The sequence below is a fragment of the Vulpes lagopus genome, chromosome X (assembly GCF_018345385.1).
Source record: "Vulpes lagopus strain Blue_001 chromosome X, ASM1834538v1, whole genome shotgun sequence".
Taxonomy (NCBI): Eukaryota; Metazoa; Chordata; class Mammalia; order Carnivora; family Canidae; genus Vulpes; species Vulpes lagopus.
In genome coordinates, this window is record NC_054848.1 from 83969227 (window position 1) to 84213019 (window position 243793).

The following is a 243793-nucleotide window of genomic DNA, read 5'->3' on the forward strand; positions in this document are numbered from 1 at the left end:
TATTATTTCTTGAAATGCAACCATATGCCAGCAGTCTGATAACTGACTTCTATTAGCATTTCTTCATTCAACTTCATAGTAGACCTATCATCATCATCTTCATCATTATTTTCCCCCTTTTATAGATGGGGAGGCAGAGTAAGGAAGGTTAAGGAGCTTGGTTGAAGTCATCTACCCAGGGATGGATGGGAGATAAAATTTGAGCCATGAGTTTCTGATTCAACAGCTTGAGTACTCTCAAAAATGTGAAACTTCGAGACTCAGGGCCTTGTTTCGTAGCCCAGTACGTCTTCGGCTTTTTTTTTTTTTTTAAGATTTTATTTATTGGGGATCCCTGGGTGGCGCAGCGGTTTAGCGCCTGCCTTTGGCCCAGGGCGCGATCCTGGAAACCCGGGATCGAATCCCACGTCGGGCTCCTGGTGCATGGAGCCTGCTTCTCCCTCTGTGTCTCTGCCCTCTCTCTCTCTCTCTCTCTCTCTCTCTCTCTCTCTGTGACTATCATAAATAAATAAAAATTAAAAAAAAAAGATTTTATTTATTCATGAAAGACACACAGAGAGAGTCAGAGACACAGGCATAGGGAGTAAAAGCAGGCTCCATGTAAGGAGCCCGATGCGGGACTCTATCCTAAGACCCCCGGATCACGCCCTGAGCCAAAGGCAGATGCTCAACTGCTGAACCACCCAGGCGTCTTCGGCTTTAATGTGCAGATGAATTACCAGCTTTTGTTAAAATCAGATTGCTGATTCGTAGGTCTGGGATAAGGCCTGAGCTTCTGCATTTTTAACAGGCTCCCAGATGCTGAGGTAACAGGTCCACAGACCCCATACTTTAGGTGGCAAGGGGCTTGAAGCATTTCTATAGGAATCCCCTGGTCTACCTTTGCCCCTGGGGCAGGGCCACCTGGGCTGTGCCCTGTACAATTCCTGGAAGACACCCTTTGGATTATACGCTCTGTGTAGCGTGCCTCCCAGGGTTGTGTTCCGTGGGGCCCCCCTTCCGGACCCCCCCATCCTGGAATGAGAACTTGATGAATAACGAGTAGATCTACATACTCTTCTTCCACTTGGGCCAAGTTTGAAGAAAGGAGAGTGGCCTTTCTCCCACAAATCAAAAATTGATCGAGCCATTGAGAAAAGAAATGCAAAGCCAGCCTGCTCACAATGAGGGTCGCCCATTTGGTGTTCGAGGCAAGATAGGGAGGAGGGAGGAAATGTAGCTAGCTGGCTGGCTGGCGTGGCCAGCTCCATTCTTATGCTAACAAAGCCCCGATTCTAGGCTGCAGCTGCTGCCTGGGGAAGAGGCTTGAGCCATTCAGAGCAGCTTGCTTTACAAGTGCCAGACCCCCACAACAGGTGCAGCCCCACTTGTTATTTTGGACAGCCCACACCATCCAGACAGGGAGCTGATTATCACTCAAATCAGGGATTACTGCTCATTTACCAGCTTCTCCTGAACAAAGGGGCTGGCCTCGAGACAGCTGTCTCTCTAGCCGGACTGAGGCCATGACTGCCCTGGAGGCCATGCAGGCCTCCAGGAAGATGAGATTGAAGTGGAAATGGGACAGAGGAAAAATAAGATCCAGGTAGCAGTTCTTTGGGGACAGGTCAAATTGTCTGAGTCAGAGAGCTGGGAGCTTAAGGCCACAATCCCCAGGTGGGAGATCGAAACCTATTGAGATATCCCCTGAACTCTCCTCCTCTGGTTGGGGTCGGTTGCCTTGAACCCCCTGTCTGAGGCCTGCTGCAGGGGCCATGGGCCCAGGAAGGCCAGCCGGTTATCGGTTGTCCCCTTCCTGCTCTGCTCAGCCTCAGAACCAACCTTTGGGGACAAGGGAATCAGCTTTCATTCACAGAAAGGCAGGAGACCTTATAGCACCGTGGTTATACCTAGCTTGTTATACCTAGCGCCAGAGTGAGGTAGCCTGAGCTCTGGCCACCACTTGCTTTTTCTCCAAGCAAGAGGTACTCTTTGAAGCCTTTCCCCTGCTGGAATTCAGGAAATCCTCAACATAACCCTATGAGATCAGTACTGTTATTCCCATTTTATAGATGTGGGACCTGAGGAGCAAAAGGGTTGAGGCACTTGCCCAAGGTCACGCAGCTAGTAAGTGCTAAGAATTGAACCCAGGGGGCTGCTCCGGAGGCCACCTCTTAAGTACTAAGCTTTATTTTCCTGCACAAACTCTGGTAAGTGGAAGGGTGAGCACAGCGCCCGGCACATGTAAATTGTTGGTAAGCGAGCGTGGTTACAGATGGTTCATTAACCTGATGTAGCCTCAGCTGTTTCAGTGAATGGCTAAATATATGTAACCTAAAAAAGGAATATATTTTTCTAATGTGGTGAGTGGGTTTCCGCAGCTGAAGTCTCCATAATAGAAAGAATGGGGGTCTTTGTTGGCCTCAGGCTCCAGGTCCATTCACTGGCAGACAAAGGAAGTACGACAATTCATTTCACCACTTGGCTCAGCAGACCAGTTTTCATTCCTGGAGGAGCTTTTCCACTCTATTCCTCTTCATTAGTCTACACATTCCTAGGTCCACTGCTTCCCCCTCAACCCTCTATTGCTGTAAATTTGGTTCACATCATATTCATGTCGTATGTCAAAGAAAGAGAAGAGGAGGAGGAGGAGAGAGAGAGAGAGAAGGATGAAAGGAAAGGGAGAGACAGAGAGAAAGAGAAGAAAGAGAAAGAGAAAGAGAAAGAGAAAGAGAGAGGGAAAGAGAAAGAAATCAAAGAGCAACTCCCTATTTAAAAATTAGAAGAAGGGGCCCCTGGGCGGCTCAGTCAGTTAGGCATCTGCCTTTGGCTTAGGTCATAATCCTGGAGTCCCAGGATTGAGCCCCACGTTGGGGTCCCCACTCAGTGGGGCATTTGCTTCTTCCTTTGCCTCTCCCCCATCTCATACTCATACTCTTTCTTTATTTCTCTCTCTCTCTCTCTCCTCTCTCAAATAAATAAATAAAATATTTTTTTAAAAATGAGAAGGGAAAAAAATAGGGCCACTGGGACCATTCAAATCTAATCTTAATTAGCTCTTTTATAAGGTTTATTGACAAGGGAACATGGCCATAATATAAGATTAAGTGAGAAAAGCAGTGTGACAAAAATCTATCAAGTGTGACACCATTTTGGAGTGTGTGTGCCAGTATGCAAATTGAGAAAAAAGACTGGAAGGAAACACACCAGAATGGTAAATGGTAGTTATCTGTAGGTGGTGAAGCTGGAAAAGATTTCCTTTAATATTTTTTTGTAATTTAGAATTTTCAAGTATGAATGACTTTTGCAAATAAGTTCTAAGAAACAGAACAAAGTAGGCACAGGATATGTCTGTATGATCTGTGTCAGAGGAGGGTACTGCTCTCAAGAATGCCCCATCCTAGATAGCAGTGATTGTGTCCTGTGTGTGCCGCACACTCCCTGTGTACAGAGAGATGCTAGTCTATTCATCAGTGTGTCAGAGAGCTTTGAGGCACATGCTCAGTTCTCAGTCGGCCCTGGGAGTGTCTGATCTTCGTGCTCAGACAAGTAGGTAGAAGGTGGAGAGCCCTGACCTGTGATGTACCCACTTAGGACACCTTGTGTCCCTGACAGTTGTTCAAGAAACCAGTGATACAGTTGGCATCCTACAGGCTTGCCATGTGGGGCAAAACCTGGAATAGGGCTAGGGGGACAGAAGCAAACAGATCAGGGACTAATGAGGAAGGGGCGGGGGGATGGTCAGAGGTGAAAACAGAAGGAAGAAGACCTGGTGTTCTTGCTTACTAAGCTCAAGAGTTCTCATGCAGGCTTGTGCTATTTGGGGGGCATGGCTATGTTGGAAATGGGCAAAACAAGTTCAGGCAGGTATAGGGTAGGGGACAGACTCACATGCGTTTAAGGACCAGGGTGGTAGCATAAATGACCACAGGACCTGGATGAGGACTGTGATGGCTGGAGAGAGCAATTGCTAGGTAAAAGAGCAGCAAGCAGCCTGGGAATGTGGGCCTCGGGTTTCCATGTCTTAGGACGTTGCAAGAGAAGATAAAAATCCAGATATTTACAGAAAATCTCTCAACAACTTTTTTTTAAATGCTATGACACCACAGGCCAAAATGCTTATGTAAGCCACGACTTTTTAGATTTGTTTATTTTTAGATCATTACAGATGCAGAGGAATTTGTAAAGATATTACAGAGGGGTCCCATGTATAGCTCACCCAAGTTTCCACAATGGTTACATCTTACTGAACCATTGTACAATGTCAGATGAGGAAGCGGACATTGCTGTAATGTGTGGGTGCAGTTCTGTGTCAGTTTATCTCATGTGTGGGTTTATGTATCCAACACCACAGTCAGATACAGAAATATTCATTACTGTAAAGATCTCATTCCTGCTATCCCAGGATAGTCACACTGATGTCTCTCTCCACCATCCCTAACCCCTGGAAACTACTAATTTAGTCTCCATTTCTATAATTTTGTCATTACAAGTATGTTATATAAATGGAATCATATAATATGTAACCTTTTGATACTGGCTTTTTTACTCAGCATAATGCCCTAGAGAGCCATCCAAGTTGCTGCATATGTTAATAATACTTTCCATTTATTTATTTATTTATTTATTTATTTATTCATTCATTCATTCATTCATTCATTCATTCATTCATTTTTAAGTAGGCTCCATGCTCAGGGTGGAACCCAATGTGGGGGCTTGAACATCCCTGAGAGCAAGACCTGAGCTGAGGTCGAAGCAGATACTTAACCAACTGAGCTGCTCAGATGCCCCAATAATACTTTCCTTTTTAATGCTGAGTGGTATTTCATGGTATGGATAGACAAGTTTGTTCAGCCATTCACCTATTGAGGGGCAGTTTTGTTGTTTCCAGTTTGGGGGTATTACAAATGAAGTTGCTATGAACAGTTGTGTACAGGTTTTTGTGTGGATGAAAGTTTTCATTTCTAAGATAAATGTTCAGGAGTGTGATTGCTGGGTCATAACATAAGTGCATATTGAGCTTTATGAGAAATTGCCAGTTTTCCAGAGTGGTTGCACCATTTTACATTCTCATGAGCAATGTATTAGTAATCCAATTACCCTGCATCCTTGCCAACGTCTGGTGTTGTCACTGATTTTTTACTTTAGCCAATCTCACAGGTGTTTAGTGCTATATTGTAGTTTTAATTTACATTTTCCTAACATCTAGTGATGGTTTAGGTCAAAGTTCTTTATTTTTGCCTATGGATGTCAGATAGCTCCATTATCATGTGTTGAAAAGGCTTTCTTCCATTGAACTACTTTTGCACCTTTGTCAAAAATCAGCTTAGCATATTTGTGGGAGTCCATTTCTGGGTTATCTGTTCTGTTCCATTAATCTCTGTGTTTGCTCTCTGCCAGTATGATGCTGTCTTGATTACTGTAGTTATATAGTAAGGTTTAATATTGGGTAAAGCAATTACTCTAACTTTATTCATCTTTTTCAAAAACTTTTAACTATTCTGTCATTAGTCTTTCCAAATATATTGTAGAATAGAATTGCCTAAATTTACAAAAGCCTTTCTGGGATTCTGATAGGAATCCATTAGACAGTTTTGGGAGAATTAGCATTTTTACTTACATTGAGTTTCCCAATCTATAAGCACAATATGTCTATACAATGATTTAGATCTTTGATTTTTTTTTAAGTTTTCAGGATACAAGTCCGGTACAAGTTTTGTTAGATTTAAACCTGAATACTTCATTTTAAAAATATTTATTTATTTATTTATTTATTTATTTGCTTACTTACTTATTTATTTTTAGAGACAGAGAGTGTGCGGGCATATGCGAGCACATGCCAATGGGGGAGGGGCAGAGAGAGAAGGAGAGAGAGAATCTCAAGCAGAATCGCCACCAAGCTGGGAGCCTAACTCAGGGCTCAATCCCACAACCCTGATATCATGACCTGAGCCAAAACCAAGAGTAGGACACTCAACTGACTAAGCTACCCAGGTGCCCTTAAGTACTTCATTTTTTTTCGCAGTGATTATAAATGCTATTGTATTTTTAATACAGTTTTCACATATTCATTGCTAGTATATAAAAATACAATCATTTTTTGCGTAGTGATACTGTATCCAGTGACCTTTCTAAAGTCCATTACTATATCAAAGAGAATTTTTACAGATTCTTTGATATTTACTATGTAAGTGATCATGTAATCAGAAATATAGTTTTCTTTCTTTGCTCATTCATAAGCCTTTTATTTCCTTTCTTGCCTTTTTGCACTGGGTAGTAATTTGTTGATGCATAGCAGCAATGAGAACAGAAATCCTTGCCTTGTTCACAATCTTAAGGGAAAAGCATTTAGTCTTTCATCATTAAGTATGATGTTAGCTATAGCTTTACATTTTTTCAGCTTTATTGACATAAAATTCCCATACCATACAATTCACCCACTTCGACTGTACAATTCAATGACTTTTAGTATATATTCACAGAATTTTGCGTTCATGACTACAACTTTAAAGATTTTTATTTATTTGTGAGAGAGAAGGAATACGAGTAGGAGGAGAGGCAGAAAGAGAGAGAGAGGAACAAACAGACTCCCTGCTGAGTAAGGAGCTTGACACAGGGTTCAATCTCAGGACCCTGAGATCATGACCTGAGTTGAAGTCAGACACTTAGGCAACTAAGCTACCCAGGTGGCCCATAATCAATTTTGGAACATTTTAATTCCCTGCAAAAGAAAACATATACCCCCTAGCTGTCACTGCCCAACCTCCTATCTCTCTCAGCCCTAGACAGCCCCCCTCCTATATCTCTCTACATTCTGTCAGTAGATTTGCCTGTTCTAGACATTTCATATAAATGGAGTCATACAACATATGGTCTTTGACACTGGTTTCTTTCACTTAGCATTATGTTTTCAAGGTTCATCCATGTTGTTGCCTGTATCCCCAATTCTATTTCTTTTTATTGCTAAATCATATATCATTATGCACGTGCCCTATTTTGTTTATCCATTCATCAGTTGATGGACATTTGGGTTGTTTCCACTTCTTCATTGTCATAGTCATAGTTGTCTTTTTATTATTGGGTAAGAGTTCTTTATATATTCTAGATACAAGTCTCTTATCAGTTATATAAGTATATGAATTGAAAATGTTTTCTTCCATTCTATGGATTGCCTTTTTACTTTCTTGATGGTGTCCTCTGCAGTACTAAAGGTTTTAATTTTAATGATGTGCAGTTTATCTATTTTTTCTTTTGTTGGTTGTGTTTTTGGTGTTGTATCTAAGAAACCATTGCCTGATCCAAGGTCTCTAAGATTCACATGTATGTTATCTCTTAAGTTTTACAGCTTTAGTTTTACATTTATGTCTTTGATCCATTTGAGTTAATATTTTATATGGTGTGAAGGAGGAGTTTGACTCCATTCTTCTGCATGTAGGTACATAGTTGTATGAGCACCATTTTTTGAAAGGAGTAATCTTCCCCCATTGAAATTTCTTGACACACTTGTAAAAAATCAGTTGACCATAAATGTAGGGGTTTATATCTGGTCTCAATTCTATCCCATTTGTCTATATGTATATATTTGTGGCAGTGCTACACTTATCTTGATTACTGTAGCTTGTAGTAAGTTTTGATATTGGGAACCATGTGTCCTCCAATTTTTTTTTTTTTGTTAATTTTCAAGGTTGTTTTGGCTCTTTGGAGGACCTTTGCATTTCCTTATGAATTTTAGGATTACCATGTCAATTTTTATAAAAGAGGCAACTGGGATTTTGATAAGGATTGTGTTGAATCTATAGATCAATTTTTGGATTATTATCAAGTTCACCATATCAAGGCTTTCAGTCCATTAACATGGAATGCCTTTTCATTTATTCAGGGTCAGGTCCCATTTATTTCTTCCATTTACTTATGTATTTAATTTCTTTCAACAATGTTTTGTATTTTTCGGACCATAAGTTTTGTATTTCTTTTGTTAAATTGAATCCTAAATACTTTATTCTTTTCTTTTTGCTGCTATTATAAATGGAATTGATTTCTTGATTTTTTTTGGTTTGCTTATTGCTACTGTGTGTAAATAAAATTATTCTGTATATTGATCTTGTGTTTTGCAACCTTGCAGAGCTAGTTCATTAGTTCTAATTTGTTTTTTTGTGGATTCCTTAGAATTTTCTAGATGCAGATAATGTCATCTGTGATCAGATATAGCTTTACTTCTTCTTTTCCAATTGGGATGCCTTTAAAAAAATTTTCTTGCCTAATTGCCTTGACTAGAACCTGCAGTATAATGTTAACTAGAATTGGCAATGGTGGACAGGTTTATCTTACTCCAGATCTTAGGGGAAAAGCCTTTACTCTTTCTCTATTAAGTATGATGTTAGCTGTGGGTTATTATGGGTTATAGATGTTCTTTACTAGGTTGAGCAGGTTCCTTTCTATTTATAGTCTGTTGAGTGTTTTGATGAGAGGGTGTTAAATTTTGTCAAATTCTTTTTTCCTGTATCTATTTAAATGAATACGTGGCTTTGTACCTTACTCTACTGAAGTAGTATATTACATTATTTGACTTTTCTAATTCTGACTCCTGGAATAAATCCTAGTTGGTCATGGTGTATAATCCTTTTTAGATATTGCTTGGTTTGATTCGGTAGTTGTGGGAGTCTTGTTTCTTGATTTTTTTTGTTTTTGTAGATGTTCTTTGTCAACTTGAAGAAGTTCTCCCCTAATCCTAGTTTTCTGAGAGTTTTGTTTTTAATCATGAAAGGATGTTGGATACTGTCAAATGCTTTCCTGCCTCAACTGGCATAACCATATTGTTTTTCTCATGTAGCCTTTGCCAAGTTGATTTTCAGTGTATCCTGTTGTATTTTCATTTTCATTCTGTTCTGTAGATCAGAAGTCCTGGTACACTTAATAGGGTTTTCTGAATAAGGTGTCCCCTGGGCCAGGCTCTTATCTGGAGGTTGTGCAGATGGCTTTAATTCCAAGTTCATTCAGCTTTTTGGCAGAAATCACTTTCTTGGGGTATATGTCTAAGTCCCCATTTCCTTGCTGGTTGTCGGCCTGGGGTCACTCTCTGCTCCTAGAGGTCACCTGCTACACTCTGTTATGTGGCCCATCCATATTCAGAGTCAGCAGGCAGGTCAGATCCTCATGCTTCAAATAACTCTAACTTCCTCTCTGTCCACTAGCTAGAGAAAACTGCTATTAAAGCATTCATATGGGGGAATCCCTGGATGGCTCAGCGGTTTAGTGCCTGCTTTTGGCCCAGAATGTGGTCCTGGAGTCCCGGCATCGAGTGCCACATTGGGCTCCCTGCATGGAGACTGCTTCTCTCTCTGCCTGTGTCTCTGCCTTTCTCTCTCTGTGTCTCTCACGAATAAATAAGTAAAATCTTAATAAATAAATAAAGTATTCATATTATTAGATTCGGCCCACCTGTGAGTGCCTGGATGGCTCAGTTGGTTAGGCATCTGACTCTTGGTTTCAGTTCAGGTCATGATCTCATGGGTCCCGAGATCATGGGACTAAGCCCTGCAGCAGGCTTCATGTGCAGCTGGGAGTCTGCTTAAAGATTCTTTCCCTCTACCCTTCCCCCTCTTCTTTGCATGTGTCTGCTCTCTCTCTTGCTCAAATAAATAAATAAATAAATAAATAAATAAATAAATAAATCTTGAAAAAAAGATTAAGGCCACCCGGATCATCTCCCTTTTGCTATATAATATAATCATTGGAGTGATTTCTCATCATATTGTTGATTATATATATAACTCTCCACACTCAGAGGGGAGGGAATTTTACAAAAAGCCAGGATGATTGGGTGTGTGGGGGGTCATATTTGGAATTTTGCCTACCATAGTCATTAAGTTTAAAAAGTGAACCAATTTAAAGAAAAATGTTGGGTAAATTATATGGGCAAAATTTTGAGGAGTGCTTGGAAACAGTCTGGGACTCAGGGGAGTAGTTTATTTTTAGGTTCCTTCCATATTCTATGACTCTGTAGTTAAGAAGTCATGGAGTAGTCTGCTCTTCTTTCTGCTATGAGATAAAGCCAGAAGCCAGTGTATTTTTTAAAAATGTTAAGGTCGTGAAAGACAAGACTGAGGGATTGCTTCCAATGAAAAGAGACTAGAGGGCCTTTGGGTGGCTCAGTGGTTGAGCTCAAAAAAAAAAAAAAAGTCTAACTTTGGCTCAGGTTGTGATCCCAGGGTCCTGGAATTGAGTCCTGCATAGGGCTCCCCACAGGGAGCCTGCTTCCCTCTCTGCCTATGTCTCTGCCTCTCTCTCATGAATAAATAAAATCTTTAAAAGAGAAAGAGAGAGACTAAAGAGACATGATAACTAAACTCAAGGATTGACCTATGTTTAAGTCCTATACCAGATACATTTGTTATTGTCATTCTAAAATATGTTATTGGGATATTCGTGAAATTTGACAGAAGTCTTTTGATTATTTAGTAGTGTTATGTCAAAATTAACTTCCCAGTTTTTTTTAAGATTTTATTTATTTATTCATGAGAGACAGAGAGAGAAAGGCAGAGACACAGGCAGAGGGAGAAGCAGGCTCCATGCAGGGAGCCTGACGTGGGACTCGATCCCGGGTCTCTAGGATCAGGCCCTGGGCTGAAGGCGGCGCTAAACCGCTGAGCCACCCCGGGCTGCCCAGCTTCCCGGTTTTGATAGCTGTACGATGGCTTATGTAAGAGGACGCCCTTGTTTTTTAGGAAATATACACGGAATTATTTAGGGATAAAGGGGCATGATGTTTACAGCTTACCCTCAAATGGTTCGGGAAAAAAAATAGCATGTGTATATATAACTAGGAACAGAAAGCAAAGGATGAAGCAAATGTAAAATGTTAATATTTGGGAAATGTGAATGAAGGGCAGATGGACATTCTTTGTACTCTACTTTTATGTTTTATATTAACAGCTTCACATGAGAATCACAACCGTCGCTGACACCTTGATTTCAGCCCAGTGAGTCCCTGATTCAGGCATATTGTGCCTGGACTTCTGACCCATGGGAACTTGTGGGATAAGAAGTTTGTGTGTGTGTGTGTATTTTAGTGAGCCAAAAGGTATGTAAAAAACATTTGAAATAGAAGAAGAGAAAAATCACCACAATTTGGTACTTTTTTGGATAGATGTGGTCAGAGAGAAGAGTTGGGGATGGTTCTAAAGTTAGGTGCTTGAAAATTGGGATAATATGGACAGAGAGAGGCAAATCTAGAGGGAGAGCTCGTTGGGAGGGAAAAAAAGTTTTAGAGAAGTTTGAGTGAATAGGGTCCATCAGCAGAGAGAAGTTGGCTGAAGATTAAAGTTGAAGAGAGAGGTCAGGGCTGAAGCCAGAGTGTTGGGAGTCATCACAATGGTTTTGGAGATTCTTGCACCTACTACAAAGGGAAGAAAGAGGGTGGAAATGTAGAGGGATGTTTCTAGGTTCACCACCACACACCCGGGTAGTGATGCACGCTTGCTCTGAAGTTGGACTGGCCCGGGTTTAAAATTGTGGTTTTGCACATTTCTAACTGTGTGACCATAAACAGTTCCCTTAATGTCTCTGCACCTCAGTTTCCTCAGCTCTAAAACAATGATGCTAATCACACCTGCCTTGCTTCGAGGACTGAATGAGATCAGCCATATAAAGCGCTTAGCCCATCGCTTAGCACATGGCTAAAGCTGAAGAAAAGAAATTAGAGCCATGGTTGTTGCTATTGATTGCTATTTCCTTTCATGTGCTCATCTGGATTAGGGCCCATGCAGTTAGGATTACCATGTTTTGCTGGCCAGAATGAGGCCAGGCTAACATGGCATGTTCTTTCACTGAGGGAGGGCAAGCCCACCACCAATCCCCGGAAAGGGAGGACTTTTTTTTTCCAATTGTGCCAATATGGGCAGTTTTAGAGGAAGGCACCAGAAGTGAGAGAGCTGGCACTAATGGTGCAAGGGCAGACCCCACACACCTGCCTGGATCACTAGTAGTGGCTCCTTCATCAGAGGCCTCCCCTAGGCCAGCCCAGGAAAGGGATATTTAGGGGAGAGGGATAGCACAATCTAGTGGGGAGGATGGGCACAGTGCTCGGGGAGACAGTTGATGTTTGTGAAGTGTGTGGTGCCTAGGCTGCCTGGCGTATGTCCAGGGAAGAAGTGGGTTCTATGGGAAAGTGCCGGGCCAGGAAATAAGGAGATTGGACTTCCCCTGATGGCATTAATTCTCTGTATGGAGGATATGGCCCTGGGCGCTACACTTTTAGCTTAATTCTGTCACCTCTTCCTCGCTGCCACTGTGGCACTAATCAATCTGTTGTCTTCTGTGGCTAGATGTTAATGCAATCAATGAGATCATAACCACCTTAAGATTTCCTGATTAATTCCCTTCCCCACGCCCTAGTCAGCATGACTCTAATTTCTCAGTACTTGGCTCATTTTCTCCACTCACTTGGATCTGCTCCATGCTCCAAGGACCTTTATCCCCCCATACTGGGGAGAGGGTTTGGTGAAATGGCAGGTGTCTGGGCAGCCTGGGGGTGGGGGCAGATGGAGAATTCCTGACCTTGAACAAAGGTGAACTCCCTAAAGAGGAAAGTTTTGGGGTTTCGATAAAAATCAATCTCAGAAAGGGACCTTTGGAAGTGGAGTGTGTGTATGTGTGTGCATCTGTGTCTGTGTGTGCACACGAGAGAAAGATTGAGATTGTATGAGAGGCATCAGAATCCTGTAAATAAATGAGGAATCTTGAAAAACTGGTAGGAAAAATTTGCAATCATTATTTCATCCCAGGTCAAAGAGACAGAGAAAGTAACCCGCTGAGGCAAAGATACGTATCAGGGATTACCGATTTTCCAGAGGGCTTTGAGATCCTCAGTGGGAAGGAGCTTAAAGACACCGGAACTGATAGATCTGCCACTTAGGTGGACAGCTGGAGTTGATGCAAACTTCCCGAAGAAGGACTTGTGATTTTTCTCCTACAGTGTTCTTCTTTCTGTCAGTTCCACCTAGTAAATGGCACTACCTTTCACCTGGTTGCTTCAGTCAAGCCTCTAGTCATTATCCTCAGTTCCCCTCATTCCCTCACAGGTAAACTCTTAGCCACCAGCAAATCCTATGGACCTACCTTCAGAATATATCCTGATTTTGCCAATTTCTCACCACCTCCTCAGCTCTGTTACTTGGTGTGAGCCATCATATCTCTCCTGGACCAATGTAACTGCCTCCTAACCAATCTCCTTGTATCAACTTTTGCTGCCAGGGTTGCCACACATGGATGTTCAGGTTGTACACTATGGAAGGGCACTATAGCTATGGATGTGCCATTTTTATCACAGACACATACCAACTTACATAAGAGAGTGTGCAGATGCGTAGACGCATTCTGCTCTTCTTGGCTCCAAGTCTGAGAGCAGAGGAAGAGAGCCTGTTTCCACATAAACCTGTACCAGTGCACAGGGTCATGCACAGACTCTGGAGAACATGCATGTGCACTCATACACACATGCATATACACACAGTGACACACATAAGTGGGTGCTGTCTCGCCCAAGCCCTGGGTGTTCCCTGGTTCACTTCTCTTACTGACCACCCAATGCTCTCACAGTCTATAATACCATCCCTCCCAGCCACAGGTATCACTTCTGGTTGGGGAGCAGTGGTGGAACAATGGGGTGCAAAGTCCTCTTGATGGTACATGTATTCCCGTGGCAAGAAATGCATAAAGGAAAAAAAAGTGGGCACACACACACCCAAGGCTACTGCCTGCCAGGACTCTGGCAAACTCCCCAGGGCAGGACGTAAAGCTGTTTAGGCTGTACACTAAAAGACTCACCTATTTTTGCTTATTTTGTTTTTAACTTGAGGAAGGGGCATCTTTTTGTAATGCTCACAAAGACATCGTATCAGATAGTGGCAGCCCTGCCCCCCACAATCTCAACTGCACCTAACAGTCATTAAGAACCTTATCAAACATTCAAGTGTATCCATTCTTTGCTGGAAACCTTTATTTCCCAATGTTCTTTTTTTAAAGATTTTATTTATTTATTCATGAGATACACACAGAGAGAGATAGAGGCAGAGACACATGCAGAAGGAGAAGCAGGCTCCATGCAGGGAGCCTGACGTGGGACTCGATCCCGGGTCTCCAGGATCACGTCCTGAGTAGAAGGAAGCGCTAAACCGCTGAGCCACCTGGGCTGCCCTATTTCCCAATGTTCTTAGGAGGAAGACAGAACTCCTTACCTAGCCCACAAATCTCGAACGATCTTGCCCCTGCCTTCTTCTGCAGCCTCAGGTCTCTCATGCCCCGCTCCCAATCCCAGCCACACTGACTTTCTGTCCCTGGAACACACAGGCCCCTTCCTGTCTCTTTCACTTTTTTTTTTTTTTTTTTTCTATACGGAGCCTGCATCCCCTGCTGGAGCATTAGCTTTATTAAATGGGGACTTTGACTCATTCACTCATGTATTTTCTTTTTTTAAAAAATTTTTTATTTATTTATGATAGTCACACACACACACACACACAGAGAGAGGCAGAGACACAGGCAGAGGGAGAAGCAGGCTACATGCACCGGAAGCCCGACGTGGGATTCGATCCCGGGTCTCCAGGATCGTGCCCTGGGCCAAAGGCAGGCGCTAAACCGCTGCGCCACCCAGGGATCCCTACTCATGTATTTTCATCACTTATGCAGCGCCTACTATATATCAGGTGGTCAGTAAATATTTGCTGACTGAATAAATAGATGAACAGGACAATGGGCACATTGGACCCACCTGAAGGGCTCTAAGATGAACCTCTCAGCTCAGCCCCATCCCTATAGTGTGCATACACATCCTCAGGTGAATTGAGATGGCCAGAAAATGCAGACTGTTACACATCAGAAAGCTGCAAGACTGGTTTGGCAAGGAGGAATGGTAGTGAGCCTAGCCAGCAGTTATTTCGGTATTAACATGCGGTGGTCACTGTTCTCAGCACTTCACCCGATTCATCTCCTTAGTCACCTTATGAGGTATAACCTTGTATTATTCCTGTCCCACGATGAGCAAACGGAGACCCAGGAGATTCAGTAACTTGAATTTAAACTCCAGCAGTTTGACCAGAGTCTATCTGCTGTCCCGTGGAAGAGTGAAAATACTCATTTCCTCCAGTTTCTTTCTTGGTAGTGCCTGGCGAGCAATTCCCTTGCACACTCTGGTGGTCTTGAACCCAGCCCTGCGAAGCAGGTAGGAGAGGGAGTGCCTGCCTAGTTGGCAAGCAGCAGCAAGCACGGATCTAGTTAGCGGCCCCACGGGGGCAGGAGGCACTTCGGTGATTGACAATGTAAATTAAAAAGCTGAGCTATTTTGTACTTTCTTGATATTGAAATCTATAAAACCCATCAAATCCTCAGCCAGCCTCACCGAACTAAAAGGGAGTTGCAGTCACAAAGCAAATTTAACACCTCTTCCAGTTTTTCTCTGACACTTCCGGAGCACTTCCACTGAGGTGAGAATGGCATTAACTTGAAGCTCTGCGGGGGGGAAACCTCAGCTGGTACAGGGTTGGATTGTGCGACCCGCCTCCACGCCCGGAAAAGAAATTGACAAGGCGGGACGGGGAGGGGCAACTGACAAGATGGGCTTTGCAGCCTGACCACGGGAACAATAAATGAAAACTAAAGCAGGAGAGACAAAAGGCAGAGTAATCCTCGTCGTTAAGATGTTGGCTGGCTCAGGGGCATAATACAATTTTTTCCCTTTGACCCACATTTTAGACCCCGTTTAACAAAAGATAACTGTTTAAAACACAATTTGAAGTTAGTTTGCCCCTTGGAGCTCAGAGCCTGAGGCACAGGTTTGTGGGCTATACTTGGGGCTTTCCCTACATTATTATATCAGAATCCTAGGACCAAAGAAAATACCTAACAGAGCATTTTGTTCAACCCACTTACTTGCTAGACAGAAAGACTGAGGCCTCCAGAAGGGTGTTTTGCTTTTATTTTTACCAAGCATCCATCACTACTCTGTGTGTGTGTGTGTGTGTGTGTGTGTGTGTGTGTGTGTTAGATTTGCCTCGGGAGCTGTTAAGGGGAGAGACAGAATGACCTGCATTGTCAAGGGAAAAGGGTGAAGAAAAATGTTAGAATCAATATAGTGCTTGATAAATAGCTAGTCATTTGTCATATAAATATATACACATTACAAACAACAAGCCTCTCTGTGGCAGAAACAGAGGGGTTGTTCTCAACAGAGGGAGGGCTTCAGCTGAGGAGGCTAAATGAGGGTCATTCATCCCTCCAGCTCCTTCTGCCATGGTCAAGATTGGTCCAATCCACCACCTAGGTTTTCTGTGGGCGCTCAATATTTTACTCAGCAGAGACTTTCAAACGCTGCTTCACTAGTAGCTGGTGGCATTTAACCTCTGTGGGAGGGATAGGGCCTTTTTCTTTCATCATGGAATCCGTTATTTTTCTTTGAAGCACAGTACAGAGCTTTTTACAAATTGCATGGCAAAAATAGAAATGCAGCCAGTCCTCAGCATAGTGGTGTGGAGGAGGTTCGGGGCAACCTGCCCCTCAGGCAGTACGTATACAGAATGTGCTCCTTTCAGAACTGGATGTTAATCCTGTAGGGTGGGAGGCAGAAAGCAAGCCATCCCTTCCTCTCCTGCCTTAAAGGAAGGTAGACTTGAAACAGTGAAGCTGGGAGCTCAGGAAAAAGCTAGCCTAAGTATAGCCAGTAGACCCTGGCTGCGGGAATCAGAGTGATACAAGCTTGGCTGTGAATTTGTGAGGCCTAGGAATCTGTCACTTGCCCGCTTTGGTCTCTGTTTTTTTTAATCCACCTCTCCTGCCTCACAGGATAGCCAGAAGGTATAAGTGTGGAGAAAACAGACACACATTTATTTGGAAACAGTTAAAACCACATATGAATGCAAAGTATTATTGTTGTTTTAAGTGTGCTCTTTGCCTCTGGTGGTTGGACATCTTGGTGTATAACCTGGAATTTGAATTGGTAAAGAACATTCCAAGAGAGGTCTAAAGTCCCTGGAATTAATGAGGAGAGAGGGTGGAAAGAGTCAGGAAAGATAGGAACAGATCTCCCATGAGTCACAGCCCTACCACTTCCTTCAACTGTCTGCGTGTATGTCTTTCAGCAGCTTACCGGACCTCTCTGAGCCTCTTTTCTCATATATAAAGTGGGTTGTTGTGAAGATATGAGTGAAATAATCAGTGGAAAGTTAGATGCCAGCAGCACTAGCATGGGGCAGACTTTTGATAATAATTATTATTGTTAGTGATGCTACTTCTGTGCGCCAAGGAGAACTGGGATTCCTTAATGCCAGTGCATGGCTAGTCCTTGGTAAAATATATATGTTTCTGGACCTCATCCCCAAGACATTTTGCTTCCATAGGTTTGGAATGGAGTGTAACACTATGCATGTAACAGGGACTCCAAGGGATTCTGATGTGGGGCCAGATTTGGGAACCAATGGTCTAGAGCAGTAGTTTTTCAATCTGCCAATTATTACCTACTGCTTGGGAAATCAATTTAACGAGTGGTGACCTGCATTAAAAAACAGAAAAGGAATGGAATAGGAAAAAGCAGTGTGCACTGCTTCAGAAATGTTTGCCGTATGCTTATATATATAATTCAGTAATGTATTCTGTATGCATGGGAGATGTATTTCTTACTGTAAGTCATGGTGAAAAGTATTTGAAATACCACACAGAACGCAATCTTCCATTTGGAGACACTGGTGTCCAGAGAAATAACCTGGCAAGTCCCAGCTCAGACAAGAAGAAATGACCAGTGAGATAATGGAGTAGGATCCATTTCTCTTCTCTCTCCATCTATCCTCTGCTACGCTAGGGTAGACAGAATTGGTTTGTTCTCTAATTAGAATGAGTTTTAATACCTTGTAATGGGCCTGACCTGAGATGAAGGGCAAGTGAGGGTATTGCTACAGGTATCAGGCTAACTGCATTGACCCCATTAGCAGAAAACGTATCTGGGTTTATTGGGGTGCTCAGTTGCTCTTGATTAGTGAGCACTTTGTACACACACTTAGCTTTCTGCCTTCTCCCAGACTTTCTTTCTGGAGATTTTCTTTATTTACTTATTAAAGAGAGGGTGGAGGGACAGAGGGAGAGAGAGGGAGAGAATCTCAAGCAGACTCCCTGATGAGTGGGGAGCCCCCATGTGGGACTTGATCTCGAGACCCTGAGATCATGATCTGAACTGAAATCAAGAGTCAGACGCTCAACCGACCTAGCCACCCAGGCACCCCTCCTTCTCCCAGACTTTGATATTCATTTTAGCATTTGAAACCCTATTTTGCCTTTGTGAAATTGCATAATAAATTTGTTTCACTGCATGCCAACCCACATCAGTGTCTTTTGACTCCTCACGTGGTGTGTTGAGGATAGTAGCACTCCTAAACCTTTCTGGGCCTCATCCTCAAGAAATTCTGATTCCATAGGTTTGGAATGGAGCATAAGAATATGTATGTCTTCCTTTGGAATTTTGATGTGGGGCCAGATTTGGGAACCAATGGTCTAGAGCAGTGTTTTTCAAGCTGCCAATTATTACTTACTGCTCCGGAAATAAATTTAGAAGTGGTGACCTGTATCAAAAAACAGAAAAGGAATGGCCGTGCTCCCTCCAAAAGGAGCAGTCACTCCAGGGCTCCAGCACACTTTCATCCTATAGGGATGAGGTCACCTCCCCAGCAAGGCCTTCTCAGACCACCCTCTATAAACTGTAGGCCGTGCAGGATCTGCCTACCCCTACCACTTCAGAACCCTCCATCTTCTTTATATTTTCCCCATGGTGCTTATCACAACCTAACACACCATGTTGTAAATAATAAACACAATGAGAAAAATAATCCCAAACGTCCAGATCTTTTTTTTGGGGGGGGGGGAGAACTGGAAATAAAATTTTATGTGAAGTCTTCCACATGTTAAAGATTTTTATTTATTCATGAGAGACACCAAGAGAGAGGCAGGGATATAGGCAGAGAGAGAAGCAAGCTCCCTGTGGGGAGCCCGATGTGGAACTCGATCCTAGGACTCCAGGATCATGCCCTGAACCAAAGGCACACGCTTGACCACTGAGCCACCCAGGCGTCTTGAGTTGTCCAAATTTTAAATGTGGCTAGATCTTCTGATTTTTCTGGAGAGCCCGGAAATCCAAACATTTATGTAAATGTGTTGGTCACCAGATCAAAAAGAAAAAAAAAAAAAAACCAACACTATATAGGCCAAAGGAAATATGTCTGTGACGCAGATTCGGCCCTCGGATCACCAGTTTGGGACCTCTGTCATAGATCTGTGGACTGTTGGGCCACTTGAAGTCTTGAAAATTGCTGTTTTCTATTAAGGAAGTGCAGCCTCAGGTTAGGTACTTGCCCCATGGTCACACGCTAGCTTATAGCGGAGCTGGACTTGAACCCAGCTCTCTTGCTTCCCAGCGCTCTCTCATAGCTCCCCTGCTGTCTGTGAGGCTGCCTCACTTCTGCTGAGGGAAGAGCTCAGCTGCCCCGTGTAGAAGCCAGCCTTCGATTCAGTCCCAGAGCCCTCCTCACAAAGAACATAACAGAGTCATCACCACCCATCTGATAAGCCCCAAGTACTTCTCACCACAGAGTGTATGAATTTCCCTGCTTTCCCCATCTCAACCATGGATATTGCCTCTTGGTGTGTTCTTTATTACTTTTGCTCCAGTGATAGAATCAAGACAGGGTCTTTATTAGCATTACTCCCAGCCAGCAGTGCTCTCGGGTAGAATCTGTGTGGTCTAGTGCAAAGAATCTGGGGCTCAGAGTCCAGAGGGCGGGACTCAGCATGCCCCGAGACAACTTATTTAACCTCCCTGGTCCTCAATTTCCTTCACTGTAAAACTGAGAGAAATACAATTTGCCTTTCTTATCTCCCAGGGCTACTGTGAGGTAAAACCGAGATAATACATATGAGTGCCCTTTGAAGAGAACATGTTACAACGGTGAGGGCATAGCATTTTTACAAAATCACGAATTGTAATCATTATTACAAGAATCATTATTAAGCACCTACTATGTGCAAGCGAATACCATGTACCATTTGCTCAGGGCAACTCAAGGAGATTAAGGCCTAGCTACCTTTCATAAGTTATAGGGTAAGTCAGACAAAGGGCGACATATGTGAGTGGAAAGAGCCAGTGCTGCAAAGTTGGAAATGACCTGGCCTGAGTGAAATGTACAGACTATACAGTGAGAGAGAATATGGTGGAAAGGGCTGATTGTGGGATGATCTGCATGGAGTAGAGGGTTCAAGTAGTACCCGATAGATGATCGCTGCTCCAGCTTCTCCATGAGGCCAGAAGACAGAGTCAAAACATGCCTTTCATGAAACCAAAGAAGAGTCCAAGTGGGATGGTGGGTGTGGGTGATGACACGACAGGAGAGCCTAGTACTGTAAAATGGCCCTGACAACAGTTCCCACTTCATAGGGCTATTCTGAGCATGCAAGATGGTGATGTATTTTTTTTATTTAGTTAAGATTGTATGTATTTATTTATTTGAGAGAGAGAGAAAGAGAGAGAGAGAGAGAGTGAGTGAAGAGGTGACAGAGGGAGAAAAAGAAAAAGAAGCAGACTCCCTGCTGAGCAGGGAGCCCAATTCAGGACTCTATCCCAGGACCATGGGATCATGACCTGAGCTCAAGACAGATGCTCAACCGACTGAGCCACCCAGGTGCCCCAGGTGGCAATAGGTTTTAAACATTTAGCACCGTGCCTGATACGTGGTGAGTCCTAAAGATGGGTTAGCTGCCATCATCATCATCATCATCATCATCATCATCATCATCTGTTTTTATCTTACAGTGAAGTCAGGGCACGTGGGAGCCTGCCTGATGTTAGTTGCATTGCTTTGGCCAAGTCAGATCACCTCCCTATTTCTCAGTTTCCTGGTCTCCCAAATGGGAATACTACCAGTGCAGCCGACAAGGATTCAATGAATGAATTCAAGTCAAGTGTCTGGCACAGGGTATGTCCACAGTAGATGTCAGCCACTCCAGCTCCTATGGCCAGGTAATCGTCATGTAATATGGCTGCACAGCAAGAACTCGAGGAACATAAAATCATGAAGACACCCCAAAGCTTACTACTGAGACACCAGTCCTTGTGCCTATTTTGAGATCCAATTCTTTTTTTTGAAGGGTTTTTTTGTTTGTTTAGTACATCTGAAAAGAATGCACATACAAAGAATTGAGACATGAGAAAGCATTGGTTCAACACTAATGAATCTACAAGGATTAGGATTTGGGGAAGGGGAGAAGATTACCTAAATATTTTTAAAAATTGGAAACCGCGACCAAAATAAGTGGATAAAATCCCTATTAACACTTGTGAAGAGTCTTCATGAGACTCCATGATTTTTTTTTATTAAACAAGAGAGCCTTAACTAGCTACTCTAGGGTTCCTCATATGCAAAACAGAAATAAGGGGATTCCCCTGACTGGTCCCCATGCTGTTAAATGTTCTCCCCACCCACACCCACACCCCCAGCTTCTTCATGAAGCAGGTCTCCATCCTCCCAGTTTAAAAGAGGATGTGCATCATTTCATAGGCATCTGTCTCCTAGTGCCACCTCTCACATTTCTTTGATTTACCCGGTCTTCAGTTGTGTTCTAAGAACACCGTGTCATACACTATTAAGCTGGACACCTATGCTAAGCATATAAGACAATGACTGACTGGGAAAAATGTTTTTTAATTACATAATCTATTTGATGTATTTCAAAACGTGCAATACTTTTCTTCGTTTATCAGTGAAAGAAGTTAGAAATTAACTTCAAAAAAATTCAGCAAATGGCAAACAAAGATCCTTGAAAGTCACAGTCACATATATAGTGCATACTTGAAAAGAGGAGGGGCAAGATAGGTTCCACCCACTTTCATGAGTTTCATCAAATACTGGACCTACTCAAGGGTGGAGAGAAAAGGCAACTTTAAAAAAGGAGTATGTTATTAAGTGAGGCATTTACTATACTCCTTCCTAAGAGCACCAGGTGGGGAACAAGTTTTCTAAACTAGATCTAGGAAGTGGAATGTGGAATCAATCTGTCCTCCTCCCCTTAAGGGCTGTCCAATGGTTAATGAATTTAAAAAACATGACTAAATAAAAACAAACCCCCCACACACTCCCTGCACCACCACCCCACCACCCGAACAAAAAAAGGAAAAAAAAAACCTAAATCTCCCAGATCATTCTCCAGAGTGGATGGAGGCCGGGAGCAGTTTCAACTGTTACAGAGTCATCACAAGCATGCCTTGCTTTTAAACAAAAAAATTTTTTTTTCGAAACGACAGAACAAAAACTAGTACTAATCACTTTTCTGACAATACACAATTACTCAAATTAACTAGTACTGAGAGGAGAAAGGGGACCATACCTATGGGCCTTGTCTCACACGAGTGCATGTGGGTAGGTGCAGGGCATTTGTCATTATTGCAAAAATGAATTTTAATCTTTAATCTTTAGTTTGATTTAACATTGCTTTTAGTACAATGCTGACACCAGTTGTGCAGAAAGGGCTCTGGAGAGATGTTCATAGCAGTGCACACCTGAGGCTCTTCTTCGGTTCTGGAGGCTCCAGAACCAATATTGCTTCGCGAAATACATTCTTTAGGCTTTTCTGTGTGAGTGCAGAACACTCCACATACTTGACTGCCTTCAGGTCACGGGCCAGCTTTTCAGCAGTCTCTGGAGTGATAGGCTTCTGTTTGTTCTTGGCAAGTTTCTCAATAGTATAGGGGTCATCTCGGAGATCAATTTGGGTCCCAACAAGCAAGAAAGGAGTCTCTTTGGACAGTGATGAGTTATCTCAGGCACCTCCTTTTCCTTCACATTTTCAAATGAGGATGGAGAGACCACTGAAAAACAGACTAGAAATACATCTGTTCGTGGTTAACTCAGCAGTCGTAATCTGTCATAATCCTCTTGCCCTGCAGTATCAAAAAGTCCAAGGGTATATGGCTCTCCACCAATCATAACTGTGACTGCATACTTGTCAAAAACAGTTGGTACATAGTACATACTCAGATGGAAATTTGTTTGTTGTGTAGGATATCAGGAGACATGTTTTACCAATGGCACCCCTGCCCACAACAATGCACTTAATTTTCTGCATTGCTGAAACAGTTTTGTATCTACTTTAAATATTTCAAATTCAATGATGACCTCAGCTTCTCCTCCAGGGCGTTGGCAGCACTGCCGAGATCCAATTCTTAAATTGGAAATTTCTCCTCTGTCAAGGAAATCAAGACTGAAGAGAATGGCAGGAATTTGGGATTTAGAGATCATTGTGTGAAACAGTTACTGAGCACCTCCTGTGGGCTGGCTGGTGCTCCAGGGGTGGGAGTTCAAGAGCAACAATGGGACAGGCAGATCCCCGCAATTAAGCAATGTATAGACCCATGGAGGGACATAGAATAAAAATATAACATGTTATGTTGCACGATGTGATGTGATTTAGGATCATGCTTGGCATTTAAGAAAGAACTTGGAAGCCCTGTGGCAGGAGTACAGCGAACAAGGAGAAGGGTAATAGGATGTCAAAGAGGTCATAGGGGCGGCTGGTTCAGGGCTTTGTAGGCATTTACAGGGAGAGATGGAAAAGGCATGGGGGAGGATCTTGTTCAGGGAGGGACGTGATCTGACTTCCATTGACCATTTGGCCCTCCCATAAGCAGTGGATTTTTCATCCACAGCTTTGCATGGTAAGGACCAAGGGGCAACAGCCCTGGTAGTTCCTGCAGAGCTGTCCTTAACCATTCTATAGACTGCAGAGAGAAGGCTCTTTGGTCCAGAGGACACGGAGTGGAAGTGATGACACAGAGAATAGGAGGAAGCAATGGAACCTTTTAGAGAGGAAAGGGACCCAGTTAATGTGATTCTGCTACTGGGCTTCTGTTCACCCAGCCTTGACCTACACGTACCACCCTACCATCCCGCTCAGCCTCTCAAGGTCAGAAAGCCTTCTGACAGGTTTACTAAAAGTCAGCCTTCTTGCCACCACTGGGTGGCAGTAGTCTTAGATCTGTCTCAGGAGCAACCCAGAAAAAGTGCCCACTTTCCATAGGAAAGCGCTATTTGAGATGCGAAGGCAGGTGGGGATACTATGCATCCCCAGACTTTTCTCTCTTTCCGGCCCCATATCTCTGGTCCTTTCAAGAGCCACTCCTGTTCCTGGGATGGTTTCAAATCCGTTCATCACTCTCGTGACCCTCCTCTGGAGGTGCTCCGCTTTGTCAGTGACCTTCTTAAAATGTAGTCCCTAGAATTGAATAGGAGGCTTCAGGAGGGAACAGCAGAGATCACAGTGGCACATTTCTATTCTGGGATCTAGAAACACTGCTTTGATTAATACACCCTAAACTTGTGCTCCGTTTTTAACAGCTAAATGATTAAGCGACAGTAAACTAACTGTTGGCTCAAATTATACTGTGGGTCAACTCAAACCCCTAGATCTTTTTTGAATCGTTTGTTTTTATGTAAGCTCCTGCCAAGCAATGGTTCCCTTACTCTGGCGTCACAAAAAAGGACTTTCAAAATTTTAATTGAGGAGTTTTACTTTATCTTACACATTTTACCTTTTTTTTTTTTTTTATTTTAGTTTGGTATTCCAGCCCATCTGAGCTTATTTTGAATCTCAGCTTTGTTCTTCAACATATTTGATATCCCTGCCAGCTTTGGGTCATCTTCAGACGTGGTAAGTGTATTTTCTGTGTCATCTAAGTTATTAATGGAAGTGGAAAAACCCCGTGGCCTTTAGAGACTTTTCTGTTGGTAGTTATCCGTGCGTTGGGTAAAATTCTTTCATCAGTTGTCAATCCATTTGACTTGTGTTATAATCTGGTTAATCTGTTGCTGTCTTGTCTTAGCCCATTCATGAGAAAGTTACAGGAGAAAATTTCAGATGCACTCCTGAATCCAAGATATGTTGTGGTTACAAAAGGCAGTGTGGATAAAGGATGATCTAAGGTAGCACCTTTTGGTTTGTAAAATGGAGACTATTAGGGTTTTCCCCCCAACTCTGAAAGTAGTATTGGCTTGTTGTGTTAACAACATACCAAAGTGTATGAATTAGAAAGTGTGAGTCCTTCTGTAATTCTTTGTGCCAACACCCTGCTGGATAATGGTGGTAATGATTTTGGGTGTGCATAAACAGATCTGTGATTTACATGGTATCATATGATAGAGAATGTTGTGTAACTTGCTTTTTTTCACTTACAATCTTTTGGAAACGTCTTTCTTTGTCAGAACATAGAGTCTGACTTCATCCTTTACAATGACAACCTAGTGTTCTTTCCTGGGGATGTTTCCTAATTTATATCATCAATCCTGTATCGAGGGGAATTCACATCATTGGCAAATTTTTGCTGTTGCAAGTAGTGTTGCTTGGCGAACTTTCTTTGCTGGCTTGAGATGTTGTGTTGGGTGCTGGTTTCTGAATCCTCTGGATTCCCTGTCCTTTTTGGATCTAGTTGTCAATGTTCTAAATTCCAAGGGCTACTTTCTACTAAGAGAGAACTAGGGGGGAACTGCCAACTCCCTACTCACCAGGGTTTGTGTTTGAAAATCTATACTTTGTTTTCCCTTGGAGTGAAGTTAAAACTGTTGGAGCTTTTGGGGGCCTTTGGAAGACCGAAGCACCCCAAGATCAAACCCTGAGTGACAGACAGGCTTGATGGGAGTCTCTGCCCTGGTTGGAGTAGGTGAGGTGGTTAAGAGCCAAAACAGGAAGGAGAACTGCCTTGCCATCGAGCTATTATACCCCATCACACACAAGCTCTGGCAAGTAAGGCCACTTACTGAGCCTCAATAGGCCCCTCCTTTCTCATCTTCACACCTTTCCTCCTCCATGGTGTGTGTGTGGGGGGCGTTCCATCCCTGCACAGGTGCACCTCCCAGAGAAAGGTAGGAGCTGCCTCCTCTGAACTTTTAGAACACTTTAAGGGCATGGGCTTGAGAGTCAACGCTTCATTTAAGTATCACCGCTGTACCTGCCCAGCTCTGTGATCTTGGGTATGTCACTTATCCTTGCTGGGCCTAGTTATCCTCATCTATAGAATGAAGATGTACCTATATAAGAGATTTCAGAGCACCAAACCCAATGCCTGGCCACTAGGAAGCACTTCAAGTTAGCTGCCATCATCATCATCATCACCATTATGGGTGATCATATTACCTACTCCATAGAGTTGTGAAGATGAAGTGAGAACATAAGTAAAACATCCAACATGGTTTTCAGCATAAATTGAGTACTAAATAACTGGTAGCAGTTATTGATTATATTTATACCTCCCCTTGGATACTTACCTCATTATGTCTTATGTTTCTTCTATTTGTGTTCAGGTCTTGATCCCTTCCTACAATTTGTTAAATTCCCTTGAAAGCAGAGTTCTCTCTCTCTCTCTCTCTCTCTCTCTCTCTCTCTCTCTCTTTTCCAGTCTCTCTTCCTCTCTGCGCAGGAAGCATAAAAGACCCAATGCTGGTGATTAGTGTGGCCTTTGAAAATTTAGATGAGTCAATGTTGCCATTACTTTTTCTAAGCCTCTTGATCATGGTATTGTTTTCTAGTTTGAAAGCATCTCTCCCATTAACTGATCAACAGGACCTTGTCCCTAGGGCAGGCCATAGCATACACATTCCAACCACTGAGCCACTGATCACAGAATTAGCAATGTATGGTATCTTAGCTTTGGAAAGTTTTACAGAAAACAGTGGCCCTGGGTGTGTTTTCATCTGGGTAGACTGGATTTGTGTACCACTCTAAGACTTCTGCTGTCTACATGGAAATGGATATTAGGCAAGAACCTAGTTCAGGCCACCACCAAGTCCCCCTTAAACTACCACAAAATAGTCTTCTAAGTTGTTTCACCCATGTAGTCCAGACAGCACTGCACAGTAGAAAGAAGTAAAATGAGATCACATCATTCACCTCCTCAAGACCCTTCAGTGGCTCCTATCTCATGTAGCATCAAGTCCAGTCTCCTCATGGTCTCCAAGGCCCTGCATAATCTGGCTCCTGCATATCAAAGTCATCTTGATGCATTCTTCCTCTTGCCCACTCTGTACCACCCACACTGGTCTTCTGTTGTGAGAACATGACAAGCTCATTCCTGCCTTGGTACCTTTGTTTTTGTTCTGTCCACCACCAGGAATTGGATCCCACCTATGCCTCAACTTTCCCAGAGCTTCCTTTTGTCCTTCAGGTTACCACTTAGATGATACCATCTCAAACCAAGATCATTTATTTAAGCCTTCTTCCCTGCTCACCCTATCTCAAGTAGCTTCCTGATGGTTCATGTACCTCCCTGTTAACCTCAAACTCACTGGTTCTCAGCCCTCACTTCACCTTAAGAATCACCCAGAGAACATTTTTAAAAAATGGTCCCTTCTAGACCACGGAAATCGCAACCTCTGGGAATAAGGCCCGGGTTATCTCTATCTTTAAATGTTCCCCTGGTAATTTTAATGTGTAGGCAAGGTTCACAGCCTCCATTCTAAGCTATGAGCTTGTTTATTTTCTTCTTAGTCCTTATCACCAGGTGTAATTCTTTTCATTCATTCATTTATTATTTATTGAGTGCCTATTTTGTCTGGCTGTACTAGAAACACAGGGATTAAAATCATGAACACACACAAAAAAACACAAATTCTAACCCTTTATGAAACTTCCATTCTAGTGGGAGAAGGCAAACAATAAAGAAGATCAGCAAATACGCATAGTCATATAGCTTTATATGTATATATATAGTATTATGGACTGAATGTTTATAACTTCCCCCACCCCAAATTCATATGATGTAACCCTTACCTCCAATGTGATATTTGAAGACAGGGCCTTTGAGAGGTGATTAGGGTTAGTTGAGCTCATGAGGGTAGTGCCTTTATAGGACAAGAGACCAGAGAGCTTGCTCTCTCCCCAATTCCACCTCCCTCACACACACACACACACACACACACACACACACACACACACACACACACAGGTTGTGTGAGCCCACAGCAAGATGGCAGTCATGTAGAAGGCAAGAGGAGAGACTTTAGAATGAAACTGACCTTGCTGGCACCTTGACCTTGGACTTCCCAACCTCCAGAACTGTGAGAAATACATTTCTACTGTTTAAACCACCCACTCTATGGTATTTGGTTATGGCAGCCCGAGCAGACTAAGACATACAGTATGTTAGATTATGGGAAGTGGTCAGGAGGAAATCTACAGCATAAAATGGAGGTATTGGGAGGTTTGGGTGGGGGGGGAGGGAGAAAAGTTTTCTATAGAATGGCCTGGAAAGGTGAATCTCGAGTGAAGATTTGAAAGAAGTGAAAGATCTAGATCTGCAGTTATCTGAATATAGAGCATCCAAGGCACAGAATAGTAAATGCAAAGGCCCTGAGGCTGGATTATACCTGGTGTGTTTGAGGAGCAGCAAGGGGGCCAGTATGGCTAGAGAGCTGAGAACAAGGGACAGATTGGTAGGAGATAAATTTAGAAACTTAATAGAGGGGAGCAGATAATATAGAGCCTTAGAAGTTATTTTAAGAGCTTTGTCTTTTACTCTGAGTAAGAAGGGTTATCACTGAGGAATTTCTAGCAGAGAGTAGTATAAGCTGACTGAGATTTTAATAGGTTCACTCTTCCTTCCATAGAGAACTGAATGGGGAAAAGGGTAACAGCAGCAAAACCTGCAAGGACGTCACTGCAATAATCTAGGTGAGACACAAGTGATGATGGTGGCTTGAAGAAGGATGGTAGGAATGGCACTGCTGTGAGAACCTATGAGAAATGGTCAAAATCTGGTTGCATTTTGGGAGTTAAGATATACAGGATTTGCTGCCAGACTGCATGTTGGGCATGAGACAGTGCACAGTCAAGAGGGACAACTTGCTTTGGGGCCTGAGCATCTAGAAGAATGGAGTTGCCATTACACTGAGATGGGTAGGGCAGCAGCGGAAGAATAGGTTTTAGGAGGAAACATCAAGAGCTTAATTTTGAACTTGCTAAGTTTGAAGTGCCCACTAGACCTTCACTTGGAGATGTCAAGTAGCAAGATAGATCCTGGACTTTATAGGAGAGGTCTGGCCTGGAGACAGAACTTTGCAAGCCATGAGATTGGATGAAATATCGTAGACAGTAAGCTCAAGTAGAAAAGAGAAGAAGCCCAGGGACTGACACCTAAAGCACTTCAGAGATTAGAGGTTGGGTTGTGGAGCAACAAGCAAAGGGGATTGAGCAGAAGCAGTCAGAGCAGAAGGAAGAAACCAACAGAATGTGGTTTCCTGAAAGCCGAGAGAATAAAGTTATTTAAGGAAGAGTGAGGGCTCACTTATTGTCAGCCACTGCCAAGAGTTCGAGTAAGATGAGGACAGAGAGATAACCAGTGACTTTCGGATTTTGTAACAGGTAGGTCACTGGTGATCTTGATCAGAACTGTGATGGCAGTGAGTTCAAGAGAGAGAAGGAGAGAATTTGGAAGCAATGAGCATAAACAGTCGCCCCAAAGTTTTAGTATTAAGAGGAGGACAGAAATGGGGTATAAGCAGTATCTCAAGGGGATTAGCCTTGAGAGAGAGTTTTATTAATTTGGGGGATGGGAGAAATAATATTCTAAAGAAAATGACCGAGACCCCCAAATTAGAATGTCAGTTGGGTGAGCGCAGGGCCTTGGTCTTGGGCCATAAGCTCCCACAGTGCCCAGCGCAGAGTAGGCACTCAGCAAATATTGCTGAATAAGTTAATGATCAAATGACTGCAGACATGCATGAGAGTAAATATCAAAGAGCTGAGTAGCAGGAGAAAGTGGCAGGTGAATGGAGCAGCACCCTAGTTTCCGTTCTAGTCATTCCTGTCCTGCTCCTGGCATACCAAGCTTGCCCTGGGGCCAGACAGCCAAAGCAGGGGTTGGTGTGGCACGACTCTCTTTGCCAAGAGGGCATACAATGTCTCTCTAGTCATCTGTTCCAGGGAGAGGACAGGCTCTGGGACTGTAAGAAGCAGGTGTGGTCAGACAAGACCACAGAGCTCAGGAGGGTGCCAGAGGCGAAACCACTTTGCGTCGTCACCGTTCTCCAGGCATGGCCTGTCTGTCTGCGGGACTGGGCGCATGTGAGATGCGTGCCACACCAGCAACCCTGCCTGCCCTTGCTGGCTGGAGGGTAATTAATAACATCCTGTAGCTCAGGCCAAGGAACAGCAAAACTGGAGTCCACAAAGGAGAGGCCCATGCCCATGCAGTGCCTGGTAGCCTTGGCACCTGGCTTTTCCCAGTTGCTGCATTGCACAACTTCCACAGGGTAAGGTGATGGCTTGGCGCAGTGGGCCCTCCCCATGGGGCCTGTGACTCGGCTGTCACCAGGAAGATGGCACGGCCCAGCACTGAGCTAGCACACAGAAGGCACTTGACAACTTTTGGATGAATGAACCCCTGGGGACTCTGGAAATTGACACAAAAAAATGAGGAAAAAAAATGCTTCTTTTTCCATGCCTTCCCTGCCGCCACACTTTACACCCAGACACAGCGCCGTGTGGGGCCAAAGCCAGTGGCAAGTGCGGGTCCTGGACATGGCAGAAGACACAGGGCAACCCTCCTGGCTAATTTGCAGCAACCCCAGACAGACCTTTTCCATCTTCTCACCTGGCACCCAGAGACTCCACCATAGTGTTAGGTCTTAAGAGTCCAGAAAGTTAACTTCAACCAGCATTGACCTAATAATACCTGATCTGGATCACATCCTGTGTGTTTTCTCAAAGTTGTGACTGTAGTACTAAATATTGCAACAATTACTACTACTACTACTACTACTACTACTACTACTAATAATAATAATAATAGTACTATTGCTACTCTTAATTGCAGCTAACAGATACTGAGCGCCTACTATGGGCCAGACACTGAGCTAAGCACTTTACATACCTTGTCGGTTGTACTCCTCATTGCATCTCGGTCAGGTGAATACTACTATTGTCTCCAGTGAACAGAAGAGATTCAAGCTACGTAGGGGAAGGGTGGAGACTCAAGCCTGGTTCAGTCTGACTATGGAATCACATTCTCCGTAGTCCTCTATTATAGCATCAGGGTGCTCTCTTTAAAAATGTAAGACAGGTGATATCATTCTTTTGGCTTAAAAGCCTCCAGTGGCTTCCCATCCATACAGAGAATTCAATCCAACTTTCGTCCTAGGCCATCAGGGCCGGGTGGCATCCAGCCTTTGCCTGCCTCTTCGGCCTTGTTTCATTCTTCTCTCCTCTTGCCCTAAAAAACCTGTGGAGAAGGCTCTGGAGCCATAGCAGTGCTCTATCTTCACATTTGGTAGGCTGACTTGGGTGCTTACCCCTGCTTACAGTGATCCTTCCCTTGGAAGATGCCTCCCAACGTCCAAACAACCATCTCCAAAGCCCTGTATCAAAGGGTGGAAGCTGCCTAATGATTGGCAGTACACCTGTTGTTCCAGGGATACTTGTTGGGATAGTTTTAGTACTGCCTCTCTCATGTGTACTATAAGATCATAGAAGGTTGACAGTGCCCCAGACCCTGTCCAACACCAAGAAGGTTGAGATGCTCAGAGATGAGCTGAAGCCCACATTCTCATTCCGTGACTGCTGGCATTTGGTGAGGCAGTACTGTATGTCGAGGGGAGTATGGGAACGGCTCTGGACTAGACACATATGAATTATATCTCAGTCCAGCTCTCTCCCTTGCTAGCCCAGAGACCTTGGATAAATCCTTTCAGTTCTCTAACCCTTGATTTCCTTATCAGTCAATGAAAGTAATAGTCTTTGCCCCTAAGGCGTTGCTTTGAGTATCTTAAGATGATTTATTGGATAGTGTTCTGGAAGGTACAGAAATTTGCACAATGCCTCTCGAGTGCTTACTATATTCCAGATCCTGCTCCAAGCTCTTCACATGTATTCTCTCCATATCAGTCCTCAGACAAAACCCTAGTGTGCTTTTTTCGGGCTGTCGCTTAGTCTGTTCCTGTTCCTATAACAGAATACCATAGACTGGCTGGCTTAGAAACAACAGAATTTTATATTTTCCAGTTGTAGAGGCTAGCAAGATCTGAGATCAAGGTGCTGGCAGATACAGTGTCTAATGAGAACCTCTCGTTGGTTCGTAGATGCTCAACTTCTCACTATAGCGACACATGGCGGAAGTGAGCAAATAAACTCTGTAGGGTCTCTTTTAATAAGGACACTGACCCCATTCAGGAGGGCTCCAGCCTCATGAGCTGATCACCTCCTAAAGGCTTCACATCCAAATGCCATCACGCTGGGGATTAGGTTTTGACATAGGAATTTGGGGCGGATACAAACGTTCAGTCTCTAGCAGGAGGGGAGGGTAGTACTTTTTCAAGTAAAAAAATATGGCTACCATTTTGTCCAAGCGTTAGACCATTTTCCCCACACTGGGCTACATGCTACGTGGAGTCCTTTGCCTGTTACTGTTTAGTTTTATGGTAGGGGACTCTCACCCTACCTCAGTTGTCTTACCTACTCCTCCTCAAAGCCACAAGAGGTTCCCACATACATGATATTCCACAAAACATCATCTCCCATGACCAGAAAGGAGTGTGGGTGCCTGGTGGTCTAGTCCCTGGTGGTCTGGTCTGTATCTTCACAAATACTGAGTACTTCCGATGTGGTAAGCTCCATTCCAGTCAACTGGAAATCGAACCTGCAGCCCATGGACAAAAAACCCGAGCCTCTCCAACCTCTCACCTCTGTAGTATTCTTGCCGCAATGCGCAGTCATCATCTCACCATGAGAGAACAGCAGACAAACTTTGATTGAAGGAAATTATCTCATAATTGGCCTGGACTTGTCAAATCATCAAGGTTATGAAAGACAGAAACTGTCACAGGTTAGAGGAACCTAACAAGACATGGCAACAAATAGAATGAGCTCCTGGGTTGGATCCTTGCCTAGCAGAAGGACACTGGTAAGAAAACGGGGAACATTTGAGTAAAGTTTGTGGATTGTTGATAGTGTTGTATCACCATCAATTTTCTGGCTTCGATACCTTTGCCATTATTTTCTATAAAGATTTTGTTTATTTAGTTTTAGAGAGAGAGAGAAAGAGAGAGAATGAGAGATTGAGCAGGAGGAGGGGCAGAGGGAGAGGGAGAGAGAATCGCAAGCAGACTCTATGCTGAGTGCGGAGCCTACCCCGGGTCTAGCTCTCACCACCCTGAGATCATGACCTGAGCCAAAACCAAAACCAAGAGTCAGGTGCTCAACCGACCGAGCCACTCAGGCGCCCCAATACTTTTACCATTATTATGTAAGTTGTTAACATTAGGGAAGTCGAGTAAAGGATATACAGTAACTCTCTGTGTTGGGTTTACAATTTTCCTTTAAGGTTTAAAAGTGTTTCAGGCATTTTGAACCCTGTCAGGCACAGATATGAGAAATGCCAGAAGGATAAGGGCTGGACATTGACAGTATCCGCTATGCTTCCTGAATCTCAGTGTCCTCATGTGTCAATTAGATCCACTAATTATATATTATTACTTATTCTTCTTATTAAAGAAGTTGCAGGGGAACCTGCTTTTGAAGTAAGAGAGAAATGTCAGCCCTAAACATTCCATTTTATGATAGAAGTTACAAAAGAAAAAGATCATCACCCCATCCTCCAGAAAAAAAAAAGACTGTTTAACAAAATTATTTCAAAATAAAAAGTTAAAAATATCCCTGCCTTCCTGGGGTTTACGTTTTGGGATGGTAAAAGGGAGAGAAGGAGGAAGGGAGATGGGGGCGACAATAAATAAAATAATCAGTTATTTGTATCAGGTATTAGAAGTTATCATATTGTATAAATTATATTATTTATATTGTATATTAGAAGGCAGGGGGCACTATGAAGAGAAAGGAAGAGGAAAGGCAGGTAGGGAGGAGGAGAAGGGTAGCTTTAAAATGAGATGGTCACTGAGAAGATGACATTTGAATAAAAGACTTTAAAGAAGAGAGGGAGCAAGAGGCCCAAAAAGGAGGGCACCTGTCAGAGGGAGTGGCTAGTGCAAAGGCCTTGAAGCCTGACCAGGTTAAGGAGCAGTAGGAAACCCAATGGACCTAGAGCAAGGTAAGCAAGATCAGTGTGCCTCCTCCCGTGGTCCTAAACATAACAGACAGAACCTGGCCACAGAGGAAGGATCAAGGGAGTCAAACAATAGACACTAAATCAAGGTTTCCAGCAGAGTCACAGAAGACAGAAATGCAAAGGGAAGGAAAGAGCAAGGAAGTGAAATTGCTGGAGTCTAGAATACCTGTCCAATTTCTGGTGAGGAACCATATCATTAGTAAGCACCATAATAAGGTTCTGAGTCTCCCATGCTTCTTTCCTCTCCAGCCATTGAACTCTAATTAATGCTGAGTGTGGCAGTAATACCACAGCCTGAGACATCTTTCTGTTTTCGCCTTAATGAGAAGTGTAATTTGTAGCATAGAGGGGTGGGCTGATTTTTCTTGGACTAATAAGTGGGACTGATAAAAAACCCGGAACATATTTCTGGTTTGGTTTATGTTTGTTATCGAAAGTCCCCGAGTCATTCAGTTAGCATCATTTGGATGTTTGGGGCCTGGGAACATATGCACTGAACAGAATGCAGGCAGTGATGCCGCACAGGAAGCAGCCCCCTAGTCTGATGTGTGCCTGAAAAAGACAGGCCGAGTATCAGAGGGGTTCCCTGGAGGCTCCTCAGCTGGCAGCCATGGCCCAGGATGCTTCCTCTTCCAACCATACAGGAACAGAAATGCACACAGGGAAAGCCAGACTGGCTGCATGGGAGGCTTGTAGACAGCAGTGGTCATTTGGAACATTGAAAGCCTCCCAGAGGTCCACAGAAGTGTGTTTGCTTTGTCCTTCCAGCATTACAAAGACTGGACGAGAAGACTTAGTGGGTAGTATCCTACAAAGTGTAAGACATCACATATGTGCAAGGTGTTACTACTCTTGTCGTTGTGTACCACGGGGAGGTATAAAGAGGATAGACCTACAGCCATAGTGTTCTCTGGTTCCCTACTTGTCCAGCGTTATAGGGCGATAGTTACTTTCCTTTTAAAAACAACACTTACCACGGCACCTGGGCGTCTCTGTTGGTTGAATGTCTGCCTTTGGCTCAGGTCATGATCTCAGGTTCCTGGGATAGAGCCCCATGTTGGACTTCCTACTCAGCAGGGAGTCTGCTTCTCCCTCTCCCTTTTCCCTTCCCCCTGCTTTTGTGCTATCTGTCTCTCTTAAATAAATAAATAAATAAATAAATAAATAAATAAATAAATAAATAAATTCTTTCAAAAAAATAGAAACAACGCTTAACCATTTTAAGCACTTACTATGTGCTGGGCACTATGAGTGAATGCCTTGCATGCATTATCTCTTTTAGTCCTCACAACAACCCTGTACCATGGAACAGGTACTGTTTTTCTGTTTCAAAGTTGGCTAAGGGAGGCTCAGAGATGTTAATGTACGCAAGGTTGCACAGTAAGCAGTTAGAACCACTTATGCGCAGGAGACCAACACTGGGATTCTGTGTCCTTATCTCTGTGCTAAAGTGCCTTTTAAATACAAGATGCACATGCCCCAACATGGCAGTTTTGGGCTTCCAAGAGGGAGGGCATCAACGTCCTTCTTCAGGCTCCACATATAAGGATGGCTGATGAAGGAAAACCTCAAACAAGTAGGTCACTCCAGCTTGGAGTGATGCTGGGAAGGAGTGGGCACTTGATTGTTTGAAGAGGTGCCGTGGCAATATCTGGCTTCTCAGCTTGAAAGGCTGGGCCAAAGATGAGACTGACAGAACAACTCTGAATTCCAGAAATACCCAGGATAGCAATCACCAGCTTCACCCTGTCCATGTGCCAGTGAGGAAGCCAGAGATCCTGAGTGGTGCTGAGACTTGCCCAAGGTCACACAGCTCATTATAGCTGGCAGCTTCAGTAGAACCCTGATCTTTAGGCTCCCAGTTCAGGGTTTTCCCTCCACTGTGCCCCCACCAGCCCCCCAGATTCCATGGGCAACACTCAGAGAGGAACCATCTCCTTGTAAGTGAAGCCCTTGTCTGGATAGTGGCCCTCAGTGTGGCCCTGGAAGCTGCAGCATCGACATCATTTGTGCACCTGTTAGAAGGGCCAATTCCCAGGTCTTACCCTGGACTTCCTGGGCCTGGGCCCCAGTAATGTGCCTTAACAAGCCCTTTTGGTGAGCCCCATGTATGCTCAAGTTTGAAAACCACTGGCCGAGGCAGAAAGCCAAAGTGCCAAGTGCTACAGATGTCAATACGAATTCAGAGAATTGGCTGGCACAGCACCAAGAGTAGTCTTTGTAGGGAAGGAATGAGACAAGGCCTGCAGCTCTCAAGCCACATCTGCATAGCAGAGTCACCTTCAAACACACATGACAGTGACAGATAGTTTTGCCAGCTCAGCAGTTCCGGGGACACGCCAGCTTCTCTGCTATGGACTGTGCATTGCGGTCCTTGGAAGAACCATTGTGCAGGGTCCTCTGAGTTGGGAGGGAGTTCAGAGATTACCTACCTCTCCACCCACCTCTACCGCATCCCTGGCAATGCACCTGACTGGCACTCTTTTGGCTTCAGCATTACATGGCCACGATGATGGCAAGCTCAGCTTCCTGTAAGGAAGGATGGAGGTGGATAGGAGGAGGAAACACATAAAGGTAACTACATAAAAATAAAAAGTAGTATAGGCACTAGAGGTGACGGCCATGAGAACGCTGAGCCAGAAGGAATGAATTGTAACACTGGAAAGTCAGGGGAGCCTTCATGGAGGAGGCACTATTTGAGCTGGACGAGATTTCAGCAGGCAGACCCAGCAGACCAGAAAGAAGGTTGTTGCCATATTTCCATGAACAAAAATGTGGGGGCACAAAAACACAGGACACTTTCAATGAAACCTATCTTGACAGGTCTAGTAAAGACGATATGCTCAGGAGTGAGACTCCCTACTAGCTGCCTGACCTTGGGCAAGGTACTGAACTCCTCTCTCGGCCTCTGTTTTTCCCTACTTGGGAAATGAAAGTAATGTATGTCATTGGGTTGGGGAAAGGAGTAAATGAGATAATGACAGGAAGTAGCCACCACAGTGGCTGGCACATAGCAAGCACTCCAAAACAGACATGACTACTTTGCTTTATATATAGTAGCAAATAAGATGGTTTGCCCGGACCACTGGATGTAGGACTGGGATGGTGGAGGTAATCTTTGGGACCAGGTCGTGGCAAAGGCTTTAAATGCCAAACTAAGGATTTGGGCTTTTATTCTGAAGCAGAAGATTTGTATATTTGGAGGATGATAGGGGAGTGGGAGAGTTAGGGGCCTAACTCCATCCAATAAGGATGGGGGAAGAATCAGGTTCAGAGCTGGGATATTCGAGTTAGTGTATGTCTGAACTCCTCTATTACATATCAAATTGAGTTGAAGTTGGTGGAGCTCAAAATGTGTAAATGTATATATTAAATGTATATTTTTAAAATGTAGAGATGTGTAGGAGAGCCTGGATGGTGCTGTCAGTTTACAGTACAACTCTTGGTTTCGGCTCAGGTCATAGTCTAAGGATTGTGGGATCAAGCCCCATGTCGGGTTCTGCACTCAGCTTTGAGTCAGCTTTAGACTCTTTATCTCTCTCTCTGCCCCTCCTGCTCATGTGTGCTCGCTTGCTCTCTCTCTCTCTCAAATAAATCTTTTCCCCCAAAATGTATAGATGTATAAAATATATATCTGTATATTCATTATATTTAATATACATGTTAAATAACTAAAAAGTGAAAATCAGTGGTTGGAGAGAATATTGGCCAGTTTTTTAAAATAGTTTTAATGTGAAAGACAATCCTTTTGTTAGCTTGGGTTAAACTATGTGAAACATCATATTCTATGAAAACATTTCTCAAAGCTGGCCTTTTTGTAAGAAAACTTGAGATCTGTGCAATTCACACATACTTGATAAATTTAAGCACATTCTGTCTTACTGGCAGGGACAGAAATTTGCAATAAGACACAGAGTTCTCTGATGACAGATGATCAGAAACAGCAATGGCAAGTGCGCATGGGTCTGAATTTCAGGACATTTCTAATGGTGGTCTGGGAATTCAGGTAACCTTCATTTGGACTTTGGTGATAACCAGAGTCTTCTTTGGTTCCCCCATCAGGATGAATTACACTTCAGAATGTTCTTGAGTCTTGGGCCAGAGGGAATGATCTCATTTGGCACGTTATTGAGTGCTTGCAAAGAGGAAAGACACTAACCACTCACAAATATTTTGCCATTGACTAACTGCAAAGATGCATCTGTTAAAGCAATCCATCTGAGCAGGCTAGTTGCCTCGAATATTAAAGAATTTCAATACCAGCTAAGAGCAAGTCGATTTGTCAGACATTTACAAAGCAGTTTTGAAGCCAAACGATCTCCTTCCTGCTTTCACCTTTCTTCCAGAATCTGTTCACCAACACATATGAGGGTGGACTCGGCCTCCTTGGTCAGAGCATTCTCAAAGACAGCTGACATTCTTGGGCTGCCGGGAGACAGACATTTGGGTGGGAGGCAGTGCGGGAGTGGTGTGGCCATGCTGGTTCCGTGCTAGGGAAACAATTTTGCACCAAGCCAGCTAAAGACCCTCAACTGTTGGTCAGCTCCCTCTCAGGCCTGCCGGGCTTCCCCTTTGCCTGCTCCCTGATGAAAGCAGAACAGACCCACGGAGCAGTTAAAACTGACCAGTTGGAATGACCCAGATTCTTTAAGGGAATGCAAAAGCCCGCTGGCTCATGGGATTAGCTTCAGTTTTGCAGTTACTCCGCATCTGCACATTACCTTCTTGTCCTCTGCAGCCCCAGCTTGCTCTAGCTGCTCACCTCGGCAGCCAGCTTTCCGAGCCAAGAGAATCCCAGAACAGTCTCATTATGAGAAAGCAATCGGCCAGCCCTAAAGAAACTCCATGGCCAGACCAGAGAGAAAGATAGCTCTCACCTTCATTGATTTGCTGTGTCCCTATTGTTCTTTTCCCACCATCTGCCCTCACTCCTCTGCAATCCGAGGCGATGTAGCCAACTTGTTAGATGAAGCTGTGCGAACACAGCACAGCACACATATCACTCGAGGCTTCATTTGTTCTTGAAGAAAAAGGGGCCACACTGAGCAGCTATTAGGGGACATAGCAGGATAGGAAAATGAATGTTTTGTTTCCATTAAAGAAGGTGGCATCGAGGGGGATGCCTGGGAAGCTCAGTTGGTTAAGCATCTGCCTTTGACTCAGGTTATGATCTCAGGGTCAGGACTGAGCCCCTCTTCGGGCTCCCTGCCCAGCAGAAAGTCTGCTTCTCCCACTCCTCCCTGCTTGTGCTCTCTCGCTATTTCTGTATCAGTCTCTTTCTCAAACAAATAAATAAAATCTTAAAAAAAAAGGAGGTGGCATCAGAAGGCAGCGAGGAAAGGCACAGGCAAACCTCATAGGTGGTTAGTGATGTCAGAACTCATATTAAAGGAGTAAGCCGCCTAGACAAATTACACTTAGCATTTACTATGCTGCCAAGAGTTCCTACTCCTATGATATATAGGACTCACAGAAAAAGCCTAGAGCACACATGTTCTTGGTCCCAGCTGCACATTAGAATCTCACGGAGAGCCTCAAAGTGTGTATGTGCAACTGCCCCCCTCAGAGGGTCTGTCGTAATTGGTATGGGGTTAGGGCCACAGCACTGATACTTCTTAAAAACTCTCCAGATGAGAAATAAGATTGCCATAAAGGACATCACCAATTGGCCACATTTGAATATGGGCTGTTTATTAGATATTATCATGTCAGTGTTAAAATTTCTCAACTTGATAACTGTATTATGATTATGTAAGAGATTGTCCTTATTCCTAGGAAATATACACCTAAGTATTTAGGGGTGAAGGGCATGATGCCTGCAACTTACTCAGATGAAACAGAAATTAAAAAAAAACACACACACAAGGAAACGTAGGGAGGGAGGATAAAGCAAATATGGCAAATGCTAACATTTGGTGAATCTGGGTGAGGGCTTACCCTGCTGACAAGTGTTCTTTGTACTATTCTTAGAACTCTTCTGTTAGTTTCAGATTATTTCTGAATAAAAAAATCTAAAGAAAAAAAGCCCAGCTCCATAGATGAAATAATTTACAACCAGATTTGGAAACCATTGGATTCAGAGAAATAGCGGAAATGGGGACCTACTATGGATAGGTAATAATGAAAGCTTTTCTGAGCCACTGTCCCCCTACCAACCAGTGCTTCTCCCACTTTCATGCTCATGCAAATCTCCTGAAGATCTGATTAAACTCAGAATCTGATTCAAAAAGTCTGCAGTGGGGCCTGATAGTCTGCCTGTTTCATAGACTCCCCAGGGATGCCAGTGCCACCGGTTCATGGGCCACACTTGGAGTGGCAGAGCTCTAGGACTGAATTACCCGGGCATAAATCTGTCAATCAGCAAGTGTTTTGGAACCATGTAGTTGGTGCTCAACTCTGCAGGAGAAACTTTCCAGATGAGTTAGGGTGGGCATGTGAAGCTCCATGGATTGGCAGCCCATCATCTTGACCTCTTGACCCTGGTGACTCCCTGCCAGCCACATGATCTGGTCCTGTGAGAGTTATTCTGATCCATTGAACAGAACAAGCATAAACAAAGGCTTTGCAGCAAAGGGAAGGGGGTGTGAAGCAGTCTATTCAAAAGCCAGCCCATGATGCAGGTCATGGGAGAAATTTAGCCCCTCCCAGCGGGTGGCATCTGGCGCCTAGCTAAGGCTTTTGCAGATAACAACGTAATCCTGACGAGGTGTCAAGGTACAGGCTGCTGGTTGTAGCATGCTCTGCTGTGAGAGGAGCCCAAATGTCTCTCCCCTGATGGGATCAGATGGAGAACAGCCCCTGCCTCCATCAGAATTTTCTAGACCTCACCTCCCTCCCCTCCTGGTGTTAGCTCCTTTCCCCTCTGCCTGCATGCTGTGATCATGTTTTTTCCAGGCATTGAATGAGAGGCTAGCTTGTTGTTTGTAGCTCCCTTATTTGTGTCCAAATTAAGGTCAACTGACACAGATGCACAGCAAGAGGCAATGGGGCTTTCTGCAGCCCTCAGCCCCACAGGAGACTACAGAAGACAAATGACTGGAATTGGTCAGACCTGAGTTTCATCATAATTTTGCCACTGAATAGCTGATGAACATGGGCTAGTTAACATCTCTGAGCTTCAGGTTCCTCATCTGTTAGCTGGCGCCAATATTCGTATTAAATTCAGAGGGTCGTGAGCATTAAATGAGGCAGAGAGCATATAGCAGGTGTTCAAGAGATAGAAGACAGCCATTCGTTTGATGGGCATTTCTCTAATTTCTTCTGCGTATAGTTGAAGAGTAGTTCAAATCTAGTCCCGTCCTACCTGCTAGTTGTACAGATTTTGCATGAATTACTTCGTTTGGCTTCTATTTGAGTCTCTTGAGTTCCCGTGCTTTGCAGTGAGGCTGGTTTCAATTCGTAACTTTCGGGATTGCTGTAAGGACGAAATAAAAGGGGAGCCTGGGTGGCTCAGTGATTGAGTGTCTGTCTTTAGCTCAGGTCATGATCCCGCGGTCCTGGGGTGGAGCCCCTCATCAGACTCCCCATGGGGAGCCTGCTTCTCCCTCTGCCTATGTCTCTGCCTCTCTCCGTGTCTCTCATGAATAAATAAATAAAATCTTTCTTTTTTTAAAAAGAAAAAAGGAAGAAATAAGATCAGGCATGGCAAACACATTCCGGGCACATAGAAAGCACTTGGCCAAAGTGAATTTTAACTGTTGTGGTTACTGTCAATATCAGCTCTTCTCTGAGCCCTTCCTATTATGAGTTGCCTCACTTAGCAGCCAAGCACTCTTAACAAGATCCTTGCAATCTTCTCCAGTAGATCTTCCCTGATCTGCATTATCATTACCTCAAGGGCGGAGGTCATATTGTTTCCACTGCTCTGGTGTCTCCATGGCATCTAGCAGAGAGTAGGTGTTTAGTACATGGAGCAGAGGACTCTGCCTGGGTTTGGGTTTTAGCAGGTTGGTTTCATTTAGTTACTGAGTAACTTTGTAGCAACTCCTGGAACTTCTTGAGCCTCCATTCTCTCATCTGTAAAATAGGTGTGAGAGTCATTCCTCCCTCTGGGGCTCACTGTAGGGACTAAGGCCCACATCATCTACTGGGAAACTAATAACGTTTAAGTGTTATTATTATCATTATTATCTGAGAAAATTCCTGCAGTCAAGGATCACAGGAACTGTTCTAAGAAATCTCTCTCTCTTGCACACAGGCACACGCCCACACAAACACTCACAGGCCACCACCATGAGCGGCAGCACAGAGAAGACAAGTCCCAAGGGAGACCCAAATAAGCATTCATTGCCTCTAAGAGGCTCTTTGAACCCCAGGCCAGGGCCAGTGTCTGCATTACACTATTTCTGAAGCTGTGGTGGCCTGAGCCCCTGAGTTCTTTTTTTATATTGAGGTAAAATTCATAGGACATGCGTTTAACGCACCTTTAAGCAGGCTGTATCTAGAAGAAGGCAGAACTCATTCATTTGGCTCTCCTCCTGTCACGGTTCATGCCCTACACTGTTCTTCCCTATTTTCCTAGGTGCTCTCCCTCTTTAGAGCAACCAGGTAAATGTCTCTGGCTGGCATGTACATTTAGAGAGAGTGGGGTTGTTGGCCCCCTGGGGAGATGCCAGGCCCAAAGGATGGCACTGGCAGAATTTGGGTCGGGGCTGGCAAAGCCACTTTTTGCCAAAAAGCACAGTGGCTGCTGCACATTGTCATCTTGCCTTCTGGTGGCCCCAGGGGCAGCAGACAGCATGAAAGGGATTATGACCAATTATGGCCTCTAAAGACTGTGGTTCTTTTTGTTACCACCTTTTCCATCTTTGGACTCCTTGCCCTTATGAATAAATTTGCTCTATATCAAAGCATGTATTACAGAATAACCTTGGCAGACTCCTCAGCCTCACAAAGATCTGCTGTGTATTTGTACTTGTGAGCAAGGGCCCCATCTTGAGTAGTTTCAAAGATGAGAATAGTTTATAGGTACTGAATTCTTTCTGTGTGCCAAGCACTGTGCTAAATGCTCTATGTGGAGGAACTGGAGGGTATTATGCTGAGTGAAGTAAATCAGTCGGAAAAGGATAATCATCATATGGTTTCACTCATATGTGGAATATAATAAATAGTGAAAGGGACCGTAAAGGGAGGGAGGGGAACTGAGTAGGGAAAAGTCAGAGAGAGAGAGAAACCAGGAGATACTCCTAACTCTGGGAAACAAACAAAGGATGGCAGAAGGGGAGGTGGATGGGGGGACGGGGTAACTGGGTGACAGGCATTAAGGAGGGCACTTGATGGGATGAGCACTACTCTAGTTGGCAAATTGAATTCAAATTTGGAAATATTAAAAATAAATTTGAAAATATTTTAAAAATGCTCTATGTCAGTTTCATTTAATCAAAGAAGAGTTCTTATAGTGTCTCTGGAAAGTAGGCGTTGTTATTGCCTACTCTTTATAGATTAATAAACTGAGGCACATAGCTACTCAATGGCCACATAGTGTGTCAGTAACAAAACTCATGTTCTACCTCACTAAGTAATATCGTGTCTCCATAAATCTCAGCATGGATGTTAATTAATTGAACAGAAAAAAAAAATAATGTGTAGCAACCGCATACAGTAGCTTCCTTTGTTCACTACCTGGATTTTAGTCCTTGCTTTATGACAAGTCAACTAACCCCTCTGAAACTATACTTTGGGCTACTTTCTTGTCTTATCTCCCTCAGATTCATGAGTATAAGATAATCATTCAGGAAAATTCCTGCAGAATTGAAACTGCCGTGCCAATATCAGGAGTGAATATCATGCATAATGGCTTCATGGACACAATAAGCATGGGAAGCTGCAGATTCCTCTGGCTAACTCAAATCCTGGACAAGCCATTCTCATTTCTGTTCTTCATGGGTGTGGGACCTTTCAAGTACTAGCCACCTTCCCTGAACTCCATTATTTGTCTTTCATCAAGTATAGTTGGAATAGCCCTGGGGGAGTTCTCAGCCTTTGGTACATCAAAGGATTGAAGAATCCCAATGACAGCTTTCTAAGAAGATTCCAGCCTATTCCACATTTGCAGAGTCACAGCCTTACTGTCACAGAGGCCGTGGTGCAGATTAACTTGAGACAGCATGTCTGAAAAGGCCTAGTGCAGTGCCAGCCAGTGTCTGCCTCGTAAATGGGTGCTCAAAAGATGGTGATGACTTTTTTTGGGATTTGGGTAGTTATTCTTCAGGAGGGATGGGACAGAATGAAAAAGGGTAGTGAGGGGCCAGACATTTTCTGCTGTTTTGGGCAGTTGGAACTCCTCGGCCACGGGGCTTGCCAATTTCTTGATTCCTTGAAGGAAGGCATAATTTGGAAACATGGCTGCCTCTTTTTCACACAAGACTCTTTTATACACAGGGCTTTGTCTGACTTCCCATAAAAGTTACTTATATATTCCAGAAATGTTGGAAAGGGGCAAGGAGATAAAGCCTGGTTGGAGGCCTTCTTGTTCCATTAACCTGCACTCCTTAGCTCTCTGGCATGCAAACGATTTAGCAGCAAAGCAGGCAGAGTCTCTGAGCAAGAAATGACCTTTATTATCTTGAAATGTAGACATGAAGGACATAGGACCAGAAAAGCCAGGGAAGCAGTGGAAGGGAATAGTCTTTGAAGTTTCGTGTGAAGTTTATTATACATAGTCAAAAATTATAAATGGTGCACATACTTGATGCCATCAGTGAAATAATGGACAGCCATATAAAGGAAAGTAAGCAATATGCTACTCTTTTCCCTCCCTGCAGAGTAAGCAGTAGTACAACCTGGGTCTGAATCCTCCCACAACCTTCCTGTGCACATGCAAATATGTGGAGGCATGGAATGTATCAGTTGGGGATTGTGCTGTTTGTACTCTAATGGGATCATGAGATACACATTTCTCTGCAGTTTGGGCTTTCCTCTTAAGGGTACATCACAGAGCTCACAGTACATCAGTAGTAGTAGATCTGGCTCATTTCTTCCAAGTGGCTGCATAATAGTCCATAATATGAATATACCAGGATTTATTCAGCCATTCACCTATTGATAAGCACTCAAGTGGTATAGAACTTTGTTGTCATCCCCCTGAAAAAGGGTAGCATCCCCATTAATCTGTGCATATTTACCAGTGTGGAGAGGAAAGATTCCTGGGTCAGAGGGTTTTGATTTACCCATGGCTGGATTGCTTGACTCATATTCATAAATAGCATTCTGATTCTCATTTTATTATCAAAGTGTATTGTTCATCTGTTAAGCAGATTTCATTTGCCTTCTCAATAATTAATGTATTTCCCAATAGTAAAGGGTATGAATTGAGAGAGATTTGTAAAGACTAGGCATCTAAAGATATGACCTTCTCCTCTATGGAATTCCAGACCAGGGTGGCTTTGTTTTAGAAAAATCCTGGCTGGGCCCAGACCATTTTCAAAGTATATAAGAATCATCAAAATACTTGGGCAAAGGGGTGCCTGGGTGGCCCAGTGGTTGGGCATCAGCCTTTGGCTCAGGTCATGATCCTGGGGTCCTTCTTTGGGCTCCCCACAAAGAGCCTGTTTCTCCCTCTGCCTATGTCTCTGCCTCTCTCTGTGACTCTCATGAATAGATTAATAAAATCTTAAAAAATACTTTGGCATGTATGATACTTGATGCTTTTTAAAGCAGTTTATTTAATTCCACCCTTCCAGCAACCTTGTATGGCAGGTTCCACTCTCCTCATTTGACAACAGAGATAATTAGGTCTGGAGAAGTAAATGACTTGTCTAAAGTCACAGAGATAATTGGCAACAGGGTTAAGCCTTGAATTTGGGAATCCCCATCCAGTGTTCATTCCACTTGGGGGTGAGGGGTATAACATGAGGTCTTAATTCCATTTCTCTTTGGGCCCCTGTTTGAGTCTTATTTGGCCCAACCTAATTTCTCTTTTACCTTAGGCATATGGATCCATGCTTCCTCCCATGGCTGATTAACACTGATTGAGCACTAGTAATGTGCTAGGTGCTCTAGAGACCATTGAATTAAATCTGGATGCTGCCTTCTAGCTCCCAATCTCAATTTGTTGGAGCCTAATCTAAAATAGTTATTGCTCTGCACAGACAGTACAGGCTTATGAGAACATTTCTCCTCTCTAAGCTTGTTTCTTGCCATTTTTTCCTTAGGACACCCAAGGGAATTTCTTGTTGTCAGATAGGAATATCCGGTAACTGGTCTTTGAATAGTCCTGAAAGAATAGCTTCTTATTTTGCCCAACTTGCTCTCTTAAAGATGAATGTGTCAACTTGTGCTCTCTTCCAGAATAACAAATATAGGCCAATTTTCTCTTCTGAGGAGTCAGAAGTGCAGCTCACCCAACATGGAATGGTTTGGGGCACGTTGGAATGGTCTCTCTGGCCCCACAGATTTTCCTTATTGGCTGAAATGCCCTTTACAGAGCTGTGACCCCTTGAATCCTTCCTGACCTTCACATCCTGTCAGTTATGCTATATTGACCACGCTCTGTGTATGTTCTTTGGAATTTTTTGAACATTTATCTTTTTTTTAACCATTGCTACTGCCATTGGCCTTGTCACCTTAAACCATTAGAACAAGGTCCCAGCAGATCCCCGCCCCCCTACAGAGTATTATCCCTGCTAGTCTACCTAAAATTCTTCCAGCTGAATTATATTTCTGAAACACTGTTATGGGTATGTCAGAACCTTGGTCAAAAACGATAACTGGCTTTCCAGTTCCTGGAGAAGTACTTTTTACAGTCCATTTGTTTGTTCTTTGGTTTCCAGGTAGCAGGGGGATGCTTTTTTTAAGCAAAATGTTAGGTAGGTAGGTACCTTTAACCAAATTACTTAAAACCCTAAAATGAAAAACAGATAGAAGTAGACATACTTTTAAAAATGTACATATGCTTCTGGGATGCCTGGCTGTGCAGTCTGCTAAGTGTCCATCTCTTGATTTTGGCTCAGGTCATGATCTCAGGGTCCTGGGATCGAGTCCCATGTTAGGTTCAGCAAAGAGTCTGCTTGAGGATTCTCTCTCTCTCCCTCTCCCTCTGCCTCTCCTCGCCATGCTTGCTGCTTGCACACTCTTTCTCTACAATAAATCAAGAAATAAAATCTTTTTTAAAATGTAGATATGCTTTGGTTGAAGTGAGGAGGAAGGACTCAAAGCCTCCCTTCTTTCAAAGGCCTCTGGATGCACAGCATGAAGACCACCAGCCTACTTATGAGGTTCATACCCCTTACCATGGCATTCAAGACTGCACTAACATGATCCTAACTTGCCTTTCCCATCAGACTTCCAACTGTTCCTCAAAGGAACCCTTTGCTCCAGCAGTTTGATCTTTTCTCTGACCCACCTACAACCCAGCATTCCTCACTCTTTACCTTTTGCACACATCATGCCCCCATGCCCAAAATGCCCACTGCTTTTCTCTTCCTGTCTGAATTGCATTCACCCTTTAAGCACCAGCTCTCATCCTGTTGACTTCATGAACCCTTCCCTGGCTACCTTGTTTCACAGAGACTCACTTTCTGGGGCTAAGATAACTTTATCTTCTGAACAAAAAAATGGAGACAGAAGCTGTTCAGCTGAAGAAGCCTTATGGTATGTCATTAAATGTGGGGCCAAAGTTCCCTGATTCTGTGTCCTGGCTCTGCCAGTTGTTAGTGGTATGATTCTAGTTAGCATGCCTCAAGTCCCTCATCTGTAAAACGGGAACAATAATAGTACTCATCTCAAATGGTTATTTAAGGATTAAATTGTGATAGGCTCCTAACACAGTGTTTGGCAGTTGATAAATATCAGTCAGTCATTGATAATTATTAGCTGTTAGGCTAATAATAGACATGAGGTGATGACGATCTGAGCTAAGGCAGAGGTAGTGGGTATCTTCTGAGGGTAGAATTGTTAGGAGGTCTAAAGGCAGAGGGAATTGTACACAGAGTAAGATATACTAGTACACAACCAGTGGAAGGTGAAACGGGTTGCTCCAACACCAGGTGGAGAAGGACCTCAATGAGGTGGTTCCCCCAAGGCTCCTATCAGTGAGGCTCAATTCTCACTGAGTTCAGCAATTCAGTGAATTTAGCAACCATGACTACCTTAGCAAAATTGTTTTTCCAGTTTACTAGGAGGTAAAAAGATAGCTATTAGGGATTGGGCCATAAGATGGAATATGTTGGAGGGGTGAATATAGCGCATGGAGCCCTGTCAGGAAGAAGAGCCTCTGTGGCAGCAGGTGGGGGCATTGTGCCAGGCATACCATAAACTGTCTATAAATGTTAGCTGGTATCATTAAGAGTGTTTTAGCAGCCTGGGACAGGGAGAAGTAGTGCCAGGATAACTGAATGGAAGCATGGAAAAGCCAAAAGAGAAATTTTGATAGTTCACCTACTTAAAAGTGTATGTGCACACACACATGTGTGTATTTGCACATGCATGCACATGTTGCTAGAGTACAAAGGGAGAGGTCACAAGATCCAAATTGGTTTTGTTGCCAGGGAGATAAATGTTTGGATTCTTTCAGTGAATAACCATTATTTCAGATAGAAAAGAGGATCACAGATATTTCTATTCGGTGAACTCTTTTGGGGCAAGGTCCATTACTCATCTTGTATGCACATCATCAGTTTTTGTTCAATAGTTGTTGTTTAATGTATAGTTATGGAAGGAAAGAAGGAAAGAAGGAAAGGAGAATTATGAGATGATGATTAAAACATCTGCCCCAGGGACTCCTGGAGATAGATAGGTGTTTATGACCTGTTACTTTTATTCTTAAAATTAGTGTTTCTTTTGGGACTCACAATACTGAATAGTGAAAATCCAACAAAGATAATAGTCCCTGGTTTGGGCTGGAAATGAATAGGAGTTTGGCATGGGACAGAGTAGAGGCTAGACCTGGATTTATTTTTACCTCCTGAGAATGCGATGAGGGCAGCATATGGCTCTAATCCATTCATTTTGTATACCATCTAATGAGATCCAAGTCTGCTCTTCTGGGTAAAGGCAAGGATAAGAGCTAAAAGCCAATTCAGGCATATAAAATCAATAAATATTTATTAAACACCTACTTTGAACAAAATAAGCAAATGTTGAGTACCCACTCTATGTAAACACAGCAGAAGTTATGAATGGTTCCTTACCCTAGGGAGCTTAACAATCTAGGTGAGAACTCAAAGCGAATATACCTAAAGCAATAATGAATAATGCAAGTCAGATTAAAATTCAAACCAGCAAACATTTGTTAAGCACTTGCTATGTGCCATGCATTGTAGATTTATTTTTTTATTTTTTTTTTAACTTTTATTGGTGTTTAATTTACCAACATACAGAAAAACACCCAGTGCTCATCCCGTCAAGTGTCCACCTCAGTGCCCGTCACCCATTCCCCTCCAACACCCGCCCTCCTCCCCTTCCACCACCCCTAGTTCGTTTCCCCGAGTTAGGAGTCTTTATGTTCTGTCTCCCTTCCTGATATTTCCCAACATTTCTTTTCCCTTCCTTTATATTCCCTTTCACTATTATTCATATTCCCCAAATGAATGAGAACATACACTGTTTGTCCTTCTCCGATTGACTTATTTCACTCAGCATAATACCCTCCAGTTCCATCCACGTTGAAGCAAATGGTGGGTATTTGTCGTTTCTAATTGCTGAGTAATATTCCATTGTATACATAAACCACATCTTCTTTATCCATTCATCTTTCGATGGACACCGAGGCTCCTTCCACAGTTTGGCTATTGTGGCCATTGCTGATAGAAACATCGGGGTGCAGGTGTCCCGACGTTTCATTGCATCTGAATCTTTGGGGTAAATCCCCAACAGTGCAATTGCTGGGTCGTAGGGCAGGTCTATTTTTAACTCTTTGAGGAACCTCCACACAGTTTTCCAGAGTGGCTGCACCAGTTCACATTCCCACCAACAGTGTAAGAGGGTTCCCTTTTCTCCGCATCCTCTCCAACATTTGTTGTTTCCTGCCTTGTTAATTTTCCCCATTCTCACTGGTGTGAGGTGGTATCTCATTGTGGTTTTGATTTGTACTTCCCTGATGGCAAGTGATGCAGAGCATTTTCTCATGTGCATGTTGGCCATGTCCATGTCTTCCTCTGTGAGGTTTCTCTTCATGTCTTTTGCCCATTTCATGATTGGATTGTTTGTTTCTTTGGTGTTGAGTTTAATAAGTTCTTTATAGATTTTGGAAACTAGCCCTTTATCTGATATGTCATTTACAAATATCTTCTCCCATTCTGTAGGTTGTCTTTTAGTTTTGTTGACTGTATCCTTTGCTGTGCAAAAGCTTCTTATCTTGATGAAGTCCCAATAGTTCATTTTTGCTTTTGTTTCTTTTGCCTTCGTGGATGTATCTTGCAAGAAGTTACTGTGGCCAAGTTCAAAAAGGGTGTTGCCTGTGTTCTCCTCTAGGATTTTGATGGAATCTTGTCTCACATTTAGATCTCTCATCCATTTTGAGTTTATCTTTGTGTATGGTGAAAGAGAGTGGTCCAGTTTCATTCTTCTGCATGGGGATGTCCAATTTTCCCAGCACCATTTATTGAAGAGACTGTCTTTCTTCCAATGGATAGTCTTTCCTCCTTTATCGAATATTAGATGGCCGTACATTTCAGGGTCCACTTCTGGGTTCTCTATTCTGTTCCATTGATCTATGTGTCTGTTTTTGTGCCAGTACCACACTGTCTTGATGACCACAGCTTTGTAATACAACCTGAAATCTGGCATTGTGATGCCCCCAGCTAAGGTTTTCTTTTTTAAAATTCCCCTGGCTATTCGGGGTCTTTTCTGATTCCACACAAATCTTAAAATAATTTGTTCTAACTCTCTGAAGAAAGTCCATGGTATTTTGATAGGGATTGCATTAAACGTATAAATTGCCCTGGGTAACATTGACATTTTTACAATATTAATTCGCATTGTAGATTTAATGATTAATAATAAGTGCAAATAGGTGATGTCAGCAAGATAGTGGACTAGGAAGCTCCAGGCCTCATGGAAATGTCAAATAAGCACCTGAGGACTGACTAAAATAACTTTATAGGAATTCAGAAACCAATCAGAGGTCAATAGCAACCAAACAAAGGCCCAATCAAGAAAAAAATCTACATTCAAAATCATAGGAAATTTCATGACATGAAAATGTCATGGCAGAAAATTTCATTCTCCTCACTCCTGCCTATTCCCACCTCCACCCCCCAGTGTGGTGCAGAATGGTCAGGAGGAATCAGCTCAATCCCTGGTTCCCTCCCTTGGGACAGAAAGAGCAGAGTAGAACTTTTTTGCAATGTCCTACGATGCCTGTAGGCTATGCAAGGAACTGGTTCCTGTCTCATCTAACTCAGAGTTCAGGTGAATGGCAACGTAGTCTGGATCTCAGGCTGGAAGCCATGGAGGCAATGATAGTTGCTGTGAAAACTGAGGAACTGCAGACCTGTGAGTGCCTGGGAGCAAGAGATTATGGGCAGAGGAATGCAGTGACCATCTAAGGGCCCAGGAAGAAGCAGAGATGAGATTCTTTGAGAAATTAAGGCATTTAAAAACACCTGGAGGAAATAAAAAAATAAAACCATACATACACTAAGCCCAGACAGGATGCAGGCCCAGAAGAGACCTGAGAAGAATCTGAAAGCCTTCACAATGAATTGATTTCAAGACTCAAAGGGCTGCTACTTGTGAAGGTCTTCCACCTTAGTCTGCAGAGACTGGACAAGGTAGCTGCCTTTTCAAGTGCCCAATTTTCAAAGTTCACAAGTCATACAAAAACAGGAAAAAGTGGCTTGTTAAAAGGAACAAAATACATCTCTAGAAACTGTCCCTGAAGAAACACACACATCAGGCTTACTAGACAAAAAGTTTAAACAGTTATCTTAAATGTGCCTGAAGAAATACACACATCATGCTTACTAGACAAAAAGTTTAAAACAGTGATTTAAATGCACTTATAGAGCTAAAGGAAAATACAAAAAACTAGAGGAGCTAAAGTGTTAGGAACTGAATTGTGTCCCCTCTCCCACACTCATATGTTGAAGTCCTAATCCCCAATGTGATAGTGTTTAGAGATGAGGAATTTGAGTGGCAGTTAGGTTTATGAAATCATGTGTGTATGGCTCTCATGCTGGGATTAGTGCCTTCATAAGAAAAGACACCAAAAAGCTTGCTTGTACATTCTTTCTCTGCTTCTCTGCCATCAATGTAGACAGCAAGAAGGAAAGCCATGAAGATAGTTCTCATCAGAATTCAACCTTGCTGGCACCATGATCTCAAAGTTCTAGCCTCCAGAGGTGTGAGAAAATAAATTTCTGTTGTTTAAGCCACTGATTCAATGGCATTTTATTAAGGCAATGTGTGCAGACTTAAACATCTGTAAAACAATATATGAACAGCATGAGAATATCTACAAAGACATAGAAATTACGAAAAGAACCAAACAAATTCTGAAGCTGAAAAATGAAATAAATGAATTGAAAATTCACTAGAGAATTTCAAAAGTGGATCAAACAGGCAGAGAAAGAATCAGCAAACTCGAAGACAGATTATTTGATGTTATTTGAAAAGTTTGAGGAGGCACCTGGCTAGCTCAGTCAGTAGAGCATATGACTCATGATCTCAGGGTCATGAGATGAACCCTACATTGGGTGTAGTGGGTGTAGTGATTACTTTTTTAAAAAAGGAAAAGAGGGCAGTCCAGGTGGCTCAGCGGTTTAGCACAGCCTTCGGCCCAGGGCCTGATCCTGGAGACCTGGGATCGAGTCCCATGTTGGGTTCCCTGCATGGAGCCTGCTTCTCCCTCTGCCTGTGTTTCTGCCTTTCTCTCTGTGTGTGTCTCATGAATAAATAAATAAAATCTTTTTTTAAAAAAGGAAAAGAAAAAAATGTCTGAAGAGGACAAAGAGAAAAAAGAATGAAAAAATGTCATTAAAGCCTAAGGGACTTATGGGATACCAAGAAACAGACCAGTATGTACATTATGGGCATCACAGAAGGGGAAGAGAGAATGAAAGGGACAGAGAAATTATTTGAAGAAATAATGGTAAAAATTTCACAAATTTGAGGAAGGACATAGATATACAAATCAAAGCATCTAAATAAACTCCAAAAAGGATAAACCCAAATATACCCACATGAGGGTACATTATATTCAAACAGTAAAAAGAGAATGACAAAAAGAGTCTTGAAAGTAGCAAGAGAAAAGTGTTTTGTAATATATAGGGGATTTCCATAAGATTATTAGGGCAGATTTCTCAGCAGAAACTTCAACTTCATAGGCCAGAAAATTGGAGATTGGTATATTTAAAGTGCTGAAATAAAAATAAACTGTCAACTGAGATTTCTATATCCAGCAAAACTGTCCTTCAAAAAATAAGGAGCATATTAAGATATGCTCAAGACAAACAAAAGCTGAGGGAGTTTATTATCACTAGACCTGCCCTAAAAGAACTGATAAAGGAATCCTTCAAGTTGAAATGAAAGAATGCTAGACAGCAGTTTGAAACTGTAGGAAAATAGAAAGTTCTCCAGTAAAAATAAATGCATAGGCAAATACAAAAACATTATTATTGTAATTTTGATTTGTAACTCCACTCTGTATTTTCTAAAGGATCGATTGATCTATCTATCATCTATCTATCTATCTATCTATCTATCTATCTATCTATCTATCTATCTTTAAAGAGGGGAGTGGTGGGGGGGGAGGCAGAGTGAGAATCCCAAGCAGGCTCAATGCTCAGCACAGAGCCCAATGTAGGGCTGGATCTCACGACCCTGAGATCATGACCTAAGCCAAAATCAAGAGTCAGACTCTTAACTTATCCACCTGGGCACCCTGGGCAGGAGCTGAGTTTTAAGGTAAGGTTTAGCTGTCACATCCTCTCTAAAATCTTCTCTTTTCTCCACATCTTTCAAAAGATTGTAGCAGAATTCCCACCTGCATGGTGAGGAGGAACCCTCCCCTCTCCACCCCCCAATCCTTACCATTGTTCACTGAGGAGAAATTTTGTGTAGAAGGGTGACAGGATTGATATGTGAAAATTATTGGGAATCTGCAGGGAGATGGAAGGGCAAGACTGAGAAGATCCAGAAAGCTTTTTTTTTTTAATGTTAACCCAGTTTTTTTTTTATGATAGACAGAGAGAGAGAGAGAGAGAGAGAGAGAGAGAGAGAGGCAGAGACACAGGAGGAGGGAGAAGCAGGCTCCATGCCGGGAGCCCGACGTGGGACTCGATCCCGGGACTCCAGGATCACGCCCTGGGCCAAAGGCAGGTGCTAAACCGCTAAGCCACCCAGGGATCCCCAGAAAGCTTTTTAAAAGAGGGGCTACTTATTTCGATTCAAAAGTTGTTAAATATTAGATTTCCATACTCCCCACCAGAATTTTCACATGACACTCAGTTTGAGGGCTAGATTCACTGTAGAGTTCATTTGCCTTTAAGATTCTAAGAAGATTAAACTTCCTGGCAATCTACATTGGCTAAATAAATAGATGTATGGGTGGATAAATGATGATGTGTGCATAGATTATGGATGAGTGGATGGATAGATGTTGGAAGCAGAGCTGAGGAGATGTTGCATGGATAGATGGTTGGATGGAGAGCTGAACTGAGAAAGGGTCAGCGTTTCCTTTGTTGTTGTTGTTTGGTTTTTCACTTGTCATCATTTCTTTTTGCCTCTAATGCAATCACTATCATTCTCAGCCTTTTTTGACTTTTCAGCAGTGGTCAGAACATTTTCTTATTTAGGGGTTGCTAACACAACCTTATTTTCAGCCTTGGTGTTCTCTTTTTGTCTCTCCTTCTCTCCTTATCCCCCACAAGACTACTTAACCATATAGTGATATGCGGATGGAATAATTCAGGGCATCCGTGAACTTGGATTGGGGAAAAAAGTACATTTGTACTTTCATTAATCTTTAACTGAAAGGTAGCTTTTTCTGGAATTACATTAGTTATAAGACCTTCTGCAAAACTTGTTCAGTGTGTTAACAAAGAAGCTCATATATGACTATAGTCCACATTTTTAAAAAATTATAATAATATATTTATAATATATTTCAATATTGTCAGTTTCCTTGGTAATCCTATATATTTAATTTCATACATTTAAAAACATTGTTTCTAGAGGGATCTATATGTTTCATCAAAGTGCCATGGGACTCTGTGGCACAAAAATGATTAAGAGGCCCATTACTGGATTTGCTATAATTGATCGTTTTAGACAGTAAGGAATAACACGTTTCTTTTTGGCCACCATGTTGGCATCTTTCATCCAGAAACTTGCCTAAGCTTGTAAACATTTGGATCAGTGCTCTTGAAGACCATTAAAAACCGGGTTGCATTTGTGTAACTACAGGCAAAAAAGGAACATGATGTGAGCAACTCTGGTTTTCAGCCAAGCCTGATTTTTTAGGACACCAGACCTCTGGGTACAAGATAATTCATTTACTGCTTGACTTGTAGCCAGTGCTCTTGTTATTGTAGGAACAGGCAGAAATTGAGATTTGGGTGGTGCACAGTACTGCATTTAACCATTCTTCTGCCCTGGATGCCTCTTTGAACAATGTACTTGTGTAGATCAAGTGAAGACAGTGAAAAACAAATGCAAGACTTTCCCAGTGCAGGCTAGGCAGATGCTATTCACAGATGCGTGTTAGAAAAGAAAGGAGCGTGGAGGACATGTACATTTCACGGGGTAGGGTGGGGGTGCGGAATTTTGCTCCAGTTCCCTTTCTCCTGATTATAGAAGTGGAGGGAGAAGGGGGGGGATTGGCTCAGTTGTCAAGGAAATGAAGTAGTTGGGTTCAGCTCCCTGACAGCTCAGGCCCTAATGAGGTAGGTACTTAATGAGCCAGATCCTCTTCCTTATCCTCTTCTTAAAGGGCTCTTCACAGGCTCATTGTCAGTTTCTGTCTCCTGTGCTCATGTACTTGTCTTCTTTTCCCCCATTACTAACGTGCAGGAAGGTGTACTGATGCACACACACGTCAGTGAATGACTCACACTGAGATTTTGAGACTTGCTATACATAAATACGGAAGTCCCATTGTGACTTGACTTTTTATCACCAGATTTAGGTATGTTGACCCTGAAACATCCCAATTCTACATAGTGAGAACTCGCTGGAGCTCTCTTATTCACAGCCTCCCTCTGCACACGAAGTGGCCATACACATACACAGTCTTCATGGCCATAGCCCTCTACACATGTGTGTCCCACGGAGCTGTGAAGAGCCAAATCTTTAGACCCATTACCTCCTTCTGGAAGAGTTGATACTTGTTCAAGCCTATGTGTCTGTGGGGAGTACACATTCCCAAATGTGCGATAGCCCTCCTTTCCCTCCTCCTCTCCCCATACCTATGGACACTAAAACACACATAGGCATTCATGAGACATAGGCCTAAAGGTTGGGAGTGGAGGACCCTTACCTCATAGGTACTGCAGAGGATCTGCAAAGGCCCTCATTGGCCTCCATTCACCTTCTGTTACTACTGACATGAGATAAGTAATTCACCCTGGTCTGTCTCTAATATTTTAGAGACCCCTGAGCTAGCAGAGGAAGAAGTTAGGTGGATACCTTGGTAAGACTTTTCTCAGCACGTGGGAATGCAACTCCCCTGGCTAAGCTATCTAGCTAAATAGTTAGAGGATACGCTGGGATGTCTGCTACCCACGCCTTTTGAAGAAGATTCCCCGACACCAAATTAGCCATTTGAAAATTGAGCGTAAGTGATTCCCATTTGGCTAATTGCTTTTAGGGAGTCTGTCAAAACCCCTCACTCCAGCCCACACTCAGTTAGGAATTCCAAAATAGCACTGTGTTTGGGGCAGTGGCTGGGGAGCAGCTATAGTTGCCAGGATGGAGACAGCTTGGTGTAGTAGCTTGGGCCTTGTATGAAGCCCTAAGGGGGGAATTACGGGGCTTCCCAACCTGACAGTGAAGAGAACCTGACCTGATGGTACCAACCACTTGGTTTGAAGACAAGCTAGGCACTGAGAAATCTGGGACTCTGTATGCAGTGGAGAATGAGAAGCCCTAGATCTACATGCACCACCTTGGGCCATGACTATCAAAACTTACAGGGAGAGGAGACATTGAAGCAGGCCAAAAGGCGAGTATCAGATTCACAGCTCTACTATGCATTTACAAAGCTCTCCTATATCATTTTTCTCCGCCCTCTCAAGGGTTGTCCATGGATTTGTTTGGCTGTGAATAAGTGGGAGATCAATGAAGCTGCTCTCTAGAATAATATTGTGTTCATTACCTATTACGATGTAGCAGATCACCCTAAAACTTAGTGGCTTCACATGACACACATTTATTATCTCCAAGTTTCTGTGTGTCAGGAGCCCAGGTGTAATTTAGCAGGATATCGAACAAGGCTGTAGACAAAGTGCTGGCCAGGGGTGTAATCATGTCACAGCTCAGCCAGGGAATGGTCCACTTTTTTTCTTTTAAGATTTTTCTTATTTATTTATTTATTTATTTATTTATTTATTTAGACATTTATTTAAGTAAATAATAAATAAATTCTCTATTTAAATAAATAGGCAGAGGGGATCCCTGGGTGGCTCATCAGTTTGGCGCCTGCCTTTGGTCCAGGGAACAATCCTGGAGTCCTGGGATTGAGTCCCGCATCAGGCTCCTTGCATGGAGCCTGCTTCTCCCTCCTCCTATGTCTCTGCCTCTCTCTCTCTCTCTCTCTCTGTCTATCATAAATAAATAAATCTTTAAATAAATAAATAAATAGGCAGAGGGACAAGCAGGCTCCTTGCAGAGAGCCTGACGTGGGACTCGATCCCGGGACTCCAGGATCCCCAGACTGGGATCACACACTGAGCCAAAGGCAGACGCTCAACCACTGAGCCACCAAGGCATCCCAGGGAAGGGTCGACTTTTAAGCTCACTCACATAGTTATTAGGAAGATTCAGTTCCCTGCAGGTTCAGTTCTTTGCTGAGCTGCTGGCCAGAGGCCACCCTCAGTCCTTGGCATGTGGCCTCTTCAATATGGCGGTTTATTTCATCAATGTGTCTAAGCCAAAAATGCAATGGAGACAGTGCTGGCAAGATGTATTAAGAGTCTTTGTAACCTAGGGATGCCTGAGTGGCTCAGTGGTTGAGTGTCGTCTTCAGCTCAGGGCATGATTCCAGGGTCCTGGGATCGAGTTCTGCATTGGGCTTCCTGCAAGGACCCTGCTTCTCCCCCTGCTTATGTCTTTGCCTATCTCTGTGTCTCTCATAAATAAATAAGTAAAATCTTTTTTAAAAAAACAGTCTTTTATAATCACTGAAGGGACAGCCCATCACTTTTATCATATTCTGTCCCATAGAAGCAAGTCACTGGGTCCACCCCTTGCTCCACGGCTGTGGATACCCAGGGAAGGAGCATCAGGATTCATGTCAGAAGCTGTTGAACAGACATAGTATAATGGAAAGATCATAATACTGGGAGCCTAGAATTTTGTCTTCTAATTTTGGCCATTAGCTAGCTGTGGAACTTTGAGGAATTCTCCTTTCTTTCTCATTCCTTGATAGGATGGGAACAAAAAATACCTGCTATAATGCTGAAACAAAGCAAAAAGTATAAGAATACTCTGAAGAACTTTTAGTAAATAGTATGTCTTATTTGGGGGCAGGGAGCGTTCATATTTCTGTATCCATTCATAAGAATGTAGTACAATGTTTATGTCATAGCTCCAGAGCCTTCTGGAGCTGGGTATTTTGGTTCAGTCTGAGCTGTGACATTAACTATGTGACCTTGGTCTACTTATTTAATCACTCTAAGCATCCTTTTGCCCATCTGATAATACGTGCCTCACAGAGTCATAAGCAATAAATAAAATAGTATTTATAAGTCATTTAGCAGAGAAGGAGAGAGACAGCCCATGTGAGCACACACGCAAAAGAAAGCCTTTAAGAAGGGAGAGAAGGCAAAAAGGCCAGAGGAGATTTTTTTTAAAAATGATCCTGTGAGCAATTGGAGGTCACCTTGCATAAACACAAGACCATGGCCAGATGCTTCAACAATCACATTGCTCTTTCTCTACTTCCCCCTTTCCAACAATGTATAAAATCCAATTTTTGCATAAGCTTCTTTGGCTGATCTTTCAGACAACCATTTATTACTCCATGGATGCTGTTTGTTTCTGTCCTTTGGCCATTTCCCAGGTTCAGGCAAGTAGCTTATAGTGGGGCCAAAGTGTGGGCTTACCATCACCAGTGATTTACTCCTTTCCCAGGACAACCTGTACGAGGTGTCACACTATTTTGAAATCGACCTTGAGGGGGCCTGGGTGGCTCAGTCGGTGAAGCGTCTGACTCTTGGTTTCGGCTCAGGTCATGATCTCAAGGTTGTGAGATTGAGCCCCACATTGGGCTCTGCACTGAGCATGGAGCCTGCTTTGAGATTCTCTCTCCCTCTCCTTCTGCACCTCCCCTGCTTGTGCATGCTCTCTTTCTTTAAAAAGAATAAAAAAGGGCAGCCCGGGTGGCTCAGTGGTTTAGCGCCGCCTTCAGCCCAGGGCCTGATCCTGGAGACCCGGGATCGAGTCCCACGTCAGGCTCCCTGCATGGAACCTGCTCCTTCCTCTGCCTGTGTCTCTGCCTCTCTCTCTGTCTCTCTGTGTCTCTCATGAATAAATAAATAAAACATTAAAAAAATGAAAAAGAAATTAACCTTGACAGCTATGCCAGGACTTAGACTATAGTAGAAAGAAGAGAGACCAAGATTCTAATTTCTCCTCTGCTGCTAACTAACCATCTGACCTTAGGCAAGGCTGTCTTTCCCTAAGCCTCACTCATCTTTTCATTGGCAGCGATGTCATCTGTCTTGCTAATGGCATAGTGTTGTTGAGAGGCTCAACTGAGATGTCAGGAAAGTGTCCTAACACACAGAGTGCTATGCTAATGTAGGTAATTGTGGTCAACAAGGGGTAAGGATTTCTACTTCTCTTTCCAACTTCTGCACGCTGCAGGGACTCACCCAAATCTCTGCGCCTCACTTTATTCGCCATTAAATAGCCACTCTGATGCCCAGAGGGGCTTAACAAGCAGTTGGCTGACTTTTCTCAAGCCACCTGTTGTTCTGTACTGTGGGTAGCTGATGCCACGCTGGGGACTGAGTGGTGCCTGGCATGCGAGTGGGGTGGAGGTGGTGTGGTGTGCCAGCAGGCAGAGGTTGTGGTCACAGCTGTGAGACATTATTAGCTAGACGTTTGCAGGCTTTCCTAGAGAGAGAGAGGGGGAAAAATGGAAAGAAAATGCTTTAAAAATAGAATTTTAAATGCTGTCCAACTGTAAGGCATTACGCTTTAGCCTCCCTCATTAATTATTACTCTTACTCTGTGTTGGGCACAGCAGTGCTAAGCTCTTTCCATGAAGCATGCCATCGTGTCTATACTTCAGGCCTTTGAGGGCTGTATTAAATAGTTGAGGAACTGAAGTCCTGAGGGAGACTAAGTAGCTTTCTCTAGATCAAACAGCTTGGAACTGGCAGAGCCTCAGTCAAAGTCATCTCAAGAGGTGAATGAAACCAGCTCTGATCCACAGGTCAGGAGACTGGAACAGAGTTAAGTAACACCTTGAAGTCAAATGGCCAGCCAATGGAAGAGTCGATTCCAGAACCAATGCTTCCTATCTGCACAATATAAAATATGGACCTTTGGCTCCCAGTGTATCACCAGGAGTTCAGTCATCTCTAGGCAGCCATTCCTTGAACACTTACTCATTGCAGCAGCCTCACTGAAGGAGGTGTCACTGGATATAGACCACAGTCGAATTTGGTTGAGACATCAAGAATTACACAAAGCTAACCTTGACTGCCCAAGGCTGTGCTGAGTGTGCATTGATAGGTAGGTAGGCCTATGAGCCATAGAGGCTCCCTCACATAGGCCTCGAGCAAACCATAATATGTTAAGGGTTGGCATGTGTTGTAGGCTTTTTAAAAAACAATTTTATTTATCTATTCATTAGGGACACAGAGAGAAAGGCGGAGACATAGGCAAAGGGAGAGGCAGGCTCCCTGTGGGGAGCCCGATGTGGGACTTGATCTCAGAATCCTGGGATCACGACCTGAGCCAAAGGCAGACACTCAACCACTGAGCCACCCAAGTGCCCTGTTGTAGGCTTTTGATACTTATTACCTAATTTCTTTACAGAAAGCATTTCCGGCTTTTATCAGCCATGCATGGGTGTCCATTGTACACTTTTGCCAACATTGAGTCCTCTATTTTTTTAAAAAAACTTGTTTATTTGATGGGCAAAATTCGTATCTGGCTTCATTTTTATGTATTTTATTACTAGGTGAAGTTGAAGATTTTTCATGAACTTCTTAGCCATTTATAGATCCTCCTTCAAAAACTGTATCTTTTGCCCATTTAACCATTACAAGTCTTAGTATTTCTTAACAAATGTGCAAGCTTTTTATAATGAAAGCAATCAACCAACCAACCCTCTGTGATCTTTCTGGTGGCTGTTATTTTTTTAAATCTTGTTTATTCCCTGCAAGTGTTTTGAAAATGAGAGAATTTCCACTTGGGGTTTGGGTTGGTGTAGATGACTTTTAAAATCTTCCCACGTCCACATCTCTTGTTTGTTAAAAGACTGGTCTTTCCTTGGTATTGTGGCTCTTACCACTCAAGGAAAAGCAGGTATTTCAATTCTGGGCAGAAGTAGAGTGAATATTGTCTTCCTCTTAATCATAGACAGCATAACTCTGGCAAGAAACAAAATGAAGCTTTTCAAGTAGCAGACAGAGCAAGTCAGCTATATTCCTAGTATACTTCCTGGTACACAATAGGTGCTGAGAAACATTTTGTTGTAACATTAAAGCAAGTATGAATTTCCCTCCAAGAATCATGTATTATCAGGCAGTTCGGGTGGCTCAGCGGTTTAGCGCCACCTTCAGCGTGATCCTGGAGACCTGGAATCGAGTCCCACGTTGGGCTCCCTGCATGGAGCCTCTTCTCCCTCTGCCTGTGTCTCTCTCTCTCTCTCTCTCTCTCTCATGTGTGTGTCTCTCATGAATAAATAAAATCTTTTTTTAAAAAAGAATTATGTATTATCAGTTATAGCCTCATGTATTATCATTTGAGTTAGGAGTCAAACTACCTTCTTTCTTTTTTTTTTTTTCCTCTCAAATTCTTCTTTACTATTTTAAAAAAAAAAGTCTGATTATATCAGGAACAGGCTATCTATAGGTATTCATAGGTCTTCAACCTTAATAATCTCCCTTTCAACAAGGGGTTCACAAATTGCCCCAGGTTTCTTCTGAGTATTCTGGAGAGCCTTGTAACACAGTAATTAAAAGTCCAGATTCTGATGACAGAAAGATCTGAATTCAAATCTAAGTTCTGTAATTTACTAGATGTTCGGCTGTTGGCAAATTATTGGACCTCCCTATGCCTCCACTTCCATTTCTGTAAATAAAGATGACAGTAGTACCTGTCTCACAGGGTAGAGGTGGTTCTCAAGCTTAAGTGATATAATGTATGCAGAGTGTAAGTCACAGAATAAGTAAGCACCTGTTGGATGATAGTTATGATTATATCAACAATAATAAAATATGTGTCGGGGGGACAGGAGGCAAGGATAGATGTAGCATCAAGGGCAGTAGCATAAATGACATTAACATGCAGTCCAAACACAGATTCAAGTTCAAACTCTTATCAACACACTCTTTGACTTCAGAGTAATTCCTTTCCTTCTGTAGGTTTAGTTCTCTGACAGTAAAGTACCCTGTCATCTTCTGCCTGCTGGGCCTGGAGTACTAGCCCCATCACTGTTTTATTGGGTTTTTAAATATTTTATTTATTTGAGAGAGAGAGAGAGAACACAAGTGGAGGGAGAGGCAGAGGGAGAAGCAGACTCCCCATTGAGCAGGGAGCCCGATGTGGGACTCAATCCTGAGACACCAGGATCATGACCTGAGCCAAAGGCAGAGGCTTAACCAGCTGAGCCACCCATGCGCCCCTAGCCCCATCATTGTTAGAGCAATGGCCCCAGCATCCTAATCTGCTTTGTATTCTAGCATGTAAGAAGTCCTCTCTGAAGTTAAATATGTGGCCTATGGGGCTCCAGAAAGAGTAAGTACTAGGACCAATAGGGTGCAAGTTACAAAAAGGTAAACAAGTTTCAGTCCAATAAAAGAGCTTTCCATTGTGCAGTGGTTAAGCATATGCAGTTGGAAGCCACATTGCCTGGGTTAGAATCCTGACTCTATCATATACTAGCTATGTGACTTTGAATATTTTAGCTTCTCTGGCACTCAGCTTCCTCTGCTGTAACCTGGCGATAACAATAGTACCTACATCATAGGATTGTTATAAAGATTAAATAGTTTGATACTTGTGATTTGCTTACATCAGTATCTGACATACATGAAGCACAATATAAGTGCTTGTTAAGTAGCAAAACTGATAAAATTGAGAACTCTTTAAGAATTGAAGGAAATGAGAGTGCCTGGGTGGCTCAGTCAGTTAAGTGTCCAATTCTTGGGTTTCCGCTCAGTTCATGATCTTAGAGTCGTGAAATCAAGCCCCACGTCTGGCTCCATGCTCAGTGGGGAGTCTGCTTGCAATTCTCTCTTGCTCTCCTACTGCCCCTCCCCTGGCTTGTTTGTGCTCTCTGTTGATCTGTCATAAATAAATAAATAAATAAATAAATAAATAAATAAATAAATCTTAAAAAAAAAGAATTAGAAGAAATGCTTTGATGGATAGTGACCATGTCACTCCCAGGGTGCCACTAGAAGCTGGAGGTATTAAATATATTCAAGTATCAAGAGAGGATTGGACATGGTGGACTTTACCACTAGTTTCTGATCAGAAGATCTATGACTTGTTTCCCAGGTCACTTAGCTGGTCAGTGGCAAGGAAGGCCTCAGATAAACCCAGGGTAAGCCAGAACATTCTAGTTTTCTTTCTCCTATGCCTCTCTCATTCTCATTTAAACTCGTGTTTCCTTGGATGATGTTTTTAATCAATCCACAAAATACAGCAGTGTGGAGGGCAGGCTCAACCAGCCACCCTTCCCATGTTCACAAAGCAACTGTTCCTCTGCAAGCCAGTTTTACTTCCTGCCACCTGGACAGGAAGATCCTGGACAGCTTTGATTGACAAGGGGCTTTTTCCAGCTCATTAATGTGCTGGATGTCACTTGCTGATTTACAATCTTCTCATTTGTAAGGTTCCTGTTGCTATTAAATGAGAGGAATCATGTCATAAAACTGATGTCACCAGCTTGTCAGTTTTATATTTGACCTAGCTGTATCTGCATATGCCATTTGACTCTAGCCTCTTATTTGGGCAGAAAATAGCATCCATTCATCTGCTCTCCACCACCCGCCACTCACTAAAAACCAGAAGAAGTATGCCTCCAGCAGAGGTTGCTCAGAGGATGCTGGAGTTACTCTCAGCTCATAGACCATGTAGGCCAAGGGCCATGGGAGAGCTGGAGCACAGATGATTTCTCTCTTAGAGAACCAGATTAGACTGTAGCCCACATAGATACAGCTTTCTGAATGATTGGAGGTTGAATGTCAGTCTACCCAGCCCTGAGTTGGGCTGAAACACAAACCAGGAAGGCAAGGCAATGTATAAGCACATAGGTGAATGAATTTCCCTAAAGTAGCTAGTCTGGGGGGTGCACTATGGCTGAGAAGGGGTCTTGGCTGAGGCACATCTGGAGACCCTGAGAATCCAGGGAACTATCCTGCATGTTATAGTAGGTCTGGGCCCCCGAGAGTTCTTAGCCATTCCAGGAAAAGTGAATGTAGGGAAAATTGTCTTCAAGATGCCACCAGAGGGGTGAAGGGTGGAGATTTGCCTGCACCAGACATCTCAAACTAGGTCCAGAGAGAATGCTACTCAGCCCCTGCAAATGGCAGTATGGCCTTGGAATCAGAGAGACCTGGGTTCATGTCTCTGCTTTGCCAAGTTCCATCAGATGAGTTACTTAATCTCTCCAAGCCTCTTTCCTCTTCTCTGGAATAGATGTGATAAAAGCCCCTGATTCATTGAGTTGTTGTGAGAATCACGTCAGATAGAATGTAGGTAAAGCACTTAGCACTCATCTTGGCAAAAGCTAATTGCCAAGTGAATGTTAACTATTGTAATCATCATCACCATCATTACAGATCAATTACTGGAAGCAAATAGATATAACTAAGAAAACACATACACATAACAGACACTTGAACAAATGCTCAACATCACGTGGTATCAGTGAAATACTTTCGTATACTTTTTTAAAAAATTATTTATTTATTTGAATGAGTGTGCAAGTGAGCGAGAGAGAGCATGAGCAGGCTGAGGGGATAAGGGAGAGTCACAATCAGTCTCCCCACTGAGCAGGGAACCTGATACAGGGCTCGATCCTAGGACCTTGGAATCATGATCTTATCTGAAGGCAGATGCATGCCTAACTGAGCCACCCAGGCACCCCTTTTGTACACTTTTTAATCCATGCTATATTTCACAATAAAACCATTATTAAAAAATAGGCCCTAGGGTATAATCCAGTGGTAGTGGAAAGAGGTAAAGCATTGTTAGGAGCCCAGCCTAGTAACTAACGTCTCTGTAGATTTAAAAGGTAATTATTTTGTGGAACCTGGGTGACTTAGTAGGTTAAGCATACAACTCTTGATTTCAGCTCAGGTCATGATCTCGGGGTTGTGAGATCAAGCCCTGCATCCAGCTCTGCGCTCAGCAGGGAGTCTGCTTGAGTTTTTCTCTCTCTCTCTCTCTCTCTCTCTCTCTCTCTCCTCCCTCCTGCCCCATCTCCCCCTGCCCTAATTATCTGAGAGAGCACAAACAGGGAGGAGGACCAGAGGCAGAGGGAGAAGCAGGCTTCCTGCTGAGCAGAGAGTCCAACGCGGGCTCAATCCCAGGACCTCAGGATCATGACCCAAGCCAAAGGCAGACACTTAACCGACCGAGCTGCCCAGGAGCCCCAATAAATAAAATCTTTAAGGAAAACATAATTGTTTTCCAGAGGCCCTGTGGCTGAGTCACTTCCCTGGTGGAGCCCGTACCGTGATATGGCTCCTTCCTTATAGCCCCCCACCCCACCAGCCGGTCCTACACGTACACTCAGGGATGACGCATTTGCCACTTTCTTCAAATATTTGCAAAAAGCTTCCCAAAGTAGGAAGCCTTGCGGCTGCAGAGCATTCCATAAGAAAGATGAAGCAATGGTTTCTATGGCAACGCTTTGGCACTTATTAGTGTTTGCATAGGCACTGAGGCAAGAGCAGCGGTCCAGACAGGCCCTTGCTGGAAAGGATGAGGAGAGGAGAGGCCTGAAGAGTCCAGAATCATTCTCTTTACCCTCTTGGGTGGTAGCCCTCAGGGACAGTCCTGGGGGAATGTTCTAGGGCACAGTTTGACTAGATGCCCCCAGAGAGAGTTTGAACTCTCCTCTGGCAGCCCCAGAACCCTTTGCCTCACCCAAGACCCCATATCTTTGCCTGTAGATTCAGCTTCCGCACACATCCCTCTGCTCTGCCACTCCTCTGCTGCCCCCAACCTTTGCTGCCTCCCCCTACACCTCCCCCCATGATCTATACATCAAGTCAAAATCCTGGCATTTCAGGCCTTCCACACTTTTCTCTTTCCAGAAGCTCTGGCTCTTCTCCTTGCCCTACTCTCTGTACCATCTACTTCAACAAGATTCCACCCCATCCTACTTCCACTCCTTGTCATACCGAGAGTGTTTCTACTCCCCTCCTCTCTCTCCCATATAGTTCTCCTTGCTAAGAGTTCCAGAAACTCTCATCCATGTACCCATGACTTTCCTTTTTTCCAAGGCCAGCCTCAACCTCAATTTCTTCAAGAAACTTGCTCTGACCACCCCAACTCCAACTCTTCTTTGAAGTCCGACGGCATTACTACTCAGACCCATCACCCATTTAAATGCTTAAACATCTGGCTTTTCAGGATGCCTGGGTGGCTCAGGAGTTGAGCATCTGCCTTTGGCCCAGGTAGTGATCCCTGGGTCCTGGGATCAAGTGCCACATCAGGATTCCCCTAGGGAGCCTGCATCTTCCTCTGCCTAGGTCTTTGCCTCTCTCCTTCCATGTCTCATGAATAAATAAATAAATAAATAAAATCTTCAAAAAGAGAAACAAAACAAAACAAAACAAAAACCCAGCCTATTCAAGATTTTACCACTGCTTAGTGGTCTCCATCCAGCTGGACTGTGAGCTCCTCCCTGAAAGGGAATTGGAAAAAGAATTTCTATTTTTCCCACAGCATCTACTAGAGTACCCTGCTCATCATTAAGGAATTAATTAGACAAGATATGCAAAGGGCTTAGCACAGTGCCTGGAATAGGGTAAGTGCTGAAGAGATGTGTGGTGTTATTAAAATACCCTCACATAGTTCCTGATGGCTACCCTGGTGCCTGAGTCACCACTTCCATTCAACACATCTCAAGCTGCATATGGCACCCTTGGGACATGCGTTGAGCCTCAGGCTTGGAGCTTTCATGAGCCATTAGGTTGGGAGGACTCAGTGAGTGGCCATTGGCCTTACCCTCACCTTCTGCTTCCCACGTACTGCTAGAGCTCTCAGGACCAGCTACATCATTTGCAGAGCCTAGTGAAAAATAGAAATGTGAAGCCTCTGGTTTAAAAATCAAGAATTTTAAGACAGGAACAGCAGAGCCCCACTATATAGGCACAACTATGAAGCCAACCCTGCTATGCATCCTTGGTCCCTTGTGCTGCTCCCCCAAGTCCCTGGAACAAGAAACAGGGGAAATCCACATGTCACAAATCCATATCGAATGGTTCTGGAGTAATGTACTAAAAGCCAGTTCTTCAAAAATGACTTTATTGGGGGCACCTGGGTGGCTTAGTGGTTGAGCATCTGCCTTTGGCTCAGGGTGTGATCCCGGGGTCCCAGGATCGAGTCCCACATCAGGCTCCCTTCAAGGAGTCTGCTTGCTTCTCCCTCTGCCTATGTCTCTGCCTCTCTCTGTGTGTCTCTTGTGAGTAAATAAATAAAATCTTTTTTGAAAATGACTTTATTGAACGTCAAATTACCGAATGTCTAAGTGTCCAAATGACCAATTTGTCATATTTAGGATAGCTTTTATTTTGTCCTGCCTTGCCCCCTGCCCAGGCCCTGCCCAGCCCCTGACTATACCTGTGTCCATGGTCTCAGCTTCCCACTCCCCTAGGTCTCAGGAAATTGGACTGTAATGAAAGGCTGCATCTATTTCAGGTCCCTTTTGTCTCCATATTCTGATTTCTTTTGAATCACTCATGATTTCTTTTGAGGCTCAAGTGAATAGCCACCTCACCACCCCACATCCCACTCATAGAACATTCAAGAAGTAAAAGCTCATAGTAAAGGATACTTCGGTGCTTAGTGTGAATAAGTTTTCAAATCAAGAGAATCTCTTGCCTTCATTAAACATTGAGGACTTTTCCGTAGCACTTCCATGTACCCTATCCATTGTGACTATCTACCAACTTATTTTGTGCTTTCTATTTGTCTTTCATTCTTTCTTTCTTTCTTTCTTTCTTTCTTTCTTTCTTTCTTTCTTTCTTTCTTTTTCTTTCTTTCTTCTTTCCTTTTCGCCTTCTTTGGCATTGATTTTTTTTTTATCTCTTTATCTCTCCCCTCTACTGGTTTGGAAGATAACCACTCTTTAAAAAAAAAAGATTTTATTTATTTAGAGAGAGGGGGCTAAGAGGCATAGGGAGAGAGAATCTCCAGCACACTCCAGGCTGAGTGCAGAGCCCAACATGGGGCTTGATTTCATGATCCTGAAATGATAACCTGAGCCAAGATCAAGAGTTAAATATTAACCAACTGAGCCACCCAGGCATCCCTGGAAGATAAACATTGTTTATATGTATTTAGTCATTATCTGAAAATTAGAGCATGCATCTTTAATTTGCTATAGTTTTCTGATTATACTTTTATGCTGTTCATGGATAAGATGGGTAACTTAGAACCTTCTAACTCCATTTCTTTAAACACAGAATCATTTTATAATCTGTCTCTGATATGTTCAATATCTGAAGTCCCTGTGGGTCTGTTTGTTGTTTGTTTTTTCTCTAGCAGGTTCCTGAATGCAGTACCTTATTTCTGTATGTATCTGATTATCTTCCTATGCCAGTCATTGTACTTGAAAAGTTACTTGGAGGAATAATTTGAGGCCCAGGGTAAAGTTATCTTTGGAGGGAGAATTCGTGTTTGCTTTGGCCAGGATCCTGGGGCACTGCTCATCTGCAAACATTCAATCATGAGACTTGAGGTTTCCTGACAATAATGAACTTAGGCTGCAAGTCTACATGGTTCATGGGTGGTTCACCCTTATCAAGCAAGTATAATTATTTGGAGCCCTACGTTTCTTTGGGGGAGAGTTTCTTACCAGATTTCTCATCTTCTATTGGCTCTGGCCTTCGATTTCTGTTCCCCTTGAAGGCTTGTTCCACAGGGCTTTTAACCTGAAAGTTGCAATTTGCTAGCACTGGAAAATACCCTCAGGGCAAAAGGAGATTCCTCCATTCCTATTCATATTTCTAGGTCCCCATTATCACTACAGTTGTGTCCTGTAATATTCACTACCTTGTTAATTATTTAAAGAAGATTTTCAGCAAAATCTTTGTCCAGAGATTTTTGGTGGTTTCAACACTTAATAAGAAACCAAAGTATGCAGGGATGCCTGGGTGGCTCAGTGGTTGAGTGTCAGCCTTTGGCTTAGGTCGTGATCCCAGGATCCTGGGATCGAGTCCTATATCAGGGTCCCCGCAGGGAGCCTGCCTCTCCCTCTGCCTAAGTCTCTGCTTCTCTCTCTCTCTCTCTCTCTCTCTCTCTCTCTCTCTCTTTCTCTCTCTCTCATAAATAAATAAAGTCTTAAAAAAAAAAAAAAGAAAGGAAACCTGCAATTCTGTCATCATGCTTTGAAGTAGACAGGTGGACTGGGACGCTAAAGTTTCCTTTTCATTCATTGTTAATGAGGAAACTTCTTGAATTTACTTGCCCAGAGCCACACAGCGTACTAATGACAGAGCTTACAGGAAGACCTAGGCTTCCACCACATATCCCTTGCACTCTGCTGTGTCACTGTCACATTACCAAACAATGGAGGAGTGTTATTCCCCAATGTACTACCCCCTCCTCTTGACAAATGCTGGGAGGATGGCCCTTGGTAGCTTCTGCTTTACCTCCTATGTTCCTTCAATGGCTTCCAATGGCAGCATTCCACAAGGGCGAGTTGTGCCTTCTTCATGTAGTCTTTGGCCACCCTGCTTTGGATAGGAAGCCCTAGGGAAAGGGTTGGCCACTTTTCCAAAGCCATGATGTCAAGGATCCTGGCCCTTTCCTTTCCTTTCTATCTAAATACCCTGGTCACACCCTGGATGTTGCCTTAGAAATAGGGAGATGGGTGCCACAGTGGGGCCTGGCCATTGGCAAGTGGAAGGCACATGGGTGCCTTCTTGGCTACTGTGGTGGCCTGACTACTATCTACCATCACCTCTCACTCTGTAGTATCAGTCCCTCAGGTGCACCTCTGAGGAATCTACATACCAGAGTTCTGAAGTGTATTTACACACGCGTGTTAATTTCTCCATCTGTGCTGTAATCTGTGACTAGCAGCAGTTGATCTTGGAATGTGTTTAAGCAGGTTAGTAGAACAAAAACATCAAGAAAGCCTGCCATACTGGCATTGCCCATCTAAGCTGGATGATTGAAGTTGTGCCTTTTGGAGGAGGGGCTAACAGAGGAGACTCAAATGAGATGGAAGAAACAGGTGGTGGCCCATGACATGAAAGCTCTCAGTGATCACAGCCTTTGGAAGGGAAGCCCAGCATCCAGACCACCTCAGCCCCAGACCTGCCCAGATTTTTCCTACTTTCCTCTCCTCCCTGGTGAAATTGACTTCCATTTTCAAGCTCAGGTGCTATTAGATCTTTTTCCCACAAACCCTCAGCGGATGCTACAGGTAAAATCAGGCACAGGTGTCTGGAAAGAAGCCAACAAGGGCAAGCAATGGGAAGAGTGCCCACAATATATAACACTTTCCAATATATTATGGGCAAAAACTGCCAGGTTGCCAGGATTATGTTATATTTTTATTTTCAACAGTTATATTTTCTGACATTTTGAGCACAGTATTGCTATTGATATTTGAGGAGAACTGTGGATAATTTAGCACACTGTTATGGATTTCTTTTTCATTTAAATATGAACTTTCACTAAAATTGCCATCCGCCTAAGTGTGATGTGATTGCACTGAACGCCTGATGTTTTCCCAGGATAATGAGAAGGAAGATAATTGGAAAGTTGAGAAAGGAAGATAATTGGAAACTGGGATTTATGAAACAGAAGTTGGATCTATGCTGTTAAGTGAGGGCCATGTGTCTTGCCAGCAGCCATGCATAGTCACACACCTTCAGCTCTAGAGGCTCTGTTGTAATGAGCCATGCATGTCTCTTTTCCTCTAGGAAGCTAACATCTCATGTTTCTAGATGACTGCCTCCATGGGCTGATTTCACTCCATCCCGTCTACATTTTACGTGGGCCAGAGCTGGGCTAGGCAGACAGGCTGGGGTTGGGGGTGGGTGGGTGAAGGGTGATTCTCAGGTGCACCGGTGACACTGGTCTGTGCCTCTAGCAGGCAGGTACTTTTCAAAACTGGTCACTTCCATTTGACCCCACTTCCCCAGCTTTTGTTTCTGCCACCGCCAGTCCACTAAGCTGAGCCTTCTCATCTGTGATCTAAGCTTCCCTCTGTAACTTCAGCTCCTCCTGTTAACAAGGGCCACCCTGGCTGACTTGCTCAATCGTGGGCCAGAAGAGAGCCTTGAGTGATGGTGGGCAGATAGAGCTGTACAGGAGTGGAGACAGAGGAAGGCAAGCAGGAAACTGTCATTTCCTGAGGGCTTACCGTGTGCTGGACCCCGTTATGGGTGCTTTATATGCCTTCATAGTATTCAATTGCTGTCTACAAAAGGAAGGGTCAAAATGGCTCAGTCCTAAAGGATGGGAGGCCCACTTGTTTTCCCTACAATAGATGAGGTGATGATAACTATGTAGGGAAGGGATTACTCTGTGAGGAGTAAAGAGCCTTGTAGTAAAACAAGCATGTGACTTTATTTATTTTTTAGATTCTTATTTATTTATTCATAAGAGACACACAAAGAGAGGCAGAGACATAGGCAGAGGGAGAAGCAGGCTCCCCATGGGACTCAATCCTAGGACCCCAGGATCATGATCCCAGCTGGAGGCAGACACTCAACCCCTGAGCCACCCAGATACCCAAGCATAGGTCTTTAAATGAGCCACTTCCTTCACTGGGCTTCAGTTTACCCCTCTGTGAAATGGTCACAGAGTCTTTGCTTAGCTTTACCACATATAATTTTGTGGGGACACAGTGATAGAGATTAGAGGATTTAGAAAGGTATATAGGATTATATAAAATCATGTGAGGCATACAGAGCCAGAATCCAGGTTGGGTGGGGGATTCCAAATCTCAGCCCAGCAACCTGCCATCTGGGTGACTTGGGCAAATTGCTTAGCCTCTGTGTGGCTTAGTTTCCACATCTGTAACTGAGGATATGCATAGTACCTGTTCATTTGGGTTTTGTAAGAGAAAATGAGATACTATATAAAAAACATTGAGAATAGTTCTGGCACGCACTAAGAGCGATGTAAGTACATTTATTATTACAAATAGTAGATACTATAAAGTATCCTGTTTCCTTGTCTTTCCCATATGTGCTCTCTCAGTGTTAATAACCCTTAAAGCAAGATGCCTGGGTGGCTCAGTGGTTGAGCATCTACCTTCGGCCTAGGGCATGATACCGGAGTCCCAGGATCAAGTCCCACATCGGGCTCCCTGAGGGGAGCCTACTTGTGTCTCTGCCTCTCTGTGTCTCTCATGAATAAATAAAATCTTTAAAAAAAATAACCCTTAAAGCAGCAGAACTTGGCTGATGCTGCAATACCACATATGTTGTATACAGCTCTCCACATGCTAGGGCATAACACATAACCCTGCCCTAGAACATACGTGAGCCACAGCACCTGGCTAAATAATGGGGTGGATGCTCTATACTCCCCAGTGGATGAGAGGCAGGCCGCTTACAAACTGACAGTCTCTGAGGTGAGTGTCATAAAGGATTCACTTACATAAATTCAAGGTTCCTTCGGACTTTCAGAAACATGTGTAAGGAGATGCACTATATAGTGAGGAAGATCCAGCATCATTTTGTGACTCTAAAGCATTTAGTGAGCACCTCCTTTGTACCATTTGGGAGATAAAAGGGGGACTGAGGCCTAGTCCCTGACTTCAGACAATTGATGGTTTAGTGGCAGAAATGACACACACTCATACTCAACATGTTATAAGATAGGACAAAATTAATGATGACGCAAAATAGAACATTCTCATACCCTTTATGAGCTGAAAGTATATAAATGCTAATGGTTCCTGGTTTTTTGTACAAGCTCTAAGAATTAGAGTGCCAGAGGCATCAAGGAGGGCACTGAAGTATGAGGCTTCCAACAGGCAGAACTGAAGGCAAAGCATACCAGAAAAGCCCTGGCGATGAGAGCATGCAGAGCCTGAAGGTTCCAGCAGCCAGTGTTGGCTTTCACATAGGATACAGACAGAGATTTGAGAGGTATAGCAAGGCTGATAAGTGTGGTTGGAGCTGGGCTTAAATGCAATTATAGAAAGTTCAGTTTATATAGTAGACAGTGGAGAGCCATGGGAAATTTTGGAGCAGAGCAATTACATCATCAAATTGCCCTTTTGGAAGGCACTCTGACAGCGGGGCACAGGAAATGCCCCTCTGGCTACCTTTCAAGGAGGTCTGTCTTGCATTGCTCTCATGTGTCATCAGTCTTTCTCTCTCCTTGGATATGCAATGGTAGCCTACTGCTGAAGAAGAAGAAGAAGAAGAAGAAGAAGAAGAAGAAGAAGAAGGAAGAAAGAAGAAAGAAGAAAGAAGAAAGAAGAAAGAAGAAAGAAGAAAGAAGAAGAAAGAAACCAAGAACCAAACAAATGAAACCCCCCTCTGACTCCATGCTTTCTTCCATCTTCCCCCCTATTTCTCAACTGCCCTGATAGCAAAACTTCTAGAAAAAAACTGTCTATACCCTTGTTTCTGCTTCCTCACTTACCACGCTCTTCTCAACATCTCAGCTTGGCTCTAGATAGCTTTCTCTCCTCCAGTGAGCAATGGTCACTCATGTCAGGGTTACCAGTGACCTCCATGGAGTCATAGCCAATGGTCATAATTCTGTCCTCTTTCTACAACACTCTCTTCTCTTGTTCTTTACAACTCCCTACTCTCCAGTTTCCCTCAGATCTCTTCATCCGTTCTTTGTCAGCCTCCCTTGCTGACCATTTCTTCTCTACCTCACCTCTAACTGCTGGAATGCCCCCAGAACACAGCTCTCGGTCCTGGGTATCAGTAGACTCTCATAAAATGACCTCACCCAGTTTCGTAGTTTAAAAAATTCTCTACAGGTTGATGAGACTCTTATTTATGTCTTCAGCTTTCACCTCTCTGTTCAGCTTTAGACTCCAATATCCTAGTATCTACTTAAATCTCCACGTAGAGGTCTACTAGCCTCTCAGAATCTTGTCATGTTTCCTCAGTCCTCTTGATCCATGCCCCTCCTACCCCATCACAAAATTCTTCCTACCTCATGATTCCCCATCCAAGTAAGTGATACCATTTGTCCAAGACCAAAATCTAAACCTCATTCTTCGTATTACTTTGTCACCCAACACATCATGTTTATGTGTTATCAACACATTTCATTGGCACCGCCTCCAAAGCATATTTTTAAAAAATCTATCCATTCTGGGGCACCTGGGTGGCTCAGTGCTTGAGCGTGTGCCTTCAGCTCAGGGCATGATCCCAGAGTCCTGGGATCAAGTCCCGCATAGGGCTCCCCACAGGGAGCCTGCTTCTCCCTCTGCCTATGTCTCTTCCTCTCTTTCTGTGTCTCTCATGAATAAATAAATAAAATCTTTTAAAAAAAACTATCCATTCTACCTTTATTGCTCCCATCTGGGTCCAAACCATCATCATCTCTTGCCTAGGCAATGGTAATAGTCTCCTAACTGGTTTTCCCACTTACGCTTTAGTTCTTCTGTGTTATTATATATTATTGTTATATAATAATTAATTATGGGGTCTATAATGAATTCTCCAGAGAACCTCCAGAGAGAACTTTTAAAAATGTAAGATCATGTCACTCATCTGCTTGAAACTATGCAATAGCTTCTCCTGTGCTTACAATAAAATCCAAACTCCTAACTGCTGCTTATAGGGGCCCTAGAGGACCTGGCCTCAGCATGTTTCTTAAGCCACTTGTGCCAAACCCCCTCTTGCTCACTGTGTTACATGCTTGCTACTTTTTCTGTTCTGTAAACAAGTCAATTAGAACCTCTGCACCAAGTATTCTCTCTTCTTGGGTTGTTGTTGCCCTGATTCTTTACATGCAATGGGCTGCTTTGTGTCAGTTAGGTGTCAGCATGTCACCTCCTCAGAAAGACCTGTCTGGACCCCCTAAAGTAACTTCCCTTCCGTGCCATCACTTTGCGATACATCAGGCTGTTTTATTTTCTTCAGAGTATTTATCTCTATCAGGATAACTTGTTAAGTGCTTATTAAGTGTTAAAGGTAGTTCTTAAACATCTGCTGCTCCCTAACACAACCTGAATGTAAGCTCTGTGAGAGTAGGGACCCGTTCTGGCCTGTTTGCCACTGCATCCCTTTATGTGTGGAACAGTATCTGGCATGTAGTAGATGCCCAATAAATACATATCGAATGAATGTTGAGTAAATTAATTGGCAGCACAGTGGTCACTGCAGTAATATAGACAACAGGCAATAAAACCTTTAATTAAATCGGTGGCAATAAGAAGCAAAATGGAGGGACACCTGGGAGGTTCAGAGGTTGAGCGCCTGCCTTTGGCTCAGGTCCTGATCCCGGGATCCGGGATAGAGTCCCACATCAGGCTCCTTGTGGGGAGCCTGCTTCTCCCTCTGCCTATGTCTCTGCTTCTCTCTGTGTCTCTTATGAACAAATAAATAAAATATTTTTTAAAAAAGAAGCAAAATGGAGGGGAACAAAACCAGCATTAGACCAAACCCATCCAGATTTCATCGAAGTATACTAAATACTGAAAACGCCAGAAGATTCTTCCTAGGTCACAATTTCTATTACAGAGTATCAAAACTGGAACCGCAAATCAATTAGGCGGTAAGTAATTATCCACCAATTAATCAAAAAAGAAAAATAAAGGAATAGATCAGTACAACTTGCTATCTGGAAATTATATGAGTGGAAGGAAGAGATAAATGATTCCATGATTTCTTTCCATTAAAACAAAGTAGAGAGTTTGGGAGAATTGCTGGTGGGTTGGAAGGGAGGGTGACAAGTTGGGTTTAGAAGCAGGCTGATTTTTACTCATTGCCTAATGTTTCTGGCAGAGACTCTAAATGTGGGTCTAGGATTCTGCAGAAAGGACTTGGGAAGAGATGGAAATGGAGGGTATCACCAGATGAGATGAGAGTCTAAAGTATTGGGAGTGGGGCCCTTGAGGTATACAAAGCAACTGAAGTATAAAGGAAATCCTTATTTCAAGGGATCTGTTCATCACATCTCATAGCTCTCAGGAAATACAAGTAGAAAGCGTGGATCATAGTAATCTCCAAATTCCCCAGCCTCTTCCTGCCTGGGGTCCACCTCCTCCTTTGAACAGTTCTGTGAATTCCTTCCTAGGCAGGGGGCCCCAGGCATGGACTATGAGGAGGCATTGTCATCCTCCCTGATGTCAGCTTCCCAACATATGCTCCTCACTACTCACAGGGGCAGATACTGAGATAAGCAATGGAGAAGAAGATCTTGGAATGACTGAGATCTTCTGGGGAAAAGGCCTGGCTGTAAAGTCATGGCCACCATTCTGCTCTCCCCATACTAATACACTTTCTGATCTCTTTACCCACCAGAAACTACATAGTCAATGGTAAGGGCATCAATGATCTCACCCAGACATGTAAAGTTTTTTGTAAGTCTGCCTAATAACTGTCAGTGGAAGTGCTGTTATTGTTTTGTTCTGTTTTGTTTTGTTTTGCTTTGCTTTTGCTATTATAGTTTTTATTCACTGCCAACATGTGACTTGTCAAGATGAAGGAGGTCATCTGAGTAGCAGGGCTGGAATGAGGTCCTCAAGGCTCTAGACCCAGACCCTCTCAGCTCACAAGGAGCTGTTGGCAACAATCTTAGACCATTACCTTACCCTCTCCCTTTGCCACTAAGCAAGACCTCATCCTCCATGCTGGGCTTTGTCTTGAACCCCTAGGGGAGCCAAAAACCCATCAGAGATTGATTGTTCTGCTTCCCTTGGCAGATTGGCACCAGCCAGTGTCAGGGCTTGTGCAGAGAGTATATAACAGGGTTCCTAATGAGGACATGACAATGAGGATTTTGTTTTGATCGAAGGGCCTATTTGTCCTGTGTCTGTTCTAGACCCAACAACACAAACCTATATGGCAGGAGGGGCGGGTGGTAGGATGGGAGAAGGCTATAAAATAGAGACTCACAGGCCAAGGTGGCAAGTGGCCCAAGATTCCCAGCTGCTATAGAAACGAAACCTAGAACTTCATTCTGGGCCTTGGGCCTTGGGCTTAAGCAAAGAGAGGTGGGTTTTCTTGTGAACAAGACTAGACAGACTGAATTTAGATTCTAGAAAAAATTCTGCTCTCATTGAAGAAAAAAAAAAGATGTATGCTCCATGGAAGCAGTGACTTTGTGTGACTTGTTCACCTCTATGTCCCCAGGGTCCAGGAGAGTACCTGGCACATAGTAGATGTGCAATAGTTGAATATATGAATGGATGAAAAGAGATTTGAACATGAATCCCAAATCTTAAAATTTTATTGATAAACTCGGCTTGTCCAGTGGCAAAATTTCTGTAGCTTTCAGTGGAAGAATTTAATTTGTAACATTCTAGGCTATAAGCCAATAGCCCACAGAGATTGCTTTTTTTTAAAATGTTCTTGTGCCCATTTCTTCCCTTTTGTGTTTTTCTCTAGACCTAATATTCCATATTGAACATTTTCAGATTTTTTTTCTCTTTAGCTAATAATCATTGAAAGCTTCCATTTTTCCTCCCCCGTCATGGGTTGTGGCTGCAATCTAAGGCTGTGAGAACTTGGATTTCCATTTCCATGTTGATCTCTGTTTTGTATGACATCAGTGCATGGTACTTATGGAAAATGCATGTGTCTGTGTGTGCGCATGTGTGTACATACATGGTAGCAATTTTAAGTGCTTGGGAGAAGAAGAACTAAGGAGAATGATGGAGGCTGTTGATTAACAGCTTCTAAGGCTGTCTCTTGATCCATTATAAGCACTAGACAGGAAGACACCTCATTAGGTACTAAGTCTCAATAGACCCCAAGGTGAAGCTCTCACAGTTCAAGGTAGTGATGGGCCTTCGAAAAACACGCTAATAAAGAATCCACTAACTCTGGGCAGTTCCAAGGTCATGGTACAGTAAGAGACTGGGTGGTTTGGAAAGCAAGCAGGCTGTAAACAGTATGTCCACCTGCCTAAGAGGAGGGTGTTGGAGGCAGCAGATACCATCTACCCTACTCCCCTGGCCTGGACTGAGCCAAACTCCTAGTGTTGTCTAATTCAGAAACCAGAGCCCTGTACTCTCGGCCCTCCTCCCAGCTTCTTCTCCCACCATCTCCAGAAATTGCTTAGTTTCCTTCTTGGTGAAGGGGCATGAGCTGAGGAAGCAGGCAAGTGTAAGATGTCATGAACAATCTCTAGGTCAGCAACACAGGAGAATGAATCACTTTAAGACAACAACACACTGGAACATGAACCAGAAGGTCCCTGGAAAAGGTTTCATGTAGCTGGGTAGCTTAAAAGTGTTCTTTGTTTTGTCTTACAGAGAATGTAAGGTCATGGTCAGCAACCTCTGCTTCCAGTCCCTCCACCTTGTGGGGTTACTAACAATGGCAGCTAACATTTTTCCTTGACTTTGTACCCAACGTTGCCTTAATCTCAAAAACACATTATGTCACCACTTTGTTTCATCCTCAGTGATTCCCATGAAGCAGGTACTATTAATGTTATCACCAGTTTTTAGATGATGAAGCCTGGGCTTAGAGTGGTGAAGAAGTTCTCCTGGGTCAACAACTACTGAGTCATTTGGACAGGATTGGAAGCAAGGCTCTCTAAGTTCAGAGCCAGATCTAGTAACCAATACATTATCATAGATGTGTTCCTTTCTTTGACTCTTCTACAGTACGTGATAATCTTATCAAGTCTTAAACTGATACAGTGGCAATGAAAGTGGATGGTTTTTGTGGGTTTTTAAAAACATTTATTTATTTATTTGAGAGAGAGAGAGGAGAGGGGCAGAGGGAGAGGGAGAGAGAATCCTGAGCAGACTCCCCATTGAGCACATAGTCAGATGCAGTGCTTGATCTCATGACCCTGACATCATAACCTGAGCCTAAATCAAGAGTCGGATGCTCAACTGACTAAGCCACCCAGGAACCCTGTAAGTAGATGATTCTGTAAAGGTTTTGACTTCTTTCGTGGAATAAGAGACTTCATAACATTGCCATAACCTGGTTCTATGTTAGCAAAGCTCAAAAGATAAAGGTATTGTGGTATAGTTTAATCTCACTTTGTTAAATAGTAAGCCATGTTATAGATGTTATTAAGCTATGAACAGACAGTGGAGGTTTTCACTGTGGAAACACTTGATGGATGCATAGCACAGGTATCTCATGCACACAGTTGTATAAGGTTCCCATAGGTTCTTCTGAAATATGTGACAAATTCAAGAACACACCCCCATGTAACTGAGGTAAATGGTATCTGAGGCAGTGCTTTCCCATATATTAACTTCCAGGAGGGAACTGAGATTCGATATAGAGAAGTGGAGGCTTCAGATATCCTTGATGGAATGAGCTGTGCCTAGTTGAAGAATGAGTTGCTATCAGTGGCCCAGGAGTAGATGACATAGTTGAGGTCCCAATAGTTTCTAACAGCTTGAGGTTCTCAATACTTTTTGTCAGCTAACTACCAGTGTCTGGTAGTGCAGAGGGGGTGGGTGGGTTGAAATCTTAGTGTATTCCAGATTACAAGGCTATATAAGTTTGTGATTCCAGGAACAGATATGTCAGGTTGAACTGACACAACTGTCAGGATGTCTCTGTTTCTTCATCTAGAGTAAGTGATGGAAATGTATAGGCCGTGAGTAGTCACCAGTTGGCGACCTTTCTAGAGTGTTCGTTCCCTATGTGTTCTAATTGTATGGCTATAATTTGCCCAAAGGTCCATTTCGGCCCCAGGCACTTTTGGCACACTACATACTATTAGGTGAAATCTTGCCAAAATGGAGACCCTCCGACCAAGCTACATATGGTAGGATAACTCTTGCCTTACCTAAGACTCTCATGACTGTGCCATACCACATTGAGCAGGCCCCATCCAGCCCAGAGCTCGCTCTTCTTTCCTTGACAGAGTTTTTGAGGGCCCCTGCTTACTGATCAGGATAGTCCCACCTAGCACCTTCTCAGACCAAGGATCCATACAACTACAGTGCATACCCCAAGGGAGCCCTCCTGGCACCCATCCATACTCCACGTACCATCAAGCAGCCCTTGCTCACATGAGCAGCCATACTCTAGCAGTGCATGAAGTAAGAGCTTTCTTTTTGAGGTCGCAGCTTAGCTGTGATACATATGGAGCGAAGCAAGTCAGCTCTCCACCAGAGTGGACTCTGCAATTATGGAGCCTTGAAACTGGGAATCACTGGGTCATAGTGCATGCCCCCTCCCAATTTTTTCATTGTCATAAACACTGCAAAATTGAACACTTAAATGGCTTTTCCAAATTTAAATCCCACTAAAGTGTATAAATGTACATTGGATTGATTTTCCATATTTTGTTTATCTGTTCACATATTGATGGGCATTTGGCTTTGGGGCTTTTATAAACAATGCTGCTGTGAACATTTTTTTAAAAAGATTTAATTTATTTATGAGAGAGAAGAGGAGGGGCAGAAGGAGAGGGAGAGAATCTCAAGCAGATTCCATGCTCAGAGAGGGGCCTGTGACAGGGCTCTGAGATCATGACCTGAGCTGAAACCAAGAGTTGGACACCTCACCCACCAAACCACCCAGGTGCCCTGCCATGAACATTTCTATACAATTTTTTGCATGGACATATGTTTTCATTTCTCTTGGACATATACCTTGGAGTGAAATTGTTGAGTCATATGGCAACTCTATGTTTAACATTTTGAGGAACGGTCAAACTGTTTTCAACAATGGCTAAACTATTTTACATTCGCACCAGCAGTGTATAAGGGTTCCAATATTCCAAACACTTGCCAACGCCTGTTACTCACCTTTAAAAAATTATAGCTATCCTGTTGGGCATGAGGTGGTATCTAATTATGGTTTTGATTTGAATTTCCCTAATATATTGCTGAGATTCTTTCTGTGTTATTGTTCATTTGTATATCCTCTTTGGAGAAATTTCTGCTTAAATCTTTTACCATTTTAAAATTCTTTACCATTTTAATCCTTTATTAATTTTTATTATTGTTGTAGAAGTTTCTCATATATTATAGATATGAGTTCCTCATCATATGTATGATTTATAAATATGTTTTCCTATTTTTTGCATTGTCTTTTGACTTTCTTGATAGTGTCCTTTGACACATAAAACTTTTTAATTTTTATGAGGTCTAATTTATCTGTTTTCCTTCCCATTGGTTGCTCATACTTTGGTGTCATAGCTAAGAAAATGTAGCCCAGTTCAAATATATGAAAATCAGCCCCTCTATTTCCTTCTAAGAGTTCTACACTTTTAGCTCTTGTATTTAGGTCTTTGAACCATTTTGAGTTAATTTTTGTATATGTTGTAAGATTGACATAAAAATTGCTTATTTTGCATCTGGATATCCAGTTGTTGAAAAGCCATTTGTTGAAGAGACCATTCTTTTCTCTCTAAATGGTCTTGAACTCTCAATTCTAGCCCATTGATCTGTACGTCTATGCTTATGCCAGTACCACACTGTCTTGATTACTCTACTTTTATAGTAAGTTTTGAAGCTAAGAAGTGCAAGGCTTCCAACTTAGATCTTTTTTCAAGATCGTATGGCTATTCTGGGACTCTTGCATATCCATATGAATTTTCGAGTCAGCTTATTAATTTCTACAAAAAAAAAGGCCACTGGAGTTTTGGAAGGGATTGTATTGAATCTATAAATCATTTGGGGGAGTGATACCATCTAATAATATTAAGTCTTTAAGTCCACAAACATGGGAGGTTTTTCCTTTTATTTTTAAACCTCTGTCAACAAGGTTTTATTATTTTTTTTCTTTTTTTTCGTTTTATTTTTTTCAATGTAAAACTTTTTCACTTCTTTGGTTAATGTTATTCCTATGTATTTTATTCTTTTTGATCCTATTTTAAATGGAAATTATTTCTTAATTTCATTTCAGGTTTTCTATTCCTAATGTGTAGAAATAGAATTTTTATATTGCTCTCCTATTCTGCAGATTTGCTGAATTCATTTTTTTTTCTAATAGATTTTTTTAGTGGATTCCCTAAGATTTTCTAATTATAAGATCATGTCATCTGTAAATATAGATGGATTTACTCCTTCCTTTTCAATCTAGACATCATTTATTTCTTTTTCTGGACCAATTGCCCTGGCTAGAATCCAGTACAGTGTTGAATAGGAATAGTGAGAGGTGACATTCATGTCTTTTGAGAAACTTTCAGTTATTCATTATTATGATGTTAATTGTGGGTTTTCCATAGATGCCCTTTATCAGATTAGTGAAGTTTCCTTTTATCTCCAGTTTGTTGAGTGTTTTTTTCATGAAGGAGTATTGAATTTGGTCAAATGTTTTTCCTGTATCTATTGAGATGATCACATGGGGTATTATTTATTCTACTAATGTTATGTGTTATGTTGATTGATTTTCATAAGTTGAACCAATCTTACATTTTTGGGATAAATTCCACTGGTCATGGTATATAATATTGTTCACATGAGTCTAGCTTTGCTTTGCCACTGTATTGTTGAGATTTTTAGGGTGTTGGTCTATTGTATTCTTGTGAGGTCTTTGTCAGGTTTTGGTATGAAGGTGACACTGGCCTCATAGAAAGAATTAGGTGGTATTCACTCCTTTTTTAGTTTTCTAAGAGTTTGCAAAGTATCAGTGCTACTTCTCCTTTTAACACTTTGTAGAATTCACCAGTGAAACCTTCTTGTCCTGGGGTTTGCTCTGTAGAAAGTTTTTGATAATTAATTCAATCTCTTTATATAGGTCTATTCAGATTTTTAAATTTCTTTTTAGCCAGTTTGGTCATTTGTGCAACCCTTTACTTTTTATGGCTCTTTAAAGTTTTTATTCTAGAACTGTGTTTCCTTCTTTTTTCCCCATGACCTTGATTTTTAAAGACAATGAGTTTGTTGTCTTGTCTCTCTATATATGTGTGATTGTTTTATCATGGTGTCATTTAAAATGTTCTTCATTCCTTTGTATTTTCTCCCTCCTGGAAGTTACATCTGGTGGTCAGGTTAAACATTTTTCTTGCCAATATTCAATGTTTTAAGAAATTTACATTTTGATGGTCTGATGGGTAAACATGGGATCTCATTAATTACTAGAAAGATTGGATCTATTTTCAGATGCATTGGCCATTTGGGCTTACTATTCTGTAGCCTTGTTTTTATTCTTTGCCTATTTTGCTATTGTGTTGATTATCTTTGTCTTATTGTTTTGTAGGCATTTCTTATATGTTCTAGACGATTGTATATGTATTTTTATTTAGGTCTTTAATTCACCAGAAATTTGTTTTTTGCAAATGATGTATTTTAGATAAGTATGCTATTTATTTAAAATGATAACTAATTGTCCAGATGCAGTTTTGAATAGTCAGGCTTTCTATTGAATTGAGATGCCACGTTTATCATAGTCTAAATTCCCATCTAAACATGGATCAGTTTATTGATTTTTCATTATACTGATTTATTTTTATCCAGTCTTATGCAAATATATTTTTAATTTTTCAGATTTATCACATGCTTTGATATCTATTAGAGCAAGTATCTTGTCTATTCTTTTAAAAATTATCTTGGCTAGGGGTGCTTGGCTGGCTCAGTTAGTGATGCATGTGAACCTTAATTGCAGGGTTGTGAGTTTGAGCCCTATATTGGGTATAGAGATTACTTAAAAATAAAATCTTAAAAAAGAAAATATAAAAATTATCTTCGCTGTTCTTGCATATTTACTTTATTTTTAAATTTTAGACTCAGCTTGTCAAATCTTATGAAATATTTTTTAGGATTCAGATTGTCATTGTGTTGCTTTTACAAGATTACTTTTGTGAGAATTTGTATCCTTAGCATCATGTCTTGCAGGTCCTATTTTATGTCATTCAGTGAAGTTTCAGAGTTTTCTCCATTAAAATTTGGTCATTTTTTGGGCCAGATTTATTCCTATTTGTATCAGTCTTTTTTCCCAGTACAAATGTGATTTTTTTCTATCACATTTTTAAATTGGTTATTGCTGATATACAGAAAACTATTGATTTTGGCCAATGAACCATATACCCCATCAATTTAAAAAGCGCTATGAACTCTAAATAGTTTATTTTCCACTTTGTGTTTAAACCTATTTTCTTTGTATCTCTTACTGTTTTGATGTTAGGCTATCTAATACCATATGGAATAGTGGTTGTTAATGATCATCCTTTTTTTCTTTTTCATTTTAATGAAAACGCTTCAAAATTTTCATCATTAAAGCATGCTTGCTGTAGGTTTTTAGTAGATAATTTTTGCCAAGTTTGTAAGTTCCTACTTTACTAAAATACTTGTTAAATCATTGATGTATGGTATACCAAATATAGTTCCAAGCTTGAGACCAAGTTCCATCTTCATTACAAAAGATTTGCATAGGCAGCATGGACTTCTCTGCACAGCAGAGTATTGGTTTGGGTTGAATTGAACTTGGGCAGATGGACCCTGCATATTGAAGCTAGACATCTATGGAATCTCCTAGAAATGAAAATATTCTCAGAGGGAAGGCTCTGTTCATACCATGCAACCTCAGGCTCACTAGGAAACAGGATCTTGCTTGAGACAAGCAGGGCAAAAGAGGCTGGCCTGGAGGGGTTCAGGCCAAGCAGATTACTTCTGCTGCAGACCCTGTTGCCTGTCTGCCTTAGTCATCAAGCCAATTGGGAACAGAAGAGAATGGGAACTGTGCTTTGTTACACCTCCATCAAAGTGTAGAGCCATTGGGCTATTTTTGTTCATGTTTTTGTTGGTTTGTTACTGCCTCAGTAGAGAAAGGCTACTACCTTGAAGACTGTCATCCTGTTATCATGGCAGCCACCACTTCGGGCTTACTGACTTTGCTCTTTCCATACCATACTATTTGCAGTGCCATAGGACAGTGTCAGGTCCTGCTATCTGAAGAAAAACTCATGCTTCTTACCCTAGCTTGGAAGAACTGGTAGCTGAAGTCAAATGCCTAACGGGTGCTTTCCTCCAAATAACCTCTCTCCTTCATACTTTTGGGAAATACCTGAAAAGCACAATGGAACAGAGAATTCTTTAGTCAGGTCATGGTCAAGTGGAAGGGGCTAGGTGTTCATAGATTTGGATTCTAGTATTAGCCCCTTTACTCATTACCTCTATGAGCTGGCACAAATCATTCAATTTCTCTATGCCTCAGTTTCCTATCTGCCAAAGGAGGATGAAACAGTATCTATCTCAAAAGGCATTGCAATGATTAAAGGAGATGTGTAAGATGCTTCCTGAAGAATCTAGCAATATTCAACATTCACAAAATGTTATCTGCAAGAATGAAGTGTGGAATGCAATTGTGAAAAGCCTCAGAGTGAAAGAGGAGAGATTCTATCTTATTCTACCCATCTCCAGTGACTTGCAAGCAGACACTCACTAAATTATTTGAACCTAACTGAAGAGGACCAAGGTTCCCCCAAAGAGGCTTTCAGAAGCCCCCTGCTTATAGACTAGCCATTTCTTCATGGGAAGGGTGAGCACATGAAACTGGGCATTTGTTGCAAAAGCAGTGACTTCTTAGACATGAAAAGCAGTTCTAAACCCCTCAACACTGCTTAAGATTAGCTTGGGACTGACTTGATTTCATCCCTGAATAGCATGATTTGCCCTTATTTTCCAGGGGTTTTGCTAGCAAGGCGAAGAACACAATTCCAGGACTGCTCTTGGCTATGGACCCCTCCCATACACCCTGAACTGTGCTAGTCTGTTTACTGCTCTGAACATCAGAGTGCCTTGGTTGTTTAAAGGGGAAACCAGATGGTGTATCTAATTTGGGCTCTGACATGCTCTCGCCTTGGCTAAGCCATTCCCCTACTCTGTATGAACACTTTCGTACTTCTAGAAAGAGGATGACACTGTGAGTCAGACCTCTTCCACCAGGACTTGTGAGGAAGAGAATTAGACAAGTTTAAAACCACAACAATAATAACAAGAGCAATAATAATGCTACCATTTAATGAGTATATAGTCTGTGTCAGGGAAAACACTGCTAAATACTCTGCATGGTTTGGCTCATTCTGTCCTTATAAGAATCCTATGACACAGGTACTATTGTTTATCTATGTGACATAAGAGAAAATTGAGGCCCAGAGAGGCCTCAAGAACTTGCTCAGGATCTCATAACTAGTATTTTAGAGTTTCTGTTGCTATTGCTGTTGTAAATGAGATATTATTCTATCAGATATCCTAATAAGTTATTGCCAATGTATAGGAAAGCTGCTGATTTTAGTAAGCTGGTATTTTATGTAACCATCCTGCTGGAATTCCATATTGGTTCTGATATTTAATCCGTTAACTATCTCAGATTTCTATATGGCCATATTGTTCGCAAGTAACAACAATTCTGTCTTTTGCTTTCTAATACTTATTCTCTTATTTACTTTTCTTACTTTATTGTATAGGTTAGGACATCAGAGTGTTGAATAGTAAGTGGGAATCCTCGTCTTATTTCTCATCTTAACGTTTTCTCAGTAAGTACTACCAGTAACAACTAAGGTTTACTGAGTACTTAATATTGCCTGACACTCTGGTAAGTGCTTTTATATATTTTATGTCATTTAATCCTCATACCAGCACTATGAGGAAGGTGCTATTATTCCCCCACTCTTGTGGATGAGGACAGTGAAGCTCAGGGAGATTAAACAATTTGCCCATGAACATATACATTATATATAATGGAACCAAGATCCAAACCTGAGCAGTCTGACTGCAAAGCTTCTTGTGCTCATAATCAAATCTATCCCCTGGTAGTTATTTAAAGCTTTGTTGAGGAAATTCCTTTTTTTAAAGATTAATTTATTTATTCATGAGAGACATACAGAGAGAGAGAGAGAGGCAGAGACATAGACAGAGGGAGAAGCAGACTCCTCATAGGGAACCTGATGTGGGACTCGATCCCATATTCCAGGATCACGACCTGAGCTGAAGGCAGGTGCCCAACCGCTGAGCCACCCAGGTGTCCCAAGGAAATTCTTTATATTCCTTGTGTGCTATGGGTTTTTATCATGAGTGAGTATTATAAATTTTGTCAGATATTTTTTCTCCATTTGTTGAGATGATTGTGGTTTATCTCTTTAATCCATCTTTGTAGTGAATTATATTAATAATTTGCTAATGTTGAACTATCCTTACATTCCTGACATAAGCCCTACTTGGGCAGAATGTGTCATTTTAGTAAGCTGCTAAATTCCATTTGCCTTAGGGTTTTTGTATTTGTATCCACAAATGATATTAGTCAATAATTTTTTTCCTTTCTAGTCTTATCTGTCTGATTTGTGAGAGCAACTCATCTTTTTCTATGCTATGGAACCATTTATATAAAATGGGAATTGCCTGTGATTTAAAGACTTGGAAGGACTGGGGTGCCTGGGTGGCTCAGTCAGTTAAGCATCTGCCTTGGGCTCAGGTCATGATCCCAGGGTCCTGGGATCAAGCCCCACATCAAGCTCCCTGTTCAATGGGGAGTCTGCTTCTCCCTCTGCCCCTCCCCCCATTGGTGCACACACTTTCTCTTGTCTCTCAAATAAATAAATAAAATATTTTTTAAGAAAGGCTTGAAAGGATAAAACTGCTTATCCTTTCAATCCATTCTATGTTCTTTGTCTATGATTTTCTACTTCTTGTTGGGTAAATTTTAGTAACTTGTCTTTTCCTAGAGATTTTCCCATTGAAACATCTGTTTAAATTTTCATGTAGTATTGTCTTTTGTCTTTTTAGTGTTGTCTTATTTTTAATATTGCCTTGGTACCTGTATTCATGCTGCTATTTGGTTTCCTTTTTTTCTTATCAGTACTTACTGAACGAGGGTTTGACTTTTTAAAAGTTTCTCTTTTATAAATTTATTTACTATTTTACCATTTTCTGATTTTATCTTCCACTTTTTCTGAAGTTGATAGCTTAATTAATTTATTTTTCATTTGGTTTTATTTTCTGACATTTGACTTTAAGGCCGTACATTTTTCTCTAAATATTACCTTGACTGCATCCGACAGACTTTGATTGCTCTCAACATCATTCAGCCCTAATGCATTTATAATACCAATTTCAATTCCTCTTTTATTCAAGGGTTATTTAGAAGTGTGTTTGTTTTTAATTTATAGGTATGCATTGTGTTGGGTCTATGTCTATGTTATGGGAGTGGGCTGGTTGGTTATTTTTTTATTGCTGATTTTTAATTGCTTTGGAGTCCCGCATGGCTGGATTTTGAATCTGTATTCCCAAGCAATACAAACAGTAATTGTCTGTCCCAGTGTGTGTCTCTGCCCATTTCCCAATCTGGAGGCAGTGTGATATTGGCTTTTTTATATTCAGCACCACCTAGGAGTGAACACTTGATGATGTGAGAAATGAGACTGAATGTCAGCTCCAAAAAATCAGTTGATCCACGGAGAGAGGGGCAGGAAAGCTAAAGGGCTGGAAAGTAGGGATTTGTCTTATGAGCCCTCTTTGCCAGGCAGAACACACTTGACCATGTTAACTCAACCAATTCTGGTGGTTTGTAGCTATGCTGAAAAATTCTGGCTGGTTATCGGCACATCCCACAGGTCATGCAAGATTGAGGAGGTGGGATCATCAAAGCCCCGTCCTAAGAAATAATCCATCAGTCTGTGGGGGCCAGGACTCCTTGTGAATTTTTATTCTTACTCAACATCACTGCCTTCTTACTTTTCAAATCCATGGTGTCCACAGCAAAAGGGATAATTTGTATATTCCTTGTGTTTATAACTCTTCTGTGGTTGCCTTGTCTTCCCACGCAACATTTTAAGCTCCTTGAGGGCAAGGACTACAACTTACCTGGCTCCGCAGTAGCCCCTCAAGTACTTTTACAGAGCTAAGCAGAACAAATGTGTCAGTAAATGGGCGTTGGAAGAATAAATGGGATGGATGGATTCAGAGCAGATATTCTTAGCAAAATAAAATAAACCCCCAACAATATACATCTTTTTTCCTGCTTAACAGTCCGGATGGGCATTTCATCTCTTTCTGTACCTTATCTACAAGAACACAGTCTCACTGCCTGGTGACACGGGTCTGTATATCATCTCTTGGGACAGGACAGCAGCCTCCTTCAGACTGTTTGCCTGTTCTTTCCCTCCTTGCACTGCTACTGCCCATCCCCCACCGCTGCCTGATCCATACAACCTGAGAATGGTGGCTTTTAATTTGTTTTCCAGATGAATAGGGCCGATTCCTTCCCACTAGACCCCAGCACAGTGTTATGTCTTCATTCCTACATCCATTGTTTTTGATGTCTGTGTTTCCTGATGACCCTTAATTGGGCTCATCTGCAGACCAAATGTGACTGCCTCCCCCCACCCCACTTCTGTATCATTAATGATAGTGCAACATAAAATGGGACCTGACACTGCATTCTACTAACCTCCCTGCCAGATATCCCTATGTGGTGCACTAAATTATCTATTAGATCTTTCTTTTTTTTCTGATCAATTTTCTACTCGTTGAAGCCATTACAAAATGATTTTGCATTCCATGAGCACAAGGTAACCCTGAAACAAAAGAACAGATCGTCTGAGATGCCAGGGGAATTGTACTAACCCCAAGCTTCCAGAGCTTTTGTAAAGGCCCTGTCTTTCTGCTGCTGAATTTCATCACCTCCATGGACAAAAGCAGGTTAGTCTTGAACTATGTGTGCTTCCGAGTGAGGTGACCAATACTCCGTGATTTCAAAATGGTCACGGTCAACATGGCTAGGTCAGAGTGTACTTCACTCGGAGTCATCTTGCCTTTCTGAGACTGAGCTATGTTCATTGGCTTCAGAAAAATCTTCACAATTCCTTCACAGCAGGGAATTCTTTGTAATTCAGGTTAAACTGAGGGGCAGGAGTGAGAAGGACAAGAATGTTCTACTAGAATGTTAGGGATTTTGTGTACTTGTAGTCATCACTGTGCCTCACAAATGGCTCTTGGGAATGAATCACAGAGCTTAGAGCTAGAAGGGCCCCTGCTGCTATCTAATGTTGGGGACACACGCAGCTTCCTACAGCTATTAGGGTGATATTAGGATGTCCATTTTATAGGCGAGGCAATGAGGCCCATAGAAAATACCCGTCTGTAATCCCAGGATCATCTGGAGGCATTATACTTAACCTGCCGCTGTCTGCACTTTGTCTACTTTGTGATCTTCTGCCTTGATCACTGCTTTGATCTGGCAATGCTCTCCAAAAAGTCTGGCCATGTTGTTACATGCTGGGCACCTAGTGGGGGGAATTTTCACTCCCGACTCACGTAATTGAGGGCAGATCTGACTCACTCTTGTTTGCCTGTAGAGATTTGTTGTATCGTTTAATGCAGTGATACTCTTCCTTGAGCCTCCCAAGCCACATGTGGTTCGTTCACGTGCAGCTTGCCATTTGCCCAACCCTTTGATGTCTGTACTAAAATATTCTCTCCGATGATCTTTCATAGGGTGCATGTAGTTATCAGGTGGCTCTCATAGTTAATCAGTGATTGCATATCAGACTCCAGAATCCCTGTAAGCAGCCCAACCTAGTGGGGAAGCCTGTTGCGTGTTATACCATATAACTGCATGTTACAAGTGTTTTTAGACAATTCTCATATACCCCACTGAGAAAACAAGTTCACAGAGCTCATATTGGTCTTTGGAAATCTATAGAACTGGATTCTGAGTCTCATGACTACCTAACTAGCTTTTCATAATGCATTGCTATCAGCTTTCTGTGCCTTAATTTCTTTATCTTTAATGGGATAATAATGAATAATAATAGTACCTGTCTCACAAGTTTGCTATGAGGATTGAGATCATCTACATAAAGAATTTCGCCCACACAAGGCCTGCCATGTTGTGAAGACTTAATACAGTGTTATTGTCACCACCATCATCATTGTCACAATCTCTAAATACACTTGAGGGGTGTCATAAGATTGTTCAATAAAATGATACAAATTATGTAGCAGAATTTCTTATTCCTAGTAGAGTCAAAAATAGCAACTCTTACAATTACAGTTATTAAAGTGTTGGGAACATACCATCAATCTGTCACATTGCTGGAATATGGCTTATTTGGTCACACAGGTAGTTTACCTTGAACCAATAGCACCATTCAATTTTTTTTTAATGCAGGTTCACATGTCGCAACCAGAGAGCAGAGTGAGAAAGGCCAGGGAATCCTTTAGAAATGAATCATGTTTCTGAGTTTTCATTGTAACTCTATCTAAAAATGGTCCTAAATGTAGTCTCAGAAAATAACTTCTTTTGCGAGTAGAATTGTGACAAATGATAAGACGAAAGTGACTAACAGATCCACAAAAAATTTTGACATGTGCTCTGATTACTCGTTCTCAACCTTTCTTTGATTTCAGCATCCACCCACATATCCTACCTCCTACATAAACACCCAGCCAGGCTTGTGTATTGGAAATCACAAGGGGGTAAGAGTCAGAAAGACCTTGGTTCTACTCCAGTCTTCACCACTTGCCAGTTCTGTGACCTTGGCCAGGTCTTTCAATGTCAATTTCTTGATCTATAAACTGGCATAGAATATAGATATCCTGCTCTCTTATACAAAAGCTTTGGGGGCCAGATAAGTTTCATAATTCAGTATTTTTTCATCTAAAAAAGACTGCACGGGGGGGCCACCTTGGTGGCTCAGTGGTTGAGTCTTTGGCTAAGGTCGTGATCCCGGGGTCTGGGATCGAGTCTTGAATCAGGCTCCCCACAGGGAGCCTGCTTCTCCCTCTGCCTGTGTCTCTGCCTCTCTGTGTGTCTCTCATGAATAAATAAATAAAATCTTAAAGAAATAATAAAAATAAAGACTGCATGGTGCATAATGATACCTTCAGTGGAATTTGAAGCAGAATCCATTAATCAATCTTATCAATATCTCTGCCGTGAGATATATAGATATTTGCACTGGAAGAGCCTCACAGAGTTTGTCACCGTATAAGTTTCGGTGGGCAAGGTCGCCTGGGTGGCTTAGTCAGTTGAGTGTCCCAACTCTTGATCTTGGCTCAGGTCCTGATCTCAGGGTCCTGGGATTGATCCTCACATGAGGCTCCCCGCTTAGCGGGGAGTCTGCTTATCTCCTTCTCCCTCTGCCCTTCCCCCTGCTCATATTATCTCTCTCTGTCAGTCTCTCCTTCGAATAAATAAATAGATAAGTCTTTTTAAAAAATGAGTTTCGGTAGACAACTTATAAAAACACTGGCTCTTAGGGCTTTCTGGAATTCACAACTATTGATGGACTGAAGAATCATACCTGACCCTATGAAATCACTGTAAGGGTTGTGTGACATACAGTATGTGTAACAGGGGGCCCCGTGGACCCTGAATTGAGATTCCAACAAATGCGTGTGTAAAGATGTCTGCATGTCTGTTTGCTGAAGATGACCTGTGGAAAGGAAAAGATGCAATGAGGAAATGCTGTGTTGGAAACCCAGGGCTGTGGGGGTGGAGGAACAATCTGGTAGGACACAACAGAGTGTGTTCTTTAGGCACAGGGACCAAGTTGGAAAGTCTGAGCCAGCATGGTGGGGTCTCAGGGTGAGGAGTGTTGCTGAAGCTGCTCTTATTACACGGGGGTCCCACTGAGACACAGGGTAGAAGCATTGTCACTCCAGTGTCCCCATGGCAATGTGTCGAACAGAACAGAAGGAGGGCGGGGCACATGGGTGGCTCAGTGGTTGAATGTCTGCCTTGGGATCCCTGGGTGGCGCAGCGGTTTGGCGCCTGCCTTTGGCCTGGGGCGCGATCCTGGAGACCCGGGATCGAATCCCACGTCGGGCTCCCGGTGCATGGAGCCTGCTTCTCCCTCTGCCTGTGTCTCTGCCTCTCTCTCTCTCTCTGTGACTATAATAAATAAATAAAAATTAAAAAAAAAAAAGAATCATATATATGAATGTCTGCCTTTCGCTTAGGTTGTGATCCTGGAGTACCTGGGATCGAGTCCCGCATCAGGCTCCCTACAGGGAGTCTGCTTCTCCCTCTGCCTGTGTCTCTGCCTATCTGCGTCTCTCATTAATTAATAGATAAAAGAACAGAAAGGGGGCTTTTCCACCTTTCTGGGCAGACCCATTGGTGGCTTCAGCCAAAGCTTCCTGCAGAGAGGACAGCAACTCTCCAGCCCTTTGTGGATTTGCACAGGGGCTGCCATTGGTCACCTTTCATTGAAAATAGAAGCTCCCCCAGAAAAGGAACTCTTCCCTGCCATGGTCTCCACTGGATCTCCAGGCAAGTGTCTGGCACATGATCTATGCCTAAAAGACATTTGTTCAGCTAATTTGTTGGTAGTTGACATGCATGAGGGGAGAGGGAATAGAAAAATAGTATAGAGGGGGAGGAGCAAGATGGCGGCAGAGTAGGGTCCCCAAGTCACCTGTCCTCAACAAATTACCTAGAAAACCATCCAATCATCCTGAAAATCTACAAATTCGGCCTGAGATTTAAAGAGAGACCAGCTGGAATGCTACAGTGAGAAGAGTTCGCGCTTCTATCAAGGTAGGAAGACGGGGAAAAAGGAATAAAGAAACAAAAGGCCTCCAAGGGGGAGGGGCCCCGCGAGGAGCCGGGCTGAGGCCGGGGCGAGTGTCCCCAGGACCGGAGAGCCCCGTCCCGAGGAGCAGGAGCTGCACCAACCTTCCCGGGCGGAAAGGGCCTCCCGGGGAATTGGAGCAGGATCCCCAGAAAGGCGGGGATGCCCTCAGGCTCCCTGGGACAGTAACAGAGTAACTGCGCCCCGGAGAGTGCGCCGAGCTCCCTAAGGGCTGCAGCGCTCGGCGGGACCCGGAGCAGCTCGGAGGGGCTCGGGCGGCGGCTCCGCGGAGGGGGCTGCGGGGCTCCGGGAGCAGCTCGGCGGCGGCGGCTCGGGCGGAGGAAGAAGCTCCGCGGAGGGGGCTGCGCGGCTCCGGGAACAGCTCGGAGGGGCTCGGGCGGCGGCTCCGCGGAGGGGGCTGCGCGGCTCCAGGAACAGCTCAGGCGGCGGCGGCTCGGGCAGAGGAAGAAGCTCCGCGGAGGGGGCGGCGCGGCTCCGGGAACAGCTCGGAGGGGCTCGGGCGGCGGCGCGAATCCAACAGCGCAGGCCCCGTAGCACAGGGCGCCGGGACACAGCCCAGGATCCGGCCTCCCCCGGGACAGGCAGAGGCCGGGAGGGCCCAGGACAGCAAGGACGCTCCTGCCCCGAGCTGAGCAGATCAGCGGCCCCGCCCGGGAGCCCCCAGGCCCTGCAGACGGAGAGCCCCGGAGCTACTGCGGGGGCTGACTCCAGGGTCCCAGAGCTGCCCCCGCCACTGTGGCTTCCTCCCGGGGCCTCACGGGGTGAACAACCCCCACTGAGCCCTGCACCAGGCAGGGGCAGAGCAGCTCCCCCAAGTGCTAACACCTGAGAATCAGCACAGCAGGCCCCTCCCCCAGAAGACCAGCGAGACGGACCAGTTCCAAGGGAAGACAAGGGACTTAAAGTATACAGAATCGGAAGATACTCCCCCGTGGTTTTTTGTTTTTTGTTTTTTGTTTTTGTTTTTGTTCTTGTTTTTCTTTTTGTTTTGTTTTGTGCTTTTTTTTCTCTCTCTTTCTTCTTGATTTCTGATTGCTTGCCCCACCGCCCCCTTTTTTTTCGTTTTTCTTTCTTTTTCTTTCTTTTTCTTCTCTTATTCCCCTTTTTTTTCTTCTTTCTCTTTTTTCTTTTTCTCTTTTCTTTCCTTCTCTCTCTTTTTCTCCTTTTCCCAATACAACTTGTTTTTGGCCACTCTGCACTGAGCAAAATGACTAGAAGGAAAACCTCACCTCAAAAAAAAGAATCAGAAACAGTCCTCTCTCCCACAGAGTTACAAAATATGGATTACAATTCAATGTCAGAAAGCCAATTCAGAAGCACTATTTTACAGCTACTGGTGGCTCTAGAAAAAACCATAAAGGACTCAAGAGACTTCATGACTGCAGAATTTAGATCCAATCAGGCAGAAATTAAAAATCAATTAAACGAGATGCAATCCAAGCTAGAAGTCCTAACGACGAGGGTTAACGAGGTGGAAGAACGAGTGAGTGACATAGAAGACAAGTTGATGGCAAAGAGGGAAACTGAGGAAAAAAGAGACAAGCAATTAAAAGATCATGACGATAGATTAAGGGAAATAAATGACAGCCTGAGGAAGAAAAACCTACGTTTAATTGGGGTTCCTGAGGGCGCCGAAAGGGACAGAGGGCCAGAATATGTATTTGAACAAATCCTAGCTGAAAACTTTCCTAACCTGGGAAGGTAAACAGGCATTCAGATCCAGGAAATAGAGAGATCCCCCCCTAAAATCAACAAAAACCGTTCAACACCTCGACATTTAATAGTGAAGCTTGCAAATTCCAAAGATAAGGAGAAGATCCTTAAAGCAGCAAGAGAAAAAAAGTCCCTGACTTTTATGAGGAGGAATATTAGGGTAACAGCAGACCTCTCCACAGAGACCTGGCAGGCCAGAAAGGGCTGGCAGGATATATTCAGGGTCCTAAATGAGAAGAACATGCAACCAAGAATACTTTACCCAGCAAGGCTTTCATTCAAAATGGAAGGAGAGATAAAGAGCTTCCAAGACAGGCAGGAACTGAAAGAATATGTAACCTCCAAACCAGCTCTGCAAGAAATTTTAAGGGGGACTCTTAAAATTCCCCTTTAAGAAGAAGTTCAGTGGAACAATCCACAAAAACAAGGACTGAATAGATATGATGACACTAAACTCATATCTATCAATAGTAACTCTGAACGTGAATGGGCTTAATGACCCCATCAAAAGGCGCAGGGTTTCAGACTGGATAAAAAAGCAGGACCCATCTATTTGCTGTCTACAAGAGACTCATTTTAGACAGAAGGACACCTACAACCTGAAAATAAAAGGTTGGAGAACCATTTACCATTCAAATGGTCCTCAAAAGAAAGCAGGAGTTGCCATCCTTATATCAGATAAATTAAAATTTACCCCAAAGACTGTAGTGAGAGATGAAGAGGGACACTATCTCATACTCAAAGGATCTATCCAACAAGAGGACTTAACAATCCTCAATATATATGCCCCGAATGTGGGAGCTCCCAAATATTTAAACCAATTAATAACCAAACTCAAGAAATACCTTGATAATAATACACTTATACTTGGTGACTTCAATCTAGCTCTTTCTACCCTGGATAGGTCTTCTAAGCACAACATCTCCAAAGAAACGAGAGCTTTAAATGATACACTGGACCAGATGGATTTCACAGATATCTACAGAACTTTACATCCAAACTCAACTGAATACACATTCTTCTCAAGTGCACATGGAACTTTCTCCAGAATAGACCACATACTGGGTCACAAATCGGGTCTGAACCGATACCAAAAGATCGGGATAGTCCCCTGTATATTCTCAGACCATAATGCCTTGAAATTAGAACTTAATCACAACAAGAAGTATGGAAGGACCACAAACACGTGGAGGTTAAGGACCATCCTGCTAAAAGATGAAAAGGTCAACCAGGAAATTAAGGAAGAATTAAAAAGATTCATGGAAACTAATGAGAATGAAGATACAACCGTTCAAAATCTTTGGGATGCAGCAAAAGCAGTCCTGAGGGGGAAATACATCGCAATACAAGCATCCATTCAAAAACTGGAAAGATCTCAAATTCAAAAGCTCACCTTACACATAAAGGAACTAGAGAAAAAGCAACAAATAGACCCCACCCCCAGCAGAAGAAGACAGTTAATTAAAATTCGAGCAGAACTCAATGATATCGAGACCAAAAGAACTGTGGAACAGATCAACAGAACCAGGAGTTGGTTCTTTGAAAGAATTCATAAGATAGATAAACCATTAGCCAACCTTATTAAAAAGAAGAGAGAGAAGACTCAAATTAATAAAATCATGAATGAGAAAGGAGAGATCACTACCAACACCAAGGAAATACAAACGATTTTAAAAACATATTATGAACAGCTGTACACCAATAAATTAGGAAATCTAGAAGAAATGGACGCATTCCTGGAAAGCCACAAACTACCAAAACTGGAGCAGGAAGAAATAGAAAACCTGACCAGGCCAATAAGCAGGGAGGAAATTGAAGCAGTCATCAAAAACCTCCCAAGACACAAGAGTCCAGGACCAGATGGCTTCCCAGGGGAATTCTATCAAACGTTTAAAGAAGAAATCATACCTATTCTACTAAAGCTGTTTGGAAAGTTAGAAAGAGATGGAGTACTCCCAAATTCGTTCTATGAGGCCAGCATCACCTTAATTCTGAAACCAAAGACCCCACCAAAAAGGAGAATTACAGACCAATATCCCTGATGAACATGGATGCAAAAATTCTCAACAAGATACTAGCCAATAGGATCCAAGAACACATTAAGAAAATTATTCACCATGACCAAGTAGGATTTATCCCTGGGACACAAGGCTGGTTCAACACTCGTAAAACCATCAATGTGATTCATCATATCAGCAAGAGAAAAACCAAGAACCATATGATACTCTCATTAGATGCAGAGAAAGCATTTGACAAAATACAGCATCCATTCCTGATCAAAACACTTCAGAGTGTTGGGATAGAGGGAACTTTCTTCGACATCTTAAAAGCCATTTACGAAAAGCCCACAGCAAATATCATTCTCAATGGGGAAGCACTGGGAGCCTTTCCCCTAAGATCAGGAGCAAGACAGGGATGTCCACTCTCACCACTGCTGTTCAACATAGTTCTGGAAGTCCTCGCCTCAGCAATCAGACAACAAAAAGACATTAAAGGCATTCAAATTGGCAAAGAAGAAGTCAAACTCTCCCTCTTCGCCGATGACATGATACTCTACATAGAAAACCCAAAAGCCTCCACCCCCAGATTGCTAGAACTCATACAGCAATTGGGTAGCGTGGCAGGATACAAAATCAATGCCCAGAAATCAATGGCATTTCTATACACTAACAATAAGACTGAAGAAAGAGAAATTAAGGAGTCAATCCCATTTACAATTGCACCCAAAAGCATCAGATACCTAGGAATAAACCTAACCAAAGAGGTAAAAGATCTATACCCTAAAAACTATAGAACACTTCTCAAAGAAATTGAGGAAGACACAAAGAGATGGAAAAATATTCCATGCTCATGGTTTGGCAGAATTAACATTGTAAAAATGTCAATGTTACCCAGGGCAATTTATACGTTTAATGCAATCCCTATCAAAATACCATGGACTTTCTTCAGAGAGTTAGAACAAATTATTTTAAGATTTGTGTGGAATCAGAAAAGACCCCGAATAGCCAGGGGAATTTTAAAAAAGAAAACCAGAGCTGGGGGCATCACAATGCCAGATTTCAGGTTGTACTACAAAGCTGTGGTCATCAAGACAGTGTGGTACTGGCACAAAAACAGACACATAGATCAATGGAACAGAATAGAGAACCCAGAAGTGGACCCTGAAATATACGGTCATCTAATATTCGATAAAGGAGGAAAGACTATCCATTGGAAGAAAGACAGTCTCTTCAATAAATGGTGCTGGGAAAATTGGACATCCACATGCAGAAGAATGAAACTGGACCACTCTCTTTCACCATACACAAAGATAAACTCAAAATGGATGAGAGATCTAAATGTGAGACAAGATTCCATCAAAATCCTAGAGGAGAACACAGGCAACACCCTTTTTGAACTTGGCTACAGTAACTTCTTGCAAGATACATCCACAAAGGCAAAAGAAACAAAAGCAAAAATGAACTATTGGGACTTCATCAAGATAAGAAGCTTTTGCACAGCAAAGGATACAGTCAACAAAACTAAAAGACAACCTACAGAATGGGAGAAGATATTTGCAAATGACATATCAGATAAAGGGCTAGTTTCCAAAATCTATAAAGAATTATTAAACTCAACACCAAAGAAACAAACAATCCAATCATGAAATGGGCAAAAGACATGAAGAGAAATCTCACAGAGGAAGACATGGACATGGCCAACAAGCACATAAGAAAATGCTCTGCATCACTTGCCATCAGGGAAATACAAATCAAAACCACAATGAGATACCACCTCACACCGGTGAGAATGGGGAAAATTAACAAGGCAGGAAACCACAAATGTTGGAGAGGATGCGGAGAAAAGGGAACCCTCTTACACTGTTGGTGGGAATGTGAACTGGTGCAGCCACTCTGGAAAACTGTGTGGAGTTTCCTCAAAGAGTTAAAAATAGACCTGCCCTATGACCCAGCAATTGCACTGTTGGGGATTTACCCCAAAGATTCAGATGCAATGAAACGTCGGGACACCTGCACCCCGATGTTTCTAGCAGCAATGTCCACAATAGCCAAACTGTGGAAGGAGCCTCGGTGTCCATCGAAAGATGAATGGATAAAGAAGATGTGGTTTATGTATACAATGGAATATTACTCAGCCTTTAGAAGCGACAAATACCCACCATTTGCTTCAACGTGGATGGAACTGGAGGGTATTATGCTGAGTGCAGTAAGTCAATCGGAGAAGGACAAATAGTGTACGTTCTCATTCATTTGGGGAATATGAATAATAGTGAAAGGGAATATAAAGGAAGGGAAAAGAAATGTTGGGAAATATCAGGAAGGGAGACAGAACATAAAGACTCCTAACTCGGGGAAACGAACTAGGGGTGGTGGAAGGGGAGGAGGGCGGGTGTTGGAGGGGAATGGGTGACGGGCACTGAGGTGGACACTTGACGGGATGAGCACTGGGTGTTTTTCTTTATGTTGGTAAATTTAACACCAATAAAAGTTAATTAAAAATAAAAAAAAGAGAGAAATAGTATAGAAAGACTCTTCTTGAGGAGTCTCAGAAATAACTGAAGAGATGGTTATGGAGACCGAGGCCCTCTGTTGAGCAGTTGTGGTTACAAGTCAGTGATATGCAAGTTTTAAAGTGCATGTGATTTCACTTGTCACAATCAGGTATTGCCTTGAGAAAACCTGAGACCTAACATTTTGCAAAGGTTCAGAGTATTTTCTGGAGCATTCTGGATATTAGATAGCTAGACACCAAGTGGCTATTGGAAAATTTCTAATTATAAAGAGGACCTTCAAGGTGGGTTGAGGGTGGAGGAGCAGGGGCTGTTTCTGGCAGGTTCTTTTTGGGATTTAGCTACTCCATTGGCCCTTGTGATATTAGTTTGGAGGAAGGGAGAGGCAATAGTAATTGGTTGTGGGCAAAAGGAAAAGAGAAATTATTTTTTTTGTTGTTCTCCATTGTACCAAGAGGAAACTGGCTTGACCTGAGTTATTATACTTAAGGTAAATTAAATTCATTTGCTCCCATGTGCTGGCTAACTGTAGGGAAATGCAAGTTACATATATCTGGAATATACAGCATTTCTTGGGACATATGGTAGACATTTAATAGTGACTTTTAAATGGATCATAATTCCTACTAAACCCTCTCTGCCTCTGATCCCTGACCATGAGCTTCTTGAAGGGAGAGAATACAGATAGCGTTCTGTGTTTCTTTGACACCTAGTGTGCTTCCTACACATAATAGGTGTTAATAATAATAAAAAAGTTGTCCACCAAATGAATGAGACACGTTGATAATTAGGACATGGATACACAAATCAATGCCACAGAAATAATTAAAAGAAATTATCTTCTCCGGGGCACCTGGGTGGTGCAGTTGGCTAAGCGTCCGACTCTTGATCTCAGCTGAGGTCTTGAACTTAGTGAGTTCGAGCCCTGTGTTGGGCTCCATCCTGGGGTGTGGAGACTACTTAAAAACAAAAAAACAAGAAATTATCTTCTCCCAAACTGGTTAAATCTGATATAGACACTCATAATTTGCTTAGCAAACATTTCTTTGGTAGAAAACACACAGGATAATTTTATTCTACCCTAGAGCACAAAGCTGAATTGGGTGAAACCAAATGAATGAGGTTGTCCCAGTTTTCTTGTCGTGGCTTTTGACACTGCTTTCCCATAAATCAGAATATAGCCCAGAGAGGAAAAAAAAAATAAGCCTTTCCTTCATACAATTTGGTATATTGTGGCTGCTGGCTTTAGCAGGTTCACATTTCCTAAGTTTTCCCTCACCTCATCCTCCTGGTTGATGGCTCTTTTTATGATGCTTTTTTGTGACTTGATACTTGCCTAAATTAGTTTATTCATTTGTCTGCAAGCTGACTTTTACAAAGGCTCCACTCTTGTAGGCTTGAATCATTACTCGCTCTATATCCTCTCTCACTTGTTACAAGGCTCATTTTTTGGTCTCTTTCTCTTTTCCCTGACTTATTCACATGAGCCCTTTCTGTTCTCTCTGATCTCTTAAGTGGCGCCTGGCCTTCTTCCTTTGCCACTCTAGGTACACTCTAAACATTTGAACTGAAGAATTATATTCTTGTTTGTCACCTTCCTCCTTTTATTTTCATCACAACCAACTCCTGACCTCTTTGATCAGCTGCTGCACAAAAGACTTCATCTCTGAATTTTTCATTCTGGAAGGTGCAACACTGTGCTTTGGACAATGAGCGAGGGAGGGATTCCCCACCCAGGCAGTATCCACTCTCACCCTGTGCTTTCCCCACCACGTATGTCATCTCTTTCTTTTTTTTTTTTTAACTTCACTTAGAATTTCTTTTAATTTATATTTTTCAATTGAGGAATACTTGACATACAATATTATATCTGTTTTAGACGTACAACATAGCGATTTAGTATTTATATCCATTATGAAATGGTCACTACAGTTAAGTCTAGTTATCATCTATCACCATACAAAGCTGTTACAATATTATCGACTATATTCCCCATGCTGTACATTACATGTCTATATTTTACTTATTTTATAACTAGAAAATTGCACCTCTTCATCCCTTATGCCTATTTTGTCCATCCTCCCCACCCCACCCCACCCTTGCCAAGCCACCTCCAGCAACCAGGAGTCCAGTTTGTTCTCTGGATTGGAGTCATTTTCTGTTATGTGTTGTTTCTTTGTTTTGTTCTGTAGATTCCACATATAAGTGAAATCATACGGTATTTTCCTTTCTCTGTTCACTTATTATGATACCCTCTAGGTCCATCCATGTTGTCACAAAGTGAAAGATCTCTTTCATTTTTAATGGCTGAGTAATATTCCAGTGTGTGTGTGTGTGTGTGTGTGTGTGTGTGTGTGTGTGTGTGTACCACTTCTTCTTTAGGCATTCATCTATCAATGGACATTTAGGTTGCTTTCATATCTCAGCTATTGTAAATAATGCTGTAAAGAATGAGCATAGGCGTACATATGACTTTTTGAATTGGTGTTTTCATTTTCTTTGGATAAATACCTAGAAATGGAATTGCTGGGTCATATGTTAGTTCTATTTTTAATTTTTTTTGAGGAACTTCCATATATTGTTTTCCATAGAGGCTGCACCAATTTACATTCCTACCAACAGTGCACCGGTGCTTTGCCAACACTTGTTAATTCTTGTCTTTTTGATAATAGCCATTCTGACAGGTATGAGGTGATATCTCATTTGTGGTTTTGATTTGCATTTCCCTGATGGTTAGTGAGGTTGAGCATCTTTTCATGTGCCTGATGGCCATCTATATGTCTTCTTTGGAAAGATGTCTATTTAGGTCCTCCGCCCATTTTTTTAATTAGATTGGTGTTTTCAATATTGAGTTGTGTGAATTCTTTATATACTTTGAATGTTAAGCCTTTATCAGGTGTAAGATATGCAAACATCTTCTCCCATTCAGTGGGTTGCCTTTTTGTTTTGTTAATTTCTTTCACTCCATAAAAGCTTTTTAGTTTGATGTAGTCTCATTTGTTTATTTTTGCTTGTGTTCTCTTTGCCTGGAGGAGACAGATGTAAAAAAAATATCCCTAAGACCTATGTTAAGTTTACTGCCTACGTTTTCTTTTAGGAATTTTATGGTTTCAGATCTTACAACTCTTTTCTTTATACAACATGTCTTTCACTTGGTTCATAAATACTGCGCACCTCCTGATGCCTTGCAGAGTGCTAAGCATGGCAGACACAGCAGTGAACATGGCCTTACCATCTAGCATTGATCTTATTTATTTCATTTATGAACACTCAACTCTTTTACCCATTACATGGATAAAGGCAACTTCAGAATCATGTTTTATTTTTTGATTGCAGACGTACCCATCCTGATTAATCTCATGCTAAAAATTAATTCCCATTTCTTGAGATATAGTAGTATTCAACAACCCTACAGTGTGCTGGAGAACTGACTAGCTGGTCCCCTCAAATTGTTCATGAAATATTCATAAGGGGCCATGGGATACTGCATAATGTTTGTCCAGTATTTCTTGCACATACATTTCTATTGATTCTCGGATTGTCCATCTTTGTGAGCATCCGGGGGGCAGGAACTAGATCTGTTTGGCTTGATTCATAGGAAAACTAGCTCAGAGCCGTGTCGCTCCATTGCATATAAAATAATGTGTGCAAGATGTTACCAATTTACCAGATTTAATTCATTTTATTTTTTTCTGTACTTTATAAGAGAAGTTGACTGTTAAATGAAATGAAGTGAAACTAATCACAGGCTATAAATATTTAGCCCAGTGGTGAGGTGGCTTCTATTCATGGGCTGCTTCTCTTCTCTGTCTTCTTTCTGGATTTAAATATTCTCCCCTCAGCTCTAGCTATGAATCAGATATCATGTTCTTCTCCAGGTTGGTTCATTGGGGCCTGCCTCCCTTGCTATGGTGTGGATGGATGACACTCATTCGTTTTTTAGTTGAGCAGAGTAAATGATAAGTCTTGGTATCAAGCTTGAAATGGTTCATGCCCAGCGTAGCTTATTTATTTGAAAGAAGGAGAGAGCACATTAGAGGGGGGAGATGCACAGGGAGAGGGAGAAACAGACTCCCTGCTGATGCAGGGCTCAATCCCAACACCATGGGATCATGACCTGAGCCGAAGGCAGATGCTTAGCTGACTGAACCACCCAGGTGCCCCATGTCCAGGGTAGTTTCAAACTACATTGTCCAGCAGCTGAATTTATTTTTTTAAATATTTATTTATTTATTTAGGGAGGCAAAGGGAGAGAGAGAGAGAGAGAGAGAGAGAGAGAGAGAGAGAATCCCCAAGCAAACTCCCCACTGAGCACGGAGCCTGACTCAATGCTAAATCCCAGGACCCTGAGATCATAACCCACTCCAAAATCAAGAGTTGGCCACTTAATCAACTGAGCCACCCAGGTGCCCCTGACAGCTGAGTTATTGAGCTTCTAAGTCTTTCTAAAATGTATTTATCTTTCTGATTCAGAAATGTTGAAACTATCTCTTTACTAACTCTGAGGGTTGTGGGAGGTTTTGTTTTGGATTTGTGCCTTTCTTTTTTGTGTGTTTTGGCATAGTAAATTATTTGAAAAACTACTACTCCTTTCTCTAGGGGCTTTGCATGTGACACATTGGGTAAATGGTCTGGTCCATTTCTCTACACCAGTGTAGAAATAGCTTGGGGCTCACAGTTCATCCAGAATGGGCCAGAGAGAATTTTTCTAGAGGAAAACATATTTGATTATTATTAATAGTAGTAGTAATACAAGCAGGTTTTCCAAAAGTTGCAGAAAGCATCCAACTTACCTGTAAGTGCTGACTTATTTTTAAATGTTATTTTTAAAATAAGAGACTGTGATTGTTTAAAAATGAAAAATAATGCAGTGCATTGTAGCCAAACAAAATCCCCAGACCAGAAAATGATTTTTCAATTTAGCTAGTCTGTTTTAATCCAGGTTATCCCAAAGCTAGGCTAAAATAGCCATGACGTTGCTCCCCAACTCCCTGTCACCCCCAGCCTTCTAAGTCAATGTACATAAAATGCAGAGCAGCCAGGAAAGATGCTCTGAGGCACGGACTGGTCTTGACTCGTAACATGGTCAGATTGCAATTAACCAGAGAGTTGAGCGTCACCAGTACTATAAGGTATTTTAAATTTCTGTTTAAAGAATTGATCTTAAGCTTCTTGGAGTTCATGAAAAGTCTTGCTTACATGTATGAATATGTAGTCTTTGAAATCAGGGAGCAGATTACTGTCTGATGACCTAGAGAACCCTGGTGGTGGCGTGCAGCAGAGCCAAACCTCTGTGTGGGAAGAGCTTTCCAGCAGTGTGATTTGCAGTGTTTCTCCACCAAAGTCTCTTTCTCATCCTTCCCCCAAAACCTACAGTGGCTTCTACATATCCACCTCTGCAGTTCATTCCTTGGGCTCAAGCACTGCCCATGCCAGAAGGGTCCTCCTAAAATACAGACATCAAAAAGTAGCAATAAAGAAACCATTTAGACTGTACTGAGAAGTCAATCAATCAGATTTCTTTCTTTCCAGACCCAGGAAGGAAACAGGTGACACCTTTAGTTCACCACGCCTCTGGGTGGCTGAAGGAAGTCGCTGAAAGGAAGGATGGAACACAGAAAAGGAGAGGACGTATTAAGATTAGTTCGTAATTGTGTCATGGATCAGTGTCTTAAACTGTAGAGAGAGACTCAGATGTCAGTGTGTGCATGCACGTGTGTATAGGGTTGCTTGAAAGTACAATATAATAAACAAATAAATGTATTACTTGAGGCTTCTGTTTTCAAGATGCTAGACCATTTAGATTTTACTAAAAATCTGCAGAATTTGAAGGCTGTGGGGTATAACCAGAACAGGAAACTTTCACCTTTGCCCCCCTCCTCTGGGGAAATGCAAAATACATCCTGGGGGGAGGAGCGATCAATCCTCAGCTCCTCGCGCCCTCCTCAGCAGTTAGCTTTGATAAATGTCTGAAAATTTCAACTGGAGTGTAGAGAGAATGATGCTCTTTCCACCCCTCTCCGTTAAGAACAGAATTAGGGGCGTTTCCTTCAAATTACAAAAAAAAAAAGGAAAAAAAGTCGAGATGAGTGTTCTTTCTGGTCTGACGTGGGTGGCGAAAATTTTAAAAAGGTCAATGATGATCCCAAGATTAGTGGGAATGTACACCTCCCTCCCATTTACAGAGATGCCCTGCATCTTTCAAGAGAAGGCCAGCAAATTGCCATGGAAATCTGCCCCAATAGGCAGTGCTCGAGTAGGAGTCAGAGACTTCATAAGCAGGGGTTTGTGGGGGCTGGCACCATAGTGAACACAGTTAAGCCTCACTAATCCCCTGAATGGGGGAAAGGCCAATCTTGATTAGTAAGAAGCTTGAATTTGAAAATATGTTTAAAGAAATGCCATGTTATTATTTCCAAAAACCCGCAAACTGCCTGCTGGGTTCTGTGCTCTAAGCCACTGAGACTCTTAAGGCCTTGAACAAACAGATAAGGACTGTAATTAGCATATTGGTCATTTGAATGCAAAGAGCAGTTAGAGTGGCGCTTAATATTGCGTGTTAGCACACTCCCCTAGCAGGCTGTCACTTTCTTATATTTATGGTATTAATTTGCCTAGCAACCTGACCCCTTTCCTTTTTGGCAGTAAATTTTACCCTAGCATGTCATAATCTGTTCAATTTTCCATATTAGCAGCTGGAATGAATAAGGAAGGGGTGGGGAGGTGCAAGGGGAGGTGGGGTGGGGAGATGAAATTGTGAAAATTGAAAAATCAACATGACCATTTTTTTAAACTTCTATATAACTAGACGGTAACTTTAAAACTCATCGGTGAATTCACTATTATTTACTAAGGAGGGGATGTATTCTCTAGGATGAGTAAAAAGGGGAAGAGAGGTAGGGGCATCTGGGGAGCTCAGTCGGTTGGGTGGTCAGCTCTTGGTTTTGGCTCAGATCATGATCTCAGGGTCCTGGTCCAGCTCCTTGCTCAGCGGGGAGTCTGCTTGAGGATTCTCTCTCCTCCATCTCCCCCGCCCCCCTTTTCTCTCTCACTCTCTCTCTTCAGTAAATAAATAAAATATTTTAAAAAGGGAAGAGGGACAACCTGTTTCAAATGTTCTGTCCCCATAAGTGACCTAATCAAGTGAACACCAGAGAACACTGGATGTAACAAGTTCCTGGATTATAACAAAATAAGAATTGATTATGAGGCTCAACAGGTGCTTAATTATACAGAACAAAAGCACATTGAGATCTACATCTATTAAACACATCTGTGATGGTCAGCCAATCTTTTGTGCACATATTAACTGTTCCCAAATTCACACTTGAGACCACTTAATTTGAAGTGTGAGTTGTTTGGAAAGGGGAAAAAGAGAGAGAGATGAATACAGTTGCAGCTTTACCCAAATACCCAGTGTCTCCATCATTTTGTTATGCACGTAGAAGAAAAAGGCTGTTCTTTTACAAGTTGAACAAACCATATGGCCCGTGGGGTGAGGATTGTAGGAAAAAGCCGGGGGAAGCCTCAGTCTCCCTATTCTACTTCACACAAACCTGAGGAGGAAAGATAATCTTTAGGTGATGAAATTCCTAATCTGGTAGTTCCCAAATTTTGCTACACATTACAATCTGAGGAGATTTTTTTTTAAAGACTTACGTATTTTAGTGGAGGACAGAAGGAGAGGGAGAGAGACTCTCCAGCAGATTCCTCACTGAGTGCGGAGCCCAACACAGGGCTCGATCTCCCAACTCTGTGATCGTGACCTGAGCCGAAATCAAGAGCTGAATGCTTAACTGACTGAGCCACCCAGGTGCCCCCACCCGAGAAGATTTTTTAAATCTCTGATGCCTGGATTCATGCTAGACAATGAAATTGTGATGTCTGAGGGCAGGGTGGGAGTGGGGGTGGCAAGGCACCAGCAATTCATGAAGATCACAAGGTGATTTGCAAGTGTAGCAAATGGGGAACACCACTGCCTTAAGGCTTTCCTACTTCACATGCAATTTAACTTCATCTTCTCAATTACTAAGGAGGTGCTATTCATCCCCACTTCACAGATGAGAAAACTAAAGTTCAGAGAGGTTATTAAATAAGTTGCCCAAGTTCCCAAAGCTGTTAAATAGCGATTTGAATAGGGGCAGTTTAATTTCAGAGTCTTTGTGTTGAACTTCCATGCAGTGCTATCTCTCTGGGTTTTTGTCCCTGTATCTGGCACTGTTCCAACAAATCCGGTGCATGATAATCCTACATCAATTCAGTGAAAATTTATTAGGTACCTACTATGTAAATCACAGTTGTAGACATGGCATGTGATTCTATGTAGATTCAAGGAAACTTGGCTAAGTCCGGATAATTCAAGGGACCTTCCAGATATGTTTAGGTTGGTTGTCAATCATGTCAAAGCTTAACCAGCCAAAAATAACCATAGACAAAACTGTAGTTGGACAGAGTCAAATTTATTGATTTGATGCATGGAGGAATTGCATTCCAGAGGAACCACAGGATGCCCTTCTTGAAAAAAGAGGGAGGAGGGATCATCTTTTATAACACTTGAGTTCCTGCTGAAGGATTCTGAGGAGCAGCTAAAAAAGCAGAGATAAGTTCTGGATTGATGGCAGTTCTGAGGTGGGATCCGGAGAAGGGGGTATTAACTAGGAATTGGGGGCTGTCATGAGGCAGGGGTGGCTTACAATCAGGTATCCCCAGGGATAAATGAAAAAGCAAAGTGGGTCTAGGGCATCACTGGGAAGAAAGCAATTGTCACTCAAAGGAGGTAGGGGTCCTCCTGGCATTTTACAAGGGCCACGTGACCTTGGGAGAGACAGTGCTTTCTGCTAACTTTGCAACTGGCTTTGTCAGTTTACCCTCTCAGCCTGATTAATCACAGGGCTGCTTATTCTCAGTCCAAGCTGATTTTCTCTCGTTCAGTCCCAGGGAAATTTTGACTCTTCCAGGTTTTGGCCTTTTTCAGCGTGGATGAACATGAAAGAAAAAAAAAAAGGTGCTCAGATCAACTATTAATAGTTTGCTCCTTTTCAGCTGTGTTGGTAAATTATTTAATGGGAGAGTGTATGTAAAACTTGGGGATTCTGAATAAAGCCTGGATTTCCGTTAGAGTATTGCAACAATGTCAATTTCCAGGGTTTTGACAATGTGCTGTGGCTGTATAAAAAAAGTAATACAGTATATCAAAATATTGGGGGGAACTTGAGGAAGATATCTAGGGATTCTCTGTACTATTTATGCAGCTTCTTGTGAGCCTTGAACTATTTTTTAAAAATACAGAAGATGTTCAGTGGGAAAACAGGTTTGTGTTGAATAGCTATATAAGACTTTTTAAAAGCAGTCTGACTTTACCTATGCTCTTCCCTGAATAATCCAAAATTTGTTGTACCAATGTTCTATTAGATATTGCTGGACTTAAATCCGCTGGATTTGAGTACAGCAACCAGTAGTGATATCAGTCAATACCCATGTCTACCATGTATATAGATCCCTGAGGGGTTACTAATTTGGGATCAGTTTGTGCATCCACAAGATGCCATTTGAGTAGAGTCTGGAAATAACCATTAATATCACTAGGTAGGTATTCCTCTCTCTGGCTGACCTATTCCACTTAGCATTATACCCTCTAGTTCCATCCATATTGTTGCAAATGGCAAGATTTCTTTCTTTTTGTGGCGGAGTAATATTCCATTGCATATATATATACCACATCTTCTTTATCCCATCTATCAGGGGACACTTGGGCTGCTTCCATATCTTGGCTACTGTAAATAATGCTGCAATAAACATATAGACTTGTTGAATCATTACAGTGTACATGGGAAACTAATATAACACCATATGTTAATAATACTTGAATTTTAAAAAATCAGCAGGTACGGAAAGGAGGGAGAAAGCTGTATTAGGCAAAGGGAACAGCAGAAAGAAAGGCACAGAGATACGGAAATCAAAGTATATCCGGGAGACAATAGTTTGATGGGGCTGATGATTGGGGTATATGGGAGGAGTTGGGGGAGAACAACCTAGAAAGATGGGATGGAGCTGGAATGTGGTAGTCTGGTGAGATTTCCTCTCTGAAATTAAGGACTTTGGGGATCCCTGGGTGGCGCAGCGGTTTGGCGCCTGCCTTTGGCCCAGGGCGCGATCCTGGAGACCCGGGATCGAATCCCACATCGGGCTCCCAGTGCAGGGAGCCTGCTTCTCCCTCTGCCTGTGTCTCTGCCTCTCTCTCTCTCTCTCTCTCTCTCTCTCTGTGACTATCGTAAATAAATAATAAAAAAAATTTTTAAAAAATGAAATTAAAGACTTTGGACTTCTCTTGCAGTACTTACTTTATCTGCCTTGTGTCCCACTTACTTGGATATGCATCTTTTCTCCCCAACTAGATTCCAGGTTCCTTAAGGAGATGGCCTAAGTTTGATTCATCTGTATAGCATCTGTAGCATCTAGCTGTGTGTTTTGCATTTAAGTGTTGTTAGCACTTTATTAGGCGCTAATAGAATTGTCCTAAGAATGAATAACATATCACAAAGATGTAATTAATACTCTCTCTCAATGACATCTGGAGCCCCGAGATAACGTTGTTTGAGGTGTCTACCCGCCGGGCAGTGAATGTAGCCTACAGAAAAGCACACAACCCATCCCCCTCAGGCTCTCCTTGTGTCTGTTTTTGATGACTGGGTATGGCAATGCCCTGTAACACATGTCCCCCTGTTGTTCCTGGTCCATGCCATGATGGCATCCTTTGAAAAGAGGTAATATGCCTTGCTGTAATCAATTTAGCATTCCACTCACACTTTCCTCTATTTAGCTTTGCTGGGGTTTTGCAGAGATGCCTTACCTCTCCACCACCTGCCCTTCAGTTTTCTGAATTATAGCCAGTACAGTGGCTCAGATGGGACCTGGAGGTAGTAGGTAAGGAACTCCTTGAGAAGGATATTTTCTCCAGGGTCTGGCTGACATATATTATTGAAGGGGATCTCCACCATGCCTGTTGATGATTTTTCCCCCTTTCACCTCTTGAAAGAAGTATTACATTGCTTACCACCTCAGATGGTTGGGTCTGGGGATGGGGGCACTTCTGTTCCTGACGACCTCATTATGTGGTTATCAGGAACAGATACTGCCCAGGTTGTCACGACAACCAGCAATGATTCAAAGCTTCTGTGAAAGGTCTGTATCTCTGGCAAATAATCAGCCTTTAGCATTCAGCAGATGCTGAACTGAGAAGCCAATCACAGGTGAGCTGGGAAAGCATGACATCATAGTCCAACTGGTCCAAAAAAATTAAGATTTGTCTTTTTATTTTTCTCCTTGTTTCTTTGTCCCTTAGATTTGGTCTTCCATGTCCTCCTCCTCCTCCTCCTCCTCCTCCTCCTCCTCCTCCTCCTCCTTCTTCTTCTTCTTCTTCTTCTTCTTCTTCTCTCTCTCTCTCTCTCTCTCTCTCTCTCTCTCTCTCTCTCCCTTTCTCTTCCTAGTGAAACGGTGAGAGCAACGAAACTAACTTTTCAAATTCACTTTACTCTGCAGTTTTACTTAAGTTCAGGCAGTGCAGTGATCGGAGTGTGCGGGGAAGAAATGTATAATGTAATGTGATCCGCTCAGGAGCAAAATCAAACAGCATCAGCTCAATTAAATAATGTGCTTTTTTATGTAGGACCATAGTGGAAGTGGGGCTAATTAAAACCAAGTCAGAGGAGAGAAACTTCCTAATTCTCATATTAATTCATCCAGGGCCACCTGCATTTAATTGGCTCCTGCTTTTCCTTCGCTAACTCCCTGGTGGAAGGGAGGAGGGCAGAGGCTTCGAGCTCCTGAAAGCTTGTAGGTTCTACAGGGCAGGTTCCTAACGAGTGTTAATTATAGTGAAGGAAGGTGAAGAGAGACGCGTCCTCCCCCACCCCCATCCCATTCCCAAGGTCCCACAATACAGGGAGCATATGTAAATGGAGACTCATCAAGTCTATTAAGGAGCTGTGTAGCTCTGAAATCTGTTAAATCCACTGTTGTTCCACTAGCCATTTGCATTCGTACAAGAGTCCAGGGATAGCAAGTCAAGTTTCACAGAGGAAAAAAACAAAAGCCCAGGGAAATTTGAGTCTTGCTCAGGGCTTCCTGACCACAAGCTGGACTGGAATCTGGAATCTGGGTCTCCTCATTCCCAGGCCAGAACTCTGAAGCCCAAGATGGTGATTTCCTAGCAATGGTCTTCCCTCTTCTCTCGCCTCCAGTTTTTAAGGGAACTAGGATGAGCTTTTTGGCAATTCTGAGGCTCCTCACTTTTTGCCTAGCAGGCTCCCTACCACGTTGCCTCCTACGGGAAAGCTGGAGCCCCTAATGAGTGGGAGCTGGGGGGCAGGAAGGAAGGGGCACATTCGGGTCTGCCTGCAATGTTGGCCACAAAGTGCAGTGAGCAGAGCCCAACCAAGGAGGAGTGGGCATGGTGCTCTCGGTGCTCTCAGCTAAGGAACAAATGCCTTTTTCGTGAGCTGCTCAGCTGAGTTCTTTTGTATGCACAGCAGGAGGGGGAGCTTTTTCGTTTTTGTTTTTGTTTTAAATGCAGCTGCTTTAGCAAAAGCCTCGAAGACAGCCACAAATACTCAAGAGTCCACCACTGGGAGCGATTTCTGGCTGTAGGACTTGAGGCAGGCATGGGAAGGGAGCCCTGATATCCAGGCTGCTTTGCGTGCCTGCCCAGGTATGGCTTGGCTCAGCCTGCTGCAGCAGAGGCTCTACTGCCACACCTGAATCATTCGCCTCACATTCAGATCCCTTTCTCGGTAGCAGTTTGTTCATTCTGTTTGCTTGTTTGGTTTTCTTTCTGTCTCCATCCAAAGAAAGCTATATTTTCACTTTTTTACATGTTCTGTATATTTATTATTAAAACATGTACAGGGACGCCTGGGTGGCTCAGTGGTTGAACGTCTGCTTTCCGCTCGGGTAATGATCCCGGGGTCCTGGGATCTAGTTCTGCATCAGGCTCCCCTCAGGAAGCCTGCTTCTCCTTCTGCCTATGTCTCTGCTTCTCTGTGTCTCTCATGAATAAATAAAATCTTAAAAAAATATAATAAAACATGTAGAAACAATGCAGAAGCATATAAAGAAAACAGTTAATGACCTCCACCATACACACATACCCACTTGTCTTCCTTCACACCTTTCTAATTCCCAGAGTTACTGTATTAGCAGTTTGATGTGTATAATTCCAGCTTAAACACACACACAAACACATGCGTGCAAGTGCATGCACATTTTTAACAAGAATAAAATAGTACACATGCTGTTCTGCCATTTTTTCAGTCAAGATTGTGTCAAGATATGTTTCTACTTTAATATGTAAGAATCCACTTGATTCTTTTTAGCTGGTGTATAATATTCTAAGATAACATATATACCATATCTTGCTTAACAGTTCCCTTATCTAGGGACATTTAGTTTGGCCTTTATATGACGAGTGTTTCTTTCTTACCTAAGATTCAACAACGAACACACTTGAACACAACTTGTCCTGTTTTAATGAGTGTATTCATCATCAAATTTCTTGAACTGAAATTGCTTGGTCAAGTGGCACAGGCATTTAAAATTTCCTAGTATTGCCAGCTTGCCCTTCAAAAAGTGCCACTTAAAATCTTTTTTAAGATTTTACACTCCCATCATGGTATATGAACAATGCTCCTCTTCTCTGAGATTTGACTGGAAGACTTGGAAGATAGTCGTAGTTTACTTCTGTTGCTATAAGCCCCATCCCAGAGTCTGCTGCTTCTTCTGTGACTCTAGAGGCTGGTCAGGTTGGTCAGAGCCAAAGGAGCAATACAACTTAAGTTGCCACGTGGGGTGGTAGAAAGAATACAAAACAGAGTAGGAGATCTAGTTTCTAGGACCATGTCACTGAGGCATTGGACAGGCTACTTTAAACCTGTGGGTGTCCATTTGATTATCAGCGAAATGAAGATCATAATTGTGGCAGAACAATGTTGTGGTTGTTGTGAGGATCAAGCCAGGAGGTCCAAAAGTGGTTTGTAACCCGAGAAGCAGGATACACATGCCAAGTGGTTATTCAACTAGTGTGGTGATTATGTCCTTTCTCCAATTAGTGAGGTTGGAGAAGGAAACAGGGGAAAGTGGAAGTTGAGTAGGAAACATTACACAGATGAAATCTTTAAGACATTCTTAGCTTCCCTGAAAGTTCCCATGCAATTGTCCTATATTCTTGGAGAATAAACCACATTGGTAGCAAAGACAGCTTTATGGTGTCAAGAAGAATTGGGGCACCTTACTGGCTCATTTGGTTAAGCATCTAACTCTGGGTTTTGGCTGATCTCGTGGGTCCTGAGATTGAGCCCCCAGTCGGGCTCTGTGCTGAACGGAGAGTCTGCTTGAAGATTCTCTCCCTCTGCCCCTTACTCTACTTGTGTGCACATGTGAATTCTCTCTCTCGCTAAAATCAGTTAGTCAATCAATCTTAAAAAGAAAAAGAAGAATATAGGATATTGCCCTTTGATGGGAAGACTGAAGTCTTCTATGCTGGGCCTGGCTCCTAAGCCCAGTCCTCTTTCTTTTTTTAAAGATTTTATTTATTTATTCATGATAGACACACACACACACACACACACACAGAGAGAGAGAGAGAGAGAGAGAGAGAGAGAGAGGCAGAGACATAGGCAGAGAGAGAAGCAGGCTCCATGCAGGGAGCCTGATGTGGGACTCGATCCTGGGTCTCCAGGATCAGGCCCTGGCTGAAGGCAGCGCTAAACTGCCCCCCAGTCCTCTTTCTATGACACCTCTATGCTTTAATTTGTCAGGCACCTAATAGGATTCTGGCCCATAATCACCAGTGAGAGAAGAAATACACACACGAAATGCTTAAATAACCATGTGTGGTGACTGCATAAATAGCTCTGAGTTATTGCTGAGGTATATGGGAGGATTAGAGTGAAATCAAATACCTTTTAATTACAATTTAAATCAATAGCGCAGAAGAACAAGTTAAATCATGAGCCAGAAAAAAATCCAGTTTTATGTCTTAAAAAAAATTCTTATTGTTTAAAATAGCCCAAATAAGTGCACTTTACAAATCAGAGATGTAATATTAAGTAAATGTTCATTCATTTAGATCAGTGATTTTTAAATTACTTTAACCATGATGTAAAATAAAAAATCAATTTGATGGGCTACTTTCTTTAACCCCAAAGTTAATTAAAAAGATATCTGTAAAATCATGGAAAGCAGAACCATCGTGGTTTCAACCTATTAGGGATTTGAGGAGAAGGGTGAGGGGTGTTTTTGCACTGGGAAGGCAACCACCAAACACACACAAAAAGGCTACTTAAAAATGCCTGATTTTTAAAAATTACCAATCTAGTATACCCCTTTTCCCCCCAAAGCAAATGTGTATTTAAACAAAATCCATAATACTGGGTCTCATATTTTTAAAAAGCATGGGCCTTAGACTCAGATCCAGATACAAATTCCAGCTCTGCGGCTTCTTACCATGTTCACGTAATAGTCATGTATGCATAAACATATTTTCAATTAAGGAAAATAAAGATAAAATGCAAAGTGATCCTTTAAAAAATCTGGAGTATATAGTTTATTTAGTCTTTGCCTCCCTGTTTCCTGCCTTGTCTTAGATTGGAAGGGTCATGGTTGTTCTTTTTTCAACTTCCAACATGAGCATAATTTTAAATTAATAAGTCCAAAGAAGTATCCCATTCTCTCAACTTCCCCAGATGTCTTCTCTGTGAACCTAGAGGTCTGTTGTGTGGCTTTTCCTAGAAGGACCTTGGCAAATATATTAATTAGTTCACCCTCCATCTTGAAACTTGTTTTGCTAGCATTATGAAGAAATGATGGCCAGATGTTATGGGGTGTTGAGAAACGTGGAGGAAAGTGTACTGTGGAGGGTCATAACTCATTTTGACCATTTAAGTATGTCAGGATATCTTCATAAAAATAAATTTGCAAGGGGAGAGGGAAAAGTACTTGTAAACTTTTACCCGATTGTGATAATTTTATGTTCTCTTCTGATCATTTCTATGGTATTTTACATCATTATAATTTGAATGTAATTAGTATTTTGCAATTTTTTTATCATTTTTGATGAGAGCTTATTGTCTCCTTGCTGGAATTTACCATAATTTATATAATGTAGCCAAATCCTGGTGGTGGGAGGTGGATATGGATTTTGGATTAGCAAGGGATGATTTTTGGAGTTACATTTTAAGGTTTGCACATGGGTAAAAACCTGTACTTATTGTTAAAGATGAGAGGCCACACCGAAGGTTTTAGGGAGAGCCACATTTTAATGAAATTAAATATATGTATATATCTATATAAACTACTTGACGTAGTTTTATTACTATTATTATTTTGTCTAACGCTCCATGTTTTGAAATGTGTGTTTCATGAGCAGAAAGGTAGTTTTCCTGTCTAAATTGTCATCTCTGAACGCCACTGCCATATCTGCCAGAGTCTACTTTGTATTCCAGAGACTCTTATCAGTGTAACCTGTTGGCCTGACAGGTGGTTTCCCAAATCCAAACCATTTTCCCCAGTAAAGAGTGCCCGTGTAGCTGGACGGATTTCCTCCCCTGGAAATTATTCTGAAATTCCAATCTTCCTGAGGGGAGCCGTTTAAGGAAGATGCACAAAACGCCCCGCCCCTCCCCACTGTCAGGTGCGTCTGTCCCTGTCTCTCTCTCTCTCTCTCTGTGTCTCTGTCTCTCGATGGCCCCACCTCTTTGTAGACGACCCTGACAGTGTAGAAGTTTCCATCTCCTTTTCCTTTCCCTCTCTCTGTTCCCTCCCCTTCAGGTTTTTTTTCTTTCCCCTCCCAGGCGCTTCCTGCCTGGAAACAAAAGATTGGTCCCCAGCAGCCCACTCAGGGCGATTTTAGTTTTCTGCTTACCCTCTGATTGGCCCGCGTGCGATGCAGAGCCCGGGTGACGTCATAGCAGACAGGAGCCAGGGAGCGGTTGCCGAGCCGGGCTCTGCCGCGGGCGGGCAGCTGTCGGCAGCGCACCGTCTGGGGGCTCGCGCGGGGGGCTGCAGCTTTTCCTGGCCCTGAGCAGGTGTGCGAGGCCGGGAGGAGAGGCGGGGTGAGCGGGCCGGGCCCGGGGCTGCGGCTGCGGCTGCGGCCCCCCCCCGCCAGCCCCGCCAGCCCCGCCAGCCCGAGCACTCGGAGGTAGAGGAAAGGTCTGGACAGGGTGGCTGGACCAGTGGCAGGTAAATCCCGCGACTCAGGGCGCCCAGCTCGCTCGGGGGAGGGTGTGGCGCTGCCGGGCAGATTTTTCTGCCTTCCCCGGGGGCCCCTCTCCCGCTCTCGGCGGCACTTCAGCCTTGGGTCGCCTCCGTGGCGTCCCCGGAGCCCCGAGACCCGGCGCGCAGTTCGCCCGATCGCGCTTGGCGGCCGCGGACGAGTGGGTGTGTCAGGGCCACTCTCGCAGGGCCCGGACCCCGTTTCTGGGGCAAGCCCTGGACTCGCCGGCCGAGGCCTGGGCCGCTGGAGGCCAAATCCGCCCCCAAATCAATATAAGCCGGTTAGACTTACACCATCTTTCCGCCCCCTCCCCCAGCCACAGTAGCGACGCCCCCCCCCCCAAAAAAAAAAAACCACCAAGGGGAGGAGGTGTGGCCGCAGCCTGGCCAAGTCCAGGGGAGAGGGAAGAGCCCAACTAGAACAAACAGAAAAAGTGACGATTTTCTTCTCTGGGCGCCCTTTCTTTTCTTTTTCTTTACCCTCCTCCTCTTTTTTCGTGGTGGTGGGGGGAGGGTAATGACAGGACGACTTATTTCTTTTCATGTGAAGATTGGAATGATGCAGTACTCTCCCTAAAAAGCCTGGGGCCCCTCATTAGCCTTTGTCTTTGTCTGGGGAGGCGCAGGGGTCATTAGGGGTCATCAGGTCCCCTGCCCCCCAACCCTGTCCTCAGCTCACAGTAGGCCTTGCCCTCAGTTTGTGAACTGGCTCTGGCAAGATGACTGCCACACTTTGGGGCAGATTGAACATTTTAGATTTTTACTCTTGTAGGTTTTCCTTCCCTAGGTGGTGTTTGAGGGACAGGGTGGGAGGGCGGTGCCCAGGGAGGGAGCAAGAGGCCCCTTTTGATTTTTTTGGTCCCACCTTCCAGAATCCAGTGGCAGACTCTGGACTTGAGGGTTCTAGGCTGTGGTCTGTAGAAGCAAAGGAGAAAAGGGTGAGTGGCTTGGCTTTGGGAAGCATGAAGGGGGTGGTTTCAGTGTTTTTGGGTTTTTTTTAATGGCTTTCATCAGAGAAGCCTTTAGCCATGCTAGTCTTGCTCCCCCCATGGTTTTACAGACTCAAATCCAGGCCAGCTGTATGGCTGTCTGAGGTGTTGGAACAGAAGGAGGTCCATTCCTGTTGGTGACAACACTGTGGCCCTGTTCTAGGATGACTGAGGTATAAAGGTCAGTGCAGTTTTCACTGGGCCATTTGCAAAATTATAATTGGGCAGGTCTGTGATTTGGTACTTGAGGCCCCTACCCCAGGGGCACCTCTGGGTGGAGGGGCTCAATATGGTAATGGATGATTAATAGCCTGGGGCTTGGAGGGAGAGCCATGGAAGCCTCTGTTTTCTAGATATAAATGTCATACCTCCCTTCTCCATGAATGGGACAAAATGGAAAGAGACTGGCACGTTTGCTGGGTAAAAGCCAACAGCTGAAGATCTCGAGGCCAGAAGGACCTTGAGATGTCAAGGAGTGGACCCCCCCCCCAACCTCCAGGCAGACAAGTGGGCCTCGTAGGGAGGTTCACTTGTGATACACTTGCAGGCAACGAGTCACAACACCCCAAAGGTGTGCCAACTAGCTGACCATTACCACAGGTTGCAGATTTTCTGGTTGGAGGCAGAATTGGCATACAAAGCAAACAGGCATGCTGAGGTCTTTGGGGAGAGGATAGTAGATGTGACAAGTGAGAAAAATGAAGAATAATTGGAGGGATGGGGTGGGGTGGGGAAGTGCTGCCCCTGTCAGAGACTCTGTTATTCTGAGGTCAGAGACTAAGCTACTGTGAGGTCAAAGAGGGTGGCCAAGGCAAAAAGAAGTCAGAACTAGAAATCTAGAAAGAGGTAAGATCAGATGGAGCAGGTAGGAACAAAGCCATAGAGAACAAGAAGAGAGCTGTGGTCTTACCGGGAACCCAAAGGCCCCGATTTCCCCAGGTGAGATGGTGAAATTTTGGTGGTCGAGGCACATGTCGTTCATCCCAGACTTAGGGGGATGATTTTCTTGATATGTAGGGAATCAATAGCATTCCCATCCGCATAACCCACCTTTGGGAACTAGTAGCTTTGGTCATAGGAAGGAAAAGAAACTCTGTGAGCAGTGGACTTCACAATGGCTCTTTCCTCCTGGGTAAGGAGAAGGAATGGCAGGGTTGGGGCTGGGAGTGGGCCTGATCCCAAAGGAGATTTGGGGAGCTTTGAATCTGCCCAAGACAGGTAGGTTGACTATTTTTACATGGGGAGGGCCAAGGCTGGGTCTGTGGTCCCTGTTGCAGCCATAGGAGTATCTGCCTGTGTTCCAAAAATGCCCTCCTTCCCAGGGGCCCATGGGACCCCGTGCAGGCGAAGGATGGTGAAAACCACTGCCCTAGAAGGTAAGTGCAGCTGTTGAGGCTTCTGGGGTACCCTGTTGTCCCCCAACCTCCCCACCTGCCAGAGGCTAGGCGGTTCCCCCTGCAGGGCCTGGGGTGGACTCGCCTGCCAACTCCGCACCATGTGATTTCTCCAGCAGGGGGCAGGAAAGGATGTGCAGTCAGGGCCAGAGTCCTCTGGTGTGAAGCTGGAGCCTTCGTATGAACTAACAGCCATACGTGTCAAATCTGATTTTGGGGTACTAGAGAACCAAAGAACACCTCCTCCCCTCCCCCCAGGCCTGGTAGTCTGTTTCCATTCCTCTTGCGCCCCAGGACTTTGGAAGGCATTTGCATTTACATCTCAAGTAGTGATTACTCCAATCACTAATACCCACAGCCTAACCCAGAGTTTAATTGGAAATGTTAATCGGGACAATGGATCCATGTCTGATTTGCACATTCAGTCAATTATCTGCAGGTTGGGGCAATCTGTGTTGTACCCGAGGGACGTGACAAGGAGCAAAATGGCATAACTCCAGCTGCGGCCGCAGGTGGGAAGCCAAAATGGGGGAGGTAGACCTTGAAGACCCGAAAGAGATGAACAATTTACTGGTGGGGAATGAAGATCATTTCCAAGGTGTGGCCACAGAAAAGCCTGGGCCGCTGATCATTGAGACAGAGCCGGACTGACCGTCTTGGAGCTCACACAGTGGAGAGGGAGGCAAGGGTTTTTTGCCACGCTGGGAGGGTGCTGTATTTGGAGAAAGAAGGTTTTTTGTTTTGGGGGGTTTTTTGTTTTTTGGGCTTTTTTTAGAGACTAGAGGACAGGGAGCTGAGGTAGAACAAAAACCCTGGAAGTCAGGAGGCTGGTGGTCTGGTCTGCTTCTGCCCCTCCTTGAGCCTTACTTTCCTTGGCTTTTGAATGATGCGATTGGATGAAGTGGTTTCTGAGAAGGTCATGACATTTTAGAAAGTGGGTCTGTTTGTTCTTGGTCATGAAGGCAGGCCCACCATAGGACATCCCCCCCCAAAAAAAATCCATTTACCCTTTTAAATCTCACTTTTTTTGGTATACCAATGACCATGTCAATGGGAAACAGGAGGGAGAAGGGAAGCCCAGGTGGAGAATCTGCTAGGGAACCTATAACCAGCCCCTGAGAAGCTCTGTGGGGATTTTATATAGATCTTATGGGGGGAGGGGGCGGTGGGGGTGCAGATAGGTACTAGTGGTGCCAACTCCCTGATTCAGCCTCAAAACCGAAGGGCCCAGATGAGGGTGAAGGAAGGCCTGCTTAGGATGTGTATCCTCTTCTTTCTCCCTCCTCTGTGAGCCAGGTGGACTTTCTGGAATTCTGCATCTACAAGACACTACCCCTAACTGCCTGCACAATCGCCCCCTCTAGTGGCATCTGCGGGAACACCTTTGGCAGAGCTTCCCATGTGTCCCCTGGCCCGGCTCCCTTTGCCAGCGCTAATCCCTTGGGCAGTTGTTAACTCCCTGCCCCTGCGGAGAAGGGCACCAGTTCTTCCAGATGTCCTGAAGGAGAAACTGAGGCAGCTGCAGCTCCCTGCAGGCCCTTCTCATATATGGATGGGGCCGGGGGTTGAGCAAGGGTGCCATCTCCCTAGCACTTAGTGTCCTCCTTTGGGCTTCACAAAGGTTCCAGAATTCCTTTCCCTGCAATCTTTAGTGCTGGGCCAGGCATCTGCTGTGGGAGGGCCTGCGGTAGAGAGAGTGGTTGGCCATAACTTCCTGCGCCCCCCCCCCCCAAAGTGGCAACCCTAGTCTCCAGTCAGAGATGCTGGCAGGAAGCTGGAATGCAGCAAAGCTGGGGTGCTGGTAGGCACACAATGGGTACACTGATCCCTACCCCAGCCCCAGTAGGAGGCTAAGCCACAGGTGCAGACACAAGGTGTGATAAACATACAACATGATACAGACACATAATATGGCAGAGACATGTGTTACAGAATATGGATTAGAAACATGGCACACACTTACATGTATACACAGAACCACAGCACATCCACAGTACATAACAGACCCCATATATGTGCACCTGATAACAAAAACATGACAGCACACACACACCCAACATTATACAGAGTTGACACACACAAAATAGCGATAGGTATGACATGGCGTACACACGACCGGGCACAGGCACGCAGGGCACACAGCTACTGTGGGATGCAGGAAGCAGCACAGATTCCACCCTGCACGTACTCAAACACAGGGCCACATCGCCACACTCCCAACAAAACACATCCCCAACGGGTGGGAAGAGTGTGACCACCAGGTGGAGCACTGTGTCCTGCCAGTCTCCCCCCACTGGCTAGGGCTGTGTAACTGGTGGATTGGAAGCAGGCTGCCATGCAGTTAATGGGAGGCTGAAGCGAGGTGGAGGCAGGTGGAAGGAAAGCTCAATCTTGTACAGGAACCTGGAGGTGCTTGGTTGGTCCAGGCTGGTGCATCCACTGGCCCCCTCCAATCTTGCGTTCTCACACTGTTCCCCACCTCCATGGGAGCTTTCTGCCATCCCCGGGCTCAGAAGACTTTTAGTGGCCATCGTTCTTGAGCCCCCTTCCAGTCCTGCCCCTCTCTGGAGCTTTGGTGGCTGTTACTCACCTACCCCCACCCCACCCCCTTGCAGGATGAGCTCATGCAGCCAAGGTCCTGGTTGGCACACCACTTAGTGGCTCAGTGGGTGGCAGTTGGAAAGGCTGCTTGGAGGATACGAGTGGGAGGCACTCAGGGAATGCCAGGGCCCCTGGGGGACAGATGGGTGGCCGTGTTCTGGAGTCTCGCCAAGAGCAAGTGGCATACCTGGGATATGGGTTGGTCTTCTTGTTCACCAAGGGGAAAGTGAGAATCCTGGGGCTTTTCTTGCCTCCCTGAGGCTTCAGTTTTTTACTGTCTCTGCCTTTAGATATCCTGCCATCTGTGTCTTTGGATTAGGACCTTGTGCATTCCATTATCGGCCATTAGAGTGTGTACTAGCCTGGGTCCGGCTTTGTTGGAATTGAACATATATGTGCTGCTTTTCTTTGAGAACAGACACCATGGAGGGAAGCTGGGGGCAGGTTAGGAAGGATGGAAGAGTGGGCTTCCTTCGAGAGGCTTGAGTGATTGTGGATGAAGGCAGATAGAGAGGGGTTAAAGACCTTGCCTCCACAGTTGAACATGGAAACCTCTGCAGGGAAATAAGGCAAACTATCACCCAGAAAAACACCAGTAGATATTCACCCTAAGAAGTCTGAGAAAGACCGTGGCAGACCTCCCCATAGTGGACATTGTGGGGAGGCAGAAGGAGGTCCCAGTTAGGATCAGAGACTGCAACCTTCAACAGCTATGAGATGATAGCCAATTAGGGGCTCTCCAAGTGCTTCCCACAGCCACCCAGTGAAGGGGGTTGCTGAGAAGGGGAGGAGGTAGAGGTGGCAGCTTGGAAGTGAAACAGCATTGCCAGGGTTTGGGGAAGCTCAGATGTCCTCAGAGCCAAAGTGCGTTTGCCATGATCTCTCAGTTTTCTGTCGTACGTGGGACTGTACCACCTCCTAAGAATATGCGGCTATTTCCCATCTGTCCTATTTGATCCCATCCTCCTGACACTTGTCTGGGGTGGCTAGGGCAGGTCTTCTCTGCCAACAAGCAAGCAGAGCCAGAGTGAGTGGTGAAATGACAGCAGCTCTCAACCTGAAGCCCCTAGTCCAGCACCCAAATGGGCTCTGACTTCCCAAGGCCCTTTGTATGCTTCTCCTCTCTGATGCTCTACCTTCTCAAGGGGTTTTCTGAAATCCACTGTAGGGTGTATGTGAGGTTTTGGGGGGGTGGCTAAGGGAGTAGTAGCAGGAGGGGCAAGGGGTTCCTGCACCCCCACAATGCTTGTCTTGGCAGGTTGTCCCCAAGAAAGAGCATCTGAGTCCTTGCATCTTGTGGCAGCAGGTGTGCCCAGCACCGAGTCCGTCGGAGCTGAAGGCAGCCCAGCCCCTTCTCATGGGCAGCACCCATCTGTGCTGAGGTCCTACAGTGGTGGCAGTAAGAGGTGAGTAATGGATTCCAGGGCAGGGAGTCAGACATCTCCAAATCCAGGTAAAGGCCACCTTTCCATCAGAGCTCCCAATGTTACAGACCCTGCTTAGGCCTCCCTAGCTGGGTCTTGGGATACAGCCCTTTCTTTCTGGGGGCCTGTGGCTGTATAGCTACCCTTGGTTTCTTGGTCCCTCCCTGCCATTGCTGATATGGGAATGATAGCTGTGACTTACATTGTGGAGTAAGAGAAACCGAATGGTTAGGGCCAAGTCCTTTACAAACATCAAGCACCATCTAAGAGCTTCCGTGTAACCACCAACGCGCTTCCCATCAAGCTGCCTATTCTCGTTCTTCCTGCTTTCCAGATGTCACAGTGGCATTTCAGCCACGTGCCACTGTCTGACCAGTCAGTTCCTGAAATTTCTCCTGCTCCACAACTTTCATTTCACCTTCCTATTCAAGGCATACTCCCACCCCATCTGTCCCAGCTTCCGGGCCTGGTGGGCTTAAACCTTCCAGAACCTTCCCTCTGCCTTCCCATCCAAGCAGGGACCACTTCTCCCCCAGCTTTCCAACAACACTTGAGCGCGTAGAGTATTGCGTAGCCCTTGCTTCTCTGCTGCCTGCTGTAATTCTTGCGTGGTTTCTGGAGTGTTCATCTTGGCAGGTAAACTAGACCAGAAACTAGGGATAGGGACTCAATTTTACAGGTCTCTGGTCTCTCTCACGAGTGCCCTACAGTTGCCTGGCAGATTTTCAATTTGAGATCTATTCTTCCTCTCCACTTCTTTCAGGTTCCGTGGCCCGCCTCTGATCATGTACCTCTTTCCCTGTCGGGCAGCCTTTAGGGCTTCTGCTGTCAGCTGCTCCCTCCAGCCTTCTGTTGCCATATGTCACTGTTCACCTACCTGTTTGTATCTTAATGTCCCTCTTTCTTTTGGTCTACAGTTCTATCTGTTGGTCAGTTACCTGGGCATCTCTCATAATGCCCAAGTCAAAAGTGAGCCACCAACCAAAATTAAAAAAAAAATAACAACAAGAATAACAAAGAGAAAATAAGGAGTATGCAGTGCAGTTCCCTTTCACAAAGCCTGCCCCAGGCCCCAGGACAAAGGAAAAGTGTAGCTCAGTGGCAGGTGTTTCTAGGGTGCCTCCTCATGAAGGGGAAGCTCCAGAGTTTCGGCCATGATATTGAGGGTATGAAATTACAACCCTGCTGATACTAATGTATTCAGCTTTCTAGAGATGCTGTGGTAGGGGATCCTCTATAGACCTGGAGCGACAGAAGGTAACTAGAACTCGCTCAAGTCAGAAGCGAGCCCCGGGATCTCTTCCGGGTGTTCTGTGACAACTCCAATAATAACCCGTATCTATTGTCTACTGTTGCCAGCACTGGGCTAGGCATTTTACTTGCAGGAGACCGTTTGATCCCACAGTAGTTCCTGTTTTTGTTTCTGATTATAAGTGAGACTAGCTCAAGGTAGGTACTAGAATCATTGTCTTTGCCCACAAAGAGACAGAAGTTGGGAGGGGCTGAGTAATGTGCCTGTAACTGGATACATGCGGTGGCTTTGAGGGGAAAGACGCTTCCTGGAGAGTTTCTCAGCATCCTAGATGACATCAGTACTCCTCCCTGGTTGCACACATGCACATATACTTTCTCAAGCATGCTTCTGTACTCTTGGACATTCATACAATCCTTAGGCCTCCTTGGCTCACACTTTTCCCACCGGACACGTTTGTGGTGACCATCACGCCCACCCCTTCACCCTCACACACATATTTACAAACATACTGCATGCCGGCATACACTCATACTGCCACACACTGCCACATACATTTCTATATTCACATTTCATACTGACACATGCTTGCACTCACCCTACACTGCAGCCTCACATTCTCACCCACTCACACCTTTATACTTTCTTATGTTCTCACACACTCTTGGTCACACCTTCTCACATCCACAGAAATGTGATAGAATCACATTTAACCTGCAAATTCCTGCACGATCGCAAGTAGTTTATACGCAGACCCATGCTGACTTGCCCCTGCCTATTTCTCATATAGCCATACACACCCTCAGTGTTATATGCTGTAACACATTTGCGCTGTCATGGATGGTTTCCTCCTTGCAGTAAAACACACAGATCATCACTCATTGAAGGGACACATGCATGCGCATACATGCTCCCACCATGAACACAGTCTCACCCATTTCCACTTTTTATTTTTTTAAGATTTTATTTATTTATTCATGAGAGACAGAGAGAGAGAGAGAGAGAGAGGGACAGAGAGAGAAGCAGGCTCCCTTCAGGAAACCTGATGTGGGACTCGATCTGTGTCTCCAGGATCAGGCCCTGGACTGAAGGTGGTACTAAACCACTGAGCTACCCGGGCTGCCCCTCATTTCCACTTTTTAGACCCTCTTACAATCTTAACCTCAATATTACATGCTCAGCACTGATGTAACCCCCTGCCTCTGTCACACTCACACATAGTCACCCTTATACATGGAAACACACTCATCATGACACCCATTCCCGCTTATTTGCTCACCTTCATGCTGAGATCTGATCGCACTCCTCCAGCTCACAGGCATGCATCCTGATATACAGTCTCACACTCTCCTTTTCATAAACTTAGACACTTTCACTAACACCCAGCACCCTATGTTCGCACTCAGAGTCATACTGATGCAGTCATCCCGACACACCCTGACATGTCCATATGCCCATTCAGTCCTCATGCTAATTCACATCACACAGTCACACTTAGGGCATGCCCATGCCCATATACTGATGTTTGTACATTTGCACAGTTTTCCATATTCTCACATTTGCAGACACATGCTCAAAATCCTACACTCCCACACATTCCCAGGGGTGCACGGTCACAATCATGCACATTCACATGTATATCTTCACACTGTCCAACTATCATTTCTACAGTACACGTGTTCACACTGGTGCTAGCATGCTTACATTCCTGCCCGTTCTCACTCTTGTACTCTCACACTGACATACCCTCACACAGCTACATGCATTTGCACCAGTACACATGTGGTGATCTGCAGGGTCCCTGAGTGGCAGTTATGTTGGCACACACCACCCTGACCAACACAATTGAACACTGTCACCCTCAATTCCCATAAATGCATTCATGCATTTAGACATAACCTGCTACTGATGCCGTTGATGGCCATGTAGACTTACACTCAGACTCTCATCCACCCTGCAGTACCCCCCCACTTAGGTTGATATACTTGTTCACACTGGCCCATGTGCCCACACAGTCACCAAGGCATAAATACATTGACTCTAGCTCAACATACTCGCCTGAATGGCCATGAACTCTTAGTTGGACTCACACACGGACGCATTGACACTGACCTATGCTCCCTTGCTGAGATGATCCCACTAACCCACATCTGTGATTCACATGTGTTTATAGTGGCCCCAAACATGCGCACACACTCACACATCCCCAAACTCTTGCATGTGGCCCCACGCTAATACTGCCATATCCACTCACTTTTTCACTGACACACACACACACCATCTCATGCCCACTGCAGGTGGTAGCTCATAATCACAAAAAAGTTGTCACTTTTTTCCCCTACTTGTCACTAATGCTCTTCTCATACCTGCTAGAAGGTTAACAGCAACCTGTGGCCAAAGGAAGACTGTTGGTCTCAGCCAGGGCACCAGTGGGACTAGATCTTTCCAGAGCAAAAAGGAGTGGAATTTATGTCTAGGATTAAAAAGAAAAAGCTCAAACCCACAGATCAAATTTTTTTTAAATTTTTTCCCCACAGATCAAATATTATATCCTTTTGCCATAATTCTCTTTTACGGAAGTCATCTCTAGTAGAATCTTAGCCAGCCTATCCAAAAGAGGTTGGGGCTTAGATGGTTTATTTTCTGGAAGATGATGATATAACCTGTCCTCATCTTTCCCTCCCAAGGGGAGGGGAAGGTAAGAAATGTGTGTGTTTCTTTAGGCACTCCCAGTGGTCTGCTGGGCAGAAGTATGTGTCTCTTATTTTCTGTTTCTGATCTGGAATTCCACATTGCTTCCCATAGCCACCTCTAGTCTAGCCAGGTCTATTTTTTCCTTGTTTACACTGGAATGTGTTACTCCATGGTATTCAAGAAAGAGAAAGGAAAGGTTCATGAGTTATCTGGATGATAAAGTAAGTTTCTCTTGTGAGCATGCATGCGCATATATAGACCCCACTGGAATTTCAACAGCTGTTACTAGCAAGTTAACAGAGGAAATTTCTCAGTAGGCGCAGATGAAGGCAAGCTGAAAAAACTTCCTTGCACTCCAGACAGACTGCAGACTTCCCTGCAAGAGGGTAAAAAGAAGCACAAATCCCAGGAGCGAACTAGTAGGTCAAGAACCTGGTGTCAGGGTCAGGCGCCACCCCAATTCCCTATGAGAGAATTAGAAACATGAGAGCACCTTGCAGAAGCCTCCTTAGTCCATAGATTCCCCTGCTGGAGTCTCTCTGGAGTAAAGATGGGTGCAAAATATGTCCACACTGCCATTTGATATGGATTCTGGCACCATAGGGAAAAGCCTGAAATACCACGTACTACCCTCTACACCTGTGATTAGATTGAGGCCTTCTTTGAAAGCAGAGACCATCTCGTGTAACTTATTTTGGATTCCCAGTGTCTACCATGATGCCAGGCCCAGAGCATCTACTTATGAAACTCCAGGAAGAAAACTGAAAGAGGTAGGTGGACCGCAATGTGTCAGGACAGATCCAGTGCCTGTCTTCCTCAATCCCAGAATTCCAATGGCCTTACCAGCTTAGGTTGAGGATCTACTGTGGGCCCTATCAAGTGCTATACCCAGAAGGAGATTCAGATGGAGGTATGAAACATATCCTGCCCTTGAGGTACTTTTATTCGAGTGGGGAAAAGGAGGTCACCATGCAACAGTAGCACAAGGCAACAGTCTTGAAGCTTGGGATTGGGGGAATCTTTATAATCCTCTTTAGGTTCCCGAGAACTTGAGGGTCCATGAGTAGTTGGGAACAGCAGCCAGGATGTGGGGGGAGTCATTTCCCAAGGCAAACCTCCTCGTAGACCTCTTGCACAGCCCAGAGATGTGCCATCTTTCCAGGAGCCCTTTGTCTCTGTACCTAAGGAAGAGGAATGAAAGTGAGCTATAGACCTTAATGGAAATTTTGTACTGAGTTAAAATTTAGCCACCACCTCCTCCAAGAGATGGCTTTAGAGAAATAGCCTGGCAAGTTTACATTTGGTCGTTTCTGTGGATATGCTGAGAGTCACCAAAAGCAAATTATATAATTTTAGAGGACTGGGTGAATTTTAGGAAGGAAAAAAAAATGCACCTGCCTGAATTCACTTGAAATCCTTGTGAAGTGCTAAGTGCATAGACCCACCCCCGTGCATTTATATGGTATTTTCTGCTTTTCAAAACAGTTAATAACCCATTCATCCATTATGATAGAAGAATTAGGAACACCAGCTCTGGAGTCCGTAGATGAGCATTTGAATGGCAGTTTGGCCACTTCCTTGCTGTGGAATCTTGTTTGAGTCAATTACTCATCCCTCTTTTTTTTCTTTTTTTTAAAATTTTTATTTATTTATGATAGTCACAGAGAGAGAGAGAGAGAGAGAGAGAGAGGCAGAGACACAGGCAGAGGGAGAAGCAGGCTCCATGCACTGGGAGCCCGACATGGGATTCGATCCAGGGTCTCCAGGATCAGGCCCTGGGCCAAAGGCAGGCGCTAAACCGCTGTGCCACCCACCGCTGCGCCACCCAGGGATCCCACCGCTGTGCCACCCAGGGATCCCACTCATCCCTCTTAAGGATCAGTTTCCTCAGGCAGCCCGGGTGGTGCAGCGGTTTAGCGCCGCCTTCAGCCCAGGGCGTGATCCTGGAGACCTGAGATCGAGTCCCACGTCGGGCTCCCTGTGTGGAGCTTGCTTCTCCCTCTGCCTGTGTCTCTGCCTCTCTCACTCTCTCGCTCTCTCGCTCTCTCTCATTCTCTTTCCCTTGAATAAATAAAATAAAATCTTAAAAAAAGGATCAGTTTCCTCATCTCTGAAATGGGAGGACACTAATAGCTTCCTACTTCACCGAGTTGTTATGTGGGTGGAATGAGATTATCTAAGCGGGTAGCACACAGTCCAGTCCACAGTAAATGCTCAAGAGATGATAGATCTTATCATTACTTATGAGGTAGGTGCCTTCAAAGGAACAGAACCCTGAGACAGCAGAGAAAGGAGATGGTCCTTTGCAACCAAGGAGCTATGTTTCACAGGACTTGTTGCCTGCTTTCCTTACATTTCTGCTTAACCATAAGCTAGGAGGTAGTGCTCATCCCCACTTAAGAAGATGAAGGAAAAAAACAGAATTATCCTATGGAGAGTTGCCTCCATTCCCAAGTCCTTCTGGGACATGCTTACCTGGGCATTGCCACAATGTTTCTGGTTCGTGTCCATGTCCCCTCTTGTCCTACAACTTTTCCCTTGAAATGATGAAGTCCTCCATGATGTCACCTTCCATTTGCTGGTATAAAAATTTCAAAGAAGGGAACAGGAGAGGCTCCTGATCCTGGTGGAGTCAGAAGTCTGGTGTCTAACTACAGACACTCCTCTGGCCTTGATTCCAACACTGAAATGTCTGCTTTGTGGATAGATGTTCTGCCTATTTCCATGCTTTGGTCCCAAGCACCACAGTGGAGACACAGTTCACTGTGAATCCCTCAGAATGTTCATGTCCATGCAAAGGCTGTGAGTAACTGAGAACACGTCATGTCCAATGAAACTATGGTGTGGTTGGGGAAGCATACATCAGAGTATGGGCTTTGGAGCCTCACAGACATGGAGTTGTGGTCATATCTTCCACTCTACAACCTTAGCAGGTAGCCTGATGTCTCTGGATGTCCATTTCGTCTGTAAACCAGAAATAATAATAGCTAATGTGGTTACGCATGTGGCACACACTTGTGCAGGCGTAGCTTTCAGCAGAGCGGCTGGGACATAAGATCTCAATGGATGCTGACAATTTTGTTTATGGCTCGTGAAATATAGGGTAGTAATTGTAAGCATCTCCTCTAGGTATAATATTTTATATATTTTTTTTCTTGGCTAGGTAGTCACATTTTGTACATGAGGAAATAGGTTCAGAGGGGTTAAGGGACGGATGTATCCAAGATCATGAAGCTGATTTGCAGCAGAAATAGGCTGAGATGGGACCTGTCCACCCTGAACATTTGCATCTTTGCTTGGCAAAGCCTTTGGAGACTACGTCGAACAAATAAGAGCTGTTTGAACTGAGCATAATCCTTCTTGTGGAAAAAGAAAGTTGAACGCTAGCTACGGTTTATCTGCTAGCCCAACCATATTGTATTTTTTCTTTGTCTCCTGTGCAACGTCTGACACATTGCAAGAGTGCAACAAACGTGATCTCATAAGAGTATGCTTTGCAATAAGGCTGAATAATATATGGCCATGGTGGTGCTGTTCACCACCATAAGGAAAATCTTTCTCCAGGCATGCTGTGTGGTTTTGTTCATGCTGCTCAAGTAACACCAGATGTCCACAGTGTGGGATTTCTTAAAACATTCTGAAATATGTCCACAGACCTCTGGTGCCACTTGGCCATTTTTCTTGATGTGAAAATGACATGACATCAACCTTAGTAAACTCTAGGGAAAAGATGGGAGGACATAAAGTGGAGTATTTTTGTCCTCTGTGTAGCCTTTTTTTTTTTTTTTTTTTTTTTTTTTGGTCTCATAGCCATACTCAGAAGTGAAGTATTCTTCTCTTGGCTTCCATGAAATCTTCTAGTGAGTTCCTCCACTTCTTTAACCACATTCCTCAGGGATCTCTGGTTCCTTTCCCTTTTCTAGCCCCTAAATGGTGGTGTTCCCCAACAGTCTTTTCTTCTCTATTATTCTGTACTCTTCTAGATCTTCAAATTCATATCTACAGCACACATGCCCAGCTCTCTTGAACCATTTCATGATGCCAAATCAATATGTTAGAACAGCTGCTACATTTGTATGTATTGTCTTTAATCTTGGTGTCTCTATTGAGAGGGCTAGATAGCTAGGAAGACATTTTTTCCACCACCTGTGAATTGAGGTGTCCTCTTGCTTTTTATGGCTTGTTATGTGGTTTCTGCCTCTCAAATTTTATATTTGTTTTGTTTTCCACCAGATATTCCTAATTTTGCTGTGATAGACCTGTCACTTTGTGTGTTCTCTTTTCTTTGTATATTGACTTTTACAAAAGTTACCCATTGAGGTTCATTTGCCAATACTTATTGGTCTTTGTAGAATTTTTAGATTTGTTAGTAGAGTTCATATAAAAGTTGAAAGACATTTTTCTAAAATCATAAATGCTGTCATATTGGCCAAAAACATTAGAACAGTTTGTTTTTATTCTTACAGGAATACGGCTATTATTGGTGCTTTAATGGCTGCTAGTACGAGGGGCTTCCAACATAATCATATTTGTTATCAGCATACCATCTTATTCATTAGTTTTTCCTCCCACCATTCTAAGCTAGTCATTTACTCTTATTTGCAAAGACCTCTAGGGTGCCTGGGTGGCTCCATTGGTTAAACATCTACTTTCATTTCATTTCATGATCTCTGGGTCCTGGTATTGAGCCCCGCACCAGGATCCCTGCTCAGTGGGGAGTCTACTTCTCCCTCTCCCTCTGACACTCTCCCTGCTTGTGCTCTCATTCTCTCTCTCAAATAAATAAAATCTTCTAAGAAAAAAAGACCCCTCCAAGACAAATAAAACCCAAACAAAAAAGAAACTGAGACACAGTTTTATTTGGAATCCCAAACAGAAACTAAAGGTTAAACCAGGGATCTAATACACAGCATAGCGACTATAGTTAATCATACCAAATTGTGTACTTGAAATTTGCTGAGAGAGTAGATCTTGCATGTTCTCACGGCACCAAAAAAAGGTAAATATGTAAGGTGATGGATGTATCAATTAATTTGAACTGTGGTAACCACTTCACAGTGTAGACATATGTCAAACTATCACATGGTACACTTTAAACATATACAATTTTTATTTGTCAATTATACCTCCAGCAAATCTGGAAACCTCCCCCCAAAGACTTATATAAAAAAGAATTTGGCCTCCCACATTCTTCTGGGCCTTTGGGGATAGAAATGTATTTCCATTCAAGGTCCTGAGACCAGTTAGTTAATCATAGCAGGCCTAACATCCCTGTCATCTTTGGCCAATGCCCGAAACAGAGGCCCCTCTTGAAATGTCCCTCCTCCTGTCTTTCTAGTCCCGTGCTCATGTGCTTGCTTTCTTCCCTGGCTCACTTTCTCAGTGTGTTCTCTCCCAAATTATTCCCATGTCGCTACCTAGAACGTCCCACCCCGTGGCGGAAAATTGCCCCAAGTCTTCAGCCTTAGACATCTGCAACCTTGTCACCCAAGGAAGAATTCTGAAATTCACAGCTAGTCATGCCATCTCACTGCTTGAAGCATCTTTGTCTAGACAGGAGGAATCTAAACTCCAAAAAAAAGGTTAGAAAACCTTTCTTCATTTTGTCTCTGCTGATCTTTTTTTCTATCCTTCCAATTTACTGTGGTTGGGCCAACTTATCTATAGTTCCTGTAGTCCACTACATTGTTTCTAATCTCCTCTGAGCCCTAACCCATAATGTTTCTTATGCCATAATGTTTCATGTGTACTTCCTTTGTGAAGCCTCCTCCATGCTTTTGAGTGTCCCCTTCTCTAACCTTTACTGAGCTGCCGTGGTTAGCACCCATTACATTTTAAGTTTCTTCAAGGGCAGGGACTGTACCTTTCTCATGGCTTGCCCTAGGAGCTAACAAACTCCTACTCATCCCTCAATATCCTGCTCAAGTGCTATACCCTCTGACTTCTCTGGGCAGTATTAGTTACCCTTCCTCCACTGTAGCTCCAAAGCATCCTCTGCCTACTTGGGCACATACTAGGCATACACTCTTTAAAGGCTGAATGAATGAATTTATTTATGAATATTCAGTGATTTCCTCAAGATCACAAAATGATCCAGCAGTAGAACTGGAATGAGCTACTCTTCATTTGTTGGAGAGCATTCTTTTGGGTTTATGAAAGACCTAGCTAAAAATCAACCCCTGAAATTAAAACTGCATGACAGAGTGCAACTTAGTTCTTATACGAACTATGAAAGGAAGGCTTTTCTTTTTCCAAGTATCCTCTTCTTCATGGATTCCCCAGAAGAGGTCTATTCTGCTCATACATGGTTATAGGTCTAGAAAATGCTTTTTATCAGACCATACCTGTCTCTTCTGTACTTTGTTAGAAGCCAGTGACTTGGCTTTTTTTAAAGATTTTATTTATTTGTTCATGAGAGACTCCCAGAGAGAGGCAGAGACATAGGCAGAGGGAGAAGCAGACTCCCTGTGGGGAGCCCAATGTGGGACTTGATCCCAGGATCCTGAGATCACGCCCTGAGCCGAAGGCAGATGCTCAACCACTGAGTCACCCAGGTACCCCATTGTGACTTGGTTTTTTAAGAGTCTCATCCAGGTTCCTTTTTTCCAGAGGTCTGAGACCTGTTCTCTTTCTTACATAGCTTTTTTTTTTTACACAACATCACTTAGCTCATCAGAAAGAGAAGCCTAATGCAAAGAGGGCTACTCTAGCATGCTTGGGGTATATTTGGCTACTCTAGCATGCTTGGGGTATATTTGTTTGTTGGAATATACTATTGAATAAAGGCCCACACCAACCACATGCTTTTCACTTTTCACATTCTGGCAAACTCCTCCTTACCCTTCAATACCCTGCTCAAGTGCTGTATCCTCTGACTCCTCTGAGGACATACTCTCCTCCCTGCTCTGACCCTCCAAAACTTCCTAGAGTCCCATGGCATTGTACTTTACTGTGAATGTCAGTCATCCTCACTGGACCGTGAGCTCTTTAAAGACAGGGACTGCTCTTAATTTCTCTTTATATGCCCTCTGTACCTAACATAGCACCTGGTGCCTATGGATGTTGGTGGCATGGAGATAAAAGGCGATGCAATGATGTTCTCTGGATATCCTATATCCTATAGTCCCCTGACATAATTATTGGAGGTCTAATTATTGGCCCTGATTTCTCATGTGGTAAGATGGTAGTCAAAGAGTCTTGCTTTCTTGTGAACTGTTGTAGTCCCTCCCTTTTTTTTTAAGCACTCTTCATTTTGCCATACACACAACCTGACTTGGTTTGTAGTTCTATTTTTACTTGCATATTTAATATATGTCTTATATATATAATGTGCAGCCAGAGATGAAACCCACTGCTCAACCCTAGAATCTCACTCTCAATACCTACCATGGCACCTGGCACATAAGCTTAAATCTGTATTTGTTGTTTCAGTACATGAATGCAAGCACAGATGGGTTACTTAAGAGGTGCATTCTTAGAGTTACTATGGGACCCCTCAAAGGGTAGTCAGTTTCTGTTTTGGTCTCAGGATTCTTTGAAATAAGAGTCAAGCAGAAATCAACAAGAAGAGCACGTGGAATTATTTTCTTCTAGAAAAATCAATGTTAGGGACTCCTGGGTGGCTCAGTGGTTGAGCGGCTGCCTTCGGTTCAGGTTGTGATCTCGGAGTCCTGGGATCGAGTTCCACATCAGGCTCCCAGCACAGAGCCTGCTTCTCCCTCTGCCTATGTCTCTGCCTCTCTCTCTGTCTCTCAAGAATAAATAAATAAAATCTTAAAAAATGAAAAATGAAAAGCAGTGTTAGGCTGATGGAAGATCTTTTCTTGTCCTCTCTTTATACAGCTGTATAACCTGTAGACCCTCATTCTTAAGAGGCACAGAAGAGGATAGGGTATGCCTAGGCAAACCACAAAAGGCTGAAACCAGCTGGTGGTTGGCTTATGGGACCACGGATGCAGGCAATATATTAGGCTCAGTCTTAAAGCAGAAGGAACACTGTGAGATACACATTGTCTGATGCAGAGTTATAATACAGAGTTCCATAATTTATTATGAATACCCGCTTTCTTCCCCTTTATCCTACCCAAGTTTTTGTCCTGGATGTGTGCTAGGCCACAGTCTGGGCCCCATAGGAGGAATATAGGAACTACCACCTGATTCCCCCCTCAGGCCTGCTGACTTCAGCTCCCTGCACCAAAGCCTGCTTCTGCTTTATCTGCAGTTTTCCTCCCAAGATACCATATCTTCCCTTGATGTGAACAAACATCAGCCCTATGATATCAACCCAAGAGCTTCCCCGTGTCACAGAAAGTCTTAGGCACAGGGGTAGTTTTTTTTCCATGTTTGTGAGCTCTGGGGAAACGAAGCCTCCACACGTGCTGGAGGGCAGATATGCTCCAGCATGAGCCACTGGCGAGCCATGGCAGCTGCCACCAGGTGGTAGAGTCATGGATAGCACGGAAAACGAACTGTTTGGTAGATCTAACAACTTGCAAATGAAGAATTTGTGTTCAGTTGGAAAAACCAGAATGCTCAGTTGTGAGGTCATCCATCAGATCAAGTTTTTGGATCCTAGAGGAATTTCTCTGGGCAGGTTGGTTATGATCTTTTTGTAGACTCATGGCCAGTTTGGTGAAGACCAAAATGTTGTCTTTGGTTGAAGGAGAAGAGGTGGGGGGTTCTAACACTCAAGGCTCTGGCCAACTGGATGTTAGTCTCCTCTGATCTGTGAAGGAGGATAGATGGAAAGGAGATCTTGTCGCATCCCATTCTTCTAACGGTGAGGGAAGCCTTTTCTTTTAAATAGATAGCATTTCCTCTTCTTTAACGATAGCTCCCAAATAAGATGGTGAGATACACGCTCAGCTCTCATAAAATGTGGGCACAGAAACTTAGGTCAAGGGCAAAAGCTTGCAAAAGACAGGCTGTGGGGTGCTTGGGTGGCTCAGTGGTTGGACGTCTGCCTTTGGTTCAGGGCATGATCCCAGTATGCTGGGATCAAGTCCCGCATCTGGCTCCCCTCAGGGAGTCTGCTTCTCCCTCTGCCTGTGTCTCTGCTTCTCTATGTCTCTCATGAATAAATAAAATCTTAAAAAAAAAGGCTGGCTGCATTTTATGTCAGCTCAACTGCTTTGACCTCCAGTTCTGACAGGATTCCATTCATACATTTGTTCAGTCATTTTGGTGAAATACGAGCTTTGCAAAATGGATCTAAATTCCTGCTTTAGAAATGGTATGAGGGTCTCAGTCAACCTCCTGTACTCCCCCTCTTCAAACTTGCAGTGGTTACTTTCTTGCAGAAAACCGATTTGGAGACAGAAAAACTGATAACAGAGCAAGGACCTAGGATGAAGAGCTGTGGCACATGGGTTGGAAAACAACATCCAGGCATCTGTTTGGTATATGGAAAGCCTTAGCAAATTCAGGGATTGAATTTTTAGGCCTGAATTTGAGGAAATTTGTGGCTTTTCTGCTGGAGTGGATCAGGGAAGGGTGTAATTATCACCCAGGCATAGTAACAGAGAGCAGCTAAAGCCCCAGAGACTCAAGACGTTGGCTTACCATATCTTGTTCACTGGGGCTATCCGTCTGCATCTAATTTTCCCCGTCTGAATGCTTCCAAGTAAACTACATTCTGTTTTGAGAATTAGGAAATGTTATATTACTAGGCTTTGCTTTCCTTTTCCTTATTTGAGGCATCTTTTAGGGTATTCACCTTGGGTGGTTGTTCTGTTTTTGTTTTTTTTTTTTTAATGCTTAAGAAATTGTCTGCCTCTGTTCTTTATGCATCTTATTTTATCTTCTTAGAAGCATCAGTGTTGGAAATGTAAAAGCTGAAACCTGTAATAATGCATTAGTTTGCAAATATAAATGCACATCAGATGATCATTAGCATTTTCTTGGCATTAGCTCATGGCAGCATACATAGTGAATATTAAAGTGTGGCACTGCATACATTTAGAAGCTTAAGAAGTCATTTAAATAAGGACTATTGGTTCCATATAATGTACGCAGTATATGAGGTCTGGATGCTGGGGTCTACCTATTGAGTTCCTTATTTGCAGCCCATCTTTGAAATTTGCAACCATAATAGGCTGGCTTATTGGATTTAATTAATGTCAAGTTCCTGTTGAAAACAACGGAAGTCACTCATTAAAGATGTTAACAAAGAACAGGACTAGAGCAGAACTGACCTCGTTTGCTTGTGTGTATGAGAGCGAACACGAATGTATTCTGTGTGACTGTGCTTGTATGTATGTCAGCAGCAAGCTATCTTTTGCAGGATCTAAGATTGCAACTAGGCAGCTGTAAAAAGAGCGGGTGCCTGCCTTGTTTGTCCGGCTGCTTCTGCAAATCTGCCTAACAAGTAGCTCAGTTCCTCCTGATCAAATGATCTTAGAAATGGCTTCCCTCCATTGCACACTGTAATGGTATCTCCCAGGCGAGGCTCCCTGAAACAGCACACCCCTGTCTCTGATAGCAGAGTTCCCTTGGTGAGTGCCCCAGAACAGAAAACCTCCAAAACAAGGCCATTTAAGAATGGGTACTGCTGGCCAACACAACCTGTTGGAGTTCTGTCAGTAAATCACCTAGCCTTGGGTCTTCGGATGAAAAAAGCAGGCGAAATCAGTAAGTACTGGCCTCCAGCAGGTTGGAATGAGAAAGCTGGAACTGTCATATGAATATTTGGGGAGGATAAAAGTTTATATATGAGTATGCATGTGGGGCTGGTTTACTTGGGTGTCCCGGAAGGGGAATTGAGGAGAGTTTGAGATTTTCATCTCCACTCTTTCACTTTGTGACCCTGGGTATATCAACCCTTGTGCTCCATAAATTCCTCCTGGTGAAGATGGGGATGGTACTCCCTTGTTCACATGATGGTGTTCAGCTCAACTAAGCGTGGAAACTTGTTGGACATTACACATTTGCGGAGAAAAAAAAAATGAGGTGTGGATCCTCAGTTGGTAGCTGACATCTACACTGAAGCCAATGGCTTGGTAGTTAGACTACTGCCAGTTTTTCCAAACATGGCTTCTTGACTCAGACCTGCTTTGAGTAGGCATACGGACTTTTGCAACATTATGAAAAACTTACTCAGAGCCACAATAAATGCACAGAATGTATACAGTTCTGTTTATTATTTCACATGTGTATTTAATGCCAGCTGGGAACAAGGCCCCATAGTAGGCAATTATACAATTATACATTTATACAATTATACAATTATAACTGAGGGGTCCTTATCCTCAAGGAGCTTATGATTGAATGGGGGAAATGACATATATCAAAACTATGTGCAATTCCAGACAAGGTGACGAATATGCTAAATTGGGCCCACTGGCTGCATTTAGTTAGTGGTTGGGCCATCCCTTGTCCACCTAGCTTGGGTATGCAAGGAGGGTGGGTTTGGAGCTGCTGGGAGACTCAGATGTGGCTCATTCTCCCTGTCAAATGAGGTGTATGTTCTTTCCCTCCTATTTGTCATCATAGCATATTATGGGAATTAATTTCAGAGAAGTCACTAGAAACCTTCAAATGTGGATTGCTGTAGAAATGCAAAGCAACGTCTCAGAGTCTAATACCCTGTTTCCTTTGTGAAAGACTCAGTGATTTTTCTCGTTCTTTGGCAATTACAAACAGTCCCCTACATCTTCTTATGCCGTCAGTCATAAGCTGGTTGGTCCAGTTGCCAGTAATGTGTCTAGGATGAGTGGGTTTCATTCGTATCAGCGTAAGCTAGTTAGCAAAGCATACCTGGAAGCTCAGCTAGCCATCTTAAAAATGTGTACTTGTGTTTACAAGGGAGCCAAGGAAAAGAGCCAGCAGGTAACTCTTGGATCCTTTTTCCCCCACCACCAAAGTATAATTCCGTGTGTACACCATTCATCTGGTAGGTAAAAGCAGCAACCTCATCTGCAAATACAGAGAACAGCCCAGCATCGATACCATTGTCTCAAGAGACATTGGCTGACTTTAAACCTATATGTACGTAATACCTCCATGTCTGGAAGCTGTCATCAAAAACTCAATATTTATTGATCTGTAGAGCTAGTTCTTGTTAATCAAGATTTCCCAAATTCTAGAAAATTGAAATACTCTCCTGTCTCATTACATGTTTTAACATAGAGTTCTGTGACTTGCTTACTATATTTTTGGGATTCTAAAATCATCTCCTCTCCTAAGTGTTCTTGTCAGCTTGGTTGTCATCTGATCAGCTCGAGGTATCTTGCAACCTTATTCTTCATGTACTATTTCAGAAACATTAGGAAGTTCCCCCCTGAAAATTTCCCCTAGGCTACATCTCATTTCTATGTTAGTTCCTGTAGTTTGGTATGAAGAGGGTATTAAGAAATATTGGTGTGCTCACTGATCTGTAGTAATAGCCTTGTGTGCCTGGTGGTTTGAAAGATCTACCTCTGGGTTTTTTAAGATCACAGCTATGCATTTTCTGGCCTGGGCTTTTATTTTTGAAGGGAGACCAGAATTAGTTTGTTTCTCATTGGGGAAATATGCAAATAAACAGTTATTTAGATTTTGAAAGCTGACAGAATGATACAGCATGTGGGCTGTCTCTGATGGCACCCAATCTGATGAAAACATGTATTTCAGTTGCTTGTGACTTAATAGAAGGCCTTGAAAATTGAAGGGCCAGTGTTTCTGAATTCTCACCCTTCACACACCTGGCTAGAGCACCCATGGCAAATGGGCACGATGGACATTTTTTAAAGATTTTATTTATTTATTCATGTGTGTGTGTGAGAGAGAGGCAGGCAGAGACACAGGCAGAGTGAGAAGCAAGCTCCATGCAGGGAACCCAATGTGGGACTTGACTCCAGGATCATGCCCTGAGCGGAAGGCAGATGTTGAACCACTGAGCCACTCAGGTGTCCCACAATGGGCATTTTTTATTGTATCCAATTTAACACCTATGTTCAGGTATGGATTTTGGCCACATTAGCTAATTGATCATCTGTTCTTCCTCTTGAATCTTGCAACATGTAAATTGGTGGCTTTCTCTTTTGATCTACTGAGTGTTCACAGAGTGTCTGGTGTAGCGCTGTGCTGATTTTAAGATAGTTCATTTTTGAGGAATGAGAGATTAATGATAATTCTTTGTAATGCCTCATCGTTTCCTCTAAAATTGCCATCAATCATGATAAAAGTTTTCCTCTAAAGTGCTTTGTACCAAATCTTTGTGTTAAAATGCAAGTCAGCAAAAGGCTGTGTATGTATGTGTGTTTATGTGTGTGTGTCTGTGTGCGGATGCCTGCCCTCACACTTGGGATGGGGCAGGGTGGAGTGTGGAGTATATATAGAAAAAAAAAAAAGACAAGAAAGAATGGAAAAAGAGAAGTAATCCTTTCTAGCACTCTGAAAAATGGGGTGTCCAGGCTCCTTGGCTCTCCTGAAACAGGCTCATTTCTTATTGCTAATGAATTTCAATTGTAATTACAGAGCATTGGTAAGCCACATTAAGTCCGAAGGGCTGCATCAAAAATATACACCATCTACAGAAGCCACTTCAATTCTCTCTGCAAAATCTAGTAGCCAAGCAGTAAATCAATTTGTGAGTAGATATAAACTGTTGCTGGTTGTCCATTAAAAGTTAGCTGTTTCTTCACAATGCTAAGGGGCAAGTTCTGAAGTAACATGAATGGGCTGTGGCTAGATCCAGTGTGCCACTCACTTGCCAGTTTCTGGTCTGTCGCAGAAGTGAACAACAACAGTTAAACTTTAAAGATAAACAGTTTTTTGATTGGGTTCCTGGAGAATAATGGTGCTTTTGTACAATTCTTGAAATAGAGCCTACAGCCGCCCTGAACAAAATAGTCTCTTTCAAGATCTTGGAAATAATGACATCATAGGCAGATTGAACCAGCAATCCATTAATAGTATCCTTTGTAGAAAGCTGTCTCAGGGGAGGGACCTGGTTTAGTAAATTGGCATTGTTTACAAACATAACATAATAGAATCCCCCATTCGTCTACGTTTATGGAATAATCGGAGACACTTCCCACTTGGGAAACAAACATATTAACACCCGAGCTTCCTTACAAGTCCATACTTTTTTCCCATTGGTTTTCTGAAAGCATGCTTTGAAGCAGTTGCTTTGAAGGTGAGTTAAAGATCACAAGAGCCTCCTGCACTATTCTTTTTCACCAAATCAGAATTCTGTGGAATAAGTAAGAGATGAAGATAGGTTGTACCTTATAAAGAGTAGTAAAAACCTGAAGTAATATCAGGACAGTTCCAGCAAAGCCAAATCTGAAATGGTTAGGTAAAACCAAATGATGATTTGCTTCACACTTCCCATTTTCAGTGTGGAACTAGACAGAGATTCCTCCATTTCTTTTCCATCTCTGAAATACCTCTGAAGAGGTATTTCTAGTACCTCTTACATACAGTCCTGGGGTGAGTTGAATAGAGTTAAAACAATTCCAGTTTGCTGGGCAGTAGAAAGGGGTACCATATAAGCTGGGTCCTTTGCAGAATGCCTGTATTATGGACCAGCAAGCATGTGGTGGTGAAATTTTGATCAGGGATTTCTAGTGTAATAAAGGGGAGTATAATTGGAGCTTTCTATCCCAAGTAGCACTTTTTTCCTCTGCCTAAAATATAACCTGGCCAAATAAGGTCAGAATAATCAGGCAGCTTGAAAAGAAGCAGGGCATCTACCTGTTGAGTCTAGCCAGAGAACAAAAAAGGAACAAAAAACAACAATCCATTAGCCACACCTAATTATCAAGAACAAAGGAGCCTAGTATTTTGAATTACGTAGGTGTACTAGAACCCTAATGGCCCAGACCCTTACTTGCCTTATTACGTAAGGTAAGCTTCGTATATCCTATTAAAGAGCCCATGCCTGTTTTTTATAACTTTTGTCATCTTAAGTAATATGTCATCAGAAAATATGTATCATCCAGCTCTCTCTCTCTCTCTCTCTCAGATACATTTTTAAGAAATTTATTTTCTAGGTATTTGTATTTCAACCCTCAGGTGTTTTGTTTTTTAATGGCTTTGAAATTTCATTATTTTGGCCAAGCTGTATTTTGTGTATCTGAACTTCCTATAATTATCACCCCATATTCGGGCATTATTTTTAAACCCCCCAAAGTAAAACAGACAAAAAAAAAACACAATAAAAATTAATGCTTTCCCCTGGTGGCAAATTCTCCTCAGCAACTAAATTAACACCATGAGCCTGTCCAATACAGAATAATGCCACTAATGAAGCCGATCTTAAACTCACTTTTCTTCTGGAGAAACAGTGCATTTAGACGGACCAAATTTAAAAGGCAAAAGGGAATGCAGACCCGTTGGCCCCAGTTTCATATGTTAGTCAAAATATTTACTAGTACCAGTGGTATCTGTGAATATACTTTATCCTTTATTGCAATTTTTTCACTTTATCTTGTTCTGTGTGGTTTCACCTATGTAGGAAAATGTGAGGTTAATCAAGTTGTCTTGGAAAACCAAAATTTTATTACTGAGTGTTTCCCCTAGAATGGTTACTGAAAAAAATACAGAGTGGGTCTTTTTTTTTTTAATTTTTATTTATTTATGATAGTCACACAGAGAGAGAGAGAGAGGCAGAGACATAGGCAGAGGGAGAAGCAGGCTCCATGCACCGGGAGCCCGACGTGGGATTCGATCCCGGGTCTCCAGGATCGCGCCCTAGGCCAAAGTCAGGCGCCAAACCGCTGCGCCACCCAGGGATCCCCAGAGTGGGTCTTAAATTCATTAAGACAATGCAAGATGTGACACTTCGGCAAAGGAAAAGAGATTTCTTGCCCAGATGAAGATCAGGCCACTCCTTGTTAGTTGGTCGTCACCTGTGCAGATGGAGAAACTATTAGTTGGCACTCCCCTATGCTTTAATACTTAAACTGGAGAAAAATTTAGAGCATAGAAAAATTTTGAAAATCTTCTGCACCACGTGATGTAACAATTTGTTACTGAAAATGATATACCCATTGTGACCACCAAAGGGATAAAAATCATTATGACATGTTATTTCTCATTACAGCAGCTGATGAGGATACCTTTGTTGCTCTTGTACCTAAGTTTGTTTATAGTAAATGTTGTAGGAATAAAGTGATCTGCTAAGTCGTTTTTGGAGAGCTCTGATCTGCCTAAATTAGCGCCAGATAATACTTGATGAATTTACATAGATTACTGTGGCACTGGGATTGGACTTGCCTTGTGTTCCAACTGGAGATTCATTTTGAAGATGCCCTTAAGACATGACTTGAGATGGCAAGCCTCCTTGGGGTCTGAGTAGAGGGACTTGAATTAGAGTAGGATATCAGTTGGAAGCAGAAACATTTCCTTGGGGAGTCCCTGCTTTTCCAGGTCACTTTACCTTCCAGTGGGATGAAACCTGAATGTATTCAGCCCTAAGCACAAGCTACTAACAAGTAATGAAATTAAGAGCAGGTAAGTTGCCAAAACCCTGACTGGTTCTGACCACCCTGTTACTACCTTGCCAAGCTCCCTAGTTCCCCATTTCAGGACATAAAACATGACAAGGAGTCAGGTTATGATGTCTTCTCAGGAGCTGGTCGTTTCCTTGGAGCTAGCTCCTCTTTGCTTATGGTGATATCTGGCTCAGCTTTATCTTCTACCTGCTACCTGAAAATGGGGCACTGTTTCCCTGTCACTACACCCGAAGCCTGCCAAAACTGTCAGGCCCACTTGATTGAGCCCCCAGTTTTTTCTCATAAAACAGTAGAGTATGTTCTATGTGTCCTGTATGTACGGGTAAGAATCTGATGCCAGTGGCATCCCAGTGCCAAAGCAGCTAACAAATCACTGTTGGGGGGCGTTAAAAATCTACAGCCAAACCTGTCAACTCCAGATTTTGAGGGGGCTGTGCTTCCTGAGCATTGCTAATATCAAGGTAGAACTTTTTAAAAAAATTATTTTAAAGATTTTATTTATTTATTTATTTATTTATTTATTTATTTATTTATTTGAGATGCAGAGAGAGACAGACATAGGCAGAGGGAGAAGCAGGCTCCCTGCAAGGAGCTAGATGCGGGACTTGATCCTGGAACCCTGGGATCATGACCTAAGCCAAAGGCAGATAGTCAATCACTAAGCCACCCAGGTGTCCCCTAGGGCAGAATTTTTAAAGAAGGTTGTAAATTGTTCATTAAAAGACAATGAGCAGATGGCAGAGAATAAAGTCTCACTTTGAGAAAAGGGACTTTCTGTGTTTGTGTTTATGTGTGGAAAAGCCACGAATTATTGCCCCTGCTTTCCTCTTTGGGAAATGATACCATTGGTCTTTAGAGAGGCAAATGGTAGAAACCCTCCCCCTAGAAAAGAAACCTCCCCCAAATGGTCATCACAAAACCTGAGATGACATGCGAGCCCCAGTACTTTGGTGTCCGAGACGTCAGAACCCCCATTTTACCAGATGGTTTTTTTTTTAGGCTGCTGCTTTCTCAATTCCTGTTTTCTCCTCCTGTTCTGTAGGAGCTGTGCAATCAGTCATAAGTGAAAATGTCTGACAGTTTGGATAATGAAGAGAAACCCCCAGCTCCCCCGCTGAGAATGAACAGTAACAACCGAGATTCTTCGGCACTCAACCACAGCTCCAAACCACTTCCCATGGCCCCTGAAGAGAAGAATAAGAAAGCCAGGCTTCGCTCTATCTTCCCAGGAGGAGGGGATAAAAGTAAAGTATCAGTGGCCGGGCATTGAAAAGGGGCTAGTTTATTTTTTCATTGTCTCTTTCTTGGGTAGTCATTTCTGGAGCATTGGCATGCAGGGCCTGCCTGACCTTTCTGTCTATACATTTAGAGGTTGTGTTTCGTCAGAAGATAATGTTTGATTGACTTAATGACAGGTTTGCAGAAAATACATGTATGCCGTGTTTGCCTTTCACATAAAATTGAATTTGTAGTGTTCCACCAAGGGAAGTCATAGCAATGGTACTGTCTTGAATCTGTGAATGGTGACTTTCTTTCCGATAACTTAGCAGGGAATTTACGGTAATCCCTTCTTGTCCTTATTGGAAATTTGAGTAGAGGTGGATTTCCTGCTGTGTACCTTTCTGACAACTGTGAAAATTCTGAATTGCATATACCATGGTCAGTCCAAGCCATCACGTGATTGTCCCTCTGACTCCATATCACAAGGTGGGAAGACCCTTCTGAGTCATTTGTTTTCTCTCATTCCTTTGCCAGTTGTCCCCTAAGCCATCAGCCCTATTTGCACTGACATCACAACATTATATTAACATTTACCCATGTGTTGTTCCTAAAACCATTTGTGATACTGGTCAGTGAGGGTGTGGCAAGAGAATCTCTAGTAAATAATGGTCAGGTTGCATTAATTAGGGTAAACTTAAACAAAGCTTCTATACATGTGACTATTGAGGTGGAAGAGGGTGAAGCAAGTACCATAGCAGGCTGCCATAAAAGCAAGAAGGGTGATGTCTTTAGAGAAGGGACATTCTCCATCTGTTCCTTCCAAGTGAGAGTACTTGCTGTGAATGAGTCCACAGTTTGTACCATAAAGAAAGGCAATTCTTATTAGGACCAGGATTGCCTCTTGTACCCCTGTGTCACCTAATAGGTTCTTTATCCCTGGTAACCCAAGGATGGAAATGTTAAACCGATGCATTTAAACAAGCAAAAGAATGATGAATCACTTCCCATGCATGCGGTCTGTGAACATGCACGAGGGATTTCCAAAGATGTGTTTGCAGACACCGAAGTAGGTCCAGAAAATTTTCTGCTGGGAGTCAGGGACAGTTTGAGGAATTTCTGGTGCTCCGTGACCTGGAGATCAGGTCTCCAGTGAGTGTGGTGCCGAAGAAAGAACCATGAGATCCTCCAGCTCCTGTATTGCACCTGCCACAACTACAGGAAGTGATTGAAGAAGGGGATTATGTGCCTGCCCCAGTCATTGGTGCTGTTGAGACCACCCTTCTTTGGAAGCCTTTGAATAGCCTTACTTGCCCTTTTGAAGAACAAGAGCCAACCAATGCCAACACGAGGTCAGCAAAAACAGGCCGATGTTTCTGTTTTGTGCCAATACTTGGGGTGACCTCATGGTGAAACCATTACAGCTTGATCCAAAACTATGCTCAGATCATCTCAGGGGGAAAAAACTCAAGCCAAGTCTCTGGTATACTGACACACAAACAGAAAAGCCTGGATAACTCCTTTGCTCCTTAAGAAATGGTTTGAAATAGTTGAATAGTGCTTTCTCACAGAAGTTCAGGACAAAAAAAATTGTGAATTCAAAGTCCTGCTGATTCTCCCCAGTCCTTTCGGTACCTCAGATACATTTGCCACTGTGCCTCCTTGATGCTGAGGTTGTCTTTATAACAAGTTGCATATTTCAGATCCTTGAGCCCTTGATCAGTGCTTGATCTAGCCATTCAAGAAGACTTATGCCAAACAAATGCATAACTTTGTTCTTCACAGTCCCACAAAGGTTCCTTTGTCTGAATATCCTAATGCATGGGATTGTGACACTGTCACTGAGGTTGTCTTAATAAAAGAAGCATTAGACAGTTTTTAATAGAGCCTGTCGGTAACGTAAGCTGACGAAAAACTTGGCTAGAGATGGTAACATACCTTTCAATTCATCTGTTCTGAGGACAGAGACTCTTCGGATCAAGAAGAACCTATATAGATGAGGAGGAACATTTGGTGCAGGAGCATTCACGGGCTGAAGTTGAATGTGAACCTGTTTCTACTCCTTCAAATGATAAGATGCTGTTAGAGGATGACTCTCAGGAAGGTTCCAGTACTCCAGAGGCGATTATCTTAAGAGATGGTGAAGGTAATTAGGAAGCCATGGGACTAGAGACAAATATAGTTACAAGCAACAAGTGCAGATTCTTTAGAATTTAGGATTAAAACCTCCTCCCAGAAAGTAATGCAAATCGATACCTTTACACATCAAATTGTAAAGTGTTCAAAGCTTGAGTGGTTTAGAAGAACTCTGTGAAGAGGTGCTGTGATGCCTTCAGAATACCACATTGGACAGAAATCCTCTTTCACAGAACCTGAGTCATGAAGGAGGACCATTTAATATCATTGGACAGCTGATAAGTTGCCTTCCCACCAAATGTGAATTTCATTGAACTCTCTAAGGAGGTGCTAAGAGTCCTTTTACATTATCGTATTAGGAAAAACCACCCTCCGAAGAGCCGAAATCGCCAAGTAGTGCCATTTAAATACCTGCGCTAGACACTTCGGAAGCCACTTTTGGGCCAAACGTGAACAATTCAATTTGAACTCTGTACAGAAGTGCTAAAAAGTATCTTCAGGAAAGACTTGAGGAAACAGCATCTTCAAAAGAGCCAGTCATGAAGTTTTACTCTTTAAATACATTTGCTTGATAGGGCTAAAAGCACAAGCAAGCTGCTCTGATTTCAGGATTGGATTCTGACGACTGGGAGAATATGAAGATCCATGATTTAAGCTAAAAAGTTCACCTCTGTTCATCACTTCACTGTCACCCCCATTGTCCCACTACCATAATGAGCACCACATCCTCATCACCTCTGGAAATCATCTTAGGATCTAAATGGAAACTCTGTAGAACCTTTTACAAATTTAAGCTATATAAACTCTCATTCTTTTTTGTAATGTGCTGTTATTATTGTTTTGTTTTACTGTGCAAAAAATCATTTGTGAAGGCTTTCAAAAGTTTGCACATGACTTGACTTCCCCTGCCCCCTTCTTTTGCAAACCTCCTATAATCTTACTTTCTTCAGCTGAACTCTGCTACCTTGGGGGCTGTTCGGGAACTTGACCCGATAGGTAAGGAGGGGTTTCTGCTCTTGGTGACTGCTTGGGTTATAGCACCATCAGTGTTGAATGAATTGGAGGGGCACTGGATTTGGGCTCTGAAGAACCCGGGTTTGAGTCCAGCTCTGCCACTGATTATTGTGACTTTGGGCCAGTCACTGAGCTTCAGCACCTGTTAAAGGCAGGGGGTCATACCCGGGCTACCTCACAAGAGATCCGCTGGTAGCCAAATGCAATTCTGAGTATTAGCTATTAAAATTAAAAAGTGCTAGATAATTGTGAGGTGTTATTACATTTGTATCATTCTGGACCTTATGGACAAAACAACCAATCAGATTTTTGAACTCTTACTTCTTTTTTTTAAGTACCTTTGTCCCTAACTAGAACTTACATGTCAATTTTAGAAAATGAAAGTTGCCCATAATTTTACAAGCTAAAAATAACCAACTGGATCGGTAGCTTACCTCCTAGCCCTCCTTCTTCATATCATATAAAACTTGTTTATCCATATATAATAAATGGAAACTAAAGACAAACAGATAGAAAAGATCAAAGTTGCCCATACTCACAAATCTCAGAAACAATGTTAATGTTTTAGTGGATTCTTTCCAGACATTTTTTGTGTTTTGTGGAGATATAATATTAGTAAGTCCTTATATACAGTTTTTTACATAGTTAAAATCCTAATCAATTTTATATCTTAATTTTTTAATTGATGTATACTTAAAATTTTTATCATGAATATTTTCCTACATTTAAAAAAGTTTTCAGAAACACCGTTTTTGATAGTGTGTAATATTTCACCATATAGTGGCATCATGGTTTATTTGACCAGTTTATTTTGTTGGTCATTTGGGGTCCTTTCCAAGTTTCTGTTATAAATAGTGTTACATTGTCTATCTCTTGAGTTAACTGAAAATACTTGGGGGACAGCAGAAGTTTTTGCTTGTTTGAGAAATTTCTCTCTAATACCTACATTTCACTGACCAAAGAGAGCTTCAAGAGACAGGCAGAAGCAAAATAAGAAGCTGTAGCTGTAATTTCAGGATTGAGGATCTGTCGTTGGAGACTGTTCCAGAAGCTGGATCTTTGTCTCAGAGCAAATTAGAAGAGACAGTTGGCTACCATTTGATGATACTTTACAATATAAGAATTTGCAGAATGTAGAGCAGGAAAAAGACATCCTGAAAAGTGGTTTGATTTTATTTTACGGTCCCCATGAAGGGTGAGACGAATCAGGTTTGTCGGCTCCTAGAGAACTTGGGGCCCAGTGTATAGCCTATGCGTAGTGCTTGTAATGGGACTCTACGGTATGTATGCACTTTGTATTAGCTTTCTTCCAGTCTCTATTTTATGTTTCTGTTTTTGTTACTGGTTTTTTTCCCCTCGTACTTTCTCACCTACTTTGAATTTATGCTATCATGCTGCATTTTGTGTATTCTTGTAAGCTGTCTTATATCCATTTGGAACAAGGAGGGGACTAAATACGTGGATGAATAAATATGTATATGAGAAAACACACGGGTAAATAAACCAGTAGGGCAAATGCAATGAGGCCAGTGAATCAGCCAGGACTCTTCAGATGGCATGGTGCCTCTAAAAATAATCAATGTTAAGGACTTGAAGCTTGGAGGAACGTGTGGGAAAGAAGCAGGTGAGGCTGCATTTGGAGGTGACATGTTCTGTGTGATGTCTGTGTCTTCTGAAGCATGCTTTATGTGTGCTGTGTCTCGTGCTGCACTTGAGCATTCTGTGTGTTTCAGAGGACATGCAATGCTGTGTGAAGGGCCAGGTCTCTAGAGAGCACAGTTTACATGTCCTCTGTTTGTAGGGGATCCAGAGAGATTTGGAAAATGACATGAAGGCCCCTCTCCCTGGAGGAGGGAGGAGTACGAGGGGATAGTTGGATATAAATCAAGTCAAGATGAACAAGAGGTAATCTACCATTTACTGACTAGTTCCTGGGTGCCAAACTGTGCCAGGCACTTTCCATGTATTGAATGTTTTAATCCTTACAACTGCTCTGTATTATCCTCTTTCTGCAGATGAGGTCATTTAAGCTCAGAGCCTTTAAGTAAACATCTTAAAATCATGTAGCTGCTGATGGAATTCAAGAGTCTCCCAGGTCTCTCTGACTCCCAATATGATGCTTATTCTGTTCCATCATACAGCCTTGCAACAGGACAAAGGAAATATGTGGTAACCTATGCTCCTAGCTTCCCAATAGCCAACAATGGCTTTCATTTTTTCCTTAATATGGCATTTTTTTCCTTATGTGCAATCTGAATTTTGGAAAAGGGGACTTTTTTAAATCACTGCTCAGAAGGAAAGAAAGCTTTTTCTTTTTTCTTTTTTTGTTTTGGTTTATTTTCAAAGGGATTATGGTGAGAAAATATTCTTGACAATAGAGATGTGCTAACATTTAATTTGGGTGTTTTGTGGGTTAGATTCCCATTTGATGTGTGTACTTGATGGGCTTAAATATTGCTTGCTTTAGAAAGTCAAGGCTGTACATGAGTGTGTTCATATATGTGAAAAAGTTCTTAAAGTGCCATATAGTTTTATTATTGTACATATATATAGTTGTTGTTTTGATTCCTAGAGTGTGCTATCATCTCTATACACAACACACAGGAAAGCTTGACTGTGTAACAATGATATTAAAGAAGACTCTCAGTTGTCTTTTATGGTCTCGTTAATCAAATGTTCTGGTCAACGCACGTTACTAACTTTCATCTAATTAATGCACAATAAAAAACACTTAGTGTGATAACTAGACTGAACAGTATGCCACCTTTCTTTGGTGATGCTGGAGACCCTTTGGGATCTTGCAGTACTCGAGGTTATGATCATTGCAACAGCAATGATTGGGAATCCAAATTAATTGAGGGTTCTGTTATCAGACAGCCAGATGTCAGAGACTGCTACATCCTGAGTGGCTTTTACATTGTTCTTGGTGCTCCACATGTAAACCATAACAGCTTAGCAGAGTGCTCTTTGGAGATCACGGCCCTGCCCTTTGGGAAGCCCGGAGGACATGGCATCTTGCTTGTCCTCGGAGGTCAGTGCTGTGCCCCAGGAAAAGAGCCTCCTTTACCCTAGAAGGGCCTTATGGTTGAAATGGGAAGCAGACAGGATAGGGCTGCCCTCTGTCTGCTAGGGCTGATGCTACATCAAGGCCAGTAAATGGGGACACCAATATGGTGGCCTGATAAAATGAGCAGACTGGTCAGATTCAAGAGCAGTGTGGAATGCTGGATTGGGAGATGTATCCATTGGAGGAAAGAAGCAACAGGGAGATTGAAATTGGAAGAGGAAGTAATGTGTGATGGGAGGTTAGGGGGTAAAGAGGATATTGGGGACAGATGAGAAGAGGGGAAAATGAGGGAGTTGTTTCAAACATGAAAACGAAGGGTCTCAAGGGATATGAAGTTCCTTTCCTCCTTAAAGCAAAAGAGGCCTTCCCCGCCCCCCAATCAAATTTGTGCCCTGTATAATTATCCACATGATCAGGAGTGTCTGGTTTAGGACACTGCCTCATACTCATTTCTTTTTTTGTTGTTGTTTCAAACATTTTCCATTGAAATCGTTGCATGTGTGAACCAGGTGTAAACGAGAGTGGAGGCAGTGTGTGTTGCCTGGAAGGAGATGGTAAGAGTCCTAATGATTTGCCAGAGTGATCACTGTTGCTGAATGTTTTTAAAGATGATACCACTGAAGGTGATATCTGTGTGGGAATGGAGGTCACTAGAAGCACTCCCATGGGACCATCATGTCCTTCCTCCATCATCCTCGTGCAACACCCAACTTATGCATTGGGCTTGTAGCTGCTCTTGCAGAATCAAGTACCACTTTTGAGTTTTTAATCTGTATATTAAAGGCTGCTAATTTACAAAGAGTATATATATTGTTTTCCATAGCCTCCCAAGACCTGGCGGGAGGAAACGGGCTTACTATTTCACCAGAGGAAATGAACTAGGCATAAAGAAATTCCAGATGTGCTAATTAAATGCTATAAATTACCAAGGGTGAAATTTACTAGGTTCTTCTATTGGCCATCTCATGGCTTTAGCAGGTTCTACCTTAAGCAAGACAATGAACCTTCTACCCTGGGTCTCCCTGACTGTATAGAGATTTGCTAATATAATAAAAGATTATAAGAGCAGTGGGTGCTTAGAACAGCCCAGTCTAATCCTCTTTATGGGTAGTTATGTTTTTAGAGACATCACTTATAGGATGGGAAGTGCTAGGTAAAAAGTGACAGATTAGTTCTCTAGCAAATGGAGTCACCTTGTTACTATTTCCTAAGAAAATTATGTATTTGCGACGGCAGTTAGAGGGATGTGACAGCATTGAAAGTGCTTTCATACTAGTTACCTCCTTCAGGTCTCTTACAACAGAAGCAAGGATTATCCTCCATTTTATAGAGAAAAGCAAAAGGTTAGAGACTTGGAAGCAAATGACTTCTACAGAGTTGCCTCACTACTAGTTACAAAGCAAGGCAGTCCTGGAATTCACATCCTCCCCAACTCCTACCCAGTGGTGGTTGAACATCCTACTGCTTGTCATAAAATGGGAGTTACCTAACTTGTTTTCAAAATAAGGCTTCAGCACATGGAATATGCAAAAATGAAATCTTTACAGAAGTGAGTGAAACCCAGGTGAATCTCAATCTGCAATGATGGCCCTCGTCTTACCTTTGTCTTTACAACTTGCTCCTGAGAGTCTGACTGGCTAGTGAAAAGTAACAGCAGTTGTCAGAAAGAACATTGTTAATTACTTCTCCCTGACTCCAGTGTTCTTCTGGGGGCTTTTAAATCTTTTTCTATTACAAAAATAAGAACTCATGCTTTTACAGTTAAGCTATGAAAGAACCACAGGAAAATAAAACATGAGAGTTAGCTCTCATACCTTCCTTCTGATTCACTTATAATCCAGTATTTAAAGATTTGGGTCTTTTTCCTCGTTTAATAAACATCAATTTCCTTTTCTGCTCAGGATCAGCATATATTTTGCCCAAGATACTAGATTTAAGCCACAAATGCATCTGTTACATAGAACCTCTTTTTAAATCTTTTACCCACCTTGCACTGTCAATTTCTTTAAATACTCAGGTCCAAGAATAAAATCTGTTTTTGAGCCTAAATGTCTGCTGTAGTTACCACATAGTACTTTCAGGTATTTCCAATGGGAAAAATAAATTTAAAGACCCACAAATGACATTCTTTCCACCCCCAGCCCCCCCCCCCAAATAGAGGAAAACTAGAGAATTTTTTCCTCCCCCATGTAAGGGGAAATGCACATTTTGTGAAACTAATAAGAAATTATCACAGATCCCCTCTCGTAATATGCCCACAGACAATATTTGTTTACAGAGCAGAAGTGTCTGAGATGAGCACCATCTTTGCAGAAATCAGTCCCTCTGGATCCATTGCCCTCTTTCACACCACCTGCAGGGCTGCTGTTGCTATAGGAGGAGCTGTAATCCCAGAACTGCTCTGGAATTCTTACTTTACCAAGTATAAGGCTTCAGAAAGCTTCCCTCTGGGGGATTATGGCACAGTGGGCTCTGTGATCCACATATCAGAGGATGGAGCAGAATGGCACTTTTTTAAATTAAAAAAGCAACAACTCCCATACCTATTTGACTTTCCTAGTAGTTAAGTAGGCACTAAGGTATTTTAATTTTTGAAGGCCACAGGGCAGCATTCTTTTTTTTTAAAAAAAAATTTAGTCATTTATTCATGAGAAAGAGAGAGAGAGGCAGAGACACAAGGAGAGGGAGAAGCAGGCTCCATGCAGGGAGCCCGATGCAGGACTCGATCCCAGAACTCCAGGATCACGCCCTGGGCCAAAGGCAGGCACCAAACCACTGAGCCACCCAGGGATCCCCCAAGTGCAGCATTCTGTAAGTGATCTTTGTGGGCATTGACTCGCAGCCTCTCAGTAAATTAGAGAAATTAATGAACTACAGAAAACACCTATCACCCAGCTAAAGGGTGACCAAGTCACTAAGTATAATCTATTAGGAAAAGAAAAAGTAGTTACCTGAAGGAGGTGGGTAGCCCTTTAAAAATACATCCATATCTTCTTAATATGGCTTTCCCAGAGCCCAGCCAGGAATATAAGTACTGCAAGTCATACTGTCATACTGGATGTTAATAGAGGCATCCCTGGAGCACTTTTTATAGTTCACTTGTACACTTCACTCAGAAAAGATTTGTGTCCGCTTTAAAATTTTTTTTTATTCATTCATGGGAGACACACAGAAGCAGAGACATAGGCAGAGGGAGAAGCAGGCTCCCTGTGGGGAGCCCGATGCGGGACTGGATCCCAGGACCCAGGGATCACACCCTGAGCCAAAGGCAGATGCTCAACCGCTGAGCCACCCAGGTGTCCCTTCTGTCTGCTTTTTATGTGCCTACCTCTGTGCTGAGTGCTTTGGGGGGATCCTACATGGAAGACAAATGTCCCTATGCTCTCCCCTGGATTGTCACTTTCAATCTAGTTGCAGAGATCACACACACACACACACACACACACACACACACACACACACAGAGTTTATAGGAAATGACTAGTAGGTGATCTCAGAGGCAACAGATGCAGTAGCACATAGGTTCTCCCTATTCCATCCCCACTGTATATTTTTCGTCTCAGCCTGCCTGAAATAAGCTACCATTTTTTTAAAAATTTTTTTTAATTTTTATTTATTTATGATAGTCATCAGAGAGAGAGAGAGAGAGAGAGAGAGGCAGAGACAGAGGGAGAAGCAGGCTCTATGCACCGGGAGCCTGACATGGGATTTGATCCCGGGTCTCCAGGATCACGCCCTGGGCCAAAGGCAGGCGCTAAACCACTGCGCCACCCAGGGATCCCTGTAAGCTACCATTTTGAAGCCCGCCCCCACCATGCCTTACATGCAGCACATAGCTCCCTGGCTTGTCTTCCAGAAAGTACCTTCTCTATTATATCAGCCACCTGCTCAAAAACCTTTTCTAGCTCATTCTTTATTGCTGTCTCTAATTTTGTCTTCCTTCCTGCTTTCTAAAGCTATACCCTAACTATTTACCCTTGTGTCTTCCCACTTCCTCATCAATATGCTCTATATGTTCCTTTTATCAAGCTTTGTTTCTGTTTTCATTTTTTTCTACTTTAGGTGCTTTACCCTTTCCTGCCTCTCCATTCTTGAAGACCATCTCCTGAGTCCTACCTACTCCAGTGAGCCCTCACCATCTACCACAGCTTTCTGTCCTCTTTTGATATGCTACAGCATTTATACTCTATTCTTTTCAACCTAGCACTGAATTTTATTTGGGCTGGCAGTATTGATTGCTATTTCTTTTTTTAGAAAGATTTTATTTATTTATTCATGAGAGACACACAGAGAGAAGCAGAGACATAGGCATAGGGAGAAGCAGGCTCTCTGTGGGGAGCCCAATGTGTAACTCCATCCCAGGACTCTGGGATCACACCCTGAGCCAAAGGCAGACGATCAACTGCTGAGCCACCTAGGTGCCCCGATTGCTGTTTCTTCCTTGCTAGGTGTGTTTCCCTAATCAGACTGCAAGTTTAGAATATTCCTTCAGTTCCTTCAGCACAATCTGTCACTACACCAATCCACAATTCTGTGCATACTTTCAAAGGAAAGGAAGGTAGGACAGTAGCAGGACAGAGTTGTTCCTTACAGCCACAGTTGTAAAATGCTTGCTGCTTAGAACTAGCCAATCCATGTGTGTGGCTGTTTTGTTTTGTTTTGTTTTGTTGTCCCTTTGGAAAAAATTATTTCTGCATTTTACACCACATTTTGCTTTGAGCTTTCTGTATTAATGTGGCTTTAAATGTCACTTTTTAAATGCTGTATGCTATAACCTTGCATGCTTTCCGTTGCTTTTTAAAAAAATCATCATTATCCTGTGCTTTTAGGCTACATTTATGTAAGAAAGCATTTTCCTATGTCTGTCCTCTGTCATTCCCTTTCTTTTCCTGCATGCTCTATTTTCAAGGAGCTAGAAGGTGCTCTATTTTAGAGAATTGTATTTTATAATTCTGGATGTGACCATATGACATCATCCAATGAGGAGGCCCAACAAAACTTCCAGGAATTTTAGGGGAAGATGACAAGTGGAATTTCTACAAGGAAGATGCAGGTGACTGTTTTCTGAAACACTTTCAGAAGGCAAGAATAGCACCATCCAGGGATTTCATGTGAGGGAGAATTGATCACTTTGCTATACCTTGAACCCTGCCTGGCTGTACTGCCAATATATGCTTTTGGCCACAAAATGGCACCTCGCAAGAGGTATGCCTGAATGAGTTCAGAGTCATCCCTGCTGTTGAGAAAAGACAGCAACAGTACTGTTATCAACATCTTCAACTGTAACGAGTACTTTAAAACATACCCTCCCACCCCAAGGCCTTTTTAGAGAACCTGGATCATAGTCTCCTCACCCATGAACACATAATAGCACGTAGGCAAGACCTGTCTCCATATATCAGGTCTCATTTCACATAATGAAGGTCATTCATACATTCATTTGTTTGTTCATTTGCTTATTCATCAAATATTTATTGAATTGGGTACTGTGTTAGATAGATGTTGGGATACAGAGGTGGGTAAGTCCCAATTTCTGCCTTTAAGGAACTGATGGCATAGTGATAGACACAGACAAGTCAGTCACTGAGTAGAGTTGAGCATGCTAAGTGCAATACGGAAGTGAGCACTGGGGAGGGACAGCTATTCAAGACTGAGGGGAAGTCAGGGAGGTCTTCTTGGAGGAAGTGACCCCTGAACTGAGGTGAGTCTTAAAAAAGGAATAGAGCTAGCCATGTAATGGATGGATGGTATTCCAGATAGAAGGAGCAGCATTATGAAGGCAGTAGGCATGACACATTATTAGTTGAGGTTCTGTGAATACAATCACAAGTAGTTCCGAATAGCTATGCAGAGAGTGAGAGTGGAAGGGGGTAGGAGATGGAGCCATGGAAGTAATCAGGGACAGGATCCTAGAGGGCTTATATATTCCAAGCTAAGGGCTTTGAATTCAATTCTGAAGGCATTGGGGATACACTGGAGCAGAGGAACACTATCATATTTGTGTTTCAAAATATCACTCTAGCCACAAGAGAAGACTGGATTGTGTAGGGGTGGGGGATGGAAGGAGGCAGATCAAGCTGTTGGGGTTATGTAGGTGAGAAATAACAGTACCCTGGCCTCAAGGCCAGTATCAGTAAGAGCAGAAGATGACAATACAGAGGGAATATTGATCAGGAAGCATGAACAGAGCTAGGAAACCAAGCAGATGATGAGAAACAGAAGGATAAGGTAGGGAACACAGGAGGAGTTGCAATTTCCTGTTTTATGTGGAAGACAGCAGTGGAAAATTAGTTTACTTTTTAAAATATTGAAATATAGGGGTTCAGAAGGCAACCCCATGGGGTCAGGGTACCCCAAAGAGGTCAGGGCTGGACATACACACGGAGAGCCACTAGTGTAACCATACAAGTAGATGAGGTGGCAGAAGGGAGAGGCGTGTTGGTAAGAGATAAGGACCGAAGACAACTCCTGAGAAATACTGTCTAAAGAGTCAACAGAAGACCCAGAAATTCAGGAACAGGCTCCAGAAAAGGATTGCATGAAAGAGGGGAGAAAGGATTTGGTTTCATGAAGTTCATGGTCAGCAATGTTGCTTTTGACTGAAGGATCAACAGTCATAAGGACTGAAAAGTGGGCATTTTCAAGTAGGAGATGAATTTGAGACCTCAGGGACTCATTGCACTACTTTGAGGAGGGAGGATTAAGGAAGTCTGGATTGCCTTTTCAAGAAGTTTAAGCTCAAGAAGGAAAGGCTGAGATTTAGCATGGAGCAAATGATATGAGATGGCAGAGGGTTTTCATTTTTAAGGACAAAAGAGAAACTCAGCAGGTCTTGCAGGCCAGATAGAAAGTGTCAGTAGGGAGGGAGAGATTGAAGATACAAGAAGAAATGACAATAACTGGTGGTGTGAGACCCCTGGTGAAGTGAGAGGGACTGGCAGCTGGAGTACCAGTGGAAAGATAAACCTTAGGCAGAGGAGGGGACAGTGCTTCCGGTGAGACATGAGATGTTACTGATGGAGAAAAATGCAATTGGAGCAGGACAGGAAGTGAAGTCAAAGGAGTTCCAAATGGATGGCCTCCATTTCTCAGTGAAGTGAAAAAATTTCATATGCAGAAAGTCAAAGGAGGAAAGGGTGCTGCAGAAGTTTGAGCAAAGTGGACAAATTCTGGAATGTTCAGTGAGAGAAATGGGAAAGGAAGTTGGCAATGGGCAGAGGGTCATTCCAGATCATGAAAAGGCCTGGGGTACCTGTGGTCCTTCACTCTGCACATCATCTGTGGAGCGTAGAAGATCATTTATCCAGGTCTCACCCCCAAAAAAATCTTGCTATAGTAGGTTCTGGGTGGGCTCTAGGCATTGGTCTTTTTTAGAACTCTATGGATTATTCTCATGAGCAGCACTGGTTGAGAACCTCTGGGTTAGTGGTGGCCATGGGAGCAGATTGAAGTAGAAGGGAGCTGAAATTCATTAGAACTGAGGGAAGTTGGGTAGCCCGGGTGGCTCAGTGGTTTAGCGCTGCCTTCAGCCCAGGGCCTGATCCTGGAGACCTGGAATCGAGTCCCACGTCAGGCTCCCTGCATGGAGCCTGCTTCTCCCTCTGCCTGTGTCTCTGCCTCTCTCTCTTTGTGTCTCCCTGTCTCTCTCTCTCTCTCTCTCTCTCTCTCTCTCTCTCTCTCTCTCTCCCCCTCTCTGTTTCTCATGAATAAATAAATAAAATATTTTTAAAAAATAACTGAGGGAAGTCAAGGAAGTAAAAGGAGAACGTGTAGAAGCGATGTCCATTTATCTCTCACATTTCACGGAGTGGTGGCAGCATTGAGGGCAGGAAGAAAGACTCGGAGCCCAAGTCGAGTCCTCAATAGATAAGGGGACTTGGGTGAGACCATTGAATGGCAGTAACCTCAAAGGAGGGGCTTTTGTAGGCAAATGAAGAAGTACTGATCTCAGATCAACAGTTTGGAATTAAAAGGGGAAAACCCTGCCCTTCCCTATTCCTCTGTGCCCAAGAACTTGGGATGGGGAAGAATAAGCAGTGTCTATCAGGATTATCTGAGGCAGTGGTACCCTCATTGGAGAGTAGATCTAAAAGTTGTTTTTCTCCACCCCAGTTGCTTAAAAGAGCTTGAAGAGCTTTAAAAATTAAGGGTGCTGGGGTCTGCCCCAGACTAACTGAATCTGAATCTCTGGGGATGAGGTTCTCTCTATCTTATATAGAGAATTGTAGGAGAATTGGTAATGGAATAAGCTGCAGCCACTGGGGAAATGCAGAACATTGATTGGGGTAGGGCATAGAGGAGATAACAGATGACTGGGGTGGGGGCTTTTCTTTCTTTAACATATAGTGGGATGGAGAAAGCTGTCAGGATGAGAGACTGTAGGGAGGTTCACTGGCCCCTAGAGCTATAACCAGAACTCATGCACACCCAGGGGTCCCAAGGCCAAACACTTTGCAGTCTGTGGTCTAGTTGGCAATCTGTGACCTTTGTTCTATGTTCAAGTAAGGTATGGGTGATAACACTTACAAAGTGGTACTCACTTGGGCTTTTGCTCTCTGCAAACATCAACCCAGAGCTGATCAGGCTGAGTCTTATCAAGCCAAGATTCAAGTTAGACTGAATCTTAATATAAACAACCAGTGCTCAACAGAATTTTCTGGTGGGGAGATAGACATTTTAGTATTCCAGAAAAGGAAAAGAAAGACAAAAAAATTCTTATCTAAGCTCCATTCAATCACTAAACATTTACTGAAGTCTAGAGCTCAAAAATGTTGCTTTTTAAAATGTTACTGAATAATAAATGGTGTAGCTGTTAAGAACTTGGGCTCTGTAAATGCAGTTGGGACCTACATTCAAATTCTGGCTGTGACGCCTGCCAGCTGTGTAACCCTGGGCGCGTGGTTGAACCTCACTCTCACTTTACTTATCTATAAAGCAATAATAAAATACTAATAAAGTTTACCTAATGAGATTGTGGTGGAGATGAAATGAGATGACCCTAGAAGGACTTTTTGCACATGGGGCATGTTCCATAAATGATAATCATTAAGTGTGTGGACATAAGCCAGGTGCTAGGGAATATAAGAATGACTAAGATACAGTCTCTGCTGTCAGGTATCTCAAATTTTAGCTAGAGAGACAGGTATGTAAAGAAGAAATAACAATCTAGTGTTGATACATGCGAAGATCAGAGTATGTACCAGACAGTTCTATCAGAGCATGAAGAGAAGAGCATTTAACCTTGTCTGCAGAGGGAAGACAGGACAAGACTTGTAAAAGAAGAGGAAGCCCAAGAATGAGTCTTCAAGAATAAGGACTGACGGGAGTTACCCACCCAAAGTGTGGGATGAGGGATCTTGGTAAGAGGTAAGACTTGCCAGGCCTTGGCTTAGCATTAAAATCTTGGCAGTAAGAGAAAATCCAGCAGTTTAGAAAGCATGACATGGGTATGGGACAGTGGGGGCTATGGCAAGAATAGACAATGGAGAGGTAAGCTGGGGGCAAATCATGTAGGTCCTTGGGTAGCATGCTAATGAGTATGAACTTTTACCATATGTAGAATGGGGGGCTGTTTAAGGATCTTTTTAAAAGATTTTATTTATTTATTCATGTGAGACACAGAGAGAGAGGCAGAGATACAGGCAGAGGGAGAAGCAGGCTCCATCAGGGAGCCTGATGTGGGAATCAATCCCGGGACTCCAGGATCACACCCTGGGCCGAAGGCAGGCGCTAAACCGCTGAGCCACCCAGGGATCCCCATGTTTCAGGATCTTAATGGCAGGAATGTGGTCAGATTTGTAGACTTCGAAGATTACTCTGGACACAAAGTAATGATAGTAAGGGACAAGATTGGAAGCAATAAGACCAGATGAGCAATACTGGTACCTTAGACTAAGGTAATGGTTTTGGGGGACAAAAGGAAGAAGGTAGATTCAAGATGAGTTTGGGAGATAGAATAGAACTTGGGGACCAATTGAGGTAGAAATGCAGTGGGAGTCAAAGACACTCCCAAATTTATAGCTTGGGCAGTTGGTCCAGTGCTGAATTACCCCATAGCCAGAGTAAATGTGTGCTACAGGCCTCACAAATCAGGGCACCCCAAAACTGGCCACATTTTTATTTTATGTATTGAGTTTTTAGAAAGACTTCATCACCAATGGAATACAGGAGCTTTTTGGATTTGCTTACCTTTTTAAGCTGTAGTATTGTTTTTATTTGAATTATATATTGGGGAATGGGATTGTAATCTTCTCGTTGCTCAGGGCCTCCCAAAGAAGAGGTGTGTAAAGCCTGAATCCTTCTCTGATCTGGATGGTTAGTGGTATCATTTCACTGAGAGTATGTGGACATTGGAGACATTGGAAGAAGAGCAAGTTTGGGCTTCCTGCCTTTGTTACACTTAGCCCTGAGTAAAGGGAATGGCATGATCAGGCTGGTAAGGGACTGGCAATCAGGTAGCCTTCTAGAGAGATTCCATCCACTCAGCCCAAGTGGAATGGTTATGGCTAAGTCAATGTGCTTCAAACATTCAGCCAATACTAATGGAAAGTAAGGAAAGACTGTTAACTGGCAAGAGAGATCATGAATGCAAGTTGAGCTACAGGTTCTCAACCTGGAGTTTGGGGGAGTTTTGAACCTCTGAAATTATATGCAAAATTGTGTAGATGTGTGCAGTGCAATTTATGGGCAGAAGTTCCACAGCTTTCTTCAGATTTTCAGAGCAGTCTTTGACCCCAAGAAAGTCAGGATCACTAGGAGTATATTAACTGTGAAGCAAATAAAGCTTCTCTAGAGCTCCTCACTGGCCTGGGGCTCTTCCAGGGCCCTCAAAAGGATCTTAGCCATCTTGCATTGTTTTTCCTTAAAGGGAGCATTCACCTCTCAAATTGTATAAAGTGTTTGATCCCACAGTACCTGCATCTACCCCTGCCAACCACAGATTAGTGAATTACCCAGCATGGGTTGGTATCTGGGAGTGGATGCCCTCCAAGAGTAACGAGCATGGGGAAAGGATTATTAAAAGTCAAAGACTGCATTAATAAAGGCAGAAGGAGAAGCAAATGCCAATCAAATAAAGAACAGTCACCAAAGGAGGAGGAGATCACATTGGGAAGGAAGTAAAAAGAGAGGTAGCCAACTTCATTCAACATGGATGGAAGAGCAGGGGAGAGGAAAAACAAGGATACGCACGGTTCCAGGAGTAGCTAGGATACCTGCATGGTGGCCACCCAATATATGAGTGATAGCTTACTATCTATATCTCATTCTGTCTGGGGAAGGGAGAGGGCGGGGGTGGGGGAGGAAACTGGAAAATGATTGTTAAAGTTTCGTTGTTTAGCAGAAAAATAATAATTTTTACATTTTGTGCAAAACATTCTACATTTTCAGATCATTTAAATGAGCACTATATACTGCCAGTGTGAATGTAGGGCCTTGAAAAGCATTTTGCGGTTTTGTTTTTGTTTTTGTTTTTTGAGCTTGGTTATAAAAGCAATCTCCTGTGTTAAAATGTGTGAATAGTTTGATAATTTGTACACATAATCAAGAGCATCTCAGCTGGACTTTGTGTTGGCTGCTGTATAGAACATGAACAAATGTCAAGGGATAGAAAATTACTTTGGATATTTAAAAGAGAAGAAATATATAGTCTGTTTTGTAACAAGTTTCTGTAAATAAAATAATTTATACTATTTATAAGAAAAGGTTGTGCTTTGCTTTATGAGAAATTAGTTTGTGGAACAAACATGTTACTAAATGGGCAATAAAATTAGGTCTTCTCAATAAAAAAAAAAAAAAACCAGCAGAGGTAGTAGTACAAACAAAAAACTCTGCACTTCCCTATTCAGTTAGGATGATACTCAGTAAAGTAGGTTTACTGTAATAATCGCATCTATGTGGAAGTGAAGTTGAATGGCACACATGTACTTTTCAAAATGAATCCTAATGTGTTCCTTGGCCAGGCAGAGGCCCTGAGTGACCTTTGTCTCCTCTTCCACCCCCAACCCCACTTCTGAATCTTTCTTTCCTAATCCTGTATCCTAATCTTCTTACTCCTTGAACATCCATATTTCTGCCCCATCTCTCTGTCTTCTGGCTGGAAATAGGGAGCAGTGAGAGAGGATAGAAAGAGAAAAGAAGTCATAAGAGTGACATTTGAACGTGAAAGGTTTTGAATTAAAATTTATCCTGGATAACCCACAAAACCAGTAATCCATATATGGTTCATTGAATGCTGTCCAAAATTCAGGCCAAGAAAACATCTATTTGAACCAGCATGTTCTAAATTGGCCGCCCTGGCAATTCTGAGGTTGACTGGTTTCATTTGGGCAAATCATGCTGACTTTCCCATTATTAGGAGACTGAGTGTTATTATTATTGTCTTTGGAGTGTGAAATGTACCCTGATCAGTGATACGTGCTCTGATCTGCTTCTATGTCTGTTATGGAACCTACTTGATGCCATTTTACATTTCCACGGTAACTTTCTCCTGGAATCTGTTCCAAGAGAGACTAATTTCATTACTGTTCCCAACTTAACTTCTCCAGTGATAATATCTTTCAAGGCTTTTGATATATTAACTATAGATGTGTTTATTCATAATTGTGTCACTATGAAAAGTCTGCTACTTGAGGACAATGATTTTCAATGGCTAATATGACAAAATATATTAGAGACACAGAAAAATAGCTACTAACTGGAATGACTAAGCCAAGGCATTGATTTGAGGTTACTGAGAACTAAATAAAATTAATTCAATAAAAAGCAGCAATTTGTATTTTTTTTGCTAGCAAAGGAAATGATTAAAAACATTTTTAATGATAAAGAAAGATGTTAACATTATTGGCTAGCAATAGTATTCTCACTGAAAGAAGACCAAGAGTCTATTAAGATATGCTTCATAATGTACACATGTAAATTAAATAAGTTCTAGCTGCTTGATATTTCAGTATGGTTAATGTGGAAACAATTCATAACACTTTTATACATAGCTTAAGCACTTTTCTATTTTTTCATTCTAATAGTAAGCCTTAGCTTGACTTGAGCATAATGAATTTCTTCTTTAATAAGTCCTATTTGATCCAACAAAGCCAATTAAACACAACACACTTAGGTACCCACTGGTTACGTTATTAGAATGGTAAAGGACATAAATCCGTGTGACCACAAATTTTGTTTGAACCAAATTTTGGAAATGTAAAAATTATTTGGATGTAACAGTTTTGTCAAACTCTCAGCTACTTCTGCAAGATGAAATTATAATTTGTGGAGCTAAATACTGTTAAGCTTGTGTTGGAATCAATTATCATTCAAACTTTGTAATTGTTCCGATGAACCTAATTGTACAACTTAGCGAAGATAAAATTATATGCCCAATAAATACATGTCAACATTTTGCCTTTAGCCAATAAGAAGAAGGAGAAAGAACGCCCAGAGATCTCTCTTCCTTCAGACTTTGAACATACGATTCATGTGGGGTTTGACGCAGTCACCGGGGAGTTCACTGTAAGTAAGCTCCTTATTGTGTTTTGCAAGCCATGAAAAAATTCCTTTGTGAAAACAGGTTTCAAGAAATCATGTCCATGTCCCAGAATGTCAGGCTTGATGCTTTGGATGATTTCAAGGAAGATGGACTATGCCTAGTCAATCACAGGAAAAGTACTGACAAAATTATTTTGTCCATCATAAAAATGTCTGATCATTGTTAGTCTTCAACTTGATGTTGAAAATGTGAATTTTCCATGGCACAGGAGAGGTAGTCCTAGTAGACTGTTGAGCCTCTTTATTGTTTGAAGTGAAATCAGAGAATCATTGACTCGACTTGGCCAGTGAAGACAGTCCATCTGAATAATTCAGGCTTTACATTGGAACCTGGATTACTCAGATCAGCTAACCACTCTAACTAAAATTCTGTAAAATTGATTTGCTCTTCCCTTTGATTTCAAGAATGTAACATTTTCAGGCTTATTAACAGGTGTATTTTATAGGCCTTCAAAACAACAAACCCCATGTTTCAGGAAGAATATTTATGGATAGTCATGTGTGCGTTAGTGGTTATGTGCTTACATATATACAATCCAATAAGAATTCTCCAGAAAGACCATAGCTATAGAGTCAGCCTTTCTTTGGATATTTGTAGTGCTCAAATAGTGCAAGATCTCAGTCATTTTATGTTTTGTTTTTTTTTTAAGATCTGGCATCTTTGTTTTTAGATGGATGAAGGAAAAGATGTGGCTAGAAATATGTCCCCAGGAGGATCAACTACCTTTTTCCATACTAGTAAGGATCTCAATAAAAATGTACATTCTGAGATAATGAGTAATTTTTAATGCATTCAGGAAAAAAAACTTCTATAATATCACCACCGATTCTTGGGTTCTTGGTGTAAGAGATACTTTTAGATGTTAAATAATTAAATCTTCTGTCTCATAACTTGACAATTAGTAAGTAAACTCCTATGATTCAGTGAACCAAAAGGGGGCAAGGGACAAATCAACTGGATTTGAAGAAGCAAACCATGTCTCTGAATTGACAGCCAAGATACCCCCTTTTTTTTTTCAATTCTGGAAGTACGCAATATGAGAATAAAATCACAATTGAGTAAACATCTTGGCCTTGTAAAGTGATGTGAGCTGGTTATTTCTGTACTCTCAGTAGCAAGCAAAAGAGAATGTAAAGAAGTACTAACATTGATAAAGTTGAGACACTGGTAAGATTTAACAAATTTCATCACTGGAGTCAAAGACTTTATTCAAATGGCCTTGAGTACTGTCACCACTACCATTACACCATCACCAACATAAATAAATAAATAAATAAATAAATAAATAAATAAATAAATAAATAAATGGTTTTTATAATCTGAACAAAGATATTATGACTTTTTTGACACTTGAAACAGTAAGAGCACTTAAAATTTATAAATTTTGTCCAATAACTCTTCCCTGTTTTAAGAACATTATGTTTCCAGTTTTGACATTCTTTATTTTCTATGTGTCTTTCCTCTGTTTTAACTTATATTTTATTGCTGTCATACCATTTTTTCCCTTCCTTTTTGTGGTCTGACGTGAAAGTTTTCTCCTCCACTATTCTCGTGTGACATTCTGGTTTCTTTCCAATTTTTTTATTTTTTCCGTTCTTTCCAACTTGCTTGACATCTCATGATCTAATCTATCTTTAGCTCTTGCTTTGTTCTTTTTGGGTTCTGAATGGAAATGAAAAAAAGTGAATCACCATCATCTTGCTGACTGCATTTTCACTTTGCCGTTGTTTAGAACCCTAAGAACCAACCAGAAGGGTGGGATATGTGATGGACATTCTTTCCAAATGTAACAACAGTTTGATGCAACTAAACCCAAATCCAACCAAAACCTGTGCTCCCCCTCCTCCCTGACACCCAATTTAAAATAAAGCAGCTGTTTGGAGGCAGGCAGTCGATAGAAATCCTTTGAATATACAGACAGACATAGGCTAAATTTGGAAATCTGATGCACTTATTGCCCTCATGATGGTCTTTTGAAACTACTTGTCCAAAAAAAAAAAAAAAAAAGAAGAGGAAGCTACTTGTCCGTACATTATATTTAAAGATGCCACATTCTGCCCTTTTTAACTCTTTTCACCTATGGTTTACACTTACAGACTTTAAAAAATGCCAAATGGTAATAAGCTTTTAAAATCATGTTGTTGGTAGCATTTAAAATCGGGTCCTATTTGCCACGGTACCACTAATGTATCGTGTGTGTGCACAGAGGGGGAGGGATGTATTACTAAATTTGATTATTGCTGTTGCTTAGGTTGCATTTTGAGCAATTTGTTGAACTGTCTTGTTCAGTTGTCTTCCAAGGGCCTGTCATTGTGAATATTTGGACGCCGATTTGGTGTGCCACTTGGTGATTGTCCTATGGCTAGTTGGCCCATATGACCTTGTATGCTTGGGTATGCACTTGGGCCCTGAGATTCAAAGTAGGTTGGGAGGTGAGATTTGGGGTACTAAAGTATTAAAAGTCCTTACCCTTTATATTGCCATTTTTGTCCTAAATACTTCAGAACTCCCCCTTCCAGACCTCTAGACCTGTGACGGTCGCTTCAAGTCAATCAGAGGGAAAAATGGTATGAGTGATATAAATGATCATTTCTCATGATAAGATAAATGCTTGGCCTGTTGTATCATGCTGCCATTCTCCTGGGCTACACCGGACAATCCCCAGCTTGTTGTACATCTGGTTGTTTTTGTACATGTGGTCAGGCATTGATATGTGCTCCTGCTTCTGATGCTCATACTTCTAGGTCTCCATTAGCTGTCTTAACTTTTGGGATTTGTACCTCAATTTGGAGCAATGAGATGGCTTTCTGATTAAGTGCCTCTGTGGCACACATTCAAATTTAAGCGTCAGGTCTTATTGATGGACTAGTTTATCTCAACTTATCAAAGAAAAAAGAGACTATGTCAGCAGTGTAGTCATGTGGTAAGTATAGTTGTCTGAAGGATCTTCTGCAATTGACAGCATGTCTTCCTGCTGTCTAGTGATCACAAGACATTTATGTATCACAAAAGTTTAGAAGTGCCATGAGAATGTATAACTGCAAATATTCTAATAATTACGATAATGATCATGCCAGTGATGTCTGCTCTAGTGGTTATGTGCAACGCATACCTGGTTTTGTAACACTTAATAACTCCTTTGGCCATTACAGTATTAACCAAATGCTATTAATTGCACTTAGAATCAGAACTGGGATCATGCATGGGCTCCTGAGTTCAAATATGTGGCTTAAGGCTTTAGCATCAAATTGCGTGATTAATGCATGTCAAAGTGTCATTTCACTGTGCTTGGAGTGACCCCAAATGCCAGGAAATCAAAGACCTATATCCCAAATCAAACCAGTTGGGTCGAAGCATGTCTCTGTAGCTTTGGAGACAGTATCTTTCTTTAGACAAAGCTGCTACCTTATATCCGATCTTATTTTGTGGGAAGTGCGACTTTAGAGCTGCAGCATTAAAATGGAAATTGTTCATATATGGCTTGAAATGAAATGGTTTTTCTCTTTCCTTGGCCTAAAGAAACTTTTTAAAGGTAGACTCTGGCTGCGTGGGAAATCCTTAATAATCTAGTTTTCCCTAGACCAGTCACGACTTTAGGTGCAACATGCGGAAGAGTCGCATCAATGAGAATGAAGTTAAATTTAGCATCACCATGTTGCCATCCTGTCCATTTTAGCCACACAGACACTTCCACTGTGAAACCGGAAATGGTTCACCAGAATTGGGAATTGAAATTTGTAAGTTCATCACATGGCCATTGGCTACTTGTGATTACCCAGTTGTAAATACAGACTTACAAATTATTGTCCAAGCTTTTCATGATGCCATCCTTCTTTCCTCCAAAGTCATGTTTCTGCCTTCTGGTAATTTCTCCGGTCACTCACTTAACAGTAATTCTTATTATTGTGTATTTCTGGAGGAAGCATCTGGCCCAAAGTGGAAATTATGCGTCCAAACATTAGAAAGTTGTCTTTTTTCTGTTTTCTTAAATCTGTTGTCCTGTATCCTGTCCTGCCCCCACCCCGCGTTAGTTAAAACCTTTCTATTTTCATAACCGCCCCACTTTAGAAGGGATTAACCCCTCTCCCCATTCAGACCCATTGGTTTCATCTCCTCCCACCTTCTAAGTTGTCCCACATTCTGTTTTAACTTTCTTTTCTTTCTTTATTTACGTCCATTACAGCCAGATCTCTATGGCTCACAGATGTGCCCAGGGAAGCTCCCAGAGGTGCGTCACAGGCCCAAAAGAAGCTTGCATCAAAGTGCTTCTTTGAGATGTCATAGCACTGCAGCAGCAGGTTCATGTGTGTGCAGTAGAATTGTTGCTTGGCTTATCTCACTTTTTTGTTGTCATTCCCAAACTCTGGAGGCCCACGTCACACATTGTCTTGCCGAGACTTCATAGGACCAGGCCACATAAATTGTGTCTAGATGCACTTAGGAATGGGGTGTCTGTTTCTCACTCCAAGTTGTTCTTGGAGGCTGTACAATTACAAAATGGGGACATCCGTAGGCTGAGCACGTAGGGAAAGAATGCTAAATGCTCAATGTGAAACTTAACCTTCTGGTGGAATTCGTGCAATTGTCCTTGGTCAGATTTCCAAATACTCCCTCCTCTCTGCTCTAAATGCTTTGGATTATTGCCAATTCTCACCAGGCTTCGGCATGGTCGCCATAGTCCCCAGGTTCTATGTGGCCAATGAACAAAGAAGGGATGGAGGGAGGAGAGGAGAGACTATTTAGCATCTCCGTGCCTGTGGCTCCTCCACTATTCTATTTTGGTCTCTTCTCAGTCCCCCTCTGTATTAAAGCCCTTGACACCCTACCCCCACCCCGCCAAATTGCATTTTGTAATCACAAAGTGTAAACTGACCATGGGTGAGGCTTTTCTTTTATTCGGAATGATCCCCCAATTAATAACATGCCCAGAAACAGCTTCTGTTATTCCAGTCATATAAAATCCATTGATCTGCACTATACTACACTGTGCACAAATTTAGAGAAGTCTTGCTATGTCTGCCCTGAGTCGCCAGAAAAAATAAGCTAAGCCGTAAACATCATTTCATGGATGAGCAGAATTAATATGGAGGTGATTTTCATGCGCTTTTTTTTTTCTATCACGGTCATACTCCCACCCACCCTTTTTAAGTTGGATCCTAGTTTTACCTATGTGTTTTAATTAGAAAAGAGAATGATTGCATTATTAAGTTACTAACTTTAAATCTAGAGTATCACTTCAGTTTCCCAAGTGTAATCCTACAGGTAGCATGGGCTTCTTGGTGAAGAACTTTACTGGAACATAAAAATGCAGCTGCTGAATGTTCTGAGCTCCATTCTTTCCCTTTGGTTGTCCACAGGGGATCCCTGAGCAGTGGGCACGGTTACTCCAAACCTCCAACATAACAAAACTGGAACAGAAGAAGAACCCACAAGCTGTTCTCGATGTTCTCAAATTCTATGATTCCAAAGAAACAGTCAACAACCAGAAATACATGAGCTTTACATCGGGAGGTAAGAATAAATCCAAAGTATCAAAGAGAGAAGTAATTCGAATCTCAGGACCTCGGGATTAGAACAGAATGCCTGTAGGGCATCTGAAGTCCGTTCTACTTCCTTTTTTTTTTTTTCAAGATTTTATTTATTTATCCATGAGAGATGCAGACAGAGAGAGACAGAGACAGAGAGAGAGAGAGAAAGAGACAGAGGCAGAGACACAGGCAGAAGGAGAAGCAGGCTCCATGCAGGGAGCCCAACGTGGGACTCGACCCCCGGTCTTCAGGATCACACCCTGGGCTGAACGCGGCGCTAAACTGCTGAGCCACCAGGGCTGCCCTCAGTTCTACTTCCTTCCCCAAATGACATCAACATCAGTAAATTGAAAGATGTGCTGGAAGTTGAAGTTGACATTAGGAGGTTTACTACTTGGGTGTTTTTAGAACTCAAGGAGGGGGATTGCTCAGTGAAGCAGTGGTTGTCAGTTTCAATCACAATTGTTCTGTCTTTGCACTGGAATGAAGAAGACAGTCACTTAGAATCAGGCCTTGTGAAGTGACCATGAAATAAGAGGTGTATGAATCAAAACATGGTCTCCTGAAGTGTATTTTATCCTTTTGATTCATTGACTTATACTGTGATGATACAGCACACATTTTGTGGTTGCCATTTTGATCCAACCTCAAAATCAAGCTTAAAAAAAGAAATTATGTCTGGCTATTTATAAGAAATTAAAATGTCTGTGTTCTGGCAAAATCTTGACTTCATTTACTAGCATGTAGGCCCAGCCCTTGTTTGAAGCTTGAACATTCACATTTGCCATGTAAGCAACTGAAAAATATATGCCAAACATTTTTGCATTTTGAGAAAGATGATCCGGGTTGCCTTTCTAGAACAACTTATTATTTAACATCTAAAAAAAGAAGAGAATCCTATCATTAGTGCCCCAGCTGTAAAGTGCCCCTATCTCTCAGCATTGGTTTTAATATAGGGTAGGCTTGAAATATCTTCAGGAATAGTGCAAGGACTTACTTAGAAGGGGAGGAGTGTCTCATTTGGTTCTAACAAATGTCAAAGCCCAAATTTAAAGTGTATAGTAATTCATGTGCTCCACTGGATGTTTTTGACTGAGATTGCTTTGCTTGACGGCTGTTCTCTAATGGAGAAAACCTAAAAGGAAAAAAAGCCATCAAGGGGAGCTTTTTAGGTATTTCGTCTTCCGTGTGTGTGGAGTGAAATGTCTCAGAGATCCTAGTGATAATTCAAACAGTGCTTAATGTGAGGAAGTCTAGAACTGCCCTCCGGGCCCACTGTAGAACCACAGGTGACCAGAACCAAAAATGCATCATTCTAGTATTTGTCTGAGCTGAGTGAAACTCACCAGACATTCTGTGGATGCTCTAGTGTTGAGACTGAGGAATAGGGTGGGAGGAGCGCAGGGGAGGAGAAAGAAAAAGGAAGAAAGGGACAGTAAAAGGGAGGAAGGAAGAGGAAGGAGGGAGGGAGGAGGAGAGGGAAGGAGGAAGTAAGGGAGAAATTCTGGATATGTATAGACTCATACCAATCAGGAGTAGGTAATCTTGGGGCACCTGTGTGGCTCAGTCAGTTAAGCATCCAACCCTTGATTCCGATTCAGGTCACCATCTCAGGGTCCTGGGATAGAGCCCTGCATTGGGCTCTCTGCTCAGTGGGGAGTCTGCTCTAGGCTTCTCTCCCGTCCTCCGCTGTCCCTCCCCCTGCTTGCATGCACCTTCATGCACACATGCACTCTCTCAAATTAAATCTGAGTAAGTAATCTCAATATTACACATATAGATGAGATTCGCTGGAGGCCTTTATTAAGGTCTATAAAATGACATGGTGAACCTTGCAAGGATATGAGTTATTTTCAGAACAATTATGTCATTTGTCATAGCATCTATTCAATATTGAATAGGAGAATTTCCTTCTGATCAAATTAATTAATTAATACAAAATACAAAATAATTAATACAACTTAATTGTTTATTAAGTCTGGTTTCTAAATGAGGCAGACTTCATAAAATAAATGTGACATCTTTATCTTTTCTTTTCAGATAAAAGCGCACATGGATACATAGCCGCCCATCCCTCGGTAAGTGAAAAATTGAAAATGGTTTGGGGTGATCAGTGTTTCTGGCAGTCCAATAGGATACCATCGTACAGATTCAGTTTAGATAGAGAATCTTTTAAAACACAGTTTTTAAAGGTATAATTTAGATCTATAAAATTCACCCATTTTTAAACATACAGTTTGATGAGTGTAGGTAAATGTATATACCAGTGCTACTGTCACCACAGTCCAGGTTTAGAATACATTTATCACCTCCTAAGATCCTTTATGCCTGCTTACAGTTATTCCCCATCCCACCTCCATCCCCTAGCTCCAGGCTATTACTAATCTGGTAGTATGGATTTGTTTTTCTGGACATTTCATGTAAATGAAATAATATAGTATATGACCTTTTGGGATTGGCTTTTTTTCACTCAGCATAATGCTCTTATGGTTCATCCGAGTTGTGTGTTATCAGTAATTTGTCCTTTTTATTGCTAAGTAGTACTCCATGGAATGGATGTGCCACTTTGGTTAACAATTTACCCATGGAAGGCTCTCCAGACTATTGGCAGTTTTTGGCTATTGTAAATAATCTACTATGAACATGCATGTATAAATCTTTATGTAAATAAATGTTTCTATTTCTTTTACACAAAGAATCTTGAAAATAATAATCATAATGATAGTGGCTTCTCTCTACTCAACACTTACAATGTGCCAGGCACTGATATAATAACAGTGTGCATTCACTTAACCTTTCTTGCCACCAGATTAGGTAAGTCTTAATCATTGTCTCCATTTTAAAGATGAATTTCAGAGAGGTAAAATAATTCTGAGGTCATATCACTGTACCTTTGAGTGTCACCTGTTCTGATAAACAGATCTAGTGGGGGAAGTGACTTTGCCCAAACTCATATAGTTTTATCAAGAGCCTAGAAAATAAGTAACTGAGTTCAAAGTTCTTAGAAGTGATAGAGTATCTGCAAGAATATCCATACACATAAGACAAAAAATTATCTTAGACAAGGCTAACCTTTGTGTGATTTTATTGTGAAATAATTAGCATCAGTGAGAGTTTCCTAACTGTTGATTTGAAGAGTCATGGATAACAACCTTTTATAGAGGACAGATGCTGGCCTGCTTAATGTCACTCTGGGTGACAAGTGTGATAGTAGTAGATCATTAATGGTAAAGAGTAAAGGCCATGAAATTGTGGGGAAGTTCCTCAAAAATTAAAAATAGAATTACCATGGGATCCAGCAATCCCACTTCTGGATTTATACCCAAAAGAATTGACAGTAGGTTCTCTCTTTTTTTTAAAGATTTTATTTTTTCATGAGAGACAGAGAGTGAGAGGCAGAGGCAGAGGGAGAAGTAGCAGGCTCCCCCGAGGAGCAGGGAGCCTGATGTAGGACTTGATCCCAGGACCCTGGGATCACGAGCTAAGCCGAAGGCAGACACTTAACTGACTGAGCCACCCAAGTGCCCTGACAGCAGGTTTTCAAACATATTTTCATACACTCATGTTCATAGCAGCATTATTCACAGTATACAAAAGGTAGAAGGAACCCATGTGGCCATCAAGAGATGAATGGATAAATAAATGTGGTATATTCATACCATGGAATATCATTTTTTTATGGAATATCATTTAGCCTTAAAAAGGAAGGACATTCTGGGGCACCCAGGTGGCTCAGTTGGTTTGGTGTCCAACTCTTGATCTCAGCTCAGGTCTTGATCTCAGTGTCATGAGTTCAAGCTCCATGCTCAGCATGGAGCCCACCCTTAAAAAAAAAGGAAGGGCATTCTGACACATTGATACATGCTATCACATGGATGAACCTTGAGGACATTATACCAAGTGAAATAATCCATTTATTAAAAGACAAATGTATGATTCTATTTATATGATCTACAGAATATTCTGTATACAAAGTTCAATTTTTGCAAGATGGAAAGGGTTCTGGAGATTGGTTGTGCAATACTGTGAATATACTTAACACTACTGAACTGTGCATTTAAAAATGGCTAAGGGCAGCCTGGGTGGCTCAGCAGTTTAGCACCACCTTCAGCCCAGGGCCTGATCCTGGAGTCCTGGGATTGAGTCCCACGTTGGACTCCCTGAATGGAGCCTGCTTCTCCCTCTGCCTGTGTCTCTGCTTCTCTCTGTGTGTCTCTAATGAATAAATAAATAAATCTTAAAAAAATAAGAATAAAAATGGCTAAGATGGTAAATTTTATGTCGTGTATATTTTACCACAATTAAACATAAAAATAGGGATGCCTGGGTGGCTTAGTGGTTGAGCATCTGCCTTTGGCTCAAGTCGTGATCCCGGTGTCCTGGGATCGAGTCCCATATCAGGCTCCCCATAGGGAGTCTGCTTCTCTCTCTCTGTCTCTCATGAATAAATAAAATCTTTATCAAAAAATAAAAATAACAAAGTATGAAGGCTCTGTGCATAGATGTTTAGTCTTATTGTATGAATTTTTAATGTGATAATGCATAAATATACTTAGTATACCACCTAGCACATACTCTATGTTTATTAAATGTAAGCTAAAGCAAAACTGCCAACCTTACATGATCTACACTTATCTTACTGCCCTTGCTTTAATTAATATCATTATTGTATAATAAATACTAGCTGGGTATTCTGGCAAAGAAATAGTTGGTATTTTTTTAGGTAGGTAGGTCAGTTATTTTAAACACTAATCTTCTAGGATAGTCTTTAGATTGATATTTATTTTTGTCAATAGTTTGTATCTCCTGAAATACTGTCCCTTTCTTTTGAGCTTGCTTCTACTGGTTTTGTTTGTGGAATTTAAACTAAATCTACATAATGATCAAAATATTCCACCAAATCAGATGTTCTCACTTGGGAAATAAAACAACTGGATATTTACTTTTCTCACATATATTTATCAAGTGCCTTCTTACAAACACTAGGAAATCTGGAGTTCATTCTGGTAAGGAAAGAGAAGTGTGTATATAAAAAAACATAATACAATATGGACCATGTTACATACCGTAAAATATGTCCATTTGCTTTGAGAACTCAGAGACAAGAGATTACTTTCAGCTGGGGAGAAAAAAGGAAGCAAGCCCTTGTCTCGAAGGGCTTAAGCTCAGTGCCTGGTACAACATGGGTACTTACATGGTACATTTTTGTTGAATGTTGAGCTGAAAAAAGCATCATAAGGATGCCTGGGTGACTCAGCTTTTGAGTGTCTACCTTGGGCTCAGGGCATGATCCTGGAGTCCTGGGATTGAGTCCTGCATCGGGCTCCCTGCATGGAGCCTGCTTCTCCCTCTGCCTGTGTCTCTACCTTTCACTCTCTCCCTGTGTCTCTCATGAATAAATAAAATCTTTAAAAAAAAAAAAAAAGGAAAAGGCTTCATAGAAAAGGTGACATTTGAGCTAGATTGCGAAGGTCAGGTAGGATTTGGATCTGTGAAGATCAGGAAGGTCATTCTAAGCAAAAGGAAAAACATATAAAGGGCACAGTAGTAAGGAGAGCACGAGGACAAAAAGGTGGTTTTGAATGAAGACAGATGCAAGAAAAGGAATCCTAGGAATTAAGCCTTGAGCATTAATTTGGAGCCAAATCAATAGCAGCCCTTAAATGGTGTTCTAAGAAATCTGGCCTATTTGCAATAATGTGGATGGGGCTAGAGTGTGTTATGCTAAGTGAAATGAGTCACTCAGAGAAAGACAAATACCATATGATCTCATTCCTATGTGGAATTGAAGAAACAAAACAGCTGAACATAGGGGAAGGGGGTGGGGAAAGAGAGAGAGGAAAGTAAACCATAAGAGAATCTTACAGGTAGAAAACAAACAGGGTTGATGGAGGGAGGTGGGCAGGGAGTACCAGCTAGAGGGGTGAAGGGTATTAAGGAGGGCATATGTTGTAATGAGCTCTGGGGGTTGTATGGAGGTGATGAATCACTGAATTTTACTCCGGAAACCAATATCGCACTGTATGTTAACTAAGTAAAGCTTAAACTATAAATAAATAAATGAAAGAAAGAAAGAAAGAAAGAAAGAAAGAAAGAAAGAAAGAAATCAGTCAATCAATCAATCTGGCTTTTTCCCATACACACTGAGAAGCCCTTGGAGTTTTTTGGAACAGGAGAATTAGGCAAATAAAGCATACGCCTTGGGAACAGTTACCTGACAGCAAATGTCCAGAGTGAATTAAGGGTGGAAGGTGAGGCTGGTTTTGATTTGTATTTCCCTGATGGCAAGTGATGTGGAGCATTTTCTCACGTACTTGTTGGCCATGAGTATATCTTCTTTGGTGAAATTTATGTTCATGTCTTCTGCCCATTTCATGATTGGATTGTTTGTTTCTTGGGTGTTGAGTTTAATAAGTTCTTTATAGATCTTGGATACTAGCCCTTTATCTGATAGGTCATTTGCAAATATCTTCTCCCATTCTCTGGGTTGTCTTTTAGTTGACTGTTTCTTTTGCTCTGCAGAAGCTTTTTATCCTGATTAAGTCTCAATAGTTCATTTTTGCTTTGTTTCCTTTGCCTTCATAGATGTATCTTGAAAGAAGTTGCTGTGGCCAAGCTCAAAGTGGGTGTTGCCTGTGTTCTCCTCTAGAATTTTGATGGATTCTTGTCTCACATTTAATTTAGATCTTTCATATGATTTCACTCATACGGGGAATATAAGAAATAGTGAAAGGGAGTTTATGGGAAAGGAGAGAAAATGAGTGGGAAAAAATAGAGAGGGTGACAAAACATGAGAGACTCCTAACTCAGGGAAACGAGCAAAGGGTAGTTTAAGGGGAGGCGGGCGGGGGGATGGGGTAACTGGGTGATGGGCACTGAGGAGGGCACTTGATGGGATAAGCTCTAGGTGTTACTGTATATGTTGGCAAATCGAACTTCAGTTAAAAAAAGGGGAGGGGGGAGGAAGGTGAGGCTGGGTGAAGGGAGACCAGTTGGAGGAGTGGCGCAGGCATCCAGGCCCATAGGTAAGGCAGTCCTGAGGGAGAGAGTGGCAGTAGGAGTGGAGATGAGGTTCAAATTGCAGAAATGCTTAGGTTCTGATTGGATGTTGGGATGCTGGAGGAAAGGTCAAGGTCGAAGCTGATTGCAGACCTAAAATGGTACGAGGGTGGCCAAAAGGGTGAGGATGCTATCTTTCAGGAGTTAGAAAGTTCTGTGAGCAGATGCTGAGTTTTCTATTGGCCAGTTTGGAGTTTGAAGGGCTGGCAGGATTTCCAGGTGTAGTTGTTAACTAAACTGCTTAACTAAGGCTGGGTTTGTATTGATCAAATGAACTGGATTAGAAGCTCAAATTTAGATTGGACCTCTTCAGTGGGACTCAGCTACTTAGGAATGGACAATTGAAAGCACCTTGTGCTCTCCTTATGGTTCCAGGGGGAGATCCCACTTGACACTCCTTATGCTTTCTTGCATTAGAAACACTCCTAAGTAGACCTAGCTATCCCATAAGATCTGATTTAATGGGATTGGACTATCCCTAATCCACATAGCCTAAACCGATCAGTTTTGGCGCCCTCTAGTGGTCTGGGTGGGAATTAACATAGAAGCAGTTTATTCACTAAATATTTTAAACTAATGACCACATAACTAATATTGAATTCAAGCAATACCTCCCATAATCCTGTGACATCTAGTTTACTGCTCACTCATGGTAGTTTCTTTGGTATGAGTGTATTAAACACTAAATACTGTTCAGGGACCTACTCTTCAATTTTAGGCTACTTGTACAGTTGACACAGATTGAGCTTTTGATTTGAAGTACGCATTTATTTTGTTCATCTATATTAGTGGTCCTTTTACTTCAGTGTGTGTCAAAATTGCCTGGACAGTGTGCAAGTCAAAATGGAATGGAGCCCTGAAATCTGTATCTTAAGCTCCTTTGAAAAGTGGCCCACAGACCACACTTTGCATTATCTAGAGCCTCCAAGGTCCTTACTTCTAATTCCTTTGACCATTATCAATGAAGCTCAAAGGAAGAAGAGTTTCCTAAGGTAATTCCTCTAGCTAGTATATGCTCTAGAGCAGGGTTTAATAACTTATAGTCTGTATGGATGGGCTTCCTACAATCTATGAGCCCTTGAAATTATATGGAAAAGCATATACCTACCTGTATTTTTCTGAAGAGATTGTCCAAACACTTCAGAATTCTAAAAGACCCCAGGATCCTGCTCAAGTAGAGAATCACCTCCCTTGCCCCACTGTGTGGCACAAGAAACGTATCCCAGATTTTTAATAAGACAAAAATTTTTTTTACTTGCTGTTCATCTATTTTTTCCTTTTTGGGCTTTTTTGATTTATTTTCGAATTTTTATTTAAATTCCAGATGGTTAACATACAGTGTAATTAATATTAGTTTCAGGTGTACAATGTAGTGATTCAACACTTCCATATAGCACCCAGCGCTCCTCATGACAAGTGCACTACTTAATCCCCATCACCTGTTTCACCCATCCCCCACCGCCCTCCCCTCTGGTTATCATCTGAAGAGCAACCAAAGTATCTATATTTTTTTTCAAGCTTAGACAGATATAGTAATCTCAACCTAGAAGGAAGAGTGTAGCAATATTATACTTGTGGCTCCCAAAAAGACCACCAGCAAAACCTGTTAATAAGCAAAGCTGTTTATTAAACTTTAGCACCAAGAAAGAGCCCTCCCTTTAGAGGGTTTTAGCGGTGTCTTAAAAAGGAGATGTCCAGGGAGAGACTTTACAGGGTTTTAGGGCATGGCTATGTGATTTTATTTTATTTTTAAAAATTCATTTATTTATTTGAGAGAGAGAGTGCAGGGGGAGGGACAGAGGCAGAGGAAGAGAGAGAAGCAGACTCCCCACTGAGTGTGGAGCTCCACGCGGGGCTCGATCTCAGGACCCTGAGATTGTGAATTGAGCGGAAATCCAGAGTCAGACACTTAACCGACTGAGCCATCCAGTTGCCCTATGGCTATGTGATTTTAAAGCAGGTCTTACAAGACAAGGAACAGGTTAGGATTGTGCAGTGTTTATGATTAAATCACTTTAGATTGGTGAAGTGAGAGACTTCAAGAGAGTCTTGGTGAGCAAGCTGTTATCCGTACCAAGTAAAATACTTCAGCTGGTTCGGTCTTATCTTCCAAGAACAAGCATTTCATGAAGTAAGAAATTGCTATTTTTGCTCTTCTCAGTATTAACATAAAAACAGGAAAATATACTCTCATTTGATGCTGTGTAACACAGGGAAAAGAAAGTATGCCTAGCCCCAGTATTATTTACACAGGGATGGAGAAGTATGCTGGTCCTGGTCTTACTCAATACGGGGCCAGGAAATAATGCGGTTTCAGTTCTCAGTGCCAACGCCTGGTGTTCTAGGTGTGTTCTAGATAAGCTAATGCTCTCTGGCCTGACCACCATGCAAAACACAATGTCCACTGAAGGCCACGCATTCTTTCCAACCAACCAGCCAACGTGACAGTATAGTGTCTAGTCTTAGATAAACATAAACATTGGTCTCCCTCCTCCCCTACAAACCTTCAGAAGATGAAAGATGTTAGTTTTTCTAACAGTCCCTTAGACCATCCTCGGGGTTGCAGAATGTCTCCCATATGAAATGAGAATAGTGAGGATACTAACGAATACTAAACAGTGAAGTTTTGCAGGTGGATCTTCTTTAGTGAAATAGCATCAATTGAGATGTGCCAGGTTACCTTTTGGTCAGTAGTACCAGTCTGATTGGTTTTTGTACCAGTCTGAGAAGCCTAGACCTAGGCCCATTATATTTGCCACCAGGGCAATTTTCAGATCCTTATAGGCAATACATATACTCTCATTTATGGAGGCCACATGATGCATTGTATCAAATATATTAAAGGGCTCCTCTACCCCAATTAATTTTTTGCTATGAACTTTTTAAAGTGATTTTTTAATATTGATTTTGAAATTATTTGATTATAAGTAACACTAAATTTTTGGTTAGGTATAATTTATTGGAAATCATTTTGACAACTCAAGAGCTATTGCTGAAGAAGACAATCTAATCTACAATTTGGTTTTTAATTAATGAAATTTCCATAACTACTAAATAGAAGTCACTAAGTGAAGTTGACCTATAGTTATTCTTCATAGACATGTAATTAGACATTAATTGCTTTAGACTTTATAGTTTTTTGTCACATTTTGGAGGCAATGATTTATTTCTTACTTCAGATATTTTCATAAGCCCGGGTAAAGCTAACTACTCTAGGCATGGTTTATATTGCCTGCCTATGTATAATATATAGTATTATATAATACTTGCCTGTAAGATAGCTTTACCATATAAAAGGTAGCCAGTTTATATGCAGGTTCTACCCTTCTACCAGTGAACAGTGATTAGGTGCATTCTTGATCCCCCTGGCATAAGAGAGCAGAACTTTCTGGAACAGAATAATCTCAAAGCAAACACCAATAACCTAAAGGCAATTTCTAAGTGTGCCCACTGAAGTTCTCTGAAGAGTTAGTCTTTCAAAAAAGAAATGGATTTTTTTTCTAAAACCTCAATGTCATTAACGCATGTTTCTTTCTACACAGCCACAGTACAATATAATAGTGTAGGTATTTTGGCCAAATTAAGAATAAATATAGGTGTATACATAAGAAAACCAATATTAACTAAGCATATAAATTTCAGTCTGTAAACCATTCAGTATGTATATCAGGGCAAGCAAATATTCTTTCAAATACTTTCTTATAAATTCTAAGTTATCTTCCTTATCACAGTAGATAAATTTTGCTGTCTCTGATTAGATATATGATTACACCTTATGGATCTTCCATCAGTTTATACATGATTGTAGAAAATCCATGTTGAATTTTAATCATAGGCTGAGGTCCTTTGATTTAATAGTGTATTAGTAGGCTCCCTGTATCTACCTCAGGAGCTTTGTCCTCAAGAAATGAAAATTCTTTTTAGAATTAGCTTGAGCCAGTATACCCAAAGGTGTCAACAGAATACAAATATAAACACATGCACAAACACACAAAATAAAAATTAAAAAATCTTTAATAGTCCTTTCCAACAGAAGCAATGTCATAAAAGGTATATATGTAACTTTACATTTTCTAGTAGCCACACTGAAAAAAAAGTAAAAAGAAAAAGGTGAAATTAATTTTAATGATATTTTATAGAACCCAGTATACTCAAAATTCTGTCATTTCAACATATACACAACATAAAAGGAAATGTCTTTCACTAAGAAACTATTTTACAACTTTTTTTCATATTTAACATCTGGTATGTATTTTAAACTTAGTACCCACTTAAGTTATAGCACATGTAACTGCTCATTAACTGTGGACAGCTTGTGGCTGCCATATTGGACAGCACAGACCTGTGTCATTGTTCAGTGATTTTTAAACTTGAACCTGAACCGGAATCACCTGGAAGGTTTGTCATAACATACTATCAGGCCTCACTCGCAGAGTTGTGATTCATTAGTGTGGATAGAACCCAAGAATTTGCATTTCTAACAAGTTCCCTGTGATGATGCTGGTCTGGGGACCACACTTTGAGAACTGTGGTCATAGTTCTTTCAAAATTCAGCTTTGGGACAATTTAAGCCCTGCATAAATATGAATGATAAGAATCCATCCTAGATACTATGATCGTTGTTACTTTTGGTGGTGGTGGTGGTGGTGTAGCAGTTTTTAGCATTGCAAATCACCATTTATACCTGTTGGTTAAGACTGAATAATTATGTTGATGAATATTCCTTAGATCTTCATGTCTGTTACTTTCTGAGTGCTTCTTTCCAGGAGGCTGAACAGGGAAGCAACATTTATGGGCTTGCTTGTACTTAGTGAGTATTTGCAGAGCTGTGTTAAAGCCATATCCATATGCATGCTCTGATCTTTAGGCACAAAATAGCCCTTTTCTGGTTGACAAACTATCAATCAACGAATTGACAATCTGCCCAGTACAAATTGAAGGCTTTCGTAGCATTTTAAAAAGATATTATTCATTGATTTCAAAAACATTGAATTTGCAAATATTAAATGAATAGCTCACTGTTTCTGAGCTCAGTGGAAAATGAAAAGATCTTTAAAATTTTCATGATGTTTATAAACCATGACCTGAATTTACCTCTGAATGTGAGCAGTCCTGATCACCAAACTGTAGATGGTTCTGCTCATTTGTAAAAGGTGCGGTTTTCTCATGTCCCTACATGATTAAATATTTTATTTCCCTTTCCTTGTTTCTGAAGAAAAACAATGAAGAGTTAATACCTGGTCTCTAAACTTTGTTTTTGTCACAAGAGTACAAAAACAGCATCAGAGCCGCCTTTGGCTCCTCCTGTGTCTGAAGAAGAAGATGAAGAAGAGGAAGAAGAAGAAGATGACAATGAGCCCCCACCAGTCATTGCACCAAGACCTGAGCATACAAAATCAGTAAGTCTCAGGATCCCTGGGTGGCGCGGCGGTTTGGCGCCTGCCTTTGTCCCAGGGCGCGATCCTGGAGACCCGGGATCGAATCCCACGTCAGGCTCCCAGTGCATGGAGCCTGCTTCTCCCTCCGCCTATGTCTCTGCCTCTCTCCCTCTCTCTGTGTGGCTATCATAAATAAATAAATAAATAAATTTACAAAATAAAACCTCATTGACATGGCAGCATCTAGGCTTGGCCTATTGTTTTCATCATAGAACTTTTTCCCTTATCTTTAAGATCTACACCCGCTCTGTGCTGGAATCCGTAGCTTCACCAGCAGCACCAAATAAAGAGGCCACACCACCTTCTGCTGAGAACGCCAATTCCAGTACTTTGTATAGAAACACAGATCGGCAACGGAAAAAATCCAAGATGACAGACGAGGAGATCCTAGAAAAGCTAAGTGAGTTGGTTGTTTTTTGGTTTTGTTTTTGCCATCGTTACTTACTTCATAGGATGGTCTTGTAAACCATTTAAAATGGGAACCGAGGGACGCCTGGGTGGCTCAGTGGTTGGGCGGCTGCCTTCAGCTCAGGTTGTGATCCTGGAATTGAGTCCCACATCGGGCTCCCTGAGAAAAGCCTGCTTCTCCCTCTGCCTATGTCTCTGTCTCTCTCTCTGTCTCTCTCTCTGTCTCTCTCTCTCTCTCATGAATAAATAAATAAATCTTTATAAAAATAAATAAATAAATAAAATGGGAACCGAGCCTTTAAAATTTGGGCCTCCTTGCATAAACTCCAGGCTTCCTGAATTCAAAAGGTGTAAAGGTTTGAACTTGCTGTGTATTCCAGATCACTCCTTCCCCCACACTCCGAATCTGACAGAAACTAAGTATTTTCACTTGAAAAAGTCAATTAAGGTGAAAATTTGACACAATAATTAAACAGTGAGTTTTATTTTAAGATGACACTCTGAAAGGAATAAAATAATCTGATGATATATCTTTCTGAAAGGAATAAAATAATCTGATGATATATCTTTTGATCATCCCCCAAGGTCTCCCAACTGATCAATCATGATAGACAAGTCAACCTCAAAGCCCAACATAGTCAATCAAAACCAGCAACCACAGTAATACCATTTTTTCTCTTAATTTAGGAGTATTTCTATGTGGAGAAGGGGGGCAGGGCCAGCAAATGCTAGCAACCTCCCTCCCACGGTATCATATTGTGTACATCGTGTGCACACACACTCATTCCAGTTTCATGAAATAGTCCTCTTTCAGTTAGCTTTCTGAGCCAAGGAGATTTAAGAAAAACACATTGCTGAAAGGAGTCAAAGGTCTGTGAAGCATATTTATTAAACTCATACTACAGAAACATCTAACAAATTTCTAGTTATCTGCAATCAGTGCCCCTATTCATCCTTCACTGACGCCTATTCATCCTTCAAAACCCAACTCAAAAGTTACCTTCTCAGGAAAGCCTTCTTTGCCCCTCCCAGTCTGAGTTAAGGGCTATTCTCTTTACTGCCTTTATGGTAGCAAATCACACCACACTAGTCCGATCTCTTTCTTTAGACTTGTGAGCTTCTCAAGGGAAGGAACTGAGTCTCCTTTTCCTTTATGTCCAGCTTCTGATAAAGTGCTGCATAAAAACACATGCTTTTTGAGTGAATGAATGAAAAAAACGAGCAAAACAAGTGTACTTTGACTGAGTCTCTCCTCATATGTTCTATGCAAGAATCTTTGGAGGAAACCATAGAAAAACAATTTCCAACCATCAAGAAACTTACAATTTTATTTGGATGACAAATTTCAGTAATGTCATACAACTAGAGAACAGGAAGCTGTCTTGTTTCATGTAAATTTCCAACTAAAAGACCTCAGGAAAGGAAGAGAGCCACAGGGAGACTCTGTATAGGTGGTGGTGGGGCCGATTTGCCCTTCAGGAAATATTTGGCAATGCCTGAAGACATGTTTATAGTCTGAGCACAGGGAGTGCTGCTGGCATCTAGTGGATAGAGGCTAGGGATGCTTCTAAAATGTTCACAATGCTAAGGACAACCCCCTCTTTTCCCCTTTGTGACAAAGAATTCTTTAACACAGAATGTCAGCAGTGCTGAGGTTGAGACATTCTGGGGTAAAGGTATTTGGAAAGGCAAAGGTCTGGGCTGCAGCTGGGAGTGAGTGTTTGGAACTGAGTTCACTGGGACTTCAGCCAACTGACTCTATGTGATTAAATATGACTCTAGTGCGAATAACAGTAGTAATAGTTCGCATCTATTGAGCACTTTCTGTGCTGGCCACTTTACATACACCATGAGGTTTAATTTTCAGAATAATACCTTTCATTAGATTTCAATATCCTCATTCTACAGATCAGTGAAAGTAAGCCTCAAAATGCTAAAATGACCAGATCACCAAACTAATGAGTGGCAGTGTGAACTCAAATCTGTTTGCTTCAAAGGTGTGACACTAGTTCCATTACGCACTTTGCTTCTGTGTATCCCCAACTGTTTCTATATGGAAAAGAGAAGGAAAAAAGAAAGAATTGCCTGGATAATTTCTGTCAGTTATTCAGACAGTTACCTCAATTTTTTTCTTTATTTTGTCCATGTAGACATGACCTATGAGATTGTATTAGGTTCTAAAAATCAGGGACACCTGGGTGGCTCAGCAGTTTAGCACCTGCCTTCAGCCCAGGATGTGATCCTAGAATCCTGGGATGGAGTCCTACATCATGCTCCCTGCATGGAACCTGCTTCTCCCTCTGCCAATGTCTCTGTCTCTCTCTCTCTCTGTCTCTCTCTGTCATGAAAAAAATAAATCTTTAAAAAATATAAAAAACAAAATAGGATAAAAAATAAAATTCTAACAGTGTTGCTTTCATTAAAACAATGACTATTATGGGTATGTTTCAAATCCCAATCAATTTGTTAAAACGAAAATGCAATTTTGCTTTTCTTACATTCACTGACAGAGAAGCATTCTTCTCTTGGGCCAAAATCTGGCTTTGCTTGCAAATCCTAGTGGTGCTGGATCCATGGTCTCTCTCATTGCTTGTTTATTCTGCCCTGCACTGAGCAACATGATGAAGAGGAGAAAAGTGCCTTTGATTACATTTTAAATTAAGAATTGGGTGTTTTATTCTCCAGTGGAGAAAGCTCGGGCCTCCGGAGACTCATTTTCTCTCCAGTCAGTAAGCCACCTGTAACTGCCAGCCTGACCTCACACTTACAGATCTTGACAGGGAGAACCTGTAGAAAAATGGGGGAGTGCTTTTCATGAAGCAGGTCCAGGCAAAGCTATACCATCAAGTCTACAAAGTGAGTCTTTCCTGCTTCTGCTGCACCTCTGTGTGTGCACCTTCTGTGTGCCCTCTCTCTCTGCCACAGACTTACTGTATGACATCAGACGATTTATTTCACCCCTCTGAGCCTCAGTTTCTTATCTGTCTGACAGAGATAAAAATCATAACTGCACTCTGTCTATAAGATAGATTTTATGTAGCTCAAACTATGACTAAGAGTAGTATTGGAGTCAGAAAGGCCCGGATTCAAATGACAAGCCCTTTGCTTGTATTTCTTGGGCAAGTTACTTAACTTTCCTTGACCTCTTTATCCTCACCTAAAAATATATATATATATATATATATATATACATATATATTTATTATATATTTATTTTTATAAATATATAATTTATTATATATATTTTTATATGTGGAGATATTAATAGTACCAACCTCATAGAATAATAATAATTAAATGAGAATAGGGCATATAAAAACTGCAGCCACAGTCCCTGGTACACAGTAGGTGCTCAGTAAATGGTGATGACTACGTGAGTATAAAGCCTTAGTAAGATGACACACTAGGCCAGGCTTTGTAATGAATCATAAGGGAGTCTTAGTCATAGGCCCAGACTAGCTGTGTGTCTTTAGGCCAATCACTCAACTCTTCTGAATTTCAGTTTCTTCATTTGAAAAGTGGACATAATATTACTACCAATGTGATAGGGATTTCATGAGAACTAAATGGGATAAAGTATGTAAGGCACCTAGCACAGTACATAGTAGTATAAATTTATTATGTAATTTTTGCCAAATGAGAGCAACCATATTTTGCAACATAAAAAAGTGGAGTCTTCCAGTGGGACACAATATTTAAAATCAGGAATAAGCCAAGATGTATGGTTCCTATATGAAAGTCATCGAGTGAATCAAGGCCCCCGTTGGAGTTCGGGGAAGGAGTAAAGGAGCCTTCACTGAGAGGCAGAAGAGAGGAAGATAGGAGACAGAGGTAGAGCAATAGCCTACATCCCATACCCAAGTGGACCCCACCATAATCATGGTGAAGAGGAGAGGGCAGCATCATCCTAGGCTCAGAGATCCCATTTCTGTGAGATGGGAAGCCCAGACCACAGAGCCACCAAGCTACTCCTCTTCCATGCAAATGCTGATTGTGGGGGCCAGAACATGGGATCATTAATAGCTGAAATAAACAGATCATATTTCAGTTTTATACAGACAGATAGCCTGGGTCTGGCTTGTTCATTGTGGTCTGTCTGAATCTGTTGGAAAATAAAGAAACCCCTACATTTTAGAGAAAATTTCCAAAAGGCGCTGTCAGCAAAATGGTGCAAGGCAGGAAATTTGTCTTGGGTCCCACAGTCACCTCCTCTTTTTGTCCCTCCCTTTCTCCAGCATTCTCCACTCAGAACTCTTTTAATTTCCCCCTCAGATCGTACTAATACTAATTTAGAGAATTATTTTACTTTTTCTTAGGAACCAAAACTTTCAGTGTGCTAAAGGAATCCTTTTAATGATCAGAGTTCAACTTAGTTTCATACGTAGGAAGAGACACTGATAGACTCTTCTGCCACTGAAACTGCATCATGAACCCTATTTTCAAATACTGCTATTTAGTCATTTCTTAAATCCTTACACTTTTAAATGAATAGTTGGTTTCTTATTGAACAAATTGCCCCGGTAGGAAATTGTTCTTGCATTGCTGTTTTCCCCCCTTTTGATTTCGAGTTGCTGCCTCTTGTCACTGTTTTCTACTATTGTGTCATGGTGGCTTCTCCCCCTTTCCTTCATGTAATTTCTAAAAACAAATGACAATGGTCCTGATGAAACAGGTCATTTGAAAAGCTTATTCTGTGATTGGGAATTGTAAACAAGACCTCCTGTGCATTTGCCTTACATCAGTAGATGGCAGCACACCCTCTCCTGTGAAGGGTAGTGGACGTGGAGACGCCATTTTATTTGTACAGCAGTTAAATTCAGAGGCAGAAGCTCATCAAAATGGTTGTCTTTTGGTAATCCTCATGAAAGGATTTATTTCCAGGTTTTTTTTTTAACTCTGCATTCCAAGGAAATAAAGGTTGAGTAATTTACTACCACAAAACCTCATTGACTGAACCCTGCCAATTGAAATTGGTCATAATTCAGAAAGTGGCTTGGGCTAAAGCTTATTTGCTTTTATTCAGTCTATGGAAAATAATTTGCTCAGCAACTTAATAGTAGAACTTTCTTAGAAGACTATAAACTCCTTAATAAAACAATGGTTTTAAGGGACTTTAAAATTGTCATTTTGTTACAAAAGAAGAAGAAGAAGACGACGACAACGACAAAGAAGTAGTAGTAATAGTAGTCGTCGTGTCCAGGCCCCTATCCATTAATAGCTGACTTGAGTAAGAACGGTTCTCAGTGATGTAGAAATCTATAAGACAATTTGAAAGATGAAGTGGCAATTCAGAAATTGTTAAATTGGTGGCATTCTATAGTCGTAACTCAATTAAAATACATTCTCCAACCCCTATCTTAAAATATGGGGCATTTACCAAAGGAAATGCCTAATTTTATTTGAGTTCAATTCAACAGACATTTATTGAATAATTCATGTATTTCTCACATAACATTGTTTGAGGAGGTACTGAGGATACAGAAATGAATGAGACCTGACTTTTGTCTTTTTTTTAATTAATTTTTATTGGTGTTCAATTTACCAACATACAGAAAAACACCCAGTGCTCATCCCGTCAAGTGTCCGTCTCAGTGCCCGTCACCCATTCCCCTCCAACACCCACCCTCCTCCCCTTCCACCACCCCTAGTTCGTTTCCCAGATTTAGGAGTCTTTATGTTCTGTCTCCCTTCCGGATATTTCCCAACATTTCTTTTCCCTTCCTTTATATTCCCTTTCACTATTATTTATATTCCCCAAATGAATGAGAACATACACTGTTTGTCCTTCTCCGATTGACTTATTTCACTCAGCATAATACCCTCCAGTTCCATCCACGTTGAAGCAAATGGTGGGTATTTGTCGTTTCTAATGTCTGAGTAATATTCCATTGTATACATAAACCACATCTTCTTTATCCATTCATCTTTCGATGGACACCGAGGCTCCTTCCACAGTTTGGCTATTGTGGACATTGCTGCTAGAAACATCGGGGTGCAGGTGTCCCGACGTTTCATTGCATCTGAATCTTTGGGGTAAATCCCCAACAGTGCAATTGCTGGGTCGTAGGGCAGGTCTATTTTTAACTCTTTGAGGAACCTCCACACAGTTTTTCAGAGTGGCTGCACCAGTTCACATTCCCACCAACAGTGTAAGAGGGTTTCCTTTTCCCCGCATCCTCTCCAACATTTGTTGTTTCCTGCCTTGTTAATTTTCCCCATTCTCACTGGTGTGAGGTGGTATCTCATTGTGGTTTTGATTTGTATTTCCCTGATGGCAAGTGATGCAGAGCATTTTCTCATGTGCATGTTGGCCATGTCTATGTCTTCCTCTGTGAGATTTCTCCTCAGCAAAGGATACAGTCAACAAAACTAAAAGACAGCCTACAGAATGGGAGAAGATATTTGCAAATGACATATCAGATAAAGGGCTAGTTTCCAAAATGTATAAAGAACTTATTAAACTCAACACCAAAGAAACAAACAATCCAATCATGAAATGGGCAAAAGACATGACTTTTGTCTTTAAGACACAATCTGTAACAGGATGTCAAATATGTAGAGATGGGTACATGGTGTATTAAGTGTAGAGAAGCAGAGTAAGTGCAAAGGTGAGAGAGAGAGAGAGAGAGAGAGAGAGAGAGAGAGAGAGAGAAAGATACAGTAGTATAGAGAACAGGAATTATTAACTTTATTCCAAAACATCAGGGAAGGCTACCTTGAAGAGGCACCATTGAAGCTGAATTGAAGCATAAATAGGAACTTGGAAATTTAAGAAGGACATTCCAAGGCAAGAGAATAGTAAGTATAGAAGGTATGAAGGCATATGTCGAGGAGTGCTAAATTATTCAACATCACTTGAATATAGAATTGGTGGTAGGTGGTGGGACTGGAGTCGCAAGAGAAGAAGCTCAACTGTCAAGCAAGAGCTAGCTGTTCATGAGCTGCAATTTGTTATGGTCAAAGCAATGAAGGTCTAGTGGGGAAGGGGTAGATAAGAGATGGAGAATAAAACAAGAGTCAGATATAAAGAACCTTGTACTCCATGCCAAGGAGTTTAGCTTTACCCTGTAGGCATTGGGAGAGCCATCAAGGACTCCTAAACCAGAGAATCTCATGATCAGGTTTGCACTTAACAGCATCCTACCAGAGAGAGGTGTAGAGTCTGGACTAGAGTGTGAAGGGGCTGGCAGTTGGGAGTGCAATTAGGAGGATGTTGGGATAGCCCAGACAAAAAATGATGAGGGCCCAACTAGAATAGTAGTCACAAGGAAGGGACAAAATGAGAAGGTCTCTAGGAGGTGAACAGATATAAGCACAGGACTTGGTGGACAACTGCGTGGGGGTAGTGAAGGTGAGAGATAAGACAGAGGTGACTTCCGGATTTCATATTCTGGCTACTGAGTAGACAGATAGCAGTAACATGGACTGAGATTGGAAATGCAAGAGAAAAAGAATTATAACAACTCACATATTGTATATGTCTTATTTAACTTCACTGAAAATGAACTACTGTTGTAAAAAACAAACCACCGCTACCAACAGCAACAACAAATCTAACAACTTGATGAATAGTACAGGACTGAAATTTTTTAAAGAGTTTATTTATTTATTTATTCATGAGAGACACGGAGAAAGAGGCAGAGACACAGGCAGAGGGAGACGCAGGCTTCCTGTGGGGAGCTGGATGCAGGACTCGATCCCAGGACCCCAGGATCATGACCTGAGAGGAAGGCAGATGCTCAAGCACTGAGCCACCCAGGTGCCCCCAGGACTGAAACATTTATTTTTTTAATTCAAAATATACCATCTACTGGTAGTTCTGAATCAACACCAGGTATTGTTTGTAGCACACAGTTTAGCACTTGAATACATACTTTCTTGTCCTCATTTATTTGGTCAACAAATACCTATTCAGTGATGGCTGTTATTCTAGGCACTAAAGTTACTTGAATGAAAAGACAAGGTTCCTCCCCTCAAGAAGAAAAATGAGAATCTCAGAGGGATGAGAGAATAATTCACAAAATAGGATGACTTGAGATAATGTTTAATAAATAGGAATTCGTGGGTTAGCCAGGAAAGGGAAAGGGGGAGCATCTGCAAAGACCTAAGCCTTGGATAGTGATAGCATTACTAGGACTTAAAGTAGGAGGGATGAGGAGTAGAGGAATTACATGAGATTAGTATAGTTAGGTAGGGATTGGTTGGTGGTAGAGAGTAAAGAGCCCTCTATGCCAGACTAAGAAATTTGAACTTGATTTTGTAGCGATGAGGAACTTTTGAGAAATCACAATTAAGAGTGAAATCACTCTGAAGTAGGATGACTGTACATCTCAGTTTACCTAGGAAAAGTCTTGGTTTTGGGAATTACATGGTTACCCTATTCCAAAGGTGTTGCAGAAGATAGAGAAGGTAGAGTGTTGAAGTAGGTAATTACTAGTGCAATTGTTTGGACAAGAAATGTCAAGGGCCTGGAGCTATGGCAGTAGCCATGGCATGAAGAAGAGGAAATGAATAAGAGTGACAATGAGAAGGTAGAATCTACAGACCTTCTCTTGATTAGTTCATGGTGTAAATCTTACCCTACTGACTCTATGCTTCTTTAGAACAGGAGCCATGATAGTAAGATATAACTCAAAGGTAGTGATACTGATATGTTTGCTTTAAAGAAAAAAAAAAAAAAAAGGAAGGGAGAGCCACAGGCATCCAAATAAATGATTCCCTTCAAGGCAGTTCACTTGAGAAGCTGAACCCATATTCCCATGATGCTGCTGTGGCCTGGAATTTTTCTGCACCTATTTGAGCACTGCGTTGAAGAGTCAATGGCACTTATTTCAGATTTGTCCTGAGTGGTGGCAAGGATTCATCCTCTGAGTACAGGATTTGTTATTTTGAATTAACAAAACCAATGCTTTTTTTCCCCCCAGAGCCACACATGATAAATTAATGTTTTTCTTGCTTATGACCTTACTCTACAATGTTTAGAACAGTCTATAGAAACACAGAGTAGATTGGTCATTGCCTAGGAATGGGTTGGAAAGCCAGGGGTGGGGTGCAGGCACAGGTAGGGAATGAAGAGTGACTGTGAACAGGTACAGGTTTCTTTCTGGGATGACCAAAATGTCCTAAAATTAGACCATGGTGAAATTTAATACATTTGCACAACTCAAATAATTTACTAAAAGCATTGTACACTTGATTTTTTCCTTTTTATCAAAAATATTTGGCACTGCTTTTGCTGCATCCCAAGCAATTTGATAGGTTGTATTTGATTCTAATTTAGTTCAAACTATTTTTAAATTTCTCTTGAAGTGTCTTCTTTCACACGTTTTATTTAACTATCTTGGAATTTTCCAATCATCTTTCTGTTATTGATTTTTAGTTTATATCCATTATGATTAGAAAAGGCATTTTATACGATTTCACTCCTGTAAAATTTGCTAAGGTTTGTTTTGCTTAGCAAATGGTGGTCTACCCCGGAGAATGTTCCATATGCACATTCTGTGTATTCTTCAATTGATGGGTGAAGCGTTTCTGTATATGTGTTAGCTCCAGTGGATCTAGAGTGTTTTTCACATCCTCCATTTATCTGTTGATCTCTCTGGTTGTTCAATCCATTATTGAAAGTGAGCTATTAAAGTTGCCAACCATTTTTATGTTGCTATCGATACTTCCCTTTACTTTGGTCGGTGTTTGCTTCATATATATGGGAGCACTGATGAATTGTACCCTTTATTTTTTTTTATTTTTTTTAAAATTTATTTATGATAGTCACAGAGAGAGAGAGAGAGGCAGAGACACAGGCGGAGGGAGAAGCAGGCTCCATGCACCGGGAGCCTGATGTGGGATTCGATCCCGGGTCTCTAGGATCGCGCCCTGGGCCAAAGGCAGGCGCCAAACCGCTGCGCCACCCAGGGATCCCTTTTTAAAATATTTTATTTATTCATTCACGAGAGAGAGAAAGAGAGGCAGAGACACAGGCAGAGGGAGAAGCAGGCTCCATGCAGTGAGCCCGATGTGGGACTCCATCCCGGGTCTCCAGAATCGTATCCTGGGCTGAAGGTGGTGCTAAACCGCTGAGCCACCCGGGCTGCCAGAATTGTACCCTTTAAATGAGTGAACTTTATGGTGTGCAAATCATATTCCAGTAAAGTTGTTAAAAAAAAATACATGGAGTGCAGGTAGGCTCCTGAGTTTGAGGATGTAGGTTTTCAGAAAGCATGAGTCTCATTACTTTATGGTTCAACTTTGTTCTTTATTAGACCCCATCACCCTTAGCACAGTACTGGGTTCATGGTAATTGCTGAAGAGGTACTTGTCCAGCAGAACTAAATGTAGTGTAGTGCTCAATTTTGCTCTGATTCAGGCAAGATAGTGATTTTTATTAAATAGTGCATATAAGATCTTAGATGTTTTTATCTCCAAATCTACAGTATCCTTTTTTGGGAACTTTTTTAAATGTTGAGTTGTGTCCAGTCCTTTTTGTTTTTCAAACATCATCAATTTTGACTATAAAAGCAGCATGGGTTATTATTACTACTTTTATTAATATATTACTGTTTGTTACTTTAATAAAATGTATTATTAGCCATATAAATTATAGAAATTGCATGGGAATATGCTTCAGGGTTGTATTTGTCATTGACTCTAGCATTGCAATTTTTAGTATGAAATAAAGGGAAATCAACCAATCAATTTAAATCTCTCTCTCTCTTCTTCTCTCCACCCCCCCCCAAATTCAGGAAGCATTGTGAGTGTCGGTGACCCAAAGAAAAAATACACAAGATTTGAAAAAATAGGTCAAGGGTAAGTGATTATTGAAAGATAAGCACCAGAGATATACATTCAGATTCAGTAATAGCCTAGGTTATATTTATGTTCTGTGTTCTCAATATTGGTCTTTCCAGCTGACAGAGTGTTAATTAGTCGAGGAACACATCCTGCTGGAATCTGCACTAATGTTGAGCCAAGAGCAAATTGTTTAATACTATATAGTTAGAAGATTCACACCGATTTCCCTGGAAAAGTAGTAGGGTTATAAAAACCTCTAACTTGTTTTTTTTTTTACATGTATAAATTTATTTATTTATTTATTTATTTATTTATTTATTTATTTTTAAACCTCTAACTTGTATGAAAATCCCCTTTATCCCTGTCTCCCCTATATCTGTATGGATGTTATGCTTAAGATCCTGTTTCATTGTCAAACTGTAAAGTGACAGAGTAGGGGCAGGGAAAGTCCTTACTGAATAGTCCAGAGGGGGGCAGAGTTGACTATTCAAGTAAGGAGGAAACAGATCAATAATCCCTAAATGAGATGGAATTCGTCATTTTCATTTAGCATGCTTGTTAAGAATAAAGATCCCCAGGCCTGACTGCCAGAGATTTGATTCAGAAGTCTGGAGTGGGGCCCATGAATTAGAACTTTGGAAAAGTTCCTCAGAAAATCCTGATCCTCAGCTAGACAAGGGAACCAAGGGCCAGATCATTCACTAGAGCTAAGGGTGGGAGTCATCAGTTCTCTAAGTCAACTGTAATTAGGCATGTTTCTCAGATCTCAGTATGAAACTGAGAGTAGGCTACAGTGTTAGAAACGGGGAAATGTTGTTTTTTAAAATCAAATGAAGTGCTCTTAAGAGGTGTCCTTAAATGGGGAAGGAGACAAGATATTTAGATGGATCAATTACTGTATGCCAGGAACCAAGATAATATACCCCAGAGGCCTCCTGGCTGAGAAGGAAGGGATACAGCCAATGTGCCTACAGAATTATGCTAGCCCTTCAGCCAGTGGAATCTATTTTCAGATAAAGGAATGGTAAATTTCTTCTTCAGGTACTTCATTGCTTTTTCTTGGATTTTTGTATTAAGTTTCTTTTGAAATTGCTGACTTATCTCAGAAAATAAGGGAAAGTATTCATTAGATATTTTGGCTTGAGAGTAAGAGTCTTGGGGCACTTGTGGGGAATGTGCCTGGTTTCTTTCTTAGGTAGGAAAATCATAAGAGGGAGGCAGAAGCTCAGGGAGAAAGATATAGCCAAGTCTCTTCTTCCAGTGGAAACCATAATGCTGCTGCATCTGGACTTTCTAGGGGGTAAGATACATACCTATTTGTGCTTTCACTTCTTTCTTTGTCATTTCCTATCACTGGTATTCTTATTTGCTCACGGAAAAAAAAAGAGTTTTTTTTCTCTAGGGACCCCCATCACCTAACCAGTCAAATTGTATTTCTGCCCATTGCTCTAGAACGAGGCTATCTACACAGAACTTTAGGTCATGATGGAGATGTTCTATATCTGTGCTGTCCCATACAGTAGCCAGTAGCATGTGTGGCTATGGAGCACTTGAAATGTGTCTAATGCAAATGAAAAACTATGTATTTAATTTATCTGCCTTTCATGCATTTATTGAGTGCCAGTTATGTGCCAGAACTTTTCTAAGTGCTGGAGAGACAGAGATAGGTAATGATATGCGCCCTCGGGGAACATAGAGTCTATAGTGGCAAATGCTTGATAGAGGGATACATAGGGTACAAGAAATACATTGAGACAAGTCTACTCACTCCACTTGAGTGCAGGGCAGGGTAGGCTTCTGTAGCCATTATTTCCCACCAGGAATTTTCTTTCTTCTTTTTTTTTTTCAAGATTTTATTTATTTATTCATGACAGACACACACGGAGAGAGAGAGAGAGAGAGAGAGAGAGAGAGAGAGAGACAGAGACATAGGCAGAGGGAGAAGCAGGCTCCATGCAGGGAGCCGGATATGGGACTCGATCCCAGGACTCCAGGATCACGCCCTGAGCCGAAGGCAGCGGCTTAATTGCCGAGCCACCCAGGTGTCCCCCTTCTTCACTTCTAAGTAAGGAAGCTGTACCCTTCTAGTCCATATATACGCCTAAATTTGCTTTCTTACTGCCCAAAAGGTAAACACTTCAAGGCCACTTAAAACAATACAGTATGAAGGGGACTTTAGAAAGCAAAAGTTGCCTTTTCGATCTTACTGTCATCTTCTGGTTGGGTTTTGGGTAGAACTAACAATAGGAAGGGATACACAATCCACAGAGAAACAGCAGTTAAGATCGTTGCTGTTCAATATGATAACCCTGTGACCAGTGAGCGCTTGATGTGTGTGGCTTCTCCAAATTGAGATATGCCACAAGTATAAAATATGCTCTGATTTCAAAAACTTAGTATGAAAAAATGATGCAAAATATCTCATTAATAAATTATGTCTTGGTTACATGTTGAAGTGATATTTTACATGTATTGTGTTAAATACAATGTATTATTAAAATTAATTTTCTCTTTTAACCTTTTTAGAATATTATTCCTTCCGCAAAATTTAAAATATGGGTCACCTTATATTTCTAATGGGCAGCACTGCTCTGGTTGTAGGTCTTAATGGAAGCTATTTGTTTATTTATTTAAAAAGTAGGGTTTTTTTCAAGAGTTGTGTTTTGGGGAGTGCGAGGTAGAAGATGTTATAATTTTGTTTTGATCATGCTTTCCCACTAAGACCCAACTGAGCCAAACAAGCACTGAATTTTTTTTTTAAATTTTTTTTTTAAATTTTATTTATTTATGATAGGCACACAGTGAGAGAGAGAGAGAGGCAGAGACACAGGCAGAGGGAGAAGCAGGCTCCATGCACCGGGAGCCCGACGTGGGATTTGATCCCGGGTCTCCAGGATCGCGCCCTGGGCCAAAGGCAGGCGCCAAACCGCTGCGCCACCCAGGGATCCCAAGCACTGAATTTTTAAAAAGAAAAAAGTAAGAGATGGTTTCAAATATCTCCCAGATACCAGGTAATGAAGCAAGACTGATTTCTCCAAGAACAAATATTAGGCCGCCAAGCAACTTTGCATACCAAAGAGATTTCCCCTCCTGGTTATTTATGCCTCTGACCTCTGAAGGTGCAAAAGGAAAGTTCTGTATTTCTTCATAACTTTGTAAAACCTTTATAATCTGAACTGAAAAGTTAAAGCAGAACTCCTGCCTGCCACTGCAGAAAGGTCCGTTTTAAATTCCCAGCTAGTTTATCATTTTAAAGAATGTTGAAGCCCATAGATAGTTCACTCATGTGCCCAGTTCACCTTTTAAACAAGTCCTTAGAGGGCAGCCCCGGTGGCTCAGAGGTTTAGCGCCGCCTTCAGCCCCGGGCGCTCCCTGCATGGGGCCTGCTTCTCCCTCTGCCTCTCTGTGTGTGTCTCTCATGAATAAATAAATAAAATCTTTAAAAAAATAAAAAAATAAATAAACAAGTCCTTAGAGGGGAAGGAGTCTATTCCTCCCTCTGGTGCTTTTGTGCTTAGTAGCTACCCCCTCCCCCCAAAAAAGGAAACAATTTTTTACAATTTCGGTCAACAGCAAGAGTTTACCTGGCCAAGGTCAAAGACCTACAGAGCTTCTCCTGTCTGCCTCTCCCATCATTCTGGATCTGTTTTTGCCTCAAGAACTATCTATGAAACAAACAAGAAAATGTTTGTCTTTGTAGCTCTCCTTTTCTGCCCTGTCTTTTCATGTGTATATACATGTCTGTCTTGCTCTTTCTGTCCCTATCTCTCTCTCTCTCTCTCTCTCTCTCTCTCTCTGTCTCAGTATATCTTCGTCCTTTTGTTCTCATGACTTGATCTGATTCCTTATCACTTGGGTACTTGTGTGTGCTGCACAGCTGTCTTTTTCATTGTGTTGGCTTCACCATGCACTGCCCGTTTTCACAGATGCCCTCGACTCAAATGGTTGTGATATAAAATCAAGATGCATTTCTGAAAGCTTTTAATATATCATCTAGTAATTGAAATCTACTTATGTACTGTGATTTTAGCTTGTATTTAATTTGCTGATTTTGTTTTTTCATTCTTAGTGGAGTTTTGCTCTCTGTTCATAATTTTTAAAGTGAATGAGCAAAATATTGATTTATTTCTTGTTAGATCAAAAAACAAAAACCACTTAAATTAATTTTCCTTTTATTTAAATTGCTCCCAGTGGATTTATCCGTGAATTACTGTCATCAGACAAACTCATCTTTGCTTTCAGTATATAGAGTTTTTATTTTCTTTTCATTAAGTCTGTGTGGTTTTTTTTATTGTTTTGCTTTACCTATCACAATGGTGAAATTCAAACCTGGGTCTGTAATCATTTATTTGGTGCTAGGAATAATCAGCCCCCATATTCCTTTTTTCAGCTTCAGGGAGCACAGTAGCTTACTCTTGAGAGCCGTATTTGAGAAGAACCTCTCCATTAATCACCCTCATCTACTTGGAAAGCCAAATTTTTCCAGTATTGGTTTCTGCCATCCCAGCATTCAGGCCCAGGGACAGAGAACTGGCCTCCATCTTCCATAAATCAAGTTCAGAATTGCATGTCTAATCATTTGAGGCCATAGCTGTGAGTCGAGTGTTAAAAAACGACATTATTTCACCAGATTTCTGTGAAAAGTATTCTGTAATTGGCCACCAAATCTAGATATTTTGAGCAGATGTATGTAAAGCTTAAAAAAAAAAGAGGAAAGGAAGAAATAAAAAAGGCCTAGCACCCTCCAGATTATCATTGACAACATGAGTTTGTCAGAAATCTATCTGGCAAATCCTATGTAATTCTCAACGAAGCAGTAGCCGTGAGGTTGCGGAGGGCTGAGTTGACTAGCGTCGGCAGCTGTCCTCACAGATTTCTCATTAATGTATTTGGATTCATTTTTAAGGCCTTTCCTTCAATGAGAATGCACTGAAAAACATACCTCTTTTCTCTTCTGGTTTCGTGCTTGCTCTCTCTTCCACGTTGTAATAGACAACTATTTTTGAGGACGCAGTTCAGGGAGAGTTTGGATCCAGTTTAATAAATGACTGTTTAAATCGGTGAAGTTTTACTGACTGCCTACTACATATAATTCACAGAACATAAAATCATAGTTAAGAACCAGGCCCTGGGAGTCACAGTGATCACTATGCTTGCTGCCTTTATGAACATCCAACAGGAAGAGAAAGAAAGTTACACCAAGTAATCAGTGGGGACCCCCCCCTCCATCCCAAACACATATGCACTTTCTCCCAATAATTTTATCCACACACTATTCTTCACTGCCCTCCCCTCCACAAATCTCTCCCTGGCTGCCTTGGCCCTAACTGATCTCTTCTGCCTTCTGTCCTGAATCTTACAGTGTCTGTCTGCACCAGCATACATAAACCACTCATAAGTTAGTTTGTCTAGCCATGTAAAATTGCTTGAAACTTAGAAAACCATGGAGGAAGAAAGGGATAATTTTTGGAAAAATTGAAGAAAACCAAAGAGCCCAGATTCTGAGCTCAGAGCTTCTGTGGGCAAATGAATTAATTTCCTAGAGCAAAAAAAAAATTAAAAAAAATAAAAAAAATAAAAAAAAATAAAATAAAAATTTCCTAGAGCATCCATTTCCTCATTCATAGTAAGCAGAAGGTATATACCTCATCAGGTTGTGAGAAGTGAAGGAGGGGATGCGTTTAAAGTGCTTAACACAACATGGCACATGGCAAAGTGCTGGGTAAATGCTAAGTATCATCAGAGGGGAAAGATGCTCACAGTTACTATTTTATAGAGCAGAATAAGGCAAGCAGCATGAGATAATTACAAAGAGCCATGGGGATGGAGAGGAGGTACAGATTATTTATAGCCAGGGAGAAGGTATGATGAAGGATCCTTAGAGAAAGGTACATTTGAATCGTGATTTGAGGTGTAGGATTTAACATGTGGGGATTATGGGCAGTTTTGCTGGAAGGAAACCAAATAAGCACTTCCTTCAGACTGTAGATTATATTTGCTTTGGTATCCCTAGGGCCTGCGACAGCATCTAATCCTTTCTGTATAAAGGAAATCCTTAATAACTTTTTGATGAATGCGTATCAAAAAGATCAAAAGAGTGAAATCAGCAGTACCTGCCTCATAGACAAACCTGCAGTTTGGCAGGCAAGATAACAGGAAATAATGCTATAAAGATCTGTGGGGACTGTGTCATGAAACAAAGTGAGAGATACAAGCTGAATTGTAATTTTTATTTGTTTAATTTATTTAAAGTAGGTAATACTGGGCAGCCCGGGTGGCTCAGCGGTTTAGCGCCGCCTTCAGCCTATGGCTTGGTCCTGGAGACCCAGGATCGAGTCCCACGTCAGGCTCCCTGCATGGAGCCTGCTTCTCCCTCTGCCTGTGTCTCTGCCTCTATCTTTCTGTGTCTCTCATGAATAAATAAAATATTTTTAAAAAATAAAAATAAAGTAGGTAATACTTGGACATGGTGTAACACTCAGGAGGGTCATAGGAATAGACAGCGAAAAGTAAATGTCCCTCCAAGCCTTGTGCCTTACCATCTCTATAATCTTGTATAAAGGAAAGCTCCAGAAAAGATTTGGTACTGGCTTCTTAGGTAAAGCTTTCATAGATTTTCTGCACACACACACACATACACGCACACACGCACACGTGCACACACCACGTGTGCATGAATATATGGTCACACAATGACATAGCTTTTAAAACAAGTTTTTGACTTATCTGAATATGTAAACTGTTAGATACCCAAATGATGAATGTATATGATATTTAATGTGTTAATCACTCTCATTTATATATTTAAAACCACACATTATATAAAGTAATGTGTAGATTGGGAGAGATTTTTCTACTCTCACATTTCATGAGGAGTATAATTCAAAATCTTCCTGTGCATCTTTAACATCATTTTTAAAAAGATTTTATTTATTTATTCATGAGAGTCATAGGTAGAGGAAGAAGTACACTCCTCTCAGGGAGCCCAATGCGGAACTCAGTCCCCGGAGCCGGGGATCACACCCTCAGCAGAAGGCAGACGCTCAACCACTGAGCTACCCAGGCATCCCAACATATTTTCTTTTTTGTAATCATTAGAGCCCCGTTCTGAATCACCCAACAGTTATCCAAGTGCATCATTTGAATTTCATTTAACATCTTTCGATATAATATTTTTGAATCCACATACTATTCTGTCCCTAAATATTTTATTTCTGGTTGCAGTTACCCATTCCTATAACATTAAGAGGATTGCTTTCTGAATCGGTTTTATAGGTGTATATTTACATCTTCACAACATAACTCTCTCCTATATCACTTTTTAAAACTTCTATTACATGGCAGCCTGGGTGGCTCAGCGGTTTAGTGCTGCCTTTGGCCCAGGGCATGATCCTGGAGACCCGGGATCAAGTCCCATGTCGGACTCCCTGTATGGAGCCTGCTTCTCCCTCTGCCTGTGTCTCTGCCTCTCTCTCTCATGAATGAATGAATGAATGAATGAATAAATAAATAAATAAATAAATAAATAAAACTTCTATTACAAATTTTCAAACGTATACAAGAGCAGAAAAAATAGTACTGTGCATATTGTTACTGCCCTGATTCAACATCGATCAATATTTTAATATAATCACAATGCCATAATAACACCTACAAAATTCAATAATAGCTTGATATCATCTATTATCAGAGTTCCCCAGTTGTCTCAAAAACGCAGTCTTTAGAGTTGATTCCTTCAAATCAGTGTCCAAAGAAGATCCACATACGGCATTCGGTCGTGTGTCTTAAATCTCTGTACTCTAAAACAGTCCCCTTGATTTTTCTACTACCATTGACTTATTGAAAAAACTTGTCATTGTCTTGTAGAAGCTACTACTTTCTGGATTTGTCTCTTAGTTTCATTTGATATCATTTAAGTTGCTGCTCTATTCCCTCCCTGCATTTCCTATAAATGGAAGTTAGTTCTAAAAGCTTGATATCCAGGTGCAGCTTTGTCAAGCTTTCTTCACAGGTTGGTGCTGTGTATTTCATATTATATCAGAAGGCATACAGTGTCTGATCACTCTGTCTTTTAGTGCTGAGTAGATTGATCAAAAGGTTCAGTAGGAGGTACCTGGGTGGGTGAGTGGTTGAGCATCTGCCTTCGCCTTAGGTCGTGATCCCAGAGTCCTGGGATCAAGTTCCACGTCGGGCTCTGCACAGGGAGCCTGCTTCTCCCTCTGCCTATGTCTCTGTGTCTCTCATGAATAAATAAATAAATAAAATCAAAAAAAAGGTTGAGGACTCCCTGTCCCCTCCAATGTAAAGATCCTCATCAGCCTTTCATCTACTGGTTTTGTCTATTAATGACTCTGTTGCCCAAATCAATTATGAAATTAGGGATTACAAAGTAGTGATTTTTCTAAAACTTACCTTTTCTAAGAATTACCTTCCACACTTTCTTGACTGAAAATAATTTTGCCTCATCAACTGGATGTCTTTGGTTACCCTGAAATAATAGTTCATACAGGCAAAACAAGATAAATGCTTAAGTTTATAATTGCCAATTTCAGTGAAAGGAGTTGATACCCAAGTTACTTCCAAAAGTGTCCAATGAGGGGTGTTCTATTTTATTTTCAGTCAGGGAAGGAGACATCGTCTTTTATTAAAAAAATGTATAAGCTCGTAGGTCTTTATATTTTCAATATGTTTCAACCAGCTGTATTCACTGTTGTATTTGATGGTCATGCTGTCTTATCTTTGGCTAAAGGCTCCCTTTTCATGGCATTAATTTCAAAAGCAACCTTTAGAAACCTTATTTATGACATCTAACACTTGAGGTTCTGCTCATACCTTCAGAAATAATTTATTTACATCCTTTCCAAATCTGACAGATACTCTCTATGAGCATCCAGAACTAGCATTGACTGTGAACATTTTAACCTAATGTGTCTTTCCCAAATAGTACTTCATGAAAAAATAAATGCATATGGAGACTTACCATATTACATGAGAGATTTTATAAGGATTCGAATATAAGGCAATTTTCCTTTTTCCTGAGGAAAAAATTAGGGATGGGGGAGTAACTACCTTACCTTGTATTTGCGGACATGTACATTTCTGTGTATGTGTGTATTTGTGTGTGTGTGTCTGTGTCGTGGCTCTATTTTTTTAACACAAGGGGTAACATACTATAAATCTTCTATTTTGTTATTTGCCTGTGTCTTAGAGACAGTTCCATATCAGTGCCTCTTTCTTTTCAACGGATGCAGTGTTTTTTGTTTGATGGACCATAATATATTTAATCAGGCCCCCATCAATAGACATCTATTTAGTTTGTTTCCATTATTTTGCTCATATAAACAAGGCTGGAGTGAAGATCTTTACAAATAAGCCACTTCATACATATGCAAATTGATCATTAAGTTAAACTGCTGAAAGTGGAATCATTACATGAGAGGATATGTGCATTTTTAATTTCCAAGTTGCCCTCCATAGAGCTCGATCCATTTGACCTGCCCACTAACAAGGTACGGGAGTGCTGTTTGCCCACACCCTTACTGCCATAGCTGTATTCATGTCTTTGGTATCCTAAGATTATGATAAAAACTCATCACCACACTGATTTTCAGAAGGGAAAATGTTTAAGGAAGGAACTCTAACAAGAAATTATACAGCAAACAAAAGGCTCTCCTGAAGGATCTGTTGGTCAGCACAGCCCACATCTGTGTTATGCCAAAGTACCTTGGTTGTATGTTGCATCTCTTCATATATTAGACCAACCACAGCTCAATTTGTCAGAAAGTGACAATGGGAACATTTCTGGAAATCGTTTTCCTCCTGTGCTTAAAGATAACACGTTTGGCCAAAGGCATTTTGTCTCCCATCTGCATCTTTGCCAATTATATAATTAAATGGAATGATGATACTATCAATCCATCAGTAATTGCAGACAAACTTGGTTTTTTGTTTGTTTGTTTGTTTGTTTTGCAAGCCTTCAGGCCTGTTCCTCTAAATTAGTTTGTTTTAAGGCTTGAGAAAGTACATCTATCCTCTTAGGTATTTTTCAGACTTCTCTTTGCTACTCATTGAGGACCCCTCTTCTTCTTACTCTGACCTGAAGTTCCCATATTGAAGATGAATAGTTTTGAAACTTGTTTCTTAAAGGACTCAATGAATAACAGCTTGTTTAGAGAACCTGACAAAGGAGTGTACAGCATGGAACTCAGGGATAAGTGCTGAGAATAAAACCTCTGTCTTGTTTCTCTTTGTTCAAGAAACTATGGGCAAGAGCAGAAGTGGTGTCTAGTGTGCTTACAGCAGTGATTCTTTGGGTAGGACCACCCACCCCAAAAGTGTTTGCTTCCTCATCGGATCTATTTGGGGCCATACAAGGTAGAGCACTCCTACAAGGCGCTAAATAGTTGTCCTCTGAGCTTTATAATAGGCTTTAGGATGAAGGAGATTGAAAATATATTAGCATTTGTGAAGAACAATGTTTATAGAGCAACGGAAGATACTCCTTGTTCTACTTAATACTCTTAACTGCACTGTGTTGTGCGCTCTCTTGCAAAGAAAGATGGTGCCACTCAATCAACTACCATTAGCAGAGTTTGCACTTTGTTTTTCTGGGCCATAGTAATGAGCTTGCATTAAGCTGCCTGCCCCCCCTTGCCTACCTAGGCCCTCTTGAAACCAGTGGCACACACTGTGAAATAGCTGCTTAGACTTCATGTTGGAGTGAGTCATTGAGTTATTTCGCCTTTCCTGGGGTTAAGCCCTATAACTGTGACCTCACTCTCACTGGACTATAACCCGTGGAGCTCCTAGCCCCACACTCATAATGTGTTACAGTTCCATTTAAAGTTGAATGAGCATGGACACTCTGGGAAAAGTCCTGCCCTAGCTAAAGAAGTGAAAGTTCCCTGCTCTGATTTATAAACCCAGTGATACTTCAATAACATGATTTTTATGTAATTTTTTAAAATTTAGTGATACACTTTTATCTATATACTTTTTTTTTTACATTTGAGGCAAATGATACAAAAGGAAATGCCAGAACTCTCTCTGAAAGAGTTACTGCAGGCAGTAGTGACACTGTTCATCACCATTGCTGAACCCCCAGAGGACAGATGCCTCCACAAAACAAGTAGAAGTGTGGTAGTGTTGGACGCTATGATAGCAAGGTATTTTTATGTCAAGTGCATTAGTATAGCAGGATAAGGGCCTTCAGGTAGTAACTGGATCTTAAATACTCAACAGAACATAAAGTCCAGGAACACCTAGGTGGCTCAGTGGTTGAGCGTCTGCCTTTGGCTCAGGTCATGATCCCGGGGTCCTGGGATCGAGTCACACATTGGGCTTCCCATGGGGAGCCTGCTTCTCCCTCTGCCTATATCTCTGCCTTTCTCTGTGTGTCTCTCATGAATAAATAAAATAATAAAAAAAACATAAAGTCCAATCCTAAGAACTAGTCGACTCTTGGCCACATGAGCAATCTTAACTGAGTCAGAAGATAGAAGAACTGGCTCCTATGGTTATGCTAGAGGGACCAATCATACCACATCCAGGGACAAAGTAAATGCCTTACAGAGGGGCACATGGGCTAATTTGGGCAGGAAATTAGGGACAAGAGCAATATTTTAGGGAGGCACTTTAGCACGGTAGATGCAAACATGGACTCTCAGAAGTACCCTGCTTGCACATAGCATTGATGTAAAAATGCTACAGGTCTGTAACAGAACATGAAATGGTGGTCAAGAGCATGAGCCATGGAGTCAAACTCATGCAGTTTTGAGTTCAGCTGCTGACCAACTGTGTAACCTTGGGCAGGCTACTTACCTTGTCCCACTTCTAGTGGCTCCACTTATAAAATTGAATAGGGCGAGGGTTAAGTGAGATCCCCTAGTTTAGAGAGAGCGGATGGAAAGTAAGGCATTTCAATAAATGAGATAGACTTTTCTCGCAGGAGCAGAAGTAGGAGTACATCTAAAAAACAGCCCTCCTCAGTGTGGATTAGATCCCGGACTGCCACCTCATTAGCACCAGATTTCTGCTTATAAAACCTTAAATGTGGATATTGCCCTATCGCTCTGCCTTCCTCACACTTATTACCACAAGGCTCTCCTTGGATCTCACCGAGCTCTCTAGTCCTCTCGCCCTCTTCCCTTTTCTCTCAAGTCTGTGAGCTTCCTTCTAGCCCCACTTGCCTGCCTTTCTTTCCCTCCCGTAATCCATTTCGATGCTTAAATTGGAGTGATTTATCGAAATTTTAAGTCTTACCAGGTTGTTGCCTTGGCAACTACTCAAGATCATGGCTTGACATTGGCTCTTAGCGGGAAACATCAAAACCTGATGAAGATTGCTGATAATTAAACGAACTTGTCTTGGGATGAAAAGGGAGAAATAGTGAATTGTTTGTTTCTTTCTAGACCCTTTAGGCTAGATGCCAGTGTTTCCATTTGAGTATTAATGCTTGGCCAGGTCAAGAAGAAATTGTTGACAAAGTATCTAACGTGATGCCAAGAACCCAGCAGTATTTATCATGCTGTAACTGAGGAGGAGGCCTAACGGTTGAGCGATCTGTTGGTTTAATATTCTTGAAGCATAGTGTAGGTTCACTGAAATATCCCTTGCTCAAAATTAGGAGGCTTTCATTACTTACTAGCTGTGTCATCTTAGGGCACATTCCCCCTCCTCTTTTGGCTTCAAATTTCTCATCTGCAATGAGGTTAAACTGGATGATCTCTATTTTCTCTGGAGTCCTGATAAGGCATGATTTCTTTTTTTTTTTTTTAATTTTTTTTTAATTTATTTATGATAGTCACAGAGAGAGAGAGAGAGAGAGAGAGAGAGAGAGAGGCAGAGACACAGGCAGAGGGAGAAGCAGGCTCCATGCACCGGGAGCCCGATGTGGGATTCGATCCCGGGTCTCCAGGATCGCGCCCCGGGCCAAAGGCAGGCGCCAAACCGCTGCGCCACCCAGGGATCCCCATGATTTCTTTATAACATCTGAGTGACTGAGGTTTGGAATAAACAAAATCCCCATCATAAATAAATGTTCTCCCCACAGCAATCTGGCTTCAGTATAACTAGAATGGAGAGATAATAGAGATGAATATAATTAAATGGCATAAAATGTAATTGACAATGTTGACCATTTTAAGCATACCAGCCCAATATTACGAGGTAATTGGGAGTTTTAACTTCTACATTTTTTAGTTCGATTCCTGCCATCCTTATGTCCTAAAGTGCTGCATGATACTGACTTTTTTTTTTAATTAAGGCGATTGATTTTGTAAAGATAGCCATTGAGATACTACTTAGGCATACCCCAGGCTGTTACAAGGCCCGGTTTTTAGGGAAATCAGTGTGATATGTTGTTGGCTCAAAGATAATTTCTTTAGGAGTATACAGTACTGTGTTTTGCCTATTACAAGGAGAGTGCTTCCCAGATCCACGAGGATCCTTTCAATCATTTGTCTTTATTATGAACTCCAAGTTGTGAATAATAACAACTCTTACACTATATTTATTAAATAATAGCTTATTTCTCAGACTTTGTTAAGCAAACAGTATGTAATCTCTACTTAGAGCTTTTGATCAGTGAGCTATGCAATGTAATCAAAAGGTGGTATCATTCTGGCTAAAAAGAAATGTACGTGATATTTTAATTTAGCTCCACCTTAGGTAAATGTAAAATTTCTGTTAGGAATTTGAAAATCAAACATCTTGGAATCTCCCAAATGCTTAAAAGGGATGTCTAGTGATCTACAGACTACCATTTGGGAACTTAATGCATATATGAGGGAACAGTCAACCTAATAACCTAATAATAGTAATGGCTATATAAGTTATTGTTAGGTAGACTGTCCTCTAATATATGCATTAAGCTCCCAAATGGTAGTCTGTGGATGTTGATGATGATTGTTATTGCTAATATGTATTGGCAACATGTATGCCAGAATTGGCTTTAACCAGTGTATACATTTAATCCTTTATTCCTGAACTACAAGGAGGTAACATTACTTACCCAGGGTCATATAACTAGGAACTGGTGGGAGTTGAACCCAAGGAGGTTTGAGTAGACGGGGGTGAGGACTACTGTTCATAACCTATCAGTGGGCAGAGAGAACACTTTGTTAAACGAGTAAGAAGAGAGACATTGGCATTTATACCAGTTGAGTCTTAAATTGATTGAATATGGGAAGGCATTGGCGCTGTGGTATGGAGAAGTGTTCAAGGTACAAAGATAGAGTTGGAGACAGGGCACTCTATAGGTTAGTACTCGAGTTTGTGCATTTGAGTGGAGGATTCTGTGAAGGTTAGAAGTTGAACCAACCAATAACTTGTCAGTTAGAGTGGTAAATTCCAAGCGCCTGTCCTGTTTGGTGGGGGGGATAGGTGGAGTGCAGGAAGCAGGGTAGAGGAGGATAGCACCATTTTAAGGCTGGGAACAAGAGTCCAGCTAGACAATTGCATGATTGCGATAAGGTAGGAGAAGGGAGAATGAGAAGAAAAGTTCATTTTTGAGTTAATAAACAATCTTCTAGAGTTTCAGGGCCTTTAAACCTCTGTGGGTTAGGGCTTTGTGGCAATTCTATACCACAGAATGCCACAAAACCCAGGATATTGGGATTCCAGGGTTAGGACTCTAGCAATTTAAGACAATGAAATGCCGAGGGAGGTTGGGAGCCAAAACCCCAAGGATTTGAAAGGTAAATCTCTGGAGATGTTAAACACTAATCCCCTTGGCACTCCAAGTCAATCACAATTTTAGCCCCTGGGACAGGGGAAATGGGATTGGGGGTGGGGGGCAGGGTGGCGAATAAGAGGGAGGCCACTGGGGCAGGAAGTTTGAGCCTCCCCCCACTCACTTTAACTGGAGCAGCTCCCATTTTATATTTAGGGTTTTTACATGTGGTCTCATTCAAAAAAAGGTATTCTAGTAGGTCCCCTCTTGGCCTATGGCGTTTTGGAAAGAAGAGACAACCCTGGCAGGGATGTTTGGGCTGGGAGATTGGGAAGGGCCAGCTAACACTGAGGACATCAGGCATTCTCTACTCTGAAACCAATAACAGCAGCAACAACAAATGATAATGGCATTTACTGTGTCCATTATCAGCTCTGATCTGGCACAGGGCAAAATGCTGATATGGATTGTGCCAATTTGATTCTCTGGGGTCCCACGAGGTAGATACTGTTATCTCATCTTGCAGATGAGATGTCACTTGTTTTGCACTTGAAGGAAATGTGTACATGGCCTACATATATAGGAATAAACCAAGTAGAGGCAATTGTGAATCTTATTCTGCAAACAGAGTTTAACCGGTTACTCCGGGTTCCTGTGGCTAAAACACACAACGAGTCGAGGTGGTCTGTTCCTTTGATCCCAGGGGATCCTGAGTTCAGAGGGACCAGTCACGGACTGGCCCCTGAAATCAGGAATGTCTGACAGCTTATTTCACACGGGAAGTGTTTCATTCTGATTTAAGTAGAAGACACGTTTCGTTCACAGAAAGGAAAGGTTTTATTGCAACTGCATGTTTGCTTGACAAGACTTTTACTAATTTGTTCATTCAGCAAATACTCAATGAGCACCAACTGTGTGCTCTGAACCCAGAATCTCAAACATACAAAATTGAGAGGCTGATTTGTTTAACATAAGCCTCAATGGTGAGGAATTGCTGAAACTTGCAAGCCCTGCTTTAGGTGGCACCTATGGAGTAAGGGCAATTTTTTTAGTCTTGTTCTAATGGATATTTAAATACCTATGCAGAACGAAGAAAACAGTAGAATTTGTAGATTGTATATCATGAAATTAAAGAACTATAGAAATTGGGGCGCTGGCTGGCTCTGTCGGTGGAGCATGGGACTCTTGATCTTGGAGTTGTGAGTTCAAGCCCCATGGTGGTGTAGAGCTTACTTAAAAAGAAATTTAAAAGGGGTGCCTGGGATACTCAGTCAGTTAAGTATCTGCCTTGGCTCAGGTCATGATCCCAGGGTCCCAGGATTGAGCCCCATGTCAGGCTTCCTACTCAGCACTGCTTCTCCCTCTTCATCTGCCCCTCTCTCTGCCAGCCTTTTCTTGCTCACTCTCTCTTAAATAAGTAAATAAAATATTAAAAGAAATTTTAAAAAATAATTAAAATAAAGAATCTTATAAATAAAGGGGTCTGTGTCCTATATTTTACAGGTCAGAGAGTCAGACTTGTATTGAAAACTGTTTATCCTAGGACAGGTCACTTAACCTCTCTGAGCCTCAGGTTCCTCATAGATAATGTGGGGATAATAGTATTTGCCTTATAGAAATATGGTAAGGATTGCATTAGGTGATTTGTATGAAATTCTTAGTGCAATGTCTAACATGCACAACATGCTCAATATATTTTTACTGTTATGATTGCTGTTTTCTGAGTTGAGGGGACTGAAGCCCAGAGAGGGGAAGTAACTGGCCCAAGGTCACATAGCTTATTGATTTTAGAACACATATTAGAACTTAAATCTCTCTTAGTAGTCAAACATTCCTTATACTACTCCACTCACTTTATGACTTTGGAGCAGGTAATGTAAACTTCCTAGGCTTGTGAGAAATATTTTGGCTCATCCTGGTAGAAGGAGTGAGCAGAATGGCAAAGAAATGGCTGACATAAGAATTCAAGGAGTACCTGAGTGGCTCAGTCAGTTAGGCATCTGGTTCTTGGTGTCAGCTCAGGTCATGATCTCAGAGTCATGGGGTTGAGCACTGAGCAGGGAGTCTGCTTGAGGTTCTCTCTCTCCCTCTGCCCAACCCCCTTACCCTGCCTCTAAAATAAAGAAATCTTTAAAAAAAACAAGAAAGAAAAGAATTCCTGGACCCAGGAATCAAAAGAGCAAGGGATAAAGAGCAAAGGAGAAACAATAGTTACTAGAAATTTTAAATGGCAATATTGGCGCATTACAATGTCTGGTGAATCACAAGGACTCATCTCCATCCTTATTCCTTTATTCACCACAAACATTTCAATGAAATTGTCAAGGCTTTTCCTTTTTCATGGCGAATAAGGTGGGGAGGTAGCAGAATGCATGTGTGTTTCACAGAACCTTACTGTGACTTCAGCTTCACTAGTCCATTGCTAATTGCAAAGCAAAGGACCCCTGTAATTGAAGTAGAATGGAAATATGAGTACTACCAAGGACTAAGAAATGATAGATTTTTAAAGGATGGTGGCTGGAGGGAAACTTCATGGTAGATGCTGCTGAGAAATTTAGAAAAAGGAAAAAAAAAGACCATTAAATCCATGTTGTTAATTGCTTTGCATAGCGACAGCAATAGGTAAGTACAGCCCTGAGTGTGAATGATTGTGTAGGTGAAAATATTCTTTTTTTAGGTTTGGTTTGGTGTTTTGTTTTGCTTTGATGTGTTTGTTTGTTTATTTGAGAGTGAAAGAGAGAGAGCACACAAGCAGTGGGGACAGAGGGAGAGAAAGAAGCAGACTCCTCACTGAGCAGGGAGCCCAATGTGGGGCTCTATCCCAGGATCCCCAAGATCATGACCTGAGCCAAAGGCAAATGCTTAACTGACTGAGCCACCCAGGTGCCCCTAAGTGAAAATATTCTTAAGAATTAGAAATCTATGGGAAAAAAGCCACACTGTCCATATGCTAAAAGGAAAGATAGATTTACAGTTACCTAAGCAAGAGATGATATATTCTTTCCTAAACTATGTTGGTTGTTGCAACATCCAGGAAGGATTCTGAATATTCCAGGAGTTTCCTAAAAGGAGCAAGGCCATTTTGCTCAGTTCATTACTGTATAATGCCATGGCACATGGACTGCTGCCAGAAAGTCTGACGGGCATTCCTAGCTCACCAAAAGGGATACATTGAGACTGCCTCAAGTGTAATTATCATACAAAAGGGTTGTTCCTCTGTTATTTTCGTCCTTGAATCTCAAGTTCGCCGATTTCCCTTTCCTAAAAATAATCACATTTTATTTCAAATAAAGTAGATGGATAACACTTGGATTGCTTATTCATTTGCTAACTTTCATCTCCACAGGGCATCAGGTACTGTTTACACAGCGCTAGACATTGCCACAGGACAAGAGGTGAGTGCTCACATTCAATCCTGATTTTTACTGTCCTTTCATTCATATTGATTACATTTCTTCATTGATGGCAGCTATGCTTGACAACATGAGTGGCACTGGGTTGACATGGGGAATCTATTTCATTGATGTCCCATTTACCCAAAGTGGATGATTTACTCATGATTGACCAAAGAAAAGGGCATGGGTTTGCAGCACTGAGAAAGAGCCTATAAGATAAAGAATGTTCATGCTTTACCCTGTGTACCAAAAGAAAAAAACAAAAACAAAAAAAAATCCCATGGATGTGCATGTTCAATGACTGTGACTCATTCTTGCATTTTAATCATCCTTCAGGTGGCCATAAAGCAGATGAACCTTCAACAGCAGCCCAAAAAGGAATTAATTATTAATGAAATTCTGGTCATGAGGGAAAATAAGAACCCCAATATTGTTAATTATTTAGATAGGTAAGTGCTTTCTCTCATCATGTACTGGTTTCCTTTATGCAATGTCATTTTCTTGGCAATTATTTTATTTAGGATCCATTCGGGTGGCAGCCATTCTACAAATACTTCTTGAAAGCTCACATCTACTGCTGAACTTTGCCCACACATCACACATTTGAAGACACATTTTATGGTCCTGCTTCTAAGCATGAGCAGCTTGTGTAATTTCCTTTTGAGGATTGTGACTCCGTGTTAGCAGGAAATAGACCGTTGCATATAGGGGAGAGCTGGGGTGTTTTAAACATTTCACCAAGTGATTGGAGCCAATGCAGTCTCTGGGTGTCTAAGTGAAGAAGGCTGGCTGCAACGGCCCCACTTTAATGGGTGCTTTGTGATTAGCTGACAGTGAGGTCTAGGGAATTGAGACTTTAATCTCAAACCTTTTTCCTGGACCAGGTAATTAATGTCTCTTTCATCAGTGGTATTAGCAGTGGGTTATAATAGGCATTTAAAGACAGCGCTAACTCTTCACTTGTGGTTAACATCTGTCTCATTCAATTTCAGTGTTTGTTTAGCACCACTGTGCTGTGTACTCTGGGGGGATATAAAGGAAATAAGACTAGGTCTCCAACCTCAATGAGCTTTAAAATCATGCTTTCTGTGTTTGTGCCAGGTGGACCAGAGAAAGGAAAGGGGGAGTGAAAACGAAACAAAACAAACCCAAAGAAACAAAAAGTAGTCAAATTTTACAGTCGAAATCCAAGTTTCATTAAAGTGCCATTTATGGGCTACCTGTAGTAGAGTGACTCTTCTCTGCTTTTTTAATTTTGTCAAAATTGTCTTCATAAAAAAATATAGATTTCTCAGATGCTTTCTTTACTAATAAGGTAGAGCCTGTGAATTTTCATTTTTAATAGGCTTCCCAGGTGAATCTCACAAGTGCTGCAGTCTGAGCACATTGGATACAAAGTATTGCTTCATATTGATGTGGAACTTAGGGCACAGTGGAATCATTGGGGTCATTCTGTTCACTGTAATTCCTCTCTTGCTGAGCAGGGGGAAAGAGAGACCTGATCATGCTGCTAATGTGCCTTAGGATGGTTCCAGATGTTTTGAATTTGCCCAGTTGTAGGGCTCTGATGACCTTCTCATGGTTGATCACCTGAGAGTATGTTCCTCAATAATTATGTAAACAGGGGCACCTGGGTGGCTCAGTGGTTGAGCATCTGCCTTTGGCTCAGGGCGTGATCCCTGGGTTCTGGGATCAAGTCCCACATCGGACTCCCTGCAGGGAGCCTAATCTCCCTCTGCCTATGTCTCTCCCTCTCTCTCTGAGTCTCTCATGAATAAAAAAATAAATACATCTAAAAAAATAATTACCTAAAGAAAATCTAAAAATAAATAAATAAAAATAATTACCTAAAGAAAATGAACCTGTCACTACTGATTTCTATTAGGACCAAGTCCTCAGCACAGTAAATCCATTGCAAACATAATCTCTTTGATTCAGAAACTGCTTGAAAACATTTAAGTAATTAATTCAGTAACATCAAAAATAATGCTGAGATCTGAACAAATATCTTATAAATCTGTATGCCATGGGCCAGTTCAGTGCAAGAAATCAACACGATGGCTTGAGTTATCCAAAATGGCTAGTCACTGATCCTGTTCATTGAAAGTAGCTTTTAAAGTGAAATGACTTCCTCCATGGTGCAGTTATATATGACAATCCTTTGATTTTCATGCATATTGTCTCCTAATGCTAACAAAAGTTTCTTGATAACACTGTCATTGATATTTTCCTCCTGTTTTTAAATTTTTTTTTAATTTTTATTTATTTATGATAGTCACAGAGAGAGAGAGAGAGAGAGAGAGAGAGAGAGAGGCAGAGACATAGGCAGAGGGAGAAGCAGGCTCCATGCACCGGGAGCCTGATGTGGGATTCGATCCCGGGTCTCCAGGATCGCGCCCTGGGCCAAAGGCAAGCGCCAAACCACTGCGCCACCCAGGGATCCCTTTTCCTTGTTTTATGGTCAAATGCACATTAACGGCAAATTACCATCTTTAATGGGAATATGGGAGAGTCCTCACTTCTCAGACCTGAGTCAAAGTCTTTTTTATTCTTTTCTTATAGCTACTTAGTGGGTGACGAACTATGGGTAGTCATGGAATACTTGGCTGGTGGCTCTCTGACTGATGTGGTCACAGAGACCTGTATGGATGAAGGCCAGATAGCAGCTGTCTGCAGAGAGGTAAGAAAATCGAGCATTTCTAACTGGTGAGGACACAAAACTGGCAGTTCTTTCTCTCTGATTATCCAGAATGCGTGTGACATCTAAGTGATGATAGCACATCTTTTCTATGAACAAAAATTGGACAGCCTAACTTCAATTCACATCCTTTCCTCCTAGCTCTTCCCCACCCCTCCCTTCCCAGCCCATTGTTTATTTAATTCCTTTGCTCTGGTTCTTTTGAATTCTATTACACCATTCACTAGGTGCCATATCTAAGCAGGCATGTTGGAGTCTCAGTGAACATGGGAAATAGTGATGGTGCTATGGAAGTTCTTCCTGATTTGGGGGATTTTTACATGATAATCATTTTGTCCTGCATGCACATCATGAGCCATGTAAAATACAAAACCATTATTATCCCATCCTTTTTGAGAAGGTAATTTAAGCATGATCTTCCCTGGGCCCAGATAGTAGTTGCTTTTCCAGTACAATCTGGACATCTTTCATAAGCCTCCTGTGGTTCTGAGTGTCTGTCTCTTGTCCCATAACAATGTCCTGTCCCTAGTTTCAAGCTAAACTGAGGACATTTTATTATATTTTTTCCAATATTTAAAAACACACTCCTCTTTGGAGTCTCATCTTGGGGCATTACCATCTACCCCATTCGTTGTGGTAAGGTTGTCTAGAGACTCTGACCCACTGAAACTTTAAAACCAATTACAGGAAGACAAAAATAACTAACTTCAGGTAGTCTGCTTGTTTTTTAATTTTAAATTGTTTGCTTAAATCTCCTCCTGCCTTGTTTCCCTCTTGTCCCCATTTCCTCCTGCCCAAACATGTACATGCATCCACCAAGCATATATATTTTCTTTTCATGCAATGAATCAAACTTCTAATATGTAGGAGATCATTCTACCCGGAGCCTGTGGTTTCCATTTTGCACAATGCAAAGCCATTTCCAGGCAAGCTGCTACAGCTACTTCATAGCCCAGAAGTGGTTCCAACCATGGCCATCCATCAGAGGTAGCTTGGGGCACTCATTTTAAATGCAGATTCCTTGGTCCTTCTTCAGGCCTACCAAATCAAATATGGTGGAGGCAGAAGCTCACTGTGCCTGTACAGGACCAAACTGAATCCACACCCTCCAGATAATGAGGTCAAAGTATGATTATTAATTGGTTAGTTTGGCTGTATTAATGACTTAGTGCCAATTATTACACCCTCAATCTTTATGTCCTAGTCTGACTCGGGACTAAGCAAATGGTAACATGATTTCAAAATGATAAGACAACAGTAGTCTATTTTATTTGACAATGTAAAATTAAGCCTTTGCCCGAAATTCATCTAGAAATGAAACTTAAATTGTTTTAAATTCTTTGTGATATAATTAGAACTTGTTTTCTGATTCAACAGTGCCTCCAAGCTTTGGATTTTTTGCACTCAAACCAAGTGATCCATAGAGACATAAAGAGTGACAATATTCTTCTTGGGATGGATGGCTCTGTTAAATTGAGTAGGTATTTTGGTTCAGATGGTGTTTGAAAGAGTATCGGGGGATTTCTGCTCATTTCCTGTCTATCTTGAGAAGATAGTGCCTATTGAAAGTGATTGGTTTGAAAGCAGTTAGAGCCCAGTTTGAAGTAAAGAATTTTTTCTAATGCTGTGTTCCTGTAGATCGTGGCCTGATTCTGGGGGTTTAACATTTCAGAATTCCTAGGAACTTCTATTTGCTAGATGACAAACACATAACTAGAAAAACAAAAGATCCCATAAATTGGAGGGAACAGTAATGGGGAGGGAACCAGATTGAGGACTGGTAAAAATGACATCACATTAATCAGTTATCTCAGACCTTTTTAAAATCAGGGCCACCTGAGGGATCAGGTAAATAATAGATAGGAGCTAAGGAGGTGGGGAGGCTCAGTGTCTGACAGAGGAAGGTACGGCCACATCTGAAAGTGACCTACTGTGAAAAAATAATCTGAATTGATTGTAACTAATTTTTTCTTCTCTGCAGCTGATTTTGGGTTCTGTGCCCAGATCACCCCCGAGCAAAGTAAACGGAGCACTATGGTGGGAACTCCCTATTGGATGGCACCTGAGGTTGTAACTCGAAAAGCTTATGGTCCGAAAGTCGATATCTGGTCTCTGGGGATTATGGCCATTGAAATGGTGGAAGGTGAACCCCCTTACCTTAATGAAAATCCACTCAGGGTAAGTCAGAAGAAAACTCAAATACTTCATCCCCAGGAACCAAGCCAAGTGTCATTTCTCATCTCTACCGAAAGTTGCCAGAACGAGCTCTTTCCTGAGACAAGTGACATAGAAGCTCCAAGTTATGATTCTCCAAATTACTCTGAGTTATCCTCAATATCTTCTCAGGTGTCCCAGAAATTTTGTAAGTGCCCCGATATCAGTATTTCTAATGGCAGGGGTCTTTAAAATTCTTTAGTTCAGCTTTCTTAAAGCAAGATGTGGAAAACAAAAGTATTTTTATCACATGCCATAGCTAAATGATCTATCTAGGAAACACTTGCTTTGTAATTACTTTAACAAAGTGAATAAATGCATTTCCAGGACACCTATAATTTTTCAATTAGATTTTTGTCTCATTGTCAGTAATGATTTATTAAACAGTAGCAATGCAGTGGGTATTGAATGGAGCGTGAGATAGACACAGCACAGCCTGGTGGAATCACAAACTTAATTAGACTGTCTAGTAGAAAATGAATGGAAATAGTTTGTGTTGGGTAACTTGATTTGCTACTGCGGAAACAGAGGTTTGATCCTTATGTGGTCTGGTTACCTCTGCCAAGAGAGAAGCTCCATGTCGTTGTGGAGCTTCTAACTCCCACCATCTTTATTCATAGATAAGCCATGGATTGGGAGAGTAAAGATTTTATTTATTTATTTATGAGACACACACACAGAGAGAGAGAGAGGCAGAGACACAGGCAGAGGGAGAAGCAGGCTCCATGCAGAGAGCCTGACGTGGGACTTGATCCCAGGTCTCCAGGATCAGGCCCTGGGCTGAAGGCAGCGCTAAACCACTGAACCACCCGGGCTGCCCCGGATTGGGAGAGTAAAAGGCAAAGGAGTATGGAGGAAATGTTTACTCAGCACAGAAGTGAGCCAGTACCTCTTTTGGGGTGCATTGCCTAAGCATGAGCTGGAAGCTGTGTCATATATTTAAAGGGCATCCCACTTCTGAAAAAGGAAATACGCACAGATTCACATTCTACTCTCAGGACACATGTAGCATGCCAGTGCCAAAGGCATCTCGCATATTGTTTGCATTATTACCACTGAGTCTCAAATTGAATTTTATCCTTAATATAAAAAGAATCGTCCTTGGGAAACGGTTTAGTGTTTACACGGTCAGCTTATACAATCTATATTCACACCAGATATACGTAGCTTTCTGAAAATGTCAAGCAACCGACCTACAGATTATCTAGTTGTTTTCACAGTTGAACATTTTGCAATTGGGAGCTGCAGCCCCCATGTATGGAGAAGGGGACAGCCTCCTCCTCCTCACCCCCTCCTAAGTCCTCTCTGCCACTTGGCCTCTTGTCCCAGTCCCTGTACTGATTAGGAAACAACAGATAGGACTGAATGCCCTAATGAATGCTACGGGCTATTGCTCTGGTCTCATGAAACAATCTGGAAGTGAGATGTGCACATTGATTAGCTGCCCTCGGGGCTGAGTGGAAAAGAAGGAACATTTTCCCACCGTTTATGGGTCAGCCCTCCATGAATTTAATCAAGCCCACCCCTGACCTATGGACCAAGCGCATCAGGATAATTACTGAGGCTTATCCTTATTGTTTAACCACCTTTGCCTATTAAGAAATAGCAGTGAAAGAACACATCAGACCTCTTCTTTCCATGGATTTCCTCCTCTAAGTCTTCGGAGTTTGGAGGCACTAAATGGATTACAGCTATTTTGCTTTCTGCCTTCTAATGAGTAATTTACAACCTGAAAAATTTAAGTATTAAATAAATGGTGCTGTAAAGCAACTGGTCTCAGTAATGCATTTATTACCTTCTTCAGTTCCCCAATTACAATTGATCGCTCTTTAGCGGGGCTGTTAATTGTTAGAAAAAAAGGAAACAAGTTCTAATCTTTATAGGCATCTCCTAGCCTAGGATTAGAACTCATAATGAACAGCTTGTCTCTTAGAATCCACAGTCTTGTATCTAAACAAGCACCTGCAGATTAACAAGCCACCAGGTTCAGGAAGCCTACATCAAGGCTGTAAGAAAAAGACCTGTCAGAAAGACCACCCTGTTGAATTCCACTGATAAAGATTTAGTCTAACTTTGCTCATTACTCTCCGTGTGTGATCAACCTCCAGTGAATCAATCAACAAGCCCTTTCTCTCTGCTAGGCGCCCCAAGTACTTTCTTAGTTTTGGTCTCAGATATGTTGCCCTCGTGTTCACTTAAAGAAAACAGAGTCTCAGGCTTTATGTCCTTATTTGGGATTTGAAAAAATGTAGTCATTGAACCCATAGAGGGAATGGAGAGAAAAAGATCTAACCTGAGCCTGTAAGGAGCCTCTGTTTTCTTGGATCCTGGTGACCAGGCTGTGTGTGGGGAAGTGAAAAGTTGCAGAGCTTCAGAAGAGGTATAAAAGAGAGGCAAGTTAGTCCTTCTTTCCTTGAAATCCTTCCAATGCTACCATCCACCCACCTCTTTGGGCTTTGGGGAGGAAAGAAAGAATTCAGTGGAAGGAAGACAACACAGTAGAGGAGAGGGTCGCATGTTGTTGTGAAAAAATTCGGCCCATGCAGTCAGGTGGATCTGGGTGTGACTTGACTCCAGAACCTACAAGGTTTGTGACTTTCAGCAAGTCACTTAAAACCTTTATAAACCTGTTTTTTCTTTTTTTAATATTTTATTTATTTATTCATGAGAGACAGAGAGGCAGAGACACGGGCAGAGGGAGAAGCAAGCTCCCTGTGGGGAGCCCAAAACGGGACTTGATCCCAGGACCCTGGGATCATGACCTGAGCCAAAAGCAGACACTCAACCACTGAGCCAGCCAGACATCCTCCTGTTTTTCTTTTGTATCAAATGAGGATAATACCTGTCTTGCAAAAACTAAAAAACAAAACAAAACAAAACAAAAACTAAATAAAGCCATGCATGTAAATCACCTAGCACAGTGTCTAGCTCATTGTAGGAAATATGTATATATGTATATGTATATATATGTGGGGGGTATATATATATATAGAGAGAGAGAGAGAGGGAGAGAGAGAGAGGGAGGGAGAGAGAGATTTATTATATGAAGAGAAAGGTGAGAAAAGAAAAAAAGGATCTGTGTAAAGGGAAATTGGATTCCCCACTTCTACTAAAGCTTCCCCTTCTCACTGGCTATACTCTGATCCCTGCAAAGAGTAGAGGGATCTGCAGTGTCCAGTAAAATTACAAGGAATAAGTAACACCGAACAGAACAGGTTAAAGGTGAAGATGGACTATACAGTTGAAGGCTGTTTGCCTTTCATTGTGGTTTTATGTGTGTGTCTTTTTTGTGTCCGTTGCAACTGAGCAAGCCCTTTTGTGAATGCTGCCAGTTTAACATATCATTGATGCAAGGAATTAGCTACTCTCCCCCCTAGTTGTAAAGTGGTTGAGATTTTTTTAATGTAAATTGCTCTGTACTAATTTATCTAATTTGCTCATAAAATGAATTTTAAAGGTCATAGAGTTATTAGCTGTACTGATGTTATAAGGTTGGTACTCTTCCAGAGACAGAGAGGAGACAAGCTTCTTACTGTCCCCCACTGCCTGAAGTCTTTGCACTCAAAATAATTGGCCTTGAACATGTTGTTCTATAACCCATGGACATTTTTAGTGTGCTCTCCAATAATAAAGTGCCTTGTTCTTTCTGTCTGCCAAAGTGACCAGGGTTAAAATCCAACATCCCTTGTGGATATGCAAATCAGTGTTAGTGTTCTGCTCATCTCCCTAACCTTTTTGTTAGTTGGAGATATGTTTTCTAAAACCTGTGATTATAATGACCTGATTCTCAATAAAAAGGGATAATCATTTCCATAAAACAAATCTTTGGTTTTTTTTTTCCACACCAAAACAGTGCCTCTTTATGAACTTCGCAGTCACACACAATGGAGCTGTCCTGGTCAATGGGTTTTGATGGAATCTGGCATTTGGGATATGTCTCACTGACATCTACTTAAAGTCCCTACTGGATTATGGGTGGATCCCCTTTTTTATATGTACTTTTCCAAACCTTTATCCTAATTGAAAGGAACTTTCATGTTGTCTTTCTGACCTTGCTTTAAGCATCGATGAAACTGTAGCAAACGTTGGATATTTGGAAGACAGTTATTGGTATTAATCAGAGACATCTGAATGCTCAAAACAGTAGCACAGTATGTGAACCACTGAGCCTGTACCAGTGGATCTACTCCTTGGTGTTGTACTAGAATCACCTCTGGAGCTTTAAGAACCAATGATGACAGGTTCCCACACCGAGGACTAAACCACAAACAAGGCTCTATGGCACGCCCTATCTAGAATGTTGTCTAGACTGGAAATGATTCTTCAGCAACCCTCTTTGAGCATGGTTGTTCAACCAGAAAAGACCACACTCTTATTCTGTCCACATATCTCCATTTCGTGGAGATATATATATATACACACACACACATACATACACACACATACATACATACATACATATATATCACTCTGTTACAGTCTTGTTGAAATCCAGATGCACTCTATGGCATTTTCTGGCTTACCAGTCCAGTAACACTACCAAAAAAGAAATGGCATTATCTCAGCATGGACATCCATGAGATGCTGTTTCGTTTTCAATTTTACTTCTCCTTAAAAAAAAAAATGGAGTTTACCATTAAAACGTGCTAACCACTGAGTACATAGCACATATTGGTGATAATAAAGCTGTCAGTCTGGCTATTCATGATTAGGTGTGCGTGACCTGTATGACCAGAGAGAAGGGAAGGCAGGAATCTAACATCAGCCCTGCTGTCTACACTACTGAGGCTTCTTATTCTCCCTTTCCCCACACTTAAAGCACTACACAAATGTTAGTTACTATTATAGAACTAAGGAAATTCTGATTAGCTTATATGTCTAGGGAAGGAAGTTAAGCAGAAGAGAATCTCCAGCAACTAAAAAACAGCAACTGAGAGCCAAAGTGCTCCTAGCTCCTCCAACCACTGGAACCTGTGTTGTGGATTGGAATGTCTGGGTTTGATGGCGCGTGCTCATTTGGAATTAAAGTCAGACATAAACTTCCTGAGCGCCAGAGAAGCAAGCATACTTTGCTAGCACTCAGTCAATATTGTTTTGAATGTATTTCAGGAAGAGCTGGGAGCATTCCCTTCTTTTTCCATAAACCACTATGGAACAGCAAGGTTTATTGATGGTTTGTTGACACTCCTCCTACTTTGAGGGCAAACCTATGCCTGGAAGGAGGGGCAGTTGGGACAACTGCAACTAAAATAATTATAGAACAGTAACAAGGCTTCTTTTTAATCAGAAAAAAATATTGCCTGTCAAAGGATAGACAGCTCTTAAGAATCATTGGTTGTCAGGAATTTAGCATAGGAAAATGGGACCCAGCCATAGGAAAGCTGCAAGTCTCATTTAGATTGTAATTCAGAAGCAGACAGTTCAAACTGGTGAGTTACGACCCAGAAGACAGCCAAAGAAGAAATTGATTCCACAGCAATCTAAAACCTGAGACCCTGACCAGGCAAAGAGGAGGGAAAGAAAGATTAGAAATGTGGTGACCGGGGACCTACTGTTGGCCAAGACTAATTACGCCCTTATCCTAATATCATCTTATCATTTCTCAGTATCCTTAAAGCATGACTTGGGAATAAGCCAATGATGCATTTGCCTATTGCCCTAATGGGTACCAGACCTATAACTACGTAGTTAAGTCCCTAGAAATCACATTCCCTTCTAAATAGACAAATACGGAGTGTGATGATGGGCATTGCATGTCTTATCCTATGGCTTTTCAAGTCTGTGTTTTTGCCAATGAAAAATGGCTTCACCAAGAAGATCAGGGTTTTCTTGGTACCTAAAGATCCTTTCTGACCTTTGTCATGATTTGGAAATACACATTTTCCAACCTGGTTACAGCATGATTTCAGAAGACCCTTTGCATTCTGATAAAAGGGTACTCTGAGATGTCTTATGTGAGCCTCACAGCAGAGAAAGTTTAACATGATGAAGGCTGTCTTACCTCTGTAGCTGGGAGAGGCAAAGTGCTAACATTATCCCAAGAACCATGCTGATCTTTTTGCTGCTTCTTATCCCGTCCTTCCTTCCCTCCCTCCCTCCACCTCTTCCTCTTCTTTTTCTTCCTCCTCTTCCCCTTCTCCTCCTTTTCCTCCTCCTCCTGTAACGAATCGCCCCAGTGCTTAGATAGCAAAATTCATCATCGCTTTTCATCGAGGAGTGGCCAGTAAATGTGAGCGGATGAGACAAAGAGCTTTCTATCGTCTCTACCAGCTGTATACATTATGTGAATTGAAGAGTGAATTCTACTCCTTGGTCTGCCAGTTTGGAATTCCTGGCCTTGCATAGGTTACTTCTTGCTGAGCCTCCACCTCCTTATTACTTCAAACAAGTGGAAGTTGTTGAGATTATTGGTTGCCAGTGGAATTCACAAAGCCCTAGAATTCTATGGAGTTTCTTGGGCTTAAAGAACCCAAGGGGGAAGTCACATGGCTCTTGATTCCACCATAACAGGTCCTCTTTAATTAGCTTTTTCTGTTGGGCTTCCACATGAGCATTACTTAAGTAAAAGGAGAAACTTATGGATCTCTAACTCTGTGTTCTTAGGCTATAAATAGGCTATGGCCTTCCTTGAGTGCCAAAAGAGCCATGGTTTGAGCGTGTGTTGTCTTTAGGAGTGCTTTCAGGGAAATAATCTTCAGGAAGCATCTCAGAGATGTCTTTTTCATCATCTCCTGACTAAATCTGTATCCCAGAAAGAAGGGAGATCCCCCCTTTTCCTACCAAGCAAAGACACTTGATCATGATGTGAATGAAACCTGCTGCATGTAGAACCAGGCTTCCCCACTCTGATAGGACTCTTGGGGAGAAACCTGGAAAAAGCACTGCAGTGATAGAACTGCTGCAGGGATCCGTAGTCTACACTCTGGGATCTTTTCTGAGTCTATACTTTCCCTCATCCCCACTTCCAGATCCCCTCTGATACTCAACCTTGGGTTGCTGTCTGGGGTGCCCAGGGTTTCATTCTGAGCACACAGAGCCTGCTCCACGTTTCTTGACAAGCACTATTAATCCTGAGAGATTAAAGTGAGCAAATCCATTGTCAGAGTCATCTGGTCTTTATTTTCTGGCAGTGGCCAGTCCTTTATGCTTGAAAAGGGTGCTCTAAAGCTAGGCTGACACCTAATCAGTCAGTGGTACCTAATTACTCTTTGCCATCAACCTGTAAGGAGCTATATCTGTAATAGGTTCATTTTAAATGACTTTTTAAGGATTAAACAACAACAAGAACCCCTCCCCCTGCACTGTTTTTTGGTGACAGATGAGAACTACTATGCAAGACAAGTAGGGAATAAAATTATCCCATGCTGCTTATTGTCACGCTGGACTGTTGGGACAAATAAGTCAACATGTGAAAGAAAACATTAGTTATAGTAACTTCTTTTTGCACATTTAGTCCCATTCCCTTCCTTATTAAAAAGAAAGAAAAGTCAGGGCCTTTCATGAAATCCATAAACACATCAGAGGCGGCAGGACACTCTGGCCTCTGACCTCTGAAATCTCAGGTCACGAGTAAACTAAGCCATAAGGCGTCGTCACTAGTTGCCAAATCACTCTCATAAAACACTCAAAAGTAGTTGGAAATTCTAAAATGAGAAAGGAACCAGGACGACAGGAGGTTGTAGGCAACAACCAGAGTACAAGCTGCCTATAAATTCTCAACATAGACATAGACATGGGGGAATATATTGTGAAACCCTTAAACTAGGGTCTTGCTCTTGTTCCCCATTTCCAAACAAGTGGAGAACAATTGACCTCAGGAGGGTCTGTTTCCCCTGTAGAGGTAGAGGTGAAGTTGCTCACTGTGCCTCATTGAAGAGCCCTTGTCTGCCCCTGCTAGGAGAATTCCTTCCTCAGAGACTGGGAACAGTGTGAGGCGATATTTGCAGTGGTCGAGAGCACAGACTCTGGACTCACATTCCCTGGATTCAGATATTGACTTCCCCCTTGCTAGTTGTGCAATACTGGACAAAGTTACATTAATCCCACAGCCCTCAGTTCCTTCATCTGTCCATTGGGGGTCATAATCAAGTCTACCTCAGGGGATTGTCATATGGATTAAGTCACCTAATAGTAATCACCAAATAAATGTTCGCTATTAATACTTTCCATGGACATAGTATTTCTAGAGATACTGAGACACAGTTGAATAGCTCACTTGGTCTTATTGGTTACATTGTTTTGTTAAATAGATTTTTGTTGGCGAGGTTGGGAGCCTGTTCACCATGTATAACACAATTTCCATGGGAAATGTGTTTTGGGTCCCAAATACTAAACCTCAAAAGAAATGTTTGTGCCACACCCTATTGTCTTTGTAAATTGAGTCTTTATATCAGTGCTGGGGCCTCTCATGGTTACTAACACATTGCCATTTAAGCCCTCTGGTTTGTTTTCTAGCATCTTAATCCAAACTTTATAAAGTGTTACAATGAACTTAAGTCACAAACTGAAGCTTTTTAATTAAATGGTTAGTCCTGTTGCAAAACTACCTTAATGAAAATTTATTGGGCACATATGGATTGTTTGGGGACCTCTTTGGAGAAATGTGGTAACTTCTAAGATGACTGCATTGATCTTTTTTAACTGAGGAAATTGCCAATAAGGTAAATTGAATTATTCCTTCAACTGGGTAGAGTAGTTTTTCTTGGAGTACTTAGGTAAATTTTAGCTGCACATCAGGGTCAGCAAAAATTGTGATGTTTTTATGTTACCGCCAAAAGATTTAGAGTTATTATTCCAAATCCCAGAACATAAGGGGTGCCTGGGCGGCTCAGTCAGTTGGGCGTCTGACTCTTGGTTTCAGCTCAGGTCATGATCTCAGGGTTGTGAGTTTGAGCCCCATGTCAGGCTCCCTGCTCAGTGGGGAATCTACTGGAGATCCTCTCTCTCCCTCTCTCTGCCCCTCCTGCTGGTGTGTGCTTGCTCTCTCTCTCTCTAATAAATAAATATATAAAATCTTTTTTAAAAATTCCAAAACTTCAGAAACTTCTAGGTAATTTGAATATCACCATGAAGAAAGTCACATTTTGCCCCAAGGTGGACTTTCTAACATTATAAACAAGGTCAGTAGGTCACAGGGCCTGCATTTCCTCATCAGAGGAATCAAACGGACCTTGGTTAATGATGTAGCAAAAGATTAATCAAGAGCGCCTTTCCCCTGCAAGATTGGTCAGAGGAGTCTCCATTTCTGAACTATGTTTCAAGTTCCAGAGACCATCATTCCCTCCCATTTCCCTCCCATTTACCATGTTATGGCCACCTTTTTCCAGTTTTCCTTCCCTTTGATGTCATCCCCTTCCATAGTTTGTTCCTGGAGCTCTTTTCCTTCTGCCACACCAAGGGGTGGGCATCAGAAGTTACCATGTGCCAGGAAAGGTGTTTTGCTCATTCTTTGTGTATCTTTTTTTTTTTTAAAGATTTTATTTTATTTATTTATAGAGACACTTAGAGACAGGCAGAGACATAGGCAGAGGGAGAAGCAGATTCCCGGTGGGGAACCTGATGTGAGACTTGTTCCCAGGACCCTGGGATTATGACCTGAGCCAAAGGCAGATGCTCAACCATTGAGCCACCCAGGAGTCCCCTGTATATCTTCTTTTTTTTTTAATTTTTTAAAATTTTTATTTATGATAGTCACACACAGAGAGAGAGAGAGGCAGAGACATAGGCAGAGGGAGAAGCAGGCTCCATGCCGGGAGCCCAACGTGGGATTCGATCCTGGGTCTCCAGGATTGCGCCCTGGGCCAAAGGCAGGCGCTAAACCACTGCACCACCCAGGGATCCCCCCTGTATATCTTCTTATATGTTTAATACTTCACTTTAGGCTCTGAGATTTACTACTCTGTGTATCCAAGTCTGTGATATTCCCAGCTCAGTTAAATTGATTCACACATTGAGGCTCTCATCTCATTCAGTAACAAACATGTTTACTGGGGACCCGTGTGGGGCCAGTGGCCGTAAAACCCAGAGATGCCCATGACACAATCCTCCCTTCACAGTCCAGGAAGGTAGGCCTAGAAACAGGCAACAGGTGTTCCCAATACAATGTGAAAATAGATGTCTGAACAAACAGCCATGGTGGCTCAAAGGAGGCATTGGCTAACTCTCCCTAGCAGGTAACCCACTGTCCTGGTTTGCTTGCCTTCCATACTAAAAGCTAGAACAGTCCCCAGAAAACCAAGGCCGTTGGTCGCCCTGTCTGGAGAGATGGAGAAGGCCTTAAAGAGGAAATTCCATGTAAACTAGAGCTTAAAAGGCAAGCAGGAGTCCACCAGGCACTTAAGGGAAGTGGGGCCAGCGTTGTAGGCAGATTTAACACTAGAGTGAAATTGGCTTGAGCAGTTTGTGAGTTTCAGCCGTTGTGTAGGTACATGGGGGCAGGGGAAGAGGGGCACCCAGTGAGGACTACAAAGCTGACAAGGGGCCCCAATCATGGAGGACTGTACATGCCATGCCCAGGGATCATCACTGTGCCCTGTGGCCCACTGGTTTTCAGACGACTGCAGCTAGCCCCGGGTTCAAATGAAACCTTGCTTGGAAGCATGGAGAAATAGAGAAAAAAGAAAAAAGAAACATGTCTCTAATTGAAGCAGATAGGTGTGGGCGCAGGCTCTCCGAGTCTACGTGTATCTCCCTGTCCTGCTACTTTTCCTTCTCAGCTGCCCTTGAGGGGATCCTAGAGGGAGTCCAATTTGCAAACCACATGCGTGGATTACAGGGGAGCCAACAAAAAGCTCTGATCTAACCGCCAGCTCATTTCCTTTCAGTTTTCCCTAACTCAAATAAAACCAAAATGTGATCCTTCACTCCTAGATCTATTTTCCTTGATCTTTCTTCATGCAAGACTTGACTTTTTTAGTAAAACACTTTCTGCCGTGATTGTTGTACTGGCTGTAACTGTATTTTTCTCCCATTAGCAGGGCAGTGGGTAGCAATTTTCTTTTTACAAAGATAGTCCCCAGCTTACACACAGGACGTGTTCCACAAGTTCATTTTTAAGTTAATCATTTGGAACTCGGAGTGCATTTTCCCATAGAAGCTGCATTATGTGTGGTGATTAGGTTCCCAGGCCACTTCCACAAAGGCCAGTTTAGCCCCTAATATAACTGAAAGTGTGGATATTTTGCAATGGAAATTAGTTGGAAATAATACTGTTGCAATTAAAACGAAAACAATGGCTGGAAAAAAAATCGTCTAGGTTTTTGTTTCCCTCAAGGGGTAGTACTTGATGAAAAGCAGGTTTAATCCTCTGAAGACAAAAAGACATACATGAGGATTTCTGTGTAAGTTTGGCAGACACAGCTTTTTACATTTATTTTTTAAGTAATGTTTTGGAGGTGTTTTTTTAAGTAAAAAAGCAGTCATATCCATTGTAGAAAATTTGGAAAATCGAAAAATATGCTTGAAAAATGAAGTCACGAGTAATCCTGCCACCCAGAGAGAACCACTGTTAACATACTGGTGCGTTTCCTTTCAACCTTTTCCTGAGTCTGTGTATTTTTGTAATCGAGCCAGCAGATTTAACTGTGGTATATGCCACAGGATGCACTACTCTGCAGCCTTTAAAATGACATTTCTGAAGAACTTGGTAAAACATCAAACAATATTTATGATCTAGTGTTGAGTACAAGGCAGTGGTGCGTTATACCTAGATAGGGGGTAAGGGCATGTAAGCAAAGCGGCACTAATCAACCAGGCAGGAGTCCTCTTGTTAGGCTACCGATCGAGACCCCTGCCCCCTCCAAACATCAGTCCCACCCCCCAACAAACACCAGTTTTATTCTTTTTGTAGAAATTTGGAAGAGGACATCCATTCTCTCTGAAGTGCTGTAGAGGTTCATGGCACTGGCTCCTTACGCTGATTCCCCTTCAGATTACAGAGCTTTCTGCTCCCTTGCCTCCATGCATCACCAGCCCTACTCAGGCTGCACAGCTATGATGAAGGTCATTTGTATATTACTAAATGGAATGGAAAGAGGGGCATGCATTTCCTGAGGTAATGAGGCATGAACTAAAGAGAGGTGAGGAGGATTATGCATACTCATGAGCAATGAGATTACGTGGAGGAGAATGTTTTGAGCCACAATGGTGAAAGGAAGTTGGGGAAATGAAAGCACTAAGCATGCAGGCAGATCCAGGGAGCGTGGAAAGGGAGCAAAGAGGTGTGTGTGTGTGTGTGTGTGCGTGCTTAGGACTGGGTTTGTCTACAGAGCAGAAAAAAAAGTAAGCAAAGGACAGTGAGCATGGTGGAATTGTGGCCAACGGAAATAAGAGTTTTAGGAGGCAGCAAATGTAAGGCGCGCAGTGAGCAATTTTCTTAAGGGAACAAAGACGGTTTGTAAGGACAGGTGCTTCAAGCACTAATCATCCAAGAACTAAAACACCCTGTTTGAACTTAATATAATGTATCTGCTGTGATTGTGCACCATTTGATTTCAGCCTGATTGATGATTTCCAAAAAGCAATTTATAAGCGCATTCCTTTTTCATACTGGTTGGGGGTTTTTGTGCTTTTTTTTTTTTTAAGTCAAGGCTAGATGTGCAAGTGACTTTTATTTTGGCATGGAAGTCCCAATAGCTGTCCTATGCATCTGCTGTTCAGCAATGACGGAATTCAAAATCAGATAGTAGTGAGGGGTAGTGAGAAAGAAGGTGTTAGTTTGAAGGGGGTTGTAACATACATGTAGGGTTTTTTTTTTTTAATGTACTGGGGGAAAACCCAGAAAGTTTCATTGCACTCTATAGAAACATGTAGCACTGAAATTCTCACCATCACCACGTAAGAGAATTTCACTCTTTGGGATTCTGTGTGTATCATGTCTGGTGAACTGACAATGTAGAGATTCTGGGTTAAGTGGGCCACAAGTCGTTAGCTAGTGGTTCTCAGTATTGGCTGTAAATTGGGATCTCCTGGGGACCTTAAACAATACCAATGCCTGCCTTCGACCCCCAGATATTTTCACTTAATTGGTTTGGGGTGGGAGGTGAGAACTGGGCACATGGATCTTTTGAATCTCCCCAGGTGATTTCTGTGTGCAAGCAAGTCTGAGAACCTCTATTTTGGTCCATGGCTTTAATTACCCAGGTGGATTAAACTGGTTCTCAAAGTGTGGCCCTGGAACCAGCAGCTTCAGCATTAACAGGGAACTTGCTTGAATGCAAATTCTTTGGGCCCCTTCCAGATTTACTAACTCAGAAGCTCTGGGGGTGATCTAGAAATCTGTTGCATGTGAGAGGTTGACAGCCACTGGATTAAGCAGCCCTTCCTAACTCTCTTTTATTGAAGTTCTATTTGCCAACATATAGTCTAACCCTCTCTTAAGTACACCTGTGGAAGTTTCTAGGCAAGAGAGATTTCCCTACCAGCTGATGAAAACTGGTCCAGGAAAAGACTTTGATAGAAATATTTATAATAATTATAGTAGGAACCATGGTGGGCCAAGGGGAAAAGGAGTTGTGGGGAGTAATAATTTGCTACAAAGCCCAAGCAAGTTCAGGAGGGAGCATGTCTTCATAACAGGGGGTTGGTCACCTAGACAGACATAACACTGGTGGCAGTACCCATAGGAAAAACTCCTACTTATTACTTCAAAACTGTGTTCAGGTACCAGCCTCCTCTGTGAAGTTTGCTCTGAGCTCTAGGGTAAATTACTTCCTCCTTGTATTTACTTAACACTGGCTCTATCCCTCCATTAGCTCTTGTCTCACTGTATTGTAGCTACTTATGTCTCACTCCCTCACTAAATTGTGTGATCTTTGAAAGCAGGACATTCTCTTATTCATCTTTGGGTCTCCAGTCTCTAATACAATACCTGATACATAATGCGCTTAGAATTGTATTGTTCCCTTAGAGGAGGAGGCATGAGGAATGGCCACCTTCTTTTTTTTTTTTCCTCTCATGAGCCTTCAAAAGATGGGTTTACCTTTGTGAATTCACCAGGGACCTGGGGCCAGCTCTTGCCGTGGAGGCCCTAGATTCTGTCAGCACACAATGACCCAGTCGAGGTCTCTCAGGTGGCCTTATAGAACAAAGATCTCAGAGATATATTTGCTACTGGTTCTTTTACAGAAGGCTACATAATCATCATCAGGTTCCAAGACTACCAATGTCAACTTTTCACATATTTTCTCTCCACATAGGTAGACCTTCATGGGAAATCTACTCAGGGATACACCTGCCACAGGACAAAAGTACTTGAGTCCTTGGGTCTCACAGGTTACTTCTTATCCAGGCCCTACCATCCTCTGGTTCTTTGTGCTTCTCTAATTCTATAATGTATTCTGTTCATGCCTGATCTGCTCCCAGATATTCATCAAACAAGATGAACACTTAGTAAATTATAATCACTTTTGTAAGCACACCTTCTGGAGGTTGTACTCAGGTCAGTGTGATTGGGTGTATGCATGTTCTCCAAGTCTTCAGAGTCACAGATTCACAGACAATCCCTAGGCTTAATTTCCTAGGTGGTTAATCATGCACTCATTATAAATGGACTTTTCCGTACTTAACTGTCAAAGGACAACCTTATGACTTTATTACCAAGTTTTTCTGGGTGGGGCCCCTCAATCTCACCTCAGTTACTGCTGAGAGGAATGACTTCTAAATGTTATAGAAACTTTGAAATGTATGTTAGTGTCATTCTATAAAATGGAATTTTGAAGACCCAGGGTATAAACTGGAAGAAATTGGATCTGTACCTTCTGTGCCAACTCACGATCCTAATTTGTATGCACTGAATGGATTTTTCTGTTTTTTTTTCTTTTTATCTTTTCTGTAGGCATTATATCTGATAGCCACTAATGGAACCCCAGAGCTCCAGAATCCTGAGAGACTGTCAGCTGTGTTCCGTGACTTTTTAAATCGCTGTCTTGAGATGGATGTGGACAGGCGAGGATCTGCCAAGGAGCTTTTGCAGGTGAAAATAAAATAGGATGATTTCACAGAGAGAGTGATTATATTGAGTTTTCCATCTCAGCGTGTGACAGTAAGAGTCTAGCTGTGTCAAGAGATGTCTAGTTCAAGTTGGGCTGTAACCCATTTGATTCTAGACTGCAGGCACATAAGTATAGGCATGCATCTAATACATGATTGACTGGCATGTTGCCCTTTTTCTGAGAAGTTGGCGGTTTAATCTATAAATCTCTTTTGTTCTTCCTGGAGTCTTATTTTGCGAGGAAAAAGAAAACTGTGAACCTCTGGTGTTGCTGTTTTGTTCTAAACTTTACTTGTGCCCCTGGATGTTGTGTGCAGGTGCTCTTGGCCGGAGGTAATTCTCTACATAACTATGCAATTATTTCCATGGCATTTGCTACTCTAATGCTTTACTGGTCAAAGCCCCTTTGCTTGTGATGCCAAATGGCAGGCACCTGCTTGCCTGGGTGAGTACCATCCAGTGGTGAGTGCCTCTGTAACCATTTGTCCTTTTCATGGCTCTCAGGGATTAGTCTATCTGATGATCATTAGTACCAATGGTGGACCACATTCTTTACACACATTATCTCATTGAATTCTTTAAACAACTCTATAGGGTAGGTGTGATTATCTCCTGTTACAGATGTAGAAATTGAGGCTTACACAGCCATCGAGTGACAGAACTGAGATCTGAGCCCTAGATTGTCTGACTCTCCCCCACACAAACATACAAACCGATTTAGAGACAAAAATATATACTTCTATTGATAAAGTAACACATGCCTGGGACTACACATACAACTTCAGTGCTGAGGACTGTTCCTCGGGGATGTGTATCAAGCCCTGTAACATCTAAGAAAAGTGACTTTGAACACTTAATCCAGTTAAACAAAAGGTGCAACATTTGGTTATCTAGTGTGGTACCCACAGACTCAGTCTGCTCCAGGCAAAAAAGAAAGAACGAAAATAATTCCTACTGCTCCTGAACCCCCCTCCAGAGATGGAGAGCTACACCTTAGTCAAAATACCCCACTCCAACCGAAATCACACCTGGGATAAACTGATTTCCAGGAATCAAAGAGGCCACACCTCCCTTTTCTGCTGTGAGCATTTCACAGGCTTCCCTAGGGCTTAGAATTTCAAATCTGCAATGGTTCTTTGGTAATCCTTTATTTAACCCAGTTTCAAATTACAGATGAAAAACCTAAACTTTGGAGTGCCTCGCTCCCACATCTCTTCACCCCTCCCACCACCCACGTACACATCCTGATACACATTCCAAGGATAAGTGATGAGACGGGTTCTCAATGTAGCTATACAGCTAGGTAGATCATTAACTCAGCTACCTAGTTACTTCCTTCCCCAGTAGTTCTTTGATCTAAAGCAGTCAGATAAGTAACGCAAAACTATATTTGGAGTCTAAATTGAATCATTTATTTGTTGCCTCTTTTCATTTTACACATTACCAATATCCTGCATATTGCCTGAAGTCCATATAATGCTATTCTCTGACTCTAGCCTATAACTGCCCATGTCAGGGGCTAGAAAAGAGAGGGATGCATGACATTCACCCCCCTACACACACACACACACACACACACACACACACACACACAGAAGGCTTGAGAAAAGACACAGGTCTTCAGTATTTATGTGTATTTCTGTATGGCCCAAGTCAAGTCTCTGTCCATCGATTGATATATTTTTGAGCAACTTCTATTTGCAAGGCTCACTACAGTGGGTGATACAGACCTTAGAGGCATGATTCCTACTCTCCAAAAGTTTATAATGTCCTTGGGTATGTGGCAAAAATAACCACAGGGTGTTTTAAAGACTCATTCAAACCAAGTGGCTATTCAAACAATAAATGCCATGGTTGATTAGAGAAATGTTCCTATGGGTTGTGGTGATCAGAACCTATCTGCAAACGGGAAAGAGTTGTTCTGAGTCTTGAAGGACAGAGCAGGTTTAACTGGTTGAGGTAAACAGGGGAAGGGATTTCAGATGGAAGGATTATAGTGTGAGCAAAGCCATGAAGGCAAAGTTTAAGTGAACAGAAAATAAAGCAGACAGATGAAGTAAACATATCCAGTCAAGAGGCTGTAAGAGATAGGGCCATAGAGGGCCTTGAACACCAGGCTATAGAATTGGGGCTGTAGCCAGTGGGGAAACCCTGACCATATCTGAGCGACACATGGTGATAGTTTTGCTTAGGAAGGGGAATCTGGTGGTATGCAATAAGAGTTAGCAACAGGAAAAAATGGGAGCAGGAAGATCAGGGAGAATTTATGGTTATAGTTGAGGGTTTGGTGATTAGCCCTGAAGCAGGGAAAGCAAGAGATAATGGTAGAAGGCATTGAGAAGAAAGGACTTGGTAGCTGCTTACATGTAGAATATAAGAGAGGAAGACAAAAGTAATTTCAGAATATCAAACCAATGGCAGCATGTAGGAAAAGCAGAAATGATGAAGGATAATACACTGGTTAACATTTCTTTGCCTCTGTGTAGCTCACAAGGAACTGTCACTTATTTACCTCACCTAACCATTATAATAAGCAGAGGAGAGACTTGAACGTAGGTGCACAGATTCCAAAGCCTCTGCAGCTTACATCACACAAGAGTACCCTATTTGGGAGACTTTTTAAAATAGCTCTTTAAATGTTGGACTCAAGGGGACAGAAGGACATTCAGAAGGAAATACCCAGCAGGCAATTGGAGAAATAGGAGCAGACTTCAGGGAAGAGATCAGGTCACACCATATTGGTTTGGGAGTCATCCCCATAAAGCTGATGAAAGGTCCAAACCATGAAAGAAAGTGAGCTCTCAGAGGAATTAAGTTAGAAAAAGAACATAAAAAAAAAAAAAGAAAAAGAACATAATGAGTACTGAGTGCTGAGATCTGGGAGGTGGGAAGAGGAAAGGGAAGCAGGGAAGAAGATAGAAGGGGAGGAGTCGGTGAGCATACATGTGGAAAAGAACCAGGATGGGAGAATATTACAGGCCCCCAATGAGGAAAACATTTCAGAAAAGGAAGGGATATCCATTTACATTAAGTACTGCAGAGGAGCCAAAAGAGAAATGGTGGAGGTGCAGCTACCGGGTTTAGCAGTTGAGAAACCATTGGCTTCAGGGTCAGAGGCCACCAGACACATTTTCAAGCACAAGAGCTGCTCCAGATAAATGCATTTGTTTGAGAAAATCAGAAAATGAGACTGTTTACAAACATAGTGACCCCTACTCTGAGTTCCTGGCTCTGCCAGTCAGCGGCCAGAGGATTTCATGACACCGAATGACAAGGACATCTGAAGGCCAAAAGCTGGCACCATTTTTAATCAAGTTGTGTTTAATTGGCTGCTCAAGGTACACATTTGAATGAAAAAGGGCTGCTTGAGAATGTAAGGTGATATACCTGTTGGAGGAAAGGATTCCAGTAATTCCTCTTCTTTTTCCCCCTCCTTTTGCAGCATCCGTTTTTAAAATTAGCCAAGCCTCTCTCCAGCCTGACTCCTCTGATTATTGCTGCAAAGGAAGCGATTAAGAACAGCAGCCGCTAGGACTGCGAGCCTTACCCCACACCATCTCCCTCCTGAGTAAGACTGAACTGATACTCTGCTGCAGGAAACATGGAAGAAAATACAGTCAAAGGGGGTGGGGGATCTTTAACTTTCAAATGAATAGAAACTTCTTATAAGCCTTTTTCCTACTCCCTCAGATTATGTAATTTATTTGTAAGCCCGAATCGCAGCCCGACCAGGGCAGCAATGTCGACGTGGCCAGAAAGTGGTCACTTCTACCGTGAAGCGAAAGAGCCAGTAGTGAATCCCCTCATTTTGTGCATTCACTTTGAAGAAAAAGAGGTTTCTCAAAGATGCACACTCCCTCTTCATAGTGTCGTGTTCGTTTTTAAGTTAGAGAATAGTCCCTCTTGCATTCGAACCTCCTTCAAAACTCCTTGCCCAATGTGATGTTTTTCACTTGCATTGTCATTAGATGTCCAGGGGAAAAAAAAAAAGATGTCGAAACTTTTTTTTTTAAAGAAAAAAAAAGAAAGTAAAACACAAAAAAACAAAAACAAAAAACCACACACACAAAACACAAAAACAAAATGAAACAAACAAAAATTACCCCAGAGCAAGTACTGTGTGAACATGTGGAAGTCCATGCCCTAATAGAGTTGCAACTTTTTATTCTTCTTCTATAGTGGTGGCTTGGTTTGTGTGCCTTTTTTTTCTGCATTTGTATTATAAAAGGTTTCTTTTAAGGCATTTTTCCAAAAGCAAAGAGGAATATGTGTGTTCAGGAAGGGCTTTTCAAAACCGTCTATCTAAATAAAGCTCAAATGGTGAAATCCTGTCACATTTTCACAACGACGCTTCAGAGGTAGTTGATGTATCATTTCTAGAAACTGGCTCATTCATCTTCATGGCGCCTGACAAAGGACACATTGAAAGTGGTGGTACTCCCGTTGGGTGGGTCCAGGTCCTCAACCTAGGAAATCCCAACGGGAGAAACCATTCTTAGACAAAGATGGGACTTTCTCTGAGAGCCAAAGGGGAAGCAAGATGAGTGTGTGACACAGATCTTTGGTGGACAGAAGGAAACAAAGATCAGGAGACCTAACTTAATCCTCTCTTTTGCTTGTAAAATAGGCACCTTTGGAGGAAACAGACCCCTTAGCCAACATTTGCTTACGATCAGAATCATGTGACAAGTTACAACATTTTTTAAATTTCTTAAAAGAACTGGGGAACAGAGATATTTCTAAGCATCCAAACCTGTCAGAAACAGGGGGTCCATGACAACTACATCCCAATCAACATTTGGCTCTAAGTACTTGTTCCCATTTTCCCTCTGTCTCATCAATTTCTGTTTCAGGATATAGTATGGTCAGATTTTGTCCTTTCAGCTTTTGAATTCCAAAACTGCATTCAGAAAGATCTGGAAATTTTCCAGTGAAAAATAATTAGGAAAAAAAATAATTAGGGTTTGTGATCATATCCCAAGAAGTATCAGCCCAATCATGTAGCTACTTCTTAACAATTCAACAGTTGGCACTTCCTGAATCTTCTAGAGTAGACAAATATCTGGAGGGTGTCTGTGTAGAAAAAATGGGTATGCTTCTCTTTCAAATGTATTGTCAGTTTCATAAACTCTGTAAAGTGGTTTCTCCATGCCTTTGAGAAACAGTCTGTTCGATAGAAGGCTTCTTGATAGGTTCTATTCAGATTCTCAGTATGTTACATATCTACATTCAGCAAGAAGGAGAAAGAGATCGGTGGCCCGAGCCTCTCTTCTCTGCCAAGGTACATCTGTCCATTTAACCATCCATCTGTTCCTTAAAAGGCAAGCACTTTCTTTAGAGAGTTTCTGCTAACCATATAGTGCATGTGTTTATGTTTAGGAAATGGCACCACTGGTGGATTTCCTATTTTCCTATTGTTTTCTTTGACTATAAAATTTGGGAGGGCTTGACCCACTAGAAAATACCCACAGTGAGATAAAACAACACATGCAAAAAGAAGATCAAATGGTTACATTCATTTGAAGCATGCTGTGTTATACCTGGCAAAAAGGTGGTTGGGCCTGAAATTTTGAAAGCCTCACTGTTCTAATGAGAGAGAGAGAGAGAGAGAGAGAGAGAGGCCTTAATATTTATTTCACTTAAAAGTTAAATGTTCTTTTTTTTAATGTTTCATTCATAGTGCCAGGGAATTCAATGAGATAATACCTGGGGTGTGAGTAGAATTCAGTACACTAACTATGCCCCTGCCAGTGGAGAGAATCACAAAGCTGGTTGGGAAGCCCTAGTTGTTGATTAGCGTCTCTTATATGTCTTAAAGGCCTTTTGGGTGGGGAGAGACCTGGAGCAGTGATCCTGAGATCACTGTAGGCAGAAAAATGGTTGCTCTTTTATGCTTTCGGTTCTGCATATTACCAATGAGGAGCCAGGTACTTCTTCCCCGCACCCACATTGTACCAAGATTTTATGGTAATATAGTGCAGTAGGCTTTACTCTTACAAATTTATATCTATGTAAATTTTTAAATGAGAATAGCTTCTAAAACCCCTCCCCCACGTTGGAGAGTTATGTATATTTCTAATAAGTATTAGCAAGAAGCTGTTTCTCCTGCCAAAATGATGCTGAAGGATTCACATTGGGTACACTTGAACAACTTGGACTCCAGGTGGTTGTTTATTCCCTTTCTCTGGATTTTTTTTAAGCTCATCTTGACACAGATGAATCTATCCAGATCCTTAAAATTGCTAGTGTGCCCAGAAATAATGAAGGCACGTTGTGGAGTGTTGATGGCAAAATGTCCTGAGATAGGGATGGGGCAGAGGGAAAGTCAGGGAAGGGTAAGAAGCACAGTAGAGATTATTTATTTAAGAGAGAAGAGAACATTAATGTTGTAGCAAGGATCCGGTGCGTTGTCATAATCCCATGAGGATTTTTGGATGACACAATCCCCCCAAATCAGTCACCGTGTTGGGTAATGACTTCGTTCTTGCTGATCTCGTCTATGTGTCATTGTAAATATTTGTGTGTCCATGTTCCGTTTTGGCTACTGGATGGCCAAGTCATGTAAGAAGATTTAACTCAAGTATTTATTCTTTAATTGTGTTACTCAGATTTCTTCAGGTTTGTGAATTGCACCCCAATGTTGAGTTTAACCACCTAATCCCACACATCCATCCCTCCCCTGTGAAGCACATTCCATTGCTAAAAGAAAAAGAAATATGAAATTGCTTCCTGTTGTCTGTATAACTGTTTTGATAGTTTGAGATGTTTGTCTATAAAGGATATTTCTCCACTCAAAGATCATGTAAATAACTATATTCCTTTGCGCAGTGGCGTGTTTATTTCTAGTGAGGCTGCCAGTTCTCAGAGAGAATCTATCAAATCACTTTTAAATAACACAAAGAGGGATTACAACTATGGAAAAATAAGTGTGCATAACGGACAAAGACTGGGAACACTGATTGTTGAAATCAGTTGTGTTACAGTGGTGGGATTATGCAAAAAAAAATTTCCTTTAAAAATTTTCTTTGATACTGTTATAATATTGCTTTATAATAAATAAACATTGGAAAGGGGACTGTAGAAACATAGAAAAGACGCCAGAAGCAGATGTCTTCTGACCAGAGCCCAGAGCATGCAGGGCACAGATATTTGCTAGTTACAATTATTCCATAGGCTTTATATTTGCCTGGGTACTGAGGTTGGCACACGCTCGGGTATGGCACATGCTTTCTTAGCAGACTATTATCTCTAAGTGAAAGCTAGGGAGATGTCGCTATTAGATCTCCAGACATATCCTTCTGCTTTAAAATTGGCTGCCTTCTGCTTTGACATGGTGCAGAGGCTTATGTTTTGGTCACTTTAGATTGGATGGGGTGATGTTCAGGTATCACCTTTCTGGCTCATTTTAGCAAATTTTCAGGTTGAGTTTTAGAGGAACAGAAGGAGGACTCCCCCCAACTTCCACCGTGTCCTTGTTCCACCAGATGTTATATCATTCAGGTACAATTCTCCTTTTAGTGATGAGTAGACAAGTCCCTTTTATTTCAGTAGAAGTTAGGACTTGCAATTAAAAGCCGACTATGAAAACATAAAGACAAATATTTAGAACTGCCTTTGCCTATTGGTCTTCAGCTCCTATTCACTTTGGCTGGAGATGGCCTCCATGTGCATTCTGTGCTGCCTGATGATAGGTTGATTGCAGTAACTACTGTCATTTTTACAGGGCAAAGGGAGAGTACCAAGAGAGAAAAATTTTCCTCTAACCACCAAAGAAATTTTAGATGATGAGTTTTATAATGCAGTGGGCTCAGATGTAACTCTGTTTCCCCAAGAGCAGACCTTATACTGAGAGAACCCACTTTTCATTGCCATTCTCAATGTGAAAATAATACTTAAAGAGAGTTCTTTATCCCTGCCATCCCCGGTCAAATCTCATGGTCCTTCTCTGTGCTACTCGCAGTTAATATTCAGTTAAACACAGGCATGGCCAGTGATGCAAGCTTCTCCCAGCCTCTGAGCAAGAGGACCACAACTCAGCATTTGTAAATTGATGGTCTAATAGGCCTGGGATTTCTAGTGAACTTAACACACAATTCTGAACATATTTGCATGTGGCTTGGGAAGGAAATAAATGGTACCTTGGAAACAGTGGAAATATTTTTCCCTAAGAAAGAATTTTTCATAAGAGATTTGCTTCTGATATCATCTTTCTGTTGGTTAGCTTTAATTTTGTCACTCCTTTCCTGATCCCACACTCCTGTAGTGGCCAAATGAATATCACCCAACTCCTCATGCATTGAGAATGTCTGTTTATTATTAAACAATCCCTAACTGAATCTGCAAATGCGGGAACGGAGCTGTCACCTCCACGTGCACACGTCTATGTGCAAGTATACTACCGTACAAATAGCATTTACTGCCATGTAATATAGTCATACTTGCAGGATAAACTGATAGAAACAGGTTGAGGCTGTCAGAGTCTCCTTTGGAAGCTGCTGTCAGGTGAATGCTGCCCCATAATACCTACCAGCAGTTGAGGGAAGTATTGTGTTCACCTGATTTAGTACCTAAGAGGAAGTCAGCAGGAGTTATAAAGAAGCAAGCAGACGTGGTGGAAGGAGGACCAGCCTAGGAGTAAGGAGACCTGGATTCTACCATAGGCTCTGTTTCTCACTTCGTTTGTGGCCTTGGGCAAGCCACTTAACCTTCTCATGGCTGTTCCTTCATCTGTAAAATAAGGCTATTGGACCAGATGACCTCCAAGGTCTTTCCAAAAGTTCTATCATTCTGTGGTACTATAGGTTGCCTTGCAAATTCAACCTGCTAAAGTGATTGATGGCAAATATTGCATGCTTAAGCCTGGGTTTCTTATGTTGCCGTTAAACTGTAGAAATATGTAAGATGATGGGGGAAGAAAAAAACCTTAAGTAAATGAAAATAACACTAGGGAATGTTGATAAAACTTATGGCAGCCTTCCCAATCCTCGCATTTTGTTTCGTTGTTGTTTTAATGTCCTTTTTCTGTGATGTGTTCCCAGTTTTTATTTTCCATATGCTCTGTATGTGAAGTCTGGTTTTCATTAAGCTGTGGCCAATATTTGCTACTAGAACAGAAATACACTGTCACACTTGCTAGAACAGAACAATGTTTGGGCCTTTCCTTTCCTACAAAGTGATGTTGGGTTTATAGACTTTACTTTGTAAATGGCACAAGATGGCAGAACCCATGCATTTCAATGGCTAGGACTAGTAAGAGCAGACATAAGCCCTTGTAGGTTGCAGACAAAGAAGTGAAAAAGTAAGTATGTGCTATTAGCATCAAGGAATGTTGACACATCCACTTGTTGGGAACCAAAGATAGCATTTTTGATGACAACTCCCACAGTGAGTGGCCAGTTTATGAGTAGATTGCCGGAAAGAGGGTAAACTGGAAGTCACTTAGTCCCGATGCCCTGCCTCTTAACAGAGTGCCAACTAGCCCTGAGTGTGAAATTCAAGTTGAGTATGTGTGCTTGTGTGTGGTGTGCTTTATGGACCCGCATATACTATATTCATTAGTGATAAGACCTTTCACAGAATCCTATAACCATTAGTGGGTTGAGTTTTAAGTCTCAGTACATCAGCCAGGAGGAGTCAGATCACAAGGTGCTGACATCTACTGGGATTGTACTCATGATATCCAGACAAAACAAGTTGAGGAGGATCTATATTTTCATTTTTTATCAGAATTGTATCTCATTTGGTTGTGCATCACTTTTGTTAAAATGTGTTTCCTGTAAAACCCATGTGTAGTGAAATTCTTCTGTAACTTTGGATTAAAGGTATTTATGGTCTTTTTGTTTGTTTGAGTTTTTTCAGTAAGTTATTTCTTTCGTAGACCTGCTGATGGTATGGTTCCATCCTTCTGACCTCAGCTTCTGATTTTTTTTAAACTTTTGTTTCCAATATTGTTATTTTAAATTGTGGTTGAAGCAATAGAAAATTGAATTATGGATTGTGCATGACTGTGTCTTGAGTGTAAAAATATTGCAGTTTGAAACTTGGACCTAAAGTATTGCAAATAAAAATGACAAACATCAACGAGCTGGTACTTCTGTCTTCTGTTACCTTCCTTCCTGCCCACCCCCTTGACACTAGCCATTTTGCCTAGCTCACAGGGAAATGCCCAGCCTTGTGAGCAGTGCAGAAAATGTCATGTGAATTCTGCCACTAAGTAACTCAGACCAGGGACTCCATCTGGTGTTACATGGACTAGCTCAGAGTCACAGTTTTTACAGGGAACAGCACTTGTAAGTTCTCCATGTTCTCCCAAACAACCCACCTTGGAGTGAAAAGGAAATTGGCAGTTTGGCCCCATTATACATGCACTTTCATGTTTTAACTACAGTATTGTTGTCCTATTTCCTAGGGATATACATTCCATGAAGTAAGAAGCAACAAACAGACTCTGTTACCATTGGCGGGGTGGGGGTAAAGGGTGCACAGAATCTCTCTATATTTGTTCTTACAACTACGTGTGAATCTTCAGTGATCTTGATAAAAATTTCCAATAAGAAAAACAATGGACTCCACGATACCTCCATCATGACATTTCAGAGGTCATGGCAAGGAGATAGGATGCCAGCTGGATATCATACCCCAGCCCACTTCCACCACCAAAGACCATTCACCTTGTATCAAGAAGTTCCTCCCTCATTTAATTTCACTTTGGGTAGTAGGACTTCCCACTCTTTTTTCAGGCACTTCTGAGGCCTCACCAGGGAAGCAGGGAACTCAGATATCATTGCTTATGAGTTCTTCCCCGTGGGCATCAGTTGGCTCATCAGCCTATGGTGTCACATGAGAATAAAATTCATAACAAGAAACAACGTTTAATTTAACAGCAGGTAAAACTGAATTGCCGTGCTTTAAAATACAGGGTGTGTGTGTGTGTGTGTGTGTGTGTGTGTGATGTTCCTGCAGTGCCATACTACAGAATAAGGCTCTTGTGTCCTGAAACCCTGCAAGAGGCACAAATGATTAGCCCCACTGTTTTTCCACATTTTCTTTCTAAACTCTTTGAGCAGACATTAGTAAATGGTAGTTTAAATCCTGTTCATGTTTAAG

General features: G+C 42.1%; 1 protein-coding gene and 1 pseudogene across 9 annotated transcripts; one reads left to right on the forward strand and one right to left on the reverse strand.

Moving 5' to 3' along the window:
• Positions 1-22545: 22545 nt before the first annotated feature.
• LOC121483160 lies at positions 22546-23127 on the reverse strand (annotated as a pseudogene).
• A 94321-nt stretch (positions 23128-117448) lies between these two features.
• Positions 117449-242767, forward strand: PAK3 (p21 (RAC1) activated kinase 3). Of its 9 annotated transcripts, XM_041741473.1 has the most exons (21): positions 117449-117698; positions 118604-118669; positions 118792-118901; positions 123974-124121; positions 145567-145768; positions 165362-165462; positions 168004-168066; positions 169683-169727; positions 170857-171010; positions 173068-173105; positions 183354-183485; positions 183759-183924; positions 194672-194735; positions 212738-212786; positions 213123-213235; positions 215349-215466; positions 216862-216961; positions 217466-217662; positions 232532-232669; positions 233005-233132; positions 236130-236237. In XM_041741473.1, exons 5-20 carry the CDS (start codon positions 145594-145596, stop codon positions 233101-233103), a joined length of 1752 nt encoding a protein of 583 aa, XP_041597407.1. In that variant the 5' UTR covers positions 117449-117698; positions 118604-118669; positions 118792-118901; positions 123974-124121; positions 145567-145593; the 3' UTR covers positions 233104-233132; positions 236130-236237. The 9 variants fall into 9 exon arrangements, with proteins under 9 accessions (XP_041597407.1, XP_041597409.1, XP_041597410.1 ...); XM_041741475.1 differs by lacking the exon at positions 233005-233132 and having other exon boundaries at positions 236130-242767; XM_041741476.1 differs by lacking the exon at positions 168004-168066.
• The last annotated feature ends 1026 nt before the right edge of the window (positions 242768-243793 follow it).

Bases quoted from the DNA above. Each gene is read 5' to 3' on its own strand.
- PAK3 (XM_041741473.1), top strand. From the start codon at position 145,594: ATGTCTGACAGTTTGGATAATGAAGAGAAACCCCCAGCTCCCCCGCTG. The intron at 183,486-183,758 runs GTAAGTCTCAGG...CTTATCTTTAAG, and splicing joins GACCTGAGCATACAAAATCA to ATCTACACCCGCTCTGTGCT. The intron at 216,962-217,465 runs GTAGGTATTTTG...TCTTCTCTGCAG, and splicing joins GGATGGCTCTGTTAAATTGA to CTGATTTTGGGTTCTGTGCC.